Source organism: Brienomyrus brachyistius, chromosome 2 (assembly GCF_023856365.1).
Source record: "Brienomyrus brachyistius isolate T26 chromosome 2, BBRACH_0.4, whole genome shotgun sequence".
NCBI lineage: Eukaryota > Metazoa > Chordata > Actinopteri > Osteoglossiformes > Mormyridae > Brienomyrus > Brienomyrus brachyistius.
The window spans coordinates 31438003-31726360 of record NC_064534.1 but is presented as its reverse complement, the minus strand read 5'-3'; the positions used below and the strand labels follow the sequence as shown (position 1 = coordinate 31726360).

General features: G+C 43.6%; 12 protein-coding genes and 4 long non-coding RNA genes across 39 annotated transcripts; 8 read left to right on the top strand and 8 right to left on the bottom strand.

The window, feature by feature from the left end:
- The first annotated feature begins 39793 nt into the window (after window positions 1-39793).
- On the top strand, window positions 39794-64177 carry scarf2 (scavenger receptor class F, member 2). Of its 2 annotated transcripts, none has more exons than XM_048994973.1 (11): window positions 39794-40684; window positions 46584-46642; window positions 46728-46829; window positions 47963-48482; window positions 49098-49316; window positions 49512-49640; window positions 51868-51971; window positions 55220-55334; window positions 55759-55856; window positions 59650-59802; window positions 60046-64177. In XM_048994973.1, exons 1-11 carry the CDS (start codon window positions 40530-40532, stop codon window positions 61179-61181), a joined length of 2790 nt encoding a protein of 929 aa, XP_048850930.1. In that variant the 5' UTR covers window positions 39794-40529; the 3' UTR covers window positions 61182-64177. The 2 variants fall into 2 exon arrangements, with proteins under 2 accessions (XP_048850930.1, XP_048850920.1); XM_048994963.1 differs by having other exon boundaries at window positions 55756-55856.
- A 14304-nt stretch (window positions 64178-78481) lies between these two features.
- Window positions 78482-79403, top strand: selenoe (selenoprotein e). The gene is made up of 4 exons (XM_049004699.1): window positions 78482-78615; window positions 78719-78795; window positions 79044-79122; window positions 79230-79403. The coding sequence occupies exons 1-4, from the start codon at window positions 78502-78504 to the stop codon at window positions 79371-79373; spliced, it is 414 nt and encodes a 137-aa protein (XP_048860656.1). The 5' UTR covers window positions 78482-78501; the 3' UTR covers window positions 79374-79403.
- A 7242-nt stretch (window positions 79404-86645) lies between these two features.
- Window positions 86646-88031, top strand: zgc:112294 (transmembrane protein 17A). Its single transcript, XM_048993101.1, has 4 exons — window positions 86646-86772; window positions 87024-87127; window positions 87211-87324; window positions 87711-88031. The coding sequence occupies exons 1-4, from the start codon at window positions 86646-86648 to the stop codon at window positions 88029-88031; spliced, it is 666 nt and encodes a 221-aa protein (XP_048849058.1).
- An 18866-nt stretch (window positions 88032-106897) lies between these two features.
- LOC125727764 (calcium-binding protein 7) lies at window positions 106898-132522 on the bottom strand. Of its 2 annotated transcripts, none has more exons than XM_049004676.1 (5): window positions 131885-132522; window positions 112522-112665; window positions 111602-111714; window positions 110514-110664; window positions 106898-109061 (listed from the first exon to the last, which is right to left on the bottom strand). In XM_049004676.1, the coding sequence occupies exons 1-5, from the start codon at window positions 131991-131993 to the stop codon at window positions 108934-108936; spliced, it is 645 nt and encodes a 214-aa protein (XP_048860633.1). In that variant the 5' UTR covers window positions 131994-132522; the 3' UTR covers window positions 106898-108933. The 2 variants fall into 2 exon arrangements, with proteins under 2 accessions (XP_048860633.1, XP_048860643.1); XM_049004686.1 differs by having other exon boundaries at window positions 110527-110664.
- An 11935-nt stretch (window positions 132523-144457) lies between these two features.
- LOC125722358 (uncharacterized) lies at window positions 144458-146132 on the bottom strand. The gene is made up of 2 exons (XR_007386334.1): window positions 144796-146132; window positions 144458-144654 (listed from the first exon to the last, which is right to left on the bottom strand). It is a non-coding gene; the product is annotated as an uncharacterized LOC125722358 (long non-coding RNA).
- Window positions 146133-178619: 32487 nt separating this feature from the next.
- nf2a (NF2, moesin-ezrin-radixin like (MERLIN) tumor suppressor a) lies at window positions 178620-203002 on the bottom strand. 20 transcript variants are annotated; one of them, XM_048984544.1, is made up of 23 exons: window positions 202639-203002; window positions 202117-202259; window positions 195174-195299; window positions 194615-194737; window positions 190476-190559; window positions 189360-189428; window positions 189109-189191; window positions 187905-187980; window positions 187191-187325; window positions 187026-187100; window positions 186574-186687; window positions 186322-186444; window positions 185905-186122; window positions 185688-185793; window positions 185126-185283; window positions 183621-183849; window positions 183497-183558; window positions 183249-183372; window positions 182815-182938; window positions 182629-182752; window positions 182443-182566; window positions 182319-182380; window positions 178620-182256 (listed from the first exon to the last, which is right to left on the bottom strand). In XM_048984544.1, the coding sequence occupies exons 2-16, from the start codon at window positions 202228-202230 to the stop codon at window positions 183681-183683; spliced, it is 1773 nt and encodes a 590-aa protein (XP_048840501.1). In that variant the 5' UTR covers window positions 202231-202259; window positions 202639-203002; the 3' UTR covers window positions 178620-182256; window positions 182319-182380; window positions 182443-182566; window positions 182629-182752; window positions 182815-182938; window positions 183249-183372; window positions 183497-183558; window positions 183621-183680. The 20 variants fall into 20 exon arrangements, with proteins under 20 accessions (XP_048840501.1, XP_048840510.1, XP_048840587.1 ...); XM_048984553.1 differs by lacking the exons at window positions 182443-182566; window positions 182815-182938 and having other exon boundaries at window positions 178620-182380; window positions 182629-182690; window positions 183311-183372; XM_048984630.1 differs by lacking the exons at window positions 182319-182380; window positions 182443-182566; window positions 182815-182938 and having other exon boundaries at window positions 178620-182318; window positions 182629-182690; window positions 183311-183372.
- Window positions 182234-182533, top strand: LOC125713512 (uncharacterized). The gene is made up of 3 exons (XR_007383609.1): window positions 182234-182284; window positions 182347-182408; window positions 182471-182533. It is a non-coding gene; the product is annotated as an uncharacterized LOC125713512 (long non-coding RNA).
- A 387-nt stretch (window positions 203003-203389) lies between the features above and the next one.
- On the top strand, window positions 203390-212341 carry fbxo21 (F-box protein 21). Of its 3 annotated transcripts, none has more exons than XM_048984521.1 (12): window positions 203390-204187; window positions 205208-205343; window positions 205861-205970; window positions 206193-206314; window positions 206393-206539; window positions 206774-206910; window positions 207005-207141; window positions 208505-208681; window positions 208772-208904; window positions 209361-209551; window positions 210189-210346; window positions 211924-212341. In XM_048984521.1, the coding sequence occupies exons 1-12, from the start codon at window positions 203964-203966 to the stop codon at window positions 212154-212156; spliced, it is 1905 nt and encodes a 634-aa protein (XP_048840478.1). In that variant the 5' UTR covers window positions 203390-203963; the 3' UTR covers window positions 212157-212341. The 3 variants fall into 3 exon arrangements, with proteins under 3 accessions (XP_048840478.1, XP_048840468.1, XP_048840488.1); XM_048984511.1 differs by having other exon boundaries at window positions 208502-208681; XM_048984531.1 differs by lacking the exons at window positions 210189-210346; window positions 211924-212341 and adding an exon at window positions 209783-210108 and having other exon boundaries at window positions 208502-208681; window positions 209361-209617.
- Window positions 212342-213071: 730 nt separating this feature from the next.
- tesca (tescalcin a) lies at window positions 213072-224632 on the top strand. The gene is made up of 8 exons (XM_048984711.1): window positions 213072-213316; window positions 216447-216516; window positions 216858-216938; window positions 218032-218171; window positions 218805-218866; window positions 219133-219240; window positions 223147-223194; window positions 223291-224632. Exons 1-8 carry the CDS (start codon window positions 213253-213255, stop codon window positions 223366-223368), a joined length of 651 nt encoding a protein of 216 aa, XP_048840668.1. The 5' UTR covers window positions 213072-213252; the 3' UTR covers window positions 223369-224632.
- A 1509-nt stretch (window positions 224633-226141) lies between these two features.
- On the bottom strand, window positions 226142-241982 carry fbxw8 (F-box and WD repeat domain containing 8). Its single transcript, XM_048988201.1, has 11 exons — window positions 241492-241982; window positions 241301-241405; window positions 240747-240911; window positions 240565-240653; window positions 238112-238269; window positions 235946-236142; window positions 235392-235604; window positions 229728-229855; window positions 227675-227848; window positions 227174-227290; window positions 226142-226463 (listed from the first exon to the last, which is right to left on the bottom strand). Exons 1-11 carry the CDS (start codon window positions 241831-241833, stop codon window positions 226298-226300), a joined length of 1854 nt encoding a protein of 617 aa, XP_048844158.1. The 5' UTR covers window positions 241834-241982; the 3' UTR covers window positions 226142-226297.
- Window positions 241983-242419: 437 nt separating this feature from the next.
- On the top strand, window positions 242420-243756 carry LOC125716018 (uncharacterized). Its single transcript, XR_007384241.1, has 2 exons — window positions 242420-242844; window positions 243128-243756. It is a non-coding gene; the product is annotated as an uncharacterized LOC125716018 (long non-coding RNA).
- A 9-nt stretch (window positions 243757-243765) lies between these two features.
- On the bottom strand, window positions 243766-252529 carry rnft2 (ring finger protein, transmembrane 2). Its single transcript, XM_048988212.1, has 10 exons — window positions 252222-252529; window positions 251812-251889; window positions 251114-251610; window positions 250943-251019; window positions 250690-250790; window positions 250134-250287; window positions 247603-247752; window positions 247218-247283; window positions 245406-245507; window positions 243766-245007 (listed from the first exon to the last, which is right to left on the bottom strand). Exons 2-10 carry the CDS (start codon window positions 251856-251858, stop codon window positions 244873-244875), a joined length of 1329 nt encoding a protein of 442 aa, XP_048844169.1. The 5' UTR covers window positions 251859-251889; window positions 252222-252529; the 3' UTR covers window positions 243766-244872.
- A 57-nt stretch (window positions 252530-252586) lies between these two features.
- On the top strand, window positions 252587-257013 carry spring1 (SREBF pathway regulator in golgi 1). The gene is made up of 5 exons (XM_048988225.1): window positions 252587-253175; window positions 253254-253410; window positions 253770-253921; window positions 254938-255051; window positions 256222-257013. The coding sequence occupies exons 1-5, from the start codon at window positions 253083-253085 to the stop codon at window positions 256303-256305; spliced, it is 600 nt and encodes a 199-aa protein (XP_048844182.1). The 5' UTR covers window positions 252587-253082; the 3' UTR covers window positions 256306-257013.
- A 4354-nt stretch (window positions 257014-261367) lies between these two features.
- On the bottom strand, window positions 261368-263898 carry LOC125728326 (uncharacterized). The gene is made up of 3 exons (XR_007389032.1): window positions 263799-263898; window positions 263452-263579; window positions 261368-262971 (listed from the first exon to the last, which is right to left on the bottom strand). It is a non-coding gene; the product is annotated as an uncharacterized LOC125728326 (long non-coding RNA).
- Window positions 263899-267449: 3551 nt separating this feature from the next.
- Window positions 267450-272965, bottom strand: LOC125720488 (uncharacterized). The gene is made up of 3 exons (XM_048995964.1): window positions 268868-272965; window positions 268431-268579; window positions 267450-268126 (listed from the first exon to the last, which is right to left on the bottom strand). Exons 1-3 carry the CDS (start codon window positions 268893-268895, stop codon window positions 267686-267688), a joined length of 618 nt encoding a protein of 205 aa, XP_048851921.1. The 5' UTR covers window positions 268896-272965; the 3' UTR covers window positions 267450-267685.
- Window positions 272966-273100: 135 nt separating this feature from the next.
- Window positions 273101-288142, bottom strand: castor1 (cytosolic arginine sensor for mTORC1 subunit 1). The gene is made up of 9 exons (XM_048995932.1): window positions 287773-288142; window positions 284492-284562; window positions 283101-283294; window positions 281868-282003; window positions 280322-280445; window positions 279349-279459; window positions 279173-279255; window positions 278922-279016; window positions 273101-274486 (listed from the first exon to the last, which is right to left on the bottom strand). The coding sequence occupies exons 1-9, from the start codon at window positions 287883-287885 to the stop codon at window positions 274415-274417; spliced, it is 999 nt and encodes a 332-aa protein (XP_048851889.1). The 5' UTR covers window positions 287886-288142; the 3' UTR covers window positions 273101-274414.
- Between the last annotated feature and the right edge of the window lie 216 nt (window positions 288143-288358).

The following is a 288358-nucleotide window of genomic DNA, read 5'->3' as shown; positions in this document are numbered from 1 at the left end:
ATCACCATTGCACCAGTGGTAGGGCTGTCACGATCATGACATTTTAGTCTGACAAGTAATTGTCATACAAATAATTGCGATTAACGATTTAATTATCTTTTTCTGTTCATTTTATAACACTATCAGCCTGGAGTTATCCTAATCATAGTTTAATATAACAAATAGGCTACATCTGAATATTGAATATTTTAATAAATAAATAAAAATTGCATTTGCCTTTGTAAAGAAAAATCGTAGAGGCCTGATATTACATAAAAAATAAGAAGTTAAAAGCTTTCGAGATAAAGTGTTGTCTCTTCCCGATCCATACCAACTACCCGATATTACCTCGCACGTCTGGCCGCCCGATCATCCTGCCTTTTTACGGCAAATTATGTTGTCTACATTTACAGCAAACGGATAACTTATTGGAATTAAGGTAATCTGGGGTAAATATAAATGAAGGAAGACAATACTGGGGTGACATCTGACAAGTTATCCGGCTAAGCAAGAAGTCCGGTTTTGTGAAACATGATACAGTACATACCCCTGGTGCTAATGATTCAGTCGACTTTAAAAAAATAATCAATTCAAAAATCAAAAGTTTTTGGATCATCTATCATTATCCATCCATCCAACCATTTTCCAACCCGCTCATCCTTCCGGGTCGCGGGACACTACAGTATTAACTAAATTTCCCATATTTTAAATAGTTTATATTTCATATTTCATTTATATTTAAATTGCTGGTATCCAGTGACATGCTATTTTGGTATACTTATAGCTTTGGTTCACTCTAAACATACATGCAGTTTGGCGTATTTTGAGTTTGTTTCACTCAAATTTATATACGGTGATGTGCCTAACTGTTTCGCAAGTAGCATTCCCTGTATATGAAAATGCGTATCTGTTCTATGTTTTAGTATTATGTGATAATTTCTTGTCATAACCTCGCCAATGCTTGTAAAATACGTACGCATTTGCGCTACAACAAGAAATTGCCACGTGTATCGCGTCACAGCGAATGCGAACTTGCGTATCAGTTGTGCGCCTGTTTATATCACTCCTAATCAGTGAGGTCAGAAATAAATGGACAAAATTTATACATATCTCTAGTTCTTCGTCCTGTTGGGATAATATACAGACTTCGCTGCAGCATAATAATCGCAGCCGTTAGGCACATACACAGTCATCCTACCGTAACAAGGTGCATAAAAACGCACTCAAACACAAATGCAGATGTTACGCAGAGATTTTACTAAACAGACAGCGAACACAAAGAAAGCAAAATCGGAATAGCTGATACTCTGGGCTGGTGGAGATCGCTCACAAGTATCCCGTAAAATCAACCTGAAGCAGTGAAAAGAAATACTAACGGGATCAGGCTGTGTCGTGAAAATGTTGTGAAACGAAGTGATACAAATCGGGCACCATCGGATAATTTGCAGATTATGTAGTGATTGTGACAGGCCTAAACAGTGGTGTTCTCAAAGTTAATCGAACTGAAGCTTGCGTGTATAACCTTTATTTAAGCTACTTCTACAGAGAAACTGAATTTATGGTCCACATCAGATTTCATTATTTCAATTAATGTTAAGGTGTACCAGCTTTAATAATAGCCTATGCGGATCAGGTTTTTCAGGTCCTTGTCGAAATGCCCTTATCCCCTGCGCCTGTATATATACTCCCACTGAGATCCACAGAGAAGCCTGCTTTCATTGTGAGCGAAAGCAATTTCTAACTCAGACTGTGAATTGGGGATTTATTATAGGAGGTTCAGATACTTTCCAACAAATCATAGGTCCAGCGTTGTGGTTACCAACTGAACACCATTGGACTTAGGAGGTGCAGTGACCATGTGCTGAGCATCTTCCAAATCTTCCCAAATGCATCTCTATAACATGGAGATTAAATATGATAGAAGAGGCTAGTCTGCTGGAAAAATGCTGGAAGTCCTAAAAGTCTGTAGGTCTCCTTAATGACTGTGCTATAATCCTGTATGTGGATCTCCTTAATGTCTGTGCTGTAAGCCTGTATGTGGATCTCCTTAATGTCTGTGCTGTAAGCCTGTATGTGGATCTCCTTAATGTCTGTGCTGTAAGCCTGTATGTGGATCTCCTTAATGTCTGTGCTGTAAGCCTGTATGTGGATCTCCTTAAAATCTGTGCTCTAAGCCTGTACAGTATGTAGGTCTCCGTAATGTCTGTGCTGTAAGCCTGTATGTAGGTCTCCTGTGGGTCTCTGCTGTATCCCTGACTGTAGGTCTCTGTGGTTCTTTGCTAGATTTACTACTCTTCGTCATGAAACACATGCAGGTTGCAAGACTGCAGTGAAAATCACAATGCATGTCTCTTAATTTCTGACTCTGGCCACAGTGACAAAAAGCCTAAAAAATTGCAGCATGAGCATTTTCCCAGCTGATGTATCAGAGAATGACTGGTGTTTCTGTAGTGATTTATTTTGGTCAAGCTGTATTCATGTGTCATTCATCTGAAAGGAATCTGGTGACAAATGGTTGAATAATCCACTATCTGCGCATCTGAGTCTAAATATGGATTTTTCATACCTGATTTGTATCTATTGTAACACGCTTATACTTGTACAGTTGAAACCAGAAGTTTACAGAGACAAAAAATGTTTTTTCTCACTGTCGAACATTAAATTAGAGTAAACTTTTTTCTGTTCTAGGTCAGGTAGGATCACCAATTTTTTTTTGTATTTGTTAAATGTCAGTATAAAGAGAGAGATCATTTTATTTTTTGTTTTTATTACTTTAATCAAAGTCAGAAGTTTACATACACTAAGTTTATTATATCTTTAAACAACATATAAAATTCAGATGATTCTGGTCTGAGCTCTAGAAGCTTCTGATTAATTGGTTAGATTGACACCATCTGAGATAACTGGTGGTTCACCTTTGGATGCATTTGAGGCGCACCTCAATCACAGAGCCTCATTCTGTGACATCATGGGGAAATCAAGAAAAATCAAGCAATACATCAGGAGAAGAATCGTGGACCTCCTCCACAAGTGTGGTTCATCCTTAGGTGCAATTTCCAGATGCCTGAAGGTCCCACATTCATCCGTTCAAACAATAATATTCAAGTATAACAAACATGGGAGTGTACAGCCGTCGTACTGCTCAGGAAGAAGACGGATTCAGTTTCCCAGAGATGAACGTTTTTGGTGTAAAAAGTGCAAATGAACCGCAGGACAACAGCAAAAGACCTTGTGAAGATGCTGCCTGAAACTGGTAAGATACTATCATTATCCAGAATAAAACTAGCCCTGTACCGACATGAGCTGAAAGGCCACTCAGCGAAGAGAAAGCCAACCATAAAAACAGCCAGACTACAGTTTGTGCACAAAGATCTTAATTTTCAGAAACATGTCCTGTGGTCTGATGAAAATAAAATTGAACTGTTTGACCATAATGATCAACAGTATATTTGGAGGAAATAGGGGGAAGCTTGCAGGCCTCAGAACACCATCCCACCCGTGAGGTATGGGGGCGGCAGCATCATGGTGTGGGGCTGCTTTGCTGCAGGATGCACTGGTGCACTTTACAAACAAATGTTGTTATGAGATAAGAAACTCATGTGGATGTATTGAAGCAACATCTGAAGACATCAGTCAGGAAGTTGAAGCTTGAGTGTAAATGGGTCTCCAAATGGACAATGACCCCAAGCATACCTCCAAATTAGTTACAAAGTGGCTTGTCAACAAAGTCAACGTATTGAGGTGGCCATCGCAAAGTTCTGACCTCAATCCTATAGAAAATTTGTGGGCAGCATTGAAAAAGCATGTGTGAGCAAGAAGGCCTACAAACCTGACTCAGTTACTCCAGTTCTGTCAAGAGGAATGGGCCAAAATTCCAGGAAACTATCTTGCGAAGCTTGTGGGAGGAAATCCAAAACGCTCAAGTTTCAAGGCAATGCTACCAAATAGTAAGGAAGTGTTTGTAAACTTCTGCCTTTGATTTGATTCTGCCTAGTAATAAAAATAAAAAATAAAATTCTCTCTATATATATTCTTACATTTAACAAATACAAAAGAAAATTGGTGATCCTAGCTGACTAACTGAAACAGAAAAAGTTTATTCTGATCTAATGTTTGACAGTAAGAAAAAAACATTCGTGTGTCTTTTTCTGAAGTGTATGTAAATGTCTGGTTTCAACTGTATTTTTTTACACTTTTAAACTTCAAGAAAGCATCTAATTCAGTTTAGACTGCATGATTATTTTTTTTTTAAAAAGCAAATCATGGAAAATTGCACACATTCAAACAGGCAAAGAGTGTGACCCTAATGATCTGAATGTGTATAAAAACCGATGGAGATTCCAACTATCAGTCGTCTGCATCAGCAAACATGTAAACACGTCAAATTGCTCCAGATTTCCCACTGATTAGCATTGCCTTCCAAATACAACAGAGAGCTGATTAATTTTCTGACTGTATTGTACCACAGTTTAAACCTGGTATGCCTGTTTGTAACTGAGTATGATTACACTTATGATTACACTACATATACTTGGTGTCGTGGGGGGTTTGTCTCAGAGGGACATGTGACCGGTTGGGTCCTTCTATGCCTCATTAGCTGCTATATGTATAAAGTGTATAAATTGTTTTTTTCTGATTGTTAACCCCATAGTGAAACCCAGATGTCACAATCGAGTTTCCTTTACAGTTAAAAGACTTTCTGTTCCCTTTTGGTTTCCTGTTCAGGCCTGAGAGTGGCAGTTTTCTCTTTGTGTGAGTTACCTGTCCTTGGTCCCTTTTTCCACCAAACACTCAATGACCCTGTTCTCTACCCACTGCACTGTCACGTAAATCCAATTTTCTGTCATCTCCAGAGATTATGTCTTAATAGTTTTCAGCCGCTTTCCTATCATGGAGACAGTCTCTGATATAATATAAAGACTCCCAAAATCAATATTGGTGGAGAAAGTAAAAAGATTTGGAAAACAGCAATAAATTTCATGAAAGTGTAGCATGCTCTAGTATTTGTAATATTCTTTGAAGACAGAAGTTCTCAAGCTGGACATTGTGGTAAAATAACTTCATCTGAGCTTCTCCTACAATTTCATTGGCTAAATTCCCCAAGGCCTCTGTACAATCTCTTGTGCAATCAATAAGACATACTCTTATGTTAATGTTTGTTCTACTGTCTTTAATGTTTAATAATCCTCTACCTACCGCAGACAAACGTCGCCCCAAGAAAAGTAGTCGAGGTAATTTTACCACGAAGCAATTTTCTACCTTGCGGATCCATGCTAATTTAATGTTTACCATTTTAATCGAAAAGTAATAGAGTGGTTTTTGAGGTTTACAAAGTGTGATAGGACTTTGAGGAGAATATCAATCGTTTTTGCTATCAAAAAACTGAAAATTCTGCAATGTTTAGACTGTTACACTAAAAGTATGATTCAAAAAGACATGAAACATGTAGCTGCAGTCAGAATTACTGTAAATAGTGTTTTCTCAAGCAGGACAAGCTTTTAAAGTATGTTGACAGGCAGTCACCTTTGGTCACAATGCTGGACCTATAATTGGGTGCTAAGCATTCAATGGAGGATGAACCGCACGTGTTCTCTGTGGATGAGGGCGCCATGCGTTCAATGGAGGATGAACCGCACGTGTTCTCTGTGGATGAGGGCGCCATGCGTTCAATGGAGGATGAACCGCATGTGTTCTCTGTGCATGAGGGCGCCATGCGTTCAATGGAGGATGAACCGCACGTGTTCTCTGTGGATGAGGAAGTTGTGCATTTATATATATATATATATATATATATGGCAGCAGAGTGCCCTCACACCTGCAATGTCATGGCTTGGAATCCCACCCCAAGATCTTCGTAAGTCTTCAAAATGTGTGCATGGCCATCTTCTAAGTACCTAAGATTTTGCCTCCAGTTGAAAGTCAAGTGCTTAGGGGAATTGGTATGTATACTGCCCTCAGTGTGTGTGTATTCCTGTGCTGGTACGTCCTGGCATCCTCTCCAGGATGTCCTGTCTGTGTGCTCACACTGGATTCGAGGTTGTGGAAGATAGATGGATAACGACAGAAGCAAAGATGGTAATAGTGGCATAAACAAGGAGATGCTTCACCAGGATGGTGCAGTGATCCTCTCCAGTTCAGGAGCAGCCCTTACAGTGAGTGTTTATGCGAGTGCCCCGAGATACACTGGCATCCAGTCTAGGTTGTGCCTCATTCCACTCAGACTGGTTTCCGGAAAGACAGGACAGATACTAGTGTAATTAGACACAAGTGCAAGGGGACACTTTTCTCAATTTTTATGCAGAAAGCAGCAGACAAAGGAAGATGATATATGTTCCCTTGACAAAAAACACACTGCACTGAATGGCTGGATCAGTTTCTGTGGGACAAAAGGGAAAAGGAGAGCTTTATGGATAAAATTTAAATTTAACATCTATGTCCAGAGATGTGAAGGTTATAATAACGATGATATAGATGCTAACAATAAATGAAAAATAAATGCATAGAAGGAGATGACAAATCACAAATAAAAATCGTTAAATGGTTTTTCTGGTTCACACAACGCCCACCCGCGATTTGTGCTTGGGGGATATGCACGGACAACATGGGAGGCTAGCTAGACATCCCAGCCAACATTTATATTATGTTGTGGCTCTGAATCCTAAAGGGCTATAAAAACAAATGAACGGGTTGGAGATCGATTCCAAAATAAAGTGAGGGGAGGAGTCTCCCTTGCCATCCTGATGCGAATCATCGTCTTGGCATTTCCTGGCAATTTGTGAGCCTCAGCAGCTAAGTACAGAAATGGCCTGACTCTCTAAACTTTTTTCTAAAGAAGGATGTCTTCATTACAACATGCACAGCGGTTTGAAGTTACAAGAATATTAATATCCTAAAGTCTTGCCATTTCGAAGGCCAGTGTTTCCGAACATACGCTTCTTGAAAAGAGGTGGTGGGCATCATCCACATGCTCTCAGGAAAGACAGCTGCAGGAAGAACACTGGTAATACCATTGCACTGTACCCAAGGAGCAGTGAAAGTGCAGTGGTACTGTACTGCATGACTTCAGGTTCACTGCTTTAATGAGACAGGGGGGGCTGTCCCTCGTGGCCTGTGCAAAAGCCTATCGACCCTGCATGGGAAGGTCCTCTAGGCCTTTACTGATGGAATTTTGATTAGGGGTGACTCTTGGCAAGAATGTTCACGTGAGGGAGGGTTCTCACGAGGCCAAAAGACTGGAGATTTCACTTTATCTGAACGTCAGAACTCTCATTTTCTTAGAGGATCAAAGTGAGATTAGTGGGGACTCCTTTCATCTGGCTTGTTTTGATGACATAATGCATTTTAACCCCTCTGTGACACAAGTCTTGGTATTTTTAAATTAACCTATCAAACACAAAATTATATTCTTGCAACTCCAAATGGCATAAATAGCACAGATGGCTATGGGGAATCTCATCCAAAGCTGAAATGTATATTTTAAAAGAATCTTGTCTGAAAGTGAAGAAACAAGCCGTAGGTTCCCTCACAACAAGGGCAAAGAGATGACTGCGTGCCTTACAGAGCAGCATCTTTAAGGGAGGAAAACGTGATCTTCATCCAAGGAGCACCTTCACCGGCCAGTCATGGTGCAGGCAAGGTTGGCAGCCAGATCCTCACACTCTGTATCAAATGCAATAAGGCCTGATTTAGACGAGAGTTTCCCACATTAACCTCCATTCTCCAGACAGGATAGATTCAATCCAGCTCACATTACTATGAAACTGCAGAGGCAGATTCTGTGCAGGTTTCTTGCGTCTGTGAAGCTTCAGGCAGTACAGGATGCAGACTAACCCACAGCAGAGACACTGATTAAGTAAAGACCCAAATACAGGACCTTGGAAATGAATATCATGGATTAAAATAAGATATAGGCTAACTCGAAATAGTACACATGCTGGGACATATACCAGGCTTTTGAAAATAGGCTCCTTTGTAATGCTTTTTAGAAGCAGAAGAGGTTTCTGAATTTACTGGCATTGTGGCCTCCCGTGAATATATATTTGAAGACACTGAAGAAAAACAGAAAGCCCACATTCAGTTTAGAATTACCGTTTATTCCACAAGTTGGTGCATTAAAATTGAGCTGCGCAGTTCATTACCATGACGTCGAACTCCCTAAGAACAGAACTTGTCAATAATTTATGTTGTAAATTCCAGCAAATCACTTCTCTGAAAAATGGCAGATAGTAAAAGTTAGACATAATTCCTTTTGGGCTTTGTCTTCAAATCAGAAACACTTTCAGTAGAATTGGATCGAAAATGTTAAATAAAATCACTTACCCGTAATTCCTCTGCTTCCTGGAATTGAATAGGATCCACCCCCCTGTAACCCTGCACTGCATGAGTGGTTGAAACATGGATGGATGGATGCATGGATACGATTGGTTGGCATGAATTGCCCCTGCCTTGCCCTCGTTGCCGTGAACATATTCTGATTTCCTGGAGGCTCTTCCAGTCATTGTGAGTGGAATCTGTGACTCCGTAACCGACAACGACACAGAAGGTTGGGTTTGTAATAAGCAGAAACCCACTGAACTCAGACAAGACTGTTAAACACACTACATTTAGCATCGCTCAGTAAACACATTCCAGACATTTCTGCAGCTCAATTTCAATATTATTCAATCTATTCCTTCAGTGCTGTGGGGGGGGGAAGTGACAAAACAGCAACAACGATGACCTATCAAAGAAAAACATGTTTCCGTCTGTACATATGTGCTCATCTAACGCCCCGTTTTATCTTTCCGAGCTGATTCCCACCTTCATATGCAACATTCTACTCCATTAGTGTCTGACAGAACAGAAGGCTGCCCGCCAACCTGCAATCTCTCTTTATAACTACAAAGGTGCCGTTCATTGGAGGCTCAAGCCACTCGATAGACCTTAGTCTGTCCCTGCTCCCCCCCTTCCCTAACCTTTTTATCTTTCAATCTCTCTCTCTGCTCCATTCAGTCACCCCCCCCCCCCATTTGTGTGTATAATAAGGTATATTGTTGGTATGGCATACATACAACTCATTTGGTGGAAGCAGACGTATAGCCAAATACAGACGATAATCTCTGTGACATAATTAAAAAATATTGTTGTTGCAGGAGAATAAGAAAGGTCTTCACATTCTTTTTATAGCATATGATTTAAAAGTAACCTTTAAGAAGATAGATTAATGGCAAATCTGCAATGAGTGTGTCCCAGAGGCCTCTCCTCTTGTGAAATTAAAATAAAGCACTGTCCTTATGGGGGTGTGGCTGATCTATACCTCTTATGCAGTAAGAACTTAATATCGACTGACCAGAGTTTTGCAAACAGGAATCCACTCCTAACCATTCAAACATGCTTTCATTTCTGTCTAAAACAATCAGTGCCAAGCTACTGTATATAAAAGACAGGAAACACGGATCCTACAACATTTTTATTAAACGAACTGCAGGAGGAGAGACAATTCATACTCGACACAGCAGTGAGTTAATGGTGAAGAGGGATCTTTCTGCCTATAGTCCATTCTCCTGAGTGTCGTGCCAGACTGCCAGTAACTGAAAGAAAGCAATTTACTGTACATAGGCATTGTTTTTTACACTAAAAGATTGAGAGGTAAATGCAGGTGGTTGGAATGAAATTCGAGTCTATTAATCTCTATATTAAACTCTACAGTCAAAGTAAAAAGGTCATACATCTATTCATCCATACATCCATATATGCATGCATGCATCCATCCATCCATCCCTCCCTTTTCCATAGCTTATCCAATGCAGAGTCACAGTGAGCCTAGGGCCATCCCAATTAGCACAGAGAACATGACATTAGACTACTTGGACAATATAAAAGTCCATCACAGGGCACTGTACATCACAGTAGGGGCTGGTATTAGGTGATATATCAGTGAAGCAGCGAAGACTCTTCGAAAGTGGTACATGATGTAATGGTACCAGGTGTAAACATCGAACAGATTCTTTGCTATGTAACACAAAATGTTCTCATCTTCACTGTCCTTCTTCATCTTCCTCATCCTCCTTCTCTCCATCTTTGCTTCATTCCTCCAGATCCCTGTATATCAGGTCATCAGACCAAAATAAAATAAATATTTTACTGTCCTGCTTTTACCTTGAGCCGCAAAAAAAGCAATTTCCTTTGAAACACAGAGAAATACGTTTGTAGAAGATCAAACCCAATTTGGACAATTTCATTTCACCAGAAATAGATGCCAGTGTGTCTTTGTGTCCGTTATGCTTGCATCTCACATCTCGCAACCGTTAATATGCTTTGTCAATGCAAATAAATAGAGATGTTTCATAAAGAAATCTAAATGCATCAAATGAAAGATCTGCGCTGCCTTTAAACTGCAAAACAGAACCAGCCGACAGGTACGCAAACCCAGTTATCCCTTGGAAAAGTAGTCTTTGGATATAAAATATAGTGAATAAAGCTCATTGAATTTATGTAATTTAATAAGTAAATACTCCACAAATGGAGAATACATAATGCATAATATCAGATTAAAACTCCAGTTACTACAAGAGATGAGCCGGCCAGCAGCAGTGTGGAAATTTGATCATTGGTGTAAATAACCCTTGACAGGTTAAGATGTTTCTCGCTTAGGAAAACGCTCCTTCTGCTCGCCATCTTCCTGTTCCCTTCTTACTGTAACCGCAGAGAGAGTGTAGCTTGATGTAACAGCTGGTATTCTGAATTACGGCAATGTGAGCCAAGCCTTTGCCAGTGAGATCAGGAACTGCGGGATAGGTCACTACATTCCTTCTGGGAACAAAGGAGTGAACAAAGGGAAAATTTTACGACAAGCCTGCTGTGAGGACAGCAGAAGTGTCTGCAGCAAAGGTGAGGTCAGCGTGGGACAGTAACCGAGTTTCTAATATAAGCTGGAAACTGTTGCCGTATGAAGCTCATCTCTGTAACTTTATTGAATGCTTTTTGTTGACGATAATTGGGGGGAACATTCAACAAACTTTCTTATATCAGCATGCAGAGTCAACTGTCACAGATGATTTCTTGGATTATTTTAACTGTTTATCAGCATTAAATAAGTGAGTGCCGTTTGGATGTTTTCTGTCTGTTCTGTAGGCTTCCTCCTTATGCTCTGTTTCCCTCTTCCAATCCAAAGTCAGACAATTGGGGTAACTGGTGTCTTTAAATTGGGCATGGTATGTTGGTTTACCCAGCCTTGTTCCCTGGTGCAGCCTGGGGTAGGATCCAATCTCCTCCCCACCACCACTCACACAGCCCTAACCAGGATAAGCACATGGATGGATGGTTTCGGTTTGTTAGTGCTACAGCTTAGGGCAAGGCTCTTGAAGTCTGGCCATTGATTCCAAATCCAGGCCTTGTTTTCACTTTTCCGTTCTCACAGACAGTTTAATAATGACTGATTCACACCTGGTTCACAAGTAAAGGAAGGCTGGAAAATCAGCATTGCTCAAACCTCGAGGACCATGATTTGAATAGCTCCGGTTTAGGATATTGTCTTGGTCAGCGCCAGTCCAACTCTGCACTTGGTGTCTCCTCCCCATTTGGTCAGCAGGTGTTGCTGGCCATCCAGTTCTCCACAATGTCTCTTGACCTTCAGCCCCAGTGTGCTCTCCCTATTCCCCAGCCCACCAGTTTGAGTATATGATTTATGGACTGTATTCCCTCATGGGTTTGAGGCTGGCTAATGATCCGCTGTTCTGTTTGGGTTTTCCTGCATGCTGGTTGCTCTATTTCCTGCCTCTTCTTGCTCCCAGTGTTGCCTTGTTGCTGGACCTTGTTTCCTTGTGGTTTCTTGTAGTTAGTTGTTGTCTTCCCTGTTTTGTTTTGTTTTGTTTTGTTTTGTTTTGTTTTGTTTTGTTTTGTTTTGTTTTGTTTTGTTTTGTTTTGTTTTGTTTTGTTTTGTTTTGTTTCGTTTCGTTTTGTTTTGTTTCGTTTTGTTTCGTTTTGTTTTTTGAGCCATCGTGGTCCTTTTGTTTGTAGTTTTATGCAGTGAATTCAGCTTCCTTAATAAACCCTTTTTTGTCTTGGAGCTGCAAATAGATCGTCGCCATTTTTTCCCCACCTACACCATGTGCTGTGAAAAGTTTCAAGTCTTTCAGACATAACACCAAGAGGCTTGTCCAAAACCGTTTTTAAGCTTTGTAATTATTCAGAGCAACAGGGTAAGTGATTAATTTGATTTATCCATTTTACAAGTTACATTTTGAGTTCTGATTAAAATTTTAGAATATTATTTCTTTATGTTGCATTATGCTGGCACTTAGTGTTGGATCCTTGCTGCTCGTGGTGTGCTGTCTGTATCTCCTATTGGTCAGGGTATTTTACAGCATTTCACACTTTGAATTAAAACTGTTTCACAAAATAACATATTAATTAGCACCAAAAACAGATTAGCCCACAATATCATGTCTTACAGCGTATCTAAATATACATCGTCTGTCTTTCAACATTGAATAATGGAAATACTTTTTTATATTGAATGTTTAAACATTAATGTGTGATCCGTGCTCTGTCATTTAATGATCTCATCTTTCGTATTTCCCTCCCTTAGTTCTGTTCTGCTCCCCATTAGCAATCTCTTCTGTCAGCAGAACTTTCTCTATATTTCCAACAAGGCAGCCTTTACAAATCTTATTGTGTCGGGCATCTAGAACCGTTGTGTTGTGAGGTCTGACTAGAACAGTAGATGTCTAGTGTCTACAGAGGTGATTTAAGTCTAGGGTGACACATCACAGAGTAACTGTTTCAAGTTTCATTTTTGATCAACAAGGTTGGTTACCAGAGGTAAACAGGAGCTTTGGTCGGCCCATTTGGACTCAGATGAGAGCCATGGAAATGCAGGCTGATAGCAGCTGAGCTAAGGGAGGGCTGGCAGAAAAGCCACTGCTAAAATTGCAGCCGCTGATTAAGAGGAACATCCAGGAATGTCTGCCAAAATCACGGTCTCTCCTCCCGCAGTTTGCGGTAAAGTCAGGAATAATGGAAAAAATCTTCACCACAGCACATGGACATGGGTGGCGCACACTTGGGAGGATGGCAGAGGGTGATTATATTAGAGGATAATCAAGATATCACTTGTCAGTGAGAGCTTGTGAGAGGGTTAATACCTGCGTCATGACAATGAGTATGTAAGATGAGATGCATGATATGTGATGGACTATTACATATTTACATCTTTAAATGTGTTTGTTTAAGACAAAATCCTTATTTCAGAATGGACCTTGTCCTGCAATTCCAAAATTCACCAGAGAGGGCAGCATATGAGTTTCTATCCATCTCTTTATTGTTACCTTTTTTTTATTTAATCTTTATTTTTGCAGACAACTCACTAAGAAAAATTTTTTATTTACATTGACAGCCTGGCAAAAGGCAAAAGAACCGTTTGAGGAGAAGGGGTAAAGACATAAAGACGCATAAACAATGTGTACAGTATGTGATAATGCAGCATAAACATGTAATATTTTCATCACTAATTATTCAGATCTGAAATTACTACATATATTTATGAGCGAGTCATAAATAAGATTTTTAAAAGCTAGCAACAACAAAGATTTTTCTAATTTTAATGTTTTTTGCGAATCGTTCCAGTCTCTGGCGGCAGCAATGTGGAATGATGGCAAAACAAACTTGGTGTTTGCTTTGGGGACTTAGGGTTAGGGGTTAGGGTTAGGGTCTGATATGGGTCTGAGTACGGGTGCTGCAAGTAACAGATGATTTTTGGAGCAGGTGACACAAATACAGAAGAGACAAACCTAGAAGAGTTTTATAGATGAACATGAACCAATGTACATTTCGGTGTGTTTGTAACGAAGGCCAATTTACAGAAGAATAAAGCGTATAGTGATGAGTTTTGAAAGGAGCATTGATAGCAAATCGGATAGCAGATCGGTAAAGAACATCAGGCTTCTGAAGCAAACCTGACGAGCTGTACATGACATCACCATACTAAAGCAGGGGAAGAATGGTCATTTTAACAAGTGCCAGCTTTGCCCGAAGAAGAAGAATGAATTCTACACAAAAAGTGATTCTGAGTTTAATTTTGGATGGTAAACAGTTGATACGATGTGAAAAGGACAGAGAGCTATTTAGCCAGATATGCAGTTGTTTGTACTGTGTGACACAGTCTAGAAGAGTCCCATCAATAGCAGCAAATTTATGGTGCAGGGTTGTGATGAGCCTGGAGCCTGTCCCCAGGACATGAAGCAGGGGAACCCTGGACCGGACGCCTGTCCCAGAATAAGCCAAATGTCTGTGGATTTCAGGAAGAAGCCAGGGCCCCAGGAGGAAGACATGCAAATGTGACACACATAGCAACCCAGGGAGGGAGTCAAACAGGCAGGCCTGCAGGCCAGAGTGCATGAACAGGAGCCCCGTCTCAACCCCCGGGGGGCCCTTTAATATCATCATCTGAACTATATCATCCGTTGTTTTTCAGCAGTTTTTTGGCTTGTCACCATTTTCGATTCACATGCTGATTTTCCTTGTTAAAGCTGCAGTTCACCTTTGGTCACTCCTGACAGGAGTTTGACCGGTTAGAACCCTTAGTGAGCGTGGGGGTAACATTCAGGCTTTAAGAATTGTTGGGGCATGTAAGGCAGAGATTTTCAGTCTCCCTCCGGGTTCCCCTCTATCTTCCCCGTAAGCGAGGGAATTTTCCCACAGACAACAGAGAGATGCGGTCATGCTTCCGCCGGGGCAAAAGCGGCCTGGCTTTCCTTCTGTCGGTTTTGTTTTGGGGATTACCACGGTGATCTCTGGAGCTAGCTGTCAAGTGGTCCTCAGAAAGAGGGAAGTACCTCAGCGGGAAAAGCAGGGAATGCGGAATAGAGATGTTCCGCGTGCCTGGCTGGATCTGTCTCAGGAGGGGCTCCTACCCCAGGTTGTCATGCTGTAGCTTCCGGCTACATCGAACTGTTTGCCTGTTGTTTTGTTTCATGAAATATACACTCACCCTCTCTCACATTTAAGGCTTTTTGTGTTTTTGGTTCATTGTGCAAGGATGTCGCTCAGCAATATGCTGGTGCAGGTAATCAGACAAAGAATATTGTAGCAAAGGTGATCAAATTTTTATGTTTTTGAGGTGTTTGAGGTACTTGCTGCTTTCATCTGAATATCTGGGCCAAGTGGGAAGGATTCCTGATAAATCAATAGGAAAACTGGGAGATGTTAAGTGGGCATAAGTGTCGGTACATCCCTCTGTTTCAGGTACCAACACAACATTGCATGACACGTTTGATGCAAAATAATAATAATAATAATAGTAAATCAACACATTTCTGTGTTTCTGGGGTGGCGCTGGCCAAAAATGAGGAATTTCCGCAAAATCTGGCCTGCTGTCTTTTTTTGGAATTAGCAGGAAAGGTGTACAGGCCTTTGAATGTCGTGACTTGATCATTTAATTAGCTCACTGGCGGAGCAGGCTGAGGTAACAGGCTGCAATCTTGTCCATTTACAGTTTGATCTTTTTTTCATTTATCATTCTCAGCTGGTAGCAGAAAGATGAAAACTCCCAGAATGAGCCAGCAGTGTGCAGTGTGCTTAAGCCCAATAATACTGCTGTACCGCTAAGCGTAACCCTCATCAAGGAGCTTCACCATGTCCCCCCGGGATACGGTTTTTAATTCATCAGTATGACCCCAGGATAGCTCAGAATCAGCACCTTCATTGTCCAAAACATGATGAACCAACTAGACTCCAGAGATACATCGATTTACTAATAGTATTACCAGCAGGGATGGATTACGGACCGTGCCAGCAGGGCCGCTGCCCAGGGGCCCTTGGGGTGCAGGGGGCCCATGGGGCCCCTAGCCCAAAACAATTTGCAACACTTATCAACAATGTATTTTCGTTTGTCTATTTTAGAGGGCCTACATTCTTTGATCCTCTGCCTACAAAGGCCCCTGACCCTATAGGGAGGGCGTTTGGCTGCCAAGGGCCCTTGAATTGTGGTGGTTGTGGTGCTGGTGCTGGTCGTGGTGCTAAAGCGAACGTATTGCCCAGGGGCCCACACAACCCATAATCCGTCCTTGATTACCAGGGCCATGTGCTTAAAGAACCATTAAAATATTGAAATTGTGTAAATTACTCAAATTTGGCATTATTTTGCAGTTATATTATGTTACCTGCATATTATTTAGTTGTATATAGATAAATCACTTCAGCTGTTAAGCTACTTTATGCCAGCTGGCTAAGCTGCAAAAAAAAACCCTAAAGTTTGGTAATGATGTCGACAAAGTCAAGTTCAATGGAACACAAACGTCAAAAACGCAGTGAAGAAAATGGAGGAACTTGACATTTCTGGCAGAGCATGATTAAGCTGATAGAGGAGGCTTATTTTTAGGAAATCTGTGATGTTTGAGCTGACAGGTTGCAGGAGACTGCAGGTACCGCAAATGTAAAGTTTTTCCCTGGGTCATGGATATGATTTCTTATTTTAGTTCTTCCATATTGAAATTGCTAGGAGCATTTGTGTGCCTCTGAGTTGAGGGAGAAGCATTTGGTGAAGCCTGTCTATCAGCTGAGCCATGCTTCATCGGGATGATTGCCGTGTCCTGAGTCCAGTAAATATTATGAATTCGTAAAGCTGGAATGCAAACTAAAGGTTTTACGAGGTTTGGGAAAATCCCAGGAGTTACAGAGCTGGGTGGGGGTTACAGAGAGGAGTGGAGAGTTACAGAGGGGGGTTACAGAGGGGAGTGGGGGTTACAGAGAGGAGTGGGGAGTTACAGAGGAGGGTTACAGAGGGGAGTGGGGGTTACAGAGAGGAGTGGGGAGTTACAGAGGAGGGTTACAGAGAAGAGTGGGGAGTTACAGAGAGGAATGGGGAGTTACAGAGGAGGGTTACAGAGAGGAGTGGGGAGTTACAGAGGAGGGTTACAGAGGGGAGTGGGGGTTACAGAGAGGAGTGGGGAGTTACAGAGGAGGGCTACAGAGGGGAGTGGGGGGTTACAGAGGAGGGTTACAGAGGGGAGTGGGGAGTTACAGAGGAGGGTTACAGAGGGGAGTGGGGGTTACAGAGGGGAGTGGGGGTTACAGAGGGGAGTGGGGGGTTACAGAGGAGGGTTACAGAGGGGAGTGGGGGTTACAGAGAGGAGTGGGGAGTTACAGAGGAGGGTTACAGAGGGGAGTGGGGGTTACAGAGAAGAGTGGGGGGTTACAGAGGAGGGATACAGAGGGGAGTGGGGAGTTACAGAGGAGGGTTACAGAGGGGAGTGGGGGTTACAGAGGGGAGTGGGGGGTTACAGAGGAGGGTTACAGAGGGGAGTGGGGGTTACAGAGAGGAGTGGGGAGTTACAGAGGAGGGTTACAGAGGGGAGTGGGGGTTACAGAGAAGAGTGGGGGGTTACAGAGGAGGGTTACAGAGGGGAGTGGGGAGTTACAGAGGAGGGTTACAGAGGGGAGTGGGGGTTACAGAGGGGAGTGGGGGGTTACAGAGGAGGGTTACAGAGGGGAGTGGGGGTTACAGAGGGGAGTGGGGGGTTACAGAGGAGGGTTACAGAGGGGAGTGGGGGTTACAGAGGGGAGTGGGGGGTTACAGAGGAGGGTTACAGAGGGGAGTGGGGAGTTACAGAGGAGGGTTACAGAGGGGAGTGGGGGTTACAGAGGGGAGTGGGGGGTTACAGAGGAGGGTTACAGAGAGGAGTGGGGAGTTACAGAGGAGGGTTACAGAGGGGAGTGGGGGTTACAGAGGAGGGTTACAGAGGGGAGTGGGGGTTACAGAGGGGAGTGGGGGGTTACAGAGGAGGGTTACAGAGGGGAGTGGGGGTTACAGAGGGGAGTGGGGGGTTACAGAGGAGGGCTACAGAGGGGAGTGGGGGGTTACAGAGGAGGGTTACAGAGGGGAGTGGGGGTTACAGAGGGGAGTGGGGGGTTACAGAGGAGGGTTACAGAGGGGAGTGGGGGTTACAGAGGGGAGTGGGGGGTTACAGAGGAGGGCTACAGAGGGGAGTGGGGGGTTACAGAGGAGGGTTACAGAGGGGAGTGGGGGTTACAGAGGAGGGTTACAGAGAGGAGTGGGGGTTACAGAGGAGGGTTACAGAGGGGAGTGGGGGTTACAGAGGAGGGTTACAGAGGGGAGTGGGGGTTACAGAGGGGAGTGGGGGGTTACAGAGGAGGGTTACAGAGGGGAGTGGGGGTTACAGAGGGGAGTGGGGGGTTACAGAGGAGGGCTACAGAGGGGAGTGGGGGGTTACAGAGGAGGGTTACAGAGGGGAGTGGGGGTTACAGAGGAGGGTTACAGAGGGGAGTGGGGGTTACAGAGGGGAGTGGGGGGTTACAGAGGAGGGTTACAGAGAGGAGTGGGGAGTTACAGAGGAGGGTTACAGAGGGGAGTGGGGAGTTACAGAGGGGAGTGGGGAGTTACAGAGGAGGGTTACAGAGGGGAGTGGGGGGTTACAGAGGGGAGTGGGGAGTTACAGAGGAGGGTTACAGAGGGGAGTGGGGGGTTACAGAGGAGGGTTACAGAGGGGAGTGGGGGTTACAGAGGAGGGCTACAGAGGGGAGTGGGGGTTACAGAGGGGAGTGGGGGGTTACAGAGGAGGGTTACAGAGGGGAGTGGGGAGTTACAGAGGAGGGTTACAGAGGGGAGTGGGGGTTACAGAGGAGGGCTACAGAGGGGAGTGGGGGTTACAGAGGGGAGTGGGGAGTTACAGAGGAGGGTTACAGAGGGGAGTGGGGGTTACAGAGGGGAGTGGGGGGTTACAGAGGAGGGTTACAGAGGGGAGTGGGGAGTTACAGAGGAGGGTTACAGAGGGGAGTGGGGGTTACAGAGGAGGGCTACAGAGGGGAGTGGGGGTTACAGAGGGGAGTGGGGGGTTACAGAGGAGGGTTACAGAGGGGAGTGGGGAGTTACAGAGGAGGGTTACAGAGGGGAGTGGGGGTTACAGAGGAGGGCTACAGAGGGGAGTGGGGGTTACAGAGGGGAGTGGGGGTTACAGAGGAGGGTTACAGAGGGGAGTGGGGGTTACAGAGGGGAGTGGGGAGTTACAGAGGAGGGCTACAGAGGGGAGTGGGGGTTACAGAGGGGAGTGGGGAGTTACAGAGGAGGGTTACAGAGGGGAGTGGGGGTTACAGAGGGGAGTGGGGGTTACAGAGGAGGGTTACAGAGGGGAGTGGGGGGTTACAGAGGAGGGTTACAGAGGGGAGTGGGGGGTTACAGAGGGGAGTGGGGAGTTACAGAGGAGGGTTACAGAGGGGAGTGGGGGGTTACAGAGGGGAGTGGGGAGTTACAGAGGAGGGTTACAGAGGGGAGTGGGGGTTACAGAGGGGAGTGGGGAGTTACAGAGGAGGGTTACAGAGGGGAGTGGGGGGTTACAGAGAGGAGTGGGGGGTTACAGAGGAGGATTACAGAGGGGAGTGGGGGGTTACAGAGGGGAGTGGGGAGTTACAGAGGAGGGTTACAGAGGGGAGTGGGGGGTTACAGAGGGGAGTGGGGAGTTACAGAGGAGGGTTACAGAGGGGAGTGGGGGTTACAGAGGGGAGTGGGGAGTTACAGAGGAGGGTTACAGAGGGGAGTGGGGAGTTACAGAGGAGGGTTACAGAGGGGAGTGGGGGGTTACAGAGGAGGGTTACAGAGAGGAGTGGGGGGTTACAGAGGGGAGTGGGGGGTTACAGAGGGAAGTGGGGGGTTAGGGAGGGGAGTGGGGGGTTACAGAGTCGGGTGGAGGGTTACAGCTTGCTCACAGTCATGAACATCTGCATTTTCATTCTTTACCTCCGCAGGTTTGCCATAATAACTTCTCTTTCTCTCATGCCGCTGCTGCTCTTTGAAGTCTTTTTAAAACCAAAACAGTGTAGCTGTCATTTTCCCAAATGGGTAACATAGTTTGAATGTTTTTTAACCTTGATGTGAATCAGCTGTGTGCGAGTGTATGCATCCCAGCCGTTGAGTTCATGACACCCTCCCTCTTCTCAGCCACCCACTCCCTCTCCAGGGCAGGGATTATAATCCTGCCCCGCGCCTCCGTTTTCATGTAGACTCTCACTGCCCATCCACTACCCCCTAAGCACGCTCACCCACAGCCGAATGGACCTACTGCTGACTCCACCCCCAGGTTTTGCCCCCCAGCCGCTGCCTCTCATTTGTCGACATTCATCCATCATAAACACGGGCCCACGTGCCCCTGCTAAACATTCCTCCATCCAGATTTCCTGAGGCTCAGTCTGTCTCTGTCCATCATTATCCGGTCTGTACTAATCCAGGCATGCTGCATTCTTACAAAGCGACAAGCACAACATACCCATCACAAACTGTTTGCAAATAACGACTACGTTCTGTGCTAAAGGGAAGGCCTCGTCTAGATAATGATAACCATCACTCTCTTACCCCTGCTGGCTGGCACAAAGGATTCTGCCCACATACCATGTTTATTTTTAAACGCCAGAGGGATGCTTTGCCCAGATATGCTCTAGCTCTTGCTGTCATTAATTGCAATTCCTCACAATACAGGAAAACCAAAATACCTCATGGTGCACATCCTCTAGCCTGTTTCTGAGACTTCATTTTGTTTTCAAGGCAAGGATAAACAGTATACAGAATCACATGGAAAAACATGATGATTTATGCATCTCTCGGCCTCTATCAGCCTTGACTTGCCTTCATAACATCCTGGGGTAGCACCTGAGCAGAGGTTAAATTGTGTTAACCTTGTCTCTGCAGTAGTGGGAAATGGCCCGGCGGCGAACGGTAATCTAAGCGTCATTAATCGCAAGTCGACTGGGCTGCACGTCGCAGCCTTGGAACAGCACGTCTCCTCTGCTCAGCCAGCCCTCAAGCCATCTGCATATGGCAGGAAAATATGGATATCCTGGGGGCCTTAAGGACATCTGCATGTAGGAGAAAAAGAACCATAGATATTCTGTGGATCTTCAGGATTTTTGCATGCAGGAGGAAAAAGAACCATAGATATCCTGTTGGAATTCAGGGCATCTGTATTTGGGAGAAGAAAAAAAAAACATAGGTATCCTGTGGGAATTTAGGGCCTCTGCATATAGGAGAGAAAGGACCATAGATATCCTGTGGTAATGCAGGGCTTCTGCATATGGGAGAAAAAGAACCATAGATATCCTGGGGAGCTTCATGACATCTACGTATATACTGGAAAATGAACGACAGATATCCTGGGGGAATTCAGGGCATTTGTATATAGAAGAAAAAGAACCACAGATATCTTTCAGGACATAGAGAATAAAGAATGATAGATCTGTCGATCTTTGGGACCTCTGCATATAGGAAAGGAAGAACCATAGATATCCCAGAGGTCTTCAGGAGACCTGAATATAGGAAAGGAAGAACCATAGATATCCCAGAGGCCTTCAGGAGACCTGAATATAGGAAAGGAAGAACCATAGATATCCCAGAAGCCTTCAGGAGACTTGAATATAGGAAAGGAAGAACCCTAGATATCCCAGAGGCCTTCAGGAGACCTGAATATAGGAAAGGAAGAACCATAGATATCCTGCGGGCCTTCAGGATAATTGAGTATAGCAAAGGAAGAACCACAGATATCCTGGGGGTCTTCAAGAGACCTGAATATAGGAAAGGAAGAACCATAGATATTCTGCTGGCCTTCATATACTGTATGAATATATATAAAAAAAAACATATTCTGCTAGCATTTTCAAAACAGGAAGCACTGTTGAAGGAGGAAGTCAATAATGGAATTGTCCGCTTACTGTGGAATTGAGTTATGAATCACTAAGAGACTCACAGAGAAAAATGTTATGCTCCAGAATATTAATTTAATGCATGATGTACAAGTTAAAATTATAACCACATAATGAAATGACCCAAATAAAAAACTCAACAACTTAGCTGTAAAGTAATATTGCCTTTTCTAAGGTCTTTGAAATGCCAAGATAAGCATTAAATATGCAGTGATAAGTTTTATTATTGCTCAGTTGTTCAAACCGCTAATGGCAGAGATGCTATGCCCGGGAAATGTGGTGTCAGTATTTTGTACTCTGATGCGGCTGGATCCAGGGCAGAGTCTTGCTGGGTTACGTTGAGCCTCTTACATGGGTTCAAATCCAGTCTGGGTGGCTGCTGTCCAGGTTCTCCATCCACATCCTGAAGACATGCCGTCCATGTAAGCTGGTTTACCTTATTCGGTAAATGGTCTGCAATTAGCTGGTGAAACCTGCAGGGTTCCCCTGTCCACCCTCGCAGCTGCTGTGTCGCTGGAGATAGCCGCCAGGATCTGCTGTACACTAATTGAGGAACAAATTTCCAGTACTCAGTCTGTTTTTCTGTTGTTTTTGAGATGATACTACCAATGGCCTGAAGTCAGGCTTCCTCATCGTGTGTAACAGTACTGGGAATCAAAACTCTCCTCATGTAATCCAACGTAGAACTTTCGGTAACACTTTACTGAATTGTTTTAGTAATTTCCAAAGACATTCATAAAAATAATAATGCATTCATTAATCATTATAAACATGGCTATAAATATGTATCAAAAGCCATAACACATTATACCCATGTGTATTATGCATTATTAATGCTTTATGATGCTCTCATTTATAATGCACTATCGATACCTTTATAACGCATTTTAATGGTTAATATAAGCAGTAAGGATGCTTTGTACTGCATTATAAAGGTAAATGAAAGTGAATACAAAAGTTCAAAAAAGGAGACCTAAAGAACGACAGTGTGTCCAGTCACATTGGTCCAGATTTTTATGGAAGGAGTAAGTCTAACCCACTTCTTTGCCGTTATAGCTATTCGATCCGCCCCCCTCCAGCCCTCCACCACCTTCGGCTCCCCGTCCTGGTCCGGGGTTGACTTCTTCGCCTCCTGCCTGGTCGCCCAGCCAGATCTGTCAACTTCAGAGACGATGGAGCCGACGACCAAGAGATGGGCTTCGCCAAAGCACTGTTCACATACTCATTTAAATTGTTCCAACAAATAAACACTCTTGTCGAGTCAAACTAAGGTCTCCTTGGTTGATTATGAATGAGAGCTTCATAAGGCAGTCATACAGTATTGCTTAATAAACATGGCTATAATGTACAGTCAGGTCCATAAATATTGGGACATTGACACAATTCTAATCTTTTTGGCTCTATACACCACCACAATGGATTTGAAGTGAAACGAACAAGATGTGCTTTAACTGCAGACTTTCAGCTTTAATTTGAGGGTACTTACATACAAATCAGGTGAACGGTGTAGGAATTACAGCAGTTTGTATATCTGCCACTCACTTTTTAAGGGACCAAAAGTAATGGGACAAATTAACAATCATAAATCAAACTTTTACTTTTTAATACTTGGTTGCAAATCCTATGCAGTCAATTACAGCCTGAAGTCCGGAATGCACAGGCATCATCAAACGCTGGGTTACATCCCTAGTGATGCTCTGCCAGGCCTCTACTGCAACTGTCTTCTGTTCCTGCTTGTTCTTGGGGCATTTCCCCTTCAGTTTTGTCTTTAGCAAGTGAAATACACGCTCAATCGGATGATGATGATGCCTGTGCATTCCGGACTTCAGGCTGTAATTGACTGCATAGGATTTGCAACCAAGTATTAAAAAGTGAAAGTTTGATTTATGATTGTTAATTTGTCCCATTACTTTTGGTCCCTTAAAAAGTGGGTGGCAGATATACAAACTGCTGTAATTCCTACACCGTTCACCTGATTGGTAAGTAAATACCCTCAAATTAAAGCTGAAAGTCTGCAGTTAAAGCACATCTTGTTCATTCCATTTCAAATCCATTGAGGTGGTGTATAGAGCCAAAAAGATTAGAATTGTGTCGATGTCCCAATATTTATGGACCTGACTGTATGCTTTTGTACCAAAAAATATAGGCATAAATTACTAAAAATATGGTAAAGTGTTACCGAACTTTCATAAAAGTCCACAGTAATTATCTCAAATATGTATCCCGTGTAATAAGTGAGTTTTGGAGAAAAAAATTCAAATTGAATGAGCAGTTTTGGGAACTGACTGCTATATGTCACATTTATGTCTATAGTATGATGTCTATAGTAAATATAACTGAGAAATGCCTGAAAGCAGACGTAGTAGGATGTTAGCAGGCGTGTTGCTCAGTGTACCAGGTGCAGGAGAATGAGCAGCACTGCCAGCCATGTAATGACCACTGTCCATGTCTAGCATTATGTATACAGTAATGTATATGCAATGGACAGCTACAGTACAATATCTAGATACACCCAAGCAGACGCAAGTCAATACAAGACTGTATAGCCAAATCACAAACTGAGGAGAGCTAACCGTCCCGAGCAAGCTCTCCATCTATCTTCCATAAACGCCTGTCCGGCATAGGTTGACTGTTGGCCTGTTGCCCACTCCAGCAAAGGCAGGGCAGAAGGTGGGGGGGGGGGGTCACCCAGGGTGGGATCATCTAATGTTTACTAAATGAGCTCCCCTGCTGATAGTATTTTCTTTGGACGCTATATCAGGCAAAAACAAAAATAAATAAGAATAAAACAGCTGACGATGAAGTATGTGGCATGATCCTTTTGAAGGGGAGCTCTAAAGCTCAGTCGTCAGGGAAATGGTCGCACAAAAGCTGCGCATGAAGAAATGGAAACTGTTTCAAAAGCCCTTAAAAGATTGAAGTTAAAAAACAAAGACAACAAATGGGCCAGGGTGTATTTAGATGGGGGGGGGGGGGGGGGGGGGCGGTCTCGGTGGTGGAGAGCAGGTTGTTTGGATGGATAGTGGGAATTCATTACCTGACAATGAGGACATTTCACACAGTCGCTCAGTGGGTGAGACCCGAGCCCTTCAATCCTGCCCCAGCTCTGTGTGTTTAGATGTTTCTTTGATTGCAATGGTTTCCTCTAGGAGCACCGTTTTCCACCTGCAGTCCAAAATCATGTAGTTAGGTGAATTGGTGTCTCTAAATTGCCTATAGCATTCCATCCAGGGTGTCCCCGCATCATCTTCAGTGCTTCCTGAGATAGGCTCCAAGCGTGTTGGGATCCTGTAATATACAATGATTTAAGAAAGTGAATGGATGGATTGATGGATGGATGGATGGATGGATGTAGGATTGCAGGTTCCCATTGATGACGTTATTTAACTTGACTGATTTCATGATGTAATTTTCATGCTTGTGCTAATGAAAATTAAGCATTAAGGGCGTAGGAACCGGGGGTGTCGGGGGGGCGTGTACCACCAAAATTTAATTGGGATTCATTCATCCCTCCTAATTAATTGACCCTTGTTTCTAAATGATTAAGTGGTGTGCCCCCCCCCCCCCCCCCCAATATCAAACTCTTTCCTACACCATTGATAGAATACCAATCCATGGCAGGATCCATATTTTTAAGTCGCAGTAATATTATTACTTAGCGTTGACGTAAATGTTTAGTGAATATCGTGTGAGGTTTCTCTGCAAATATCATGTCACGCTATGCAGTACAGTGTTTGGACTGCTTACACCCGATAAATAGTGCTTCTCGTCCCGGCGGATGGCTCTCCTCTGACTGCACCTTTTCTCCTGCTCCTTTGAATTCCCTTTTTGAAGCTTTGTGCCAACACTGTTTGTCACATTTCCACTCCTACACGCTGGGAGATTCTGACAGGATTGAAAAGATTTATATTTTGCACCCCGCTCGGAGGTCTGTGTTCTCACCTTTCAAATGGGGACTTTTCATGCTGAGAAGAAATTTAATTTTCTTTCACATGAAGATAAAAGGACAGAACTGGAAGCAGACATAGTTGGTCCAGGGTTCCGTCTCTCTCCATCCCTCTCGATTGGGACAAGAAGGGTGTGATATGTCACCCCTTAACGAAGCTGTAGGGTCACATGTTGCATCTCAGCAGATCCGAGACACTTTGCAGACTGTTATAGAATAATGAAATACAGTCTTATGCCGAGTTACCCCTGATCGAGTCACTTCCGATGACATTTACGTCCGAGGTACATAGTAAATAATATACACGGATTGAGACATGCCTGAAAGCAGATGTAATAAGAGAGTAGTGGGTGTATTGCATAGTGTAACAGGTGCAGGAGAACGGTCAGCGCTGCCAGCCATAAAATGAGCAGCTGTCCATATCTAACAGTATACAGTAACATACATGTGATGGATAGTTACAGTATTGAGATCCGCCCAAATTGACTTGCAGTCCCAAATGCAAACACCAGTCGACACAAGGGCTGTAGTGATACCTTATTCATCCTCTGGGGGGAAATTCTCTTTACACCTGCTCCATTTACCCACCATGAGACACACGGGCACATTCACATGTGAAAGCAAGTTTGGAGATCATAGTGCAGGATCGGCTAGCGTCCAGCACCACTACAGCAGTAGGTGTTAAGTGCTTAGCTCAAGGCTCTAAATCGGCAATATTCAGATCTTGGGCACAGAGTCCTAACCTGTAGAACCACGCACTACATTGCCATATACCAGTGTTTCTCAAACCAGTTCCAAAACAGCTGCACCATGTATTTGCTGTTCTCGATTATTTGGTTCGGGTGCACTGGGATCTGGGAGGGAGCGAAAATGTGAGCTGTCTGTGTACATCGCTCTGGAAACACTGCACTATGCAATAAAACTCTAACTATCAATGACTATTACTGGCTAAAAATCCATTTATATTTTTGTCAAGTTGGCTTTAATTACTCTGAAAGTCTACATCATTCATATACAGTTCAGCTGACGCCATTAAGAGGTGTGATGATTGGACAAATAAGGATGGGACTACAGAGGTAAGGATCGACAGACAGTTATTCACATAGGCAGCCGGCATCAGAAGCAAGAGCAGGAACATCTGCAAAGGTGCTTTGGGGCAGGGAGGATGCGATCGATCACCCTGTGCTTCTTTGAAGGCACATCCAGAACGTGAGAATGTGGAGCGAGGATGTGTGATGAGCCTGAGATGGGTGTTTCTCCCACCTTCTCAAGCTGCCTGCAGCGGTACACTAACTCTCTAAGCTGACCTATGAAAATGATTGTGCCTTACTAACGTCACAGTCCGATCCTTTCAGAATTTCCTTTATGGTCTGAACATCACATTTAAGCTTAACTCACAGAGTCAATTGTAATGACGGTTGTGCTAATAATCCGTATTTTTCATCAGGAGAGTTCTGTTCCTCTATTTCATGACAGCCACCCACTTTTGAGCAGGATTACCTGGCTTCCCCGGTGGTTTCTGACCATAGAAAGCCCTGAACTCACCCTAGCCCCATTAAGCTCTGAAGACAGCATACATGAAATTTCATCATGTGCCTGAAAGACCAGCTGTCTGATTCGGTTCGGCTGTGACTAAAATGCTGTAAAATTTTGCATTTAAAAAAATGCAAGAAGTGGTGGGGAGAGGGGTGAATATGTTCTCTGTGGTCCTGGCTTCTTAAGAAGACTTCAGGTTCTGTTGCTAACTTGACGTTCATAGAGTTTGATTTTATGGGGGCAAGCTAAGTATACATCTGAAATGCAAACAACGACTGAGAATTTGTTTTCATGTTTTTGATGATTTGTCAAGGTAATTCTTACAAATCTGAAATGTTAAGAAAGTCACGTGGCCCCGATAAGGGTATAAAAAAATCCTAACATTCATTCCATGAAGACAAAGTTCAAAGCTGTTACTCGTCCCCAAACAGTCAGAAAACTAGACCACTTAGCTTGATTCTTGCAAACAATGTCTAGAGTCATTGCCTCACTATACTGCAACTTTATTGAGCAATATTATTTGTACAGTATCTCTCTGACAGTGTAAAAATGTCCAAAATAAAGCAAAGGAATTATACCCTCGAACACACAGCAATGAATAACCCCCTCACTGAAAGCAAGCAGCACAACTCCCTTAAAAGCTCATTATTTAAGTTTCCTTATTTCCCACACAAGACAAACATGGATACATTCAAGTTATCTCGATAGGGGCAGAGGTGAAAATTTCAGGTCCAGAAAGTATAAATCCAGACAATGATTTCGTTTCAACCAACCAGCTGTGTACTCTGTGACAGTGACTCTTCATACTCAATTGGTTGGTTGAAACAAAATCCCTGTCATGCCCGGCTCGCCCCGATCCTCGTGTGTGCCACGCCCCCCCGATTATCCACGTGTGCTTCCCCAGTCGTACCCAGCTGAACCCTGTTGTTTTGCCATGTCTTGTCTATTTCAGTCAATGTCTTGCCCCGCTTTTTGTCCGTCATTGATGTTAGGTATTGTTAGTCGATGTCAGTGCTGTTATTCCATCCTGTTGTCCCCGTAGCCGTCTTCCCCTTAATAAATCCCCGTTTTCCCCGACTTTCGCCTGCCTGCCTCTTCCTTGCCGCCTTCCTGCCTGCCTGCCCGCTGCTACCCGCGCAACCTGACAATCCTGCTCTGGATTTATACTTTCTGGACCTGAATTTTCCACCTCTGGATAGGAGTACCACGTAGTTCAGAGCTTGGACCAAATCTTATGTGTCCTTCCTCTCTGATTATCTCATAATCAGACATAAATGTAATATTTCTCTTTATTCCCCTTTATGATTTTTAGCTTATACCTTTCATGACAGAATGCACTTTCAACAATCGTCAACATGACTGGAGTAAGATTTGACCCAACATATCAGCTAAAGCTATACCCTGTCTTACTGTCTCAGCTTTCAGTGGAGACCCTTCATAATCAGGTTGTAGAGCACCACATTCCTGAAGCGTAACGCTGAATGAAAAATCCGTTTGTATTATAGTAGCTGTGCTTTTGTTTCACAGGGCGAAAAACTTAATCCGGTGCAGAGGAAGGGCAATCTGCCTTTGTTGGAACATACAGACATGTTAGGATGCTACCACTGAATTATTTGTGAATATAACAAGTCACAAAACCATCCAGCATAACAGTTTCAGCTTAATGCAGATAGAATTTGACCCGCAGTTCCATGTTAATTGTCAGGCTTCCACTGTATCACACATTTGGCTCAGTGTCTTTTTCCATCCATCAGTTAAAATGCATCTCAACATCATAGACTATTTTCATCCATCCTAGCCGCTATCTTCCTGAAATGTTACCTTCTGCAAGCAGCGTTCCATAGAGTCACAGCTTGGGTATGATGCGTCATTAGTCACCTTAAACAAGAACGTTATGATCTGAACATGCTGCGCAATAAACATGGGCTGCTACACGGCTGCAGTCTCCAAGACACGTGACAATTCTATGCAAAAGGCTAATATATAATCAGAGGCCTTTTACACTGCATTGCTGCCAGAGGTAGGCAGTCATCAGATAGGATGCATCTAACCAGGATCTGGTGCAAATGTCTGCAAGCTTGTTTAAGGGCACCCAACCCCCTCTGGGCTAACCACCACAGCTGTGCAGCTCAAACTTAAACTAGTGAACCTCAAACTGTCAGGAACGTGTCTTCTCTGGGAGAATGGGCTGGGCTCACCTCAGACGCCCCCCCTCAAGCCATCTGTTCCTCCTCTATTCTGTTTGCTAACAAAGGCAAAAAATTTTGCAGCAAAACCTCGGAGAAGCAGCGGGATCCACGTCCCGTGGGAAGCTGAGGTTCTGGGCCAATCCAGGAGGATAAGTAGGTAAGCATATCGGTGAATCGCCATGGGAACCCTGACCTTTCGATGCCAGGGTGGCTTTTGTTTTAGGCTGGGAGATTGGGTTGGGTTGCAAGATGTAAGGCAGAAAAGGAACATGGACCAAGATGCATGCTCTTGACCTCCACAATTCATCTACGACCCTGTTCGCTGAAAACTATTGTCATGGTGACCATGCTGAAGTCATCAGCAGTCTTTCTGCACAGTTGGTCGTACATCCCCAAAAATGATTAATGACATTCAGGTGGGACCATAATAGCTAGTTGGTCCCAAATGCACTCACAGTTATACGTTTTTGCATGTTTGCTTGATATTAATGATTTACAGTGTGGGGGAGTCGATTTGACTGGCCATCCTAGGCATTGAATAGGGGGTTCAAAATTCATGAGTTCTGCAGACGTTATAAGACCTATATTTCTGTTTCTGTGTGAGCCTGTCACCTTTGCATTGCAATAACGACTGTAGCCTCAAACCAAACGCATCCTCTTTACGTCTGATCTCCTGCCAAATTCCCACAGGGCATCCTGGCACATTATGGATGTCATTCCAGCTGACGCTGATACCTTGCGATGCGTTTCCAACTCAGCAGAATGGAGCACATAGGGAGTTACAGAGGATCGGATGTCTATTCCTGCTTCGTGGACGGTTTAAAGTGTTTGGTCTTGGAGGAGCATGCTGGTTCTTGGTTCGGATTGTTTTCGGCCCGTTTGCCTGGAGACCATCGCTCGGAACAAGCACTGAATTTAAGAACAAAGAGAAAAACATGTAAGCATGAATCAGACAAGGACATGGAAGTGGCCCTTCTCCTGAGTTTCATCTGTTTGCACGTATTGACCCCAGAAATCGTTGAATCGCAAAGATTAGGCTATGGACTTTGAGGGGTCATCAGTCAAGCAAGTTTGCATTGGGGACTCTTATAAAAGATGTTTATTTTTTTGAAGTATAAATACATATAAATAGCATAGCTACAACAGCATTGCAAACATTTGCAAAAGTCTGACCTGACATATAATCCCAGAGTTTATTAATAATTGCGATTAGTAATGTTATTATCTGTTTTTAGCTGTAAGCAGAGTAGTTTTTACATGTTTCTTGGACCTCTGAGATATATGTTCACCTGAAATATTTTGCCTTCTGAGCAAACCTTAAAAGATCATTTTCACCAATTGTGACATCTGGAAAACAAATAAAAATACATATGTATATATCTATTTTTGCATATGACACAAAATCCTACTAACATAATTTTCTGTAGCATTTCTATGCCTTATTGCTAATATTCTATGCAGAATAAGTTTGAAGCAGTGTAACGCGACGTCTGCGGTGGTTCTAATCTTGGAAATACACCAGTGCCCTCTGGTGGTATGATTCGAAATTGCAACAGCATCCGAGCTGCGTGTCAGGCAACGCTTCCGCATCTGTATTTGTTAAACCACAGTGTGTGGGCGCGGTGTAATGAATCACTGTGTTGAGCTGTGGCCTCGGTGACCTGGATATTATGGGATTTAGCAACGGCAGACCTGTCACCTGGCAGCAAATGCTGTTCATCCCAAACGATGAAGGAAATATGAAAGAGCAGATTCAGAAAATGTTGGGATTGACACCAGTGAGAACCTTTCACGTTCTCACATCAGGCCAGTGATTCAGAATCAATTTAGCAACGCTGATTTTATTCACGCAAACATGGTCATTTAGATTTCGTGTTTTGAAAATGAATGTGAGTTGCATGTAACCGAATATTCATCCTATTCATTTACCAAAACTAGTTTCCATCAGCAGTTAATAAGAAATGGAGACGCTTGTTCAAAAGTCTGGTGATGTTATCCTGCTACCGATATGTTTGACTGCTTCTCTCTTTAAAGATATACAGATCCATTGCTTAAAGGCTAATGTTATCCCTAGTATCATATACAGGCAATGTATCCAAAGAGAAGGTTTTTGTGTCACAAAGGGAAGACCCATGAAGGAGCTCAGACATGGAAGGACATTGACCTGTGGGTTCTACACAAGCATCCCGTAATCCTCAACGTGAAGAACAGCAGATGGTGGTTTACATGTCAGACCAGTACTCAGCCCACATTGGCATGTATGGATAAGGGCAGCCTTTTAAGTCCAAACCCTCGAACTTGATCGGCTCCCAACATTGGGCCAGTTGCAATTCTTCTGTGTCTCACATGACTGTGGATACAGCTTCACACTGGAAGCAAATCTTCGCCCTAAATTCCCACAGCCATCCTTGCTAGAAAGCCAAACACACCGGCACTTAAATATTAGCCATAGTCTCATTTCAGACCCTGATAAACTCTGAAAGGGTTGCTGTGAAGATTCGAGTGCTTTCAGGATATATTCATAACCCTCTGCTCTGCCAGTCGCTCTGTACTGTAGGGACCTTATATAGACAGATCTGTGCCTTTAAAAGTCACATCCAATCAAGTTAATTGCCTACAGGTTGGCTACAATCAATTCTTGAGACAAATTAAAGAAAAGGGATGTGTCTGAGTTCACAGAACACAGGAAAGGGTGTGACTATTGTAATTCAGGTGGGAGATTATATTTGTAAAAATTCCCAAAAATTTGTTTTCACTTTGCTGTTATGGAGCATTGTGGGTGGATCCTTGATGATAAGAATCAGTTGAAACCATATTTAATAAATCTATAGTGTGGAAGAAAATGGTGAGGTTGGATGGTTGTAATTTTCTTGTGTTTATTTTCTTCACAACCTATCATTAGATTATTTGTCAACACATTGGTTCATCTCACTGTCATCGCATCAAATATCTTGTAAATGTTAGGGAAATTTTGAAGAGTTTAATGTGTTTTTGGCTGCATTTCCCGTTTCGGTAATGTGTTTTCGGTATTGACCTTTTCCTACCAAAATGTTGTTTTATATCGATGAAAAGTGGCTGCCGACTGAACGTCGGCATCTCTCTGTGAGGGCTGAGATGGCTGGGAGCCAGGCAGTCCATATTTCTTTGCATGACCCTGCTTCTCCGATGACTGGAGTCCAGAGAGTCCGATAGAGTCGGACTTGATTCATTTCTCATCACCGTCCGTCCAAGGTGTGTGTGCGTTGGGGGTAGGGATAAGGATACAAAAGCAGGAGTTGATTCTCCTAAAGCATCGGGCCAGTGTACCAGTGGGATTCCTTAGGGCCTTTCACCAGTCACAGGCTGGGCTTTCTTTCCATTCACATCCTGCCTCCCCCCCAGCCTCTCACCCCACAGCATGCAGAACAGGGAAATTTGGCCTTCAAAGCGAGATGGAAATCAGATGAAAGGCACTTCATGTTTTATACATGTCCAACACTTAATTTATAAAGAGGGAGGGGGGCACAATACTTCATACCAAACTCATCCTTTTTGTTACGGCTTTATTTTTGGAGGGCATTGTCTTATAATCAGGTCACCTGACGGCACCATTCCACAACGATCCTGGCACTTTGCTGCGAAAGTGAATATGAATCAACCGCCATTAGCCCGACCCTGCATTTAGTGACATTAATAAGTCCATCCTGAAGCCGTTCCGCAGCACTGCGGACCTCGGAAAACAAACACACCCGGGAAGCCGCGCTTTGCCGACAGGCTGCCGCTGAGTTTTGCTTTGTTTTATGTGGGGAGATAAAAACGAGATTGGCTACTCACTCAGCTATTAACATGCTTTACAGCTCCCGTATAATTTGCCATTAAATATGCCACAAGGCCCTGGACTCCCTGTTCGTTTGACAAGCAGAGGACAAAGCCACAAAGTCACACCAGATTAATTCAAGAGAAAGACCAAAATCCTCCTCTGAGAGGGAAGAATTACCCTTAGCAACAAAAGACTCTGTAAAATCTCTGACCAGAGCCTTTACCAGATCTGGCATGATGCGTGCAGATTTCTAGATGAATCGATGGTATTTTCACGCCTGGAAAATACCTCCGCAAAGACCAAACAGCTGCCTCTGAATGCTTGGTTTGTTCTTCATTCTCTGAAACATCCCAGCTGTAACGGATCGCTCATTTCAATTTCCCGATCTATCCCCATCTCAGAACTTCATCTCTGATGGCAGGCCTCATTCAGGTGGGATCGGTCGACACTAATTTAGGGCTAGAGTTCGATTAGATCATAACTTCAGCGATGAGGTGGGCAGAATAAGTGCCGTGAGTGTGGCACCGGGGAGGGGGGACGGCGGGGGGATCTGGCTCTAACTGTAACTGAAGCTCTTGACCCATGTCTGCATGATTTGCATCCACCGAGCTGCTGCCACATGTTTAGCTGATTAGGTATTTGCATGAACAAGCAGGCATACAGATGTCCACTAAGGACAAACAAATAATGCAGCCAAACTGTTACGATGTTCCCCAGTCATGCCAGAAAGTTTTGGTCAAAATTTTAATCACTCTTAAGTGTGTCAGGCATGTATAAGAAATGTTTGTATGTATGTATGTTTGTATAAGAAAATAGTTTTCACCTTTTTCAATTTTACAGTAATGAGAACCATGCAATATCAAGAATAACACATATTGTATTGCATTTGTTTTGTTAAAAAGCAAAACTCATCCTCAGACATGGATTCGGATTAAAAACCAGCCCAGAATTTTGGGTCCCCCACTATTTTGCCAGTGATTTTATCAGTGTTTGTTTGAATATGTGTTTTTTCAGTATTTCAGTATTTTTGTTAAGAATTGATGATGACAACAGCCCAGGAGATATTTAAGGAACTGACAAAACTAATCCGAAAACAATTATACATACAAGACATACTTTTCCAGCTGCAGACACGTGCGTTCTCAGAAAACATATACAAATAAAAATTAAATACATCAGAAAATGTATCAAATGATTATTAGCAGTAGTGTGAGTGTTAACTCCAAACAAGGTGGCATGAACTGGGGGGTCGGAGTCATGTGACGAGCAGTTTCATTCAATTCACCTGCGCCTCATTCCCATTGGTCGGCTGAGACTGAGTGTCAGTTCCTCTGGCCTGTAAGAATGGGCCAAGCACCCACGCTGTCTCCGTAGCTCTCCTATGACCAGACGTGTGTCCTTTCCTGGCTGATTCTGACACAGCTGTCTTGCTTTCATTCCTCCTCACTACATCCAATCAGCTCCCATTCCCTGCTCTCCCCCCTCTTAAAAAATTCTGTTCGTCCTCCCACCCAGACTAAGTCTTGTTTATTTAAGTTCCCCAGTAAAATACCCAGCTGAATAAATGGTTGGAATTGTAAGTCGCTTCAAATAAAGCCTTCAGACGAGTATTGATAGCATAAGTGATCATGAAAGTGAATCGAATGATAATGCATTAATCCATGCACTGTCTAACTGCATATTCTGGTCACTGGATAATAATAATGATTTGTAAATATGCAGTGCACATTCTCTGCAGGGGGCACTTAAATATAGTTTATCAGTGTCCCTTTTAGAAACCCTTTAAGATGAAAACTTCTTTTACTCCGGCTGCTTTTAGGGCGTGATGTGTTTCTTGTGTCTGATGTCGTTCTTGCTTCCTGCCAAAATTTTGACCAACATGAGGAGTCCACATGGAATTCCATGTTCTGTCACATGACACCACAGCTGCCTCACCCCCATTGTGGGGAGGGGGTCACTGCTCCAGGACAAGGTTGACCCCCCCTTCCCCCTTCCTCTGATGCTGTATCATATAGGTTTCCCCACATGGTTTCATGACACCCCCTCCAGCTGGCACCACCCCCAATAAAATACCAAAAGAGCTCCCGAGGGGGCCGAACTTTGGAAACCAGAAGCGCTTGGTGGTGAGCAAGGCGGCTGGGTTCTGCGTTACTATGGACTCGCCTCTTTCCACATCTCTGAAGTGTAATAGGTGTGGCCATGACACAAACATACCGAAAGGTTATTTACCTGTTACCTGAACACACAGCGGAGGTGAATACTGATCGGGACATTGCCTGAAATACACTCAGGCTATAATCGAATCTCATTCTGAGCCTGTAATTCTACTGGGGAAACACACATCCATAGTCATCACATCTCTCACTGGTTAACTGTCAAATATTTTTTTTAAAAAAACAAACATCAGTCAAAGATAACTACAATAGCATTTAGATCTCTAAGGGCATGTTAAGACTAAATTTGTTCGCCTCTATTGATTTTGTTACTTAATGTATTCTCATGATACTGTATGTTATGTAAGTTAGCAAAATTTTATTTCACTTAAGTCAATGAAATACTTTCAAATACATTGGGAATTACTTGCCTTGATTATTATTTTAAAAACACTTTATTTTTTTGAAAGCCAGCAAATAGTTGCATGGCTTCGTTTGCATATATAAAGTGCATATATTAAATCCCGAAGGACGAAACAGGAAAACAGACCTTAATTTCACTAAATGAAGTCAATACACAACAAAACCAATAACAAAACCAATACTGGTTTTGTTGTTAAATCAGTGCTCATGCAGGAAAACAGCCCCATATTACATAAGCGGCATTCAACTATGATTCATTTGCGCCATTTAAATGCTTTGCATCACGTAGCTTATTGTAGCTGCATTTGTTTTGTGTTTTTCTCTGCTTTGCATATAAAAAAATTTAAGGTACAAAATGTTAATGAGCTTTTTGTTTGAACAATCCCTGCACACAAAATGACTTTACACACCTATTTAAGTGTTTATTAAAGTGTTAGTGCCACACGACAGCAGTACTGCAGAGTAAAGAGACTCAAACGGGACAAACGTCAGTCGTATTGTTTACATTTTTCTTTCTTGATCATTTGACCCAGTGCTCATTGTACAGCTCAATACGTCTATACAGTGGGGTATATTTCCAGCAGTACTTAACATTACATACCCAGCTCCCTTCTGTTCTACTGAACATGTGACTGTCTGGTTGCCGACGCCTACGGTGTCCTTCTATTGGCTGCCCAGAATCAGGTCAGGTGGGCCTGGACCATCTGGCTCACAGACTCAGCACACTGGAATGTAAATAGACTGAATGATCAGGCCCTTATTCCAGATTATTGGAGCCAGAAAGAAGTCATGGTGGATTCAATTCTCTGGGCAAAAGTGGGAACAAATACTGGAGCCTCAGTATTATAGGGATTAATTAATATTACCTGAAGAAGAGCTGTGCCGTGTGATCAGGGAATAGAGTCAGAGCCACCATAAGAATTTACTTATTTTTCACTCGGAGTCACGGCCACCACCCTCCCCATGGATGCTTTTGAGCTGCTTTTAATTGGGCCGACTCTTACGCAACAGAATTTTACGTAATTTTTAGAGGATTCCTGGAAGTAGGTTTGAGCGTCATTAAACCTTTACATGCTGCTCACACTACCTTGTGTGAGGAGTCTTAACCCTACACTGTGTGGCTCACACTGCCTTGTGTGAGGAGTCTTAACCCTGCACTGTGTGGCTCACACTGCTTTGTGTGAGGAGTCTTAACCCTGCACTGTGTGGCTCACACTGCCTTGTGTGAGGAGTCTTAACCTTGCACTGTGTGGCTCACACTGCCTTGTGTGAGGAGTCTTAACCCTGCACTGTGTGGCTCACACTGCCTTGTGTGAGGAGTCTTAACCCTACACTGTGTGGCTCACACTGCCTTGTGTGAGGAGTCTTAACCCTGCACTGTGTGGCTCACACTGCCTTGTGTGAGGAGTCTTAACCCTGCACTGTGTGGCTCACACTGCCTTGTGTGAGGAGTCTTAACCCTGCACTGTGTGGCTCACACTGCCTTGTGTGAGGAGTCTTAACCTTGCACTGTGTGGCTCACACTGCCTTGTGTGAGGAGTCTTAACCCTGCACTGTGTGGCTCACACTGCTTTGTGTGAGGAGTCTTAACCCTGCACTGTGTGGCTCACACTGCCTTGTGTGAGGAGTCTTAACCCTGCACTGTGTGGCTCACACTGCCTTGTGTGAGGAGTCTTAACCCTGCACTATGTGGCTCACACTGCCTTGTGTGAGGAGTCTTAACCCTGCACTGTGTGGCTCACACTGCCTTGTGTGAGGAGTCTTAACCCTGCACTGTTTGGCTCACACTGCCTTGTGTGAGGAGTCTTAACCCTGCACTGTGTGGCTCACACTGGGGTGAAAATCCCGGCATATCTGACGTCACTCTGCTCTGTGTTACACTCACAGAGAGACACGCGCTCACACACGCAGGGTCACAATCAGCACACATGACATTACCTCCAGAGCAAAATGTCTCATATCACAGAGCTCAAAATCCAGGTGTTAAGCAATAACAGTGCATTATCATTTTGCCATGACGTGGAAAAAAGAGGAATTGCGTGATACTGTAAATTCAAAGTATTAATACAAAACCCAGTATGAGTATCTTAATAAAGTAATTAAATAAGGGAGCATGTGCTTTCTTCAAAGAGCGTTCACATGATGCGATGGTCTGGGTAGAGGCAGTCATTCCTGCTCGTATTTAATAACAAACCACTAATCAAAGCTTTTTTTGTTATCATACTGCCCAAATGTGTTAAGAGGACAGCAGATTCAAATCCAAGATTAGTAACTTGTACTCCGATTCATGATGTATCTTATCTAATGGGCCACCGTCTGATTCCCTCCCACCAAGCAGGAAACCACAGGAGTAACTCATCAAGAGTTTGAAAGGAACTTAGCCTAGTTAACGTCCCAGGTGTGGCAGAAATCAATGACCCCCCTTTTTTTTGTGGGTGCAGCAGTATTCCTGGTCTGGCTAATGAGGTCCATATGGTCAGCACTCTCCTCAGCAAACTTCTTCTGCTCCATCAGAGGTTGTAGATGGGAGGTTTCCATCTGGCCAGACTTTGAATCCTCAGTTCACCTCCGAGTCTGATAAGGACTGATAAGGAGCACTACGTTTTTACCACAAGACACTGGTTTTCGAGAAACTGGCGGCAGCCATTCAGGTAATACCCAGTAGCACCCTGCTGCTGATTAAACAGGAGTGGAGTGTGGTTCTGTGTGTTAGCTATCTGTGTCCATGTCTGATAAGTCACTAAAGAAATTATGTCACACTAAGCAAGGTCCTTAACCTGAAAAGCTGTCCCAGGGTCGCCTGGCAAATGGACGACCCCGCGATCCGACCCCAAGCTTAGCCCCCACCTGTTTATCTCCGTGTTTGCGAGTCTCACAGAACCAAAGAAGGAATCATTTCTATGTAGCCGGTCTTCTGCTGGAACGAACAGAAAACAAAAGTGTCTTTGGTTACATCTGCCCAGCAGAAATGTCCATAGACAAATATGTTGAGATTCTGAGGCACTGATTGGTGCAAATTCACAAAAAAAACACAGGATCAAATCATAAAAACACAACAGTAAGGTGTTCGGTTTGCAAACATTACAGAAGCAATTGTTTTTCAAATTGTGCAGGATGTGTTTTCATCAGATGATATTAAGATTCTGCTGAATCTGAAATGATGTAGAATCATACTTTTTACTTACTGTATATATAATATATGGTACAATGGGATCAAATTCTCAAATTCTATATGCACATGCATTTGCTGGTAAATTGCAAGATTATTTATTGTACACTGTACATTACAGAATAATTTTAATGTAAAAAAAACTCATTTCCAGTTTTTAGCATTAATATTCACGTTAGCATCCGTGTAACAAATGACAAATACATTCTCCCTTGTCTGCTATATTCTCACGTTTTTTATCTGGCATGTAAGCTCAGCATTCTGTATGTAAACAGTGTATTAATATTCAAAGCTGTATTGCTGTTTCGGTTGACTTTCCAGAATAGAAAATACTCGCGCACTGTAACTAACAGCCATTATATAAAACACGCTCTGTGTCTCCTTTACAGTATATACATCAAAGTCTGCACTGTGAGGCAAGCGACAAATGATAAATCTACATTTGAAACAGAGGGGGGAGCCCTTTCTTACTTAAATAATTGCATTTTGTTCAGCATAATGCATACTCAACTATTTTGAACCCATTTTGGGCTAGTTGAATTATTAGCATTATAATATAATTAATAATTATATTATATATTATATAAAAATAATTAATAATTAATAATGCACATATCACACCCTGAATAATAATAATAATAACAATAATAATAACAATTATAATAATAATCAATTATCAATGACCAATGATAAACATGCTATTTTTGAGTCTGAAGCTCCAGACTGAAGACCGGACGACCAGCTACTGTGGACACCAGGAGTCGATTTGACTGTACCTACTATTAAATATTAATGATGCTTATGTTACCGTAGGACAAAATCCTGCAATGCCTGCATGCACTGTGTGCCGGCGATGGCCCGTCACGCTTTGGGACAGTCCCCCCTACGGCCACAGACACACCCATTTTGTCCCAGTCCGTTTTTCGATTTCTATTTGGTGGAAAAAAGTCGGCTGTTGCGCATAGATTTTTTTTTACGAAAACCGGTCCCTTAATTCCCTGTACCCTGTGCCAAATATAGGGTAAGAAATCAGGAATTTCCTCCTGCCACTCCTGCAAATGCAAGCGAAAATAGAGAGAGGAAAAACGAGACCTACAGCCAAGATCTGCGCTTAAGCTTCCATTTCCGCCCAGAAAAACGGACTTGTGCTGCTTCACAACTTCATGATGCCTTATGTGACCTCCGCTAACTACCCAGGATTAAAGGGGTAGGAGATTATTATTGGTTAAAATGACGAAACAATAAGCGAAAAGCGATGCTCCGCTTTCTTAATTATTTAGCGGCTTTGCAAGTGTGTGGAGCACATGCAGAAATGCCTTTGTTTCGGTGAAGTGGGAGAAAAGTCGTTCCCATGAAGAGGAAGCTTGTCAGCGTGGACAAGTTTGGGTTTTGTAACTTTGTTTTTCCCACCTTCTTCAGCTGGATCGGCGCTGCTGTACTTTATCGCGCTTAAGGACGGGGACGTGGGTTGCATCGGCTTGTTTTAATGCAGAATTTGGATTATCCCGCATCTGGATAAAAGTATATGTGAACTACTTTGCAGTCGTCAAACGTATGTATGCCCACTATAGACTCCTGGGGGGAGAGAAAAAGAAGTGCTGCAAAGCGAGCAAGAGGAAGATACGCAGAAACTTTCCGCTTCTGAAGGGGAGGAATGCCCGACAAAAGGAGCGCCTGGAAGGATGCTGTTTCTTGTAACATGGAGTCGAAAAACACTTTTGTATTTGCTGTGCTGCTCTGTTTGACCTTCTGCCCGGTTTTCACGCAAGAACTTAACCCAAAAGGCAGGAATGTGTGCAAAATCCCGGGGTAAGTCATTCTCGCCTAGGACAACATCTAGGCGCGCAAGTACAGTTCAAAGACTTTATTCATATAGTGAGATTTTAATATCGCGTGTGCAGAAAATGTTAAAATAACGGTGTAAAATAAAATAATGCATTTTCAAACTTAAGTTTAGGAAACTGTAAAAGGCTACGCCTCCAGTTGAAGGCTTTGGCAGGATCCTCAGCGCAGCGCCTTTTGGTAAAGCAATTAGGACCTTCGGTTGCTCTGTAACGGCGTTTCGGGTCGAAATGAATTCATTTGCCGGGTCTGAACGAAAAGCATAGCAAATCTATCACTTCGTGTTTTTTTTTTTTTTGTCTTTTTCTGTATGCATGTAATTAAAACGCACAGATGTAATGAAAAACTACAGACTTCCAGATGTGCACAACTGGAATGTACAGGTACACGGAAATTCCGCAAGGGGGCGCATCTTTTCAGCTTCTTTATACACGGATAAAAGTCCGTTTTGTTGCGTACATTTCAGTAAGCTCTCTATTTTCACTGTTTCACTGGTAATAGCCCCTTTCTCTTTTTTTAAGTGGGTTGTCAAATAGGATATTTTGTTGCTAAAATGTATCTCTTCGACATACTTTATTTAGTTCCTTTACCCAAGTCTGCATGTTTCGTTGAAGTATAATTCAGTAGTAAACGACTACATGAAAAACCTGGGAAATTCATTAGGTTTTTACAGCTGTTGCAGGATGGTCTGTTTCAGATCTTCCCAGCCTTTTTTCTATTTTCAAGCAACCTGGAAACTTAACGTGGTTCGATTTAAAGCGCTGTTGTTTTTCTTGAAAACAACACACGCACTGTTAACTATAAGCAATTTATGTTCATTTAGATTTTTTGTTTGAAATTATTATTAGTTCTTGGTTATTGATTCTTTTCCAGCAATGAAACATAGTAAATTAGAAAGTAATTAATCATTTATTTTATTGTTATTGTTGCCTTCGCAATTTGTGTGTATAGGCCAAATAACGACAACAAAAACAAAACAAAAAATCACGTTGTGAATCGATTTAGTAATATAATGAGGCTTTTAAATTAATTATACCCAACACAGTCAATTTATGTTCTGTTTAATCGTATTTTAAAAGCACTGTTGCTTTTGGGAAAAAAATATCTAAAAATTTTATAGTCCTGGTGAAGGGTGGGAGCCAAACAGCCAGCCAGAAGCTGATTCGCAGTGAAACCTGCAGGTGATTCAAACTGACCGCTAACTTTTAAGAGGATGAACTGTTACTTCTGAATAAAGGTGTTCATAAAATCAGTGTAGCCAAGAGCACGTTATAAATATTAAAATTCGTACGTAAATATACACTGCATACTGCTGCATCCTGTCTGGTTTCGCCAGGAGTTACATCCTCTCACATTTGAAGCTTCCGTTTTTATATTTTGTGATTTCGGTTTTCACATATGAGTTACACCAAACTATTTTCATTATTGTTCCTTTTCAAGATTAGGTAGTACATGCTTTTGCATGTGCCCTGCATGTACTTTCCCAAGCAGTCATAATCATTTCATCCTTTCTGTTGGACTCTTTCATAGACAGTGCAGTGCTTTTGTGAGATTTGTATCAAAAGTGAGTGAGGAGGAGAAGATCGAACAAGAATTGGTCACCAAAGAACGTTCGTCTTCAGCTGTATGAAAGAATTGCGGATACCATCAAGAAAATACTGAGAAAAAGCAAGTGATTCTTGGCACTGCTGACTGATGACAGCACCAGCTTATTGGACAGACTATCGGTAGATAATAACAAGCTCTGTTAGGCTGTAGCTTATTGTGGGTAAACTTCAGTTTAAACTGTCTGTGGCCTTCTCCTTCCCAGGATATTGGGATCAGTATGGAAGTTCTGTGCCCTGAGAAATGATTAATGTAATTTCGGTCCATATCGAATTAACAGCCACCAAAACCATTGACATAACTGGTGCTGTAAACGTCTTGTTTAAAGAGCACAACATGTCCTCAGTCAATTTGAAATATGGTCTTGATGAAGAGTATTTTCCCTTTGAACTATAGTTACCTCTGTACAGACACTCGCCGTAGGGCCCTGCTGCCGTGGCGACCATGCCTTTTAAGTCACATGCTTTGTGTGTGTGTGTGTGTGTGTGTGTGTGTGTGTGTGTGTGTGTGTGTGTGTGTGTGTGTGTGCGTGTGTGTACCTGTGCGTGTGTGTGTATACGTGTGCGTGTGTGGGGATATATTAAATTTTTCAGCCCCCCGCAAGGGAAACTAAATTTTATAAAAATCTGTGACTACAATCAAAAAGACTAAAAATGCCAAAAGACTTGCATTTTGTGTAGTTACTTGTGATTAAGGTGAGACCTGGGTAGGGGTTAAGGGTGTCGTATTTAGGATTAGGGGTTTTGCTCATAGAAATGAATGGACGTTCCTCACAAAGATATGAATGCAAATGTGTGTGTGTGTGTGTGTGTGTGTGTGTGTGTCTGTGTGTGTGCGTGGTCCAGGTATAAATTGCATTAAGTGGACCAAATGTCCGTACAATGTGTTAAAAACATGCTGTTTTGATGTTGTAAGGATATATTTTTTTATTTATTCATTCATTCATTCACTCCCACTAGGGGAATTTCAAGTTTATAAAAATCTGTGACTGCAATCAAAAAAGTAAAAATGCCACAAGTATTTTATTTAGTTACTTATGATTAAGCTTAGAGCTGGGTAGGGGTTAAGGATGTCCTGACTGGGATTATGGTTTTCCCATAGAAATGAATGGAAGGTCCTTATTTAGATAGGTATGCCAGTGTGTGTGTGTGTGTGTGTGTGTGTGTTTCATGTGCTCCAGGGCTACAGCACTAGACAAAGAAGCAAACACTGCTGACAATCCATAAAAAAACCCCATCAGCTAGACGGAAAAGCTTCAGGAGAATTCAGAATCTGACAGTTTTGCTACATACATTTCCATCAGGCTCATGTTCTGTGAACAGCATCCCAAAGGGCCAAAAGGCATCATTAAAGTAGATGCAGCCCTTTTCATCAGTGGAATTCCACAGCATGAGGGCTCAATGGGGAGCATCGTAGGCTCAAACCTCCAGGTTTGGGGCCTGATTCATGGCCCCAGCAGGATGTGTGGAGGTTGCATGATCTCCATGTGTTGGGTCAGCTTTCCTTGGGTACGGTGGTGTCCTCCGTAATAAAACATGTGGTTAGCTATGACAGCTATGATGTGATATCTCTCAGATATGAACTAGCATCTGTAAATTGCCCATAGTCTTTGTAAGCGAATGTGTGCCCAGTGATGGGCTAGCATCCTATCCAAGGTGTCATTTGCCTCATCACTTGAACCTGTACCCTACCCCAGACACCACAGAGCAAAAGGCAGTGATACTGCCTGGATGGGTCACCAATCCAAAAGAGGTCTCATACTCTCGCATGCAACAGGCCACTTAGAGACACAAATTTAGCTAAATGTATGTCTTTGGACTGCAGGAGGAAACCAAAATGCCCTGAGGATATGCACACACACAGAACTAACGTGGGAACTGAGTAGCTGAGCCCTGGAGGTGTGAGACTGACCACTTGTCCTACACAATCTGCCATGTTAAAATGCTGATATCACGTTACACATGTGTGATAGTGACATTACAAGGTCAGCTGGGTTAAGACCTTCAGTAAGTTACACCAAACAATTTTCATTATTGTTCCTTTTCAAGATTAGGTAGTACATGCTTTTGCATGTGCCCTGCATGTACTTTCCCAAGCAGTCATAATCATTTCATCCTTTCTGTTGGACTCTTTCATAGACAGTGCAGTGCTTTTGTGAGAATTGTATCAAAAGTGAGTGAGGAGGAGAAGATCGAACAAGAATTGGTCACCAAAGAACGTTCGTCTTCAGCTGTATGAAAGAATTGCAGATACCATCAAGAAAATACTGAGAAAAAGCAAGTGATTCTTGGCACTGCTGACTGATGACAGCACCAGCTTATTGGACAGACTATCGGTAGATAATAACAAGCTCTGTTAGGCTGTAGCTTATTAAAATTTTCAACTCCTTTTTTGCTTTGTATTTATATTAATATATTTATCACAGAAATTTCAAATATTACCATGTGAATTTTCATAGCCTTACCTATGGTCACAAGTTTTGGGTAGTGACTGAAAATATGAAATTGTGGATACAAGCAGCAGAAATGCGTTTCCTTCATCTAGCCTCGACCTTAGGGATAGGGTGAGGAGCTCGGACATCCAGGAGGAGCTCAAACTAGAGTCTCTCCTTCTCTGCATCGAAAGGAGCCAGTTGAGGTGGTTCAGGCATCTATCTGGGACGCCTCCTGGGTGGGACCCTGGGGAGGTGTTTCAGGCATGTCCAACCAGGAGGAGGCCCCCAGGGCAGACTCAGGACGTGCTGGAGAGACTAAATCTCTCAGCTACCATACTTTGTCACTGAATGGCAGCTGAGTTTAATTGTTATCTGGACATTTTGTATTATCATCATTGTTTCAGACAATATATTTTTTTCAGAAAAGCAGTGTAGAGTGAGCAAGACAAACAGGGATGTTGTTTTGTTTTGTCACAGGAAAGCACCGCAACTTAAACTTTGGCAAAGGCAGTGTAAAACCCTTTTTGTGGTCTTTTTCTAGGGGAAATGACTCACAGCAACATTAGTTGTCTTATTTATAGATCAGCTCCATCTGGCTTAAAGGACCTGACATATATATTGCTTTGTTCCTTGTGACAGGAAAAGTCAAGACGCAGCATTGTTAAGGATGAGTGTAACAGTCAATATGAATGATTTCTGGGGTTCTGAAACATTTATGCTTAGTAAGAAAGGGTCTTTAAAAAGTAGTAGCCTATTTTTGGAGTGTATAATTTGAAATGTATAGAAAATGTACAGGGGTGAGGTGTAATGCTGAGATGAACAAAACAGGCCATATGTGAAAATAGAAATCAAAAAATGTAAAAACGGATGTTTCAAAGGTGAAAGGATGTAACTTCATCACTCCTGGCGAAACCAAATAGGTGCTGTGATGTGCGCCAGGGATTCGTTGTCTGTCGCCATCAGCCGAGGATTTAAAAAACAACAACAAGCACGACACTCTGTGGTGGTAATAATGTTCTCTGCTGATGCCATGAACACCACATCGATGCTGAGGCTCCTAGCAGCGTGCAGTTGATGTAACCTTGTCTAATCTTTTAATATTAAAGTGTTTATCCATTGAGGAACTAATTGCTAACACCTTCCTGATTTTAAGCTGCAGGGCTTTTTCGAGTAGCACTTATGATGGCCTCATACAGGCAGTTTCTTCAGACCTGGGAAGCTGTCAAACTATGTGATGCACTAATATACAAAGAACCCCTGTAGGGCTTTGCAGTCAGTAGCTGTAAATCTTGCAACAAATACACACTGCAGTCTCCATGAGTCGGTTATGCTTTGTTTTCTTTCCAAGAGATTGTTAGTGGAGTTATGCTGGGTGATGAGAGAGTCAGGGAGGGTGAGGGGTCATCCGTAGCGGGGAAAAAAAGAAACCCTCTTTGATTGAATGCAGGAAGTGGCCCCATACACCTCTCAGGAAATGACAACGTGCCCGGGGCGTCCCGGGGGTCACGCAGATGGGAGGTGAAGACGGCAGCCCATCTGTCCACTTCGAAGAGTTAGGGGCTGGGAAACAGGCAACGGAGCTATGAAACTCTCACGAAAACCAGCCTTCTTTTCGGCTATTAGTCTACGCCGGCTGACATTGCAATAGCCATAATGAAATATGCATGTGTGTGTGAGGGTGCATACAGCAGGTTACGCTCCCTGTATGTATTGGCTGAGGAACGTCGCTTTTGGGGCTACGTGGAGATCACACAGGAGGATCTCACCATCTTCCTCGTCTACTAAGCCGCTACCAAAGCTCACGCTCCTGACCTCCCTGCTCTCCAGGTCTCCGGGATTCCACTGCTGTCCTGGGTGGAGCCAACTGGGAGACGAATGCTTGACACGTAAGTACCGTCCGCAGCGCTCCTCTAGGCGTGCTGCAAGATCTATGTCATGTGACACATTTGATATACTGTCCGCCCTCCACAGCGCTCTGCGAAGGCAACTTCACCTGTAAGGAGAACGAGGTGTGTGTGAGGCCCAACGAGTGCCGCTGTCGCCATGGATACTTTGGAGCCAGCTGCGATACGAGTAAGTGCCCCATCCCCGTCTGAAGCAGAAAGCGGGCACTGCACAGGGTGCATGTGAGGTGCTGGCGAGGTTCCAGTGCGAGATCTGAAAGCACTGGTTTGGGTTTGAAGCAGCGCCATTCCGGGAATTCCAAGGAACGCAAGAGCTGGACTCGATTCAGAGCTGAAAAATGTCTTTAATTTAAAACACGCTTAAAAATCAAAGATTTAGACAGATGAACCGAGACTGCAGTATAAAATGAAACCAGTACATTCAGTTCGAACAGAATAACACAGTCACCACATTACTGCCATTTATTTCATTATATAATCTAAAGTGAAATTCAGAAAAGTCCATTATTTTATTCAGAATCTTCATTCTCCTGTTCAAGGAGATATCAATAAGAGTATATTTCTTATAATACACACTATATTCTTTGTGTAGTTAAAAGTACACTTCTACGGACATCTACAGGTAATCATTTCCAGCATCAGTACATTCATCTATACTTCAAAGACTTACATCACTCTATTCTAACACTCCACTTTTACAGAGCACTGTTTCTCACTTGGTTGGTTGTGACACCATTTTCATTGGGTCCCAGATTGTGTGCTTAAAACAACAACTATCTTGAAAACTTACCTTATTTGTAATGTGGGACTTTTCGTAACAAATGATGGGCAATGATGTCCTGCAAATTGTTTTCTGTTTGGTAAAGTTACCTGTAAATTTGGATCAAAATTAAAAAATTGAATTCTGATGTAATGTGAGGCCTGAAGCAGCCGAGAACCACTGTTATAAAATATATTCTCAGTCAGGTATACTGCAGGAGTATTTTCTTTAATTAACGCTCAAGTTGTGATGTTTTGTTTGACTTAATATCCATTTACACTATTTTTACCCTAAACTGTTGTGTCTCAGTATGTATGACTGCCGCTAAGAGTTTTGGGCCAGTTATGTTGACAAAGGCGCAATAGAGAAATCAATTTGAATATATTAAAAATATATATTAATTTCACTATATTCATTTTGTCAATTCAATTTGTCCGTTTCAGCTGAAGACATATGCCGCAGTAGAGCTTATATCACGTCTGTGTTCTCTATGCGCCCCCCCTCCCCCCCCCCGTGTTCTGTCTGCCCCCACCCCCACACAGAGTGCCCCAGTCAGTTCTGGGGGCCAGACTGCAAGGGGAAGTGCATGTGCCACCCCAACGGGCAATGCGACGATGTGACGGGCGAGTGCACGTGCAACCCCAATCGCTGGGGACCCAACTGCGAGAACGCCTGCTCCTGTCAGAAGGGCAAATGCGACCAGGCCACGGGCAAGTGCAGCTGCAACCCAGGCGTCTGGGGGCCGCAGTGCTCGCAGGTCTGTTACTGCAGCGTCAACTCCGTGTGCGAGCAGACGGCCGGCCGCTGCATCTGCAACCCAGGCTACTACGGGCGCAACTGCGGGGCGCAGTGCGTCTGCAGCGGCTCGCCGTGCGAGCAGTTCACCGGCCGCTGCCAGTGCCGCGAGCGCCTCTGGGGGCCTCGCTGTGAGCGCTACTGCCAGTGTGTGAACGGCAGGTGCAACCCCACCGATGGCTCGTGCACCTGCTCCCCAGGCTACCGCGGCAAGTTCTGCAGGGAGCCCTGCCCCGCCGGGTTCTACGGCCAGAACTGCAGGCACAGGTGAGTGCGGAGGCGTGGCGGCCTCCAGTGACGCCGTCCGTGGGTCCCGCTAACACAGTGGTACAGATGGGTGCTTCATCAACTGAGATGAGATTGTTATGATATAAGATGAATATATATGGTGTCCTGCTACAAACTGGCACCCCCCCCCCCACAGGTTCACGACAGTCCTGCACTGAATAAGTACTTGTGTAAAATGGATGAATGGATAGTGAATCAAATGAAGCTGTTTCTATTAGATAATATATTACCTCACCACCGGAGCAGTTCAGTCGCTCAGTGCATAGCATTATTGCCTCCCGGGTTGGAGGTTAAAATCTACTAGAGACTTTCTGTGTGTGGAGCTCCCACAGTCCAAAGACAGGTGTTTAGGTGTTTCTAGGCAGTTTATCATGTATAATTACACTTGCCCTGCGATGCACTGATATCCCATCAAAGGTGCACAACAACTCAATTCTGATCATGATTAAGACACTTGACCAGGATCTACCTTTAGGCATAAATTTTGGGAAGGATTCTTCTGGCTCCCAATTCTTCCTTCTCATTCAGTTCCCATAATTCCAGTTCTCACTCTCCATTCCCACACGATCTTCCCGCTGCCTTCATCCCCCACAGATGTGGCCACTGCAAGGGCCAGCAGCCGTGCAAGGTGACGGAGGGCCGCTGCGTGACGTGCGAGCGCGGCTGGAATGGCACCAAGTGCGACCAGATGTGCACGCCGGGTTTCTTCGGCGAGAACTGCAAGGACGTCTGCCCACCATGCAAGGACGGCCACTTCTGCAGCCGCATCGATGGCAAATGCTCCCACTGTAACCCCGGCTGGACCGGGGATCGGTACGTGAAAAACCTCACTCCTAAACTCCCTTCTTGTTTACATTCTTTCTTTCATCTTATTGGGCATTTGAGGTTCGGCAGGCCGGAAATGCTCATCGGGAATGCTTTTAAGCTCCGCCATGATTCTAGAGATCTCCAGAAAGTTCCAGGAGGGCATGTGGAAAACCGCTCTTCTTCCTCTGTTTCATTCTGCAGGTGTGAGACCAGGTGTCCCAATGGGACGTATGGCGAGAACTGCGAGAACAACTGTAGCCACTGCTTCAACGGGGACTGCCACTTCGAAACGGGGGAGTGTTTGTGTGACCCCGGCTTTCACGGCACCTTGTGAGTGGGAGCCTCCGACCCCCAGGCCTGCCCCTCCGCTCCCATTGCACATTGAGGTCTCTCTTGCCACCACGTTGCATCATGCTGGCCTCACTCTTTTGGCAGTAGGCCTCTCAGAAAGACCAGCATGAAAATCTCAATGTTGGGATCTACGCCTGTGCTGGTTCGTTCAGCAGATACTTCTACAAGCACATCCCTGCCCTTTTGTGTAGGATTCCCCCCCCCCCCACACCCCCACCCACTTTTAAGATTCCTACTTTAATATATCAAGCCTGGGATACATAGGTTCACTTTAACACCGCAGCTAAGGATAGTGTGGCATTGGGATAGTGTGGCATCTCCTCTCTTACGTTCTGATCCCTTGACCATGATTAAAAAACTTGAACGTACCTTCATTGGGGCTATTTACAATTTGATTTGTTGAAATGAAGAGTATTTGTCGTTTTATTCAAATTTAATGTGCCAATGGGGGTAAATTAAAGAGGTACTTGGGGAACTTAGTGATTTAGAAGAGGCCACTGTTTAAATTTAATACTTATAGCAAAAAGATGGAGGACAGAAATTGGATTAAACTGATCAGTGTGTGTAGAAAGACCTGCATGACAAAGATTCCTCTTTCCCATCAGGGTTACATAGCTGACATCGCGGTGCACATCTGTTTACATTTAGCGTCTTGTTGCTAAGAGCCCCCCGCCCCCCCCGCCTGGCTTTTAGGGCGGTTTCTCACACAGTTATCCGAGGCCGGATAGCATCTCCAGGGCGGCTATGCTGTTTGCACAGTGATGAGTCAGAGCGATTTGCCAGACGTAGCCTGTCCCCAGGCTCCCGATGTCCTTGTCACAGGGGCCTAATGGACACAGATATGTTGAAACAAGCTGACGGAAGCACATTGCGCCCCCCCCCCCCCCCCCCCCCGAGAAAGAAAAGCCCTGGAGGGGAAGGGAGGAGCACAGTGCTTCCGTTGGAGGCAGGCAGGCGCTGAAGGCAGGAGTGCTGTCTTCCTGGCTCACGGTGCTTATTTGTTTGTACCCCCTACAGACCCTCGGTGCTGAATCCGTACATTTTTTTACCCCATCATGGGACAAACAAAAATAAAGCCAGTCAGTAATGTAGGCTACAGTCGCACGGTCATGATTCTGCTGACCCGACTCTGCCTCCACGTCGCCCGCCTTTCATGCGGTTTCCACTACACGCCGCTGCGTTCTCTCTCCCGACGCCTCTCACTCGCCCCTCCCAGGTGGAATACGCTCGTGGTCCCGTTCCCTTCCACCGCGGTTTTACACACCCATGATGCCGGGGGAGGGGGGTCCCATAAAGGAACACCCAGATCGAGTCTAGCCAGAATGTCAAAGAGATGAATAGACGAGAGACGACCATTATCCTTCAGCCACATCTGTGGTGACGTGAAGTTGTGTGGTAGATAATTGGCTTAGTTACCCTCTTTATCCAAGAGCAAACAAGGTTTATTATACAAAACAAAATCAAAATGAGTCCCCCTACAAAGCGAAACATCACTTAAACCTTAAACCTCAAAGGGCCACAGCAAGCCCAAAGCACTGCATTCGTGCCTCTGTCACGCGTACCCCCAGTGTGCAAAGCTGAGCCTATTTACACCCAGCCAGCCCAGTACTCTTAACAGGATCAGCTGGATTTCCTTACCTAAGGAGCTTATTGGCATGAGTCTGGTGATCGATCACCATGCAATCCAAACTGGCCAGTGTAACCCAGGTCCAAGCCATGATGCCATGTATGTGTTAACATATGGTGACACATCCAAAGGCTTATTACTGATCTAGTGTGACTGAATAGTTAAACAGTAAGTCGGCCAGTATGAGTTATGAATTAACTGTTACCTCCCATAAAAATATTTGGTGATTGGCATTTTTGTATTATGTCTTTGCATAATAGAAAACCCATTTACTGTACTTTAAATATTGTATTTGAATATGAGACAAAGTTTTAGTAGTAAACCTCAGTTTTCACAGCTGAGGAACATGATATCTACTGATTTTTTACATTTATGTTTTTGCAGATGATCCAAGATTTTCTATCTGTCCATTATTATTTGTTTTTGCCAATTTTCTCTGTTTTGTTAAGTTTAATTTGAAGTAATTTTGTAAAAACTGACAAATGCTGGAATTATCATTACTGAAAGCTGCTATTACTGCATGTGTAGTAATAATAAGAGTAATAATAGATAATACTGCACGCTGTCTCCCTCTCACAGCTGCAATCTGACCTGCGAGTCTGGCCAGTATGGTGTGAACTGCGCACAGACGTGCCCCTGCCACGACCGGAGGTGCAACCCTGTCTCCGGGGCCTGCAACTTGTGTAAGACCCTTCAGTTACTTCATCTTCCCAAAAACTTCAGCTCATTCAGCAGATCTGCATCTGAACTTCTCCCTGCCCCCTCCCCCCCCAGACACTCCCGCAGGGCCAAGAAATCAAGAACTTCGTAATTAGCTGGCAAGTAAAACCAGGCGTTTACGAGGTCTGGGGAGAGAGTGCTGTTGAATGGGTTTCCTAGCACTCTGACTAATATCTGGGTGGAAAGATTACATGGTTTGTTGTGTTGTTCAGTGATGCAGACACTGATAAGGTGAAGCGGTATCGTTGCCTTATAACTCAGGGTGTCGCCCCCCCCCCCCCCCTTGTGCCCTGAATTTGCTGGGATAACTGCTTGGATGGTAGATGTATGTTTATGGAAGTATTCAAACGTTACGGTGATATAAGCAGTTTGTTTCCTAGTCCTGAATGCAGGTTTACATGCGTTAAGCTGCCAGCTGCTAAATTCACATGACAGAGACATCTGTGTTACGGCGTCTGGAAGGCTGAGGCTAGCGATCTCCTTCTTGCCTGATACTTAGTTGTAACTCCACTAGTGTCTACTAATGCTTTACTAATACGTTAAACATAGGGGCCTTTCTTTGTTCAGGGAATGGGGTTTAAGGAACTACCCAATCACCAAACCACAAGCTGAAGTAAACCGCCCTTCAAGCGAAAAAGGATGCATCCACATTCAAAACAAAAACATGTTCTCAACCCTTGGCATTACCCCAGTGGAAACTTCTGTAGAAATTTCCAGTAAAATTTTCAGCTGATTTCAAATAGATTTTTGGACAGTCGCACTGCTCTGTTGGTTTGGGTTACCTGCTAGCTGCTCATTCACGTAACAGAGACGCCTGTGTCATTGCATTAGTGAGGCGCCTCATTCCCAGCACAGGTGTTGTACTCATGGCCGTATTTAAATACTCTGGTGCTAAATACAACAGGATTCTTTATTTGTGCCTTTAAGACCCTTAATAAAACAATGCTGAATTGTATTTTCTTTTGATGTATTAAGACGGAATGTATAATAAAAAAATTATTTGAACTTGTTGCATTACTGAAGGCAATGACATCAAACATCCAGACTACTAATCGAACACAGGGCTGTGGGAGTGTGATAATTGTATATAATTATATTTTAGCTGTTTCAGTAACAGAGAGTATATTCTAAGAAAAGCCGAAAAATACGGAATATACATAAACCTGTGGATCAAACTCTGTAGTTGACTGATAATAGCAGCTAACATGACATGCAACAGTGTTCTGTACTTGCAGATCTGCTCAGGTTGCCATGGTGAAACTGTGAGACTGGGGGGTGTATGACAGAGGGTTGACCTCCGTGGTACCGGAAGGGCGGGATCCACGTGGTTACAGGATTAATTCCCAGGGGACATTGCTGGGAAGCTGTGATGATGTGATAGTGTCTTATCTCTCTTTGCGTCACGATGAATACAGGAGATGATTGTTTGTCTAGACATTTCAAAGTAAATGGTTAAGATAAACTAGGATATGTTGAAGGTCATAGTTCATGATTAGGGTCTTCAAATGTAGTGTCTTATATGACCGTGCTGATTGGATGAAAGATAATTGTTAAGGCAGTGTGTGGTCATAATGTTACAACAGTAAGAGACATACAAACAAAGCAATTTTATAAAGAGATTGCAACCTAAATAAGCGAGTCAGGTTACCAATTGTCCTTTGTGGAGGAGGAAGAGGGGGATGAGATGAGATTACTATATTTTTGTGTCTGTATGTTTTATATTATTTGATCTTCTGAGGCAAGGTATCTGCTTCTTGCCTGAAACTTAGTTGTAACTCCACTAGTGTCTACTAATGCTTTACTAATACGTTAAACATAGGGGCCTTTCTTTGTTCAGGGAATGGGGTTTAAGGAACTACCCAATCCCCAAACCACAAGCTGAAGTAAACCGCCCTTCAAGCGAAAAAGGATGTATCCACATTCAAAACAAAAATATGTTCTCAACCCTTGGCATTACCCCAGTGGAAACTTCTGTAGAAATTTCCAGTATAATTTTCAGCTGATTTCAAATAGATTTTTGGACAGTCGCACGGCTCTGTTGGTTTGGGTTACAGATGCCTACCAGTAAACTCACTGTTGACGTATTGGTGACTGACATTGATCAGTATGTACTAGTCAAAACAAACTAAAAAGGTGTCCTGTTTGAATTTTTTGTTAGTCTGCAACTGTAGTAAAATTAACCGAATCAGTTAATTTGGAGAGACAAGCTGTTAACCGTGCAAATGTCATTAAGAAATATATGGGTGTTTTAGATAAGGAAAAAAAAAAGACAAAATATGGAAATAATCAGTCAATGGGGTCGGTTTTGTCACCCAAGGCAGAATTAGAGTGCTATGCTATGCAGACAGGTTATGCAGCAAAGATGCTCCCTGGGTAGACGAAGGTGTTAATGCTAGCTCTGCTAGCACATGACGGGATGGGGGGCTTTGCACCCACCCCCAAACCCCATCTACATCGTGTACAACAGGCCATGGAGTTCTTGGGGCTGGTAATAGCAGTGATCACTACTGTAGTTAGCAGAAACCTAAAACTCGGGTGTATAATTTACTCTTGTGAGATAATGCTTAAGGACTCCTGTGTTTCGCCAAGTTTCTTGTGCAATATTTGAGTGCTATGGAAAGTGTTGCTGCAAATTGCCTCTGAATGTAGAATTTCGCTCTGATTACCAGGCTAATTCTTATCAGTGTTGGTTTCACAGTTCCTTACTGTGGAGACATACATTACATACTTACAATTTGGACCTTTCTTTCGGAAGGAGCCCCACATATGTGTGTTGGTTGCAGAGGAAATTAGAATGAAAAAAACGGGCGTGAAGGTCCATTTAGCCTAGTAACTACAAACAGGCTTCGAAGTATTATAAGAACACCTGAGGGTTCAGAGTGGGTAGATCCCTCTGGTTGTGGTGTGTTTATACCCCCTACGGTTGGGCTCTCCTTTTAGTCCAGCAGATAATGTGGCATGGTAATCTGCTAGTTGTTGGTTCGCCTTCAAGGTGAGCTTTGCTGCAACAGAACTTAGTGAAATTGCTTAACCTACTCTATGTGTAAATATACAGTTGTTTTGAGTAAATGCTTGAGAGGCAGATATCTACAGTAGCCATGTCCTCGGTGAGGGTCACATGCCAATCCAAGCCAGCATCATGACACCCGAAAGAGGGTAATGGCCAGGTGGCGCTCTGGGCTGACGGCCTGACACTTCTCCGCCCTTTCAGTGCCTAACCAGAGGATGGGCGTGATTGCAGCCGGATCCCTAGTCACCTTCCTCCTCCTCGTCCTCCTCTCTCTCCTGTGCTGCTGCTTCCTCTGCAAAAAGAGAGACGAAAACAAGTAAGTGGCTGAAATGTCTGCTGGGGGCGACGTGGGGGATTCTGAGGGATGGGCATGTCAACTTCTTACCAGAGACATAATCCACCTCATAACTTGTGCAAACGTTTTTGCAAAACATTTGTTTTTTAAGAATTCGTTTACATTGTGTAAAGACAGAAGCATGCTGATTTCACATTGTGGAACACATGGCTTGTACGATGAGAAGATGTACCAAAATGTACCATCCCTCATTGTGATTTTGTCATTCTGGCTGCATCAGTTGCAGCTGGTGGCCCATCCAGATGTGCGCTTCGGTTTGCATTGTTGCATTTGGCCTGTGTGCATGTGCACAGCCTGCGATGTTCCTGCACAGCGCTTAGCTTTGGGGCGCGCTGTAAATCTGTGGCTTTTTGTCCCCCCCCCCCCCCCCCAACACCACCAGCAGCCAAAAAGCCAAACGGCTCCTCTGTGGAAGGTTCAGCCGAATCAGCACCAAGCTGCCCCGGATTCCGCTGAGACGACAGAAGTTGCCCAAAGTTGTTGGTATGACCCCTCACCCCGCGATCAGCACCCATCCACCCCCCCCCCCAGCCATTACATCAACCTCGTGTCTGGGGATAGCCCCCCCTTGCTTCCACAGGGCCCCATCTCCTGGAAATATGCAATCACATATATTCTGTGGACTGTTCTTTCTGGAAGCCATATTGTCTTATCGCTCAACGTACCCTCGCCCTGCCAACTCTGTGGTGCGTCGTGGCAGAGCGTAGCAAATATGCCGTGTCACGCTTTTGCCACAGCTTGAACGAGGCATAAAGATGGGTCACACCGTGTAGTGAGACTCAGCCCCCAAGGCCAGCCTGGACTTTGCGATGCCCGGTCCCCTTGGTCTGCTCTCACACTGTAAATAGCCCTCGGTCGTCTGCGGTGACTCCCCGAAGGGTCTGCAGTTTCATTTGAATGGAATGTTCTGGTCCCGAGCTCTGTTGTTCTTGGCGGACGCAAGTGCCATGTGTTCATATTATTACAACCCAAAACAGGCGCGCTTTCTTTCTTTACCCTTTCCCTCTTCCTGAAAAAAACAGCGGTTTTTTTAGGAGAGCGCTTAGATATAAAAGAATCGGAAGTGCCAGGGTAATCAACGAGCAGGTTCCTTTCCCATCACCGGCGTCGTTTTGTGGCTCCAACAGACCCCAAGAACCCAGGCTGGTGTCAGGAAAACATTCAGGCAGCTGGAGCAGAAGAAGCAGCTCAGCTGTACTGTTGGGGATCTCTGCATTTTAAAAATGTCATCCTCATAACTCATAACTACCCTGAAAGCACCTGTAAAAATCACGGATGGGTTGACTTGCTGAATACATTGCGAAAATCCCAACACCAAAGCCTGGAAATGAGTTCTCAGAAGTGAAATTTCTCCCAGTTTCAGAGTATGTTTTAAATAATATTTGATTATGCCTTAAACATTAATCTCTGACTTGGCATCAAAATAATGACATCACTAACACAGCTATGAGGTGAGAGCTAGCATCCTACACAAATAAATGACTTTCTATATATTTCTATATAGTCGTTCGACCTTGGCTGCTGGTTTGGGGGTCGTTAAAGGGCTTTGACCTCCTTTTGACTTCTCAGCTGAAAGGCATGTGCTTGGCAGCATGCTTGACGGACGATACATGCAAGTGGTTGTCCCTCTATCACGCTTAGGCAGGCGGCACAAAAACAACATTGTTTTGCTTAGCAAGTGACGATAATTTTTTTTTAACCCTGCTTGGAATTTTTAACTTTTTAGAAGATCTTCGTAAATGAAGGGAAAGAAGTCATCCTTTACACAAGATGGCAGTAAAAAGGCAATCTTTTTTTTTATAAGTGGGACAGCTGGGCTGACTCACGAACAAACAAACCTTTCATTCTGGTAATGTAAACTCTGGACTGCAGTTGTACTTGTGTGGGAATCTTACAGAGTGGGATTGCGAAGAGAGTGCACCCGGCACCGGGAGTGAGGCTAGATGTGAAGTAAGAGGTAGAGTGTTGGGGAAGTGAGCTGAAAACAACTCAGTTGTATATAAGAATGAAAATTCAAGATTGGGGAAAGAGGAACGGCCTCTTCCTCAAAGTCTGCAGCTTTTCATACTCTCTGTCCCTCTCCGGCTCTGTTCTCCTCGTTGCCCGGCTGACGGAGCGAGATCTGTCTGCTGTTTGAAACCTTACCCTCGAATGGGCTCTGGAGTCCTGTGCATACCACGGGGGGTGGGGGGGGGGGTGGGGGGGCTTCTCTGAGCCTCCAACGGGAAGTGGCCAGATTTATCCGGGCCTGTGTCAGACCTGTGATTTATCTGCGGCAGGGTCTCTGGCAACAGATGTTGGAGATGGGGGGTGGGAGGTCAGGGAGACTTAAGGGAGATGAAGGGGGTATAGCCCAGAAAGAGGTACTCTGGCAAAATACAGCCTACTTGTGACACCTGAGAACACTTTGTTGACTGCCACCCCTCTAAGGGGGCAGTTTATGTCACCTGCAGCTCGGCCTTACATAAGTTCCCCCTCCCACCCAAACCTATTGGTACAATCCTTTCAGAAAAGTGCTGCAGATCTGGGACACCTGCTGCGTCAAACTCGGGCACCAAACAACTATGAGTGTCTCTGCAGCTGGAGCTCATCAGGGGCCCGGTTTTAGTCCAAAAGCTCCTTCTAAGGTTTGCCTCAGTGGGGCCCATTCTCTGCTAAACCCAACCTGAGCTAAACTTCACGTTATCGTTTCCCACTGAAGGGTCACAAGTCGGTCTCAAATGCCAATGAAAAGGAATTTGATGGGCTCAGGTTTGACCGAAACTAGGGAATCCTCATTGCATCATGGGAAATGAGAGAGGTGGGAAGTAGAAATCCCACGTGCACTTGCATGGAGAGTTTGTGCTACTTTCTTGGAGTTTTGGCTTTGGGAGGGTAGCATGGCTTCCAGGTATAATTGTGCTGTAATGGTATTTCCTCACAGGAGTTACAGTCCTTGGTCTTCAGCAGTGAGGTGAAGCAAGCTTCTAGCTCCAAAAGAAACTGTCAGGCAGAATCATGTCAACAATTAAAATCTGAACGATTTAATATCAGGATCTCATAGTTTGCATGAACACTCTTGGGTCTAGGCCTGAGATTATTTTAACTGACATTTAAAAAAACGTACAGTGTATATTTCCATCCAGGCCTAAAGAAATTCCCTCTGATATTTTCTTGGATGACTTGGAAGAATGTCAAGACATGCCTGAATTTTATGGGAGTTTCCTGGGATTATTTTTTTATTTATCAAGCACAAATAGATCGGCATCGAGTATCATCGCCTCATGCGGTCAGCAGCCAGTTGCCTTCCAGTCTGCGAGTGGATGAGAAAAAGACCACAGCCGTGCCCCAGCTGTCCCTCTGGGTCAGCAGAAAAAGGCTACATCAAAGCAGGAGAGGAGAACAAGCAGTCATAACAAAGTACCGCCATGACATACCACGCCCAGCTGTTATGGTGCTGAAGCCAAGCTCTGCCTAAATAATGCTGATGGGGTCACTGTTCTTGTCACTCTGTGACAGAACTTTTTTAGTCCACATGACCTCATTTTCAGTTTATACTCAACTCTTTCGCTGTTCTGTTGTATTGAATCTGATGTAGTGTAAGAGTTCTGAAATCAAGGCCCAAGCCATGATACAAATGTTCACCAGCACCCCCAAACCCATTACATTACCGGTGTTACAAAACACATTTTCCTTTTCACAATTAACACTTAAACACATGTAAAACTCGAAATTATTATTCTATTTAAAGTTAGGGCAAGATGTATATTTTGCAAATATTACACATTACACCTTCCAACTGTATGTGTCAACATGACTCTTTTCGTCCAGTCATGGCCTGCAGCTGCGGTAAAAGCTAGGTAGTTTCATTAGCTCAAGATAGATAATAACCCAGAGATTGCAGACGCCCCCCCCCCCCAGGCACATTCAAGACAGCAGTGTGGGAACCTTTTGCTTATCCAGTATAGTATAGTATTAGTATTTTTTGATTTTTTGTTTACATGGTTATTTTATGTGAAGTTATGGTAATCTAACATGATCTTAAGTTGGTGATTAGTAAGGTAGTTGATGATTAACCATAAGTAAACCCCAGTAGTTTTTCACAATTTTTTCTAATTCACCCCTCACCCCTCCCTCCAAAAAAAAAATGAGGAATGGACTGAACCATGGCTCAGAATTCGAAGTCTGAACCGAATCGTGGATTTGAAGAATCGTTACACCCCTAGCTGACTTGAACAGTTTCTCCCAGTGAGGCTGAGTAGCTGAGGCATTGTGTTTTTCTCCTTTGACTGCTCAGTGGCCCACCATGACCCAGAGAACGCCTTCAACTGCCGTTTCATTGAGCCTCCTTCAGCAGCAGAGCAACATTCTCCATCCTGGTCCTCCCAAGAATCCTTCTCCTCCTTTGAGAACAGTGATGATGGCCCTGTTTACTGCATTCCCCATGAAGGTAAGGGACCTTGAATCCACAGCAGTGTTTTGATTCAGTCAGAAACCTAATAGAAGACAAACCTGCAGGTCAGCCATGTGCAGGATGTTTCTTAGCGTCCCCCTAGTGAACTGATCCATAGCATCAGATACCCACACCTTCCTCAAGGAAGGCCAAGACATATGCTGGCCTTCATATTAAAGAGAAATGCATTTTTGTCCCAAAGTAACTTTGTCGGTCTAAAAACAGATTGTTGCTCTTTAGACTCTGTTGCAGAGAACAAAGATAAGGGGTACACCAATGGAAGCACAGAAAAAACTGGCCCAAATGATGAAGATGCAGGGGAGTACACATCACTGAAAGACACGGGTTCCAGCAAACAGTCCACAGCGGAAAACGTCGAGACTCCGCTGCTGAAGTCGGCCGACAGCGATGGCTCGATGAGCGGCTCCGAGTCCGCTGCCGGCGCAGTGTACGCTCAGGTTTCCAAACAGTCGAAGGACGAGGATGATAGCCGGGGAGAGGACATCAAGGGCAATGGCAAGCCTCCTTCCCCAGAGAGAGCAAAGCCAAGGCCACCAGATCCTTCCACCAAGCCCAAGGTCTCCTGGATACATGGAACAGTTGGGGCTAACCAGGCTGAGAAGGGCCAGGTGACAGCAAAGGAGAAAAAGAGGAGCACAAGTGATGTCTCTGTGAAGAGTGAGGAAAAGCATAGGATGAAGGAGAAGAGCAGCAAGCACCGGGAACAAAGGCATACAGAGGCCAAGAATAACGAGGGGAGCCAATCTCTCAGCAAACAGAAAACTCAGAAGAGCAGGCCAGGCCAGGAGCAGATAGAGCACATCAATGGAGCGGTGCAGAATGCCCTGAAGAAGATTGGAAACTTCCATCTAGACAGGAAGGGGGGAGACTCCCAACCTCCCAAAAGCCCAAGCAAGGTACGCTCCGAGGTCATTCATCCCCACGTGAACTCAGAGGCGGCCAGCTTACTGGCAGCCCAGCTGAAGGAGAAGACGCAGAGCATCAACAGGAATGAGGGCACTCTCAAGCCCAATGGTTTCTCCACACCCCAGGCCCAGCGTGAGAAGCCCACCCCACCTCAAAAGGCAAAACGCTCTTCAGCGGGCATGAGCCAGAATCCTAGCAAACCACTGCTGCCGACTTCAAGCAACCTGCAGAAGATGGTGGCCCCGATCTCTGAAACGCTCTCACATGAACCCAAAAGCCCCGAGAAACTAGACTCAAACAGCTCGGGGGTAGGTGACGGGGGAGAGTCCACACCAAAGAAGACGCCCATCAAAAAGCCCCCCAGAAAGAAAGGCAAGGAAGGAACTTTGGATTCAGAAACTAAGATCCATCCCAAGATCGCAATAATGCCCCCTCAGATGGTGAAATAGACTGTAAGTTCCTTCCAAACAATCAGCGACATGGGATGTTTTCATTTGGAGACGCCTAGGACCACAGTCAATGCAAACAGGAAACAAATGATTGAGTAATTTTCCATCATCAAGGATATGATATGATTTTTGAATTTTTAATTCTCTGAACGAAAATCGAGAACAAATATTAGTAATTAGACATGGATGACAGCTATTCTGCAGCTGAGTCAACACAGTGCGGAAAATGACATTCGCTATAACTAAAAGCAACGATTTAACAGCCTTTCAACTTTTTATACTTGCAATTTAGAATTTTTTTATCGTTAACAAAGGATAATGATGAGTACTGAGTTCTGACAGTGGCAAGCTATCTTAGCTTTTTTCTAGTTGAATGTTATGACTACCACTATGTATCTTCCATTGTATCCAATATATTCCAGACACTTGTTTCATCATTATTTATGTGTGTGTGTGTATGTACATATATATGTATATATATATATATATATATATATATATATATATGTATATATATATATGTGTTATTTCATACAGCTATAATCTATGAAAACGAAGACAAGTTTCAAGCATGAAAGGTACTGAGATGTTGAAGGCTTTCTGTGGACTGTTCATATGCTAATGATCAAAGAATCTTGGTTGCCAGATATTAGTGAACTGACTGCATTATTTATGAGAAGATGTGGTTGCCAGTTGCTTCCACACAGAACTGGTATTTATGCTGTATATATATTGCTTCTTTGAATGCTGAAACAGCAGTGGGGATGCATTTGGACAATGGTGCAAAGGCATTAGGTGAAGGACTTTCACTATGGTCAGTGTTACAAGATAAATCTCGTGTGACAGTTAAATCCTGAGCACTGGTTTACGCCCTGTGTGCAGTCGCTCTCTGCGATGCTTTGTGTTAAGATTATTTTTGATCTATTTCAGTTGTCACTATTCGGAGATGAGGTAGCGTATTTCATAACCCATTTTCCATCAAGCAAAGCAGTAATGAAAAAACAGTGTTAGAAAAGTGTGTAAAACAGGTCTTCAGAGCTCAGAGACCTTGTCTGTCTTTGAAGTACATGCCATACTCATTTCCCTTAGCAACCGCTAGCCAGTTGACCACACCCTGTCCGATGAAAGATTGGTGCGAGTTTCCAGTATCTTTGTGCAAGTTTCCAGTATCTTCAACCATGTGCGAGAGCTAACAGCCCGACGTTCTTCCGAGAATTCCTGGGTTTGCCTACCCACTTTGCCACGACAGGAGGATGCTAGTGGGGGAGCATCCCAGACACCACATGCGTGCTCCTCATCTGCTGATAATGGCCACAAGACAGACAACCATCTTCAGGGACGAATAACTGGAAATTATTTTGTCGTCATCGCTGTCCCGTCCAGTAATAGCTTTCTCTTTTTAATCGGTTGTAATTTTTTTTTTCACCATGCAGAGCACCTCCTTCACAGCTGGTGTAAAGAAATTAGTCATTGGTTAGTTTCTCCAGCTATAAAATTCGTCTTAATTCAAAACAAGAGAATTCAGAGGGTTGTGTCATAGTGCTATGTAATCAGACTGCTAGTATTTTAAGGTACTAAGGTATTTTAAGGTAACACTCAAAACAGGTATATGTTTGGAATATTACCAGTCACTTCTTCTGTATCCACCATGCTGTGTAAAAGCTTGAATACATTAAATGCCAAAATCAACAAGCCTTGACCATTCCGTCAGTGTTTGTTGAACACCCTACTGAAAAACTGTAAGGGGATGTATTGTTAAGTTGAAAAACAGCTGCTCACAGACACCGATCCAGCGAGTCTGTGAGGGAGACATTTACACGCATTCAAAACCTTTACGTACAAAATAACACATTTCTGTTCTGGCAGAAATGTTTAGGCCTATAGCGAGTAATCAGAAACGGTTTATTCACTAATAAACCCGAAACTGAATAAAACTATTCTGGACCTGTTTTGTTTGCCTAGAAAATCAATTTTTTAAAATTAGTTTTTTAAAATAGTTTTTTCTCCTGTCTTGGAGAATAATAAGCGCTTGTTATTCAAAGAAAAAAAATGTGTGGGTGTGTATATATATATATATATATATATATATATATATATATATATAGACACACACACACAGGCTCTTTCGGTAAACTGGATATAGCCAAAGTGTTGAACACAGTGTATTTTAATACTAGTTTGTGGTTGTTTTTTTCAAAAATTTTCACAATACCTGTTGAAGTGTTAACATAGAGGCATTTAGTGTATGTCGTTAGGCTTTCATTGGAACTAAAAGTCCCCGTAAATGCTAATGAAATGTTTTTGTGTTGTTTGTTTCTAAGGTACAAGTACTTCCTACATTACAACCATTATTATTATTTTTGTACTTGTAAAAAAATCGGAACAGTATTATTGTTAATACGTGTAAGCTGTGCTTATATGATTTGATTTGCTACTTCGTGTTACTTTTTGTCTATGAACTGGCTTTCATATTTTATTTTATTTCCTTTAAAAGTAACTTTGGCTTTAAGAATGAGAACATACTTCGTTTACTACAGATATGTTTTGCTGGGAAGTTCCTGCTCTTGTGCTGAAGATGTTACTACTTTCAGTTTGAGGTTAAATGATTATTTTTTTCTAAAATAACAGCTGTTACGGCATAAGGTATGTTACTTTTTTAATTGCTTCTGTTACCATTTTTGTTGTAAGGACAGTCACATTCTTTCTGCGCATATCACAGTATAACCACAGCCACTAAAATATGTTTCACTGATATCTGAAAAAGTCATACGGAAATAGAATGGAAGGCTGGGAAGTGACTACATATTTAGCTAGCTTCAGTAAATTTCTGGACCTCGGGTCTGAAAGCACCTGTGCAACGTAGCCGCAAGACTGTCATTATCTTCATTGTTTCTGTTGGTTTGTCCACTGTTTTTTTTTTGTCGTTCTACCTTGTAATTGATTCAGTGTTTTTTTTTTTAATTGATAAAATAAAAACAAATGTGTATGCATTGTCACATGGTTGCTTAATAATGTCTTTAATACAGAACTTGTTTTCAATGAATTAATTAACGAGTGTATATGAATTGGCTGCCACCTCTATGTTGTAGATGCCTTTTGCCAGATTTACTCATCGTGGGATTGGGTGAGGATCCTTCTGACGTCCTGAAACCAAACACCTTCCCACAATAACTTCCATTTCACAGCTTCTTGGAGACTCCTGGCAGAATTTTCTGGGGACACGGGGACCTGTTGAAGCCGGAGTGTGGAGGTGGGGGGGGGGGGGGGGTTTCACATCGGTCTGACCCAGGACCGTCAAAAGAAACCAGAGCCAGCGGACCCACTGCCGGGCTTTACTTTGGGACAAGGGGTTCTTTCACGGCAGAACAGTCGGAACTCTGTACGGAGGGGCTTGCAGTTAATGCATCATGCAGTGGATATGTGGGGGGGGGGGGGGGGGGGGAGCACGGGAGAAAAAGCAATAGCCAGAGCATTGGATCATGTGGTTTCTAATTGAATCCAGACGTGGAAGCTTGTGCTGCTAACACGACATTTAAATTACACCCCCACCCCCACACTTCTTTTTGTTGCATAGACTAAACAATCCCTTCTGAAGCTGCAAGATCAGGAACTGTGAGAAGACCCCAGACGTCACGTAAGAGTCCACAGCACAAGCCTGGTACAGAGACTGCAGCACGGTTAAAGGGCAGAGGGGTGTCTTCTCACACGGATTCTAACGGGCGATGTAGATCACCCTACAGACGGCCAGGATGCCGTTTCTTGATGACAATTACACCCCTCGTATTTCACTTCTAGCTGCCTGCTTGACATCCGAGACACTTCTGAAGTGTTGATGTTGGCATTCCTTGCTGTACATGGTTTAGTTTACACCAGATCTACATTAAAAAAGAAAGGAAACTATTTAGATTACAGCAGTGGGAAGGTAAATTGTTTATTGAGATCAACCTTTTCCGCACCAGTCAGCTAGTCTACATTCACAGCAGTCAGGTCCCCTGTAATACCTTCAAATCAGATATTAAGCTGTTGCATAGTTATTATCTACTACATAAGCATAAGGCTGAAAACTATTTTTGATGACTCTGCACTTGACCTTACTCTGATTTGTATTTGGGCTTCTGTAGGGTCAAAAATATGCCTTTTGCTGGGGATTACAGAGATTTGAACTGAATCTCTAATGATAAAATGCAAACAAAGGCCCCATACAGGACAACTTCCAGATATGGTAGTTGAATGTTTGTGGAGGAGGGAAGGGTGTAAAGGAACTGAAATGACTTGTTGACTGCCAGTCTAAACATATCTTGGAACTTGGCCTGTAATCAAATGCCAGGTCTTTAGAAAGAGTTAAGGCCTTAAAACTGAGTCCTGTAACAAAGCCAGCAGTCTAGGCCCAGAAGCCTAATGAGATCCCTCGGTTGCCATGGAAACAGGCCGAGATTGCATCCACATCTGGTAGCCATTTCAGCCCTAGAAAAAAAAATAAAGAAATTTATGAGCAAGGAGAAAAGGGCTAATATTTTCTACAACACAAAGCAAAAGGAAAACCACAGTAACATTATGCACTGGAGCTGATGAAAAATATCAGTTTTCTTCAATCTGTGTTGAGATGACCTGCTTTCCTACTTACATCATGGGTGTTTAACCACGGCCCGCTGCACGTATCTGACGCAGCGTGCACATATAATCATGTAGGAACTGTGGTGTCTGGGCAACATTAAAGAAGGAAGACGCCAGAGAACAGACTCCCAAACATGACAGGAACGTTAACAAAGACTGTGACTTGTCATTATAGAACCACGTGAGAACAACCCAAGTACGTCCTCCGTCTTATATCATAGCTCCGTTTACTAAATCCTGCACCATTGGCGTTAATTACAAGTATAACAATTTAATATCAGAGGATATCAAGCCAATGTTTTTCACCAGAATAGAAATGATTTGAAGATGAATTTGTCAGTAATACATGTATGTTTGTGATCTAAGGATGTGTTCCTGGCTGGATTTCTTTTGTCTGTTTGCAGGAAGTAAGCTTCAAATGGATGCGGTAGCTCTAAATTAACATCTTTCTACTAATCTTGGCAGTAAAAGCGAGGTTGTCTGCGTTCTGCCGTGAGGTTTAAACCATACTGTAATAATAGAGAAGTGAATATGCATGCTGGTCTCCTCGTGGCACAAAGTCAGACTTCCAGGCTCTGTTTTTGAACCAGAATGCCGGACTGTCGCAGGAAATCTGATTGCTGAAGACGCACATGTATCGGTCAACAGAGTATCAGTATTCCTGCACTGAACAAGAGAAGGTAATGGACAAAGAGTCAGATCAGAAAACACAAATGGAGGATGCAGGAGACATTATGGCCAGACACATGTCACATATATAATGCTGTAAAGACGGCACATGTAAAGGTCTGGGACACAGAGGCAACATTTGCTACTCACAGTTGTCGTGTTGAATGCAGATGAAATGGACAGTGGTAATGATCTGTGACTTTGATAAGGGCCTGATCATTATGGCCAAACACCTATGTCAGACGACGCCAAGGCTTATGGAGTGATTATGGCCAGCTTTGGTGTGGATTTGCTGAAAGTGGTATGAAAACGGAGAAACCATGGTCCGCTGACAGGGAGTTGGGCAACCAAGACTTGTCAATACGTGATGTAAATGAAAGCTATCCCATGTGGTATGAACCAACAGAAGGGCACGAATGGCAGATAATTCTGAAGATGGTCAATGGAATAATGTGTCATGACACAGTGCATCAAGCCCTGCTGTATATGAGGCAGCTTAGCCACAAACCCATGTTACAGTAACTTCTTTCCGTCGGCGAAAGCACCTACAATGGGTACGGAAGCATCGAGATTGGACTTTGTAGCAATGGAAGAAGATGGTTCACATAACTCAGCCAAGGTCCATAATGGTTATTGTTAGCATGGAATTTTTTCCTGGATGGATGACTCTTGAATAAGAAACATGGTCAGCGATACCTAGATGTAGAAGTTCATTTACCAAGGCCAGTAGTTTTTCCCTGTTTTATTGTAAGAAAAAAAAAACAGCTTCCTACATGACTTTGCAGACGCAGAGCCCCAGTGTAAGGCTTGGTGTGACACCGAAAGACAAATGGTAACTCTGGTAAGTTGAAGATAGCCTGATTTGGAGAGTGGTCCAAATTAGAAGGCAAGAGCTGTTGTCACATCCTGCTATTTGCTTTGCAGTTCCCTCAGAAAATCTGGCAGTCTCACATGTCACACTAAAGCCCTCGTTATTTCACTTATTAGGATTTTCCCGTCAAAGCCATTTCCCCTAAAATCTAGCAGCTTCTTCTTCTCTCATAATAGTCCTGCATTATTTTGCCTTTAGGGGCTTGTCCAGCCCCCACTTCTGTATCCTCACCGTTTCCTTATGCATCCTGTGGATAATAGAGGGGGTGTCTTTCACGGAGAACAGGTCAGGGACGTTTATTTGTTTGTCTTCACAGTCAAGACGAAATTGGATGTCAGTCCGAGGTCTTGTGCTACTTCATACCCCCTCCCTTTATCCCGAATCCCTTTTCACCCCAAGTCTGCCCCCCCCACTCCTTTTCCCCACTCCCATTTGACCGTACGCCCATGGCAAAGAGCACCGACAGCATCTGTCTCACTTTTCCGATTTTGCCAAGCCAGACGTCTGTCTTCCAGCAAAGCCTTTTATCTCTCGTTCCTCCCGGAAGCTTTTCATGGCACAACCCGTGAGTCGTGCCCAGCCACGCTTCCTCTGTTGAGTCAGTTACAGCCCATTTTCCTTTTTCCCCCCCCACACCCGGGGGCTAACTTTCCCAGAGCATGATTATAAAATCCAGGCCATCGTTCATCTACATCCCTTCATCCAAGTTGCTCCGGGTTGTTTAACATTTTTCACAGTATAAATATTTGTTCTCAGCTTGAAAATAAAATCAATAAAAATTACAGTTTCTCTGGGATATTGGTCAATCCTGCCATAGCTCCTGGTTATTTACAATCAATTATATAAATTAGTTTTGTGAATAACTTTCGAAACAAAATGCCATATTGTTAAAATCAGTACAGTTGCTTAGTATTATCCATTGTTTGCTATCTTCTTGTGCTAACTAAAAAATAAATAAGTAGAACAGAACATGCAATTATTAATCTTCCTTTATTAGGCAATTTCCTGTCTGACGTCGGCAGTTTCGGCTGAACGTTGTCCGACTGTAAATGGCACAGACTTTTTCCCTCTTTGTCAGCATTATTCTGAGAGTTTATTTAAGAGAATATGGCTTTAATGGAAAACAGGTCAGGCTCCCCCCGCCCCCACCTCATCCCTCATTTCTCTCTCTCTCTCTCTCTCTCTCTCTCTCTCTCTCTCTCTCTCTCTCTCTCTCTCTCTCTCTCTCTCTCTCTCTCTCTCGTCCTTCACACACTCTCCCTGTGTAGCGGTAGCAGTGTGGTTCAAGGTTTCGGTTTTCACATGCACAAAAAGCAACACGTAGTCTATTTTTTCCACGTCGTAAAATCTGAGTATTGTAATCCTTGAAATTAAGGGGGTGCCTTCTACATTACGTTTGCGCAGTGTTTTTTTCCCTCTGGGATGGAAAAGATTTCCACAGATAAATTCAAACTCTGTTATGCAGCATTCATAAACACGGTAGTTTTCGACCTACGTTTCACATACATTAGCACATTCTGCCCTGATAAATGCACCGTGACACGTGACCGCTTAATGAACCGCATTATTTTCTATAGACATGTCTTTAAAAACTAAATGCTGTGTTGCGAAAACATGTTTAACGAAAAAGAGCCCGACAGTCTAAAAGTTTCCGAAATTTCAGTAGGTTACACATTTTCTAACTCTTGTTTTAATAAGGTTTTTTAAAAGCAGAGACCTTAGATGGATGGGCGGACTGATTCACATACCCTTGGGGAGGAATCGAAGGTTAACAGTGGCGCACGAGATTCTTGAAAGTAAATTGATGTCTATTCTGATGTAAAATGTTTTAACAGCACATGGAATAAAGTAAATAATACAGTGTACTCACAGAAATAGCAGCTTGTGAGTATAATTGCAGGTCTGGACACTTGGAAGGAATGGAGAGAGGAATAGAGGGCAAAACATCTAAGGATACTGAAAGTGAATTAATGAGCATGCAGCAATGTTTAAGAAAACAAATTTGATGAATAAATATTTTAAATGTAAAAATGGCAATGGAATATAGGCTATGGTCACATGGTCAGATAAGGAAGCATGTTTCAGTTCTGTTTATAAAGTACTACTTATCCGAGTCTTTGTTTTGTTCTGAAGCTTAGTAATATGTAAAGATGGATGAATGGATGGCTTCCATCCTCCAGGTACATTTCACCCTGGATGGGATGCTCGCTAACCTTAATGTAATATTATGATGTTTATATAAGAAAACAAACATATGTTTGTTGTGTGACACACATAGTTTTGGATTGCTGTCTATGTCCATCCATCCATTTTACCTAACCGCTTCTCCTATGCAGGGTCACCAATCCATCACAGGACACACTCACCATTCACGCCTGTGGGCAATTTCGCCAACTTCAGTTCACCTTAGTATGTTTTTGGACTGTAGAGGGAAACCAGTGGAAACGCCATGACGACATACAAACTCCACACATGTAGAGCAAACGCTGGTCTCCAGAGGTGAGAGGTAACAGTGCTAAGCAGTGTGCCACTCTGCTGCCCCATATTGTCTATTATATGTCATTTTTAAATGCTGAACTATATTGTTGTGTGTGGAAATTCTAAAGCAGGAGTTATGCAGATACACAGCTGGTCTGGTCTGATTCACTGTAAGGGACGCGTCACTGGCTACGGGAGTGAAACATCCTCACAGAACGTGACGGCTCTGTACAGTGTGCAGCTTCCTTCATTTGAACTTTCCTGGTTTTTTTTAGACTAATGCCGATATCGTGGTGACATGTGGGTGGCTCTCATATTTTCCACTCAATCTAGAACATTCTGAGGACACTTTGGGGTTTGGCATTCTTATCCTTATCTGTGGGTAATTGGGCTGCCACTGAACGACAGATTTTTAGAACAAGCATCTGTCCAAGAAGAGCTATCTTCGTGACATGACTTCCTCTTCACAAAAACCTTAACTTTCCTGTACTGAGTATCTGTCCTGATGTACTTCCACCTAACCAATGAAAACCTGAACTTAGCAGTATAGCCATTAACATAAGCAAGATGTTAACATGCAAGGTCTTAAATGAACATCGGAGGCCTACTTATTCCTTTATTCCTAATGAATCATGTGTAAACAGAAAATATAAAGCAAAAATAAAACAGGTGATGTTCATGGAAAAACAGGGAATGGCTGTATTGTTCATGAAACACTGAAAGAGTATCTCCCTATTTCCCGCTGACAGCCAGATGTGTTGATATGTCAGCATTTAAGGATCTGCAGACCATCATCTCCAGATCATCACACACAGTGATCTCTCTCCATTTCCCTAGCCTGCTGAGCTAAATTAGTCCTGTTCTCACACTGCTCGACTCTTAATTCCTTTTACCCTGACTGGGGGGCCCTGTAACAGAGGGGGCCCCTGACACCAGACTCTGTGAGGTACCTCTGAGTACAAATGAAATTCCATCTCCTGGTATCTTCAGGTCTCCAGCTCACGAGTAATGAACAGTTGATGAATGAACACTAGGTGGTGTTTCCTGACCAGGATGGGTTTTCCAGGACCCCAAGTTAGAAACACCAAGGGATGACATGTGTAGGGATGACATGTCTTTGATTGACTCCACTGAGACACACCTGGGCGAGGTGAACAAAGCACATCCACTGCAAGGTCACCAAAACAGCTAATTCTTTTAAATCCAGATCTGCAAACAGTGGGTCCGGAGCTCTCTGATGCCACTCACTGGAATCACGGAAGCCACATGTTCGGCGTTCTGTTGACAGGCAGACTCTGCTCGTCTGTAATTAAATTCTTGTCATAGCAGAGATCATAAATAAGAAATCAGGACTCGCATACGCTAAACTGTCACAGCCCAGGAAATACCCCATCACACAGTAAGATTCCTACAAATTTAATGCCATGAAGTGTTTGTCACATGATGCATCAAAATCAACACTGGAGATAATCATTATTTCTTGAGCTTGTATTGAAAAAACATGCTGTTTCTTTTTGTCGACTTTGTTATGTCACGTTCGGCAGAAATTTTCCTGAAGAACTGAATTAGTCTGCGGCCCCATGACATTCATCCCCAAGGTGCAAAGGGATGTGGACAGATGTATTTACCCTAGCAAAGCCCCTGCAGCCAATACAGTATGTTGTTCTTGATAAGGTTCTAATGTTACAAAATGACTGGGAAGGAGCTTGTTGCTTTGCCCAGATCTGCTTGCTGTTTTGATTCAGCAGAAGTCATTAGGAATCTCCACGCTTCAGCACGTAACTCATCGAGGCTCAATAAACCACACAGCTGGCCCGAGCACTAGACTTTGGTGGCCTGAGCAACAAATGAATCTGGAAACCTTATCTCTGTACTGAAACGTGCACAATACTACCACTGGGATTTGCAGAAATATCACCTGGAATGTTCCAAGGACGTCACAAGTCCCCAGTTATGACTGGGTCATGTATTTACACCACCCTGTATTAACTCAAAGGCAGCTTAGGAGCAGAATGTGGTTCCTTGTGTTTTTATTGAATTAACAGTAGGTAAAGCTCCAGGAACTTGAGGACATGCTCTCAGTCTGTAAGGAAAACATCTGTTCTGTACTCCTGAGAGTTCTGACTTCTGTGAAGGATTCCAATAGAGATTGCCTGTAAGGGGACGGACATAATGGACAAAAAGCCCTTTTGTGTCAGATGATTTTTTTTCATCCAGTGCATTGAGCTCCTTTGATTTTCCTGATCAAATTGATATCAGTCCCATTTTTGAGCAGTGTACAAATCCCCACATGGCATGATTTTAAGGGTATTGGTGTAGTTTTGCTATTAATTTACTTCTAACTGAAAGCTGGAATGTATAATAGAAAGTTAATTAATTAAAGATGGTTTCAAATATGCCCTGGATGGGGAAGTTTGGGTGTATGCATACATCTTCTAGTCTTGTGTTTTTGAGCGGGTTGCCATATTGAGTAAGCTGATTTGGTTGAACTGGTTTAGTTAAAAACTGGTGGGACTAGTGCAGGTCTTAATATAAACTTGTGTCAATCTTTAGGACTTACAGCTGTTTAACATGCACAAGAATCTTACATGTTAGTTGGACAACCAGATGAGCTGCATTTAGTATTTACAAGAGGCATAAGAGCTTAAGGCTTAAGGAACTAGGCTGATAATGCTGTTGATTCCAAGATGGGTTCCCTCCTGCAGCAGCCTTGGTTAAGGTCCTCGTCCCGAATTTCTCCACTAAAATCCAGCTGTATGGATCTGGATCTTTTATGTAACTCCGGATAAATCTATCAGCCAAAAGACTCTACAAGAGGGTCTCTTCCATAAATCCTGGAGGCGTCAGAGGGCAACGTGCCTTTCTATGAAATGTTAGCGCGACATTAAAATGTTTAAATTCCATTTGAAATGCAGATCTCTGTCCGTTCAGGTTACAGAAGCCAGCCGGCCGAAGGCACAACATTTAATCTATATGCAAAGGGCGAAACCAGTCTCTCTTATTTCTCTTCAGATGCTGCATGAATTACAGCCGCAGTGACCACACTTCAGTCACGTCTGTGCCTCTGACATTACTCATAGCCACGAATATGGTTAATACAAATGTGTGTGTGTGTGTGTATATATATATATACAGTATACACACACATGCAGTACTGCACAGTACGGCATATAGCATATGTAAATTGGCAGTAACACAAAAAATAAACAAGAATTTAATCCCTTCTCCAAAAAGTTACTGGTATGTTGCTCGATGGCTAGATTAACTGCACATTGGTTCCCAAACCTCTCCTCAGGGGCACCTTAGCCATTCTGTGTATTTTCCAATTTCTTCACCAGCTGAATTAATTAATTAATTAGGTGGGGTAGTGGTTGAGTAAAAAATTACATGGGTGTGTGAATGTTCGCTGCTATTTGCATCTGGGGTGATTTTAAAATGTTTTGAAATGACATAATATCACAGTCTTACACCCAGAAGAACATCATTTGAAATTCATGCCTAAGACAACTGTACAGTGCTCTATATATATATATATATATATATATATATATATATATATATATATATATATATATATATATATATATATAAAAACTGCATTGCGACTCTGATTGATTAAAAAAAGACTTTATGAAGAGAATTATTGTGGTTGTTTATTTGTCTGCTGGAGCATTCTGGAACAATATGAATATTCCTTTTTTCCTTTCGCAAGATCGTTTACTTTTATTTTAATGACCTTCAAGTCAGCACCTGCTGGGATAAGGAGCAGACGACATACTGTAGGGATGCCATTTGGTTTTCGAGTCGAGCCTCCTCTCCCGGCGCAGGCTGACTCTGCACTTCGGAGGGTTCTGCCACCTCGCCCCAAAAGACGCTTGACTCTCTGTGGGGCTGTAACAGCCCAGTCCACCAGGAGCAGAGCGAGGGCGATGATGGCGGGGATGCTGTAACTCTGCGAGGAAGGACACAGATGCACGCACTGCTATATCTTTTCTAAGTCTATATCTTTTCTTCCTGTTGTTTCTCGCAACTTCTCTTCAAACACGAACTGGAAAACAGATGAGAAGGAATACCGAACAAAACATCTTGGCCTTCAGCTTTCAAAATTAGTGTGAAAAAACAATTTGTTACATTTTTCCACATCTACCCAAGGTCTGCTTTTTAAGAGATCGCCACCCCCCACGAGGCCAGAAAAATAGAATAAAACACATGTACAAAACAAGCATGCGGCAGAAACACAGAAGCAAGCATCAAAGGTGGACGAACACGGGCCACATGCACACCACACAAGTACGATACAAGAAACAAACCTAATACAATCCCCATACCCATACATCTCAGAATGTATGTAACTAATTTAATGCAACTAAATTAATGATTAACAGCCCCACAAACAAAAAACAACTTCTTAAGAGTCATAATTCTAAGCATCAAATGATCACAACATTCTGGAGACATGGAATGAGTGAGTGCGTGAGCATGTGTGCTTTCCAGTGTCTACGCAGGACAACGGGCTCTAATTAAACACAGCAGCAGATTGGCAGGGGGTCACGGGAAGCCCTGAGGCCCTGCTGCAGACATCAGAGCACAAGAGGAGGCATCTCAGTCAGCAACAAGCACTGAGATGGCAGATAGGAAGTGGTGGAGGGGGCGGTAGAAAGCTTCCACTACTAAGTGTGAGGAACGAGGCCGCGAGGATCTGACCAAGGGGAAGAGACACTTCCCTGCTCCCCCTTTTTGTCGCACATGCCAGTCCCAGGGCAGGAAACCAGTAATGCTCAACTGGGGCCAGTGAGCAGCTTGCCATGCTAATGGTGTTATCTTCCAGGTGCTTTTGTTTATATAAGATGTCCTACGTCAGAGATACGTGGATGCCCCCTGTTAGCAATAATTAGGTCGTTACTTAATATATGCATTATTTTTCTAACTTATCGAAGCCAAATCCCAGCTGCTTTGGCAGGACTGGGTCATGGGATAATTATTTTTAGCATGGTTTATTTTCTTGTGTTTAGCTTCCCAGTGCCAGAAGAATATCTGGGGGAAAAAAAATGTGCAAACGTGTGCAAACATTTTTGGGATTTGGAGCGCATGACCGGACAGGATTAACGATACAACTACGAGCGGGGAGTGAAAGTGAGAAGTGACAAGCAAGCAGGATGACGTGAAGCCCCTGAGTCACACGTTCAATGGTTTTGGTAAGTGCTAACTCAACAAGAAGCCTGGAGACAGCAACATTATTTCCCATAAACACTGGGGTGTATAATCAAAGCGCCGAACGTCGCTGTCATCCAAGCAGTCGAGCTTCATGCATGATGGAACTTTTAACCCCGAATTACACCCCAATTGTCACCTGAAGTCCAATGTCTCACTCGGTGGATGACTGTACTGCATTACTGCCCTTCCTCGGGAGACTGGAGCCCGTGCCACTGTTCTCCTTCGAGAGACCATGTATCCGGAAGCTGAAATGTACAGTACTGACCAAGCATCCCAACCTGAAGAAGGCAGGTCTAATAGTAGCACAATTCAAGTTACAGTCTATGACTGTCTTTTGGTTATGATAGTGTTCTCTATGTCATTCTCTCTCTAACACACCCACATACAATCCCCATATTCATATCTTTGTGGGGACTCCCTATTCATTTCTATGGGCAAATCCCTAATCCCAATAATGGCAACCTTAACCTTAACCACACAAATCCAAACAAAAAACAAGACTTTTGGCATTTTTTATATATATCAATGAGTTTCCTTTGTGGGGACCAAAAAAATGTGCCCACAAGGACAAAACTGAAGTTTTTTTTTTGTTTTTTTTACCATAATGTAATATATACATGACCCCCACCCACAAACAGATACACACACACACACAAAACAGATATATAAACATCTGCTTTTATATCACACTCAGTTTTGACACAGGGCAATTAAAAAAACTTATTAAAAAACCTAAATTATACAGCGATAACAAGATATGTATAAATATTGCGGGTGTAACGTTTTAAAATATCAGTCAGTGCTAGAGATCTGTAGTTGTCTTTTACAAATACAGCTAGGAAGGTATATGTTTCCAAAATGGAGCCCCTTCGTATTGTTTAACCCTGAGAAAAGCCGGGACCTTTTCCAGAGTAAAGAAGCCCGCGACCGTTTTACAGGCGGAGCTCCTCTGGCTCACCGTCAGTAGCGCGCGGCTCCAGAGCGTGAAGCCGGAGCTCCGGGGTTGACAGGAAAGGATGGTTTCGCTGCAGCATTCCTATCTGGAATGGTTTATTTTAGTTGGAAACATAATTGTCTGTGGGTTTGCGCTTGGAAGCACGCTTCGCGTTGCCAGACTCCACAGATGCAGACTCTGTCGCCCTCTCTCAGCGACATGCTGTAATTACACCCCGAGAAGGGCCAAGCCTTCTTACTTATAAATAAAGGCACATTTCCTGGCCTGTCATCGGCAGTTTGCATCCATTCAGAGCCAAGGGCCAAATTCTGTAACTGGAGACTAAACATGTATTTTTTCTACATTTGAATTCCTACTTAAAAGTAACAAAGGTCTCCATGCTGTCTAATTAGTCATATGCCACTTCAGGTCAGCTCAGGTTGAGGAGCATGCACTGATGCAGCACGTTGCCACACCCACCACACAGCAAAACTCCTCAGGATCCCAGTTGATGACCCCCCAGGCAGACACAAGGTCCAGTCCCACCCTCCTGAAGTGACTATCCATCTGCCGCAGCCAGGTGTTACGTGGGCGTCCCCTCAGCCTGGTCCAGCCGCTTGGGTCCTCAGCAATGAGGATCCTGCGAGCCGGATCACCCTCAGGGAATCACGCCACATGGCCATAGTGCCGTAACTGACGCTCCCTCACAATGCAGGCAATGTGCCTCATTCAGGGCTCCTCTAGCAAACGCTCATTCGACACAAAGTCAAACCAGCGGTACCCAAGGATTCTCTGAAGAGACACAGTACCGAAGGAGTCCAGTCTTTGTCTCAGTTCACTGGATAGTGTCCATGTCTCACAGCCATACAGCAAGACAGGGAGCACCAGGACTCTAAAGACTTGGACCTTCGTCCTCTTGCAAAGATATCTGGTGCCACACACCCCTTTCCAGTGACCTCATGACCTCCCCCGCTCTTCCAATCTGTCTGCTGACTTCATGAATGTCGCTGCCAAGGTTGGTAAATCTCTCGACAAGTTCGACATTCTCCACAGATAGACACACTACTGATGGCTGTGCCTAAGAAGTCATTAAATGCCTGGATCTTGGTCTTTATCCAGGACACCCACAATCCCAGACACTCTGACTCCCAGTCTCTCAAGAGCCCTGATCAGAGCCTCCATCGACTCCACTAACATCACAGCATCGTCGGGAAAATCACGATCAGTAAATCTTTCTTCACCAACGGACGCCCCACAGCCGCTGGACCCCACGGCCCTGCCCAACACCCAGTCCATACAAGCATTGAACACAGTAGGAGCAAGAACACACCCCTGGTGAACCCCAGAATCAACTGGGAAGAACACAGAGGTTCACAGCACTCACAGTACCAGTGTACAGGGCGGCCATGATATCCAGCAACTTCGGGGGGATCCCACGAACTGAGTTAAACGCTTTACCAAGCACTGAGAGCAGTGTTATCCCCCTGTAGTTGCCACAATCCAGGTGATCACCCTCCCCTTTCCAGATAGGGACTGCAAGTCCTGTTTTCCAGCCAGTTGGGATGATGCCTGTCTCTCAAATGGAAGCAACGATTGCTCGCAGTGCCAGGAGGACAGCCTTACCACCAGCCTGGAGAAGATCACCCTGGACACCACAGATCCCTGCGGCCTTCTCTACCCTCAGCTGATTCACCACCCTGTAATCTCAATGAGACTGGATGATTCACAGCTGATTAGAGGATCAGCCTCGAGAACCGTGGACCCAGAGATGTCCAATGTCCAAGCTGGAGGATCAGCTTTAAAGAACCACTCAAAGTAGCTGGCCCAGGCGAGCCACAACTGCAGTGTCATCCATAAGAACCATATGTCACTTGCTGAATAAAAATTAGTAGTATTTTTTATGTAACTAGAAGGATGCAGTTCAAGCAGTAGTGGTTGAATAGCAGAGAAACACTCAAGTATCAGATGATTTTTTTGCTTATCTAGTACAGGATGAGGGTCCTGCTGTTGGGCCCTTGAGCAGCTTGACTAAGCTAAACACAAAACTGTAAGCTGCTTTGAAGTTGAACATCAATATGCAACTAAGTGATAAATATGTGGTTGGTGGATTCTAGGAGGCAAATGTCCAGCAACAGGTCTGAAACCTGAAAGCATGATATTCCTGGTTATTCTACAACACATTTTTGTGGGAGAAAATGGCAAAGGCACAGCTGGTTTCCAAGGACGGTAAAAGCTCTGAGGTGGGGGTCAGGGGTCTACTCTAAAATGCACAAGATACAACATAACATTTTAAAACTTGAAATGGTCAGCATGGATCTATACAGTCTTTCAGTAAAAGATTTCGTTTAAGTCTTTTAACCGTTTTTAAAGTTATAAGTCGAATGAAGATAAATAAAGAAAACAAGTGCTGAAAGTACTGAAGCATTAACAGGTTTCTCCCCCCCACAGCCACTAACATTTGGTGTAGTCCATCTGTCACATCAGCTTCTAGTCTTCATATCACACGGGAGTGCGCTCAAAGGCAGCACCTGTACCCAAAGATGTGGCTCATTCTGCTATTAGCTTTCGCCATAACTAGCCTGGGAATCTGCGAGAGGAACACGTCAGACACGGCCGGCGAGGAGAAGCTGGCCATAGCCAGGGGTAAGATCATGGTGAGTGGGACAAGCTTCTGCTAACGTGGCATCGCCTTTGGCAGTGATTGGCTACCGTGCAGCATATGTGTTGATCCAACCGGTGTCGCTTCTTCGCCTCCAGGCTCCCAGCGTGATTGGATGATCGATCAAGAAGATGCCTGAACTCCGTGAATTTTTGATGGAGCGCTGGGCATTGTAGTATCCTGTTTGAGCTCATTTCACAATCACAATTCACAATGATGCCCAGCAGACTGTCACGTCTAAAGTGACTGCTTCAGTTTAGCTGTTTAAGTCGGCAATTTACAATGTAAATGATACCTAGGGCTGGGGCTTACGCTTTGGTGTGTTTGAGCTTCACAGGTTAATCGCATTTTAGAGCCAGATGTAAGCTTCTTGCTTGCTTGTTTGGATGGCATTTTTACACTGTTTGCCTTTGACTCCCAAAGCCATAACCTAGAATATGAATCAGGGGAGGAGAAAAATCCTCGGCTCATTTTCTACAATGCGAAAGAGGACGTCGTAAAGGTGAGCAGAAAAGTGATTTGATTTAAGTGATTAATCATACAAGTTCCATGGATGCTTCTTATTTTATGTATGCATGGTACATTTTTTTGTGCCACGTGGTTTTTCAGACGGTTCCGGTGAAAAAGATGAAAGCTGATGAGATCAGCAATCTTCTGGATTCTCTGGGTTTTTACAAGAGGTCCAAGAAGGGAGAAGAAGTACCTGAGGAATTCCAGCATTTTCCCCTGAAGTCTCCCAAAGATGAGCTTTGAGGACACCCTGTGGCTACCTTTGTTACTGCACCAGGCTGCATAATGACGCCTGGAGCCGCAAGACCGAAGTGTGTCTGGCTCCAAGACCGACAAGGGCTCGGTAGCAGTTAGGCAAAGTTAAATCACTGTGTGCTCTCAGAAATTGCAATAAAAATCTGATTTCTTAAGTGAGATTCCTGTGGTGTCTGTTGATTTCGGTGATATACTCAGGGTCAGATCCAGGCATTGGCAAGCTAGGCTCAATTGGCCTAGAGCCCAAATGGCACCAAGCCATGAAAAAAATATAATATAATATAATATAATATAATATAATATAATATAATATAATATAATATAATATAATATAATATAATATAATATAATATAATATAATATAAGGGGCGGCATGGTGGCGCAGTGGTTAGCACTGTTGCCTCACACCTCTGGTACCTGGGTTCGAATCTCCGCCTGGGTCACATGTGTGTGGAGTTTGCATGTTCTCCCCATGTCGTCGTGGGGTTTCCTCCGGGTACTCCAGTTTCCCCCCACAGTCCAAAAACATGCTGAGGCTAATTGGAGTTGCAAAATTGCCCATAGGTGTGTATGTGTGAGTGAATGGTGTGTGAGTGTGCCCTGCGATGGGCTGGCCCCCCATCCTGGGTTGTTCCCAGCCTCGTGCCCATTGCTTCCGGGATAGGCTCCGGACCCCCCGCGACCCGATAGGATAAGCGGTTTGGAAAATGGATGGATGGATGGATGGATAATATAATATAATATATACATGACCATACCAAAATCATGACTTTAATATGATACTTAGCTAAAATATTTCAATACTGATACTGAAACGATCCGACAGCAAAAAACTGAAACATCAGGAAAAGTAATGGATAAAGAGATGATAGAACATGGAACTTAAATTAAAACAAATTATTTGTTTTTTTTATTAATTAAATAGACCTAACAACATATTTTGTCAATATCAGTCAAATTGAATGAAATATAGCCTATTTTGTCACAGGTGCAAAGCAATACTGAATACTGAACTAAAATTATTCCGTTGCAGCTGCTGAACTATACAACCACTGAACATTAAACTGCTCAATACAAAGTCTGTGGATAATCTACAATAACCGGGTCATGATTTCTGGTTAGCAATATTGCTGTTGAAGATGGTGGCGCAGGAGGTAGTGCTATCGTTCGGTAACTGGAGAGTTGCTGGTTCGAGCCCTGGTTCCTCCTGACTCCCTCAAAGTGACCTTGAGCAAGACACTGAACCCCAAATTGCTCCCGGTGAGCAGGTTGGTGCCTTGCATGGCAGCCTCTGCCACTGGTGTATGAATGGGTGAATGTAATGCATAAAATGTAAAGCGCTTTGAGTACTCAGAGGAGAAGAAAAGCGTGAAATGAATGCAGTGCATTTACCATGTTGAATTGTTTTTACCACAGAAAGAATGTCATTTGGTCTCATTATATTTGAGTGAAGACCGACATTCTACAGCCAGTATCTTTAAAAACTTGATGACTCTCAGCAGAACAACCTTGATGGACAGACAGCACTAAAGTCCCCCAAAAACGTACCTTTTTTCAGTTTTCGGGTGAACTGGCCCTTTATAGAGTTAAGCTATCGCTGCCCTTAATTTTGCTTCTCAGACTGAAGTGGTAAAAAAGTTCACTTGTCACAAAGTAAATTACACTCCTTTGACATTTGAGTGACAGGCCTGATAATTGTTATCTATCACATTCGCTAAGCTGTCGCTCTTTAAATTCCTCAGGTGCCATGCCGAGTACCAATGTATTGGCTCCCTTTGCGTTGATTTTAACATCTTTTACACAAGCTTTGTGGCGCTTGTGGATTTGCAAGCAAAACAGGCTTTGTAAGCAAAATAATGCCATATTTCCCTTTGTATGTCCAATTTATTGATAAGCTGTGGGCGGTTGGCAACAGCACTGGTACATACAGGCATGGCTCTTCTGTATTGGTGCTACATTCGCAAACGATTTGTTTGCGGGTGGGGAACGAGTCCCTTACAGCAACTATACACTCACGTTCACTTCCCCACAGAGATTTGTTATGATGAAATATGACATGAACGCTGCTTCCCTCCTCGACTAAGGCCAGTCAGGGCCGGTTTGGCATGTCAGGCCATGCTGTAAGTTGTCGGCAGCTGGTGCGTCAGGAGCAGGGTTGATGGCAGACATCAGATGATGCTGATGAGGCAGGAGTCTGGGCAGCCACCAGTCCCCTTGCGGAGGGCCCTGGGACGGCAACACAGCCGTGGGACCACTCGAATGGCCAAGACATTTTGGTGAATCATTGGAATGGCTTGATGGTGCTGGCAAAGTGTTGTACAAACTGCCGATTGTATGAGGCAAGACCCAGGAAACTGCAGAGCTCCGTGACATCATGTGTTAGGCCAGTTCTCTACTGCTGCGATCTTTCCTTAGTCTCCCAACACACCCTCATTACTCACTACGTGACCCAGGAACTTTGCCTTTTGGCAAAGGATGGAGCACTTCCAGGGCTTTAGGTGCAGGCTAGCTTTAGAGATTGCAGCAAAGATGATGTGTAGACTGTTGAGCACTGCAGCATGGGCATGCAGATTGTTCAAGTAAATTATGCACTGGCTATGTAGTACATGAGCCAGCACTTGTTCTGTGTTAACTTCTCAACAGTATCAGGAACATTGCACAGCCCAAAGAGCATGACCTGGAAGTGCCATTTACCCAGATCAATGGTTAAGGTGATCTTGGGTTAGATATGTAAAGCTAGATTGACTTGAGAGTAGCCTGTTCTATGATGCCACCACATAGACCTGGTAATGTGATCCAGTGTATTGTCGATGCAGGTACGAGTCCTTCTGGATCACAACATTCAGACACCAGACATTCACACAAAATTGCTATGACCTGTGCTTCTTCTTTACTAGCACTGCAGGTACAGCCCAAGGACATCGTGAAGGCCTTGTGTTTCCTGCTGCCACTATTTCCTTCATTTTCTGCACTGCTGCCCGATGCTTTGGCAGTGCCAACAGGTAACATCACAGACAGATAGGGCGGACATCTCCGGTTTGGATTTTAGTGCTGGTTGCAGATGTGAGTGAGCCACACCTCCTGTTCTGTGCTCCATCCCATCAGCATGATGTTGAGCTACCACTTCCCCTTTATTAGCATGTACATGCCGCTGATGGGTGTAAGATACACCCCCATAACTTCCCCTCCTAGTGGGCTGGCTGGTCCGTGTCTGGGAGGGACACCTGGGTGGAGGATGGTGATAATAGACCTGTGTCCCCTCAGCAATGTCTGCCCCCCAAAACACAGTCTATACAGAAGCCACAGTTGTGGCTCACTTGGATAAAGGGGTGAGGGCTTGTTGGTGGGCAATGTGGGCTATGACTGTTTCCTAGCACTACTCGCTCTGTGTTATTTAGCAGTTGTGCAAGTTGCAACATCATTACTCCTCTGAGAAAGTAAAGAAGGTGATTGACATCGCTTGCTTCACTGATCCCCATTTCAAGGGCAGCTTTTCCCAAAACATCATGACACCATCAGCTCCACTGTAGACGAAGCTGCGAACTTGGCAGAAACGACATCACTGCCACTGAAAGAATTACCTGCCACCTCTGCTGATCAAGAACAAGCAGCACTTCCATCGCCACTGTCCCTTCTGCTGTTACAAAGAAGAAAGTCAAATCTGTCTTGCTGGCTGAAAAAAAATCAGCAAAACAACAAAAGGTCAAAGGAAAGAGTGACAGTGGAGGTTACACTGTATTTGTCTCAGAGTCCCACATCCTCTAATGCAGACCCACTGGCATGGTGGAAGGTCCATTTTCAAGATATGCTTTTCCTTGGCAATGTAACAAGAAAATGTCTCTGTGTCCCAGCCACCAGTGTTCCCTAAGTGATGATGTTCTTTTTAGAGAAAATAATTCAATTATTTATGTTCTGTTTATTGTTGACCTGCAGGTTTAGGTTTACTTAAGTAGGAGACACCGCATATATTTCAATTTTTTTCAATTATTTGTGTTCTGAGCTGGTTGAGCTGTAGGTCTAGGCTCCCTTAGGCTACATTTACTTAGAAGACATTTATTTTGAATTCAATTATTTTAACAAAGACATTTACTAATTTTCCAAATATTCAATATTTTATTTAAAAATAAAATTGATTGCGTTCAATGGAAAACTTGTCTTTTTACCCAGACATTCCAAAATAACATATTTTAGACCTGTAATTGCAAAACCACAATACGTGAATGATTTTTTTTTGTAGGTTATCATACTGTCAGAATCTCAGATCAACCCATGCTTAGTACACAGCCTGATTTAAACAAAGATAGCATTGCTTCCAGGTGCTGCTTGATCAGGGCACACAAGGCTACACAGAGAGAGAAAGAGAGTTTGCACCCCTATGAGAGGAAGCTGCAGAGGCTAGGTGTCAGGATTGCGCTGGTTCAGCGGGGTGATTGCACAGGCAGGTGAGCGGCGATCGGGCAAGGAGCACGCAGGCAGGCAAAGTCGGGGCAAACGGGGATTTATTAGGAGGATCGGGAACAAGACACATCGGGCGTCAACTAACATCAATGACGGACAAGGAACGAAGGCAAGACATGGACTGAAATAGACAGGACTGGGCAAAAATAAATCGGACACAGCTGGGTACAATCGGGGAAGCACACGTGGATAATCAGGGGGGCGTGGCACACACGAAGATCGTACGAGCCGGGCATGACACTAGGCATCAACAAACGGATTTTCAGCACAGCTTTCTTGCTGTCTTTGACCGGCTTGTATAGGCCCTAGCCCAAGGGAATGGCCTACTCAACCAACCCAAGACTAATTCTTCGTGTTATATGTTAGCTACATTAGCTGCGGGATCCCATTGTTTATTTACTTTTCATTCTGCAATACTTTTTTGTAGTATAGTTTTGTTTGTGTGTATGTTTGCATTTATTTATACACAAATTGTTCTGACTACAAAATTTGTGATTTGCCCGTTCATATGTTAAGTTTTGCACTATTTACATCTAATGTCTGCTCAGTGAAGCTTATTAGGAAATGGTGTTTACGATGTCACTGCCACAGCATAAATTAGTTTCAACTTGAGTTGCATTTACTTAGAAGTACAGGCAAAGGTGTCACACAAAACTTTTTTGTCGTCACCATTTAAAAGCACTCATGTACTGTACAGTACCTGGTGTAATACAAGATAAGAAGCTAATTGGCACTGAAATACGGCATGAGTCCCTGACGCACATCACTTCCTGCTATTTCTCCAATATGTGGGATTCCCCCTCCTGAAAGGTGTTTCTGGGCTGAAGTTACTGAAATTCCCCATTCTTCTCTGTACTCATCACCATGCATTTCACACAGATTATTAAGGGCACAGCAAGTTTTGACTATGGTCATTATGTTTTCACGGCCATCTCTCTCTACCCTTCAGTCTATCAAAAGCCTTTTCAACAGCAACCCTCCCTTAATCGTACAGCTGCTGTAGTGTAGTTTTCCATTATCTGAAAAAGGTTTCATCAGCCAACTTTGTAAAGGATATGCTGCATCACCAAGGATACCGTACCCTAGATCTTCAGAGGAAAAGTGAGCAGAGTCCAACATCTTTTGAACAAGCTAATCTCATTTCCCCACACTTCTGCTTAACTTCCAAGTTAGTGCCGGTGCATGTTGTCAACCAATCAGCAGGCTATTGCTGTAAGCGCCTCTCTTGTAGTTTGTGTTCAAAGGAAAAGTACCTAGTCTCGAGTTGGTACTGAAAAGGGCTCCGGAACTGCCTCCGAGGAACTACAGTCAGTTCCTGTGGTGTGAAAGCGACACGGTTCTTGCCATGTAGAAATGTTGAGACAGCCCCAGAACTTGTAACCAGGAACCAGGTTCCTGAATTTCGGAATGACAGCACATAAAATTGCTAAGTTGACAACACCGGCAGTGGCACAGACAGGAAAAGCCAACAATTCACATAAGATTCACACGCAGAGTAACTGGGACACAACAACACGGCAGTAACACTCCGCACTTACATAACACTCAGGCAACACTACAACATAAATGAACAAATATATGCATTAATTTACAACTTATATTATAATGATGGTGCGATGCAATGCACGCAGGTATGCAAATAAGTCTTCCTTGCTGACACTGTCGTGTCACAAGTCTCAGTGTTGGGTCTCAGTGTTGGGTCTCAGTGTTGGGTCTCAGTGTTGCCAGCTTAGAAACTTTGTCGGTGGAAAACAGCGCGAAATGCTGTGTTGCCATTCTACCCCGTAAGCCTAAATAGTAGTTCAACGAATAAATGTGTTTTCAGTTCATAAACCTGAGAATGATGGTTCCAATTTGTTTTCTCCTTCGGGACTCATTCTGGGGTGAGCTGCCACTACCAGTTTTCATAGTTGGATCCAATCAGTTGCATGTTATAAATGTATTATAAATGTATAAATACACTGAATAATTTAAAAGATACATGTGTACAGATACTAATCATAGGTCAAAACATTGCTATATTTGACTGAATTATAAACGCCAGTTTATAATTTGGAGAGGATGCAACCGGTGCATCCTTGACATTTGGAGCGCAGCAAGACCAACATCTGGGGACGTTTACTGTCCTCTTTACTTCTGTTCTTGAGCATGGGAACTGGTCTTCGGCAATAAAAGATGATGTAAAACGGGCACACGAGAACATAAGTATGGTCAAGTACACATATTGAGAAACACCCCTTGAGTATTGGAACTGGTCTTCGGCCATGGGAGATGATGTAAAACTGGTACAGGAGGACACAAGTACGGTCAAGTACTCATATTGAGAAACATACACGGACTTGTTCCCCACAAATAAATCATTTGCAAATGTCACACCATTACAAGTCAAGCATTCAAGCTCACTCCACGAGGCAACCGGCCTCTGTTTCCCCTTGCAAGCTATCCATTTAAACATGTACAATCAGGCTCATCCATGCATAATCAGTATTCACAGAAAAATGTACAGAACTGTAGAAATAATGTATGCATTCTGAAGTTTTTATTAGTAAAAATCAGTATTATTATCACTGAATAATTAATAACCTGTTCTGATAATAATCTGTTCTGATAAATTAAGATCCTAAATGAGATGTCAGATTGGTAATTTACGACCCCCATGTTGCCCCTAATCCTCTGTCTGGCTGCCTCCTTTCCGTTAATCTGATTATCATCATTAATAGTTACCTAAACCCTGCTAGACAGGAAGACAGGCAGCGAGGAAGAGTAGGCCTAGAGGGCCGATCGGGCAGCTTTGTGTTTTCGATGCCACTTTACTTTCCACCGTTTCCCCAGAACCTGCGACTGGGACTGGCTTATGCTAGTGGGACTGTTTCTGCACACAACAGGACTCATGAAAGAGCTGAAAATTGGCAATGCAATTACAGAGCAGGTAACATACGCACCAGTAGTTATTTCATCTGCTTTTAGTGAGAGCTACCTTCCACCAAACTCTTCTTTTCAGCTCATTTGTATGGTAAATTGTGCTTGTCTCTGTGATTCGGCATCATAATTTGCATCTTATAACCTTCTAATTGCGCTTTCAGTTCCCTTTTCAGGCATCATAGTGTCATTGCACGGCTATTAACTCTTGTCAATGTGTGTATGCTATTATTGTTAATTTGTCTGGGCTTTTCTTCTCAGCAAATGAACTGCTATCAAATCTCCCGCTGCAAATGCTGCTCTACTTTAACAGCTTCTACTTCCCTTGCTGGTGGCTTTCTGAGATGTTCATGCTAGAAGTGAAGGTAACGCTCCACATTTTCTTATTCTGTGCTACAGCACCACCAGAGGACACCGCCATTAACACCAACATCTCCTCTTTTCTTAGTTTTCTGTTCTGCCGGGGTACTACCAGGGTATTCTGGTGACAGGAGTCGTCTTGATTACGGCATTTGAGGCACTAAGGCTTTATCTTGGTTATGTGGGCAATCTGAACGAAAAGGTACAAAAATATGAAGCATGGTGAGACTTAATGCAGCACTTGTCACGTAATTATTGCCAGTTTTAAAGAGGCATTCAGCGTTGTATCTCTGACAAAGGAATTTCTTATATTTTGTAAAATGAATAAATATAGAGAATCTGACTGCATACCACTGTAAGTGTTGCTTTATAAAGTCTGCTGACCATTTTAATCAATAATAAAATAAATTCAAAATTATTGTGAAACATAACAGCTAGCCTTGCTGGAAGATCTAATTTCAATGAAATTCCTCCCAAGCCTATTTGTTAAAACAGTTCTATAGATCTAAATCTCTTTCATCTGACATTCATCATTAAAAATACACATCTATTCCGTCCATGGCTGCTTGTTTTCTCTGCTCGTGACAGATCCCTGAGCTCGCTGGCTTTTGGCTACTCAGCTTCCTGTTCCAGCTGCCTATCCTGCTCTTCTTGCTGACCGACGAGGGAGCCATCATCCTCCCGCTGGAAAGGGCCGTTCACTCCGTCTACCTCGCCTTCCTGCTCTCTGAGCTCGCAGCAGCTGCGCTGGCCCTCAGGACCATGAGCCGGAAGCTCAGCCTCCAGTTTCACCTCCGTCAGTTTGGGGAGGTGCGGTGCAGCCCGCCGGCAGACAGAAGCCCGGCGTTCAGTCTGCCTTACAGGAGAAGCGTGTTTCCGGTGTCTGCAGCCGAGGACATTCATCTGTGAGTCACTTAGATTAAGCATGAATGAAACTCGCACAATGAGGGGGAAAAGGTCTGCATGATGTCAGGAAGGTTTGCTCAGTACAGAGAAGGGTAGAACTTTACATACATACGTTTTCCATAACCATGTATTCAATAATGAGTTTGGGGTCTATTCTGGGATGCACGGGGTATCTAAGGAATATGACTCACAGGTTCACACACAATAGGGCAGTTAAGTGGCAGCAGTCCATATAAAACATGTCTTTTGATTATGATAGGAAACAGACCCTCAAACTAGCAACCCTGTAGGGGCGGGACTCAAAGTGCTATCCACTTCGGAGCTACTGCACCACCAGATATGGGTTATTTTGGTATTTGTTTTGGTTGTTTAACATAACAATGAAGTCAATGAGCAGAACATAACCTACGTTTGATAGCAGCGTCTTCCGAGTTTTTCAGTAACAAGACCTAGTAAATAGCATGACATTACAATTAGCCATAGCAGGGTCTATTTGACAGCACAAATCCAGCAAAACTATCCAAAACCAATTTTCCAGCGCTAGCTTACTAATAACCTGCAACTTTATTTTACCTGTAAAATAAATGTTGATGGTAAATTAATCATAAATATTAGTAACCAAAAATAATTTTTTTTTGCCTGCAGTCAGTTTTAGAGTTAAATGAATTCAGTCGTGCACCAACCCATTCATTCGGCCTCTTGAACCCAGTGACTGAGATTTGACATACAGAACTTAAAGTGCAGATTCAGAAGAAGGTGTCTCTTCCACTAATTATAGGATATAATGCACTGGTGGCTTTTGGAGAGAGTGGAAGCGGGTCAGAATGGCAGGGAGGGAAGGGCGAAGGTGAAGGTCAGGCAATCGGCTTCCTGCACCATCGTGACTCGGCCATAAGCACCGGAAGGAAGCTAATTGATGTGAGGCAGTAGGTCGAAGGATCCTGGGGGCTCCTTGTGCAGCTTGGGGTGAACTTTGTTCATACAGGAACACCAGACCCCTACCACATGTCCGTATCGCAGGTTTATTTGCCCGTGTGTGTGTGGGTCAGATATGCAGTACATTGTGGGGACCAACTCTCCCCACATTGTGATAAACACCTGCTATTTTGACATTGTGGATACCATTTTTGGTCCCCTCAAGGGGAAATTCAATATCGTAAAAATCTGTAATTGCAAAAAAAAGTTAAAAATGCCAAATGTCTCATATTTACTTTGGTTACTTATGGTTAAGGTAAGGCCAGGGTGGGGGTCATCATGTTGTGATTAGAGTTTTCCCCATAGAGTCCCCACAAAGTTATAATTACAAAATTATAGGGCATTTAGGGGGCGGCATGGTGGTGCAGTGGTTAGCACTGTCGCCTCACACCTCTGGGACCCGGGTTCAAGTCTCCGCCTGGGTCACATGTGTGCGGAGTTTGCATGTTCTCCCCGTGTCGTCGTGGGGTTTCCTCCGGGTACTCCGGTTTCCCCCCACAGTCCAAAAACATGCTGAGGCTAATTGGAGTTGCTGAATTGCCCGTAGGTGTGCATGTGTGAGTGAATGGTGTGTGAGTGTGCCCTGCGATGGGCTGGCCCCCCATCCTGGGTTGTTCCCTGCCTCGTGCCCATTGATTCCGGGATAGGCTCCGGACCCCCCGCGACCCAATAGGATAAGCGGTTTGGAAAATGGATGGATGGATAGGGCATTTATTTTAAAAATGGAACCATCTATTATTATTTTTGAAACTAAATAATTTATTAGCAAGCACCAGAAGTCTTTATCTGTGCATCCATAATCAACAGCAAGCTGCAAGGCACACCACTGCATGTGAGTCTTAGGGTTAGATTCCACTAGGTGGCGCTAAAAGATCACAGCAAGGCTGGAAAACCTTGCAGGGTTCCCATTAAGACATATGGCTCATAAAAATAGCATTTGAGTAAACACAAGTTTGAATGATATTATGTTACAGATTTAGAATTATTTAAATATACAGTGTAATGCCTATGTTGTAGTTATTTATAAATGCATAATCTTCACAAAAGATGTGAAAAATTACCAGAGGAATTTTTTATAGATTTTATAGATTTTTTATAGATTGATGTTTAATAAAACACACACTGCAACCATTTAGTCGCATTTTGTTACCATTTTATAACTAGGTGCACCAGGTTTGTTAAAAATCATCTTAAATCACAAAAAAAACACCAGGAGGGAGTGAGGATTGGTGTGTAGGGTTGAATATACAGAAATGGTTCCAAATTAGAAGCGGTTCTAAATTTTTAAGAATCAGACATTTCAACATCTGAAATACGGTTCCAGTTAATGATTCCATCCATCCATCCATTATTGTGGGGGCAGCAGTGTATGCTGGGATGCCCAGACCTCCCTCTCACCAGCCACCTCCTCCAGGGGAACACCAAGGCGTTCCCATGCTAGCTGAGAGATTTAGTCTCTCCAGCACGTCCTGGGTCTGCCCCGGGGCCTCCTCCAGGTTGGACATGCCTGAAACACCTCCCCAGGGAGCCACCCAGGAGGCGTCCTTGATAGATGCCTGAACCACCTCAACTGGCTGCTTTCAATGCAGAGGAGCAGCAGCTCTACTCTGAGCTCCTCCTGAATGTCCGAGCTCCTCACCCTCTCTCTGAGGACAGACACCCTGCGGAGGAAACTCATTTCTGTCATTTGTATCCGCAGTCTCATTCTTTCAGTCACTACTCAGAGCCCATGACCATAGGTGAGGGTAGGAACATAGACTGACCGTTTAGTAGATCTCACGCTCCCTTCTTCCCTCACTCGTGAACAATTATCCTATTGATTCTTACACACTCATTTTTAATCAACCTTGTGAGGCTTAGGGCACGACAACTCCACTTACATGTCTGTACTTGAAATTATTTTCATGTTTACGAACCTAAAATGCATGTATTAGTAGAACTACTATTTAGTCCTGCTCAGTATTATGACACCATAGTATACCGCGGAGTTTACTTTTGGCAAAACTGTATCTTGGGGGATTTCTGAGAGGTTTCCTGGTCCCCATAAGGCAAAACTCTATTTTATAAAAATCGGTGACTGCTATGAAAAAACTCTTTGTATTTTGCTTGGTTACTTATGGTTATGGTTAGGGCAGGGTGGGGGTTAAGGTTGTCATAGTTAGCGTTAGCATTTTTCCCATAGAAGTGAATGAGCGGTCCCCATAAGGATAGATATACTACACATCTGTGTGTGTGTGTGTGTGTGTGTGTGTGAGAGAGAGAGTGAGATAATGTGTGATTAGAGTGGAGAGCTAACACAAGGTTGTTGTCATCATAACAACGTGGGTTGGGGACGATCCTGCACAGGATGTCATCTGCCTGTGTCCGGTCCATATACACTCTCGCTTGTCTCTTTGGTGACAATGAAATGAACTTTGGCGTTTTCATTTAAAAAAACAAAGCAGCATTTAACTTAATTTTTCTCTTAAAGCACTACTTCACTCTTTGACTTTTTAAAAATAAAACAAGACCTTGTTATTTCTGTAAATTATATGTTTATTACCAAACCATTTATCAGTATTACAGATAAGATGGAAAAAAATATGAATGTGTTGCGTTGCATGTTGGTTAAAATGGTGCACCTGCATTTTGTATAGGTGCTCCTAAAATATTCAGTAAGGACCCCCAGTGCTACAAGTGGAAGAAGTTAGTCTTACATGAATGAGGGGTTAGAGTGAACAGCAAAAATGTCAGAAATCATTCTAGTGTATAAAAAGAGTTGGTTATCTGGGGCAGAAAATAATAAAAAAAATCTGCAGGTTATCACTTTGATATTATACCCTGAGCACTGTACTGACTTCACTGACATTGAGACCTTCTGTAACTGGATTTTCCAAAGTATAATTTCTTATATACTACATTTGTCAATATACCCAAAGCGGGGACCTCCATTGGGTGCTATTAAAAAGGACAAAATTACCATTGACATTTGTTTTCATAATGTTGAGTCACGTGTACCATCTAATTTGGGAGATTATGCGTTAAATTGATACATGGTAATGTATGATTTATGTTGAAGTCGAATTGCCTGCATTGCATAAATGAATATTGCAGTGGGTCCAGTGGTGTGGCTATAATACACATGTATCATCTATTGAAACTGCCATCAGAATCAACAGTAAACTTGCTGCTTTTACAGTTGGGCTGTTAACAACAAAGGCGTATTTACTCTGGAAGAACAATGAGATCAAATTGGCTGTAGATTACATTTTACCATGATGATAATTATTTGCACTGCAAGGGAAGCTTAGAGCTAATTTTGCTGCTGTGCTCTGGAGCTTTGGTGCTGAGATCTCTCCTGTGCCCAGAATCCATATTCTACATTAGGTGCCTTTCAACTGACTGCTCGTCCCGGTTGATGTTTAATATTTTACATGTTTTAGAACAAAGATTTTCTTCTTTTTTAAGAAATCGCACCAAAAAGCCTCCAGCAACCTTAAGATTCCGTCCCTTTAATTATTAACCTTCCCGCTGGCCCCTGTTCATACAGGGACTCGTTTACCCCTGTCGCTGTGAAGAAGGTTATACTCATTAGGAAAAGCTGATGACCCTCAGCTCATTGTGCTGAATTACTTTAGCTGCTACTGTAGTTTCTCATTTTACGCTTCAGGAAAGTGTCCTGCATGAGATTCACAAATGAATTTACCACTTGCATTTTTTTACACCCCCTTCCGAATTTAAAAGAAAAACTCATTTAATTTGGAATAATGTGTTTGCTCACTTTTATTTACAGTCAAATCAGGTGCTATTGAAATAATTTAAATTTTGTATGTCGTGTTACAGTACTGAGCTCCTTTATGAAAAACCTAAAATCAGTTCAGGTGTACAAACTGTCTTGGAGAATCATATAATTTGTGTGGTAATAGTGCCAATTGGGGCTTTGGAATAACACACCTTTGCTTGTAAATGTGGGTAGTGGATCTGAATTGTAGGTAATCTGTGAAGGGAAAAAAGCATGAAAATACCAAACTTCCTGTTACCACTGTTAAAAGCTATGGGGCTTTTTAAGCTGCCTTAACTCTTGGTACCAATCAGAAGGGGCCTCAAGCTGGCCAAAGACAACCCTACAAACTCATGTCCCGCAGCCTGTTTTTCCTCCATCACAATCTATTACGCTGTATAGCATGTGCTGGTATGCAGGCGTCTGGAGCAAAGACAGTCTTGTTTGTTCTGAATCTCCTGTGTGCAGTTGGGGGAGACACTATATTCCACATATACGCTTCATTAATTGCAATTTTTCTAAATTCATCTCTATCATCTATTTAGAACTGAGAAGGAAGGAGATTTTAACTTTGCTTAGTTTGCACACAAAGCCCATGGGTTCACCTTATTACATTACTAGGAGGTCTCGTCTCCCCAGAGATTCTCATGTATCTTGAGCACATGCCCCCCCCCCCCCCCCCCCCCCCCCCCCCCCCCCCCCCCCGTTGGGAGTAACCTTTCTCCGCTTATGGTGTGACAGCTGATGGATTTCAGGAAAGGACAGTAATGCCCGTATCTCATGAAAACACACTGTTTCCCTTGTTCTTTCATCTTGTAAATTTGCCCAGAGTTCATTTCCAAAGACCCTTCTTGCTCCTCTCCCTTAAAGGGCTGTCATCTTAATTAAAACCCAGCTCGGCTTTGAAGCGATCCCAATACATGGTCCGTGGGACACGCACCGGGAACACCACGGCGTCTAAACGGGCCCTTCATTAGGGCGGGATTCTGGGTTTCCATTGGTTAATCACTCCTGCAGCCTAATGGGATCCTGCGAAATAACTGCTTGAATATGACTAATAAGCAAAAACACAAAGCAGTTATGAAAAAGATTGCTGTCAAAATCAGCCTCAGATACAGTCCTTAGCTGAGAAAGAACATAGTATAGAACCTTGAAACCCCCCCCCCCCCCACCAGCAAAGCTGTCCTTCCTGTTGTATATCCTTACTATAGGTCCACAGTTCATCAACTGCATTACACTTTTTTCTTATCCGATTCTAAATTTTCTTATTGTGACTTACCTAGATATATTGTAAACTGTTTTGAGTGATTTCCCACCCAAGCCCTATATCACTTAAGTGGTAAGGAAGATTTTTTACCCACTGACTTTTTTGTATTTATGCTGGGGTTGTCCACTGACATGCGGGTACAGAAAGCAGATGGTTGGATGGAAAATAGATACAAATTTTGCGTTATAATCAAAAATCTGATAGTGTGCACAGTTTCTCTGAAGAATATAAACATATGGTGGACAGGAGTCTATTCCCAAATTTTGACAGGTTTCATTCTAGACAAATTGGAGCAGGATGGTAAAAATGGACTACAGAAATTGACTGAGAAATGAACTGTCTCCCCAAAAATTAAAGTATTTATTACCTACAAACTCTCTACTTGATTGATTGTTTGTATGGTAGCATTTTGCACATACCGGAAAAATTGTCAAATATGTTTGCGTTTTTAGTATAAAATAGTTTGCCTCCCTGCTGTAATTTTTAGGGCATTTTCATTTCCTGTGGGATCGCAATCTCTCTGGGTTATATCTGATATAAGCCATTTGAATGGATGTCTTGCTGCAGCAAGATGGGATATGATTTATGGGTCGAATAGCACTTTATGTTTGCTTCTGCGTGTGAATTTAAACATCTACCCTCGTGATAAATTTGGGAGAAAACATAATCATAATAGAAACTTTCACTAAATGTAGCTTTAACTGTATGAGAAATGAATCTGAACCCTTTAGCTCAGGAGACTCTGAGAGCTGTCATTTCATTTTATCTTTAAACACAAAGCTCTATCCTTCACTGTACGGTTTTCCGCTGAGCAGAAGGAATCACTTTAGGACGACGAAGAGATCCCCGTGACACAGGGATGGGAAGACTGGGGGTTTAGAACAATGTATACCCTGAAAAAAAGTGAGAGGTTTTGGGTTGTAGCGGTAGGGGGTACTGTAGGCATACGACAACGCTCGTGGTAGTATGAGCATCTGCAGCTGTTGGGAGCTGGACAGAAGAGCCTAAAACTTAAATTAGTAAAGCCCATCTTAGGTCTGATCACACCCAGTAGGTTGCTAGTTCAAATCCTGTGTATGAGCCCTGATGTAGCAACAGCAATTAAAGTAACCTGAACTGTTCCAGTGAATCAATCAGCTCGTTAAATGGGGAAAATTGTAAACTGGGAAGTAAGGCACCAAAGTAACAATAGAAGAGGATGATTATTATTCCATACCCCATTCTGACTGTTGCATCACTACCATGCCGAATTAGGTTTTGTGCCTGAACCGCCTTGAATGACTGCAAGCCCTATCCACTGCTATCATATTAATCACAGCTGTGAATCAGCCCGGGGAACATTTTTGATTCGACTGAAATCGCCTCCATCAGACAGATGCCAAAATAATTCTCCTCCTCAGTGGCAAAGGTCTCTCTCTCCGGGGCCAGGTGACAATGGCGGCACGTAGCTGGGCTTGTCAGACGGCTTTAGCATCTGCAGATGACTGTGCAGAATCATCAGGAGATACAGAACATTCACGGAAAAGTTGCATGAGCGCTTTTGTTAAAAAATGCACTGGTTCTCCTCAAATTCATCCATCTTTCATGACCTGTTATTCAGTACAGGGTCTTGGGGATCCTATGGGCAATCCCAGGAACCAGGTGGGGACCAGATGGGACAGGGTGACAGTTCATCACATACAGCAATTCTGAGACACTGATACACATGACCAAATTATTTTAGACATTAAAATTGGGGGCGGAACCTTAACTCCAACCCTGAAGATATGAAGCTACATTGTCAACCACTGAGCCTCTGTGCCAGCCATAGGTCATCCTAGAACCCCTGAAAGCCACCTCATTTGGCTCCGCCCCTCTAAAAATGTATCATTCTAAGTCCATTTAGCAATTTTGTCCCATACTCCTAATCGTCCCTGATGTTACCTATCTTCAACAAGCAAAAATTTAAACAATATATGCAAATACATGACTATATGCTATAAACCCATGAAAATGTAATATGCATTTATCTTCAGGTGTTAAAACAGCAATGAAATGCACTGAATAATCAGCATAAATACCACCACTGTGCAGAATGTTCTGCTTCTGATCTTAGCATCACGGGAGCAGTTGAGTGAACAGTTTTACTGCTGTCTATTCAAACTAACCAATTACGAGCTTGAAATCCCATCCCGCACCCAGATACACGCCGGTCGTCACGGCCGTTCCCTGACAGACTCTCGATAGGTTTGGAGATACGCCGCCTAATTCTTTAGCCTCGGCGAATGCAAACGCTTGCTAGATGGGAGGCCATTCGGGGCAAAATAAGCCAATCTGTTTAGAACAAATTGAAGGAGAATCGCATCCGTAGCGGTGCCACTGTGGCCTCGAGAAGATGCCAGCTTTATTTAAAACGGCAGAGGGATCCTCAGCAGGCATCCAATACCTCTCCTGTCAGCCACTTTACCGGTTGATGGACATTTCAATTGGCCGGAATAGATTGAATAAACTGCTGATTATTTATTTCATCTCTTTGACTCCAGTTCCTCTGCAATCTTTCCACCCCATAAGCAAATTGTGAGGATTAGATCTTTTGTTAGTTTTTTTCTTTTTAAGCTTCACAAAGAAGAAAAGTTGAAGACTCTGAAACTGATTTGGGATTGGGGATTTTAATCTGAAATATTTAAAATATGTCATATTAAAGAGATTTTACATATAATTAATGAATCTATTATGGAAATTTAAATATCATGACTGAATGTCTGGTTTATTTCATGGAAGTTTAGGGAAAGGAGTCAGCTGAATGTGTTTAAAGCTCAAGCACTGATGCTTATTATACTGTAAATGTACATCGCTGTGTAGGGCGGCATGGTGGTGCAATGGTTAGCACTGTTGCCTCACACCTCACACCCGGGTTCGAGTCTCCGCTTGGGTTACATGTGTTTGCATGTTCTCCCCATGTCGTTGTGGGGTTTCCTCCAGGTACTCCGGTTTCCCCCCACAGTCCAAAAACATACTGAGGCTAATTGGAGTTACTAACTTGCCCGTAGGTGTGCATGTGTGTGAATGGTGTGTGAGTGTGCCCTGTGATGGGCTGGCCCCCCATCCTGGGTTGTTCCCTGCCTCGTGTCCAGAGCTTCCGGGATAGGCTCCGGACCCCCCACAACCCAGAAGGGTTGGAAAATGGATGGATGGATGAATTTCTGTGTATAATTTTATCATCACCGGTCTTGTTTGTGTTTAAGCCACCAAGGTATAAAAACTGTGAAAATGTGACACTGTTAAGCTGACTGTGGAAAACATACAGGAAGTTTGTATGGTGTATTTTTCTCTGATAACCACCATCTTGTATGAGTAATTCTACCGGAAACGGTGGCATGCTCATGCTGAGATCTAACCTGCTGTCATCCTTGCCTTCAGTCCTACAGACTCTCTGGGGTGAAACGCACCGTATTTCTGCCATTCATACAGCCAGCGTGCTACTTATCATACCAGTCGTGAATTTTGTGGGGGTCTGGCAAATTTAGAGGTGGGTTCAGACTCATTGTTCTGCTATGTGCCTGGTTGGGTGAAAGCTAATTTTGTGATGGGGGGGCGCGGGGTTCAAACTTTTAATTTTACTACATGGTTAAGCGCCTGCTCTTGTGCATTCAGCTGAGCTATACCACAACAGAGAGCATGCCGGAACCTTTTTATGGAGTATCTGACTCGGGCCCACGGTGGGGCCGGAGTGGACCTGGCCCACCCAATCACAAGGCTGCCCCTTAGTTTTATTTTTTGCAAAAACAAAAATATAAATAATCTCAGACTCTGTACATACAATCACCGTTCATACGAACGTAGACGATCAACCAATCAGTGTTAACCTAGATATTTTTATGTAACTTTGGAGTCTAACGCGCACATTTCGGTGGCCACCCAGTTTACTACAGTTTATATTATTCCTGTATATGCATTTCTGTAAGTGTATCTACAAAGAGACTTTGCTGTCTGTACATAAACCGAACATAATATCAACAACTATTTTCCATCTTATTTGTCATCGTAATTGTTCGTACCAGTTTTCAATCTTTTATTTAACTAAACATTTTGATATTTTGACTCTCATTGTAGTTCGGTTGGTGTTTCTTGCAGTGATGATGTTGCTGGTCCGTCTCGCAGTGATGGCGGTGTTGCTGGTTATTTGAACAGACAATGTCCAAGCCGGCCAGCTATAATAACTTATCCACGGCGAGAAATCGGTGGTAGACAGAGATGTTTCTCTGCTACATGGTAGAGTCTAGACCCTGGCTTGAATATTCCTTCAAAAAAGATCCTTGTTTTGCTTTCCCTGTAGGATATTTAGTCGCCCCGCATGCAGTATTTAAGGTTCAGTGCTATTCTGTGTATAATATAGCTGTGTTAAAAGTAGCCAATAAAGTAGCCAAGTCAGGCAGCATTTTGAGCAGAAGTTTTATTTTCTGTCTGAGATATCCTGTTTTAGTAGGAATGCTGTGTACTATGTAAAGCATATATGATGGAGGATGATCCACACACACACACACACACACACACACACATGCATGCAGACAGACACCTAAGCTACATACACAGATGCACACACACAAACACACACACACATGCATGCAGACAGACACCTAAGCTACATACACAAATGCACACACACACATATGCATGCACACAGACACCTAAAACTACATACACAGATGCACACACACACATACATGCACACAGACACCTAAGTTACACACACACACACGCACACACATGCATGCATACAGAAACCTAAGCTACATACACAGATACACACACACATAGACCCATGCATGCATACAAACATTCACACATGCTCACATAACTACACTCATACGCATCTGCATAAGATAACTTTAGGGTGCACATGCTTGGAAATTAGGAGCCCTGTAGAATGCTTGGCTGTCATAGGACTTCTGTGTCAAGCATCCTGTTTTTTTTATATATAATTGCCCCCCAAAAAATCTTCCAGGCCCACCCTGTTACCGAGAGCTGGAGCCAGGCCTGATCTGACTGCTGTGCTTGAGACGTACAGGGGGAGGGGACGTATAGGGGTGGAGAAGCTCTGGGAGACTGTACTTGAGGGGGCTCCACCCACTGACACATATGGAGCCTCATCTATCAAACCTTGCATAAATTTAATTATGAAAAAATGTGTACACATGAAAATAAAGCAATGTGTACTGCACAAAAAAAATCTAATTTGTTTGTATTTTGCACTTTCAGATTAAATGCCAAACTGCATTTCGCTTCCAGAATACTTCTATTTAATAATAATAAAGCTGAATCTTAAGAATTGTGACAACAAATCTCCACTGCCATCAGCTCTACAAAATGCCCCCAAAAAAGTGCTCGAATCAGAAGTTAGACAGAAGGAAACAACTTACTGTACCAAGAGCCGGTGTGACTGTAACTATTAGGGTCAAACCAACATTTTTGCCCTCAAATTTCCACTTGGAAGTACACTGGAAGTGGTATAAGTTATGATAGATACCATCAACGGACTGAGTTTCTGTAAATATACACATTTTCTCCCAGTAAATTTTGTTTGCAAATGTGTGATTTTGCATCAGATGTTGCATGCATACATTTCAGGCGGCTTTTTTTGCGTATGGAACTTTGATAAATGAGGTTCCTGGATTCCACACCCTCCTCTCTATGACGGTGGTGTAAAAATCCATAGTGATGTTAGTGTCTTGCTTTGTCTGGATGTTTATGCTTACAAGCTAAGAACAATGGCTCTCCTCCAAGAGCCACTTACCTGTTTGCTCCCTGCATAAGAAAACATCTAGTTACAAAACTAAGAAGCAGGGGGGGGGGGGGGGTATAATTAACCAATCAGCTGAAGCGGGCAGAAAGGGTGTTACAGAAATTTACCACCTCAAGGACATAATTCACCAAGTCCACGAAAATATGGTTTTGACATCAGCTAAAGTTATATTTTCTGAATTTATACAACGCATGCCGAGTTATATTTCTTGTGGAATCACATGCCTGTGTTTAGTATTTACGTCTTATCAGTATTCATCTTTCCCTTTAATCCAGAAACAAACATACTGTGCAATGACAATGACACCCTGTTCATAAATCATTATTTCTCACAGAAATAACCTCTCTGCCGTGTCCTCCGAAGGCAGTCCGGTCTGAATGGCATTCTGGCTGTCTGGTGAAGGCAGGTGTCTGTTTCCCCCGCAGTTTCCCAAGTGTGAAATTGAAGCACATTCAAACCCGCAGTGCTGTGTATTTTGTTGTGTTGTGTTTTGTCCCTGGGGCAATGTGCAGAGAATATCCCTTAAGTGATATCTGGGTTCCGTCACACTGCGGCTGTGGGAAAAAAAAAACATTTTATGAAAAGGATAACAGAATGATTGGTAGTTAGGTGGGTATCAAACACGTCAGGTTCACTATAGATTAGTGATAGAAACCTTTGAAAGACTAGGTATTGATTGATTGATTTACCCATCATATAATCACATAATACTGTAAAGCCTCTGCTCTGTTTATGTTAAATGGGAGATTTTGTGCTTTTTTGGTTTTTCTCTTTCCTTTAGTGTGTTATTATAGCTTTATGTGCAAATAAATGGTCTGCAAAGTCTTAAGGTTCAAGGTACCTGCAAAAGGGAATAACTCTCACCACAGAAACTACTCTCCTCCAATCTACCTGAAATGCCTTGTTGGAATTCCAACCCTTGCTTCTGTGACAAGGTGAGGTCACCTCATAAAACAATCCTCATTGGCTGCCCATCTACAAGAATTTATCTGCAGACATACCAGGTGTTTCTCCATACATATACTTGACCATACTTGTGTTCTCATGCACCTATTTCACATCATCTTCCATTGCCGAAGACCAGTTCCAATGCTCAACAACAGAAGTACAGAGGATGGTAAAAATTCCCAGATGTCGTTCTTGTTCCACCCCAAATATCAAGGATACATCAGTTGCATCCTGGCCAAAGCTCACCAGTCCCATGATTCATTGCGCCCCAAGTTCATTCTTGGCAGGCAAGTTACCAAGACAAGTCTTGCCAAGACCACAAGTCCAATCTTTGCATTTTTGGTATTGCAAAACATCCACAGTCAGAACATGTAGGGCAAGCTGACCAATCAGAACATGCTGGCCTCATCAGGGGTGCGGATTAAAGGTCTAACAGTGAAAAGAGCATTAAAGCCCCCAAAATAAAATTATGAACATTGAAAATGAGCAGAACAGGCCCCATTGAGCTTGTTGTACAGCTTGTGTGTGTTTTATTATTATTATTGTGTTGGTATGTTACAGACAGCACACCTTTGAAAATACAGTGGCAACAGGTACGACATGACCAGTTACTAGAATACCTCCAGCACTGAAGTGCACATGTAGTGCCAGTGATTGTGTGGGTACTCCAGTTTACTCCCAGTGTCCAAAATCATTGGTATCTTTAACCTGCCAATGGGCTGTGATTCTGAATGAGTGTGCCCAGGAGTGAACTCAAACTGACCACCCAGGGCATCCTGGCTACACTCCAAGCTCACCGTGAGTCTGAGCTGGATAAGCAGTTATAGGAGACTGAAGGATTGATGAGGCTGGTTATGCCAATTTGTTACAATAAAAGGCTATTTAAACAATCCTAGGATCATTGCCACTCAATTACTAATATTGCACTGTTTAAATGCTGCGGGTATTTTTGCAGGGATAGTTCATATTAGATGTAATAAAATATACTTTTTTTTTACTTTACATTGTAACAGGCTATACAGCGATGTTTCAAAATAATACCCCCAAAGTGTTGCAAATTTGCTCCGCTTGGAGTAAACTGACAGGAGGTATTGTGAGTAAGAGAGATGGAACTTGAAAAGTAATTGGATCATATTTTATATTGGAAAAAGACCCACATGAATTATTAATAAAGTCACGGAACCTGCATGAGAGAGGCCAGGAAGCTCATTATAATGCCAAATTAGACATATCCATTTATCACACGACTGGAAGAGGATCTGCTTTTTAATCAGTTCTTAATGGTGTTATTGGGACTTGCTGTGGCTCTTAATCTCCACTTGCCCGGCTGGGTTGCGAGATGGATGTGTCCGTGGACTGTGAGCGGCTGAACGGCGCAGGGCTTTCCTGGCAGCCTTTCTGCGATTAGTCGTTCCCCGGCTTGCATCCGGCTCCACACATTTGTCGGTTCTCCGTTACACGTTACAGGGGTTCCCTCCGTTTAATCTCAGACGCATCATCTGCTGTGCCAAATGAGAGGGTTTTTTATATATATAAAAGCAGAGATCCAGTCTGCATCGTAGTTTCTGGACAGCAGACACTGTTTGCAAATTCTTAGATGTTGTACCATGCTTGTCTGGAGCGTCACTAGAGATTTACAGTAAGTTAAGAGATTGTTTCCGCAGGGCATTCAGGCTCTCAGCACCCAGCTGCCTGCCGCCTTCCCAACACCTGGAGAAGGACAAGGACTGAAGCTCGCCACTCCCTCCTCACACTGCACCCTCATCTCACCGCTGACTCCATGGGCGCTTTTCCACCGCAAAAAGTACGGTACTTTCGCTTTTCCATTGACTTCCGGTCGAGTACCAGTACCGAAAGTTCCAGTACCGAAAGTACTAAACCAGCTCGGGGTACTTCTTTGGTACTTCGGTACTTTTGGGTGAGACTGGCAAACGCATTTGCTGTCGATTGGTTATGCAAATAGCCTGCCACTGAAACACAAGATACAACCGGCATCTTTTGAAACACAGAGCGAACAGCGAGAAACAAAATAAAAAGCAGTAGAAACAAAAATATTTAAAAAAGTAAAATGGAAGGATGGACCGACACAGACGTTAATCGCCATATGTTCGGATAAATAGAGCCAGCGGGATTTGGATGGCGCGACTCGAAATAAAAAAGTATATGCCGTAATAGCAAGCCGCTTGGAAGAAATGGGGCAGACGCGAAACACCGAACAATGCCGCTTGAAAATCAAAAAACTCAAGCAGGACTACAGAAAAGTGAAGGATCATAATAACATGTTTGAATTGAGCGAAAGAAATACCGCGCCGCGCTTTGTGATGATGTCAGTCAGGGGCGATGCAAGGGGGAATTTCAAGGGGGGTGGTGTGGGTCCAAGATAAAATTTCCTGAGTGGGAGGGCGACAAGAAAATTTATCTGGGCAGCAGGGTGTTTTGGATTAAATTGCGTTTCAGTCCACCAGAGTACTCCTAATAAAGTCAGTAGATTTTCCTTTTTATGAGTGAGGGGACTGATTTTAATGAAAATGAATGAGAACTCATTAATGGACCTTTATTTGGGGTTGGCTAAAGTACACCAGGTGCCTGACCTCTGTAGTGCACTATTAAGTAGTAGTGCCATTCAATACTCATGTCAACCAGATGTGTGAAACTCACATCCATCCATCTTCAATCCACTTATCCCTGTATTTTTGAGGCTTAATGTTCTGTAATAATTCACTTTTATTTAAAAGGTTTAATGAAGCTGTCTCATCTGATTTCAAGGACTTATTGTTTGAATTACCATCTTCTCAGGGTCCCTCTTAGTATAGTCTGAGCTCTCTGATTCTCTTCTCTAAATTTCCTTTTGGAGCATCAGTGGGCTGTTATGACCTGGTGTCCCAGCCTGGGTGCCCCGGGATAGGTTCTGCACCCCTGTAACTTTGACAAGGTGATTCATTTTATATAGGTGTGAATGAATGGCTACACCAATTAGCTGTAACATTTAAACTACCTGCCTGATAATGTGTAGGTCCCCCTGATGCCACCTCGAGTTCTTAACCCATCCAGGCATGGACTCCACAAGACCCCCGAAGGTGTCCTGTGGTATCTGGCACCATGACGTTAGCAGTGGATCCTTCAAGTCATTTGCAAGGTGGGGCCTCCAGGGACCCTTCTTGTTTGTCCTGCACATGCCACACATGCTTGATCAGATTGAGTTCTGGGGAAGTCAACACCTTGAACTCTTATTCACATTCCTCAAGCCATTCCTGAACAATTTTTGCAAGGTGCATTATCTTACTGAAAGAGACCACTGCCGTCAGGGAATACCGTTACTGCCATGGAGGGGTGTACTTGGATGTACTTGGTCTGCAGCAATATTCAGGTAGGTTGTGTGCGTCAAAGCATCCACATGAACGCCAGGACCCAAGGTTTCCCAGCAGAACACTACCCAGAGCATCACACTGCCTCTGCCGGCTTGACGTCTTCCCATAATGCATCCTGTTGCCATTTCTTCCTCATGTAAATAACGCACAGGCACCTGGCTGTTCACATGTAACAGAAAACAGGACCCTCTAGACTAGGCCACCTTCTCCCATTGCCCCACGGTCCAGTTCTGATCTGATTTGCACATTGTAGGACTGGAGCACTCTGACTGCTCTACAGCTACTCAGCCCCATACACAGCAAGCTGTGATGCACTGTGTGTTCACCTTTCATATCCATAGGCAACATTGAATTTTTCAGCAATTTGTGCTGCAGTAGCTCTCCTGTGGGATTGGACCAGATGGGCTAGCTACTGACCACTGTATAGTGGGAACACCCACGAGACCTACCTTGTCAGAGACGCTCTGACCTAGTCATCTAGCCCTGATAATTTGGCCTTTGTCACAGTTGCTCAGATCCTTACATTTGCCAATTTCCTACTTCCAACATATCAACAGACTGTTCACTTGCCTAATATGTAATGGCATCCTTGAAAGGAACAACTGTAATGAGGTGATCAGTGTCATTCACTTCACCTGTCAATGTTATGGCTGATCAGTGTATGTGGGAAAATAGCTTCCCCCCAAAGACCTAAAGCTGGATAATCAATAAGAAGATGGATGGATGGATGGATGGATGGATATATTAGCCCATAGCTACTTGTATTCTCATTATTGACAGAGATTAAATTGCACTTGATTTAGCTAAATCCATCATGATTTCCACCATTGATAGAAATTTTGATTATCTGAAGCATGACAGGCAATGAGAGATCAAACATACTATTACTTGCATGCATTCTCTATCTGTGGCTTTTCAGTTAGAAGGCAGTTCCCACCCCACGGGCAGGATAATGATCTCTTTAGCTCCCTGCTGCATCAGACTGTCACAGCATGGACACAGCTGTGGGTCAGCAGCAGCACAGTTGTGAGAGATGTCACCAGGCTGTTAATCTCTTTGTGAAGCATACTACTGCGCTGCTGTGATGTAGCAGCCCTTTGACAATGGCAATGAATCATCCCCAAATTCTTTCTTGCTCAACTACTGCAACCAGTGTTTGAATAGTGGCGGGAATCTGAATAAAATGTGATCGCAGCGTCAGGATTCATAATCAAACCTGTTGTCAGGGATTATGATGGTAAACTCAAGATGACTGTCAGGATGACCCAATACATCGCCTAGTGGCCGGATAATAAGATAACCATGGCTGATGTGGTGTTTTTAATGCATTTGTTAACATGACACACCAGAGCTAATACAATGTATTTTTTGGACAAAAAAATGAATTGTCCTTGGTTTATATAGGATTGTTTATGTTTTCAAATAGAATGAGAATTTTTGGCATTCAGATCCATCATGCTGTAAAATGTGCTCTAGTCCATTATAAACATAAGAGTTACAGTAGCAGCTCCAGAACAGTGATACAGCTGGTCTGTGCACTATGTTTTAGTACATTCTGGCATAAAAAATGATAGCAGAGGGTGTCTAAAATTTCAGATCTTCTTGTTCTGTCCAAAGATATACTGTAAGCACATTGTCCGATTAACAATGCCTGAACACAGCAAGGTGTGAGCTGGAGATGCTTGGAGAGCTTAGATGCTTCCATTTCTGAGTGTGATCTGGAACAGGAACAGCTGAGGGATCATTCAATGGGCACCCATCCGAGTGTGTTTGCTCAGTGGGCTGTGTTCGCCTTAGTGGTTTCGCCTCTCAGTTCAGTCAACCGGGTACTAATCTAGCACATTAAAACAGTGTAAAATGAATCCAGTGACACTAAAGTAAATACATCCAGAAGTCGTTTTGATAAAGCTGAATGGGGCTGCTGATTTTTTTCTATTGGTTTGGAGCTGAATCAGTAAATGGGACCCCCCCCCACCTCATGTCAGTGTAGGGAAATCCTGGTGCTCCCACACCAACAGGCTTAATGGTTCGTCCTGCCTCTTGACCTCTGCCCTGTAGATGCCCGAGCTTGCAGAACCAGAGCTTTGAATTACAGAAGGAGGTTAACAAGGACAGAACTGCTCCAGCGACCAATTTCAGCATTTAGGGAACCATGAAACACATATATTATTCAAATTAGACTAGTGAATCGAATGAAAATTTTAGGAGGTCAGACACTTTGATGTTTTAGTGTTAATTACATTCAGAATATTCTTTTGGTTCCCTTTATTTATATGCAGTATCATCCCACACACATTCGGAACTGGAAGAGAGCGATAATTGTTTTGTTATTTTTTTGTTGTTGTTGATGTTATTGTTTTACAAGGTGTCTCCGACATAATTATACAACACAAGAGCGGGAATAATTTGACCAGTAGATCACATGGACTGCTTGATTAATTAACATAATACTTTTCAATGGAAAATACTTGTATTAAAAGAGTGGGAATTAAAAGGGAATTAAAGTCCATAACTCAACAAGAAGAGTCTTTGAACACCCTGGAACCCTTCATTGTTACCTCATAATATAAGTACTACCCTACCTTTAACATCAGTGATTACAAAAGCATATATATATATATATATATATATATATATATATATATAATGTATATATATAATGTAGTTTCTGTCAAAATCTGAAATTATCGTGATGCAGTAAAATATACTTAGAAGAAACAGTTTAATGGTGTTGAACCATAATAACTTGATTTTTGCAACACAGTACATTTATATAAATGGTAAAATAAAAATAAACAAAGTGTTTTTTAAAAAAAAATCCAGTTTTTTATTATTACACTTACCACATCATTTATTTATTTATTTGTTTGTTTAGTACATGCTGTACCTTTGGAAAGATTTTGTATATCGTTTTAAAGACCTATGGTGATGCATTAATGAATGTCATGCTATGTTACAATGCATATTACTGAATTCCATACTCTTTGTGAAACGAACAATGCTGTAAACTTATAAATCTGGTATCTTGGTGAATGTGAAATGTTATTTTAGACATATTAACTTTCCTTGTCCTCATCTGATGCATTTATAAATATAGATGTGAGGACTTCCTTCTCAAACAGGAAGTGCCGCCATTGTGAGAGAACATACTCTGACAAGAAAGTTATTCCAGCTGAAGTAGCACATTTTAATAACAGGCTGGCCGGGTAGGAGGGCTGGAAACGGCAAAAAACATGCACATTACACTAAATGAGAACACAGAGATTCGGCCTCCTGGGATTGATGCATAACACAAGTGGAAATATCCAATTCTTCTGCGTTCATTTGCAGTAAATTATCTGTGTCTTTGTCATTTGCTCCAGTAATCATCATTCCAGCCAGGCAAGATTTGCCTTCCATTTCCGCACTCTAAGCGATCAGTCAGCAAGATTGACATTCTGCCCGTTAAAGGCCCCTATTTCACCAGATCCTGACCATCTCTGTTAATAAAAGGTTTACTACAAGCAGGTATAAACAGCGTACAGATTCTATTGCAATAGGTCATTGGTGCATCGAAGATGCATATATGCGTGCATAGACTCATGGGTAATTAGATGCAGGCTAGCTTGATTAGGACTGGTCACCTTGGGAGGGCATAGTGTTGCTCTAAGCTTTGTAAAACTTGGCTTCCTTGTTTACTCAAATGAGAACATTAACTCTAAAAACCCTAATGACTGTCCTCAAGCTATTGCCATATCACTGTAACTTACAAGTGTCTTATATGCCTGCTGAGTTTTCTTGGAGAAACACAGAAATGGAATTATGGTGTTTTGTTCCTTCAGTGTTTTAATATTGTGGATGTTTTCTGTTCAGAGATCATGGCCCTAATGCTACTGACCGCCTTACTCACAAAAAAAACAGAACTTCCCAGATAGCACAGCTCAAACAAGGGGAATTTAACAATATTGCTTTACGCGTCAAATCCCTACTCCACAGTAAAGCTCCTCCGTCACACTTGTGTGAGTGTCTGAGATGTGTTTTGTGTTGCCTGAGATGTTCAGATGAGGGACGTCTCTGCAAGTCTGGTCATTGATACAGCCTCACTCTGAACTACCACGGCTTGGCTATCTGACATATTTCAGTGCTGTGGTGTGTGTGTGTGTGTGTGTGTGTGTGTGTGTGTGTGTGTGTGTGTGTGTGTGTGTGTGTGTGTGTGTGTGTTTTAATATCCGATGTTTCTGAAGCAGCGATCCATGAAATAATGAAAGCGATTGCCGCTTACTCAATTACATTTTTTGGTAGCTATTTATAATGAATTATTAATGAGTTGCAAATGCCCCAGACGACAGAGTATAATTGCGGGGCACCGAGTCTGATGAGAGAGCGGTCAGTAGTGGGGGAATCTTCCAGAACATTAATTACAAAGCTGCGGTATTTTCCTAAACAGCCCTTCTCTTTGCTAAAACCCCAATAACCAGAAACGTCAAACCCCGACCAGCGCTGGATGACACTGGTCACAGCTGATCATAAATAAGTTACACTTGGTTTTTACACAGTCACTCATACATGTGCTAATAATCATATTTATAATAATAACTTTTTTTTGGTGATGTTAATACATGCTCTTCATGCATAAGTATTGGTCTCTATTGTAAGACCAGCTTCAGCCCATTTTTTCCTGCTGAGTTTCCAGTGGACGGCAGAGTCCCTGTGCGTAAATTTTGGAAAACGATGATTAGTATCTGGTTGTGGGACATTGGTTAAGGAGGGGAGGTGGGTGGGGTCTGTGTCAGTCCGGTGGAGAGAGGTGGAGCCAGATGAGGCTCTTACTTCATGCCACTGCGCAGGACCTGATTGGCCGCAATGAGCATGACGCTGATGATGAAGGCGATGGCAAAGGCGCAGATCAGGCTCTTTCGCACACAGGTCTGCTTGACCTGCTGCGTTGGGCTGGCTGGAGAGAGCGAGACAGGAAAAGGGAGAGAGGAAATGGGTATGAGGGCTAAAAGGCAGTTCTGATCTTCACCACTTCCTTACATAACGGCAATACAAGGTGCATGAACACCCCTCTTTAATGAGAGGGAAAGGAATATTTATAAAATAATAAAACACTCCACACATTTATAAGATGTTTATGAGATAATGCTATAAACTTCGCACTCGCTTCCGAGTTTTCTACAGAAGTTTGTCTTTCCTGGTGAGGGTATGCAAAGTATTTGTGTAAATCAACCACTAACTAACTCCCATTGATAGGTTGTTAATTGCAAATAATTAACCTTTGAATCTTTGGAATAGGTCCACCTTGTTAGTAATCCAGAGAAAAAAAACCCAAATAGAAGTACAATTAGGCATTAATAATGAGGTCTGGGACACAGTCAATATTCCATCCCGCAAGAAGTTTCCGGAAGCTCACGGGAAAAGTGAAAAATTTCACGGGGGCTGTAGAAATCTCACAAGAAATGATTTTTTGAAACATTCACAATATTTATTTTTTGCAGCTTTAAAAATGTCTTTCTTTTGTAGAACATTTTAATTATGAGACCTCCTTGAGGTAATTGTTGGTAGAAGGCCATCTATACAGATTTAAAATGTGTAATAAGCATGTGTTGTCTTATATTCAGCATGTTGACTGGTGCTTCAGACCTGCACATACTTCAGAAGATGATTCCTTGGTGCCATAAATAAGAATCCTTAGTACCTTCTGTTACATTCATACCAGGAGTGTGTGAGTCGGGTTATGTGTGTTTGCCCTAATGTCAAACTCCTGTTGACCTTAACAGCTGCTCCCAGCTGATTCTAATGCCAAGCAACAGACCAGACTCTCTGTCCAAAACCCATCTGAAACATTCTTGAAATTGTACTTAAATTGTAATTGCTTTGTCTGTTGGGATTTTTTCTGTGTTGTACTGTATGTGTGTGAGCAGGTATACCCATCCTTATGGAGACACAATGTCCCCACAATGTGATGAATACCCTTTTTTTACCTCATGAGCACCGGTTTCCTGGTCCTCATATGGGGAAAACTCTGTTATATAAAAATCTGTGACTGTGGTGACAAAACTAAAAATGCAAAAACTCTTGTATTTTGCTTGGTTACTTATGGTTATGGTTAGGGCAGGGTATGGGGTAAAGGTTGTCATAGTTAGCATTAGCATTTTTCCCATAGAAATTAATTAGCGGTCCCCTAAAAGATATGATTACACGACTGTGATTACACAGACTGTGTGTGTGTGTACAGTATTTCCTCCTGTTTGGCCAGTTATCCTCTCTCTCTGATGGACTGGCATCCTGTCCCCGCTGTATCCCAGCCCTGAACTGCCTGGTATCCCCCCTCCCGTCCATGATCCTGATAAGCAAATGGATAGGTGGTTGAATGGAAGATCCACGTTAAACTGCGGCCTCTTACTGTCGATATCCACCTGACACTGCTCTGGGTTCTTGATGTGGTTCTCCTCAGTCATGATGATGTTCTCGATGTCTTTCATAGACAGGTGATCGCAGAAGGTGTCGTAAAGTAGCCTCTTCAGCTCCTCCACGGTCAGCTTCTGCATGTCGCACTGAGAGGGAGAGAAAGGACTGGTTTCTGTCTTTCGACAGCCCGTAGCTAAATAAATTTGTCCTTCTCTTCCTGTGTTATTGGCTTTATTTGCCATCCAGCTTAGGTTTGGTGTTTGTCCTCCATGGAATAGTTATCACTTAATGTTTGAAGTGCGCTTGGCCATTAGCCTTTGAATTGTTGTCATGGTTTGAATATCACGGTCTCTAATGTCTTTTTTATTTGTACAAGTAATTCACCTTAAAGCACACTTTAGCGTAAAACAGAATAGGCCCTGATATCTCATGTTATACAGCTCTGATCTTATAAAACGAATTAGATCATACTTTCTCACTGCTATGAAGTATCTTATAAATAATGTAATACATTTTTCTTTAACATTTTTTGAAGACCTTACCGTGGCGTTTCTTTGAGATTTTCTCAGAAACGTAGCGCCTGTTTGCGTCTTGGCAAATCTTCTTAAGTGAAGAATTGCTGTTATTCTCATATACTCTATTACAACTGATGTTTTATAAATAACAATCTATGTCACTTTGCATTATTAAACACGGTTCTCTGCTTAAGGCATAACAGTGCTGGCTATGCTCTGTGGTCTCTAGAGCTGTCATTCAAAATGAGCAAGTCGGGACACTCGGGAATTCCCCGTTTCCTTTCTCTGCCGTTAGGACATCTGGTACATTCGGTTCATCTTCATTGCAATTTCTTGCCATATCCCCGGAGGATCAGAATGATTTAAAATAGAGGTGATGCACCGGGAAAGTAGCAAGGCACCGCTTCATAAATACTGACTGAACAAAGAGATATTGTGAACTGATCTATCTGCAATTAAGTTTTTTACCTTTAATTCCCGTTTTGCGCTTCATTGATGGCGTATTGAACTGGACTGACTGCATGCATTTATTGCGTGAAAGAAAAGAATGATCGGCTATAAGGATCACCTTCCAAAACACCGAGTCGAAATCTGTTCCGTGAAACTTATCCGGCATGCCGGCCGCCGACAGCTTTGGTCCGAGCAAGGTGACGAATTCCTCGAAATCCACCTGGCCGTCCCCTACATGAACGGAGAAATGAGTAGTTATCTGCCTCACTTTTAACATCTTATTCACAAGGTCCACTGTAAATAAGAACAGGATCAAGAAGATCTTAATTATTGTCTACCTAATATGTTACTTTGTGTCATGCCGATAAACGTTCATTGCATCCAAAATAGTCCCATGAAATCGTAATGTAATTAATCAATGGTAATTATATACAAACTTTGTTGCAGTTCAAATATTGATAAGAGTGTATGTCAACCGGAGGTCCGCCAGCCCCTGAGGGTCCACAGACAACTGATGAATTTTATATTATTAACACCCACACACACACACACACCCTTTCCGAAATTCTTAGTACTTAATTACTTATGTGATTACACATTGCTATGGGGTTCCTAGCTGTGGTCTGTTTTAATTTGGTGCTTCCTGGTGAAAGAATGGTTGAAAACCCTGGTAGGCTACATGTTACGAAATAATACAATGTTATATTCTGTATTAATATGTTAATTGGATTAATGTTATTATTACAAAAAGTGGCATTTGAATCGAAATGTGCTTTTTTGGAGAGGAGGGGGGGGAAGTTTCATTAGAAACTGTTGTTTGATAAACCCAGAAAACGTCCTTGATGTGATGTTTACTAGCTGCTCTTTCTGTGCTAACATGATGACGTGAAAATGCTCTCTTGTAACATGGCGGAATATCCCGGCTTTACAGGTACTGGGCTCATGTTTATCAGTTACAGAGTAGCAGCCGAGATCAGGCAGACCTGCTTTGGAGATTAAAGCTTTACACCTTTTTCCTGGTGCCGCAGGCTGCCTCACCGTCCATGTCCAGCCTTTGGATGATGACCTCCAGCTCCACCTCGTTGGGCATGTACCCCAGGGAGCGCATGGCCATGCCCAGCTCCTGCTTGGAGATGAAGCCGTTCCCATCACGGTCGAATACTTTGAAGGCCTCTCGGATCTCTGTGGATCATGGGTGCATTTTGTAGCTCCAGTCATATGATGAAGCTGGCATCGTCACACAGTATATAACCTACACTTTAACATGTTTTGTTTGATAAACATGAAACTAGAGAATCCTCAATAAATTATTACAGCATATCTGTTTCTCTCGCTTACTACTCTCTAAGCTTTTCATGCAGTTTAAGAAATCGTTATTTTTTTCTGTTTAGCAAGACAGAACTGCTGAAAAAGAGAAACATTTAACTTTCGAAATAAGAGAGTTGCAGTAAAAATGCTTTTTCAGCAAGAATATTGCAGACACGAACTTCCTGTCCTAAAAAGTTTTGGAACCATGTTCGTAGCTGCCGGACAGACTGAATCATTTATATGCATTGTAGATAATCGTTCAGTCATCCGCAATTTTCCACTTGTCAAGTCATAATGTCAAATAGTTAATCATAAAATATGGAGCAAAGCCACATATCAGCTCGGGTGATAAATCTTTCTGAAAATGCCCTTTTATCTCGGACTATGTATACATATTAAGACTTTCGGTATCGATTTTTTAGTTTGATGCAGAATGAATCAATTGCAAGTGCAGCTTTAAAAGGTACTATTTTATCTTCCTTTGAAAGGCTCGGTGATGGATTCGTACCTCTACCTGTTTGCTCATGGGAAAAAATTGATCTAAATTCGCAACAGCCTTTCATATTTCTCGAAATGTAATATATTATAACTTTTCAAATAACCAGTAATGTAACCAATTAAGTTAAGGGTTCTAAATATTCAAACTCATCTGCCTGTACGGTATAAGGTTACGTCTTTTATTCTTTTCATACTGAAGTAACCTTTGGATTATAATATAGTTGTTTCCATTCTACCTTTTGTCATCAGTTTGCGTGATTCTCGTTTGTTGGGTATTTTACTCTCGCGGGACATAAAAACTTTAATATACAATAATAACAAACATTATATGATAACAAGCACAATCATATAATGATAGTTATTAATGTACATTAAAGTTACTAAAGTATGCTTACATGCTGCTCATGAATGTTCTATGAATGCATTATGAATGCATTATGAAGGTACAGTTAATGTAAAGCATTAGAAAAAAATTGTGTGAGCCAGGGGGATATAGAGAGCAGAGAAACTGGGTTATGGGTTTGGAAATCATGGTGCATTGCAATATGTTACATAGACAGCTTTTGGTTTTAGAAATATGGCTTTAGAGCTAACTGTTTCCAGCATGAAATAAACTGGCTACCATTTATCAGTGAAATAGCATAGAGACAGAGAGAGGGGCGGGGCTGGGGAGCAGGTGCCCATACAGATGACAGGAGTGCCACAGCCGGTCCAGTGAAGGGGGCAGGATGATTATACCCCACCAACAGCCAAAATAACAGTAAAAATATAGTAATAACAAAAGAAACAAAGCTACAAAGAATGTTTGGTGTACCGGGCATTGTGGGAAATCTTATCATTCAACGTAGCAGAGCAGCCCGAAGTTACGGCATGCCAGGGGATTACTGAGTACAATGAACTTGAAAGTACCGGAAATACACTGTGGTGAACATCGACACTCCACAGTCTAAGATGTTACTTTTTAAAAATACTAGGTTGTACAGCACAGACAAAGAAAACAAAACTATTTTAGTGTTCCTAATTCTATCCTCACCTTACCCCTTAAATAGATCCACCACTTGGCATGTTGGACAAAACACAGGCAAGAGTATAAAGACAAAGATGAGCACGTTAGTCGCCAAACATTCATGAATTCAGTTGAGATTTGCAAAGTGGGCTGCAAAGTCTAATAGGGCCTAGTACTGAATTATGGCTGTAGTTTTGATCACAGCTGTGATTCAAGTGCCTTGTTTGAAAGGTATCTCTTCCAGTTCCCTGTCTTTGACGTCTGTTAATTCACTTTTGCTTTTAACACAATGCAAAACATTTGCACCTGCTTAGACTGCCAGACATTGCACTTGTAACACGTATTACTCTAAGAGAGAAAGAGCACCTGCATAATCCATATTAATGCTGGAATTCGTGCAGCTATATTATAATGTGTATTTCTCTAAATCTGTGATATGAAACTGAAGACTTGTGATGAGTAAATCAGAAATTTCTTGCCATTGCAGAATGATCTGCAGTCATCTGATTGTAAAATTTGTAGCACAATATCGCTGCAAACATTCTTCTCAATAAACATGTTGTTATTCTATTCAATGGCCGCCTTTAATATCGCAGCAGCTATTTTTTAATTCATCATTAATTTCCCACATGCACCCAGAGTGACTGTGGCCATGTCAGCCGCAATTAAGTTAATTCGAAAGGATGTCATTCCGGTCCAGTCCCGCTGCAGCAAATTGACACTAACTGATTTTTATTTAAAGACGGTCGCATGTGTTAAAGAACCATAATTTAGTAACATGTGCTCTGGTCGATGGCAGGTTTTGTCGGCACGATGATGGCAGTGACAGGCCAGGGCCAAACCCATTTTCATACATCATGGTGGGGCTCTACATTAATTCCTGGAGCCACTTGAGAGAACCACGGTTTAAAGAAAGATCGGACTTGCAGAACGCCATAATGTAAATCATTTACTCTGGCTGGGCAGAAGTACATTCCTACAGCCATGCTGGCTGGAGTCAATGATGCTTCCTGACAACCCTGGCTGGAGTCTTTATTGATAGTAAAAATCTGAGTTATTAAGTGCCTTGAGATACATTTATACCGCCCAGATCATATCATTTTCACAGCACAGTAAGCTTTTGATGGCCACCTACTGCCCAATCTGCACCCCTGAGCTGCTGAATCCGCAGCACTGACTTCACGATCGGTGTATTTGGCACAAAAGCAGGACAAGACACTCTTTATTAAGCTAACCGTGACCACTGCAGGATTTAAAGTCACTTTTACTGGTGATTGAAACTCTTTTTTATAATGTTACTGCTCCAGCCAGACAGATACCAATTACTGCCAAGTTAATATTGTTTTTTTGAGTATTTTAAATTGCTGTGGCGTTGTATGTACTGTAATACAGTACAGCAGCTGGTGTAGAGGTTAAGGACACGGGCTAGTAGCCTAAATAATTTGAGTCAAATATATAGCTGTATAAGAGAATTAAATGTGTGTGTTATACCAGATCAGTTTGGCAAATAAATGCTATTTCTCCGCTAACTCTTTAAAATGTGTTATATGCCAGATCAGTATCCTTTTGTAGTTACTAATGCCCTCATTTATGCTCTTCTGAACTCTTCTGAATGCAATATTCCCAGCAGAAGCCTAATGATATTTAATAGGGTTTCACTAAAACACTTTTGTATATTAAAACATTTCACATTCCTTATTTTTTCCTTTCTGATTTGTTCACTGTCCTTTTAATTATTTGAACTGAGCTCATTTTCCCTGACAAAGTTAGTTAATGTTTTTCTCTGTGCTAAATCTACCATTTTCCTAAATATTGCACCAGAGAGGACTGATGGTTTATACACGGTTCAAATATAATGGTATGTTCCTATTATTCAAATAATGGTGTGTTTCAAATCTTCAAACTTGTTTTAAAAAGACAAATTACTTAAAGAAAGGTTACAAGGCATCCAGAAACTGTGCCTGAAAATATATGGATCGAGCATGTTATTCCATGCATATTTGCTTATTTAGAAATTGATGTACAAAATCCCACAGGGCTTGTGGAAAATTAATAGGCTCTGATTCCATTAATCCATATTTATATGGTTTTTCTAAATGCTGATTTATCTTTTTCCCCTTCAAACCAGGGTTGTAAACAAAACTTTAGACTTAATACCCTATCTGAACACTCCCCCCCCTCCCCATTTGGATTATATCACCTGATACAATAGCAAGTAACACGATGGAAGCGTTTAAAGAAATGTTCAAACGGGGCTTAGTGAGTCCAGATTTGCAACTTCGTCAGGCGACACTGGAAACCAGTTTGAATATGTCCATCATTTCAGAGCATATCTCCAGTATTGCATCTGGTCTTCCACCTATACTGTGAAAATTTTAATTTACATATGAATTAGAATAAAATGCTTAAGCATGTCATAAAAGCATGAAGCAAAAAGTGGGAATTGTGTGTTTCTGCTTCTGGTTTAATCGTTCAGTAGAGGGTTTCCGTGTCAATTCCTGTCAACCATTTGATTTTATTAATGCCAACAAACAAGACAACCCAATAAAACAAAGCCGTCAGGGGCTTTATTTCCACTCCAGTGGTTTCACGACCAGCCTCTGATCCTGGTTTTACACTGTATTCAATTATCAGCCACTAGTATGACCTGCCAGAGTACATCCAATCACATTACTGTAGCTCTTCCTAGCTAGGGTCCTCAGGAAGATTCCAGCGTCTGAACGGCTCTGTGGTCTGAAAACAAGAAGGTGGAACGTCGCATATTCAGCTTATAAAGGGCTTGATTAGGCTGATGCCAGGCACAGATTCTCATGCTGCGACCAGCAAAATTAAAACTCCCCAAGGCGACAGTTTGAAGTTCGACTTGTACCACTCTGCTCAGTAAGAAACTGTCTTTAAGTAGCTATCAATATTCTGTTGTATAAACCCTCCATATAGATGAATTTGACTTTAAAAGGTGACATCAAAAGTACATGTTTCTTTAAGTCAAAGACCCGCTTTGAGGATAGATATGAAAATGCTTTTTAAATAGGACTTGGCCACGAAGTTCTGGACCTGAAATATGTGATCTTTTATGGATGAATTTGTATCAGAATCGTTTTGTTATTGTTCTTTGAAACTTTAATGTTTGCAGAAACACCAAATCTGACTTTATCTGCAACAATATACCTTATAGAATATAATATTGCTTCAGAAATTATATGAAAATTTCTAGAGAAATATATCAAGCTTAAACTCTATTTTTCTTTGTAGCTTTATGACAGTTTTTTATTTTCAATTTTATTATTGAAACTAACAAAAAATGTGTCTTTGTTTTCCTTTTAAGCTTGATGCATTAACACTATAAAGTAATTTTCCTGTACGACATTTTGCAGTAACATGGAACACAAGATTACTCTCTGTAATCACTTTCTAACAGTAGGAATGTTATTAAAAACCTTTTTACAGCAACAAAAAATCATTAAAAAATACGTGAAATGCACAGGCACGGACCCAGGGGCATCTCAATCAAAAGAAAGAAAAACAAATAACCAAGTAAACCATCTGTTTATTGTCAGAGTTAAAATGTTCTCAGAGGAAGAACAGATATGCACCCTTCAAAGAGTAACTTTCCATAAGAAAACAATACGCTTGATCTATCATACTGAATTAGCTTACAATGTTTATAGTGATCATTTTATTTGCAGTCCACTGTTCAAATCATTTACCAGGGTGACTGATACAACTAAAACATTCTTCTCAGTGCGATGAAATGATCTCTTATATATCCAGTCCATAGGCTATTCGAGCAAGATATCAATCACTTGGGTCAGGATGATTTTACAGTAAGAAAGTGGCTCACAAACGGATCAGTGTTAAATAGGGTAGAGAACGACTTAAACTGCCTGTGATACATTTAATATGTTTAATGATTGATGCGCCTCACCGGAGCAGGGCTCTGGAGGCCCAACTATACCTTTCACAGCCATCTTTGTCATGGAAACTAATAAAGCAGAAGTACTTCTTAAATGTTCTTCACAGCCGTGATTGCAGGCTGACTTCCATGAGCAGCCAGATTTTAATACCGTGGTAACTTAACCATTACTAGGCTTTGGAAGAGTCATCAGAGGATGCGTGAGCTGGAAGAGTGACCAGGAGGAAGCCTGAGCTGGAAGGGTCACCAGAAGGAAACGTGAGCTGGAAGCATCACCAGGAGGAAGCATGAGGCAGAAGAGTCACCAGGAAGAAGGATGAGGCAGAAGAGTCACCAGGAAGAAGCATGAGGCAGAAGAGTCACCAGGAAGAAGAATGAACTGGAAGCGTCATCTGGAGGAATCATGAGCTGGAAGCATCACCAGGAGGAAGCATAAGCTTGAAGCGTCACCAGGAGGAAGTATGAGTCAGAAGAGTCACTAGGAAGAAGAATGAGCTGGAAGCATCACCATGAGGAAGCATGAGATGGATGTATCACCAGGAGAGAGCATGAGATGGAAGCGTCACCAGGGACTCTCTGTATCTCCAGAGGCTGCTTCATGACTGACACCCTGAACTGTGCTCACGTCACATTGCATAAATGACTGACACTTCCTGTATTTTTCATCCATATTCATTTATCTATTTCAGACCCCGTCTCTCCATTCCACTGCTATGTATTGTTATGTCAGTGTTATGTTTCTGGCAGTTAGTTCAGCTGGTTAGAGCACTAATAACAATGACACTAATAACATCAAGGTCACAGGTTTGATCCCAGGATGGACCACATGTGATTTATAATGAATTTCCTATAGATCCAATAAAGTACAGATGCTCCTCTTAGACCAGGAGCCCAGAGGGGTCAGCCTAGCTGAAAAGCCAACCAATTTCCCGTAGTGTAATCTTGCGGGGGGCATATGACAGTTCATCAGAATGGATGTCTGCCGGGCCCATGGTGGTGGGTGTGGCTGTGAGGGGTGTGGTAATGAATTCAAATTATTGAGCTAGGTCAGCTGATATCCGAACCAAATGAAACTAGTTGGAATTGGTTCAGTATCAGCCTAGGTATCATGAATGAACATTGCCAAGTTACGAACGGCCGTTGAGAATATAACTCGTTCATATGTAGAGGAGCATCTGTATACCTATCTGTTTATGTTTCATTGACTCTATTATAACACATTCTTTCTTCCTTGCAGGCTTTATTCATTTTGTTTGCTATCAGACTAAGCATTTGTTTATCCTTCTAAATAGAAATAATACCATGTCCTAATTGTCTTCTGATCTTTCCATTTTGAGTGAATTCTTTCCCATATGTAAATGTGAGAGAATCACATTCCCCACAAAGGTTGTATTCTCTGTTGGGGGGTTTGTGGTGTGTTGGCGTCCCATCCTGGGTTGCTTTCTGTCTTGCTCTGGATTGGGTCTGGACCCTCGTGACCCTGAATAGGACAAGCGGGTATTAATTAATTAATTAATTAATTAATTAAGCAGCAGAAATATTTAATTAATCTTGAAAACTGGTGACATACCAAATAGAATTTTTAAATTGAATTTTTTAAACTGGATTTGAAATGTCAGAACTATGTTTTTCAAAATCTACATATTTCTCTGATACTTGGAGCCTGAAAGGAGGCTTTCAGGAAGCCACTGCGATTTATCCTGAGATAAAGTAATTCCCATAATATCTCAGTGGAAATCTTTATTATTAAGTTAGCATCCTTTTCTCTTTTGAGATCTCCGGAGAGTCCTTTCTTCATTCATTGATGTAATGCCTGACCTCAGCTACAGGGTGAAACAGCATTAAACATATGCTATAAGTGTATATTGTAAAATGTTTTGGGGTCATGACCGACCAAAAAAAGACAAGTATAATAATATTACGGAATGGCTTACCATGTATATTCTTGTATATCTTGCAAAATTTCAATTCCATCCTGTACTGTATGTTACATAAGCAATTGCATCAAAACGATGTCTTTCTTATTCATTATTGTTAAGAGACAAATTCAACATACTGTCTTCAAGGTGTGCAAACCAATTTTTCCAGTCTATTTTTCATTCTTCCTGGAAAGTTCTGCTTTTTGACCAGCTTGGTTTTAAGCTAACGAGCTTAAAAAGGCAGGACAGCAGAGGAGGCTGAGGAATTAGAATTTTTGCATCACTCTTAATTAACTCACAGGTCTTACTGGGCAAAGTAGGTGCACTATGCAGTCTGGGGGCGTCTCTCTTTGGGATGTAGACATTATTTGTTTTTGCCAGCTATTCGGAATGGGGGGGGCTGATGCATCATTCATGCGTGTGTGGAAACTTTACAAGGATTAAACTCCTTTAAAATGGATTATGTATCCATTATGCTGCAAGCCTGATTTTTAGGGTTTTTTTTTTTTTTTAAAAAAAACATAATTGTTCTCAGAATCTAGTTCAATAGACATAGCTTAGCTAATATTTGTGTAAGCATTTCTAAATAAAAAACAGGTCCCTGAGAAATAAATAAAATAAGCTTTCTCCACAGCGACACAAATTAACCTAATTAATACTTGTCTTTCTTTAAATAATTGTGTCTTCAATAACTGGGAACAGTTAGGTAGCTATTAGTTAATTAGTACCGCAAGTATATAAGTAAATTTATTTATTGAATATATTTTTTGATTAAATACTAACATTCTAATCAATTAGTAAGCAGTTGTATTGAGCCTTTTCATAATTACAATCAAATCAATCAAATTGCTTTTTCAAGTGTGTGTATAGCTGACTGTAGTCCTCTATCCCAGGGGCTGCAAGGACAAAAGGGTCAGGTGCTTAAGCAGCCACAGCTACTGCACATGCCCGATTCAGCTAAATACATTTAAAAAAAAAAATTAATACACATACAATAATTTATTATTACATAATGATATGACTAACACAAGCCACTTTTTGAAATATAACATCCATCCATTTTCGAAACCACTTATCCTACTGGGTCGTGGGGGGTCCGGAGCCTATCCCAGAAGCATTGGGCACGAGGCAGGGAACAACCCAGGATGGGGGGCCACCCCATCGCAGGGCACACTCACACACCATTCACTCACACATGCACTCCTAGGGGCAATTTAGCAACTCCAATTAGCCTCAGCATGTTTTTGGACTGTGGGGGGGAAACCGGAGTACCCGGAGGAAACCCCACGACGACAAGGGGAGAACATGCAAACTCCACACACATGTAACCCAGGCGGAGACTCGAACCCGGGTCCCAGAGGTGTGAGGCAACAGTGCTAACCACTGCACCACCATGCCGCCCCTTGAAACATAATATTACAATATAATTTCATTTTATCAAACTTAGCATTTTCATCTGATGATACGGAAGTGCAAGAATGCCAGGTCTTCCAAAATTTCACTCAAAAAACCCACAAGCCAGGATAAAGGTGACTAACTGGGAGCTCGATTACATGCAAGGCAGACAGTCATAAGGAGATCTGCTGATTAGAAGCAGAACAGCAGCGGAGCGTCTGACTGGAAATGTCTTCTGTCACGAAAGTTTTTTTAGCCATTGTTCCAAAAGTGAAGGCTTCTTTACTAGTATATTATACTGCACTGTGAACGACCAGGAAATCTTAGAAAGCAGAAATATTATAACTGCAAGCATTGCAAGCCTATCAGCTTATATCGTATCCATATGTTTGACCTCATGGTCATTACATGGTCATTTTACAGTTAGTTAGTTAATGCAGCTTAAAACCACCTGCTAGTACAGTTGCATATTCTGCAGAAGTGACTCAGCGGCACCCCTCCTGGGGTTACAAGGCCATATCTGTTCCTCCGGATTTCATGCATAACTTATTCAGGGTGATGAAGTACTTCACCCCGAGGCAGCTGAGGATAATTAGTGCCATCCCTGGTGCCCAGACCTCGATACGGACTCCACTAGTGAAATCGTGCCTAGCCGTCTGACCACAGTCCTGAACCTACGTCACTCTGGACAAAAGTGTCTGTTAAATATGTAAAATGTAAATGTAAAAACTCCCTTTAAAAATTCATCTGACAATTTATTTAAAATTTATAGATTCATTAGTCATTTGTGCCGCACATGTTTTGCATATCCCTTCTGGTTATATTTAAGGGCTTATCGACAATATGGCTTCTCTACCTGCCTTGAGACTTGATCCAGTAACCTTCTGGGCAGAGATATGGACTCCCAACCCACCGAAACACGTGCTTCCCCGAATTACCAGAGGCACACAAATGGCAGACGAATTCAGCAACTCTTTGCTGCCCAGTGGAGCTTTTCCACTGCCACCAGAGGCGAGCCATGGTGGTTTACTGGTGGTTTTCCAGTGCATGTACCTGTAGTATGTGAGCTGTACAGTACCCACACTGTACCCATGTTGACATGGCCCTGCTTACTAGCATGACCAAACAGAGCTGGTTGCATCACCACCATCCGATTGGTCAAAACGCAGATGTTGTGCATGGATATTCTGAAGGAAAAAGGGCATATTCTGTATATTATTCATTATTAGCAGTATCGAACATCGCAAAGTATTGATGTATTCCTGATAACTCAGAACCTGAAAATTTCCAACCACCTACTTAAAAAAGCACCACAGAATAGCTGAAAGGAATGGATTTGCAATGCAAATGTACACAAGATGTGCTAGAAAATTAGGAAATTAGCAGATAGTAAATCATGATCTACAGCGTGTGAACAGTCCACGAAGACTCTTCACTGTCACGACACTGTCGTTCTCCAAACCCTGCAACACTTTTACCGAGCCGATCCTTCTGCAGTGAAAAATCGAAGTGAGTTGGAACTGCGCAGTAACTAGACTCTCTTCACGGTACGGCTCGGTTCCTGCATGACAGTAGAAAAAAAACACAAGTAATCATACATAATTCTATATTATATCTTTGTAGACCTTGCAATTACGGGACTGTGTCCTCTGTCACTCTCTGTGACATTTATGAGTGACGTTAATGAAATAAGTGGCCCAGCCTACTGTAAATGTACACTGCAGAAAAGACACTCTCCCAGGGTTTGTTACGTGGTATCATTACTGCCAGTGCTCCTCTGTGTTTCTGGTATTACGGGCTTGTTGCCAGATTCTCCTCACATGTGTGACAGGAAGTTGAGGCCTGTTATCCCCAGATGAATGACATGGTGACCAGCACCCTCTCTCATTCTTCCGGAACACAGGTTCAAGGTGCAGAAGCTGGTAACATGAACTTTATGTTCTTGTTTAAATGTCTTGCTTGTCGGCATGGCCATACCATGCCATCCATCTATCCGTTTTCAATAACTCCTTATTCAGTTAGGGTCGCAGTAACCCAGAGCCTGCCTTGGGAATGAAGGCAGCCACACACTCCAGATCAAAGGATGAGCACAGGATCTAACACTGTCATTCATTGTCAGCCCCTCACTGTATGCATGTCTTCAAGAAAACTGAATTTGATCTGAGTCCTTGTCCAGCACATATTTCCCACTGTACTACACAGACCATAAAGAATCATCAAATATCATTTAATTAATCGTGCATTTGGATTCATAGCAGAAAATGATTAAGATGTTATTCTAGTATTATACACGATTGCCCTACTGAGGGGTAATTGGTAGTAAATTCACAGTAGATCTGTTTTCCAGAAAATCACTACCGAGGTTATCCAGGGACAACAAGCAACTAACTAGAGATGGATTTGTTAATGATCAACATGTGTGGTTTTCTCAGCCAGACTCCAGAGTCCTTTACAATCATGAGTTCAAAGGATACATGATTCACTGACTTTCACGCAATACAGGTAAGTATAATAAATGGCTACTCAAAGAGCGGCACAATTTTAGGGTTAGCCTAGCTAATTCGCTCCTGGGGAACGTAGGCAGATTGGTTGCATCGCAACATGCAACAACACCCCTTAAATGCACTTTCTTTTCACACCCTACAACTCTCAAAACCACGTCTAGGCACACCCCGTCATTATGCGCGTCTTGGGTCACAGCTGAAATTTAATGAATACCTGTGAAATGTATGAGGTTTCTCCTCATGATGGAAGTTGCTGGAGAGGTGAGGTATGGTGTTTCATCATCAAGCCGTGAGATTGAAAATTCTGTCTGGGAAATTAAATACCCACATCATTCGGCACTCCTTGGTTTTGCTAACAATGTGAAAGTAAATAACTCCTCAATACGATGGTCGCGTTCCCATTTAGAGATAAGATTACTTTAGAGGCAGAAAGAAATTTAATTTTCATATCCAAAACACTAGCTTCTCTTTCATATCTGCCTCGTATTTATTCACTCATTAAAAATTCCATGCTTGGCTTTTCAATTTGATTACAAAGGCAGGTATTTACGAAAAAAGAAAATTTGTTTTCATGAATGGACAACGTCTGACCAATTTCAGCTTTGCGGCCCCTTCCCCTACATCAAATTAATTACATGTCTTATCTGACAGTTACTAAAGAGAACTTACTGAAAACACTCACAGACTTAATGACCTGTTGAAGAGTTTCAGGCACATTTCTGAATTGATCTCTTCTGATTTACAAACTAATCATTTGACTTTTGTGATATTTTTTCACTATGCATTGGCGGTGTAGCAGTTAGTAGAGCTGCAGTTCTAACAATTAACCCAGTCAATACAGCGCAATTTTAAAACAACCCTAACTGAATTTGCCTTCTTTCCAGACTTTTCCACTTTGGCTTAATGAAGTGTATATTCAATTAAATTCAATTTTATTTGTATAGCGCATTTTCACAACATTACATTACCCCTGCCAAAAGCCCCCGGTGAGTGAGCCAGAGATGACAGGGGCGATGAAAAACTGCCTCGAAATGAAGAAAACTTGGGAGGAAGCAGACTCAAAGTGGGAGCCCATCCTCCAGGGGCCGGAAGAGAAACTCAAATGAGCAACATGGCAAAATCCTAATTTACATCGTCCAGATTTTAAGATTTGTGTTTCAGTGCGGAGGGCAGGAAGGTGATGGCAGGCAGGTGCTGGTGCTGCTTCCGATGGCGGGATGAATAACGATACGGCAGCGGGGAAGGAAGAACAGACGTCAGAGGCAGAAGTGCAGAAGGACGTCTGCTATAGAGGTATGTAGTTGGTTGAGATTCTACATCTAAATCAGCAACAATGTGTTTAATAAAGTTCACGTAAATTATGATATGCAAATTAGCTGCTTACATGTACCTAACTTTAACTTGCGAGTACTGAATATAATATTATGATTATCTTCAAGCAGGCTGGAGAACGTAAAGTGCGTGATGAGACCTTGATTTTTTTATTCAATTCTCGTTGATTAAAGCAGTATCATCACAATGAAAATGCAAGATTTACTATCGCATTTCCCACAGGACTTTGGCACGAACCTAAATAAGCGATTCCTTAAGGGTCTACCCCGACTCCTATTTTAGGACATTTTAAAATGAGGTTTATGTAAAATATGGTCTTTCTCATGACCTTCACACACTATCTCTCAGTCTAGCATTATTTAAAATTTATAAAATTTCAATGCAGTTAGACTATTAGTTTCATATTTTGCATTATTTTTCCAAAGGTGCTTTAATGATTTATGGATTTAATGATGTTTTAATGATAAATATGGCAGTTTTGAAAAAACAGTTTTTCCTGAACAATCAGAATAAATAGCTCAGTTGACCTGGATGATGATTTTATTCATACCAATATTCACATATTTGTATTTGTTTTTTTGTTTATTGACTTTATGAATTTCAGTTGTACGCATATGTTCTTGCAGGCATGTTAACCCACTTTAGAACAGGGCACTGAAATGAACATATTGTCCTTTTTTCCGGGGTACAACAAATAATTTTTTGTTCTTTCATTTCATAAGCACTTTTGACAATGGTCTCCTAACATTTTAATTTGTTTCACGCTAATTAACTGAGGCCTGAAGCCATTTGATAATAGAAAGAAGAAATTAAAACCTAACTGCACTTACTTGTTTAATTTTCTGGAAAATTATGTATATTTTTTAATACAAATTGCTTTAAAAGCAAAACATGTGCCTATGAACCTCCCCCCCTTGCATTTCTATGTTGCTGAGATTCTGTTGTTACATGAAAAACCCATAATGTAAACTCAACACAGCCATTTCCGGAACACAGTAGCACAATGTCCTTTACAGTCTGTAACCTTGTGTCACCAATATACAAGAGCAGTTACTGTAGCTACAGTCCTAGAGCACTATACAGGTGAGTCGTCTCCCCTCATTTTAGACAAAGGTGCCCTATACTACATAACTTATTCTTTTCTGCTTCTTCTGCTGAAAGTGATGAGAATAAGACTATATTGCTGCTGTGGGAAAAACGGCATCAAGCAGACAGAGCTCCACCCCCATATGTCCAAATCACGCCTTGCCAGAGTGCGACCTTTGTTTTAATGTCCCAAAATTTAGTAAAAGATTCAAAGTCACAAGTTTAATAAAGGGTCTGATTTGTATGAAAAATTGTGTTTACCTGTTTTCATTAGTACTGTATCTATGGCCAGGCATTCATTCGTCAAGCGAGTGAGATTTTCCTGAATCAAACGTTGAATTCTCTCCCATGTTTTGCATCTTGATTTATTTCGCTTACCGTATTGCTGCCTAAACTTCATTTAATAGCTAGACTGTCATAGAGGTAAGATGTGTGTAAGAAGAAATCTGTGAACATGATGTTTTAATGCATTTTTACAGGGACATTACAAATGAATAAGCATGAATATTACTATTACTGATAAGCTGATTTGATACATTTTTACATTTCATTTGCATGTCCACATTTTTTAGTTTAGTGGCAATACAACACGTTGACAAGTGAACATACTGCATTTTTTTTAATTGTGATCATAAATACACATGATAACTAATAAACTAATGTTCAAAGTGGTTTATTCAGGACCCCCCCCCCAACCTGACAGAGCCCCTTCTCCTCCTCTCTGATTCTGATTTAATCCCTGCCTAGCACCATTGGCATTAATCCAAGTCAGCAGGACTTTATGGCCCTTAACTGTCTTTAATTTGTTCCTTTTCCTTGCCACATCTTCCACCTTGTAGTATGTGAACCTGAAACTTCCTTTTTGCAAGCCTTTAGTCTTGTTGACTTTCACTCAGCTGTAATAGTAAACTCGAACTGACTCAGAAAATCCCACCAAATTAATCACTGGAGGAGTTTCTGTTGTCAAGACTCTCAGCCAACTTGGCAAGAAAACGCAAACAAAACACAGGCCTGGAACATCTGCCCACAAACATATATTAAGACGGTCGGCCTGAGCTTCCCGATTTCCCACTTTCTTTGGTTCATTTCATCAGTTGCAGTTTACATCTCAAGAGTGTTTCTGCCAATATGTGGTCTGCTGTCTCGTGTGGCTCCATGGACGCTCATAGCACTGATCATTGTCAAGAAGTTATGGTCCAACCTAATTGCAGAGGGCCTCTTGTCCAGTGAAGCCATGATATCCGTCATTACAGTCCATGTCGTTTTCTACACGCAGTGTCATCTAGTTTATAAACCACTGATTGGAGCTCAAAAGCGACAGAAACAGCAAAAACACATTTTTAGATAAAGGTCTTTCAGAAAGTTTACCTTAAATGTAACTCTGAACAGACCTATTTAAAGCACAAATGAAAAATCTAATATTTAGGAAGAGAAGAAGGAGGTATCCATCCATCCATCCATTTTCCAAACCGCTCATCCTACTGGGTCACGGGGGGTCTGGAGCCTATCCCAGAAGCAATGGGCACGAGGCAGGGAACAACCCAGGATGGGGGGCCAGCCCATCGCAGGGTACACTCACACACCATTCACTCCTACGGGTAATTTAGCAACTCCAAGTAGTCTCAGCATGTTTTTGGACTGTGGGGGGAAACCAGAGTACCTGGAGGAAACCCCACGACGACATGGGGAGAACATGCAAACTCCACACACATGTCACCTGGGCGGAGACTCGAACCCGGGTCCCAGAGGTGTGAGGCGACAGTGCTAACCACTGCACCACCATGCCGCCCCAAGGGAGGTATCGTAAAACTTTAAATAATAAACAGATAAGAATCACCAAGAACTGTGATAAACAAATCAGGTGCGTCATGATGTGAGATAGCTGCAGTTCCTGGGGAAAAATGATATATTCCAGTGAAACTTCTTTATCTAGGATCACAAAACAAAAACAAAATCGAATTTGTTGCCCAGAATGACTCTTTGAAAGAAAAAAAGATTAGTAACTTAAAGATAAAGGTAAGCGTTGGACTATACATTGGTTAAGAACTAATTCAATCGGATGAAGTCTTTTAGACCAGGTAGTAAGGCCAGGCGTTCAGTTTTGAGTCGCATAACGGTCTCATCGCATCCAGGGTGTACCCCATCCTTGTGCCATGTTCTGCATCAGGAAGACTGAGACAAAAAGAAATCCTCCAAAGTTTAATCTCTTGACAACAACCACTATAAATGTTATGCTTGATAGACATATGCCTGCTCTCTCACACTGGATCCCATTTAGAGACATCTGTGCTTCCAGGAAGCAGCGACAGACGGAGTGGCTGGGACACATCGCAGGAAGAATGGGCCAGAATGAAAAAAGAGGCAATACAGGACAATGTGACGAGTCTGCGCTTGAGAGGAGCCAGGGAATATACTGAATGGATGTGAGGCATCGTTCATACAGAGGATCACATTGTGATGCCGAACGAATAGAAACCAAGGTAACTTCGCAGAGGTATTTTCTCTGACGCATTTATGCTATAACACCAATCATTCGTAGTCTTACGTTCTTTCTTTTGCATTCAAATATCCTATATATCAGATATGATTATATATACATTTACATACCAAAGAGATGCCTTTGTAGAAAAGAATAAACAGGTCAGCAGAGCTGAAATCAAGGACTAAATATGACAAGCAAACCTCACTTCAGCTGATATGAAACAACAAAACGAAACAATGTGTCACCTGCTCTAGAATCCAGCTCACAAGTTACGCTCACTGTACTGAACAAGTCTTTTGTCATTTCAGCTACTTTTTGCTTAGCTTGCTTGCTCCTATGGATTTCTGGTCTCCAGATCTGACTTTCTGGTGTACTGGTCTGGCTTACTGGTCTCCCAGCTACTTCCATTTGGCTTAATGGTTTGGACTGGTCCTGTTTGTTTTACTTTTGTCTTTAGTTCATTGTATAGTTTAGCAGCCTTGATTCTACTCACCTGACCTTCCTTTGTTCTACAAACTCCTCTTTGGTTACTTGGCACTTGAGAACAACCCAGCTGTCTTGTTTGCGTATCTCACAGTCACCAGCCCTATTCCTGTCAGCACTGAGTACTAGGAGACCAGCCTGTCAGAGACCGGCACAAGACCTGACATCACACGCGTGTGCATCCATCCTAAAGGAGCATGTCAGTGGCATCACATCTCTCACCGCACCACTCTGCTTCAGCCACATGGGGCCGTCCTTTTCAGCACAGAGTCCTAAATGTTCCCTATTATTCTCTCCTTCTTTCTCTCAGCTATAACAGATTAGATTCACTGTACATCATTGCTGCAATCTGTTCTACTAAAGTTGTATGCCATTGCTGATGTCTTGTAATATCTTTCCATAATAGGATCCTGATATCTCTTCTCCCTTCCTGGGGGAAGGGGGGAGGCTTGACTCATAGTATTTTGTATCAGAATGAGGTCCTGAAAAAATGAGTGTGCCCTGTGTCCTTAGTAGTCTTCGAGTCATGCTCACGATTGATTTTTCACGCTGATCTGAAGCTAAATGTAATCAAGGTGATACACTCGTGTGTTTTGGGAATATATTCATGCTTTTCCAGTGTTTCATGAGCAGTGCAACCCTTACAAATATTTGATTACTGCTCCTGGGGTGGAGAAACAATTCTGTGGACGTGCTGGATCATTTCAACAAATTGGGTGTGTCTGCATCCAATTTACCAGCTTCAAAAATCACTCTTCCTGTTCCCCAACACCACAGCTGAATACTGCTCAATAGAAGCGTTTTAATTTACACTCCCTCAGGAGAGTTAAAGTAAGTGTTTGCCTAATTTCTTTCAAAGGAAACCTAAACCTATTTTCTTGTCCATCAATTGTAACTATAAGAACTGATTGAATGGCGCTAATAGTAATTTTGTTCCCTGACTGCAATCAAAGCACCAGGACTAAATCTAAAAAATTTTCACTTTACCTCTTTAGCAAACATGAATATGAGCAGAATTATCCATCTAGTCTTGAATGTCACACTCCAAGAAAATCATATAGTTTGTGTAAAGGACATGCAGAGCTCGAAAAAATAACATGTTCTGCCACCTGACTGCTTCAGAATTATATACGTTATAAAACTGTCAAATCTTCCCATTTTCATTTCCAAGATTAAGAGTGACAATATGTCACGATTCTATAACGAAATACCTATGTATACGCAAAAAAAGTCAAGGAAGGGAATATTTGTGTCATGACTTCAGGCATGAAGGACTCAAGGGCAGGAGTTGTAGCAGAAGAAAAGAGGTTTATTCTGAACATAAAGGAACAGAGCATGGGAATGAACTGGACTGTGAGGGCTCAAATGGGGAGGACTAGAAATTTGGAATGGCACAGGGAACAGGAGGGTTCGATGTCAATGAATGGACTGGGGAACACAAGACTGGGAAGCATGTATATACAGGACTAACGAGGGCAGTAACGAGAGGCAGCCAGGAGTGATTAATACGAGGGGTAGGAACCAGAGGTCAGATAATCAAGTGACAGGCGTGGCTGGTTATGATCACGCCAGGGAGGAGACAGGATGGTCAGGTGGAAATGTGGGGCAGGGGGGGGGGGACTTGAGAATTTAGTGTTTTCTAGTGTTTCTGTTATGTGCTGGATAAAATAAAGATGATTTTAATGCTGTCAGTCTTAAAACCTTTTCTCTCACTGCATGTTAATAAGCTGCTTGCTTAGGATGTGTTCCGCAAAATATACTGAGTTGTGTATTATTATTATTATTATTATTATTATTATTATTATTATTATTATTACTACTACTCATACTGAAATCACTCCTCACTTTATGCTCAGCAGCTATGTTCTGTATAATGATTATTTTATACCGACAGGCAACTTAAGAAATCTGCGTCTGCCTTGGAAGAAACACGGATTGCGGTATGATTTGTCAAAAGTGAAACGCGCACAAATCGTATTATTTGGAAAATAATTCCTGCAAGTTAGATGTATATGGACATCTGAGCGCACTTACATGCACCTATTAAAACAGTTTTTCAAGTGCTAACTATTTAATTAAGATACTTGATCTTACTTAGTATTACAGCATTTTCAGGATAACATTTCAGAATCTGCATCTCCGTAAAACAAAAAGTAATTAATGAATGTACATTTTTACCTTAAATTGTATTCCATGTCTATGAATTTATTTTATTTTATTTCATTTGCACAGGTGCACTAGCGCCTTTAGTTTCCCATTCTGTCATTAACTGCATGCTTTCGCACGACCAGTTAAGAAACTTCAGCTTCAGCACTTACCAAATGTTATTACGCCAGCGGTTGCAGGAAGACGTACTTTTATTTGACTGAAACGCTTCGATATATATTAACCCGTTTACAGTTATGCCTGCAGCACATTCTATTTTGAATCCCCGTACGTTGCTGACCCAAACACCAGTATAAGTGCATTTCTTACCCTCCACCTCGTCCTCCGGCAGATTAATAGGGGTCCGGTAAGAAAGGATGTCTGGAATAGTACAAATTCCCCTGTACATTAAAGTGGAGGTCACGGGGTGCATCGGCATCTCTGCGAGCCCAAGCTATCACCCCTATCTTGATCTTCATATATCACCGTTTTCGGTGGCAGGTCGCAACTTTCCACCACTTTTTATAAAAGGTTCTCCCGTTCTGGGTATGTTTTCTTCTCCGGTTTATTTCCTTATCTTTTTCTTCGTGTGGATGGGAAAAACTGCAGCAGCTTCATTCAGGAATAGGGAGCGCAAATCCAGGAATTGCGGCCGTTGCAGCGCTTGTATTTTTGTTGCCGATGCACTTAACAACAAAACCTCATTAAGGTTAATTGCTTCGTACGAGTTGATATTACGATGCAAACATATGGTACGACGACAAGGAATCCGGATGGTCTTTGATAAACTACTTAGTAATCCTATCACACGTCCCCCGTGTGCGCTGCGCTTCGATTTAGTTGCATAATGACACCGGATGATCCAAACGCGTATACTGCCAAACGCTTTTAGACTGTGTTAACAGCAAAAAGAGAAAGGCTAAAATTTCACTTTTGGGTAGAAATAGCCAAGACGTATCAAGGTACATCCATATGTCATCTCAAGCTTCGATCCTTTTATTTGGGGGGGCTGGGGGGGGGGGGGGGGGTTACCGATTATATTAATTTGTCTGCCTTACGTTGAGTAAGGTGATGTCTTAGAGTCCGTTGCGAATTGAGGACAACGTTTTTGTTAAAGTTTTGTCGTTTAAATGCGCTGCCAGATTTATTTGGAAAAAAATAAATATAAATGCACAAAAATAAATCAAACAACGAAGCAGGACACAGAACAGTGCGGTCATATAACTTTTCCTCTTCCCTCTCTTATTTCGGTATATAAATGTGGCTCTTGTCCAGTCTTTAGAACCCCCTCCGAGATATTTACAGTAATTTGCGTTGAAGGTAAAGCCGGATTATTTGATCTTCTTTCTGTCGCAATTCCCCTTGATTCTTACTAGTGATCGGGCACCCTGCTCCTCCGCCGGCTCTTCCCAGAGATCCCTCATTCCTATTCCGCTCAATCCACGCCGCAGAGCCGCTTCTTACTCACACGGGTGTCCCCCTCTCTCACTCTCTCCCCACGATCCGAGCGAAGCCGGGTTAATCTCACACTGCACCTAACGGGTGACTCACTCATATAACACCGCAGAAATAAATACATTCATTTTGACACGCTGCCAAACATATCAAATCAAAAAAGCTAAATACCTGTCTCACTATGTTCAGGAATGTAAAGGTATAGGGCTTGTAACATGACTGCCATCCATTCCAGTTAATATGGAAAAATACCGTAATGGTGCAACTGTGTGCGCATTTTTTCGTTGCCTGTAAATTGCCTACTTAGTTATTGCTCTGTGGATATAAAAACTGGATTTCCGCTATCCGTGGTGCTGAAATGTATTAACACCGAACTCATTACTCTACAGTGATTATTCCTTACCTTAAATATAGATACGAAATAAAACCTGCAAAAACAGGGAATAACATGCAAGCTTTATGAAATTTCTTTAAATTTTACATAGTTAGTCATTAATATGAGCGATAACAATCTAGTGTATATTTTTGGAAGGCTGTGATATTCTGCGTGACCATCAGGAGACAGCCACAGGTCTCCATCACGTTCAAATGGATGACAGGCTGCCTGGTTGGTTCCCCTTCATCAGCCAGAGATAGATGCCCTTCAGAAGCTGCGTGTCTCTCTGGGGGCATCACTGGCTGACAGGATGGGTGCCACACACCCAGCTGACTGACAAGCTTGAGAATGGCCTTTAATTTAATAACATTTATGCTGAGAAAAGGACCCACACAATACGCGGTGCCTTCTTCTGACTGAGGAATATCAGTTTTCTGAGGAATATCAATGGTCACTTTACTCTTTTGTAGGAAATTCCCATATATATTTTTGATCTTTCTCTGGCCGGTTTCTCTGGCCAAATTGAATCCGAAGAATACATTTGAGCCTGAACAGTGCTCCATTCCGGGGAGATTCATTCTGCTTTACTACAAGCCTCCACGTGTAACACTGAAGATATATGAGACACAGAGCTGGGTTTGACCATGTTTCCTCCTCCCCTAGCACTTCCTCAGAAATCTGGTTCTGTAGATGCATGGATTTCCACTAGTCAGTTTTTCAGGTTTTCTTCAGAACGTACCTCCTGGCCCCCCTTCCACAGGCTTTATGTTAAATCGGAATGTTGACAGTTGAATCATGCCTGCAAGTTCCGGCTTTGCTTTCCTGTTGAAAGAAACATTGTCGTTCGCTTGTTGAGTACTTTTTTTCTCAAGAAAAATGTGGATTGATTGCTGTAAGCCTGCTGCCCTATGAGAAAAACAAGAATCAAACGTCTCTGCTGGGGAGGGGGGGGGGGGGGTTAACCAGAATGCAAAGCTGACCACTCTGCTCTATTCACACATTCCTCTTTTGAAGGTCAGCCTGGTTCTAGGGAATCTCCAGCCCTCTCCACCACCCTACAAGAGCCATTCATCTGAGAGCTCTCTGTTTTGTTCCGGGAAATCTTTAGCAATCGAACGCAGTGGAAGCCTATGACTCAAGAAAGTCAATGTCTTTCAACCATTTCTCTACCATGCACTGCACCCACTAGATGGCACTGCTCCAGTAGGGCACAACTCAAACACCTCTTCTTCCAATCTCAGGATGCATGTCTGTCTCTCAGTGTGTCTGAAAGTTGGGAGACGCTCTCCTTTCCAGTGATTTAATACTGCGTCTAACCGCTTTGACTCCTCAGGGGCTTGACTCTTACAGATAAAAAGCTCCTATGTTTCTGTTACTTCCTCTCCTCTGACGGAAAGTATTTGTGACTTAATGAGTTTGACTGGGTTTCACAGGGGCGAGACGTTCTTGTTCAAGCCACTGGCCAGTTGCATCCAGATGCAAGACACTGATGTCTCTTTCAGAAAACAGTGACATATTTTTTGATGTCAGGGTAGCAAAGCAGCAATAAATAAATTATCAGACATGTACTGAGAAGCGAAGTCATCATTCATCTTTCCCAAAACAGAACTAAGATGTACCAGAAACCATGTTCAGCAAATAATGCACCAAAAAGGAAAAGCTTTGTTCAAATTATTTAAATAAATCTTCATCCATCCATCCTCCAAACTGCTTATCCTACTGGGTCGCGGGGGGTCCGGAGCCTATCCCGGAAGCAATAGGCACAAGGCAGGGATCAACCCTGGAGGGGGGCCAGCCCATCACAGGGCACACTCACACACCATTCACTCACACCTACGGGCAATTTAGCAACTCCTATTAGCCTCAGCATGTCTTTGGACTGTGGGAGGAAACTGGAGTACCTGGAGGAAACCCCACGACGACATGAGGAGAACATGCAAACTCCACACACATGTGACCCAGGCGGAGACTCGAACCCGGCTAACCACTGCACCACCATGCCACCCCTTAAATAAATCATTTGAATCTTAATGTGAAATATATTGATTATTAATAGACTTAAGCATTAATTAAAAAATTGACAAAAGACATATATAAGAACAGAGCACAATAACCAATGAAAGGCATCCTCAACAATGAAATGCCAATAATCGGAATACAGGAACTGGCATCTGAATAATATGTGGAGAAATAACCTAAAATCACATTTGGGGGTGAAAATCGGATCATACACAGTATTAAACCGAAGGCCTCAGTCTGTCCCCTGCGATCAGTGCAGCTCTGTGAAGTGGCCATAAGCTCACATAGGTGAGGACCCTCCATGATGGGTCTATGATGAACATCTCCATTAATTGAATCACATGCCTTAAAACTCATTTAGCTCTTTTAAAGTATAGAAGAAAAGAGCAGGGCTCACATTTGTAAGGACAGCAATGGTCACGTTTCCCCAGTGGCCTCCTGCTCATGCTTGTTTGGTGATTTATTGTTCTTGGGCAGAACTTTAGGGGCTTTTGGATGTTAGGCAGTGACTTGTCTTTGGGGGAAATTCATCTGCTTCGAAATCTGTGCAAATTGCATGGGGGTCATCAGATGATGGCCAGTATCTGTGGAGACGCGTATGGCAATAAGATGAGCTTCTTCTTATGCTCAACAAGCCGCAGAAAAGCACAGATGCATTGGAATGAGTAAAGTGACGGAGATGTACCCTGTTCAGTGGGATGAGAGCTGTTTTGTGGCAACACTCAGACTCTCACATGATGCAGGAAATATCCCCTTTGACCCTGAAAGGTCTGTTTCTGAGAAACCATTTTATTTCCTGCAGTGCAAATAATTCACCAAACTGAGTGTTAAACCAGACACAGTCTGAAAGTGGAGCATATATTTTTAGGTTTGTTTTCCCCCATAAAACACTAGCTTTTCTTACAAGCATTCAAAGGAAATGATTATCTTAGCAGATTTCTTTGCTTCGCTGCGTTTGTCTGTTTCTGTTTCAGATCCATCGTTTCTAGATCTTTCTGTCAGAAGCGGGGCCCCTTTGATCTGCTCGCGTGCCAGCCGCCATCCCGCGTGAACAAAGGCCCGCCTGCTCAGAGCCGCACTTCCCAACCCACTGCCAAGGCTTTCATATCAGAGCCAGGCGGGAGCCCTCCCCTCCCCCCCCCCCCACACCCCCCAACACCAACAAATCCAGATTTCCGGAAAAAAAGTCGGGGAACTGCGCCATCCTCCGCTTTGATGAGGCATTCTCCCGGTGCCACCATGGCTCCCGGCCCCCCAGACCCCACCCCACTTTGCTCTTGCCACCGAGCCAGATCTTTAGCTGGGAGTTGTCTGGTGAAAGAGATGTAGGCACTATTCTGCCAGCAGAGACTACATCCCATAAATGAAACACATTGTGGCAGGACTTCACAGTAACTGTAGTAACAATGTAGCCCATTACTGACTGGTGGCTGTTTTCTGAGTCTGGTGCTTCATAGTTACTTTACATGGTAAATATAAAGAAATGCATCTTGGGACTGATGGATGGATGGATGGATGGATGGATGGATGGATAGATGGATGGATGGATGCAAAAACAAGACAATGAAAGATATTTTTTAGTAGTTCATTCTTGAAGTTGCAGTATAGTTTTAATCCTGGCAAAAACATTCTTTAATTCTCTATTTAGTTTCAGGATTAGCATGAAGCAATAGAGGACTGGGGCAATACGCCCATAGGGTGCCAGACAGCCAATCACTGTAAGTCAATCACAGTCAGCCAATCACGCGGTCATCAGAGTGGCAGCTGTTGAATCTACGGCTTTCAGTCAGATTTACTCCAAAAGCGTGAGCTGTGACCTGCCCTGTGCAATGCCTGGTCCTGTGGTACGTTTTACAACATATTTGAGAATATCAAGCCAGAAACATTACCCTCAGCGATGTCTCACAGCGATGGCATGTGTACGAGAACAGAACTGGGGGAGGGGGAGTTCAGACATCGCTGATGTCCTTTATCCTTCACCTTCCTAGATAACGCAAGACTTCTGTTGTTAGCGAAGGTCAGACTTCAGGCATTGACGGTGTAGAATGTACTGTGGGGAAGAATTATGCACGGCGATCTGCAGGGTCTCCACATCTGCATTGAGTGTGTAAACAAGCGTACACTTGATCCTTTTCTTTTATGCATCTGCACACACCAGGGGATGGGCGTCGACTTCCCCCGAAAGGCTGCGATTCCTGCTCTTATCACAATATCATAACTTGCCCACCTTTAACTCTTGGCATTTGCTGGGTGGTCAAAAGTAATGAAAAGTAATGAAGTCAAGCTGAAATATTTATGGCTCATTGAGAGGGTTGGCTGACTGTAGTCAGTTCTGCTCAGAGCACAGGGATAACATCTGGAGTGCGTGAACCCTGGACAGTGGACTCTGGACTCTGGGAAGTGCTTCACATCATTCAGACGTTCTGGGTAAATAACACAGGACTGCGACGTAAATATGCAGCCCAAGCACGTGCAGAGCCCTGTGTGGAATCCGAAGGGGCGTTAGTCACATATTTCATCATAAACGAGATGTCCGATGGGAGGTGTGTTTTAAATGAGTGCTTAACTTGCCTCCCCACATGGTATGATTAAATGACAGGTTTCCGCAGATAAGAGAAGGCTGCTCACTTACTGCCTGGCTAAATCAGGAGGCCTCCATTCTCCACAGGTGCTTCCAGAAGGTAGGCCATCAGGACACGTTGTGGGCGGAGTTCCTTGCTATGTAAAGTATTTGGGCCACAAAAACAAGCCAATGATTCCTACTTGTTATTATTACATACTATAATTGCAGATATTTTTTATCATTTACATTGCTTTTGCTATTTTTGTTTTATGTAGTTATAAGCTCAGGTCATTAATACAAATAAAGGTAATGAACCAGTATCTCAAGCAGAACCACTGTAGGAAGTAATGCATTAATTTGAATCCTTAAGTATGTTGTTCTTTACATGACTGTTGTACATGGATTCACACCAGAGACCGACCGAGTGTTTTTCCAAGGGATTTTGTTGTCACTGTCCCTCTTGAAAATCGTGTGGGAAAAGACCAGGCAGGAGGGAGACTCAGCATCCACCTGCCACAGCATCAGTTTCACCCGATGTGCTCACTTACGCCCTCCTCAGGCAGGTTTAGGGACCTGTGAGTGCACCTTTCACTGGGCACGAGCGCCAGCCGTCACACCAGGAGAATGTGGACAAACCAGCAGGTCCCAGGTTCAGAATTAGAATTTAGTGATCAGTGTTGACACACCACAGCACAAAAAAGCGAAACGTGTCCTCTGCATTTAACCCATATTTGACTTTCGTGACGTAGCAGGGGGCAGCTGAATCAGTGCCCTGGGAGCAGTGCTTGGGGGCGGTACCTTGCTCAAGGTACCTCAGTGGTGTCTTGCTGGTCAGGGAATCAAACCCGCAATCCTTCAATTTCAATTACAATGCGTTTCCCTAACCATCAAGCCACCACTGCCCAACTGATTCCACCGGGAGATGTTACCACTAGCTGTTGCATGTGCATGAAACAGCTGGATGCACAGCTGGACGGATTAGGCACCAAAGTCGACCTTGAGTGGGCAAGGGGGCGGGTCTATCCTCTGTCATCATCACTGTACAGGAACAGTGAGTGAAAAAGACAAGCAGATCCAGAAGTTCACCTGAGTCATACTCCCCTTCAGAATATATGGTTGATTCTGTTTGCTTCCTTCAAGCTCCCTGCCATACAGTCCACATTTTTGCTCCCTTCAAGCTCCCTGCCATACAGTCCACATTTTTGCTCCCTTCAAGCTCCCTGCCATACAGTCCACATTTTTGCTCCCTTCAAGCTCCCTGCCATACAGTCCACATTTTTGCTCCCTCCAAGCTCCCTGCCATACAGTCCACATTTTTGCTCCCTCCCAGCTCCCTGCCATACAGTCCACATTTTTGCTCCCTTCAAGCTCCCTGCCATACAGTCCACATTTTTGCTCCCTTCAAGCTCCCTACCATACAGTCCACATTTTTTCTCCCTCCCAGTTCCCTGATACCTAGCCCAAGCCATTTGCGCAATATCACATCCATTTTTCCATTCCTTACCACCCTACGACTTCAATATACCCATCTTTGGTTGTTGTTTCTCATCAGCAGATCATTTCCCAGTCCCTTTTCTTCTCTCACATGGTTCCATCTGTCCGCCGCACATTTTTACACGGAAACAGTCGGGGAAAAAAGCTGTTTATCAACCTTGTGGATTTAAGTTTTTTGGGAACAGCTAGCGTCCACAGCAAAGAAAAATATTAACGTGAGCAAGTGCTTTTGGGATCTAACGGAAGGTATCCATTGTGAGTTTGCAGAGTACTGCAGTCACTCTGCAGTCACTCCCAGGAGAAGATTATGGTGTTTGTGTTTCGTCCTGAATTTAAATCAAGATGAGAGCGGGGGGGGGGGGGGGGGGGAGGTGTTGGAGTGCATCGAAGTTTGGGAAAATGAGAATCGGATGTATGTGTAATTCAGCCCCACCCTCATCTTTTGCAAGCCGCAGTCTGCTTACAGGCATTTTGCGGTGAGCTGATTTTGACGCATCAAATAGTTTGCTGGCTGTGGGGGATGTTTCTCACAGTAATCCTACTATGACACGAAAAGCCTCATCGTAGGGGAATAAGAGACCTTTCACAGAGGTAAATAATACCTCTGCACTGCCTGGACACCCCAACCTCGTTCCTGAAGGCTATCTATCAGGCTGGGGGCCGGAAAAACAAGATACCTCAAAACCATTGTTGCTGGTGCTTAGGTAAAAGGAGATAACAGGTATATGAAGGGAGCGAAGTGGAAATAATAGTTTAAAAAGTGTGAATGTTTCTCGTTTTACGTCGTGCACCAAAGGCGCAGTTCTGAGCCAACATGGAAAAAGTGCTTTAAGAATTTTTAAAGCTTCCTCCACACTCATGTGTCCTCGGTTCAAAGCAGAACAGGGAACCTTTTTTTTATCACTGAGAAAGCAAATATCTAACCTATTTCAGGAATCCTCGTCCCCCAATTTGCACATCATCACTGTGATACAGAAATCCTTCACGGTTTAGACATTCCCAGCTGCCTTAACTCCCGCCCACCTGCAGGGATGACTGGTGATTTTTAACACTTTATGGCAGGTGGCTGATGCTCGCATTCTGTACATATCTCTGTTTTCAAGATTAGACTGTGAGTGTTTTTGTGTTTTTTTTTTAGGGGGGGGGGTGAAGTTGTGTCACATGTATGTGCTTCCACATGCTTTGAGCACACGCACGTTATCTATGCTTGACTGTCTGCAGCGCTCAGCTATATTAAGCAAAGGGACGTCTCACCTGACAACAGACATTAAGGTGAAAAGAAGCAATTTGAAATTCTTTATTGAAAAGCCCGTTTGTGTGCCAGATACAATTTTCAGCATGTCTCAGTCATACTGAAATGGGAGACTCTGTGACTCTGTTTCATTGCCCCACATACCATGGCTGCGGGTTCGAATGCAGCCCCGATTCAGAGTGCACAGGCATTTTTACATCCAGTGCGAGAGACGTGCAGTGCGCAATCCTGATATAAGGCTTTCTAACTGGCCCTGCATCATTAGTGGGTATTCACCGGCATCCTATCCATGGTGTACTTTTGCCCTAATGACCACTGCAACCCTGACTGGATAGAAAGTGAAAGTATGTATGAGAGGAGCAGCGAGGAGCTTAACTCAACTATCTGACGTGCTGTTCTACCCGATCATTCAGAAAGTGTACAGCAATGCAAACAAGGCTACTCAACAGGACGAGCTGTCATTTTGGTTCTGTAAATATGGCTTTTCTTATTCACTAAAGCATGTGCTTTCCCAAAATATAAACTGATAATCTCTTAATAAATGGGGTTATTTTTCACAGAGTGTGTTTCGTGACATCATGACAGCGCATATTGAAAGCGATGTAATTAGTGCGTTTCCAGACATTGTCCAAACAAGCAGACATAGTGGTTTATTTGGCGGAAAATTAGTTCCCTACAAAAACTCCTTTGAATTCTAACTTATTTTTATCTATAAAATTAACTATATTTTCCGTTTATATAGTAGACAATAACCAGCATCCTGGAGCAACTGGGGTTAAGGGCTTTGCTCAAGTGCCCAGTGGCGATATAATGACATGTATGGTATTCGAACCCATGACCTTCAGGACACAGGCTCCAATACATAATACACAGAGCTGCAGACCGTCCTTAGCTAGTTTTTATAGCTAATATATTATATATAGTGCGCTGTGATGGGCTGGCCCCCCATCCTGGGTTGTTCCCTGCCTCGTGCCCATTGCTTCCGGGATAGGCTCCGGACCCCCCGCGACCCAGAAGGATAAGCAGATTGGAAAATGAATGGATGGATATATTACTGTATATATACTCAATAGAAGACCAAACAGTACTTCTGTACTTTATATATCATCATGTTACCTTTTGCAGAACTAAGGTAACTCTCCAGCTGTTTATTTTCATCGACTCCTAAAGGGAGTTTAATGCAACCTGGCTTTCAAGGAAGCAGTATCACTGCAGCATCACTGCAGCATCACTGGCCCCTGAGATTCATGGGAAGCAAATATCAATATAGCTACTGCATCAAGTGTAGGAGCAGTTGAAGCAGCAACTCTGGTAAACTTAATAATAAAAACGGAAAAAATGGTACCAGAAAATCTGACAAAATAATAAATCTATTCAGCACTACTGTGTGCTGTACAGACACACACACACACACTATATTACATATTGTCTTCTTTATACTAAACCATCTAAAACTGCTTTTTATATGTCGCATACCTAAACAGAATACTGTAGCATTTTGTCTCTGACTCTCAACCTAATTATAATTTGTTTTTCAATGATCAACAGGCTAGCGTGCCAGTAAACATCAATACTGAAGCTCATTAGTTCCCAGAGATATTGTACATCTGTCCAGAAACTGAAGTGCTCTAATTGTGCTTTTTGGAATTGTCAGCTGCAGGACTTATTAGCATACTGGATCAAAACCCACCAATAGCTCCCCATCTGTCGAAAATGACGGCTCTCTCGCCCAATTAAAATCAGCCTAATTAAGACCAGACAGGACCAATTCGGTTTACATAAACTTGCACCACCAGAGGAAAAAGTTTTGGCAAGAAAATCAGCATAACAAAATAAATCTTGGCTTTAGCGATGTGACTTATTCTTATGCACTGACTGAATATGATTCTGTGTTTAGCACAAATGAAATAACCATAATCTGCTTGCATTTTTTGATTAATCCATTATCTGGTCAACTGACCAAAGGTACACTTCTGGAGTTTTTAATTATTCATTCATTTTAGCTATTAAATTTAGATTATTTTTGACAGTAACCTATTTCTACTCAGCACAAAAAAATCATCTTTCAGCTATCGCCATTAAAAGTGGATGATAACATTTTATCCATCTACTGCTATATGAAGCAGTTCCCAGGAAGTACTGGGTATAGAGTGCATTCACCTCAGATGGGTCATTGCCCTATTGTAAGATACACACCTTACAAAATAGGCAATTTAGTGTTCCCAGTGTATCTGACCTGAGTACTGTAGGTGAAACACAGGAACATCTGTGTTCACAGACATGGAGCGAAATCTGTCCAGATGGTTATGGACTCGAATCCCATGTAATGTAATCACATCACCACTGGGCCCTTGAGCAGGGCTCGTAATCCCAAGGGCTCAACATGCTGGCTGATCCTGCTCTCTGACCCCAAGTTTTCCTCACTTGTATGTTACTTTGGAAAATAAGTAATCAGATTCCCTGCAAACAGTCTCCTATCCATCTTCATAACTTATCTGGGAGTGTAGCCACTCATAATGCTGCAGGGCATTCGATCAGTCACATATTTCCACAGTAATTAAGGTCACTCAAGCTACTTTGGACTATGGGAGCAAACCCAGTAACATATGAAGATTGCATACAGTGGGCAGAGGAGACAGTCGCACCCAGAACCCAGTGACTTATTCAGGATCTTGAATGCAGATCCTGGAGGTCCATGTGTGTTATTCATAAGAAAATAACTGGTGGTCTGAATTTGAGTAATGGATTTCATATATATAATGTGACAGAGAGAAAATGGCAATGTTATTTTAACACCGACAGTGTTAATATGATCCTGCTGGATTACAGAATTTAAAAAACACTCTCAGTGTTGGACTGACACTGCCAGCTCTGCTACAAAAGAAAATAATACCATTATACCTGTGTGTTAAACATTCATTGACGTACAGCACACGAAGTAAAAGGCCACATATGGAGGTGGTACACTCTCATCCATCCACTTTTAATGATGCAAGACTGACTTTTTATTCCGGAACATCTCGGGGGAAATCAGGCCTTACTCTTCGCTTTGTTTTTCTCTGCAGCCTTAGAGGGACTCCAGCTCCGCATCAGCCCTGCTCCGGGATCTCTTTATCGACACAGTCACAGCTCCCGGAAACTCCCGCCTGCCTCTCCAGCGACCACCCCCTTTTCCAGAGGCCTGCGGCTCCAAGATAGGAGGCCCGTGAGACGTCCTGACGGGGGGGGGCGGGAGTCCCCCAAAATGTGCTCTGTAACACTCTCTCCTGGCTGGAGGAAGGAACAGCCTGGATATGTTAGGGGGTGAGCCATGGCAATGGAGATTTCAATAGCAGAGGGAGCGCTAGAGAGGCTCACCAGCCAGCATCACACCTCCAGAGCCCCGCCATATTTCATTCAGGTACTCAAGCTTCCTCCCACAGTTCAACATACTGCTTAGGTAGAATTGTATCACTGAATTGACGACTGTGTGTGTGGCTGTGGTTTGCAATACACTGACATCCCCTGCTAGATTGGCAGTTAATGAAGATGGATGTGTCGATAAATGGCTGGTTCATTTGGGTGGGGGGGGAGGGGGGTCTTATCTTTTTGCCTTTCCCTTTCTCCAACGAGCCTGGATCCCAGACCCCCCCCCCACCACCACCACCACCACCACCAAAAAATAAATAAATCAGGAGCGGAAAGATAATCTGCACTGTCCACTGAAACCATGAGCTTGGAATTTCTCCCTGGGGTTCAAAGAGGTTTCAGAAAATCCTTTTATTCCAAAATGCGGAAATTGACTAAAAGCAGTGTGACAAATCTTTGACTTTCCTCCACAGCCATGTGACTCATCTTCAGCAGCACGAGCTATTGTGGACTCAGGTACAAGGCTGCAAATGAAATGCTATTTCATCCACCAGAAATGTTCAACAAAAAAACAGCATGCTTGACAAGCAGACCTGTGACCAAACCGAAAAGCTGGACGTGAGTCATTGCACAGTTTCTTCATCAGACACAGAAAGAACCATCCATGAATTACAGAGTGCAGGCAAACTTTAAACATCCCTGTCTGGCCAGGGAATAAGACTTTTAATTCTCACCTTGAACTAAAGTTAGCATCTGAACTCATTATTATGAGCAGAAGAAATATTATGGAGATACAATGGCTGTAAGGTTCTTCCAGGAACAATTTGCCTCCACGGGTGGATTGTTTTGTATGGAATTTAAGCATTTTGTCAGTTTAAACAGGCATCATTCAAAAAGATTTCGCGCCATAAGCAATCGACCAAATGAAAATGCTGGTTGTTTCTGTTATGTTAAAACCTGTTAAAACCGTCATACGGCAGACTAAGGAAACAACCAACAAATGAGAGAAGCCAGCATGGGATTTTAACATGGCCATCCCGTGGGAGAAAGCCCCCCCGCCAAAGGCTGCTGTCTTAACGTCTGTTTCAGTACCGATGGGACTCCGCTGACAGTCACAGCCGTGAAGCTGCACCGGATTAGAGGAGAGCCCCCATACCTGAGGGTTTCCCTCGTCTAATTCCTCTCCGTGACAGAGAAAATGCTGACAGGATGCTTCCACCAGCAAACTGCCAACTGTAGAGGGATAATCAGCGGCAGCGTGAGGCTCAGCAGGTTGGGACGCCTCGGCTGTGATCGGAAGGTTGCTGCGCCCTTGAACAAGCCCCTTAACCCCAATTTCTCCAAGGACTGACTAACCCTGCTCTCACACAAAAATGAATGTCACTTTGAATAAATGAAATGAAAGTAAATACTCATTCACATTTGTATATGGGGCTGTAACAGGGAGAATTTCAGTCAGGAAACGTCTTTCTCCTTTGTAGTAATTACCCCCGCGTGTCGTGGGTGCGAAACCGTCATACAGGTAATGGGTTTCTACTTTCCTGGATATCTATTCCCATCAGACATTAGCAAGTGAAATCCGAGGCACCAACGGGATCAGGCTCAGCGGACCGGGACGATGTCATCACTTTCGGTGTTAATAAAAAGTCCGGCTGCCTGTATTTCTCTCCTATCTGAAAGCGCGGGATGAGGTGGAGCATGGAGAGAGATGGAGAATTGTTCATTTGCTAGTCACTCCATCCCAGCTGTTCCCCCCTCGCTGCTGGTCTGGCGATGTATTAATGTTCATTTTCACTCAGACCGGCGAGGAGGGCCCCCCCTCAGCCTGAATATCTGTCCTCGCGTTACGCGTCAGCGCCCCCGTCTGGTACGGGTTTCGCTCTCACCCGTGGACCTGCTGGTTGTGTGAACAGGCATCTCCCCTGGATCTCCATAACTCTGGTTCCTTCTGGAGCGGTCAATACTCATCATCCCACCTGTCGTCATGGTCATACGGAGGGGGGGGCGTTCGGCTGTCTCTGGGGACATCTCGGTGCGATTACACGGTGTTAAGGTGTTAACGTAACTTGATTAGGGACAAATTGGAGCACGGGATTGCATCGCGTTCAGCATTCCCAGGCATTTAGCGAAGATTACAACTGACGTTACTGTCCGTGAGTCATTTATTGTCAATTTTGGGATTGTATTACATGTTGGTTAGGCTGCAGATCGTGGCAGGAAAGGCCTGAAGCAAAGCTGCCGGCCAGACTGCTGGATGCAGATCACAGACGCACAATCACGCCATAGGGCTGCTCATCTTTATTGCCGATTTCATACTAAGGTCTGAGTTATTACTTTAAAAACCCTCAAAAAACAATATAACCAGGACAGATACAAATGACTCATCTTGATGTCACTTCAGTAAATAGCACTTTAAATCAATGTTAAATGGGTTGTGGTGACTAAAGATTGTCATATCGCTGTACTACAGGCGAGCCAAACAGCTACGTTTATTACATATCGTACAATAATAAAAAGACAGTAGAAATGGCACAATACCCTTCTGTTAAGTTTTTACGATGATCTTGAATCCTCACTTCTCATCCATTGGGGCAGCAGAGCTTTGAAGGGTAAGCATGACTGGATCATCCTATATTTAAAAAATGATTATAACAGTCAAGTGATAGTATAATAGATTTTCTGCTGTAAAAATGTCCGAAGTACCTTGAGGCAGGAGATATGTCTTATCTGTGTTTTTCTCAGTATTAAAGTCTGATAATGCTGGGATATACCAAAGTTAGAGTATGCCTGGGGCTGGTAGAGGCCTGTGGGTAATGCGGTGCTTTTGTTCCCGCCCTGGCTGTCTCTCTTTGTGGGGGCGTGTGATTTCCCCCTTGGTTTGTGAGGCAGGTCCTCTGAAAGGAGTGTGGTTTAAGCGAATTGGTGTCTTAAAAAAGAAAACTGCAATTGTGTGCGTATCCTATGGCCAACACAATAACTGCCGTGTACCCCACCCTGTAGGGACAGGCACTGGGCTCACTATGACCCTGCAAGAAAAGACAAATTTTAATAAACTCCCTATGTGTATCAGGGTATTGCAACTTTACAGGCATAGATAAACTGTATTTAGAAAAGGCACAGTTTGTAATTCCGCTGCGCTATAAACAAAATAATTGCTTTTGTTTTCATTTTTAATCGCTCCAAAAAGGGCTCTCTCACACAGGCAGCATCTGCTTTCTCAGAACAGGCGAGTTGTAGCCTCTCCTGTATTAATATTCATGGTTACACACCTGACTGGCAGCTGGTATCTTGCAGTAATGAATGAGCTGTATCCTGGGTTTTCCAGAACGATTCCATGCTACTCAAGGGGAAGGACACGTGCAGAAAGCCAACCTGCAAAAATACTAATTTCACTGATAAGATATTGCACTTTTTAAAGGGAACCATATCCGGACTTCAAAAAGCTCTTTATCCTGCATCAGAAAGTAAAATAACAACATAATTAATTAACAGTAAATTGGTAGATTCAGAACACCACTAGCCAGTACTGCACAGGCAGTTAGCAAAAACATAGGATAGAGTTTGATGGAAGGGGAAGACAACTCCATAATCTAAATGCAAAAGCCAATTTACAGGCGTGGTATTATCTCTGTACTGTTTATTTACTGCATCCTGCATGCCCTGTTACTGTAATTACTGTAATGCTAAGTGTACTACATGTTGCACCAGGGCCATGGAGAAACGTTGTTTCATCACTCTTTGTACATGTATGAAGCTGCTGATGACATTAAAGTAACTTTGAAGCTTGTTAAGCCAAATCGACTTTTTTTTTTATTTTGGGGGGGGGGGGGGGGGTACACATTCTCACAGTTCCTGTGCTCCTGCAGTTATGGACAGACAGACAGACCGATGGAAGGATGGATAAATTCAACTAGCCACATAAGTCAAACCATCTAGAAAAATTTCAAGTAGAAAGCTTTGGTATGTCCTGTTGGCTTCCAAAGATTTGAAGGAAATCCTTCCTAAATTGTTTCCCACTGAAACTGCGAGTATCACTGGAAGCCGCCCGTCTGTTATTCTGAGATTTATATGAAAGAAAATCCCATTAGTATTCGATTTCCATCCTTTTGCCATTTTTGACAGAGATTTCTACTTGTCAAAAACGAAATGTCACTGTATATATGTGTGTGTGGAATTTGTATGTTCTCAGTTGAAAACATTCAACTAGGCTAAGTGGTGTATGTATATGTGTGTGTGTGTGTGTGTGTGTGTGTGTGTGTGTGTGTGTGTGTGTGTGTGTGAGTGGGTATACCTACCCTTATGGGGACACAATGTCCCCATAATGTGATAAATATCCGTTTTTTTTTTCCCTTATGGGGACCGGTTTCCTGCTGTTTCCTTCCGGTACTGCTATGAAAAAACTAAAAATGCAAAAACTCTTGTTTTTTGCTTGGTTACTTATGGTTATGGTTAGAGCAGGGTGGGGCTTAAGGTTGACATAGTTAGCGTTAGCATTTTCCCCATAGAAGTGAATGAGCGGGCCCCATAAGGATATGTTTACCCAACATTTGTGTGTGTGTGTGTGTGTGTGTGCACCCTAGCATCCAGGGCGCCCCCCTCCAGCCTTGTCCCCTGTTCTACCTGGGATGGACTCTAGGTGACCCTGATCAGGAGAAGTGGTTGGAAGATATATGGAAACATCAGTTCTGCCATGTGAATATTGAAATATTAGATTTCACAGTCAGTACCACCCATTAAAACTAGCTATAAAATAAAAAGATGAGGGACTGCAGATTATTTACATGCTCACAGACTAAAACTAAGCATCACATCTGAAGTCACAAAATTTAAATTTCTGCCTGATTCACATGTTTTTCAGTCCAACTAGAATTCTGGCCCATTGTTTCCCACAAAAATGACTGTCTTCCATAAAAGTTTCCTTTTAAAATGATAAACCTGACACCCCAGACAGGCGTAGGCACCTTAGATCGATACAGGAGGATCATGTTGTTGCAGTTCACACCTGTAATCTGAGAGACGGCCATGTGTGGCTGATATCACTGACACATTTCAGTGAGGCCCCTGGGTCTCACAGTGGGCCTTCTGTGTCCATCAAGGGATTGGCCTGTGTTTTACACAAATGTGGAGGCTGGCTGAGCAGTCGGGAGTGGATTCAGTGTGTGGGCTAACCAGACAGATGTTCCCTCTTGATAGTCTGTCTTTCTCCTGCATAATCACACCTGAGATGTCTGTTTTTTTAATCCAAAACCAATCTGTCAGAGGATTCCCTGCAGCCTACTCATTTCCGTCATAATAAACGATGTATTGTGGTACTTGATTTTGTCTCTGTACCTGAGAAAGTCTTTATGTGTGTAATTCGAGAGGTGTTTTCATTTCTGCCAGGTATTTTTCCTCAGTCACTGCACCTGTGTGATGGAAGATGATGCACTTCTCAATGCCTCCTACATTTGCATTCAGGTAGGAGTGGCACCAACATCATCAAACGTAACACAAGACTCCATCTGACATCTACATTAGTGTTTCCCAACACTGTCTTCAGGAAGCCGGGGACAGTCCATGTTTTTGCTCCCTTCCAGTCCCGGGGGCAAAAACGTGGACTGTCTGTGGGTCTCTGAGAACCAGATTTAGGAAACGCTGACGTACACTAAAGGACATTAATATTTCTAAGGAATAAAGAGCAGTTTAAAGGCAGATGACACTGTGGAATTTAAAGCTGTCTTGAGATTGTGAAAGAGAGATGCTCAGTGGTCATTTATTCTAAATAACCAAGCATTGTGAAGAATCACCCTGCTCATGTAAAGATGGACTGATATAATTTAGTTTAAAAGTCACCAGGCAGCTTTAGTGCAAAATGAAATGCATTATTTATCCATTTCCATTTCATGAGGATCCCTTTGCTTTTCAGGGTGACATGAGTTCTTACCTTGTAAAACACAACAATATACTTTTTAGTAAGTACTTTTTATATGTAGCGTTTTTGTATTTCTGCATCTACTGTGTAAATGATAGCGTATTTGTTTTTTCAATGCATCTGACGGGGTAGCTGCCTTGCAATTTTTGTTGTACATGGTATAATGACAATAAAGGACTTCTAAATGTAATTCCTCTAATCTCTCTGGAAATCTGAGGTTTTCATGCCCTCAGGTTGTGGGACTGAATTCCTGCTTGATTTGTGTGTGAGTTACAATGTGATCTTGAAATGCACACATTTTAAGTGAACTGCTGTTTAAATCTCACCATAAGGCATAGGATAGGCTCCAGACCCTTAAATGAGTTGTTATGGAACATAGACGGATTTTTAATTGCTGATTAACTGGATTATATTACATAGAGCTAATGCTGTAATTTCCATTTACAATAAGTAAGAAAAATACGGTTCATTCCCAGCAATGCATTTTAAGTGGTAAATCTGCAAACCTTTGCAAAGTAATGGTGTGCTACAGCGTTCAGGAAGACCGGCTGCCCTTTTCAAAGACCTGTGCTCTGTCTTTGGTATCTGCTGCCAGGACCAGTGGGGAGGCACTAATAGGCTTGACACTCTGCTAATGTAGATTTATACTCCAAGCCCTTAACATGCCTTAACCCCCCTAATGACAAAACCTCTGCTCTGTCAGATACCCCATGTGAACCGGCAAGGTATTTATACTGAGAATGCAAAGTACCGTAAATGAAAGGGAAGCAGTGGTCTACTGCAGATAGGCGACTTAAACAAAGAGACCTTTTTTCATTGGGTCACCTTCTGTGTTTCTGTGTAAAAGCATCTGCCATTGGCTCATTATGTCACTCAGTTATTAATTTCTGGAAAAAAAAGATTGCTAATCAAAATGAATTCTTTATAGATTTTGAAGTGAATCGAGTTCAGAACTTTCAAATATTTTGCAAAACCTGCATAAGAAGGTGAGCTTTTTGATTTCTTTAATTCGCATTTCAGCTGTTTAAATGATGTCCAAAAGCATGATAAGAACCACACATGTATATTTGTAAATGATGGCTTGGCGATGAATAGATGCAAAAGAGTTTCCTCATATAAAAACAAGCTCAGGCTCCTCCTTCCGCCCACATGCATCATCCATCTTGGCTGTGGTCAGTATCATGGTGCTACGTTCCCTGATTCCTTTGCACTGTCACACAGGGGCTAAAGGGAAGCCAATCTTTCCTGTATCATTTATGCCCATATATTACTGGGCAGCAGAAGAGAGACGCTTCAGCTCCCTGTGCCTGCAATGGTCACAGTTATTGTAGTGATCCTGTTGCTTTAAGGCTGTAGCTTCCTGGACTGAGACTAGAACATCCATCCATACATTTTCTGTAACTGCTTATCCTACTCAGGGTTACGGGAGGTTCGGCACAAGGTAGAAAACAAGCCAGGTTGGAGCGCCAACTCATCACAGGGCAACCATTCGCTCACCCACACACACCTACAGGCAATTAGGTAACTCCAGTTATCCACAGCATGCCTTTTGACCGTGGGGGGAAACTGGAGGAAACCCCACGATGACACAGGGAGTAGAGCAATTAATGTTATTCGGCAGATTTACTTGTGTTAAACACTTATTTTCTTACTTTTATGAATAAATTTGGCTCTCTGGTGCTTGTAGTTAGCAATACATGTGAATGTTTAAACACATTGTTGGTGAACAGGCAAGCAAGAGAGCAGTTGAGTGTATTACCAGTAAAGTTCAAGCATACTGTGTTCTCAGTGCCTCTGTCTTACTGAATGTTACAATATTCAAGTACTGAGGCCTGTCTGTTAAATGCTTGATGTAATGGTTGGGCTTAAGTTTGGCGAGAAAGAACCGTAAAGACATTATCATAAAATAATTAAACTGGAAGAAAAGTACATTGATAATACAACAAAACACATTTCACATGGAATATAAGGGAGATGCTTTGAGAAATGCAAAACACTGTTCAACATCAAAATATGCACAGGGGAACGTGGAAAGTGGAAACATTTTTATGTCTAGCGGAAACTTGCGCGTCCGTGCGCGTCTACCGCGCATGTGCAAGACAGTTAAGTATTTCCAGTAGGTGGCAGTGTGCACTTTCACAGATCAGCAGTCAACGACAAAACGGTAGAGGAAGAGTAGCTGTTGCAGTTGTTGCCATAGTTATGGCTGATTTTGTCGTAAAAATTTCAAAATACTGTGGTATGCCTTATAACCGTAATATCACTCAAACCTTAAAACTGTTCATAAAAATTTACTGTTTGACTGCACTTCTTGTATTCCTGTTCGTTGCGAGACATTTGCCCTCTCTTGGACTGTCGAAATATCACTGCTGTATACCTCAACCTCAACCATCCATATCCACGTAGTATGAACATGAGCTGCTGTGCAGACGATCGTCCACAGCCCAAAAGCACATGTGGAAAAGTGAAGCGTGAATTAGGCCTAACATGGAAACATACTGATACGGTGAAAATACACATAGGATTACATGGAAATATTATCATCGAAATACATGCAGGGTAACATGACCATTACATGCCGCAGCTTGAGAATAACACAGTCAGTTGGACTGCCACCTTCAGGGGATTAGAGAAAGTGCCAGGTTTAACTCCAGAAGCACTGTTATTATCCACTGTCATCTGCTGTCATCATAAAAGCCGCCATGTGATTATGGCATGTCGCTCTACACCACATCTCTGACAACATTGTTTTAAAGCAGCCCTTCTACCTGGACCATTGATTTTTTTTTCCCAGGCATTTAGTGAAAAATTACAGATTTCTGTGAGGCCATAATGGAGACTGTTCACTGCCTAGGCATAAATCACCCCTCATCACAAAGGCTTATCTAACCTGGCTGGGGCGCGGGGACTCATGGAAGCAGTAGATAACACAGCAGGCAAGGTCACGCTCGCCTCGAGATGGACGCTTCTTCGAAAAGCCGTAGTCGGAGTTTGATTAAACAAGATTAAACTGCACATTTTGTCAGCAAGGTGCCCCTTCATGAGAATTTGAGCATAAAAACATCAGTGATACTGTCCATTAACTCTCAAAATGCAAGCTGTGATTTTTAAATTAATATCTAACAGTTTTATTACATATACTGTATGGTTGTTAGGAGTTGACGTCTACTTGGTGGTACCTAATTTATGTTGTTCAAGGTGGATAGTCCACCCTAAAGAACCTGGTGTCATTCTCGTCGGCTCCTCGTGTGTGCCACGCCCCCTGATTACCCACGTGTGCTTCCCTGATCGTACCCAGCTGTGTCGAGTTATTTTGATCAGTCCTGTCTATTTCAGTCCATGTCTTGCCTGAGTTCATTGTCTGTCATTGATGTTGTCAATGCCTGTGTTCCGTCCTGCCCGTACCTTCCCCAATAAATCCCCGCTTTTCCCCGAAATCCGTCTGCTTGCTTGTTCCCTGCTTCCTGCTCGCTCGCTTCCCCAGCGATCGCCCGCTTTTACCAGCGCGATCGTGACACCTGGAGCCAGAAATAAAATTTTGTGGAGGGTCTGGAAACCCTACCAAAGTAGATTCTGCCAAAGGGGGGAGGTCCTCACAGTTTATTCTGGGGGGGGGGGGGGGGTTGGTTTCCACTATGCAGATTTCACCAATTGGGGGCTGAAGCAAATTTAGAGGGGACTCAAAATTTTATTACATGGCTATGTGCCTGACTGGTAACAAAAAGATTTGCGGGGCTTCAAATCATTTCACTGTCATTTCACTATGTGGCTACATCCCTGCTTCCATACGAGCACCAGAAATACCGCGCTGCGGATTGATGGATTGCTGATCCACAGATGCCTTCTTATGCAGTTAATGGCTTGCTTTTATTCAGGCCTCTGCCTCGGAGTCCGCCGGTGCCGAGCCCGCCACAGTGGGAGCTCCATTAGAGTACCTCCGACTGGCCGATGGCTATCAGGAAATGTCAGGTGGGCCGGCCGGCTGATGATGGTATCTGCAGAACACGGATCCGCAGTGACCTCAGACAATGTTATCCAGCTCAATATGGAGACAGGCTTTGTGTTGAAAACCCTACCGATTATTTGTAATGTGCACAGGTACTATACAGTTCTTTACTGGTAATTTTGCAAAATGCGGGAAAAAAAACGAGCTTTTCAAATGCTTATGGAAGCTTCGGAATAGCGAGAGAACTGATGTCCTGCACTGCAACTCTTTGTCTTAGCCAAAGAATTTTGGACCTTTGAATAGGGGGAGTTTTTTGAATGGAGAGAATCACACAATCTTTCTATACAGATTTTGCTCTGAAGGGAAAATAGTTTTCCCATCTGATCCACTGTCCCCAAAAAACACCAAGAATCGCTACACATTTTTTTTAGATCAAGATAATGAAATTAATGGGCAGGTTCAGTTTTAAGCAAGGGGAGATTGTGGATTTTAAAAGAAAGCCTCCTGTATGTCCTCTGATACTCTATCTGGGAATTGTCTACCTATTAAAGAACAAGAAATGCAAATTCTAATGGCTCCCCATTCAAACATTGGCCGAAATTAACCATTCCGTGGGGTGGGGGGGGGGTTTACCATGTAATGATTCCCTGAATACTAAAGAGAGAGCACAGTGCTCAGAAGTAAGGGACTTAGACCATAGATAATCTTCAGAAAGGCATTCAGCACCTCCATTGTTAATATTCCTATTGCTGTAGATAAACAGCATGTTACTAAACGGCATTTATCTAATCAGAAACAGCTAAGATTGAGGCTACGTAGCCAAATGGCCGTCGATTCAAAGCCAAGTGGCAGCCGTGCAGAGGGAGCCTCCAGCAGAGTTTTCAGGTGGCATCTCTCCAGTAGGACACCCAACCTAACGAACAGGTTCAACTGTATGTCGCTTAGCTGAAGTAAATTTCGGATCGACTGGGTCATCTGCTAATCAGGTAATCAGTTACAAAGAGCTTACAAATGGATGAACTGCAAACGTCGCCTCACCAACATTAGATGTGCAATTTGTCAGGAAAGCTGAACCATGTCATTTTCCTAGTGAATCTTTCAGCACCACTGCCAAACATTTCCCCCGACACGCTGACAGACAGTCATGACAGCCTCTTTAGGGCTGCAGTCAGGCACCACAAGTGCAGCCAGTCCTCTGCTTCCTCTAAATCCCCCTGTGATCAAAATCAGGTCTATTCTCGCCACCCAAACACTCACACACCTCTTTTAAAGTCAAGTGCCTTGAGCTCGAGAGCCACTCATTTGTTTTTTAATGTGTGCACCCCCCCACCCCCCACCACCACCCGCCCCCCAATTCCCTCATTACTACACCGAGGGACATAAAACCTCATTGTTGAAACTTGTGCCCAAACAAGCATGAATTAAAAAGGGATTCATGAATATTCATGACTGCCTGAATGTTCATAACATTTATGAATTTTATAAAATCTCTCCATCAGATTTGCATATCACCTTATAGCAAATGTCTTCTCTACTTCAGGAGAAACAAATCAGGTGAAGTTTTGCTTTTTATATCTCTTTTGTTTACCAAACTCTCCTTTCCAATTTTTTAAGTCATAACTTGTTAACTTTGTCCCTCCTAATATTACAGTGATTTCTCACCATGGAACAGGAAGGTAAAATGTGTCTGATATGAGACATATCAGTAAATGAGTATTGTACTGGATTCCAGTACCAGTATCTCTTCAGTTTGACAGACAGTTTACGTTTTTGCTCCCTCCCAGCTTTCTGCTAGATGGTTCACATTTTCGCTGCGATGGAGCAAAAATGTGGACTGTCTGTGGGTCCCTGAGGACCAGGCTGGGGAACACTGTTGTAGACAAATACGACAGGAAATGTGATGTAATGGGAAATAGACCATGGCAAGAAAATCAAGAAAATAATGGAGAAGAACAGGTAATAGGCTAAAGAGTAAAATGAAATCAGACGTAGAATGTAGAAATGTAGACTTTACATGGGAATTTATTTTTGCATGTACATTAATGTACATTAATCACTTGATACATGGAGATTTCTGTTCAGTTTCATATTGTTCAGAGGAAACAAATCAAATCACAGCTATATTAACGAGCTAATGAAAATGGAAAATGGTGATTATTTCGAATGCTGGCTTCAGTTTTCAGTATTTCAAAAATTCACTTGTAATAACTCAGTTGTCATGTTCCATTCCTGTGATCCTCTTTTACTCATTTTTTGGGCTCCTGTGATTCATTAAAGCAAAAAGACTGCAACACATTTCTGAACTGGCATCTACCATCAACCGATTTCTTTGATATTTAAATATGCAGGCCACAGCGAACAGGTAACACATTAAGTTTTATCAATTCATATAAATATAATTATTATCAATTCATATAAAATTATATAAAAAGCACATATAAAATATCAATGGTCTGGTTTCTCACCGCCTCAGTTGTTTGAGAATTATTAAACTAGACCAAAAATCCTGTCCCTCTATCCAGCATGGATTTCCTTGACAGCTCACCACCTGGGTACTTAACAGTGGCTTGAAGCTTCACTATGCTTTCTGAATTCTTCTGCCATAATAGGGTGACCTTCAAGGGCTGGAAACAGGGGCTCCCTGAATGTTTGGCGAAACGCAGGGAGAAGATGGCATGTCAGTTAAACACCCAAACCTCTCAAATGAATTATATTGACTTCAGGCCCCCTTATGGTATCGTTAAATAAGGTACTGGCCTGAACAATTCCTGTAAAATATCTTGCTGTATCAAAGAAGCAGGAGCATCCCCCTGAAAGTCACCTTAAGACGTGCCCACAGAACCACAGGATGCTGGGACCTAGGGTTAGGGAATGGGGAAGGGACAGACAGGAATAGGAAGGGAGCACTGCATGAGCAAAAGGGCTACAGCAGGGTGTGAGATCAAAGCCCCGTGTCTGACCAGGTGTTCTGCAGCCCAGAGAAAAAAAAAACTATTCCAGCAACACTTTGCTTGAGATGAGCCAAAACATTATAACCAACCCCAAACCATTATAACCCCCCCCCCCACCACCCCATGATGTAAATAATGTTCATACCAAAGGGGATGGTCTTTGTTCATATCTCGCATCACAAAGTCAGCAGATCAGAGCTCTTCCCTCTATCACTTTCCTGCTCTTTCCCACTGTCAGTAAAGTACTAACCATGAGCCCCCCCCCCCCCCCCCCTCCACCCCCCACAAGCTTTGCCCTTTCAGAAATGCTCTGATCCAGTCATCAGGCCATAATGCTTTGGCCCTTGTGACAGTCACTCAGATCTTCATCCCTGCCCATTTACAGTTACTGTAAAGTAAATCCCAGACCTTGACATGCACCGTTTATATGAGATAGTCGTCATAATTCACTTCATGTAGGGTGGCCATAATGTTTTGGCTCATCAGTGTATATAAAATCTGCAATTCATGTTCAGTTATTAAAATCATCACAGGCAGTTTCAGTAAAAATAAATGGATCTGGAACTTCACCTAAACCATTTAATATACCACATCAAGATTATAAAGACCGCAAATGGGCTTCGATAAACGATTAAATAAGGCAATTCATTTATTGTGCTTGGGTGAAATATTCATAATTCTCATGACCTTTTGATTATGATTCATTAAATGTAAGACATTAAAATAGCATCATTTAGCTAACTTCATATCACCAGTAGTAAATGCTAACCTATAACCTGAATCATACTAAACGGGACACATTAAATCCTGTTTTACTGTTCAGTAAATGTCAATGTACCTAATAACCAGGCAGACTTTCATTCATGCGGTTCATATTCAACCTAGTCATCAACCCACCCCCCCCCCCCCCCATCCAATCCATTAACACAGCATTTTGTCCCCCTTTCCCCTCCCATTCTGGGCTTCACAGTCCATATATTGGAGATGGTGTGAAGCAAGGATTTCAAAAAGAGGAAATCTGTTGTACTCACTGAGCTGAAAACAATCTGAAAATCAGCACAATCATAACTCCAGTGATAATGTAATCCTGCAGGGGCTGGGAAAGGGGGGGGGGCTAGGAACAGCTTCCATGGACACGGAGCACGCTTCCCAGTGGGGTCTGTGAGCTCAGGGCTTTCGGAACGAGGAAACACCCAAGCGGCGGTTCGGGGCTTTGAAAAATGGAGGAACTAGTGCATTTATGTTCCTTCCTGGCGTAAAGGGTTTGTTCTGGATGTTAGCTATGCGATTCATTCCACAGAGAGGGAGATTCTCTATCTAAATATGCATTGGGAGCTGGGGATCCGTTTCATCCATCTCAGGACCATCGTTCATTCATCTCTGAATGAATATATATATATATATACGCATACATGCTTAGAGATGAGTGCAGAGAAAACCAGCTCTGAGAGCCGAGCGGCGGGTTCTGCCAGTAGACGGCATAAAAACCAAGACCCAGAACTTCTTTGTTAAGTTTGTTAGACAGTTTCTGGTTTCCCCGGTAATTGGGCAGGCTGCAGGAAAGGGGGTTTTCTACAGCGATGGATCCTGTTTGAACACCTGACCCAGTTAAAAACCTTAGAAACTTCAATCCGAGTCACTGGGATTTCATCTCTGGAAGCCTATGCTTAAAGTGCGCAGGAAGGGCGTAAGACCGCAGTGGCTCAGGTGACCTGGACACATCTCTGAAGCCTATACATCAACGGGGATGCTCTGTTGTCACCTCTGGAGGCCAGGCTTTGGTGCATGAAGTTATGAGGTGCCTCACACAGACCTAATATAATGTTAGTGACCTGGGGAGCATTAGGTAGCTATGTATCCTGCACACGAGGCTTATCATATGTTTCGGGGTTTCATTCTCCCACAACCACTCAGCCACTGATGGAAGACCTATAGCTCCTCCAAGGATGACCATTTCCTTTTAAAGACACGGAATTAGTCCACAGAGAGTGAGATCTGGTTGCCGTCCACTTTACATGACCAGTTTGGAATTCTAACCACCTATTAAAAAGTATCAGTTCAGCTTCGATGCCAGCTGAGGTTTTGAATCATCGATTTCAGTGCAAACCCTAAATTAATCTCCATGGGATTGATGACCATTTAGCCACAAGGTCGGCCCTGAGGGTCACAGGTTTTCCACCTCGGATCGACTGTGCAGAATGTGATAGCATTTCGTTTTGCATAACCATCTGTGTGTGCTTTTAGTCTCCAATCCGATTAATCCCCAGAGATCCAGACTCAAACAGGTGTTAACGCAAGAGAAATGTTTATAATTAGAATATATTTTTTACTTTTCATAAATAGGTGCAAATTTCTCAACTGCTCCTGGAGCTCATTCAAGTGCATCGACTACTTTTGGACCTGCATACATTAAATGCACCATTCTAGCACAGCTTAATGAAATTAAATATGGCTACATTTGCTAAAGAAAACAAATAAGCCTACACTTCAACCTGTCACAACAGGGTCTTACAAATGTAATTTGCTTATTAAACTGCTTTGCTTAATAAATCAGCCACTTTAAACCAATGCTGAGCTATGACATGAACCTGCAGAAGACACAGGCCTAACAGGGTTAATGAGCTCTTAAGTAAATGATTATGAAGAACGTACATGGGGTAAATTATGCACTTTTTACACCATGGACTAGCATGTCACAGTTTAACAATCAGGGAAATGAACCTCAAGAGGTTTGTAAGTGGGACAAATGCTGCCCTGTACTGTTCAGTGATGTTGCTGCAAAACTGATAGCTGCTTCCCTGAAGGTGTAGGAGGCTTTTTTTTTTTTTTTTTACTAACAAAGCCATGGTGCTTCTATGGGAATACTTCAGTGGCTGGTGGTGCATATCAGGGGAGCAGTCTGGAGAAATGTGTAAATGAGGCCCTACTGCCAGGTCGTACCAAGCTGCCCAGAGATGGGGTACCAGTCTGGAGAAATGTGTAAATGAGGCCCTACTGCCAGGTCGTACCAAGCTGCCCAGAGATGGGATACCAGTCTGGAGAAATGTGTAAATGTGGCCGTACTGCCAGGTCGTACCAAGCTGCCCAGAGATGGGGTACCAGTTTGGAAAAACAGATAAATGAGCTCCTGCTGCCAGGTCGTACCAAGCTGCCCAGAGATGGGGTACCAGTATGGAGAAATGTGTAAATGTGGCCCTACTGCCAGGTCGTACCAAGCTGCCCAGAGATGGGGTACCAGTTTGGAAAAACACAGAAATCAGACCCTGTTGCTAGGTCGTACCAAGCTGCCCAGAGATGGGGTACCAGTTTGTAAAAACACAGAAATGAGGCCCTTCTGCCAGGTCGTACCACGCTGCCTGAAACCAGGGGGCCAGTCTGTCGCTTGTCCCAGTTAAATCGCGATTTTTCACCTCTCTAATCTTTCATTAGTCACCCGTCTCACAGAATGGGGGGGCATCTTCTCCCATGTCTCTGTTTAAGTGGCTGAGGGAACATTACCAGCATTCCCCACCATTTCTCCCGGGGGGAAACCAGCTGTTGTGATACCAGATACTCAAGCAGATGAATCCCATCAAAACAAAAGCAGATTAACTGGCTTTCACTTCAGTGTAGCTACAACATAACTGCATCTATCCCAGCTAAGTCTGCAGAAAGCACTTAACATCTAGCAGTGTTGTCGTTGACATGCATCAGTTCAGACTAGTTGTACTAGTATATTTCTTGTCATCAGTGATACACTCCAATGCGGTTAACTCAATAAGTCAACTACTAACTCCATTAAAGTCAGTAGAGCAGCTGAAACAGATCTGAAGATGATACAGGAGAGGTAATGAAGCTCTTTATGCAGGTACAGAAACATACAAATATACTCTGGCAGTTATAAGTTAATAATAATAATCGATACTTTTATTGTCCCCGTAGGCAAATTGTCTTTATGCCCCCCACAACTTGCTCTTTTTTCATAGAGGAAGTTGTCTGTGAAGGGCTGCCACCCGTAGCGGCGCCCAGGGAGCTGGGAGGTAAGGGCCTTGCTCAAGGACCCACAGGCCGAGGCAGGGTTTGAACCTGCAACCTTCTGATTACAGGCACACAGGCTTAGCCCACAGAGCCACACGCTGCCCTGGTCATGCTGGACACCAAGTTGAACCTATGCTGGTTAAATGTATCTCCAGAGCTGGTCTTATCTATGCTATGATGCTGCAGCTAGTCCTTGGGGGGGCGCACATAGTTATCTGCATCACACAAAACACTTGTGAATGACCTCACAATGCACATACACACAAATACACAGATCTAACATTCACACTCATATGAAGACATGATTAAATTCAGATGATAAGTGCCGTAAAACCAGAGGGAAAAAGAGGCAGATAAATCAACCAGGGCTTCTTTAAAACAATGGAGGACAATAAAAAGCCTTTAGTTTCAGATAATAAAAGCAGATATAATCAATCCAGAACAAAAGGTAATAAAACGGCAAGTTTTAAAAAAATGTAGTAGTTCCACTTGTTATCTTGATGGAGAATAGAATGAATTAATGAATTAATTCCTGAACTAGTTCAGTCTGCAGTTTGGTATCCTGAACCATCGGCCTGAGGGCAACACCTCAAATCCTGAGTTCAGGGTGTGTTTTGGGTCATTCAGAATCTTCTGTGCCTCTCTACACACAGATTATCCATATAAAGCCAGATGATAGTTCATGTTCCTTCAACTTCTGACAGGTTACTATAGCCTACATGTACACCACATCAAATTACACTCTCTGAAATCATTTGATTAAACAAAACATGTTTGCTATTTACACCACACAGTCTAAAACATACATCCTCTGCTGTAGCCTAGAACAGAGATTTTAAACGTTCACATCATGTGAATGAATTGTCAATGTCAATACAAATATTTACATGAAGGACCCTGATTTACAGGAACATTGTGAATGAGTACTGGACTGTGATCACCAAGTGACTTTGGATCGAATATTGTCTCCTCCATGTGGTGAACATCACCCAATTTCTCAAAATGCTTGACTTTGGAGTGGCATTTTGGTCTCTGTTATAAGCCACAAATGGCAGTTTCACCAGGGAATTTCACAATGTAATTATAAGGGGTTTTGCTCACACGGCTGATGTAAAGAGACCTAGGGAGCTCACACACCTTTGGGTGCCTTCTACTAACAGATTAATGTCAGGTTTTACCATATTTACCTTTATATGTTGAACTCTCCCCCCGCGACCCAGTAGGATAAGCGGTTTGGAAAATGGATGGATGGATGTTGAACTCTGTTCAGGGACAGAGAGGCTTTGTCTCATTGGGCAAGAAATGCTCAGGGGGCCATTACATTAATATCTTGTTGTATATTAAAATTTTAGTGGCGTCCTCCAAAGCGCTAACACTAATGTTACCGGCAATAGAAATGTCTGCCTCAGACAACATGATGGGGCAGAGGGGCAGAACTTCACGTAACAGTCTCTGCACTGCTGTTCCTCCAACCTCTCTCTCTGTTTATATGTACCAGATGTATATTTTATCTTCATATGTGCTAATTCCTTGTAGGCGGATGTATAACTAGCTGACATAACACTACTTACTGCTCTATAGCAAGAAATGAAACAACTGTAAACAAATTTCGGCCAATAAATTCTCATGAAATTTGTTTTACTATGATATTATAATATTTTAACCAAAGATTTGCATATAAATGATTTGAAATGGACATTTGAGCTACATGTCCCCCCACCCTCCCCCCCAGGACTGTGGGCTCCAAGGTTGTTCGCTCCCCCTACCAATTCCACCCCCTGACTTAAAAAAGAAAAACACTACATGACAATAAAAGAATTTACATTCATCTGTTTCAATTTATCCAATAATAAATAAGGCTGAAGAGTATTAAAAGCTGAACAAAAATCAATGAAAAGTAAACGAGCATTAGGCCTTAGATGTCCTCCAAGCGTTTAAGGACTGAGGGTGTAAACACACTAGGCGACCCGTTCCATGCCTGAGCAGGTTTGACCCCCAAAGTCCGGAACACAAGCATGAAATGATGCAATGATGGACCTGGAAAGAGAGAATCGGGTAGGCTGTACAGATTGGGTCACGACAAATATTTAACAAATATGGCAGCACAGGAATCACTTATGGCAGAGAAAATGGGCCAATAAGAGTGTCTAGGAACAACTAGACACCACACACAAAAACTCTGAGATATTTGGTAAAACATAGAACTATCTTTTTATATGTGCAGTACAATTAAATGAAAATCACTCCATTGCACTCGATAGATCTAGGAGGGCCGTGTGTCCACAAAACAACTCCACAATAAGCCTCAAAATAAGGACATTAATCATAGCACTTTTCTTCCTGTTTTCTTCAACACAAAAACTGTCTCAGTGATGATGAAAGCATGGCCAGGCCTGGAATGTTAAGCACAACGTGAGTGCAGACCAGTGGGGGAGTGAGGAGGGGGGACAATCATGCTCAGGCGTAGTACAAGGCAACTGGGCCAAGTGTGAATACGCCCTAAACGGGTGATACTACTGAAGGCATCATTTGCGCTCTTAATTGTCTATAATTAAACTGCCAAGGGTTTAACTCTGGGTTTATCTCAGTTTTCAGTACAGACACTACATATTTCTCAAAACATTTCATCACAGTTGAGGTCAATACTGCAGGACTTGTAATCATTGTTCTCAGCAGAGCAAGACTTCTTTTCCATGGCGCAGGAACAGTGTGTGAGTCCAGTAAGTGCTGAAAGAGTGGACACCAAGCTGGGGTAAGCTGACTTGTTACCATCATTTTTATGGCACCTCCTGAACTACACATGAATACTTGGGATCTATTGTGCCCCCTGCTGGATCCACGGCCTCATAGCAGGCTTTCAATGAGAAGAAGTAACAAGAGGGAATTCCACCATGTCACCTCATAGACGTGGAATGATGCAGGTTTCAGGTATTTCCTCCTCAGGATGATTTATACTGACACCCCCAGCACACGTGTACCTTCCCCCAGCAAGTATAACAATCATGCAGATACAACACAGAGGAGGCTGTGCATTGAAATGGGAGACCTGTCCTTGCACACTGCATGAAAAGGTCCTTGAAAGTTCTGGAAATCTAAGGCATAGGAGAAAAGCTTAGGCGAGGAAACAGTAAAGTATCCTGAAGCACCTTTTAAAGATCACCACAGCCTGAGAGCACAGACCAAAGCATCTGTTTCAAGTTTAGATCTTTCCTCTGTCAGTCATGACTAGGTAGTTCAGCAGAGGTCCTTGGTTCTCAGCAGCTTATCACCAGGCTGATGCTGCCACTCTCGGTGTCTTTAGCATGAAGCATCTTCACAGCTGTCTACAAAGTGTCATAATGCCACCTCTACTACCCATAATTCATTGCCAGGTGGCCACAATCATTACGGACCTGACAGAACCCCGGACCACACTCTTCATTCCCAGTAGAGAACTGGGAGGGAGGAAGAAGTTGGGTTGTCAAGGGGTCTACAAGTACCAAGCTAGGAAATACTGTCCAAGAGAATCCCAGGAATGAGTCAGGATGTGCAATAGCCATCACCCCTTGCTCAACAACCACCGTCTCCTCCATTCCAGCAGAGTCCTTCTAGAACCCTCCACCAGCCTAAGACTGGAACTGGAACACTGTAATTCCCCACTTCCTCGCTATATATTTCTGTTGCGAGACCAGGTTCTAATACACCCTGCCAGTAGGGGGCGCCCACCTGTGACACCTGCAAAGCCCGAGTGCCTCTGTGGCCATACCATGCCACAGAAGTTAAAAAGCAGCATGACCATCCATGGGAATCCTTTTAAATCCCCATTATGAAGCAAGCACTGTATGTTTGAGATATCTATACATTCACCTTCATTAGCGATGCCCTCAACTAATGGATCCATAATTATTTTTCCCCACAGCTTCCACTGGGAGCAGAGAGGGAAACTAGACTTGGTGCATCAGTAAACATTTCACCTCTAACCCTGCGCCTATTCTGATTGAACTACACGCAGCCACGATTTAATTAAGGTACAATCATGCAACCTTTATTTGAACCACCAGAATCTCATTATGATGCTGTATTTCAGGATGGGACAAATAGTTCTAAAGCAATACAGCACAGTGTGTTGAGTTCTCACACTTTAAGTTTTATTTTACTTCTTGATCTTTTTCAGAATTGATTTTTAACCAAAATAAAAAACTGTCAAAGTATTAGATGTCTATGTAAACAGACCAAATCGTATTTGGTAATTAAACGCTACGCATATGAAAAGTACACATACTGTTTACACCGTGAGTGTTAGCTGTGCATCATATTCATGACCATGCTTGTTTTATTCTCTGCATCCAGATTGCCAGGATTATATTTATTATAAGATCTTATATGCCTAATTGCACCAGTCATCCTAATTTGATGTACCTCCTTCAAGGTTTATTTAAGGTTTATCTGTCAAATACAGGAGCAGCTCCAGGATAACTGGGATTTCCGGCCTCTGTCACCAACACTGTCATTGAATGACAGTTGCCAGGGCTAGAAATGCAGTGAAGTAGGTCATGTGCCTGGTGTCAGCTTTGCAACTGGCTGATGAACCCAGGAAAGGAGAGCAGAAGCTCCAGTCCTGCATTCCACTGTAGCCTATCGGTGTCTCCTATGCACATTTCTGATCCTGAAATTCATTGTTTTGGTTTTGTCTTTCAGTATATTGGCTCCCATCCCCGGAGTTTGCAATTGGCTCCTCCTCCTACACATCTCGTCCAATCAGTAGCCCTGAGTCCACCATAGTTGCCTATCCCCTGCAATATTCTGATCACCAGACTCAGGGATCCCGTAGATCTATCTGTGACCGACCCAAATCATGTTGCCTCACCCAGTCCCGTTCTAGAGGGTGATTTGCATGTGATCTAATGACAGGGCTTCCAGGAGATGAGGCAGCCATTAATCGCCAAATAGGACAGAAGACCGGAATGAATAATATCCAGTGATTAATGTGTTGTTATTTAAGAAAGGTTAAAATATGCATTTTTATATCGACTAACCTTACCAAAAATGGTGTGGCGGCAAACGTGAACATAGACCAGGTCACTCAACAACTTTATAAATGTCAGTAACCTCCAAGGCTGAAGGCATAACATTCCAGCATGCAGAAAAACATTACGAGCTTGCCGAGGTAAGCTTGTGAAAACACGGAATTGACCAAAACACACGGCAAAATATTAAAATTCAGTAGAAACTTACAGACTCTGCCAGAGTATTAAAGCAGATTTCATTGTACGGTTAGAGGATTTAGCTGAGATGAATTTTTCTTCTGCAAGCAAAACAAATGATCTTTGGAGGATGGGGTCACATCCAAAACATGGAGGATCTTTAAAGTAATCTCTGTCTAATGTAAAACTGCTTTAGCAAATATATTCGAGAAATTGGAATAAATTGTCCATAAACAGAACTGAAGATAAGATTCCATTAATGAACCGAAGGAGATTTCCTTTTCCTGTAATGTTTCTTGTTGTAAATACTAATAGGGTAGACTGTGCATTCCCTGCCTATTCACTATCATACATTGGTGTGTGTCTGTCAGTGTGTCATGAATATACAGTATTACATTGCGGGGACCACACATTAAAAAAAAGATTTTTATAAAAATCTGTAGCTGCAATTAAAAACTAAAAATATCTTGCATTTTGCTTGGTTACTTATGGTTATGCTTAGGGCTGGGTATGTTTTAAGGTCATCGTGTTGTGATAAGAGTTTTCCCCATAGAAATGAATAAAGAGTCCCCACAAAAATTTAATTAAACACCTGTATATGTGTACTGTATGTGTTTGTGTGTGTGTGTTTGTGTGTGTGTGTGTGTGTGTGTGTGTGTATGTGTGTGTGTGTGTGTGTGTGTGTGTGTATGTGTGTGTGTGTGTATATTTAGTCTATGACTGCATGTTTTGTGTCTTGCATCAGGAAACCTTCCCACTCGTCCTCGTAAGTCATCTCTGCGTTTTGTGCTCGGCTCTTGGGAGGGGGGATGGGGGTGCTGGATGTGAGGTGGAAAATCCCCATCACTCCCTTCTGCACCCATTAACATTCTAGTCCTCACACTCCCTGAGATTCTCTCGGCGGCACTGGCCTGAATGGAGAGCATGCCATTTTTTTTTATCAATTACTGTGGAGCACTGTGTTGGGTCATGTGACTCCAGGTCAGTTAGAGGCACCTCCGCCCCTGCACCACCTGGTTGTTCCTGCTCTTGCGGTAGGTATGCAAGCAGAAACCTTATTTTCTGCCTGAGGTGCTTATTGGTCCATAAAATGTCTGATAAACCACTGAACTGGACGTGTGAGCAAACGATTGATGGTTGAAGTCCTAGGAGGTGCAGATGAGCCGTTGGGAGATATGTACATATGTACTAGGTGTAAATCCCCCAATTAGCAGGCTGTGTGTAGGACATCTCTGGATAGAAGACAATTTATTTTCTGTAGGTACATGCAGTGAGAAATATGTCGCTGGGCATGTTGTGTTACACAACGCAGGATGGACTAGTGCCGCAAACATCACTCGTTTCAGAATTTCGTGATCGTCTCGGTTCATGAGCCAAATTCGTGGGAATTCTCATGTCTCACAAACCACTCTCAGGTTCATTCTGGGGGCGGGGGTTGAAAGGGAGGTGGACGTGAAAAGGAAGTCCTTTGCAATATAGAGCAACTGCAGAGGGGCGAATTAACATGGTCTCAACTGGTGAAGACTGCATGATGGAGCCCTTCGGCCCAATTCCCGCTACGAGCGCAGTGGCCAGGGAGGCATTTCAGCCCGCGGCTGTGGTTCTTACTGTGAGTGGGCCAGTTTTACCCTGTACGCAAACGTGGGCCATAGGTCCAGAACAACCAGAGGGCTGAAAAACTGAAGGCTAGGTGGGGTTGGAAGGATTATGGTATTGTTATTCTGTTTTAGGCCTTAGGCTAGAAGATGCTGAAGGATCATGGGATTGTTATTCTGTTTTAGGTCTTAGGCCAGAAGATTCTGTACTTTGTACATGGTATGTGCTGGGGCATGTTGACCAGACCCAATTCGGTGGGAATTGTCAGGATACATGATTTTAAAGTGGACCTTAAATGCCGTTCTGAGAGCCTGTCCTAATTTGTACCCATGGCCAAGCGTAACCCAGAAAAGTGGGTTTTATTTAAGCACTATCTGGGTATATTTTTAGTTCAAAATATGATGAATGGCTGTTTCATAAAGCAAAGGTATAAGAGCTGGAATCACAGATGACTGCTCCTGCTAGACAGCAAGCAAGTTACAGGAAATATTAGCAAAAACGTTAAGCAAACAATGTGCTGATTTCCCTAATGTGCCAAATACAGGGCAGTAATTACATTACAGGTTATTATCACATTGTGAGGACATTTGGTCCCCACAATGTAAAATATACACAATCCCCCCCCCCCCCCCCCCCACACACACACACACACACACACACACACACATACTATCCACTCCTATGTCTGCACAGCTGCTTATCTAGTGCAGGCTGGCAATGAGCCAGGGGTTTGTTCCAGGCCCAAGGTGGGGGACGCATCCCGGACAGAATACCCATCTATCATCATGTGTTACACACACTATAATCCAGCCCTCTGGGTAGCTTCCAGAGGTGGTTCAGCTCCATCTCCAACGTCTGCCCAAGCCTCCTTCTCAGGCCACCGGTGGCTTAGCATCCCAGTTCAGCATCCCAGCTTGGCTTTAATCCTGTTATGAGCTGCGCTGCTAAGTCCAGCTTTCACGGCAGGTATGGCCTCTGATTGGTCAGCTTTGCATTTCAGGTCATGTGCTCTCAGAGTCACATTCCTGTGGCCACAATCACTCTGTCCCAGCTGCTGGATGTGAACATGCTTCCTGTTTTGCTGCACATATTACATCACACATCACTGACCAGAGACTGAAACATGCTTGGTACCTTAAAAAAGGCATCTTTAGATGGGAATGAGAGATGTCCAGTCATCTCTGTGGTTTTGCGAATATCTCGGAAACTGTGGTGAGTTTCAGCTACACATGCAGGATGGCATAGAGGGTCTAGAATGAGTGGGAAAATGAAGGAGATCACTATCCTACACATTTCAGGAGCTTAAGTAAATTGGGCAGTGCAAATGGTGTGTGACACTGCAGGTTAAAATGCTGTGGCCATGATCAGTAGGTTGCTGGTTCAAATCCCAGAGTCAGCAGAGTGATCTCACTGGGTCTGTGTTTAAGGCCTTTGACCCCCAGCTGTTTCAAGGGCTGTCTGACCCTGATCTTTTAAAAAATGTATGTTGCTTTGGATAAAATCATTCGCTAAATAAATATAAACAAGTCTGTAATGTATCCAGACAAAGGATAAATATATCAATTTTATTTCATTCAAATGTTTATAGAGATTGTCCCCGACTTACAACTGGGTTCCAACAGACAGGTCATACGTGGAAATGGACGTATGTCGGAATAATGACTTTCAGATGTAAGAATGAGGCTGGGATGGTTACGTTACCATATAGTACAGTACCTCCCCACGGCAGCTATCGTACGCTGCACAGCACGCACGAGGTAGGTTGGCACTTCTGGGCATATGGCTGCCCAAAATTAATTTTTATATATATTTACTTTATTTTTTTTAACCTCTGGTCATATGTGCGAGTCGTTGTAGGTTGAAAGTCGAGGACAGTATGTGCATAAAAAAACAAATGACAAAAACACATAATGTATATAGTGATTAATCATAACATTAAAAATGATCAATAGCAGCAGTGAGGCCCGTTTGACAGCTGTGTGGGTCGAGTGGCGGCTCTCTGATAACAAGATAGTTCTGGATGGATGTGGGACGCCACAGCGAACAGAGACCTGAAGGCCTCCTCCATTTGTGCCGGGTCGCATCTGTGCTCACAAGACTCTCTACATATTTATCACCATCAGCACAACCCCAGAGGTCCACGGCAATTACAGGAATCATGTTTTAGTCACAGTCGTCCTGAGTCTTAGCAGTTGTTTGTATTATGATAACAAAGAAGCATTAAAATACATTAGCACTGCCTGGGGACATATATCGACCGGACTGTTTCTTAACAATTATTATTGATGGTCAGTAAGAGGCAGAATCTTTAATTATAAATGTGAAATTTGCTGTTTAAATTCCTGGAGGGTCTCTGCTGTTCTGTCCCTGAGCAGGTGTTCAACCTGGATGTCCTGCTAAATGCTGAAAAGCTCAGCTGTGCAAATGGCTAAATTAGCATAAAGGGTTAAAGTTACTCTGGATAAGACTATTCTAGTAAGCACCTAAAAAAAGGTGTTAATGATCTGTCTTCTTGCATTATTTCAAATAATAATGAAATTAATTATCCAACAACCCTGTCCAGCATATGCAGTTAGATGACGGATTATTTTTATTGTTATACAAACTATTGAGAATTGAACACATTGCAGTAAAAAAAACAGCCGTCGGTGCACTGATTTAGAACAAGCAGTGGACCAGCCAGAAGATGAGAAGCAGGGAAACCGGCTATCAGCGTGGACAAGGCGCTCAGGAGAGAGAGAGAGAGATGCTCAGAGCCGTCGCTCGAGATAAGGCATCACTAAGGTAAGGGGCTGCCAGTAAGCGCCAGGGTGCCACCACTCAGCGATCACATTGGTACTGAGAACAAGGGGGACACCTAACCCTCAATTCTCAGGAGCAAGACCTGCCACTCTCTGGCAGGAAGGACGGTTTGACACTGGACGCCATATTAAAGCTACAACTTTATTAGGGAAATACACAACATGACAACAAAGCAATAATAAATATAGTAATGATAAATAATAAATAAATAATAAAGGTCCTAAGAAGTCTACATCAGATTTATGATGTGGTCAGAAACCACAGAATTCTTCACAAATATGTTCTTATTATGAGGAATCCCATTGTCCGCATGAACCGAAAGTGTGTGTGGAGGTAACAAGCCCCTCCCATCCCCATAAAAGGGCGTGAGACTGCAGGGCTGTGTGCACTACCAATGATAAGATTCAGTGATTCCCATCAGGGCACTGACATAAAAGATCATGATGAGGCTGGCCCAGTTGGAAAAATTGTACACTGGTAAAATATGGGATGAGTTCAGGATGCATCGTATCTAGCATCTTTGCAATGATAAAATCTGCTTTTTTAATGTGTAATTAAAAGCAGGGCTCCTACGCCTTTAATATTTAGAAATATGTGAAGTAAAAATGGCACTTTTCAGTTCATTTGTGATTTGTTGTCTGCTTTTGAACCAAAGAAATAAAACCGAATTATCTGTACCGTATTGAATTGCACAGCATCATATTCTTTTGCATCACATCGTGTCAAATCACACTGCATCACAATAAGGGTGAATCATATTGTATCGCATTAGCAGTTGCCTCATATGTATGTTTAATGGATCAGATCATTGCCAGTGTACTGAGATGTGCATGGCGCTGGCCACTGGGACGAAGATGCACTCCCTCAGTGTGTACACACAGAAATCACAAATGCAAAAGTATGCGGAGATTCTGTTCTTACCCAAGAATTGATCCAAAATACGCAAACACAGATGAATGCCAGAATCTTTAAAGAAGAAATATCTTCTTAGGAACGGTTGGTGAATGAGGCCCATTGATGCTTCATTCACAGGAGTCTTACACTTTATTACACTATGAACGGAGCCATGTGATGACTGAGAATCACGGGAATCCAGATGGAAAACCCCATTGGTTTCTATCCCTTTCCCTGTCACACTTGCTGTCCCGGGCGACACCCTGGTCATTAAAGGCCAGTCAGCACAAGGCTCTGTGATACCTGAACACCACAGCTACACAAACAGCAGCTGAGCAACCTGGTCACCCTTTAATAACCACCTAGCCAGCCGAGGGAGCGAGCGGCCCGCTCGCGTCTACACCTTTGTAAAAAGCGGAGGGTTTCCCCAGGGAACTTCATTAGTGCACATCGGGCCTTTCCATTGCTCTGTAACCACTAGCTTGAGGATGTTATGCACTCTGAAATCTGGAGTCATCGCTCACACTCATTCTTACGACAGATACACACTTTGACTGCATTTCTGTAAAACCAGTCAGTCACAAACTGGACTGGGTCAGTGTCGCGCTGGCAATCAAAAAAAGCGGGATTAAAAAATAAGATCTTAGCCAATATTAAATACTGCCTGACAGACTGTCAAGTCCAGCTATCTACATTTGAAAGTTTACAGTGATCTTCTGTCAGCAAAAAATAAAAAGAAATTCTCCTATATACTATATCCTAGAGGCTGTTTTTGAACAACAGCCAGGGAGTGATTTAGGGCAGTCTTATTTTTATGGGCGTAGCTACTGGCATAAGATGCAGACACACGTCTACAGTAACTGTGGGTTTGGTTACAACGATCAATATTTCAGATTGTCCTAGCATCTCCAATGCATTTCTAATAAGTATGAGAAAATACTGAAGGGGAGAGGTGAGGTGGCTCACACCTCTAGGGTTGGGGGTTCGAGTCCCACCTCTGCTTGCGTGGAGTTTCCATGCTCTGCTCACATCATGAGGGATTCCTCCTATAGTCCAAAGACATTTAGTTAGGCTAGCTGGTGTCTCTAAATTACCATTGGTGTAAATGTGCTCCATGACAGACAAGCATCCTTTCCTGGGTATCCCCCGCCTTGCGCCATCAGCTTCCTGAAAAGTTTCAGGCCCATCAAGTTTATGGAAATCGATGGCTTTGAAAGCCACAGAAGGTTATGCAATCGCATTTAGTCTGATCTGCTCATTATTCCATTTCAAACTGTTGGAGAGCATTTGAATTAATTGTGTTTAATGAATAAGGATCTAATTTAGCCTGATTGCAGGCTGAAGATTCCTGAGGAAGTCGACATTTCTTTAGCACTGTTTGAATTGTGTTTTTGTGACTAAATATAAATACAAACGAAAGCACTTTTATTACTGTTTATAGTACTGTCATCACAAAACAATGCGCATAACACACCGGGTGGCCCTGGTGTTATATTTTCTCACTATTTGCTGAGGATGCTTTTGTTTTCTTCCCTTTATCCAAAAACTAAGCCAGTCAGTGACTTGAATTTGTCTACCATGTGTCACCTTGTGTACCTAACACCAGGGGGCGCTGTGTTACTCAGCAGGTGAGGCTGCTGTGCATGTGATCAAAACATCACCAGATCGAATCCCCTACACAACGGCCTTGAGAACCTAAACTTTATTCCCTAACACAGGAGCATGCAGCAAGGGAACCCAAGAAGGAGAACAAAAGAAAATTTTTCCAGAGTCCGTAAGAGTCTCAAACAACTTTCAGTGATTTTTTTTTATTGGTTTTAACAGTCTGACTGCTTGTTTGAAAGACAGCAGTTGGTGAGCAGTTTATCCCACACAAAGCATGGCTAAGGGCCTTTCAAGGACTTTTCTACATAAAAGTGAATGTTACTCACAAAAGGAACAGAAAAGTTTGAGCGAGACACATTGAAAGAAACTCTCATCGCTAGCTGTGGTTCACCTTTAAGAAGCAGGCTTCTGCGATGGAGTGCGGTTCCTGATCCCAAGCAGATTTAATGACTGCCTCCTCTCGAAATCACTTTCAGGTGTTCTTGAAGTAATGGAATTAATCATTGTTTTTGAGGTCATTTAAAAGTACAAAAATGGCAAGATTTCCTTCTAAATAGCTTGTAATCAACGTGGCACTAAAGTGTTGTGGAGAAAATGATGATCTTTTGAAAACCACAGAGGGTGGGGGTATTGTGAGCTGTCAATCACAGACTAGTTGGCTCCCTTTCCCAGTGGTTACCCAGTCTGTGACTGACAGCTTGTGGTAGCCAGCAGGCCTCAAAGCCTCATCTCTACCGAAGGGACCCACATAAAGTAAGCAAACAAAACTATAATGTACAGACATCAATGCACAAGGTTCTAATGATCTTTCTTCTTAAACTGTTTCAAGTGCTAATAAAATCAGCATTATTTTCCCACAACTCTGACCAGGATGAGCTGTATAGAACAACGTTTCAGTATTATAATGGGGAATTTCTTCATAAGAAAGAGTTTAGATTTTAGGTATTCAGGCTGGGGACTTGTCCCTACAAAACTGTGAGAGTGCCATGTATGTTTAGGGGGGTTGGGGGTTCTGGACTGATTTGGTCCCCCCGACGTTGAAAACAAGTCAAATCTATGCCCTTGATTCTTACGCAGCCCAGGATCATGGTGATAGGAGAGATTTACGTTTTGACGCTCTCCATGTGCTGTATTGCAATATTGCCACCATTGTTAATTGATAATAGACAGATGCAGGCAATTTAGGACAACAGAATTATTCCTTATGGATAAGTTAAGACCAGGTAAGTGAAGGCCCAGTCAGTGGTATTTAGGGAAGCAGTCTGACATTAAAGACGTATTAATGACCTTCCCCTGCCTTGGGTGCTGCTGGGTGGTTTGACAGGTTAGTGATTTACAGGAAGTAATTCATTACTCAAGTCTGTCCACCTTAAAAAGGAGGTGTAAGGCTGTAAGCTGAAGCTTCACATAGCTAAGAGGAATTTTCTGTTTGCTGATAGAACAGGAAGCTCTTTGTTTTGTCAAAATAAATTAAAAGATCCCCCAAAACAGAGTAATCCTGACAACAGCCCAGTGATTATGCAGAAAACAGATTGTAAAATCACAAATAATTATCAGTATGAAACAGGTCCCATGATACTGAAATGACGGGAAATCGTTAATGCTATTGCCGCCTTAGGACAGCAAACTTCAGGATATTCCATGCAGTTTGTGGACAGCTTCTTTCATGGCTGCCTAAGAATCCTACTTAGGAGAAGCGAGTTAAGTATTTAAGCAGATGGAAACCATTTAGATGTGTGGCTGTGCACCAGGAAAAGTCCTTCCAGTTTGAATTTTTAAAATGCTGATGTAAAACCTACAATCCACAGAATATACGTTGTACAGTAAAATGAAGCTCATTAATGAAGATACATCTGTAATGGAGAAGATAGTTTTGGCCTTTTCTATAAGCAGAATTTCCCAGAACATTCTGTAAAGGCAAAGTGCGACACCAGTTCTCACAATTAAACTACATGCTCCAGACTGATACTGTGAGACCATGTTTACATACATTTCTGACTGCACTGCACAGGATAATTGTCAGGTGAAAAGTCTCTACTTTCTGTAAATACATATTTAAGTCAATCAAGCACTATGTATAGTTTCTAAAATTCATACTTTTATCAGTAGCGACTGTGAAACGAGACACATTTTACAGTTTACAAACCAGTAGGGACAAATCTGAAGAGACACTCATTTCATTTAAGTGACTGATCAGTTTTGAAGACCAAGAGAAACTATGTACTTACAGTACTTCAATATTTCACAAAGCTTCATCATAGCAACATATGCAACTGTCAGCAAAAACACTACTACTCTATTGTCAATTAAAATAAAGGCATAAACTAAGGTTTATGTTTATCTGGGATCAGGTATGATGTTCTTTTAGCATCTTCAGGTCAGCTTGCCCAGTTTAAATGCTTTCATTGGCATAATGTGTGCAGATAAATTAAGGAAGGAGATTCGGTTTGGTAGAACTGATGATCCCACTATCCAAATGGGTCACTGATACTTGGGCAAACGTTTGCAGAATGTTTCATATAAAATACAGTAACACAAAACAAAGGATGGAGCTGGAAAAGGCTGATGGGGTCGCAGCCCAAGCCTGGCATGAAAAATAGTCCATGGAGACCAAGCGTGAAGATGGTGTTCCAAGTCAAAGCTGGCCCAGGAGACAATAAGGTCCAGAATAAATGATCGTCCCGTTTTCCCAGCTACTTCAAAAACCAGAAAAATGACAGATCTCACACTGGAAAAGCTCACAGCCCAAACCGACGACTCTTTGGTGGACTGGAGATCAGCTCAAGGCAGGCAAGGGACAACATATTGAGACTATCACCTTGAGTCGATAACATGAGCACGGCTCACTGTGATACGTGTGGGCATGCAATTTCACGCTCTGCGTCTCACAATACAACCACCTTCGATTCTGGGGGCTATAGAAACATTAAAGGACGAGATAGTCCCTCTGTAATCCCCCCAGCTTTTAAAAAAGTCCAAGGAGCCAAAACAAAGTGAGGTGTTGGGGTGGCAGGGTAACGGTCGCTAACAGCTAACATCATTAGTGATGCTGCTGGCTGTGGTCTCCCAGGGAGCAGATCAGCACCCAGAGAAGAGTTAGGGCTCTGGCTGGGGGGCTCCCAGTGGCCTGTGTGTTTCAATCAATCTCCTGTCCCCATTCTGGGTTCTCAAGGTCAGAACAAACGTAAAAACTCTCCACTCATGGACAAAAACGTTCTCACTCCGAATCCTTGGTAAAATTAATTGGCATCATAGCCCCCCTAGTATTTTCCCCAGGCCATAAAGATTGTTACAGGAGAAAAAAATAGGTCCCCCTGCAATGTGACTGCCAGGTGTGTCACAATACCTACCAACAGAGGGCGCCACGTAAATTGGGAACATGTCATTGTAGTTTTGATCTTTAGTTTTTATTTTTATTTTCAGTTTTCATTTAAAATCCATTTGAGCTCATTTTATTACATTTAATTTTAAAGAGAGACTTCTGTTTAGTTTTTATATAATTTCACTAGTCATTTTATTTCAAGCACAGACTGAAAGTTGATGTTTTACCTCTGATCTTTTGAGAATCCTGCATGAATACAGTGTACATTATGTACTAACACGCTCAAAATGGAAAAAAAAACGTGTTCTGTAGGTAATATTAATGGCAGTTAAAGATAAACAAATCACTACTGTAGCTAAATAGTATTAAAAAATGAAATGGTAAAGTATTTGCCATATTTTTATTTCTGTTAGTTTTATAAGCATTATTTATAGTTTATAGTTAGTTGTGTCAGGAGTCGCGGGTGAGGACGGGCAGGTATGCGGGCAGGAGGCAGGGAAGGACGAGGCAGGCAGGCAAAAGCCGGGGAAAACTGGGGATTTATTAAGGGGGAGACGGCTACGGGGAGAACAGGACATCGCGATGATACACAGCGTTAATGACGGACATCGGACAGGGCAAGACGTGGACTGATATAGAACAAAGACAGGGCAAAATAACAGGGCACAGCTGGGCATGACTGGGGAAGCGCACGTGGATAATCAGGGGGCGTGGCACACGCGAGGATCGGACGCGCCGGGCGTGACAAGTTGTAGTTTTCATTTTGTTTTGCCGTATTATTTCATTAACAGGAATGTTTTCTTATAGCTTTAGTTAACGATAAAAATCCTACTGGGAACACAGTCGGGGTAGGGAGGTGTATCACTGCCCCATCAGGACGTGTAGGCTGCCTTCATCTCTCCACAAGCAAGAGAGAAATATATGAAGGGTGGTGGGATGGAGCAGGGGGCAGAAATTACTCTCAGACAGCACAATAAAATGACACGGGAGATTAATGCGGTGTAACAACAGAGGGCTTGAGTTTTCGGAGAAATAATGCCAGCGATCCGACACACGCAAGTGCTGTTGTATCTCATTAAGTTATAGATCATTCCATCGGCGTGACATCAAAGGATAGCAACACTTTCATTAGTGGAGCTACAGGTAGCCATACCTCTGTGAATGTTGGGGGGGGGGGGTCGGTTATGTCATTCACTTCAAACAGGGGCCATATTGCCGGAAATGGAATAGTGAGAAATCTTTGGGGGGGGGGGGGGGCGCAGCAAGAATTGGTATGCAGGGGCTGAGACGTCACCCCCGGTCATCTTTGCCCTGACGGCCTGATTTGGGAATGGAGGAATGAGGCAAAACCGTAACTAGAAATGCGTGAGAAAATGGAACCAGCACAGTACGGATTCACAACGACAGGAGGGACCCAGTCTTCTGCCAGAGGAAGAGTGTGAAATCTTTCATGCTGGCATACGGTTTCCATTATTCAGAAATTACACACTCACACACTTAGTCTGGTGAATACAGAATGCACTGAATCATAAGTGTTTTGACAGATACACTTAATATGCTTTCTTTCCCCCTGCATTCTTCGTCTTGTCACCACCATCGCCGGCAGAGTCCTGCAGAAATCGCTCCTCTGGATGACAAAGCCAAGAGAGAAGGCTGCCCATCAGCCACACGTGCTGCTGAATGAAACGCACGCCAGTCCTGCCAGACGCGGAAAGAGACGACTCCGTCTTCGGGGATTTTCAGGATGAGACCAGGTGGAGCTACATAGTGATGGGGGGGGGGGGCATGTGACCAAGGACCCTCGGATTACAGAACGACATCAGTGTAGATCATTAAAGAATCTGGATTTTCTTTTTGTAGATCATTGGATGCTTGGTCCAGTTATAAACCCGATGCCGAGAAAGGAGTAAGTGGGTAATCGTGCCCTCCCCCAAATGAGTGCTTCACCCTTCAAATAAGAAGTTTCTTAACTGGCTTCCCTTAAGTGGGGGGGGGGGAGACAATCATCATATCCCTTTACTGCCAAGCAATCAATTCATGCCTTTCACAGTTCAACTGGGAACAGCAGGAGAATCCAGGTTACAGTACTTTAACAGTCTTAAGGGTGAATTCAATCGGGAAAATTGTTCTCAGCATCGACAGATGAAATAAGTGTTATCAATCCAGCACAGTCAAGAAGCGATGCAAACCTTTCATTTCACAGCCCACAATTTCCCCCGAACTCCACGTGGATGACCAAGGAGGTTGGATATTCTACCTTTAACTATGATTTAAACAAAACTCACTACCGAAACAAAATAATGCCAAATAAAATTGCGAAACTGAATAATATAAAGAAACCTTCAAAGTTTAATGTGATTCTTTTCTCCACAACATTTTTGACAATGATCACTTCAATCACCCATTTTATGAAATCATTAAAAAAGTGTGTAAACCTTCACACGGACAGAGATAAAAATGAAACAAATTTATAAGACTAATATTAAAAAACACCAATCACATGTTCTCCCAACGCAGATCAGAGCATACAAGTGTTGGTTTCACCAGTCCAGGTTAATTCATCTGCGTCCTGCGAACTCCAGTCAAGTGTGTTGGCGGACTTCTCTCTAAAGCTTCACATCTGGGCTCATCTGGGCTGGAGTTCCGGAAGACCCGGGCCGGCCATTTATGGGTCGGCCTCCTCCTCCTTCCACCTTCTATAAGGTCTAGAGCTCCTCGAAGAAAGCCACCCTGGATTTGGTGCTCTGAAGGGTCAGCTGCGAAAAAAGGTCAGGAGACAGAGCAACGTCAAATCGAGCCTTGAACAGTGGCCCGGCGGGAACGGTGCTAAAACCAGGTTCTTTAGCCCAGGTTACTGCAGCAGGATCTACCCAGAGTGAAAGTTCCCCAGTAGCTGAGATATCGATTCAGTGTCTGCATGAAACCGCGGAGCCAGCCAGCCGGAGCAAAAAGAGAGCTTTTCCCACTGCCACATGCAAATTACCAAGCGATCGTTTAAGACTCGACAGCAATGCAGGCAGGGCACAGGGAAGCCTACTGCAGAACTGAGGCTGAAGCAGTGGTTTTAAGGAAATTCAGCTTTAAGGGCAAAAACACCATAACCTTCTTCATAAAGACCCCCCTCTGGTAAGAATGTAATTTTCTGATAACTGTGAGCGGTCACACACGTTTCCCTCCCGTAAGTAACGTCTTCCCGCCGTCTCCGTGCCGGCAGCGGTAGTGTGGCAGAGCACAGCCAATCAGAGGCTCTCCGTGCGAGTGCCTGACCATCGTTGTGGAGTCAGGACATGCTCTTATTTTACATTTTTGTGCAGGTACACGCAATCCGTGGGCCTTCTTAAAGATCTTTAGAGGGTTATTTGCCATCTGGGTAACGGGGACGAAAGAGCCATCTGCTGCTAAGCACTTGAGGGGATGGGGGCGGCGGTGTGGCTGGGAGGGGGGGGTCATTTATCTTGGGGAAACAGTGGCCGGGAGTGGGCCGGGCTGCTCAAGCACCAGGGAATTCCCGCTCAGGCCATTAATCTTCCCGAGGGCCAAGTGGACAAACCGACAATCCAGGTAGCTTTGCTCACTAGGGGGGGGGGGGGGGGTGGGGGGTGGTAGGAGAGAGCAATGGCCCTGTCCATCATTCTCCACTCCAGCATGAAGTGAGACGTATTTACTCCAGAAGCATGAGCTCGATCCGAATCGACCCATTCAGCTCGTTAGTTAACTACACTAGTTAGATTCATTAGCGTGATGCCAAGAGGCACATTTCACATCAATGTGACTATTACCTAAGTTTATGATGGAATCTCTGCGATCGTCAGCATTACATAAAAACAAGCCGGTGATGATGCGGGATGGTTCCTTGTGTGATAGTCACCCAGCTTTCATTTCTGTTTGGTCTGAATAAATCAAGTCACGCTTATCTCAACTTAAAATATTTTAAGTCAGAAAGTATGGAAATATTCATCTGCTTGCGCCATGGATCCTGAATCTCTGGTGACAAATCTGAGAAAAATAATGAACATCTCCCCTACGCGCTCGTCTCCCCTGAAGATGACACTTTCACTTATTAAAAAAAACTATTTCTGGCCATTAATGCAATTTCTGTCTCCATCATTAAAGTGAATATCAGTGGGAACTTTCCACAAATGTGTGTTTAATGTGCGTTTAATGTGTTTTAATGTGTGTCGGTTTAATTATAAAGCCAACATTGGGTTTTCAGCTATTATTTAGGATATTAGCATTATATCAGCAAAGATAAGAGTACTATATTAAATCTGTTGCCAGCAAATCAATGCCGTCATCCTTTTCTGTCAATTTCCCTCCTTTCCCCAGCAACATTAGTGAGCTGAGTGTGCTTTAGGCACTGTGATAGCAGTCAAAGGTGCCGTGTCACTCATCACCGAGCCGACCGGTTTCTGACCTCGGCTTCAGAACCATGACACCTTCTGGGTCGGCACAGTGTTTATGGTCACAGTTGCAGCTTCCCAGCCACAAAATGCTTGTTAACAACAGTCATTAAAAAAAGGAAAGAGCACAGAGGATGTAGCCCTGGACAGAGGTTCTCGTGACGTTAAAGCCCATGCATCAGGAGAGTGTGTCTCCGGGGGGGGGGGGGGGTCCAGCTTTCAGACCAGAATTACCATCGGCTCCCTGAGCTGCTTTGAAGATCCAATTTAACCCGGATGTATCCCTACGGAAAGACCCTCCAAGGAATGAACCATGGTCCGTGAACAGTGGGAACACTAAGCACTGATGACATGCCTCCTACTCCCAAGACCAGGGACCAGCAACCCGAAAAAACTCGAAGGATTTGAGCAGAGACTCAGGAACATGCAGGTTCACAGATTAATCGACCAGCTGAATTAAAATACATCATAGCAAGTATGCGGAATGGCCAAAGTTGGTATTATATATTGATCATATGACAGATTATCAAATTTTATCAATAAACCAAAAAAATATGGCTACCAGAATTATTTTCCACCAAAGTTCATTACAAGTCATAAAGTCCGTTTTGTTTTATCTGGCCCTGAGCCTTAAGCCATGCAGGCTGCATACTCAGCAGGATGGTTTGTGAGCATACAATCACACCCCCACATGGGGACCCCCACAAACCAGCAGAGAAACTATTATAAAACCAGGTGACTGAGGAATCCTTCACACTCCATGAAAGTGGAAGTCGGTTTAGTTTTACGGGACACAAAAGGATCCACAGGCAACGGGAAACCATTCATGGGAGACATGGAAACACCTTCGTCTCATTTCAGGAGCATGACTAGTTTCCGCGGTGATATTGTCAAAGCTCCCAGAAAAAAATTATGCGTTTTGTACAGCCTACCCGATCCATTCCTTCCGGGTTCAGTTCATGTACGGTGTATATGTGTGCGTGTGTGTGTCAGTCGCACCACTGACGTCATGTCTGTGTTCCGTACTCTGGTACAGTTAGCAATCACACTAGACTTGACTAGACTAGACTTGGTTCAATACTGGAAATGTGCAATACTTTTGGTTTTTTGGTTCAATACTGGGAATGTGCAATTCCCTTGTATTCTCTTATTCCTATTTATTCTATTTATCCCTTTTGTATTTTATTTTTCTTTGCATCTATATATGTATATATATATAACATTTGCTCACGTTGTTATTTTTTTTGTAACTTCTGTCGGTGCTGTGCTCTTGGAATCCGAATTTCCCAGAGGAATCTACCCGAGGGATTAATAAAGTTTCTATCTATCTATCTATCTATCTATCTATCTATCTATCTATCTATCTATCTATCTATCTATCTATCTATCTATCTATCTATCTATCTATCTATCTATCTATCTATCTATCTATCTATCTATCTATCTATCTATCTATCTATCTATCTATCTAGACGCCATGCCTAAGTCTGACTAACTGTGCCCAGGCCTGTCTCTTTAAACGGACTGTGCCCAGGTACGGTACAGAGGGATCTCACTAGTCAGACGACCTGGCCTTTCGGGGTCAGACGTGCCCCGGTACGGTACAGAGGGATCTCACTAGTCAGACGACCTGGGCTTTCGGGGTCAGACGTGCCCAGGTACGGTACAGATCGATCTCACTAGTCAGACGACCTGGGCTTTCGGGGTCAGACGTGCCCCGGTACGGTACAGATCGATCATACTAGTCAGACGACCTGGGCTTTCGGGGTCAGACGTGCCCAGGTACGGTACAGATCGATCTCACTAGTCAGACGACCTGGGCTTTCGGGGTCAGACGTGCCCCGGTACGGTACAGAGGGATCTCACTAGTCAGACGACCTTGGCTTTCGGGGTCAGACGTGCCCAGGTACGGTACAGATCGATCTCACCAGTCAGACGACCTGGGCTTTCGGGGTCAGACGTGCCCCGGTACGGTACAGAGCGATCTCACTAGTCAGACGACCTGGGCTTTCGGGGTCAGACGTGCCCAGGTACGGTACAGATCGATCTCACCAGTCAGACGACCTGGGCTTTCGGGGTCAGACGTGCCTCGGTACGGTACAGATCGATCTCACCAGTCAGACGACCTGGGCTTTCGGGGTCAGACGTGCCCCGGTACGGTACAGATCGATCTCACCAGTCAGACGACCTGGGCTTTCGGGGTCAGACGTGCCCCGGTACGGTACAGAGGGATCTCACCAGTCAGACGACCTGGGCTTTCGGGGTCAGACGTGCCCCGGTACGGTACAGAGGGATCTCACCAGTCAGACGACCTGGGCTTTCGGGGTCAGACGTGCCCCGGTATGGTACAGAGGGATCTCACCAGTCAGACGACCTGGGCTTTCGGGGTCAGACGTGCCCCGGTACGGTACAGATTGATCTCACCAGTCAGACGACCTGGGCTTTCGGGGTCAGACGTGCCCCGGTACGGTACAGATCGATCTCACTAGCTAGACGACCTGGGCTTTCGGGGTCAGACGTGCCCAGGTACGGTACAGAGCGATCTCACCAGTCAGACGACCTGGGCTTTCGGGGTCAGACGTGCCCAGGTACGGTACAGAGCGATCTCACTAGTCAGACGACCTGGGCTTTCGGGGTCAGACGTGCCCCGGTACGGTACAGAGGGATCTCACTAGTCAGACGACCTGGGCTTTCGGGGTCAGACGTGCCCAGGTATGGTACAGATCGATCTCACTAGTCAGACGACCTGGGCTTTCGGGGTCAGACGTGCCCCGGTACGGTACAGATCGATCTCACTAGCTAGACGACCTGGGCTTTCGGGGTCAGATGTGCCCCGGTACGGTACAGAGGGATCTCACTAGTCAGACGACCTGGGCTTTCGGGGTAAGACGTGCCCCGGTACAGTACAGATCGATCTCACTAGTCAGACAACCTGGGCTTTCGGGGTCAGACGTGCCCCGGTACGGTAGGGATGGTCTAGCATGATTACACCTTAAGGCACCTTCTTGAAGCTGCTCTGCTTGCTGTTGCCCCGCTCCGTGTTCTCGTTGTGGAGGATGTCCAGCGGCGTCTCTCGCTCCTTTAGCTTCAGTGACTCTATTTCCGTCTTGAGCTCGTTGAGCTGCTCCTGGAGGTGCCGGCTCTTCTCCATGTACTCCACCCTGAGAATATGGGGTGGCATCAGAAAGGGGCAGGGACAGCCACAGTGGGCAGTCATGATGCCGCACCCCAATTTTAAATAAACTTAATACACTTAATACAACTTCTCAGACTTTTCGAGGATATGTAAATTTTACATATGATGGTTTAGCTGACTGACTGACATGAGGACCCACCAACAGTTATTCCACAGAAAATTATAACAGCGATACGTCAAGTTCAGCATTTTCATCAAAGGTTCAACAACAAAGTGGCCATAACCACTTGAAACAGTGACAGATTTAGCGGCCGGAACTGTAAGGTCTTACTATGCATAATACCATAGCACTAATCTCAGGAAAGACAAGGCTAAGGGGAATGGGGAACCCTAAATAGGATGCCAGTACATCACAGGGCAAAACACTGCATTCTCCCGTGGTAAGTGGAAGCTAGAATACCCAGGGCAAATTCCACACACAAACAGCAGGGGGCAGCATTCAAACATTCAACCCTGGAGGTGTGAGGGTCATTGTTTCCCACTAAGCCACCATTCTACCCGTACCCAGTAGACTACCATTTTCAAAGTCAGTTATAGTACTCGAAAAAACACTAAGATTGAGTTTGGATGAATATGGGCACTATTCTGAGAGAACACATGGTGGATAAGCTTCTTATCCTATCAGCATCATGTATTTCTGGACAAGGGCTCACTTTTCGTTTTCTCCGTCTTTCTAAGTCCTTCAGGAAATGTAAGCTATTGTTAACAGAAATGCATCACCTTGTCGCACAGGCAAGTTTGTTTTCATTCCATTCAGATGCATGTACAGACCGACAAGTTGTGTTTTTTTCTTTGCGAGAGCCGCTGCGGCGAGTGATTGTTCTACACCCATGTTTCAGAGTCGCAGAGAAGCGACCTGCAGCATGAGTGGCTCTGAGAATGGAGATGATCAAATGAGAAGCAGCAGCACTGCCAGAGAAACAGCTTTCATTCAGTGAGAGTGAATATCTGTACAAGCCTCTCGGTCTCTCTTTGGGTGTTAATGGCAGTATCAACACCCCCCTCCAAAGCCAAAAATAAACACTCCAGGTGGGGGGATAGATGGGGGGCTCCAAGCCAGAGATAAATGTACCAGCGTCTTCATCTAATACTCTTTAATAAATCAATAGCCAAACCTGGTACCAAGGTCCAAAAGTCTACTAAAGAAATTCATAGTTTTACTGTGGTAACTCCATACCGTACAAGTTTAATTAAACTGTATTTCTTTCAGTCTTCAGTCAACATCAGTCACACCCCCACACCTGATGACCCCCGGCTGCCCAGACACCCACTTCTCCTTCTCGATCTCCATGGACAGCCGCTTCATGTCAGTGTCCTTGAAATCAAAGGAGAGGTTCTCGGAGCTCATGCCCACCCCTGGGATGTCTGGTGGCAGGGAGCCGGAAGGCGGGTGGGCCGGCTGCGAGATGGAGAACAACTTCTCAGAAACGACCCCCAAAGGTCTGCAGACATTCCCCCATCTGACCTCAGAATGGCATCTCCATTCCCAGCACCTCGGCTTGCACGCCCCCTTAATTAAATCAGCTAAATGCACTTGGCCATTTGTAACTGGTATATATTTACTGTTCATAATTCATAATATTGACATTTTTATGGAAACCTCATAAATCCAGCTTTTCATATTTCTAGAGAATGTCACTTGATTTCAAATCTGTTACTTAAGTAGTTCATGCAAGATGGCGCTACAGTGCCAGTTTACTGAATCACTAGAGATCTGAGTCCTCAGATTTAAATAATAAATCAATTTCAAATAATGAAAGACTTCAAAGTGAATAAAAGCAGGCTCTCTGCAGACGGCCGTACCGTGTAGGCCGACCGGCTGGTGATCTCCAGAAGCTTCTTCTTGGCCCTCTGCTCAGACTCTCTTGCCTCCTGCAGGTCCTGCTTCAGTTGGTCGGCCTCCTTGGCCCTACAGCACGCAGACTGAGGGCGTCACATGACCCAGCCTTGCGGCACGATGCAGCTGGTGGTGATGTTCAGCTTATTAAGATTGTGCTGTGGTCCTACCCTACCATCCTACCTCCTTTCCGACTCCTCGGCCATCTTCAGCGCCAGCATCTCGGCCTCTAGCATCTTCTGCTCCAGGAGCCTCTTCTCCTCCTCGCTGCGGATGGCTGTTACCTTGATGCGCTGCATCTCCTGCTCGGCCTCGGCGGCCTTCTGGGCCAGCAGCTTGGCCTCCTCCTCGGCTATCTGGGCTTTCTCTGCCAGCAGGTCGGCCGTCTCCTCGGAGCGCAGCTGGGGAGTGGGGAGGGGGGCGTCAGACCAAATGCTGTAATGTACATATGGTGCGCGCACAGTAGCGTCCCCTGCTGGTGGGAGCTGCACACACGTGTCTGTAACACCCAGTAATGGAGCTCAGAATCCCATGGGACCAGGCCAGCACCGCAGACCCTTGCCACGGGTCAGAACGCCCGGCGGGTCTGTGACGTCTCACCAGGGCTTCGTTGGCCATCTGGGCCTCGCTCTGCATCTGCAGCAGCCTCCTCTCCAGCTCGTCCCGCTCTCGCTCGGCCTCCTTGCGGAGGTGCTTCTCCCTAGCCAGCCGCTGGCGCTCCATCTGAGGGGCGAGACGCGAGGGTGACGTAGGCGGAGTCAGGCAGCCAGGTCCCGCAGAGAAGCGCATTCACACATGCTGACGACGCCGCCGACTCCCCCCCCCCCCCCCCCCCTCGGCTACCCCGCTCACCCTCTTCCGGGCTTTCTCCTCACGGGCCTGAGTCTTCATCTGCTGTACTTCCAGGGAGTCCACACGGCGACGCCTCATAAACAGGTCGTGGTTCCCGATGCACAGCTGGAGGATCTGCCAGGACAGAAAGGGTGGGCGGGAGACCAAGCCCCCACACTGCTACAAACCCTGACCCACCCCTCAGGCACAAAAAGAGATTTTACTCAATGGACTCCCCCTCATCAGTTGCATAAAACCCGCAAAACAGCTCAAATTAAATTAATTACGTCAAGACAGAAGCATAAATAAAACTATTAATTTAAGAGGTTCAACCCAACTTCCCAAACATTCCATGAGGATTCCAAAAATTCTTTCAAAATACTTTCAGTTGAAAAACATTTTACAAAAAAAAGAAAACAAACTAAACCCACAACCATCCATCAGAATGTCGACACTATGCCAGACTCACTCACCAGCTTGTTTACCCTCAGCTTTGACGAGTTGAACTTGAAAACGTCCGTCTTCTTGTCCAGGGGCTTGATGGTGAACTGATGGGGGGGGCAAAGGAAGATGTCTTGGTAATTTTTTTACCGAGGAGACGGGTGGGGTCTATGGCGGCCGAGCAGGAAGTACTGTACCTCTTTATCACAGTAGGAAATATTGCGAATTTCGTTCCAGGGAAAAGAGATCTTGGGCGTCAGCTTGTTCTCCAGGTCAAATATGTGCAGCCCCAGGGCATCGACCCCAAGCAGCAGGTCAGTTCCCTTTTTGTTCTGTAGAGGCACGGGTAGTCCGTCGGGGGGGGGGGAGAGCATAGGGTAAATGCCAATCGAACACCTCAACTCATATCGGGGTGTGTAATGCAAGGAACAAGGCTATGAAAACCCACAGTGGGTGGGGTTACCGTACATGGACAATCACCGATTAGTTTAACTTGGCTGCCAATCATTTCTTTAGATTACTTTCCTGATTCTCATTGGTTTAAACAAAGCACAGAGCATGATAATCCCACCCACTGTGACCCCATACCAGTGCTGGGATGTGTTACATTCCCCCACTTCACATCACATTAACAAGTTATCTAAACATGTTTCACGTTTTTCGAGATTGCATGCAGTTGACAGTGACAGAGCAAATTCCTGACTCTCACTTCCAGGAGATTAAAATTAATGGCACTAACATAAATCAAACTTAATGCAGTGACAAAGTTGGACGGAGATTAATGGAAGAACAATGCATTAATGGGAAATGCCATTTGTGACACGGGGGGTCGTGGGACTTCAGCTTCTTACACTATTAGGACATTAACGAGAGACAGTGGCAGCGACAGTGAGGGCCGAGGGTCGTCTTACCTTTATGAAAAAATAGCTGATTCCATACATATCCAGGTCCTGAGCTATCTTCAGGTACTCCACCCCCGCCTCATCCCTGAATGAATAGCACGTTTTTAAAAAAAGAAACATTTAAGCCCTAAATCTATCCTACAGCAAATGAGGTTTTACCACTGGTTCCCATTATTCTGCGACGTTCATTCCATAAACATCACAAAAACAAATAAATGCCAAATTCCTATGTACGTACAAAACCTACTGTAGCAGACATTTGTCTGAAAGCAGTACGCTAAACGGGGCACAAATCCTGCTGTTTCAAAACCAGCTTTGTCGGTTCCTGCTGCTAATCCATGGATGTAATACAAACTCGCCAATTCAGGCAGAATTCCTTAGCCTCCAGTGTCTCTGTGCAAACAATTCATCCGGAAGACACCCCCGCGGAGCATTCCACCTCACCATTGCATCTTCAGTGAGCAACGTGCCGAGCGCCAAACATTGATTTAAACTTCACTATTTGTGATGGAGTGAGCAACTGAGAAACTGTCAATCGACAAGGTAAATCATCTTTTATCCATGTATTTTACGTACCCCCTCTCCCCCCTCCCCAAAAAAAAAAAAAACCCATCCTGTTCTGATCCTTAATGGCCATCACGCTAATCTCCAACAAAACTCAGCTTCTCAATTGTGCTTCGCCTTTAACACTGACATTCACCAGTCGGCGGCAAAAATAATGCTAAATTGACATGGCTACATGTTTACATGAAACCAGGCTCTGATGTGTGTCCACATTCATTAGGAGGCACCCAGAGTAGACATCAATGAGCTGAACTTTGCTCCTCGAGGTTCCAGGCCCAAACCAATGGTGGGGCTGTTAAGACCGTCCACAACGGATGTAAAATTTTAAGAAAAAAACATTCTGTAGGGTTTTCAGGTCATCCTTGATTAGTCTTACTGTACAGGAGGTGTTTGCTTATCACTCCCTGGGCATCTAATCTCCAGCCATTTCCACTTGTTCGTTTTGGCTTGTTAACACACACCAGTTCTTTGAGTATTAATTATACCTGAAAAGCTCCATTAAGCTTAATGGTGTGGCAGGGATTAGACCCAGGAGTGGATTACTGATGCCCAGTCACTTCCCGGGCTTTCTGAGAATCTCTTCGGGTATGGGGTGGGGGTGGGGTGTTGAAGGTGGTCACTGAACAGGCCCCCGCCTCGCCTGCCTTACCTGGTCTTCCCTCTGTGTTCAGCGTAACAAGCAGTTATTCTTTCTTCCCACATCTCTGGAGTCATCTGGTACAGATTTAATACCTGTGGGGCGGAGGGGGGGGGGGGTGATAAATAAAAGGGAGGGGAACTCAGGCACCATCTGGCTGGTATTAGCGTTAGCGCAGCCCAGGCAGCCTCTTGCATGAACGGCAGGATTCCCAATCCGGCTGGGGTGATCCCGACTGACCGTCGTGGGGCTCGGAGACTCACCCTTTTCGGCAGAAGTTGCTCCTGAGCGAGAAAGCCTGGCTTGTGAAGGCCGGGGTCATAGTCACCGTACTGCGCAAAAAAAAAAAAACCGCAGGACAGCAGCCGTTAGACTCACCTTGGCTGCGGTTTCTCAGAGATCTTTACACAGTAATGCGTGTAAATTTGCCTAAACGTTAATTACAATTCACGCGGGTTACACTGATCACTGACACTCATCCCTCGATCTCCGGTAAGCATGTGCGCAGTGCGACAAGGGAATCGACAAGGAGCCTATCGGCGGACAGAGGGCACACTGCAGTGGCCTTATAGTTTATAATAGACTGCATTTCCCCTCATTGTAAAACGTCTGCTGATAATATGGGTAAACTGGCAGGTGGGGGCTACGTGGCACCATCGGCACGTTCGCTGCGTCTCACACCCAGCCGGGAGGGAACAGCTGTCGTCTGAGGCTCCCCGTAAACCCCTTCCCACCAAAGACAAAAAAAGAACCCAACGCACACACATCCTTTCACCTCTCACATCCCTCCATCATTCCCCTTTTCTCCTTAGTGCCTCTCCATCATGCCACCTCTCCATCGACCGTTCGCAGGCTCCGACTTCATTCGTTACTTAGGAACGGAATACAGGGTCTCTCTGTAGCCTCCGACCAAACAATCCAACCAGCAGAGGGATTACTGGAAAAGGCCGACCGTCTGATTCTGCAGTTTCTTTAGGTATGGAAATTGATATAAACAAAACCGCAAAACTCCCAAGAACTGACTTCACGTGTTTTTATTTTTTTTTGCCCTTCCTGCGGAATCGATCGCGAACTAAGAGTCAAACAATTTACAGGGCATTCCAAAGAACCCCCCCCCCACCCGACGCCCCAAAGCGTTTCAGAACTGGTGCGAACTGGGAGTCGCACGGTCGATCGACTCTTTGAAACAATCAGCCAATCGAAGGAGACCTGGCTGCCAACCAACAGCAGCAGCCTTCAGCTGGGGGAAATTTTTAAGGCTCCCGCAGAGTCCCTGGCTTTTAAGCCGCGACCCCAACTACCTGACATATTGCTAAAGAAGAAATCAATTGGCATTGTGGGACAGTCGGGTTTGGCTCATGGGGTACAAGCCCACGTGCCTTTGCTTGAACAGCATAGGAAGCCAGCAGGACAGATGCTTCAGGGGGGCAGTAGATGTCTTCATCCAAGATCATCTTCATCACCTGAAATACAAAACGGGGGCTGGGTATCAGTGAAGGGATTGACTCTTTCCTCCTCAAACCAGACTTCAGACCTATTACTCTCCATCTGTCATCCATACAAAAGATGTGCCGTTAGAGTATAAAACTTTACCAAAATGACAGGAACAGAAAGCGAGGACAGAGGCACACAGGCTGACATGAGCTCAAAAAAGCCCCCAGAGGTCCTCCATAACTCAGCTAGCTGATGCTTCAGTATCCAGGGCAGACAAACAAAGCAGGTTCTGATTGATGGAGTCTCACGGGCCGCATGACGCCGACCCTCCACAGCTGCCTGCAACCATTTAACAGGGCAGGACTGAACATAACAGCTCGCCAGAACCAGTCGGTAACAGGGAGGCCGAGCGCCGGGCTGCACGCTAACACACGTACAGGAGACACACACAGCTCCACGGTCTTTGCAGTCAAGCGTCGCTCCCTTGTTATATGGCGAGATATCTTGTCAATCACACCTCCCCAACATGCCCCCCCCCCCATCTCAGTACCAGCTGTCACCATGGCGACACTGCAACACACAACTGCAGAAAGCGGGATCACTGGCCGAAAATAGAGGGGCACCTAACATACAGACTTTTATTTATTTAATCGATGCTTTTGTACAAAGCGGCAATTCAGTGCGAGTCGGTGCATCCTCGTTCAAGAAATACCACACAAACTGTTTGCAGTAGCCTGCAGGTTCTCGAACCAAGACAGAAGCACAACAGCAAAAAAAGCAACCTGACATGATTATCCTTTTACGTCCTTTAAGTCTTTCACACTCAGAAACCGCTTCCCTGTAGAAGTCCTGCCTCCTCAGTTCCTCCTTACAAAGCATTTAAATATTCCGTGCTGAAACAGCAGTGCTTGTGAGCTGTGCAACATCACGTTCCCGCATTCAGCTATAGCCTTGGGATTTCCGTCGCCTTTGAAAGTTAGGACTCCCTCAGCTGCTTAATGGGATGTAATTCCAGGGAGGAGAACATTCTGTGCTTGGAAAATATTCATATTCATTTCCTTGTCAAAGGAGAAAAAAAAAAAAGCTTCTATAGATGCTATGATTCGCTAATTACGGTAAAAAAAAGTCTGAATTATGAATTACGGAGGAATCTATATTTGATGAGGAGCTCCCTTAAAATGCCAGTCATCTGTTAATATATAAAAGACAAAAGACATTCGCAAACAACTCCTTATGCAACCAGATCCAATACAAGTTTGACAGTCTGGGCCTCTGGGCAGAGTGAGCTTAATTAACAAGGCTACCCTCCATTAGCCCAGGTGCCCTGCATAGCATATTATTAATTAGCTTTTTTTAGCATTCGTTTTTTGCTCAGCTACAGGTAAAAACTACAAATTTATACATAAAAAGCTTAAACGGCAGCTGAAATACAGTGATGGTTTTAATGGTGACCGTGACTCGTAAGACTATAACTCACAATTTAGCTCTTGCGTCTTCTGGAGCGAAGATTAATCAAAGAACAAACGGCAGTAGATAAGTTTGCCACGGCTCATATTTTATTAACGGCAGGCTGAATGGGCCTGATATATTGTGTAGAAATCGAAGTTAATGGGCTCCGTTTGTGCCTTTTGGCGCCGCATTAAAGAACAACACAGGGGTGTCCTTCATGCTCTCGCAGAATCGCAATGCAAATCCGCAGGACACTTGCATTATGACACGCGGAAATGCGACCAGAAAGACAGGCGCAGAGGTTAGACTAAGTTGCTTGCTTTGCAGCCACTGCAACATCTGTGGTTATGATGGGGGGGGGTAGGGGGGGGCAGAGAAGTCCTGCTAGCCTGTGGGGAAGGGAGGACCAGAGAGGTTGTTAGCCTGTGACTAAGTCAAACTGAAAACAAGTGAATAAATGATACCAATAGACCAATGACATATATTAATACTGCACATGCTTTGGGGGGGGGGGGGGGGGGGGGGGGGAGAATCAGCACTGTGGCCATTCCAGAGATATTAAGTTAACAATCGGACATGAACAGACATATCACACATGCGTGAACGGGCCTAACGATCCATCACTCCAGTATGGAGGATCTCATGCTCCTGATGCAACAGCTTGGTGGACAGAGAAGCTCCAACAGTGCTGCAGGTAATCCCACTCGGTGTGCAATTCTCCATTACTGCTTATCCAGCGTCCATCCCTGAGCGAGGCCCTTAACCCCCAGCTCCAGGGGTTCTGCATGTTAGCTGACCCTTTGCTGTGACCCCCAAACAATGGAGAGCAAGATGGGGTCGGCATAGAGCAACAATCCGACGTACTTGTACTTGTGCAAATGTTAAATAAAGCATGTTTTGTTAAAAGGTAGGAAAACGCTCAAACGAAGAGGAAAAATTAATCTACCCAACGCAAAGGTCTACGAGGGAGGGCCAAGCGTGGGAACAAAGATCAAACCCAAAATCTAAAATGATGTGAAACTACCAGACCTGCCCACTGAGTGAAAGGTCAACCTTAGCTTCCCAGGGTCTCTTATTTATTAGGTAGAGGTTCATCAAGTCTTCAACTTCTACTAAGAATTATTAGAAGAACCACATTATTGACACAGTTCCCCAGATTAACTTTGCTGTTATTTTCAAGCCATTCCAAGCTTTTAACTCCATTATTTTCCAGGACAACAGCTCGATATATTCTCAAGCAAGTGGCAAAAAGGCTGTAATGCGACAGATATTATCCACCCCCCACCAAAAAGCTAGTTCTCCAGTAGCAGGCACAGTGTGACCCAATCAGAACACTAAGCCAATGACCTGCAGAAAGACTTTCCACCACAAAACGATTAGCGCTGTCGCATGGGAATTAGCAAAAATGCACCCATTTGGATTCTGTTTGCAAACATACTTTTTGAGACCTTGGGGTCTAGATTTTATGCAGAGCAGAAAAGCAGCACGTAAGAGGCTGGAGGCAGAGTACATGCCAGTCATTTAATAACACTGCGAGGAGTCATTTTTAAAGTTTAATCAGTTCTCTAGGTCCCTTAATGCATCCATACTCACAAACCTAGTAATGATATATTTATGAGCAATTTTGTTTTTTAATGCAGAGCTTGTGCCAGAGGAATTCTCCCAAGTCACAGTACATCAGTGTCGTGAACCAGGGTATGCTATCGGGCTCATAGTGTGCTAGCAAGAGGAATTGTAGGAAAGCTGAACATTGGCGACCTTTCTCGTATTCTTCATCTTCTTCTCCAGCCATATTCCATTTTTCAAAAAATAACATTGATCAGGACAAAATAAGACATCATACAACTCTCAGCAGATCTGGATAATGCCCATCATTAACTGATCTTTCATTTTACTGCCACCAGAACATGGCTGATAAATAGTATGTTCCACAAGGGAAAATCTGCTGACAAAAATCCGGTCTGAACAAGCCACAGTCCACAGGTAAGCAAGGACCCGCACCAGCGCTGCCGCGAGTGTGAACCGGATTTTCATGGTTCTTTCGTTGACCACCATGGACGCCATCGCAGGACCCGGTCCCGCGAGCACAACTCGCGACTGATAGCTTACAGAACAAGAAGAAACTCTCTAACAGCGTGGTAGAGTATTGACAGCTGGGATGAAAAAACACATGGAGATCAACAGGCAAACCTGCGGCAGATAAGACCACAGTGAAATATGTAACGAATACGGATTTTCCCCCTCCCTATATCATTAACTACTTATTTAAAAAAAAAACGCACAACAGCGGTTTGTGGGCCACCACTTAAAGAATCGCATTACCATAAACTGCACACCACAGCCTTTTCATAAAGCCCAGAGGCAATGAAGACAGCATCTATAGACTGTTACACCAGCATCAAACCATTTGCGATTGTTGCTTCCTGTAAATGGGGCACATTTCTGATCAACCGGAAAAGCGAACAAACCCTTAACCGCTGAACGACAGCTGCGGGACTGGAAACTGAACTTGTTTGGTGTTGACCCGGCTTTCAGATTTAGGTCACATCCACGCTTGACCGCTCCAGGTTTGCTCTTCAGTGTTGGAGAGTTAGAAGCACTGAAACTGCTTGGATGATGCCCATGTCAGGCTCACCTGTAGGAAGAAGAGGTGCTGGGTGATGTCCTGGACCAGCTCCTCCTCCGCATTCTCTGGGAAGAACTTGGCCAGGAAGTTCAGGGTGACTCCCTCCTCCTGGGGAATGTCATGGTCCAGGACCTGCAGAGACACCACACACCTCAGGCTCCCGGCATTCCTCGGCGACGTCAATGGTCTTATTTAAATATAGAACGTTTTCGCTTGGCTTATGGGGAATGCGTCTACTGTGTATCGAACCAGACAGGTTATCATAAATTTGAGATTCACTGTGGCAGAGTCAGAGCGTTACAAAAGCTAGCGGTCTCAAATTGGTCAGGGTACTGGGTATCCCCTGTGGGTCGGTACAACTCTGAACACTACACTTTCCACCAAAGCAGTAACTCCCTGAACATCTCAACCGCAGAATCACTGGCATAAATGTATAATGCACTCCAAGCACAAGAGAGAAGACCGAGATGATCTATGACCAAAAATATGAGCCTGACACTTTGCAGGCACCCCCGACGGTTCCCTTGCTTAGGTAGAGAGCTTTCGGCTCTTGTCATCGGTGACTCACCCTCTTATCCATCTTAAGCCAGGCTACAGTGTCCTTCATGTTGTACTGAAGCCCAAAAAACCAAGTCTCTCGTAGGCCCAGCGTCCGGCACACCAAGTCGAAGAGGTCCCGGCCCTTCCACTTAGCCTGAAATGGGGAACGAACACATGAAAACGCATCTTCCCAACAAAGTCTGTAGAGACTCTTGTCACATTCCTTCTATTCATAGCAAAACAAAATGAGTCATTTTCAGAATACCAGCCACAATAAGTATGCCAGCCACTTGGGTATGGAAGAGATCACCACGTTAGCATTTTCATGGGACAGGGTGGACACAGGACATGTTCGAGTGTCAATACATTTCTAGCACCCTGTAGCAAGACATGTACACAAACCCTGAAGCCTCAAAAATGTATTTTCCAAAACCATCAATTAAACCGTACAACAGAGACACCCCCATGAAGACTGTGCCAAACGGCTACACCATTAAATTAATAGGTGACGGCTAATTCCAGACACTGACATACAGGCACAGTATAAATGACTCCCAACGACTTTTTCGTACAGCTTCCGCAGTGACAGTGGGTATACGGAGGGCGATGTAAATTATCCTTTAATGCTCTAAGGATTCTTCACGCACCAGCAAACCTGGCGATACCTCCTCTATGCAAAGCTTCAGAGGCGCGGTCCAGACAAACGTCAGTGTCGACGCAAGCAGACAGCACCCCCAAGAACTATCTGCAGGAGCAAAACCATTAATGACGAACACAGATGGACACTTCTGGCCCCACGTGAATCAGAGCTTCGTGAGACATTACACTGTCAGGAAAGAGGACCTGAAAACATGAAAACAAATGCACAAACTGCAAGCTTTCGGGCTCTAACAGAGAGGACGGCCATCCAGATTAAAGTGCTCGGCTTAAATTTTCAACAAACCCCCGAGTCTTAAAGTTACATGCATAAGCTCAGTCTGACGGAGAGAAGACGCCGTAAATAAAGTCAGTTTGGCACCAGCTTGTCGATGATTAGATTACATCCGGAGGCAATATGGCATATGGAGTGAAACATTACCAGCAGATACGGTGACAGAGCGTCCCCCTGAGGACAGGTGACATTTCGTCTTCTTTGGATACAGTCCATTGAACACATCTGTCAGAGAGTTTAACTAGAAACACAGTCAGTAGCTTAGAGCGGCTGACTAGAAGCAAGTTAAGTCCTACGCATATCGTCCCCCACCCCCAAACACAACAGGACTGGGGCTTATGGCTGCTGGCAGACAGAATGATACCACCCCAGGCCCCAAGGATACATAGGGGGTCATCAGGAATAGGTTTGTTTATATGCTGACAAGATTTTAACCAATAATAGTAGATATTGCTCAGTGGTGCAGCATCATTTAAAGAAACGCACGCAGAGTATCGTCAGCTCAGTCCACAGCGAAGAGCAATTTTGTTTGAATTTATATTCAAGTATTACATTTTACACATCTGTACCTAACAGTATACTCTTCATTTTAGTTTGTTTTTGGGCAAATGAAAGAGACATCCTATCACTCCAGTCTGAAATATCAGTAATAATGAACTTCTTTTACTCATGTGATTTACAGCGATGAAACACTGTGCGTTATGTGCATTTGCACTGTTATGAGAAGAAATGACCGCGCATCTGAAGATTTATACAACTCAAACATGCTTCTTTCGTCGTTTAAAGGTTAAAATGCACAGTAATTTCTTGTCATAACCGCGCGAAGACACATAAGATAAATATGTATTTCTGCTGCTACAAGAAACTGTTGCATGTCTTGCTTTACATGGTGAATGTATATTTCTATATCTATATCTAATAAATATCTATATAAAAACAAGCATTTTACAGTAGCATAAGCACCTAAATACTTTGTATAAAATCCACTTCCCCAGATGAGAGGAAGTAACTGGTGAAGAGAGGCCTCTCTGAAGAGGTATGAACCTGAACAGGTGACATGTCACATGACAAACAGGAAGCCATCAGCAAAACAAAGACACCTCGGGAGACCTGGGGGAGACTGCGCAATACAGCAAGAAACATCACAGACACGAGACAACAACCAACCGAACTGAAGCAGAGCGAGTCAGAGAGGCACACCCCCTACAGGGAGAGACCCGAGCCTCTGGGCTCTGCCACAGCGACCAGGCGTCCTTTCCCATCCCTTTTTTCAGTTTTCATTCTTTCCTCCCAATCATTTTATTTCCGTTTCATTTCCGTTCCTTATTACAATAAAGTTTTATCTTAACAGTTGCGGCAACTTTAATAGAAATACTTTTTTTCCTGTTTCCATTTAGATGAGGCTGATATACAGTATAATTATAAATTTGATTTCTCTGTGCCTCACAGAATATAACTATTAAATCTAAGAAGTGTGTATCAAGCTATACGGCTGTTTTACCGTTGTCTAGAAAGCACAGGTCTTGGAAAATGGACCTCTGTCTAAAAGTGCACTATGATGTAAAAGCCCCCTCCCCAAAATCCCCAAAATCACAACATTTTACTGTCATTTAGTGCTGCTATTCAAAGGCGATATTTTTTACAAAAACAATTAGTTACTAGATGGCAATTTCATTAAGATTAATCATTTAAATTTCAAATGCATTTATTTTCATTTGTCATTTTAAAATACATCAAAGGAAAACAATGCAATTCAAGGCTACAAAGGGATACAAAAGAGTGTGAGAGAGAACAATTCCAATCTCTTACAAACCTTTTTTCAATACTGTTTACATAAACTGCTCAGAGAATTTGATTAAGCATCCTACCCAAACCAGATAATTTAATAGACTGTTCTTCACAGTGAGAAATCTGCACCAAATAAATCCTATTTTCCAAACTAACAAATTAGTAATGTTTGTGTTTTGCTCCTGCTGTGTGGGTCACAGCCAGTAGCTGAGAGTATTAGATGATTCCCAGTCAGAATTTCACCCATCTCATCAGTCTACATTTCATAGCATGAAGAATTCATGGGACACTGAGGATTAGACAAAGAGGAAAATAAATAAAATAAGCTTTGGTAGCCATTAATTCACTGGGGTGATATTTGCTGTCAAAATATAACATCGCCACAGCATTGTTGACAGTAAGATCAGAAAAAATACTTTCGAAATACACACACACAAAAATAATCTGCCTAGGCTTTCAACAACCATGATAAAACCGTGACTGGTGACTTGTGCAATACATTTAAATTTAATATTAAAGAAGTAATCCAATGAATGAAACAAACTTCACGTCAAATTTTTAAAACGTCAAAAACACTTGGTATACGTTTCTTTAAGAAAGCATCAGGTTTTGACATTTAACTTTATAAACTATACAGTCGCAGAATTAATGTGCCATTTTTGTAATATATATTACAATATATATTTACTCCGTCACGGTTCAAATAAATCGAGCTACATATTCTTCTGAAGAGAAGGGATAAGCGACCACTCCTGGATACTTGCTGCCACCTAGTGGCTATACTGTTAAAAGGATCAGGGTATGGACAAATGTATTGGGACGCACCTCTCAATCACTGAATTCAGGTGTTTCATTCAGACCCATTGCCACAGGTGTAAAAAAATCACGCACCTACGCCTGCATTCAGGTTTACAAACCTTTGCGAAGGAATGGGTTATTCTGAAGAGCTCAATGAATTCAAGTGTGGTACTTGATGTATGAGTCTGGGTTTGCTGGTTGCCAGGAGAACGTTACCTGCCTGACTGCATTGTGCCAACTGTAAAATTTGGTGGAGGAGGGATTATGCTGTGGGATTGTTTTTCACGGGTTGGGCTTGGCCCCTTAATTCCAGTGAAGGGAACTCTTTAATACCAAGACATATTGGACAATTCTATGCTTCCAACTTTGTGGGGACAGTTTGAGGAAGGCCCCTTTCTGTGCCAGCATGACTGTGCCCCAGTGTACAATGCAAGGTCCCTAAAGATATGGTTGGGTGAGTTTGGTGTGGAAGAACTTTGGCCCACACAGAGCCCTGACATCAACCCCATCGAACACCTCTGGGATGAACTAGAATGGAGAATGAAAGCCAGAGCTTCCAACATCAGTGCCTGACCTCACAAATGCTCTTCGGGATGAATGGGCAAAAAAAGCAACAGGCACATTCCAGAATCTTGTGGAAAGCCTTCCCAGGAGAGCGGCAGCTGTTATAGCTGCAAAGGATTGACCAGCTCCATATTAATGCCTATAGCTGTAGAATTGGATGCCATAAAAGTTCCTGTAGGTGTAATGGCCAGGTGTCCCAATACCTTTGCTCATATAGTGCATGTCAGGGCTCTCCAACCCCAGTCCTGCACAGCTCAACTCTTTCCCTATCCTACCACACCCGATTCAACTGAAGAAATGGGTGGTAATGAGCAGATAAGTGGAAATCACACACACACACACTTCAAGTATATATTCACAAAACAAATGATGATAAAAAAAACTCTGAACTTCACTCCTTTGAATCAAAGGAGAAAATGACTGGATTAGCCATTTTCACTGGTTACGTGGATAATCTGCTTTAGACTGAAAGAGAAGCAGCCGGTCCATAGAAACAGAGAAGGAAATACATCCTCTGCTTTTTAGATTAAATTAGAAAACTTGTGATTCAGGAAATAACTCATTACTAAACTTTTTTGGTCATTTAAAACACATTTTCTCTCTTCACTAGAACAATTCACTTTCCTCACATTGTTAAACTTTTTATCTTCTTACCTCCTAAGATTTTTAGCCACCAGTCACCAGTGGATTAAACCAATCAATGATTACCAGCTGTGGGTTTAAAAAACCTCATTCAACACAATCTGGAAACAGAGCCGTCAACAAAACATCCTTCCACTTCCCAAAAAGGATATTCTGTATATAGAAAAGTTATGGACCTGAAAAGGAGGGAAAAAATGAAAAGGTAGGTGCCACGACCTAAAAGAAAGATATAACCTTTTTTTACACACCAGATAAACAGACCAACATGTTCAGAGCATCTGAATATCATCCACGTATGAAACACGGGGACAGCCGAGACAAAACAACAGAACAGAAACTTTCCCTGTAATGTCACGCCGTGATTTTTTTCAGCTTTTGGCCGGAAGAGATGTGTGAATCTCGCTCCACACATTAGCACAGCAAGGTGGTGTATAAAGAGCCCATTCTGTTCTGAAATGGCCAGAGAGGTTCAAAAGAGGGACAGAGGATTCAGGCACACAGAACTGTGGAACATTTCTTACCATCTGTTTTCTGTTCAAAAAAAATTCCTTGTCGCAAGTCACTCCTTTCCTGTTATCCCGGGAACAGATGGAAAAAAATGGCTTTTTGGTCTCGGGCCCTGATGGATTCTTGCCATTGTGGCTTAATCAAAAAAAAAATGCAGATTCAAACATACGAACTGGGCTGGTGACATAAAGGACTTGACTGTTTGTCCAACAAGAACCAATCCAGCTGAAAAGTTGTGGCCTGCGGGTCCAATGCCACATAGACCAACAAGTTTTATGTTAGGAGTCAACATGAGGGAACGATGCACTTAACCTTATCAGAGTTCCCTTCAAATACGTCTGGGGAAACGAGACCAACATATAAACAGTTCCCCTTTGTGGTTTTGCCTTTCAACCTTTATGACTTAGCAGTCAAGAATTCCTCCGTTCGTAAGTCAGGAAAAAAACAACAGTGACAGGTTTGGCCCGAAGGGGATCAGACTCTCAGCAGAAATATCAAGACTCACGTAAGCTCCTGTCAAGAGGATCGACCCATGACCCGAAGCTCGCTTTCCTGGGAACTTGGGGCTAACTTCCGCCTTGACAGCAGGGCACGACATCACCCTGGGTAATGTCAATGTTGATTCGTATTGGCTCAGTGAGCTCTGCTGCGCAACTATATCTGTCAAAGCCAAAAGACCTGGGCTACACAATCTTCACACAAGTTCAACATGTCAACACAGCCTGACAACTCTCATTACCAATGACCTACGGTAAAGACACAGAATTTTGGATATGACCCCCAACGGCACCTATAATGACTATTAGATTGCTACAAGTCGCAATGCTACAGACAGCTACATAACACCTTACAATTTAAATGAACCACTTTTGATTTTGTCGGTCTTCAAATATCACTTTATCTATAAAGATGTCTCAAAAAGCTGCCTGTTTACCTCAGTGATGATAAATTAACATGCCATTTAATTCCAGGACATGAATATACGTTACTGCCGTTATTACTGACATTCCGGTATTCAGAGGCCACGGATGATTCGTGTCCATTTAAAGACACGCTATTGGCCTAGAGAAGGACGCTGACACTGAAAGCAGTAGTTACCATACCCATGCGCCTTTTAAGGAGGTCTACACCCACCCAACGAATCTCCTTCCATGTTATTCTCCTGTTTCCCCACTTTAGTCTCTGGACTGATCCTTGCTATCAAAACCCCCCGCCTTCTAATTACCAAGTGAGGAAAACAATGTTGTATGTTATGTTGCACTTACTAAAAAAAGAAGTAGGTTACTTTGAACACCAAGCATTGAGCAAAGACCCGCCGAGGTGGTCATATTCACCATGTAACTCTGAGAACCCATGCAAGAGGCTTTAATAATTTAGCTAACTAGAAGAGGGTCACGTTTTCAATAGCGAAGATCTGGTGGAAATAAAGAGAAAGTAAAGTTTTAAAACTATATGTATGTCATTTGGATAAATTTTTGTTTGGGGGGGGGGGTCATTTCTTTCATTATTCTTCGATCAGACATCCACAAAGGCCAAATGTAAATAACATACGGAAATGTCCTATCGATATTTCAGTTGGAAAACAATATATCTGCACACTAGTTTAATACACAAAATAAGACATATACAAACACGAACAGTATACATCAAACTGACATTACGGCTTAAAAATAAGGAGACTTGAGAAGGAACCCAAAAATACAATTATAAACACTGAAATCGGCACTGTGTGAAAACTTACCTCACAACTAAATTTCAACTCGGCATCCATTGTTGCTATTGTGACATTAAAGGTCTTTGCCGTTTTTTTCCATAAGGTGTTTAGGCCCATCCTTGATGCTAGCGCACTTGCCATGATGGAGAGGAGATAATGCTCAGTCTTTTCTGGAATAATAATAATAATAATAATAATTATGCATTACGTCAGTTTAATATCTGTAAATCACCCACAGTGATGTATCACAGCCCCGAACTTACTGATTAATTATCATACATATAATATATAATATATAATACATACATGATATAAAATACTCTGTTGTGTGTACGATTAAAAAGGGCAAAACACAAAGTCCACTAAACCCCTTAATAAATATCGACTACTCCACCTGATCCAGGTGTTATCCATTTGTATTCTGAAACGACTCTTAATAGTTAAATAATCCACAAAAAAAGCGATCAGTATGTTACTTTAAGCCATCCGAATGGAGGTGTGTGTCCCGTTCACCTACATTCCGCAAAAAGACCACAGCTAGGCACGTACCTGTACATGAGAGCGGAGGGTCGGTCCCCCTCACTCAGTCGCCACCCTCAGCCTCATTTGAGGGATAAGTTACTTTCATGCTGGACTTGACACACGCTTAAGATGTCCTCTTTCGGTGCACCGCCACCCCAGTTCACACATTCATCGCTTCACATAGAAAGATAACTACATCCAGTTAGCGATCGCGCATACTTCTTCGGTAAACGCATCCAGAACTGGTTCAGCAGCTAAATGCGTACTCTACGTATTTTAAACATTACTATTTAAGGATTCAGTAAACGCGATGCACTTCGGGAAAAAAAGTCAGGTGTTCGGGGGGAAAATATATGTAACTTATTAGATTCGCTCAAAAAGTTGCGCATATACAGACCTCAGACAAAGCAACATCGGCAGCAAATTAGCGCAAACTTTGCAGTGGGCGGCCGCTTCTGTAAGGGACCAATCGCTGGGACGAGACCAGTCCTGCGCTGAGTTGGTCAACATTAACAAACTCGAATTACACCGCATCGCCCGGAAACGGCGTTCCTGTTAATTCTTAGTGGACAAGGGGAATCGTATAAGTGAATAAGACGTCTGTGATCGGTATGACTCCTGGACATTTAGGATCGACATCCTAAGGGTTCGAAGGCTGGCTAAAAGGGTATTGGGACACTACGAGGGCTCGACGCAGCACACGGCACATTCGAGCTGGTATTATGTCAGATCCGGCTTTTTCCCCGCCCACTGATTCTCCATCAAGTTCAGTTGTAGACGCACAGTTCGTGGTTTAAGTGGCGTTTTAGACGGGACGTTTCTAGAGCAGTGGAATTTAGTTATAAGTGGCTGGTGGCATAGCACACCATGAGCGAACTCTGCAAAAATGTGAAGCATTCTGCAAAAAAACACGGTTTATGTAGTTGCATATGGTCGAGTATACGATTTCTATGGGTAGAGAAAATAATTAGTTGTTCTGTATTGTTAAACCACCCTGGGTTAGATGTATTATATTTCCGTAATTAACACTGTAGAGTATTTGATATTCCTGTCTTTTCACAGCAATATGCAAAAGAAATGCTTCACCGTCCGTGACACATGCAGATGGTCCCGGTAATCGCATGAACTTGTATCAAAGCCACTCGTATCTGGTGATTCACAATCAGTATCACGCTTCATCAACAAACATCTTTTTCTGAACACACTGCCGATTATTTAATGCAATTTAACGATATTGGATAAGAACCGTGGACGTACACGTGCACCCCTTGCTCACCCCAGCCCCAGTTCAGCCCTCTGCACCAGTAAGGGGCGGTCCCTGAGCAATGAGGTAATTGGTGTAAACAGTAAAGATGGCCACGTCTGGGGATGGAGAAGAACATTCGCTGTCTAACGGGGGTCTTCCCGAAGCCCACAGCAAAAAGCTGACCGATCTTCCGACCGAGCTGCTGGAGCATATATTGTGTTTCCCGGTCCTCGGCCACGCTGACATCTCCAGCGTGTCTTGTAGTTGCAAGAGGCTCTATGATGTATGTCACGGCAGGGGAAAGGTGTGGGAACATCAGTATAAACTCAGGTGAGGTGAGAGAGATGAAGCCTATTTGGGCTGTAGCCCCCGGTTTATAATCCTTATTTTCAGCTGTCGTCCATGCATGATCCCTGGCTTGCAATTGGAGTGCCGAGAAGAAAGGAGATGTTGCTGTACCGGTGTATTTGTATAAGTGCGGGTTTTTGGCTGTCATTCTGCTGATGCATCAGTTTTAGTAACGCAATGCTGGCTAATTATGTAATTTTAAACTAAAATGCAATCATGTATGGCGCGAAAAGGGACGCATTTGGCTAAACTGTCTTGTGTAAGGACAGGTCGGGTGACCTTGTTTTGAAAAATATATAGCTTTCCCGTCTGTCTTTCCTTCTGGATCATTTACTTGATCGTGGCACTGGACACAATAAACAGCTCCGTATTTCTCTATATACATATGCACTAACTGAAATGAGTGCATCTGACTGTCACGCTGCAACAGTTTTATTATTCCGATATTAAGAGCCGAAACGCTGGGAATTAGGTTATCCCGGCAGGATTCAGGTCTGTGCAGAGCTGCTGGGGGCACTGGGTGGGTACGGAAAGATTAGCTGGCTGGATCCGGGAGCCGCCAGTAATTGCCGTTTTTAATCAGCTGCCTAGTTTTAGTTAAGCCTCCATAATATTTCTTCTAGCGCTGACTTCCGAAAGGAAACTGATTGATTCGATTGTGGGGGGAAAATGAGTGTCATACCACATACTGAGAGATTGAAATTCAGAAACTGTAGCCACATTTTAGGGATGTGGTTAGCAGTTCAGAAAAAATTATCATCTGTGGAGACAGACTAACCGGTCCAAAAATCAAGCTAAATGTCATAATAAACATGACCCTATGCACCTGATACAGGAGTTCCACCACAGCTTAAAATTCTAGGGCAATAAGGAGCATGTCATGTTAGCTGATTGGATCAGCCAGGCGTCAGTCATGCAGATGTGTGATGTTATTTCAGTACACTATTGTATACCGGCTGCTTCTTCCTCCTGCTACGGAGTAAACGGTTCCTGCTTTTTCAGATGGCCCAGATTGCTGAAAAATTACAGACCAAACGAGTCTTGGGACTGGAGGACAGAGTACAAGACGCGACACGTCGTCGGTCTGCAGATCCGTAGGACTGTGGAGTCCATTTCCAAGAGGTTCTTCACTGAAGTTGTAAGTGCTAGATATTTCATACATGGATTAGACTTAACAGAATGTGCTTCAGTCAGACAGTTACAAACCCCTTGCTTCCAACTTAACTAAAATTCACGTGGGTTTAACACGTAAAACAGTGATCCTCAAAATATAGTATGAACTATATTTTATGATGTATAAATTTATAATGATTTTTTTTAAGGAACTTTTTCATTGGAAATAATTTACTGAAATTTTGTAAGTTTTTCTTTTCCCAAACAAAATGCTGCCCCAAACTGTGACACTGCAGATCTTAACATTACAAATGATTTTATTTTATATGAATGTGCCTTTCAGTGATGATTCCCTCGCATCTGCTGAATCCCCCCCCCCCACCCTCCACCCCGTTTATATGGTTTCTGTGCTCCTGCATTGTGATACAGTCGCAGTGATCTCTCCCCTCGGAAGGCCGCTAACTGGACCTGTGTGTTGAGTGTAGCGGCGGCAGGAGTTCACAGCACATGTGCCGCCACTAACCCTGAGATCTGTGATGCAGCCTTGCGTTGGCCAGGTGCTGGGGGACAGCTTCGCTGAGATCGAGTCCTTGGGAGCCCCAGAGCACTTCTGTGAAGATGAGCTGATCTCCATACTGAATTCTGACACAAGGTGCACGCTCTCTCTCACAAGGTTCCTCTGACTTGCTCCTGCTCGCTGATTCTCCTGATGACTCATTTCCTCGTTTTAAAGGCTTCAGTGTGAAATGCTGATTTTCTTGTATAATTTACTTAGTATTAAATCTGTAATGTGTGTAGCAAGATTTTATACCGTTCATTCATATAAAGTGATTCTCTTAAATATCCATCATTTTATTTTTCTTTTGTCTGACAGGAAGAGCCTGACGTTGAAGTACTATGCAAAGAAAATCCTTTACTTTCTCCGTCAGCAGAACATCCTGAGGAGTCTGAAGGCTTTCTTGGAAAAACCAGCCGAGCAACAATCTGCGCTTGAAGGTGCGTCGGCTGCAGGGGGTTGGAACTCCAGCTGCACTGGTCTGCGCAGACGCTTCTGACTCTTCTGTCATCTGCTAGGTGCTGTCCTGGTGGATCAGTACTGTAATCCACTGGCAGACGTCTCGCTGCAGAGCATAACTGCCCAGCTGGTCGAAATCGCAGACAAGGTCAAGAAGACTCTGCGCAGGACCAACCCCTCCCACTCCAGCCTGAGAGCGGACCAAGGTCAGTCTAAATCATCGTTGCATCGCTGAAAACCCGCTCGAATTCGAACTGATCGAATATGAGGAGGCCGTATGCGGCAAAGAACGTGGACCTGTAACCTAAATGTAAGCCCTTGAATCCCAGATGACCCTGATGATCTGTCCCAGTAATGCATATTGGTGCATGAATGTGTCAGCTAGGTAGCTAAGTGGGCTGTACTGTAGCCTGAGCCCTTGGGTCACCCACCGTCTGTAGGTAACTGCCTCGTGGTCGAGGACTTCGAGCTGCAGAGGCAGGTGATCTGTGCTCTCAACTCCGTCCTGTATGATCAGTTGAAGTACAAGGGCAACGAGACGGACTACTACAACCCCCTGAACTCGTACATCCACCAGGTAAGCGCAGGTCGTCGCTTGGGGTAACGCGGTGAGCAGTGCTCATTCTCTGCAGCTCCCCGGAGCACCTGGTGGCCTTTACCTCCCTTCCCAGGTGCTGCTCCGTCAGACAGGCATTCCCATCAGCCTCTCTGTCCTGTACATGACCCTGGCCCAGAAACTGGGCGTCCGACTGGAACCAGTTAACTTCCCCAATCACTTTTTGCTGCGTTGGTGCCAGCGGCCAATGAGGTAAGAGTGGGATTGAACAGATGAGTATCCATTGGTGTGTAAGATTTTTTTCTTGAACATCCATCCGTCCATCCAACCATCCAGCAGGTATAGGGCATAATGTGGCACTAGTTTTAAGTGATAGAAAATTTTATCATGGGATGCATTGTAGTCAATTTTATGTTAAGTAAAAAATTATACATATGCCAATTATAATAGTGAATACTTCTAAAGACACCGATTGGTTTTAACCTATGTGTGCGTAATTCAAATTCTGTATCCAAATAATTGAAATTCTTTGCTGCAAAGAACAGAAATAAAACTATTTTTTTTCCTGTTGCATCGTATTTATCTGTTTAGAGCAATGATTCCTCACCTGGTCCTCGGGGGCCCCACAGACAGTCCATGTTTTTGCTCCCTAAAGGATCCACATGTAGGGAGCTGGCAGGGAGCAAAAAGGTGGACTGTCTGCAGGTCCCCGAGGACCGGATTGGGAAACACTGGTTTTAGAGAAATTAAAAGAGTAAGCCCCTCTTTTCCACTGCATATGCTGGTGCGGTATTGCGGCTGGGCTAAATCGCGGGGCGTAATTCTTGTAGCTGACACACTTTTAAAGAGCTTTATAAACATCCTTGAGGGCATTGAGGCGGAGGGGAGGAAGGCACAGCAACCAGGAGCAGCTACCTCTGCAAAGTGGCCTCATTTCTAAAGAGGAAAGATAGCTAGCCGAGTATTGTTTTTGGAAATTACAAATGTACGATTTTCCCAACTTGCTACGGATTTAAAGGCCGTGAATGTTTTGATTCTCAGCTTCATTGTATAAATTAATACCAGGTTTTGGCACATTTTTCATTGGTGTTTTCAGTGCTGCCTCGTGTCCTGATCATTTCAGAGCGCTGGTGTCTTCCTTGAGCTTATGCCGCGTCACAGGGTCACTGCTTTTTAAAGTCTCTTGACGCTTCTGGCAAATTCTTCATTGTTTTTGAGGTTATTGTCTCAGGGAAGCTCCCCTTCACACTCTGCACCAGTTATACGTTGAGCCAAAGAAGCAATTTCATTTCCCTGACGATTCCCTTTTAGCCAAATGTGGTGCTTATGATGGCATTTTTCAAGGAGTGCTTAATAATATTTCTCTAATTTACTTTCTGTATCGTCTAAAGTGTTTAAAAAGGAAAGAATCAGGGGATTAAATGCATAGCTGTATAACACCAGACTTCTTGGGATTAATTTAATATACATCTTTTAAATATAAAACCAGCTCAGAGGGAGTTTACTACAGCTTTTACTGCAGAGATCGTTGTCTAGGTCTTCAGCCCTATGCCTGTCGTCGTTTTACATAAACGCAGCCATCTCATAAAACAGTTTTTCTTATTTCCTGGAGGAGTGAGGATATCTACGACTATGTTTACATCGACGCCTTTGGGAAGGGCAAGCAGCTCACCGCCAAGGAATGCGAGTATCTCATCGGCCACCAGGTGACCGAGGATTACTACAGCTGCATCAGCACAACGGAGCTGCTGCTGAGGATGGTGGGAAATCTGCTGAACATCGGCAAGCGGGGGTGAGGTCCCACCCGCCGTGGCCAGTGTCGAGTGACTTTACGGGCTCCGGCAAGTGACGTCTGCATCTTCATCATGCCTGTGCCTTGCAGGGAGGGCAGTGAGAAGTCCTACCAGCTTCTGAGAGACTCCCTGGACCTCTATCTAACCATCAACCCTGACAACGTCCAGTACTTACTTTTACAGGCCAGGCTGTACTTCCACCTGGGAATCTGGCCAGAAAAGGTCAGCAATGTGATCTAATGACCGTTTTCATCCCACCGCTTTACGGCTGGTCGGATCAGTTGTACTTGATCCCCCTTTTGACCCCCCCTGTAACGTTTTAATGTCTATTAGACTGGAGAAAAGCTTCAGATTTGCAGTAAGCCATGGTTTCAGAAAGTGTTTCAGCACCCCCTCCTGGTTAAAGTGGGGAAAAGAATGAATGAATAAATCTGACCCTGGAAAAAAATGTAATCACTATAGCTGTAGTTTACTGTTGTCTTAATAACCTACACTCAATAAGCCTGAAGTGGGTCTGTAATGCATGTGTGTTAAATTAATATTTGCCATATGACCCACAACCCTGCCTGAGATAATCTTGCTCCCTATTGCAGTGTATCAGTTTAACAGCAGTATTATATAGAGTACGTGTGCCCAGTGGATGTGTTGTGTTTGTGCCGTCCCGCCCCTCGCCGCCAGGTCCTGGACATCCTGCAGCACATCCAGGCCCTGGACCCGTCGCAGCACGGCGCCGTGGGCTACCTGGTGCAGCACACGCTGGAGCACATCCAGCATAAGAAGCATCCAGGGGAGCCGGAGGCGAAGCTCCGCAGCACCACCGAGCACGCAGAGGTCCGCTTCTCCGTGGGCCTCGTCATGAAGCACAAGAGGTGCGTCGCCCGTGCCGAGACCCTCGCCCTGCGTCTGCTTCCCATTTCCCCGTTTGCGTACTCTGGGTACTCGATCCGCCGGCCTGCCGTTCACATTTCCCCACCAGCAGAGCCTATAATCCCCCCCCCTCCCACCAGACAAAACCATTAATATGGTTCTCAGCATTTGTTATGTTTGTTCCCCTGTCGTCTTTAAATGAATCTCATTCGATAATTTGTCCCACATGTCAGACGCAGAGGCCACAGATGGGGCTAAACTGGCTTCGTTTTTATAATGGCTGAACGTCCTTCTGAATTATTCAGCAGCCAGGTCTGAGCCAGATGGTTTCTGCAGTGGACAGCAAGGGGGCTGGGTGAGGCGCCTCACGCCCCCATGGGCGCGGTTTCCAGTGTATTCTCCTCATATTTGTGTGGGTCTCCTGTAGGATCTCTTGCTTTCTACTACAATCCAAAAATGTCCAGCTGAATTAGTGTGTCTATGTCCACACAGGGCATCCCCCTGTCCTCCGGGGCATCCCCCTGTCCTCCGGGGCATCCCCCTGTCCTACAGGGCGTCCCCCTACCCTGCACTTCCACGCTCACCATATCCATGTACTGGATAAGCAGTTATAGAATATGGATTAATGTGTTTCTGCAGGTCAGGTTACAACTGTGTGATCTACGGGTGGGACCCCAAATGCACCATGAGCCATGAGTGGATTACCACCATGAGGGTCCACCAACTGTCCAATGGAGCCAACCAACCCTTCTACAATGTCCTGGTGCAGGACGGGACCTGTCGCTATGCGGCGCAAGGTAGGGGGCGTCCTCCGCCTATCTGGCCGCCCAGCTCCCATTAATGTAAGGCTGCTGAGCAAAAGGTCCACTGCAGCAGCAAGACCTGCTGTGAACTGAACTTCATGGCATTTTCATTCATGTCCATGTGGTTTTGTGATTAAATGAAAATGATTGAATAGTCATTTAATGAATATTCAGAATTGTGTAACTCTGCTCCCCCAGTGGTAATTAACTCACACATGGAAACAGCCCCTCACCCATGGCGCACCCATACACAATGCGTAAGGTGTGTAAGCACCCCCGGATCAACAATATGTTACATTTTTTTTATATGTGAAATTCAGAAATATTTGCATTTAAGACCTGTGATCCCCATCGTTGTAAAATCCTGTTAGTTATCAAAACACATCTCTCTCGTGATTAGCAGTCAGTTTACTTATTTATACATGTTGGGACAGGGTTAGTAAGGGTTCAGTGCTGTGTCACGCATACAGGAGACAACTAATTGTTCCTCTGCACTGTAAGGAATTAAAAATCACACAGCAAATAGACCATCACACAAATTTCCCCACTGTGGGATCAATAAAGTCCTATCTTATCTTATCTTGCAGTCTACTGTATTTCAGCATCATCTGAATCAATTTCAACATCATTCTGAAGTTCAATTAAGGAATTTTAAAATAAAATCACTGTAATCACAATGAATTAGCTAAAACATCTGCGGTTATTGTTAAAAACCCATTCTTGAGAAACGCAAAAATATGTTGGGCCGTGCCGCAGTTGGGTGCATTGGGAACTGGGAGGCGAAAGGCTGGACATGCACAATAGCCCCCCCTCATCGAAAATTCCTGGCTACTCCACTGCTAGTTGCAGTTTCCTGGCTGTAAAAGTGAGCCCTAGTTTAGAGTATAGATTCTCCTTTCACGCTGTACAGTATCGATTCACACAAATCACATCATGAGCTAATTTCAGATTGTAAAAGTCTGAGAACAAATGAAGAAGTATGCAGACGTTGGAACTCTGGTGTAGCGTCATCAGTGCGTGCTAATTACCCATGCACAGGGACGGATTACAGACCGGGCCAGCGGGGCCGCTGCCCAGGGGCCCTTGGGGTGCAGGGGGCCCGTGGGGCCCCTAGCCCAAAACAATTTGCAACGCTTATCAACAATGTATTTTCGTTTGTCTATTTTAGAGGGCCTATATTCTTTGATCCTCTGCCTACAAGGGCCCCTGACCCTATAGGGAGGGCGTTTGGCTACCAAGGGCCCTTGAATTGTGGTGGTTGTGGTGCTGGTGCTGGTAGGGGGGGGGGCCCTCACGAACGTTTTGCCCAGGGGCCCACACAACCCATAATCCGTCCCTGCCCATGCACCATCAACATCACAGTGTAAACATAAATTGCCAGGTATTTAAAACATTAGCTTACACATGGATATTGGTCCCCCCTGTTGGTGCGCAATAATTTATTCAGATTTTAATCCTAAATACAGTGAATTAAGTTTGTGTTGATCTCTGCTGTGTAAAAGACCTCGAAGCTGTTTCCAGCTGAAAACTGCGCTCCAGAAATGCAATGTTTTCCGCATCCTTCTCCGCAGAGAACCTGGAGCCGCATGCAGAGCCACTGGAGATCGGACACCCCGAGGTGGGCCGTTACTTCTCGGAGTTCTGCGGCACCCACTATGTGGCCAACGAAGAGCTGCAGGCGCGCTACCCAGAGGACCTGGCGGAGTCGCTGCGCGTCGTTAGCGAGCTCTACCAGGGAGGCGCCCGCGACCCGGCAGAGAGACCCGCCGAGCCTCAGAGTGGCGGTGGCAGCGCAGCTGTGTAGTTGCAGCGCATCCCCGCGTTTCCGCCAGGAACCAAGCCCCCGCCGGTCGCCGCTGCGTGATGACAAGCCAAGGAGGTTACCTGTCAGTTACTGTAGTAAACAAGCACTAACGAACAATGACTTTTCACCTTCACAATGTGTTTTTTTTTCCCTGTATATTTCCAATTAAAAATGGTAGTGATTAATGGAATGTGGTTATTTATGCGATGTGTGAACGTGTGCGGTTTAGCGCAGGGGTAGCAAACTCCGCTCTTGGAGAGCTGCTGTCCAGTAGGTTTTCTGCCGTCCCTGGCTTCTGATGAGCCACACCTGTTCCTGGTATTTACCCGAGAACTTGTTTGGCTCATTAGAGACCAGGTAGGATAGAAAACCTACTGGACAGCAGCTCTCCAGGACCGGAGTTTGCGACCCCTGGGTTAGTGTATGTATATAGTACACCTAATGCTGAAGTCATCACTACTAAAGTTTTCATAATATAATGCACCATAATGTGGATCTGAAAGAAAATGATAGGTTAGACAGTGTAGTGGTTTTGGTCATCTATTGCATATCCTTGATGGAATGAATACACCCAAATATTGAAGTGGAATTGTCTTAACTTTGAACTGATTTTCCCACCTGAGAATTTGTTTAGTAGCTGCAGGATTCAGGGATTGCCCCTTTAGCCGCTTGTGATGTATTTCAAAGTGAATTTGCCAAATGAACAGTAACACTTTAATATCACCAAACTTACGTTTTGCCACCAATCGTTGTTTGTGGGATGCACAATCGTTATAACGCATGACGTCTTGTAAAAGCCTTAATGAACATGGAGAGGAACTCGATATGTGTGTATCGATGTTGTGGTTAGTTGCACTAGGACCCCGGGGACGCCGCAGCCGATTGTTCCGTAAAAATTGCGAAAGTGAAAGAGCCGGTGAGCGCTCGCGGTCCAGCGCAGGTACAGTGCTGCGAGCGCAGGTCCCAGACAGCCGCGCCGTTAGTGCTGCCCCTCGCTTTCTATTTTATCCCATTCTCTTTTTTCTCTGTTTCGTGCAATAATAATTATTATTATTGCAATTTATTATTAATAAGTAGCAACAAGTAAATCAAAGAGATGGGGGCTTTCCATTCCGTGCATCAGGAGGATAATTATGAAGCCCTTGCGACCAGGACAGGATGTAAGTATTATAACTACGTTGTCTGGTGGATGATCACACTTCCTCAAAACTGTTCGAGCTTTCTACGTTAGAAGCGGGTCACGCATTTTTATATGCTCATACTTACAAAGTCTTATTCTAAGCCGTTTTTCCTAAACGGTGTTTTATTCATAACAATTAACATAGGAGCAAAGGTCGTATTGTTGTTTTTTTCCATTTATTGAACCAAATACACAGTTTTATGGAGGCTTGATGATGAAACTAGCTTTGAACAGATGTTAGCCGATAATCAGATTTATTTATTCAATCATTTTAAATGCACGCTGCGCTAGATTTCCCAGACCTTCCTGTTAAACCAGGAGTAGTTGTCAACTGGAGTCAAGTGTATTTTATGATAGCAGCAGATCGCTGAAGTGGTGTACCATCACTGTCAGTAGTAACAACCCTGCTGAAGAAAATGCGCTCGACCTGGTTAAGCTGGTTGACCAGTTTAAGGTATGTTTTCGCATGATGGTTTGATGGTTTGGCTGGTTATACCAACGTATGGTGGTATTTCTAGCGGGTTTAGCTGGTCAAACCAGCACGCCTAGCTTGATGGGCTGGCTACACAAGCATACCAACTGGTTACCCACCCAGTTAAACCATCAAAGAGCAGCAGCAGCTGGGACATGAGCATCTAAGACCATCTTAGACCAGTTAAACCCCGCTACCATCATAAGCTGGTTTGTGGCTGTTTTTATCAGCAGAGAACACATCCAAACCAATGCACCTTCCAGAGTTCCAGTTTGAAATCTTTTGGATTTTTCACTCTTTTAAAAACTTGTTTTATATCACATGTATACTACTAATTATACAAAAAACATACACTTTCTATCAGATCTGAACGTTAAATGGTCCCAAGCCAAGTGAATGAGGCTACAAAATAAAAAGTAAATGCAGATGTACGGAATTGAACAAATATACACTTTTATGAAGGACTTTTCAGTAGTTTAGTTCCTACTTGTGTGAAAGACTGGCTGAATATTGGAGCTACTATAAAATCGCGTAAAAGCTTGATGTGTTCGGGTAATGGATGGCTTCCTGCCAGGGAATTTGCAAACACTGCTTTGCAAATATAATTGTAATCGTTGCAAAACATCTTTAACTTGCGTTCCGGAGATCGAATCAAAGCAGGACAAACATTTAACCCGTACAACACCTTCCAAAACAAAGCTTCAAATGACATTTTAATGTGTAGTGAAGCTGTCTTTAATGTTCATTTAAATTTTCTGAATAATGTGTTATTCTTCTGTTATTATAGCTATTATAATATATAATATTACTGCTTTTAAAGCTTTCATAATATCGCTCAACCTGGCTTGTAAATAGCGAAGTGTAGGGTAAACAGCTTGGTAAGTGGTGACCCTGTGTCCACCCATCTAATAAATATTTGTAATTTATCGATGTGAGTAATCGTACTGGGTGGCGCCATCATGTTCCCAGCGTTGAAACATCCGTATCGCCATCCGTCTGTCTGGGTTGTTAAAACAGCAAGTATATATTTTCTTCAGGTCTGTAAAAGCCATTGTAAGCTTCTCTTGCCAGATATTGAGTGAGATATTCATCTAAAAGTGGATCCGATTCATTTCCTATTTTTAATTTTGCAAAAACTCAACCAGGGGCACAGGACCCAAGTGGGATGGGGGGCACCTATACCCTCAATATTTAATTTGAATTCATCCTGCCCCCCCCCCCCCCCCAATAAATAGACCTTTGTATTTAAATGAATCATTTCCTCCCCCCAATGTCAAGCTGTCTCCTAAAACATTACCCCCAACCCTGCATGTACACATTGTAAAATGATTATTGTGTGTATGTCTGTACTTTGTTCGGGTTCCCCAAACAGTACCCTCCATTGTGCCTCTTGTCATTATCTAGATTTTTAATCCTCTCATGGACACCTATACACAGGTCCTGTTTGGCGGGTTTTTACCTGAACAGGAACTGTTTATGTGGGGTGTGAGGTGTGTATTCCTCACTTTGAACTAAGCATTGCTTTCAGGGCTGGGAAGCACATATCCATTTAAAACAGTCTAACACACTCAGTACAGGCTAAACGCTTAAGCCATCTACTGTTATTACTAAGGAGGGTGACCAGAAATGCTTCCCTTATGAGATATGGGCAGGCAGTACAGGGGTCCAGTGGGAATCAGTGTGGCTTCCAGACTGCTCATCCTTGCCAGAGATCCACGTCCCGGCCCAGGGAACTCATGTGTGGTCTAACACCTTACCAAGAGGCTTCCAGCTTTGCAGTTCTGCTCACAATATTAAGCTTTGTTCCGTCTTAAATAGCGATACTAGTCTCACTTTCCAAAGACTTGCCTCAACCAGTTCTGATCTAATTTCAGCAGGCTTTGCCTCTGTAGCTGTGAGCAGAATGTCACCGGTTTGAGCTCCAGCTTCAGCAGAATAGTCACATGTCCATGGGCCCTGGTGCAAGGCCCTTAACCCCCTGCTCCGGGGGTGCTGCGAGCCCCAAGCTTGCTGTCACTTGTATGCGTGTCCCATGGACAGCAAAATGGGGTATGCAAAAGGAGAGATTCACCACAGGTATTAATAAAGTGTCCCTATTCTGTTCTACTTATAAATTCTGTTTTGCCAAATTGTGTGCTATAGATGACAATGTTGCAGGTACATAATGACAGATTTACTAACATTGGAAATCGCCATCAATCAATCTATTAATTAACTGACACTGAGTAATGATTTGTGCACAAGTAACAAGAAAGTATTAGTATAACATATTAATATTTATGCAGCACATTAATATGTATGAATGCACCTCATTTTTAAAATGCTCTTTGATGTGTTTCTTTTTATTTTAATGCAAATCAATGGTGCCGTCTTTGCACGGTAAGATGTGTTTTGCTGGATTATTACTAGGCGACATCACTGGTAGTTATAGTAACGGTGGTAATGGCTCCCCCTGGCAAACCATTGTCTGCGTGGCTTGTCTCTGTGTGACCCATTCAAATCCCAGATTTGCTCCAGTGACACTGGCGGGTTGCCGAGGTCCTGAACAGATGGCCTCCGGCTTTGCCAAAGGAAACGATAAAGCGTTTCGCCGAGGCGTCTCAGCGGGGCTCACTGGTGTGTTCTGTCTCCGCCCCAGTTTCCCCGGAGCAGATCCGAAACCTCCACCGACGCTTCAAGCATCTGAGCAAAAACGAAGACAAGCTCAGGTAAGGCTGCCTGCTCTCCACTAGCTCAGTCTGTGCATCGCCAGTCATCGGCTGCCTGACCGACAGACTCCGCTCATACTCAACTTCTCCCCCATTTTTAGAATTAAAACACAATGATGTGAAGAGACTGTCTCCTGAAAAAGAGACACAATACAGCTAATAATTATTGCAGTTTTGTTTGTTTTGATTAATATATCCATGCTTTAGCTGTACCCCAGTTGATAAAGGGCTAATTTTAACCCACAATGGAGCCAAGTAAATAAATATAATGTATTTTGAAGGACATGTATCTGCTAAATTGCAGAATCATTATTAAAAACCTGCAATATCTTCATTTGCAGACGAGAGCATTTCACGGTCGTTTCGGACCTGGAGTTGAACCCCATCCAGTCCCAGATTATTGAAGCGTTCTTCGATGAAAGGTGGGTGACGTAGCACACCATCTGAGCTACATCTGTAAATATTACTGTAAAACCCCTAGGTATTTTTGAAATACCAGCAGAGCCACACCCAGGCCTAAACCCTAAAAGGGCATCCAAACTGGCATCACCAGTTTCCAAAGCAAGCTGTCTGTAGCTTGTCAAGATGAATCCTGCTCCTGGCTTGTGGCAAATGACATCATAAAAAGAAAATTGCATTTGTTGTATAGATTATTCAATAAAAATAATTACTGTTAATAGGTTGTCACCTGCACCCTACCATGACAACACAGTAAAACAGAAATTTAGCAGACACAGGGAGCAGAGCCTGGGATGTTGGGTAATGTGGGTTATGCGTACATGCGTACCTGCTAAAGTTATCTCCTGCAATTATCCTTCAGTCTACTTGTTTATGCATTTCTTAACCTCTAAATTGCATTCCTTAGCTGAAGAACACATATGGTTTTCAGTCTGGTTGGCCACCACCACAGACATTTAGCTTGTTAGCAAGATAACTCAAAAAGTAATTGACAGATTTGTCAAACTTTGTAGAAACACTGTAAGGCTGAAGATCTGGGACTGATCAAATTTTGAGACAAATCAGACCAAAACTGGAACAGTGTCACTTAGTGGTAGCACATAGATGTAGATCTGGTAAACTGGATTACACTGAGAGAAGTCACACAAAGTTGGCCCTTTAATAAAGATTTTTTGGAGAGGTCATGAGAGTGTGCAGGGGGGTAGAGCTTGTAGAACTTGAGGGATGTGGAAGGAGTATGAATTAGATGGAGGGAGGGAGTATTAGGGCCATCCAGGGAATATATTGTTGTTGTTCCAAGAGTATCTAGTTTTCTACAGTACAGAACACAAAAATGAGGACTATCTTACTGTGTGTTCAGTGAAAAACTAGCTATAGTATAGTATTGTATAGTAAAGATGATTAAACTAGGCAGATGGAATAGGCCAAAAGCACAGGCCCGGATTATTATGAAAAGCGGCATAAAATTTTAGAAAGTGAATCTGGTGGTCCTGACCCACTGGCTGGGCACAAGAACACAGACAGAAGTACGTATTTAAGCCAGCGATTGTTGTGCAGGAACTTCCAGGACAGCGGCAGGGGCACTGTGACGGAGATCAGCTTCCAGCAGTTTCTCATCGTCATGTCCTGCTTCCTACCAACGGATCCATGCCTCACAGCCGAGGAGCGAGAGAATGTTCGCCAGCGGAAACTTCGCTGTGAGCAACGGGCCCAATGCCCATTTCATGTTAGATAGAAGAAACGCAGCTTCTGTTTCTTGTTAACGATTAAGCATGAGTCTGGGGACCTTTTCCACATCCTGTTGCTTGGTAGCAGTGTTTTCCAATCCGGTCCTCAGGGCCCCGTAGCTGGTCCACGTTTTTGTTCCCTCTGAACTCAATGCTAGACAATATACATTTTTGCTCCCTCCTAGCTCCGTAGGGAGGGAGCAAAAACGTGCACGGTGTCTGTGGGTCTCCGAGGACCAGATTGGGAAACATTGCTTGGGAGGGATGTTGTTTGTGTAAATCACAAAACAGCAGAATTTAATGGAACTGCATCTGAAATGTGGGTAATTAGTGGCTTCTTTCTGATGACGTGTCCCAGCTTTTCCAAAAAACTCCATGTCGACTGCTAATTATCCAGTCTTGCTACAAAGAGGCGTGTGTTTATGAACACTCTGACGTGGCCACGCCTGCCACAATACAAGGACATGGTTTTTACTTCTTAGGTGTACTTATTTAACTGTGTGCTCCATTCCTTGATGAGAGCGGGCAGGAATAACCTAGTTGGAGCAGAATCTCTGAATTGTGAGAACCAAACACAGTCCGCTTCTGCTTTTCCCTTCCCAGTCCTCTTCAACATGTATGACACTGATGATGACGGCAAGATCACCGTGGAAGAGTACAGGCATGTAAGGAAACGCCAGTCCTGCAGTACTGATGGTTATATTCATATCTTTTTTTTTCATCCAAAATAATGTAGGATGGGAGGGCAGGGTCAGCCAGTGTCTAAAAACTGGGTTAAGGGTCTTGCTTAAGGGCCTGGTGTTGATGCTCTGTCAGCCATGCGATTTGAACCCACAACCTTCTGGTCATGGACACAGATCCCTGAACTACTGAGCTGCACATAACCCAGGCCTTGGTCCTCCAGCTTACAAATGCCCAATCTCCTCACTAGGTGGTTCAGGTGCTGATCTCACAGAGCGACAACCTAGACAAAGAGGAGGCAAAGGAGATAGCGGACGCAGCCATGTTGGAGGTGGCCAGCCTCAACGTGGTTCACATGGTACGTATCAATCTCTAAAACCAGGAAGCAGGCCAGTTAAATGAGCCGTCTCGCTTTTTATCCATGTCTCTCAGCAACCCCAGGAGTGTCCGTTCATTTGAGTAAGGTCCCCCTTGGGGGGTATTAATAAAATCAATTGTGTGCAGTAGTGTTTTACTGATAATGTACTAATGCTACGATGTCTAATATGATGCAAGCTGATACAGGTCAGGCTAACAGCTCCAGATACATTGTATTGCTTTTTTTATTTTGATTAATGACATTTCTATTATTACCTATCATTCCATCATTCACCTTATTAGTTGTGCACAGCACTGCTGTACAGTGCTGGTATTTTTGCCCTTCCTGTATATATATATAATATATATATGGCTGGATAGTGTAGTGGTAAGATCGCCGCCTTTCACACGGGAGACCGGGGTTCGAATCCCGGTTGTGGCCTACCTCCAGTAGGGGTCCTTAGGCAAGACCTCCTCACGCTATACTGTGCCTACCTCAAAATATGAGAGACAAACATAAGAATAGAGTCATGCCGGCTCAGACGTCGCCCGGATTAACAAGGTCTGCGCCAGATGTTGAGGAACCAGGACAATCTGACGATAAGTGGGCTACTGGAACAAGAACAAGAACAAGACATGCATGGACAAGAGATGAGAACAAGGGACTGTTGGAATGCTACTATACAAGTAACCCCAGTGAAAGAGGTTACATGAAGCGGATGTGGGACCTATGGATTCTTCGACACCCCACATCAAGACTAACACCAAAACAACTAGTAGCTCAATGTTCCAACATCCGCAAGAAACAACTGCTATCACAACTAGAGATTGATGAGGTACAACACGATTACTACGACAAGGGGGAGCCAGGACGACAGGTCAGGGGGAGATATCATCATCATCATCCCCACATTCCGAGATTGGGTACCAAGCCCCAAGAACTACAAGCCCTAGTAGGCTGAATACAAGAGCAGCTGACCTGAGAAATAAGATCATGGCTAAGCTGGAAACCTGGACCCTCCGACACCGATTACCAAGAATGCGTGAAGTATCCTCAGAAGGTCTACTAGAAGATGTGAATGCAGCACTACGGACAATCCCTACTACAACCATCACTGACACCAACCAGCTGATCTACACCACAGCAACAGTGATCCTTGAGGTGCTTGGCTATAAGATGAACAACAGCCGCAAGGAGCAGTATCCCCCATGGAAGAGAAGGTTAGAGGCTAAAATCAAGGCAGCACGGAGGGAAGTTAGCCAGCTATCGGAATTACAGAAAGGTGTGATGAAAAAAGAGGTACCTAAGAAGTATAACAAGCTGTCCATAGCTGAGGCCTTAGAAACTGCCAAGCAAAGACTCACAGCCTTGGCTACCCGTCTGAAGAGGTACACCAGAGATATAGAAGCCAGGAGAATAAACCGGACCTTCTCCACTGAACCATCCAAGGTGTACTCTCAGTGGCAGGGTAATAGCATGAAGATAGACCCACCAAGGCTGGAGACTGAGCAATACTGGAAGAGCATGTGGGAGAAAGAGGCATCACATAACAACAATGCACAGTGGCTTGTGGAACTAAGAGCAGACCACAGTAACCTCCCTGAACAAGCCCCAGTAACCATCACATTGGCAGACATCCAAGAAAGAGTCTCAAACATGAAGAACTGGACAGCACCAGGTCCCGACATGATCCACGCCTACTGGCTAAAGAAGTTAACTGCACTCCATGAGCGCCTGGCAGCACAGATGAACCAGCTGCTAATGGATGGGACCCACCCGGAATGGCTGACCAAAGGTAGGACAGTCCTGATACCGAAGGACCCCCAGAAGGGACCGGTCCCATCCAACTACCGGCCAATAACCTGCCTCTGCACAACATGGAAGCTCCTATCAGGCATCATAGCGGCTAAGATGAATAGGCACATGGATCAATACATGAGCGGGACCCAGAAAGGAATTGGTAGAGATACCAGAGGAGCAAAACACCAGCTACTGGTAGATAGAGCAGTCACTCAAGACTGTAAGACCAGACATACCAACCTGAGCACCGCCTGGATTGATTACAAGAAAGCCTATGACTCAATGCCTCACACATGGATCCTAGAATGCTTGGAACTGTACAAGATCAACAGGACTCTAAGAGCCTTCATCAGGAATTCAATGGGGCTGTGGAAAACAACTCTAGAGGCCAACTTCAAGCCAATAGCACAGGTTACCATTAAGTGCGGGATTTAACAGATGCCCTGTCCCCACTGCTGTTCTGCATAGGCCTTAACCCTCTCAGCCAGATCATCAACAAGACTGGCTACGGATACCGACTACGGAATGGGGCGAACATCAGCCACCTCCTCTACATGGATGACATCAAGCTGGATGCCAAGAGTGAACGAGACATCGATTCACTGATCCACACCACCAGGATCTACAGCAATGACATCGGAATGTCATTCGGGCTGGATAAGTGTAGTCGAATGGTAACAAAGAGGGGGAAAGTAGTCAGAACCGAGGGGATCGTACTGCCAGAGGGCAACATAGCAGACATTGAGGATAGCTACAAGTACCTTGGAATCCCGCAGGCAAACGGGAACCATGAAGAGGCCACAAGGAAAGCAGCAACAACCAAATACCTGCAACGAGTAAGGCAAGTCCTGAGAAGTCAGCTGAATGGGAGGAACAAGATCCGGGCAATCAATACCTACGCCCTACCAGTCATCAGATACCCCGCTGGCGTTATAAGCTGGCCAAAGGAGGAGATGGAAGCCACTGACATCAAGACAAGGAAGCTCCTCACAATGCATGGCGGGTTTCACCCCAAATCCAGCACACTGAGACTATACACTAAGCGGAAAGAAGGAGGCAGAGGACTAGTGAGCGTCAAAGCCACTATCCAGGATGAAACATCGAAGATCCATGATTACATCAGGAAGATGGCCCCGACTGATGACGTGCTCAGTGAATACCTCAGGCAACAGAAACCCAAGAAGGAAGAGGAGCAAGAACAGGAACCATCATGGAAAGATAAACCCCTGCACGGCATGTACCACCGGCAGATAGAGGAAGTGGCTGACATTGAAAAATCCTACCAGTGGCTGGACAAAGCTGGACTGAAAGACAGCACAGAGGCATTAATCATGGCAGCACAGGAACAAGCTCTAAGTACAAGATCAATAGAGGCTGGGGTCTACCACACCAGGCAGGACCCCAGGTGCAGGCTGTGCAAAGATGCCCCCGAGACGATCCAGCACATAACAGCAGGGTGCAAGATGCTAGCAGGCAAGGCGTACATGGAACGCCATAACCAAGTGGCTGGCATAGTGTACAGGAACATCTGCGGGGAGTATGGGCTGGAAGTCCTAGGGTCAAGATGGGAGACACCTCCAAAGGTGGCTGAGAATGATAAGGCTAAGATCCTGTGGGACTTCCAGATACAGACTGACAAACTGGTAATGGCTAACCAACCGGACATAGTAGTGGTGGACAAGCAGAGGAAGAAGGCCGTAGTGATAGACGTAGCAATCCCAAGCGATGGTAACATCAGGAAGAAGGAACATGAGAAGCTCGAGAAATACCAAGGACTGAGAGAAGAGCTAGAAAAGATGTGGAAGGTGAAGGTAACAGTGGTCCCAGTGGTAATTGGAACACTCGGGGCAGTAACGCCCAAACTGGGAGAGTGGCTCCAACAGATTCCAGGAATGACATCTGAGATCTCTGTCCAGAAGAGCGCAATCCTAGGAACAGCTAAGATACTGCGCAGGACCCTCAAGCTCCCAGGCCTCTGGTAGAGGACCCGAGCTTGAAGGACAAAAGACCGCCCACAGGAGGGCGAGTGGGGAATTTTTTTTTTTTTATATATATATATGTATATGTGCATATACACACTACTAATGGAATGTTTAATTACCTCAGGCACCAGATGAATTCTACGAAGGAATCACTTTTGAACATTTTGTGAAGGTTTGTGCTGAAATTATTTCATTAAAGAAGTTTTATACATTGTAAAGAATTTCTGCTTGAATCCCAAACACGGTCTGACTAACATCTTGTTCACAGATTTGGACAGGAATCGAGATTGAGACGAAGATGCATGTTCGCTTCTCACACTTGGAAACCCCAAATATCTGTAAATAAGGAGCCATATAAGTTCTGGAACCTTCTGGTAACGTCGTGTGAATTCAGCATTTATTCTAGGCTGCTCACCGTCATCCATCACACAGGTGGAACAAAGCACTTTTCAGTACCATCTTCTAAAAATATTTTTGAATGATTCTACGCGCAGCTTTTTACAGAATAGCACATCATGTCTGTGGCCACATTATTAAGTACCAAGAAGGATCCACTTTAGCCTCCAGAACCAGTTTAAGGTTGATGAGAGTTGCCATTCTGCCCACCACTGCTGGACGGGGCTGTTACTTTTGCACTTGTGGCCTTCCTGTCAGCTTTAACGAGTCTGGCCATTCTCCTCTGACCATTCTCATTAACCAGGGGTTTTTGGAAACAGAAATGTCACTGACTAGACATTTTGTTAATCGCACAATTCTCTGTAAACACTAGACACTGTAGTATGTGAAAATCCCAGGACAGGGGTTGTTTCTGAAATGCTGGAACCGTCACATGGCACCAACAATCAAACACATTCAAAAATGCATTCAGCTGCAGCCACATGATTGGCTGCTTGCATTAACCAGCAGTTATACCTAATAAACTGGCTATTGAGCATTTGTATCAATATTCAGGTGAGCGTCACACTGATTGAATTCACCTCAGTACCAAATTGCTGTGTAATTTAGACAACTGATAAAGGCCAGGAATGAAGGCTGTACTTCAGGGACATGCCATCCCAGCTTGACAGCCAAACGACGCTGTAAATATTGATTCCTCCTAATCAAACTACCCCCCTCACTGCAATACAGACAATTGATCTCAGTCTCACCAAATACTCTTGCAAATTTATCCTTCTAAAAAGGACACCATTGTTCGATTGAGACCTATGAAGGATGCCTTTTTAATTGCCACAGTCCAGCTCTGCCCATGAAACTCACTTAAGGGTGGATCTGCCCAGCTGTCTTTCCTGGCTGCACTACAATGAAGCAATCTTGTGAGAATCAAACAGTACACCACGCTCAGGGCCAAAGCTAAACTTACTCTGCACTTTTTTGAAGGAATTATAACCATGTGCTGCTTTGCTGCCCCCTAGTGATACACACAGTCACTTGCACATAAAAGGACTACTGAATGTTGCATTAAATTTTTTCCCTTGAATCCACTGTACGGTTATTATTATTCAGGATGATGTAGGCGTAAATGTTTTTTTTTTTTCTTTTTAATAATTTGTGCCTAAAAAAATGTGTGATCTGTCTGAAGAATTACTTGAAAAATAAAACTGTAAAAAGCATACTCCAATAAATGTCTGGAAATGACATTAGATCATAAATATCTACCTAAGTATTTTATCACAGATTAATTCATAATATTATTAATGATAGTCAGTACATTTTAAAGTTCATTTTCATAGAGTGTTTCCTAGTGATTATGTCAGCACACGTGATAAACGATCTTTCTGGTATGGTAGTGACCCTTATCTTCCTCAGACCTCCCAAGAGTAGGATTTCACCCAAAGCTTTTACATACCTTAAATTTATTTGGGCAAAAACTCAAAAAAAAAAAAAAGATCATCATCCTGTCCAGGGTGCATTTGGGCCTGGATAGGCTGAGGGACCTGTGTTACCCTCACCCCAACATGGACAGAAGATGGATGAATATGTACATTCTTAGGAAATATTAGTTTAATGCCACAACATTTAGGTCAGGTATGAACTTCACCTGTCACAGGAATCTCAGCCATGGGTATTTTTATTTGAAGCACATAACCACTCCCAACAAAATTCAGATCACTCCCATCCACCAATCAGCTGTTCAGCACACTGTCACGACCTCCAGTGTGTACGAGGCAGTGAGCTTGCCTCTTACCCTCTGAAGGACTGCATATGGCATGTATGTCAATAAGTACGGACAGGTAATTATCGGCCAACTAAGGCATTTTTTTAATTGATTGGTATTGGCTACTGCAGCCAGGTCCAAAGCCTGATCTATTTAATTTCCCACAGCCGGTTAATTTACATCAGTTTTTGTAAGGAGATTGTAAGGTTCTGTCACAAGCTGCAGTTAACCAGTGGCACAGCTCTTGAAACTACGAACTGTCAAGATGTCAGCCGGGAGGAAATTCTTTAAATTGGAAACTCAATGTAGCCCAATCGCTGCGTGCAATTTTTACAGTGCCGTCCTTTCGAGGGGAGGCAGCAACAGCGCGTCTAATTAGGCACCTGCAGAAATCATAAGGAAGAACACTGCGGAATCATGAGGCTTACTCAGGTGATCGCGGTGCCAAAACAGTGGATCGGGACATCCCTCTGTCGGAAGTAAAAATCATCCATCCAGCTTGAAAAGCCAAAATGCTTCAGGTGTGATGTTTACCACGACCCTGTTCAATCAAAACTCACTTCAACTAACTACGATAACAGAGAGGAAAAGAAATTCAAATATACAATCAACTTTGTACATATTTTACATTTCCACTGTCATAACAGGGGTATATGTATCACTTCCAGGAGAAAGGGGACAGCAGGTTACAAAGACCACATTATACTCCATCCTCACTTTGCATCTGGAACATGAACTCGTCCTTATTTGAGTCTTGGTTTACATGTACCTGATCAAACTTTGTACATGCAACATGCATTTCAACATTTCATTACACTATCTTACAAGGCATGTGGGAGGGAAAATTAAAAAAAAAAAAAAAAAAAAATATATATATATATATATATATATACATACATACATACATACATATATATACATATACATATATATATATATATATATATATATATATACATATACATATATATATATATATATATATATATAATGTTGAAAATGATCACTGTTAAAAGCATCATATGTATAAAAAGATAACTTATTATAAATACAGCATAATGAATATTAGGATATACTGTCCCAACACGGCACCCAGCCTCCGTTTGTCACCGTGGTGACGTTACAGGGCAGCGCGAGGGCCTGCGATGGCGTCGTACGGCACAGCCAGACCGATGTTGTAGTTGTAACCGGCTTTCTCTGTGTAGTCAGAGCGACAGATGGGCAGCACATGGTCCGGCACGGCGGTGTCCTCTGAGAAGTCGTAAAGGTAGACCACACCCCTGTGCCTGCAATCGGTCCAAACCGAAAGGCAAACATTCAGTTTGGCAACCATCACCTACCACAGGTTTACTTATTTGTACAGCTGCACTGGCTGCAAATCAAGTCATGGCAAACACTTCCGTTTTTGGGAATCTCTTCGGATTCTAGACACTCAACATTAAGAAGAAGAGCAGGGATACCAAACATGTATGCAGCAGAGTTTTCTCTTAGAGCTCTTAAATGTTGCAGGTCTTTGGTTCAAGTCCAGGGTATAAATCAAAGGTCTACGTTTTGGTTAAGTTATAACTTAAGGTAGGATAAAGGAATTAAACATGCAAGGACCAGGATAGGCGTGGTGAGTCAAAGTAAGGCGAAGAGTCAAAGCACTACTGCACAACTCTAGCTGTAAAGAAAACAACCGCAGAAGCTGCTATTCTTAGAGGCATCCATGTATCCTGGTGAGAGTCACGGTACAAGGCTGGGCGCTACAGGTGCCATGCTATATGCTACATGATGTCCATTCGTCCTAGAGTCTCCTGAGTAACTTTCAAATCATTTATAATGAAATATTTAGAGTTTCCATTGAAGAGGACACTCCATATGAATGAAACGTTCAAGCTACCGTACACAAGGACATAAGAGAGGGTTTATTGGGCAGTAACTTGACTAGAAAGTTAGTAGCGTGAGCAAACAAGCAGTTCAGAAACACAGTGAAGATAGCAGGCGGGTCAGTAACCTGCGGTGGGCAGTCAGGTCGTCGTCAGTGATGCAGGCCCCTCGGGGAGTCTTCTCCTCAGGAATGTTGGCCGTCACCAGCCGGCTGGTGCCAAACCTGATATGCCTCACGGGATGCCTGCAGCAGGGGTGGGGGCGCGGAGACCAGGACCACAGATTGAGAATGCGCGGGTTGGTTACAGGTTCTCCCACAGAACGACAGGCACGCTGCCTTCTGAGTCCGACACAACACATACAGGCTTCATGGACATCACATGAAGGTTACTGGGCTACAGCCTGAACAGGAAGGGTTCGATTTAGCTGCGTTTACGAGATCTGTGACCATCTGGTTCAAGTTATTGGCATGTTAAATCTTTCTATATTTTTTACAGGGTTAATTGCAGCCAGTTTTGTTGCTGTGATGTGATGTGTAAGAAATAACCCCTACCATAACACAATGATAGTGAATTTCCTCTAATTAATTAACCAGCTAATTACTAATAGTTTGGCCGGTTGACCTAACCTGTTGTGCATCTCCCACAATTTTGTTCTCATCCTCATCTCCCAGACGCAGACCAGGCCTTCTCCACCACCGCTCACAATCTTCCAGTCGTCTGCCTGGACGGCGGTCACACCCAGCTGGTGAGCGTACAGCGATGCCACAGAGGAGCCGCATCGCAGGTCGAAGATGTGGACCCTGGAAAACCCAACCGCGTGAGGGGGTATGCTGAGTGCAGTGCTATGGAGGGTTTAGTTAGGGGGAGGGGGCAGTCAGCAGGTACTCGGAGGACATCAGCTCATTGCTTGAGTCATCTTTATACGACTTGCGATATATGTCATGGGCTGCGTGGGCGGACGGAGCGGCTAATCTCCAGTGTCAATAAAGCAGGGCTCCAAACCAAGGACGCTGGCTAAACGAGCCACAAGTGGCTCGATGGATTTGCCTCCCATCTGCTCTCATGAATTTTTATTGGACAGCCATGACGCCAGAAAATGACTTCAAGCAAAGAGCCTTCCAAAGTTCATTACCGAAAACTAATCTCATTTGTGGCACTAAGATTTAATTTCTGCTTTAAGAAATTAAGCGAATGCTGGGCTTCCCAATCGCCCTGGGGGGTGGTGGGGGGGGGGGGCGATTCCTAAGGACAGCACACTTTGTGAAAGGACAGCAGGGGGTGAGGGGGGGTTAAAAGTTATTAGTCTCGCCACCATAAATCTAACGCTGCGACGAAACCCGATTTCCACCGACATGATGGTAAACAACCCACTTCTCATTAATCAAGATAACGATTCTCCCGCACAAGACGGTGACAGGCAGCCCCGAGAGGCTTCTTGTCTTCAAAGGGTAGCTATAGCTGAAGACAGTTTTCCGACAGAAAAAAAAACCCCACAGTCATTGACAATGGACAGACGGCCTGCTATGAATCAACGTCATGGCTATTAATGGCAGGAATGTCCAACAGTCAAGACACCGATGCGCGCGGCACAGTAAGAACTTTACCGCTGAGATGCTCGGCCGTCGGCAGCGAGTCTTTTGTCTCCCGTGATTGTGGGGCTCATTTGTGTCCCTTTTCCCTCCTTGTTGAGACGATGCCCACACGGCTTCACGCTGAGCTCCCTAACAGCCACCCCTATCGGAGCTGTCACGCGTAGTCAGGAAGCGAAAGAAGCAGACCGACATAACGGCAAACCGCAAATTGGCCCTGGCCTTTGGCCATTCCGACTCAAGGCCATGGCGACTCAGACCCATTCTCCTCGTCTTCCTTTGTTCCTCGTCTAAGAGCCGTTCCAAATGGCCAAGGCTAACCTGGCTTCGAAGTCCGCAATCAGTAAAATGGACAAAGGGGGCGGGAATTGGGGGCTTTCGTGCTTAATCCGCCTGCTCAGGGAAGGTGGACGATCACTAAAAGCTGCCCCCATTTCAGGGCGACACAGGGTCTCCCAGCTTTGGCTCCCCAATACATTTGGGGGGAGGTGGCTTGTCCTCCACAGCAGGCCAAGCGAGCATCTCTGCCAAACGCCATCCTGCCTCCTGTCACTAGCGCTGGGGGGGAGGGGTGGGCTCTTTTCTTCGGCCTGCAGATGTGAGGGGGCACGAGGAGCTTGAAGGCAGAGCCGCTGGACAGAGATTGTCTCGCTTTTCTGTTCCAGCCATACCTCGTCTCCCCCAAAGGTAATGAACGGGGGAAAAGAAACCATTATAAAAGAAAAAAAGAAACAAAATTGAAACACTTTCAGCAATGAGTTTTCAATCCGCCTGAGCGCCACTTGGATTCCGCGCTGCAGCAAATTCATTTATTTATTTTCCTTTTTTCTCCATTTTCTGCTCTTTTGTTTCCCAATCCCCCCCATCCTCCCAGGGTTCGATTCGCCGCTTTTTTCTGCGTGGACTCGGCGCCAGTTAAACCCAGGTCACGCGATTTTTGTGGACGTTTCCCCTTTTCCTCTTCCTGTGATTTAAAGGTGCCTACATCCCTATCTGTAGAACGGGAAGCAGCCTCCTGGGCTACATGAAAGAGAAAGCAAGGGGCCACGGGCTGTATTGGTAGAGCTTAGCAGCTACAGAAACACAGTACCTCTGGTCCTTGTTCCCACACACTAGTAGGTGGTTAGGGGCGTCCCTCAGGTTGATGCAGGTAAAGTCACCCACGGCGTTCCCCACCGTCACTTCTGATTGGCCCGTCAGTAAGCTGTACACCTGGATCTGGGAAAAGGAGCAACCTTTCAAAATCTCCGAAAGGCAACCAGCTGCTGCAGACTAAAATCACATCGGATACCGAAGGCCATTTTAAAGCCCTTATGTAACATATACTAAGCACCCACCCACCCCCCCAGTACCTACAAATCTCCCAGAAACCCTTGAACCAAATGTATACAAGAACCCTGTGGATGTGCAGGACAGCACACTGTCCAACTAGACTCATGACACCTGAAAACAAAAATAAAGAACAGTTGTCTTATTCTACAGCCAGAGGGTGGGGGGCGTACCACAGTAAATCATACAGAAAGACCATCATCTTAATGACTGGAATGTTCTGGCACTTAGGAGACTAATTTAATCAGCAGGTCTCTCCCTTGTCAGCAATGTCATAACAGTACAAACTGGTAGATGATGCTCAGTCAGTTTTACGGCTGTTTTCATTCAAAGTCATGCACTCAGCCTGCTGTCATCTGGACAGACATGTCTGTATTTGCACCAGGAGTTTCTTCTGGAAGGATTCCGAGCTTCATATGGATGAAAATGAATTGTCTCTCTGTTTTTACACAGTCCAAAAAACCAACAATGGAGAACAGAAGAATGGGATAGCAAAAAAAAGGGGATGCGACACAAATTATTAGCGAATGGCGGAAAAATAAACGAGCGCGCAAAGGAAGGGGATGGGGGCCGCCATTGGGCATGATGTCAGTCTTGAGACGGTGCCAGCTGTTTGTGTGTCACATTTGGAGCGGTTTGATGTAACCGTGTGCTGCACCACGGCAAGCCAAATAACCCACAGGACTTCAAAATGGCTGCATTGATGGGGTGGGCCAATCCAGGAAGGGGATGCTTCCTGCTCTTACCGCAAATCCTGACTGCCTAACCAAACAAAATGTCGATACGGTGCACTCATTAATCCAAACAATATTTAATAAAATACAAATAAACATATTTAAAAGTGTAGGACAGTTTCAGGGAGCAAAACTGCGTTAGTAAATGGATTCAATTCATGTACATATGTAGGCAATTTATCCATGTTCCAGTCGCTTCTCCCAAAGTTACAGAGGGCTTGAAGCCTATCCCAGGCAAAACAAGGCGCATGGCAGGCAAACACCCTGGATGGAGTGTCAGTCTTTCACAGGGCTCACACTCATACAAAAATGTTAGTTACACATACACAGAGCAGAGATGAGATTCAAAGCCCCAAACCCCACAAGTGTCTCCACAAGCACAGCACCACTCTTCAAGCTTAAAGGAACTTCTGCACTAGACTAACGGGGTCTTCGTAGTGGAGGACTTCGCAGACAAGGCGTGATGCCATTATCGATCTGTTACGGCAGCGATATGAATATAAAACTGGGTTCAATCTTCATGTTCACACGAGGAACCAGCAGCACCAAATCTTACAAATAAACCACCACAGCTAGCGAGATCGTGCCGGGTGATCTCCGAGTGTGCTATGTCACCTCTTTCCATTTTCATCTCACTTGTTAATTACACCCAGGTCTTATGCAAATATGTCATCTGCGACTGTACATATAAACATTTATTCATTTGACACACCGGTCATGATACTACTACACTGCTACATGAACACTAATTTTGGTTATTTATAATTATTGCTTAATGTTTTGTCTCTTTATATCCATGTCCCCTGTCACGACAGTCTTCGACATAGGAAAACAAGCATTTCATCACACACTGTGCTAAGTACAACTGTGTATGTCAAAACTGTGTAAAATCTACTCTGGTAACCCGTGCGTGTCCATTTGCTGACCAGCTGGTCATCCATCCATCCCCCAAAACCGTTTATCCGTAAAGATAACTCACACCGCTCTCGCTGCACAAAGAAGTGCTTCTTGGAGACGGCTCTTATTACCTTAACACGTTTTAATGAGGCATATGGCGTCTCGTTAAACGTGCTGAAAAACACACTCGGCTGCGCGTCAGCCCCGCCCGAGCCCGGCTGCTAATTTTCGCTTCACCTCGCGGCGCACGAACGTTGTTAAAAAATGCTCAGGAACCCGCAGTCGAGAAGCACAGCTCCATCGATCCGACATGAATTCATCTCTAGCATTAATTAGATGGGTGTGTGTGTGTGTGTGGTGGCGGGGGTGGGGAGGTAGGTAATGATTTGGCATAACAAGGAGAGACATGGCAGAATCTGGCTGAGGACTTAAAATACTGACTGCCTACACAATGCACAGGGACATATATTTCATTTTAATATTGATTTTTTTGGGGGCTGCCACTAATGAGTATTTTTCTATTGGTTAATTAATCAACTATTTTACCAATTGGTCGATTAATCTGTACAATTTCCTCCAGAAAATCAAATAGGCCATTTAATTTAATTTAATTTTGACAACAAACTATATGTTATTAATGGGCTTTAGATAATGTACACCAGCTTTCCAGCACTATATGGGCATTATTTTCGCCTACAATTCAGTAAGCAAATTTTGTAGTAGGCAAAAATTCACGAGATGTGTATTGTGACGCCTAAAAATGAGTAACCTGTATAAATTCAGCATATCCTTATAGTTATTACATTTGGTTAGCTGAGCGCCACAGACTACTGTTATGGTAAATCATGGAAGTGATAATCACTGAAGTGGTGGTGAAGAAAGGGACAGCTCAGCAGCCACAGCATCATTTGAAAGAGGAGATATTGTGGATAAACAAAGCAAAAAGATGTTGGTGGTGTTTTTTTTTAATATAGTTTTCATTTTTATTTCACTTCACATTTTTTTTCTTTTATTTAGTATCCATTTTCGTTTCAGTTTTAGTGTACAATAACAACATTGGTCCCAACCATGAATGACATGAGGTATGAGCTATAGCCCCAAGTATTTTAGCCCCGATGCCAATCTTCCTTCAGAAAAAAACTAAAGCCCCACGCATGCACGCGCAAGCGCACACACACACACACACACACACACAAGAACTGGGCGGTACAACCAAAAATTTATATCACGGTATTTTTCAAAGATATATCGCTTTCACGGTATACAACGGTTTTTTTTTTTTTAAGAATGACTGGGCGTTTACCACATTTTACAGAATTTTACACTATACGTTTTACATTTTTGCATTGTTCCCACATTAACTACATAAGTTTATTAGCCACTGTGCCTATCCACTACTTTAATGGTAACATACATCTACAGTGTTTGTTGGCTAACTGCTTATAGATAAGCGGCTAATGTTAAGGTGCGCACTGACCAAGTTAACATTTTTGATGTGTTTAATAGTTCAGTGTTGCTGGAATGAGAGCTATACTGACCTCGCGAAATTTCTCATAAAGATCGGGATGTCGGTCTTTAAGATGCTTCGCAGGGTTTGACGTGCTACTTGACTCCGTCGCCATAACTTTGTAGCACTGTTTGCATAGAGGCTTATCGACATCCTTAGCCTTCCGTGCTCGTTTGCAAAATACTTCCAAATGGCACTTATGCGTTTTTTTTTTTACTACAGCAGCTTGCGAAATGCCTTAAACTGCAGCATATGGCATGTTCGGCCAACTCTGTATGTGTGCGTTAACCAGTAGCGAATGCGTTCGGCGGCTACAGAGGCGGGGAGGGGCTGCGTGATTGTGTGCGTACGCGTGCGTACACACGCGCCTGCGCTGTAGTGGTGCTGTGTGAAGTGTGGCGAATGAGGCAAAAATCGTGCTGTTGGTATCAATAATGGAGAAAAGGAGTATCTAATCAGATACTATTTTTTAATACAAGGTCCCCCCTTAAACAGTTTCCAGCTGCGGCAAATTCCAAACATTGTGTAGGCTATTTAAACCGGTGTTACGGTATAAAAAAATCATATAACAATAATAATAAACAGTTTTCAGTATGAACCGGTATACCGCCCAACACTAACACAGGTCACTCACCAGCAGATGGATCAGTAAAAGAGTTCAGAGTGGCTATATAAATCTTACTGGAATACTTACCATTAACATAAGCATAAAAATACATCTAATTCACAGCTCATACCAGCAACTAGCTTTCAAAATGTTTACGCTTCCGTGAAATGACACTAAAATCTCACTTAATTAGTACTTTAGATTCAGCCGGACAGTCGATGCTAACCAATTATTTCAGCATTTTTCACACCTATCACACTCATATCTAAAGTGGTAATTGTGTCAGTGGTGTGTGTCTCAACACATTAATTAGTGAAAACAACAATAATATGAAACACACACCCAAAAGACATTAAAATGACAGCCCCTCCCTCTAGGCTTTGAACCCATAACCTTCTGCTCACGATTCAGATTTGCGAGTCAACTGCTAGACGATGCAGGGCAGACAATAAGAGAGAGAGAAGGCTCACTTCAGACGCGAACAGCAGCATCTGGCAGCGTGACATTTTACCCAGAGAAGACAAACAACAACAAAAGCTTTGGAGGATGCGAGGCCAATAAGGCCGCATCACCAAAGTACCATTTAATGGCACAGACGCCATCTGGGGCCTCTCATCTCACCACCAGGGCGGCGTCACCTTCACCTTCACTTGAAAGGAATGCCCGCCTCGGGATGTGAGGTTCGGGAATGATGTCTCTTTGTGGGACAGACAGCACAGGATCAACTCTGACAATAGAGTGCTTTGGTCGTCTCTATGCTTCCAAAAGGGTCTGTGGACCCCCACATTTACGACAAGGGTGAAAGATGTAATCGTGATTAAATCTGCATTAATGGGATGGCAGTAATGAGGTTTTGGATGCAGAAAGAGCTATATAAAGCTTTCGGGATGATTAAATGCAGCATCGTTTGGGAGAGCGCTAAAAGGTGAAACAAACAGCCACTTAGGGAATGTAAGAATGGACCACTGCTGGGGTAATCATGTGCGATTTCCATAGGGAGCAGATATTCCTATGCCTGGTCCCCATTCCCTAGCGTCCCACAATCCTCTGGGATAGGGGCGCACAGCACACTGCAAGGCTCCAGACTAACTTTTGTGGTACCACTCATGCTACCAACTTTCTCAGTTGGTTGCACCAGCACATAACTTGGCTGCACTCTGTGTATTTTTTTTGGTGCAGCATGATATTAATCAATGACCTTGCATGCTGATGAATAACTGTCCCAATCTGTCGATCCTAGTTTTTGTATTTATGAAAAATTGACAGTGACTCAAGACTTGATGCAGTAACTGTATTTGCAATCTGATCACTGGCTTTTAACCTAACTGTCATTATCACTTGTGTCTGTCTTGAGACCTCTCTTTGGCTCTCCCTCTAGATCAGCCTCCTCCCTTTTCTTCAGTGCGTGAAAGCATATGTACTCCAGTACTATTAACTAAGTGCACTAAGCCAGGGTAGAAGAAGGAAAAAAAAAATCACTTTCAATCACAGTTGGTTAACGCAGTACCTGTGTTGGAGCAAAACATCCTAATGATTAGCATTCACTCGCACAGATGCGACGACATGATATTTTAACTCATACACTCTCAATAAATGGATGCATTTTGGTTACAGTCTGGAGGCCTGCACCAGCAGCTCCAGCATAGCAGGGGGCCGCGTGACCACTGCCGTCCAACCCACCTTGTTGCCCCCGTCGCTCACGGCCCAGCCGTGCCTCTTCACGCCCAGAGCCACGTGTGATGGGGTCACGTCCAAGCAGGTGATGGGGTGCCCGTAGACCGAGTGGAGCAGGCTGGGCTCCCGCTCCGGCCCTAGCAGGTACACGCTCTCCCCGGCAGCTGCCACGGCCAGGGGGGCCTCCTGCCGCTTGGGGACAAGCAGAAGAGACTCTACCTGCACCCAGAGGAGATGCGCAAGGAGAAACAATGGAGTCATTTGAGAGACCTTCTCTCCCCATTGAGTAGAAAGCCCAGAAGAGCAGAATTGTGGGTAAACATATACAACTACCGTGAGGCAGAAGACACAGAACAGTCCAGAATGATCTCAAAGGAACAGATTAAGACTCGCACATAAACCACACACACTACTACAGCATTCAACACTCAGCCAGCTTGCGGTTTGGTTATCACCCGAGTTAAAGCTAAAGTTACAGCTAAAGTCTGGCTCTAGGTTATTATGGTCTGAAACCGCGATAGAGCCTAATGGTAGAATTGGGAGGCTGGTGCTGGACTCACAGGTTTGGGAAGCTCGGCCTGACACAGCGTCGTCCAGTAGCCTCCATCCAGCGGACCATCCACACGGACCTGTGGGCCGGAGGCGGTCGCAACAGCGGCGCCCTCCGAACCCAAGGCCACGTTCTGAACCTTCTGGAAGTGCTGATAAAGATGGATGGGTTCCTGACCAGTCTCTGTGCTCCACACGTTCACGAGGCCTTGAACACAGATGGAGAAACACCGTCAAAGCCTCAGAGTCATTTGGACAGGTGGGGGGGGGAGGTGGACTGGGGCAAACCCAGTAAAACCAGAAAAACCACATATGAATAATTGCTATTCCTATACACCAGGGGCTTAACCTTTCAATGACAGCAGAGCAGTTTACGTTGTATAATGGGGGAAGAGGTGTTGGTGGTAAGGACTAGTTTGTTCCCAGATGCAAACAGAACACATGAAGGACAGGCTAAAGTTAAGGCGAGGCATGACAATATAGAGTTTATTCGTGTAAATTAACCAACCCTAGTGTTCCACGGCCTGTGGTTATTTTAAATATTATCATTAAAAATATACATTAAACCCAGTCGAAACTATAATTGTATTAATATTCCAACAATTGAATACAATATTGTGAAGACGATTTGAAATAGCACATCATATTAAGCAAAGCTTGAAAAATCCTAGAGGGAATTAATTAAGCGCTATCATTAGGCATCTCAAAGAGTCTATGCCGAACATCATTGCATAAACAAGCCTTTGCACACAAAACATGTGATTCTTAAATTATTCTACAGAGACGGCAAACAGCCGGAGTCGGACGGAGAGGTTACAAGAGCAAACATACTTTCTGGGTGGGGGAGTCTGCTCTCTTATGAACCATTTCACTTGCTGCCCCATTTTACTGGACACATCATGATGTGATGCCCCCAGTGGCCATATTTAAACTCTGCGACACCAACACTGATACCACATTTAATACCAGAAAGCTATACCCTTTTACATCCTGTAACACACAGATGATGTAAATATGGAGAGGGCTCTAGACTGAACAAAAGGGTTACCAACACTCCTTAAGGCGGGAAAAATAGCAAAATAGAAATGTCAGTTATTGTTTGATGCAAACATCACAATTAATGTGTTGGCAGGGAATTATAAAGAAGATGACGTCTCAGAAACTCTCACCACCCCTCTGGGCTTTGCTTTTGTAACTCAAGGTACGTACCTCTCTCACAGAATCGGGCCAAACTTGAAAATTTTCAATTGATAGCCATTGTTTATTAATGCCTTTCATCTCCCAAGCGGCCGCCTGATTAAATTTAAGATAAATGAGAGAGGTTCCGGTGACGGTGTACCGAAGGCTCGGTGACACATGTCCGGCCCAGATTCTGCAGCGCATAAACAAAACTGCAAAGCACGTTAACTGTTAAACCCAGCCGAACGTGATTAAACGACTCGTGATAAATTGTCTTGACAGAATCCAGGGCCGGTTATAATTTGGCACACCGGGCCGGCCGTTCCATATGGTTGGGGCTCCGCTTTTTGCCAGAGCATTAGTTTGAAAATTCGAGATTAATTATTGGGCAGGACTCCGAAAGCGCGCCTTCATTTCCGCCAAGGCCGACGAGGAGGACCGCCCATCCGGAGCGGAGCCACAGACGGTTAGAGGAAGCCGAGTCGTCCCGTCACTCGTAAACAGATAAATCACGAAACAAGGTGGATCCAGAGCGATGATCAGCGGACCGGGCCAAGTCGGGTCGCTGCCATAGCAGCAGGGGGCTACAGGCAGCCGATCGACACATTATGTGATAACAAGACACCGTGTCTTTCCATTCCCGCAAAGGTGTTCCGTCTCCAGGCTTTGGACGACTTCTACTGGACGGGATCCACGAAACGCACACAGAGAGGGTTAGCTATCCGGCCATCTAATACACGCCGATGAGGTGAAAAGGAAGTTACCAAACAGCAGCTCTCAGCTGACCCAAACGGCGACTGACATCTTTGTTAAAGGTGGTTTAAAACCAGCCTGACACAGGTCATCACCCACGTGGTGACTTCAGAGGGTCCATGCTATTTCCAGCAGAGGGGTACTATAGTCAACTGAAGAAAGAAAGAAAGAAAGAAAGAAAGAAAGAAAGAAAGAAAGAAAGAAAGAAAGAAAGAAAGAAAAGAAAAGAAGAAAGACTCCCTCACCATCTTTGTAAGCAGCCACCGCTACGACCTCGTTGACTTTCACCTGGCTGACGTGCGATAATGGGCCGTCCCCGGCGATCACATGACTGGGCCGCAGGTATGAGGTGCGGGAGTCCCAGTGGAGGGTGTCCCATAGCCTGATGTCCCCGGAGGTGTACCTGCACATTGCAAGGGGACACGGGCGTGTCACGGACGTCTAAACACATCCACCACCCTTGTCCCTGCTGATGTGTTCAGTCTCTATAATGACCATCTGTAGGTGCAAAGATCATCATGAGATATGCAAGTGACTGCTACACTAAAATTAACCGAATCAATTTTAAATTTTACACAATTAAAATCTGGTTGTGACAACATAATTTTTACAGTACTGTTTACCTGTATGCTTCCTTTGGTCACATACGTTGTTTTGTTTTGAACAAAACCATCAGACAAAATTTTGGGTACGTAAGACCCCAGAGCCATTAGAAAAGGGGGGGGAGAAGAAAAGCATGGCTGAATGGTGCCGAGAATGAGTTCATTCTTTGCTCCCGAGAAGGAGCCGGGCTCATTTCAGACACAAAGGCATGACAAGCCAATCCCGTGGCACCACACGCGGGGCCCACTCCAGGCGGCTGCCAATCCAGCGGCACGGGAGAAACTCGCACGACGCTGACAAATTTACATAGCAAACAAGCTGATGCTACATTAGCACAGCCGAACAAAGCGGGCACGCCAATTTTCCTCGCCATGCCAAGCATTAAAAAAGTGAGGTAATTCATTTGGTCCATTTTGTGTCTTCTTTTGTGTTTTCAAGTGTTTGTCTTGTCTTTGTGCGCGCGTCTGTGTGTGTGTTCGGGCTCCACGCATTCGATACCTCTCTCCGGAAAAGGGGCTGGCGGCCGAGTCCCGCGTGGCTGCACCCCATGCCCCCCCCAGCTGCCTCGGGCACAGAGAGAGATGCCTCGCTGGACCGGACTCAAGCGCAACACAGGCTGGACTGCTGGAAGCAGGACGCAGCTGCTACCAGCGGAAACCTTCAGCCACAGCTCCCCATCCTCACTCCCCCTCCCCCCTCCTCACAATTTTAACTGCTGTGTCCCTTAAGCAGAAAAAAGGGCCTCAACCCCCCCCCCCCCCCCCCCCCCACCCCAGACATCTAAAGTAAACCAAAAAAATTTAAAAAAACACAGTGCCAGGCTCTAAGTTTACAAACACAGATCAGATGGCCACCAGGATGTAAAGGGGGGGCCTGTTTAACAAATACCCTCCACTCCATTTTATATTTCATATACAGGATACAGCTTACAAACACCCCAATGACTGCCAATGCTGTTGAGTTATAGTCATACTCAGCTTTGACCAGTCCTTAACTACATAAACACCAGACTTTCTCGCTCCGTGCTGTTAGGAATTATGTAAGTTCTACCAAATAAACTTCAGACGCCAATAGAGGGTGTCAGACACCAACAGCTATAGAAAAAAATGAAGAGAGCACTAAGAGACATTTTTTTTTTAAATCAGCATTCTTAAATCCTGGTTTAATCTAGGTTCTGCTGGCAAAAGGTTACACTGCAAGACAGGCTGCTTCCAGGCCCAAGGTTTCTAAGACAGCAGTACACAAGAACAATGTGAAGTAGGAGACACTGGGAATTACCACAAACCAGCCAGGTAGAGGGCATAAGCGACATTCTAATGTCAGAGATGACCGTTAACTTATCCAGCAGTGCCTCATAAATCGGAAGGTGACCTCAAGTTACCTTCAGAAAGAAAGGGGAACAGGTGTAAGTGCAGGTGTGAAGTGCACTGCTAGGACAGTTCACATCAGGCTCCTAGAAGCAGGACTGAAGTCCCATAAAGCAAGGAAGAAGCCCTTCATCAATAGGAAATGCTGTAGAGAATAACCAGGCTGCAGTGTGCAAAGAAATGTGTATTTTACACAGGCACATACCCATAAATTGAGAAATGAGTGAAACTAAAACTGTTGCTGTGGTGTCTTCAATATTTCCAGAGCTGTACCTAATATTATTGTGTGTATAATGGTGGCATGCATGGGAGCAGCGGTTTGGTGCTCTTCGTTCCTTTTAAATTTTGTTGCTCTGACGATCATTTTGCTAACAAAAAGTGCACGCCTATGACCATGTGAGAAAACATGCGTACATGCCCTGTGATTGACCGCTCTCCCATCTGCAACGTTTCCAGCCTCACGCCTCGTGCTCCCAGGAATTACGTCTGGGTGACTGACGCCACAGCTGGGAAAGCAGCCAATGAAGATGGAGCAATGGCAGAATGGTGGCATGCAAGCATCATCCACTAATAATTTTATCCTCTCTCCAAATCTGTATGTAACATGGGGCCTCAGCACTAGTGTTCTTGAGAGACAAAGTCTCCTTCGCCATACCATAAATCAACAGAATAAGTTGTCGGCACCCATGCGCTGAGCAATCAGACAGGATCAGAGTGTGTCCCCTTACCCAGCAATGACCAGGTCATCACAGGAACTCACGTCACACAGGACCCTGCCAAGCTCATACTGAAGGTTACTGATGGTGCCGATGCGATTCTATCGATCAGGAAAAAAATGACATAATTTAGGTCCGCGCATGTCTTGACCCAGTATTTTTCTGTGACTTTCAACAAGTCTGGGCTACTGTACCTTCCAGTTGTAGCGCAGAGTGTCTTCAGTCTTCTTGCAGTCGCGTAAAGTGCTCTTCCAGCAGGGGGAGTCATTAACACCAGCCCCACTGTGATACCCTGCTTTCAAACACAACCTGTACCAAAGGACCTCATCTTCAGCTAGGACCATCCACGTTTTGCTTACCTATAACAGCAACAATAAGGCAACAGGGCTAATGACAATTAAAAAATAATTGCCATATATGACCAGGGTGGCCAACTTTGGTCAGCTGGATGGCATGACATTTTTCAATTAGAGACAAGTCTGCACACATATGCACATGCATTTACATGTGTGTAACAGTTTTATTACCTTGTAAACAATATGTAGGGTTTGCAAACTGCCCCAAAACTTTTTATGCAACTAATTTCAGAATTATAATGGAATAATAAAGATTTGACATAACAGTTCTTGCGTGAGAGTCTGAAAGCCAGAGTGTTATGCCAAATGTGTGACAGTTGGCAACCCTGATATAACTGCACTCAACGGTGCATGCAGTAATAAAGCATTGTAAATGAAACCATCGGGTTTACCTGAGCACACCGTCCCAGGTCGGTCCTGTTGAGATACTGGAATATCTTAAGCGCCAGTTCATAAGGCAGATCCACATCAAAGAATGGAATGTCATTCATTTCATTCTGCAAAATTGAGTACTTAAATAGGAGCACCGATCACTGCACTTTTACTACTAAGATTCGATTATTTAATGTCACTACCGTCTCACCAGGTCCTGGATCAGCTGCTGCACTAAAGCATCGTTCCTGGGCAGCTTGCATGGAGGCTCCTCCGCAGAGCTGCTCCTCTGACTCTTCCTCCGGCTCGTTGATTCCTGGGTCTCATACCTCGGCGGATTAACCCATCCCTCCTGGGGGTCTGCCGCCGCGGACGCGCAGTCCGACCGCGTCTCCCCCGGCAATAGGCAGCTACGTCCATCAGCTCCCGGCTCCCTAACGCCATCATTCGTGTTCCCGTCAACTCCGTTTACAGCACCAGGCCGCTCCGCCGGCCGGTATAGCAGCTCCCTCTTCCAGCGCTCTAGGAACGCTTCAAGATCTTCCTTTTCCATGTCATGCGTTAAAAAACTATAAAATCGACGCTAAATGCGATCATATTTACCGTTTGACCACAGATCAAACGATGGATTAGCTACTTAGCATTAGCCGTGTTCCGTAAATACGTCCAGTCCTTAAAGCTCTCCGACTGGAACACTTGTTGGACTATAAATTGTTCCGCATTATTAGCTGTACATTAAAACCATACCGCATTTGCGTATTAAACTGGTCATGTATGATATCAGTATTGAACAAAGACTGTTTATAAACATTTATTGGTTTGCTTTCGTAAAATAAAACAACGTTTCTGAATAAAGTCGTTTCTGATGCATACTAATTTTGCGGTTTAAAGCGAAAATAGCCATTATATGTAATATTAGTAACATCGTGGATATATGCACAAAGGCAGTGATGGTTTATGTATGTAGCTTGCCATTTTAACTTAAGGCATAGATCGTTAAATCATATCCCGTCGCTCCACCTGTATCAGAATGACAAAGGGGTTTGTCCGACGAGGCGAGCGCTTCAAGAGTTAATGATTACCTTTCTCTTTTGGGAAAAGATGATGTAAACCCCACATCATGTGACACTTTAATAAATAATAGAGGAGAGAGAAACAAACACAGGGAAGATTTGATTCAGACAGTTAAGGGGGGATCTCCTTCCTGCACAAAGAGTGCGAAGGGAGGGGAAAAGAAAACGAATATATAGAGATATTAAGAAATATGTGCTGTCTCCCGATGGACCAGACTTTGCCTCCGGCGGGCCACTCCATCAGCGCCCAGGGACTGGAGTCCTGCACCGGGGCGCAGCTCGCCTCTCGCTTGAGGTGGATCGGAGACCAACTGGAGAAAAGCAGGGCGACCGGCGGCAGGAGGAGCAGCAAGGACTCGCCGGGAAACAACAGAGTCCCGGTTCGGAGACTGTTCGCCGCCTGCGCGGCCGTGCAAATAGCGGCCCTCTTGCTGCTTGTCAGAAAGCGACACCTGTAGGCGCAGTGTCCTTCTGCATGAGACCAGCAACAGGTAAGAGACTCGGGTCACGCAGTGAGGTAATGCTGACATTCCCAACTCCTCACCTGGGACAACTTCCTCGCATCGGCCGTGCAATTGATATATTACTCTGACTTAAAAACCAACACGAAACAAGCAGCAGGCGCTGTTTATAATAGCGTCATGGCGATACCTTTGACAGATCGGTGCGCCAACATGTACGCACTTGGTAAAGTATCCCGCAGACGACACCGAAGGCTGAAACAGTCAGATCTGTCTGTAGCCTAACACGAAAAAAAATGCTTGTTCTTTATAGATGGTGCCTTCAGGATCCCAATGGAGGAGCTAGATGGGCATCGGACAGCCCGATATTTGCACTGGGGGAGACTTGTGCCAGCGGGAAGCGAGTTTGCAGCGGCTTCGCCTGCGCAGGGGGAGCGCAATCCTGCGCAGACCAAGCGAGACGCTTCCCATGCATCCAAAGCGCTTCATTCCGCTGGGGAGGTACTACTTCCAAGCTTATACTACATTTGTATAAACCTATATAGGACAATCTCTCTGTTTCTCGTATGAGTATTTCTTTTAGAAGTTGCAGAGCTTCTTCTTGATAAAGAGTTGGGTGTGCATTATGAATGCAGTTTATAACGCACTGGACACGCGTCGTTTCTCCGTTACTTGATCACTACCTTGATTTACTTATTTATTTGCTGTTGTACTACAACTAAATGTGTTTCAAGTTACTGGTGGTTTAAGCTTGTGGGTTTCGACCCAACGCTGTTTATACATGACTTGAAACCACCCGTAATGCCGGGAATAGTAAGTTGATGTCATGGTCCCTTGGTACTTCGGTAAGGGGAAAAACTCACTAATATCACTTTAGGATTAAGTCTTATATAACTGACCTCTGAAAAGGATTTTACATCCAGTATACTGTTTTTTTTTTTTGTACATAAACAACGGGGGAAAATGAAGTTCTCTCTTTTAAAAAGGGAAATATTTGAAACGTATAACACATTCTTTAGGAACGTTTTTTTATTATTATTATTATTATTATTCCTACCAAATGCTCTTTCTTTACATTTCACTGTACTTCTGGCCTGTGAAATAAGCTAACTAAATATATTTTATCCAGCAAATCTTATCTGAAGACAGCAGCAAGCGAAAACCACACATACAGTATACAGTCATTTTTACTACTGAGCAATGATATTTATTAAAGCACTGAATCTCTAAATGGAGAATGCTCTGTGGCAAACTTGAGAGGATGCGAAATTCACTTTCTATTTTCTAAAAGTTTTGTATACAGAGCTTTTGAGCTCACCTTTTGTAACAGTGTTAAGGTAGATTACCTTAAATCTTGGGGGGAAGATGCATTTACAAGCATGTAAGTTTTTCATAAGCTATAATGTTTTTGTATCATTGCAGAATTGTGATATTATACAAGTAATGAATTTGTGATTTTACACATGTGCTCTCTGCTGTTCCTCAACGAAAATCTTGTGATTCCTGTGACAGATTTAGAAAATAAACTTTTCCATACAAATTTTCTGAGTGCGTTTCTAAGCAACACAAAATATTTTAAATAGAGGTGTAATATTACAGTTTCAGTTGGTGTTCTAATTACACTTCCCCGTTTGAGAAATTTCATTTAAAATGAGCAGAATACAGTTTAGCAGCATGCAGAAAACAAATCACATATTCCACATAACTGACTTCTCTTCAGAGTCAACAATAATTCATTGTCTTAGTAATAGTACCTGATTTCCAGAACTCCCTTCCATTTTTTTAGTGTGATGTAATGATTTTATGCTGATATTAAGTCACTTGTCCTTCAGCCTCAGAAACACTAGAGGGCAGCCTCGATCGATTTGTCATTATTACTCAAACACACAGTAAACACACAATGAAGTGAACACTGAGGATTTAAAACGCTTAAGCTCAGTTTCAGCCGGTCGACCTTACTGGTCTTCCACGGAAGGGTTTGCCGAGCAATGCCCGGCCCTGGAACACAAACCCGAAAGGCAGCTTCTTGGAGTTGTCGCTGTGAACTTCCCAGCCGGGCTAGTACACCTGGAAGTGGGCAGAGGTGGTGCCGTCCTTCCAGGGACGCGGGGTCTCGACAGCCGAGGAGCGACACAGAGGGCACGTGCGCTCCCGCTCGAACCAGAGGCACAAGCAGTCCTCGCAGAAAACGTGCTGAGACAGACAGGCGGTTTGGGTTCTCAACATGCAGCCTTATGAACACGCAAGGATACTCTGATATTACCTCTTTAAACAATCAGCTTCTACTTTCACATAAAACTAGACAAATACAAGACTATTAAATCCTGGTCTTTGCTTTACTTAATATATCTGCAGAGGTATTAAGAACCTTTAAGTTTTCCTTCAATACATCTCACACAACATCATGCATTTTACAGTTTATCACACCCATATATTGGGGTGACAGATGTAACTGTACTTTATTTTCTGGTCTTGATTTAGGGCCTTAAGATTGGTATGGTGATGTTGACTTTAATCTTTAAGGCTGCAGGCACCAGGAACCAGAAGGCCCTACTGTTAAACCTTGGGGGGGGGGGGGGGGGCTTACCTACCTGGCACAGCAGAGACATGGGGTCCCGGAACTGGGTCTGGCAGATGGCACAGAGGTCCCCCGCCTCACTACACTGTTGGCTGCTCGCTCTCACGCCGAAACCCTGAGGGTCACACAGAGGTCACCTGACCACACCTCATGAAATGTCACAAGCTCTATCCCAGCAGGGAACCCTAACCATCACCTGAAATGCTTCAGAAAACGTGCAGCTGTACAAATGACATAAACTGAAACACAAACAATGACAACAACGTAAAATCTTTGCCTCTCTTTTCCTATATCAAATGCTATTATATTTACTATTCATATAAAATCTCTCGTCTCTTTGCATCTCTTTTCGTAAAAAAAAACACAAAAAAAATCCAAATGAAATGTACTGAAATCTCATTGTAAGCCCTGAACAAACCTCTGTAATGGAACACAGCAGTGTGCATAAAATGCCCTAATCTTTAAAAATCAAGCCCAAGGAACACACAGGAAGTGTGAGAGATCAGAGTTCCACGGTATGACAGCTCAGCAGAAAGTTAAACCCACTGATACTGGGGGTATTTTTATCTATTTCTTTAATTATCCTGCTGACACTTGGAAACTTTCATTTAACGCAGCAAACTAGCATGTACCTTGCCATACAGAAACGTTTACTTGTGAGTCTGTCTCCTTTATTTTGGTGGAGTCGTGCTTTTGGCAAATGAAGCAATATTTTAAAATAACCTGCTTGCTAAATTTGACCAGTTTCTACTTTTCAGTGGAATTATCCAGCCTTCACTGAACCCAAGCACTCCGGTATGCAGCTTAGCATCTTCTCTTGGTACCAAAGGATGCAGGAAGACAGCTTATCATTATAAATTACAGCAAGTGAAGAAAGCCCAGGGTCAGAGAGCAGGATCTACCAGCATCCCTGGAGCAACTAGGTGAAGGGAGTTGCTTAAAGGTCTGAAGGAGATATGATGACTTGATGGGGGAGTGCGCACACACACACGCACACACGCACGCACACACTCTAGGCCTGTAATCGAGCAGCACTGAATCGCTATACAGTAACTCATCCAATTGATGCCGTAGGTGAAAAATCTCCATACTACCCAACCAGATCACTCACATGTCACTATCAAAATGTACACTAGTCACCATGTCATGGTACCATAAACCCTGAGCTCTGGCAGAATGGTTTATGCATAAAGTGAGATCCCCATATTCAATGTTTCAGTTATCCGTGATTCACCACAATACAAAAAAAAAATAAAAAATGTTGAAAAATTCCAGAAGTGGTTCATTAGTTTTCTTGATACGTGATATTTTTCATTGCTATTTTTCATGCATCGTTGTAAAATGTGAACAGTGCCCTATGCATTGTTCCTTTATCATTTGAGGGGTATATAATGCATGATTTTCGTTGCTCCGTCATCCCTTGATACATATTTTTTCATTGCTTTCCAGTCTCTTGAGGATTAGGCTGAAATGTCAAAATCCCTTTTCTTTCGAGAGAGAGTACGGTACAATAATGTATTACCTTATTATTACCGCTTTCTTATAATGTCTTATTGTGTGTATGTACATGAAAATCATGTTATATATGGGGTTATATATGTTTTGCTGTTATCGGTGGTTTTTGGTTGTCTGGGGAAGGTGCTGCAATGCATCACCTACGGACACGGGGGGACTATTGTACTATACAGGAGGTGGTTTGTAACCCGCACAAAAGATAACAAACGCATTTACATCAATTAATTGATTAATCAACTGATTCATTTAATTTTTGTTTTCGCCCGTTCAAAGGAGACACCAGAAAAATGTAAAATGCAGATTCTCTCACCTGGGAGCTACACAGGATCACTAGAGCTTTCCTTATGCCCACTAATCGTCCACAGACATCAAAAGACTGCAAGGGAAAAGACATCCATCAGTGTGACCTTCTATATGATCAGCAGACATTCATATACAAATATATATACAGCCACACTGTGCCATTATACCATTCAGAAACTTAAATACTGTGTAGTCTTTTCCTTTGTCTAGAACAAAGACATTTTCAACAACTATATCAACAAAAATGTCTTTCAAGATAGTTTTTTGGTCTGTGCAACAAGTAAAATAACCACTATAAATAAAATAGTGAAGTATATCGAAGGATGTCGAAGTGTGTCCTTGGGAAGTCGCTTCACGCATCATTGTCGTCATCGGGTTCATCACCCTGGTACCTTGCACAGGCTGTAGATGATGATGAGGGTAGCCCCAAGGAGATAGCTGCCAGATGGGTCCTCAGTCATGATGTATTTATACCACAGCTGGATGGGCACCAGAGCCCGAAAGAGCTGGCTGAACTCTTCAATCACCAAGTAGATCTTCCCCTGGAGGAGGAACGTGGAGACGTGAAACCAAAGACGCACAAGAGGAGTACCTCGAAATTAACTCTCCCTAGCACTCCCACTTATATAGCTCAGAGATCTGCTCCAACTGGAATGGTAAAGAGAAGGGGGGGGGGGGGGGGGGGTTTCTGGTTTCGGTAATGAGCGTAAGGCCCAGTTTGGCTTCGTCATAGGGGAAATACACATGAAAAGAAAACAAACTATGGGTTAGGGAATAGTGCATCAACACACTCTGTGGCCAAATTATTATAAATCCTACAAAATAGCCATGCTGCAACACGCAATATTATTGTATGAGCAGATGGAGGGTGGGGTGGGGGGACACCAGGCTTTTCAAGAGGCTGTTTCTCTGTGCAGGGAAGTCTTTATATCTTACACCAAAGAGCAGCTCCAAAATGGCACGGCTCCAGCAGCCAAACGATTCGCAGCTTCATCAAGACAGAGGCAATTACCAGCACTGTAAGGAAACTGGCAGAGGGCACCCCACTATCCAGCGCCGGCAAACCTCGGTCAACCATAAGCAGACCAGCCCAGAAAAGCCCTTAACAACAGTTGGCTGTGGTCTACGTGAAGTGGATACGGGATCTGAGGGTACGGATAACACCCTGGGCTTCATCAGGCATAATGAATTCTTGGATTTCACCTGACAAAAATTAATCACCTTCTTCTGGGCCCTGCTAGCAGCTAGAATCGGGGACCGACCTCCGTGAGCAGGCAATTTATCTTCCTTTCCTACGTCCCTGGAGCGCCGCTTCCTGCCAAACCTGGACTCCAGCCAGCGGCGGCTCTGCGACCCCCTCACCCCGTATTTCCGCAAACCGAGCTGCCGGTCCGCAAGCAGTGGCATCATTCCGCAAAATCGCGATTTCATTAACCTCCTAAATATCTATCTAAAGCCTAACGTTTACCGGCGTCCCAAGAGAAACGGACGCAGCGTGTTGCAGTTAATGAAAGCAGGTGCCGGGTATTTCCTAAGGTATAATTAACAAACTGCAAATACGCAAATTCAGAATCAAATTCGGCATCGGTAATAAATCATCCGGAAATGTCTTGCGCGCGCTACACATTATTATTATTATTATTATTATTATTATTTCCAGGAAGTAAGGCAAATCCAAGCTAGCGCCAGGCGCCCGATGGGCAGGCAGCTCCGGTCCCGGGTCACCGTAATGGCTCTGCCAGGGAGCGGTGATTTCACCGGGAGGCTCCCCAAGGAAGGAGGGAGTGATGAGCTCAGCTACATCGCAGAAACCCCGGCGCTTTTTTTCTCAGGAGGAAGCGACTGGCCGGATATACTTTCGTTTAACGGCTGTAAAATACAGGTAATAGGCCTGTGCTAAGAAACGAATGCGTATATCTGGTAGTCTGGCATCGTACCTGTGAAGAGAAACCCATTTTCTAGGGGAGCGAATTGCCATTAATAAACTTATTGGCCTACTAGGCTATTAAATTTATGCGCAACAGAGTGGGTTGTCACAATATTTTGATATTTCTTCTTCAGTATCCACAATATTAAGTATATAAAATTAAGTATAAACAAAGTACAAATAATTCATGAAATATATACATAAATAAATACATATATACATTTTCGTAATTAACATAATTATCTATTACATTTATTCATTTATGTACAACTCTGGAAAAAATTAAGAGACCACAGCAAAAATTTCCGTGTTACTCACTTCTCGGTTTAGGGTTATGCATCTGTGTAAAATACACATTTTTTTGCAAACTGCAGCCTGCTTCTTCTCTATTTCCCATTAATGAAGGGCTTCTTCCTTGCTTTATGGGACTTCAGTCCTGCTTCTAGGAGCCTGATACAAACTACCCTAGCAGTGCAAATCACACCTGCACTTAATGTTTCCCATTCCTTTTGAAGGTCACTTGATGTCATCCTCCGATTCATGAGAAACTGTCATAAGTTTACCTGGCTGGTATCTGGTTGTTCCCAGTGTCTCCTGCTTCACACTGTTCTTGTGTACTGCTGTCTTAGAAACTTTGGGCCTGGAAGTAGCCTGCCTCGCAGTGTAACCTTCTGCCGGCAGAACCAGGATTTAAATATGCAATTTTTTAAAATAATATAGTGGTTTCTTAATTTTTTTTTCCAGAACTGTATATCTACGATTCAGTAGTTCTACATTGCTTCATTTATCGATTTCTGTATTTCTGTCTCTGAATGTTAATAAGGTAGACGGGTCTAACCTCCCATAGTATTGGTTAGAGAGGTCGGATAATAAATAAAAGAAAGAATTTGGAAATACAGAAATAGTTCTTAATAACAGGGGCCAGAGGTTTTGCAGGCAAATACATCCATACACTTATTATGACGGGACGATTTGAGAGCCCAAAATGAAACATACCCTGGACTTGAAGGCAAGGAGGATTTTGGGTAGAAACAAGATGAGGCATTTGACCCCAACAGTGAAATACTTCAGGACGAAGTCGGTGATCCCCACCACCCAGATCAGGTCAAAGAAATCAAAGCTGTCCATGTTTGGCTTGGCAAAGAGCAAACTGTGGGGGGGGGGAATTCCAGGTCAGCTCCGAGTCACATGACATGAAACTATTTTATTATTATTGACCTAAAGAAACACACTATCTGTGATTCCAATATCTGTGCATCCAGATTCATACTTTACAGGATGTATCAATCACTTAAATAAAATCAATAACTTTATACGTTTGACCGAATTACACAGAACCTGAAAATATGGAGTATGATTGAATAAAAAACAAAATACTCACAGAAAAAGTTGACAGAAAAAAAACAAATATCCCTACGGCAAAAGAAAAAAGACACACGAAACTGAATAAACAAACATATGGAGATGATGAAAAGTAAAATATAAATGGCTATATGTACTATAAGTGAGAACATGCTCAGCATGCTACACCGAAATGTAGAAGTTCAGTTACCTGTTGTATAATTCCTCAGTGCTAAACGTGTAATATAGATACAGGGTGTTCCCAGCCAGGAATGCCAGAATCCAGAGCGTGACAAAAACAGACCTTTTCTCCTAATCAACACAAAAGCCAAAATAGCTGCCGCTACATTCACAACAAAGCAATAAAGATAAGTTCAGTCTGACATTAATACCCCACATATTGTCTGGTTAGCCACTGCTTTCTGGTCCCTCTTTCCCTCCCTGCATGTCACAGCCGGCCTTACCCGTAACGACACTTGGTGCTTGAGGGCCGAGTTGGCAAACGTGAAAGTGCTTGCCATCCCAATGCACACAGCAATGCCTGGCATGTGTGCACACACACACCGAGAAACAAGGTTAGACATGTCTACAACAAAAAACACAACAGGCCTAGCAGCAGGTGGGAGGGGGCCTACCCAACTTGTGCTGAAAGCAAACTTTGGCCAGGAGGATGAGGATGAAGGGGAAGCCTTTCTGGAGCCAGGAAACAACAGCTCGCAGCTCGGACAGTGCAGGCGCCGGGGTGGAGGGGTCGTCTCCGCCGTCGTCACCGCTGCCATGGCGGTCGGCCGCGTGCAGCAGCGACGAGGAGGAGCGGTGCTGGGAAGGCTGGTGGTAGTGGTGATGGTGGTGGTGGTGGAGGTGTGGCTGGGGGGGGCGAGGCAGGTAGGGGCTGCTCTCTGGCCGGTGAGAGCCCTCTTCCCGGGAGGAGGACGCTGCCATCTGGATGAAGACTTCGGACGGGGAGCCCAGGACCAAGCCGGCTGCCTGGAAGGGGACAGAGGCCACGTTGGCGGACGGGACGCCCACCAGGCCAGAGAAGAGCTGCTGGGGTGAGGGGTCAGATTTCAGGCAGTCGAACACCCCAGCTTCATCCAGACTGCTCTCTGACCCCATTGTCTGGCTCCTGCTCCTAAATAGATAAAAAAACATAGATGAATCCCACAGCCAAACGTTATAACATTAAATTTAGATCCTTAAACGGGGCTATACAGTATTCTATTCTTGCTTACGCCAATCGATGAAAATTTATAACCAGGAGTTCATAAAAAATATATTAAGTGTCTCCTAGCCTAGTGCTGGCGACATACGGACAAAATGGGCTAGAGCAAACCTTTCAGGGGGCATGCCATCGGTGTTACTGCTGTGTCTCCTCTGCATCACATCTAGCTCATCGCCACTGGACTCAGATCTGCGGAATCCACGGAAAGGAAACGTGTCAGACCACCGCGGTGTAGCTTTAGCTGGCAGTTACCGCAAGGACTGGTGAAATATACCTAACATACATATAACGACACGCATTAATAACGCGAAAGGCAAATCGATTTCAGGTGTATTTATTTTCATGTACATAAACATTTATATAATCATTTTACAGTTTTGAGAAATGCACACCTCGCTCTATTTCGGCACCTTCTGCACCAATAAGAACATAAGTCGGTACACACTATTATAGGTCTACGTTTAAAATACAATCTAACTAACGGCAGGTTAAACTAAACCCAGATGAAAAGCACATCTTACCGATATCATGTTGCTATTGTCAGTGCATCCCCTGTCGCGCATTAGCGTGTACTGTATTTTATTGTTATTCCTTCTACCAAAACCCATTAATCCTTCGGCACAACGAGAGCCGCTGCAGACTTGACATTAGGACAGCCCTAAACAGAAAGTACTTCCGGGTCAAGAAAAAGTTTGCGTTTAACCGGATGATAGCGCTGTTTTCCTTATCTGGAACGCTGCAGAACGTCTCGTTGCAATAAATTATTGTATTATTCGAACTGTTTTACAAGGACATGCAATCGGCACCGTTTTAGCTTGTTTTACAAGCTATCCATCGAGTCTCTCTGACGTCATGGAGGCGTCACCGAACAGCTTCCGGGTTCGGCGACGTTGTTTGTTTATGGTTCGTGTGGTTCGGCTGTATGCTTCAGGTTCGCCTCGAAAACCTGTGCGGTGTTTGGTAAACGCGGCAGCCGTTTTCCCGACCCAGGACGGGCCTGCTGGAGGAGGCTTTCATCACGCACAAGACTAGTCTAGCGGTCTGTCGTCTTTCGGAAGTCCGGCATGTTAGTCGGCTGCGGTCGCGGTGGGCCAGTTCGGTAGCAGATTGGTACTCGTCCCCGGACCCGCCTTTTGGTTTCAGGTTTGTCTGGAAGTTGCTCCGTCTTGTTGGAGGGCGATCATACTCGATGGAGTAACCCCCCTTGTTCGCTGGAGTTGACAGCCCCCCTATTAGTATTGTCGTGGCTTGAGAGATGGGTTAGTAGGTCACCGACCCGAATGGCTACCCACAGCTAACCAAGTAGTGCCAAAACCGGCGATTCCATTTCTGCATCCCTCCCCTGAGGACTCCCTACACCGATCATCGAACACGACGTCCCCATGGTGCTGCGTAGGCTTCTCAGGAAGCGCTGGGTCTTGGCTGTCGTCTTCGGACTGTCCCTTATCTACTTCCTGACCAGCACCCTGAAACAGGTAAAGCCCTGCACCTCGGAGTGCCTTTGGGCACCGTCTCTCTCTGCGATCAGCCCTCTAATGCTAAACCATATTTAGGAGGAGAGGACCGTGCGTGATCGGACCCTTCTACAAGCGAGGGACCCCGAGCATCGCATCCCCTGGAAAGTCCGCTTCGACCTCGGTAACAGCAGCAGGCAGATAACGCAGTGCCGAAACTCGATCCAGGGCAAGACCCTAATAACGGACGAGTTGGGTGAGTAATCGCCCGCTGCCAGCCCGATTTCATGGCCCCTTGTAATGCTCTGATAGTCATCTGTCTGTTGCTAAATCATAATTTACCAAGCAAATTACAGCTTTTGACATATTTTTGATATATTTGTAACGTTACTATATTTAAGGTTCAAACTTGAATGATATGCAGGCGCTCAGTTCTTCTGTTCTGCGATGAAATGTGTCGGTAGTCTAGCTAAGGGATAGGGCTTTTAGTTTCACTTTGTGTGATGTATATATGTCAGACATGCCCTAATTAAAATAGTTATTGTACTTTGCAGGAACATACTTATGGATCAGTTACTTACAGTGAGTTTAAAACGAGTCTTAAATGTGCTCCAGGTTACGTCTGCGAGAGGATCAACCTCCTGGTGAACGGCTGCTGCAACATCAATACACCCAGCTCTCGGCAGTTTGTCTGCGATACCTGCCTACCAGGGGGCTGCTGCAGCGTCTACGAGTTCTGCGTGTCCTGCTGCCTGCAACCCGACAAGGCAATGTCACTGCTGGGACTCACAGGCCATGCTAAATAGATCAGATCCATCCATGCATTTTCCAAACCGCTTAAGCTACTGGGTTGCCGGGGGTCCAGAGCCTATCCCGGAAGCAATGGGCACAAGGCAGGGAACAACCCAGGATGGGGGGCCAGCCCATTGCAGGGCACACTCACACACCATTCACTCACATCGGCCAATTTAGCAAGTCCAATTAGCCTCAGCATGTTTTTGGACTGTGGGAGGAAACCGGAGTACCTGGAGGAAACCCCACGACGACATGGGGAGAACATGCAAACTCCACACACATATGTGACCCAGGCGGAGACTCGAACCCGGGTCCCAGAGGTGTGAGGCAACAGTGCTAACCACTGCACCACCATGCTGCCCCTAGATCAGATCCCATGGAGGGAATTGTTGTTGTACCCTTGAGGAGAGGGATTATTTACCTGCAGCCCTGTAGATGCTTTCATTGAAAGCGGATTTGAGTTTGGGTGGAATATACAATTGATTGTTTTGCTAGAGTGACTCAGGTTAAGTACTTTGCTCCAAGCTAGTACAATCGGGCCCTTTGGGCGGGTCTGAACTAGTAACCTTTTGACCTATATCCCTAATCACATTATCTGCTGATGCTAGCTCAAGACTAAAACAGGAATTATGGTTCAGTTTGTTGGTTTGTTTGTAGATCATCCAGCATAGTTAAAACCAGATGTGTAACTCCAGTCATCATTATCTTTGCATATCTTTGCTCTTCCTAGAAACCAGTGAGCTAATTTTATATAAGCAGGTAAACAGGTAAAAACAATTACTCTGGGGGAAGGTGGTTGCTAAGCAACAACAATATATACAGGACTTTTTTTTAGAGTAGGATTTTTTTGTTAGGCTACTTTGGCATGTTTTGGTATCATTTGATAGGAGCATAAGCTATCCCTATCGTCAGTGTGAATATTTTGTAATGTTCCCTGTCTGGACTTCGGGTGATTGACAGACTGGCCTTTTCCACATCGCCTGTACAGAAACTTCTGCTGGAGCGGTTCCTTAACAGAGCAGCCGAGAGTTTCCAGAACCTCTTCACTGCGGTGGAGGACCACTTTGAGCTGTGCCTGGCAAAATGCCGCACCTCTTCACAGGTGAGGCGCCAAGATTTCTTGCAAACCACAAGGCTTGACATGTGAATAGCTCTTCCAAAATGGACATATAATACAATGTATATATAATATAATATATGTATTTTTTGGCTTCTCACATGTGAGTCACACTTCCCGATGTGTTGAATGACCCATTTAACAATATTGCTGCCGCTGAAAATACTCATCATCACGGTGCTGTACATATAAATAGCTACAGTTATAAAATCACTGAAGTGGAACCCTATGAAAATGCAGTGCAGGAATTATATGAGATTGTGTCTAGCACCTGTTTGCAATACAAAAGAGTAAATAGTCTTCCCCCTGTAGGAGCTTTCAGGACCTGATGACAGACAGATGGGGGGGGGGGGGGGAGTTTTAGGGTGTAATCACACTGCGATCTGTATTTGTTTGAGTAGTGTGATCACTCTTTGTTGTGCCTGAGCGTGGGATGCTTAATTGTGCCTGAGGTCACTTAAAGAGGTGGGCCTGGGCACGGTTCCGTTGGACTCCAGTACAGTACTAGTGTAATCGATAACCATGCCTGAGTGCAAAACACAGACATGACTCATGCACGCGCACACATGCACTACAAGATTTTTTTGCATCAAGATAACTTTGAGATATTTGGTAAAATATGGGATTATCTTCTCATACATGCAGTATGGAAAAAATAAGAATCACTTTGCTGCATAATAGATAAACCTACGAGGGCCGTGCGTCATCGTGTCTAGAACGACTCCAAATAAGCCACAAAATAAAAACATTGACCATGAGCTACATTGTGCTGTGTGATAGAGCTTTTCTCCCTATGTTTTCTTCAACACAAAAAGTCGCACAGTGATGACCAAAGCGTGCTCGGGCCCATAATATTAAATGCAGTGTGACCACAGACCAGCGAGGCAGTGCGGAGGGGAGACAGTCGTGCTCGGGCACAGTACAAGGAAACTGGGGCAAGTGGGCTGTTTTGGTATTATTTGATAGGAGCATAACCTATCCCTGTCGTCGGTGTGAATATTTTGTAATGTTCCCTGTCTGGACTTTGGGTGGTTGACAGACTGGCCTTAGTTAGTCATCACCCCTCCCAGGTCAAAAAGAGCATGAATGATTGCTTGAATCATCAGCCTTCACCATCCCGGATACATCATCACTCTGTGTCTGTCTCTTTGTCAGAGTGTCCAGCATGAAAACACCTACCGCAATCCACAGGCCAAGTTCTGCTACGGCGAAAGTCCTCCTGAACTCGCACCAATCTAATCCTGAAGATGGGGATTGGGTGTCCCGGTGAAGGTTGCGTGACATGATTAGGACGAAATTACCTCCCATCTGTCATGGCAGCAACGCAATGGAAAACATCATCACCTGCTCTGCTGTGGCACATGGTTTAAATTACACTTCATAAGTGCAAAGAATACATCGTTATCTCATCAGTGATGATAATCAGGTTCCACTGGTTTCTCCATATCTCTCTTCATATCTTCAACATCAGGCAGAAAAAGCTGACACGTCCACGAGAAAATTTCTCTGAAGATTGCATTGCCATCCACTGCATTTTGGGTGACTACACAGTTATTAGTAATTTGATGTCCTGCTTTACATATAGTGTGAAATGCTGAATGGAAAAGTTGTTTAAATGTCGCATTTACTCTTATTGTTTTGTAGTTTTGGTGTTTCGGATAAAAAAGGTTTGTTCTTTGTGTTTTTAACATTTCATTAATATTAATGACAAAAAAACCTCCAAAACTTGCTTTCTTTCCGGCATATTCCTATTCAGTTACCGTGAACCAGGTATCATTGGTGTCAGGACCCCCGCCCCATTTCTAAGTGTAGACCATTGAATGGTCCCAGATCAGTTTTATTCTGTAAAGTTAATTTTGTAAACTTAATTCTCTGTATATCCCTGTCAGCATTTCCTGGGCAGCAACATTAAAAAACAATAAAGAAATGCAGTTTTTTTAATTTAAACGATTGTATGAGTAAAGTTTAAAATGAATGTTGCCAGGTAAAGATGGAGAGTTCTTAGCCTTTTAGGAATACAGCCTTACTATATGATGGTGTGATTTATTTATTGTTTCGTTATTGAAGTTGTTTGATGACTCTTCGGCATTTTGTGTGGATCTTTTAAAGGTCAGGATATATACTTTAGCGTGGTTTCAGTTCCTGAGTGACACACAAGGTGATTGTTTTATTTCTGCATCGTTTTTTCCCCTAATGATGATGAGCTGGCTCGTGATACCCTGCTATAGTCTTAGTTCATTCTGTTCTTTCTTATCATGGTGCATAATGGATCGTACCATCTTTCACAAAATGCCCCGGCAGGGAGACAGTTTCAGACTGAAATGGGAAGCTTTAATTTCTGCCCAGCGTTATGTGATCGACGTCTGTGCTGCAGGGCCGCCCTCCCCTGGCCCCGGCTTCCAGGTCCTTCCTGGGACCTCGCCAACTGCCAGATAGAGATGGCATCCCACCCCCACGTCTGTCAGAATGAAATTTGTAAAGCTCCTGCCTCTGGGTAGAGAGAGATCGACATGGGAAATTTGACAAGTGCTGAACAATTAATCATTGTGATCACTAAGAAAATAAAATCTGCATTATAATTAAAAAACATTAATAGCATACTTCATAGTCGTGTGTCGTCCCCCCGGCAACTTGATTAATGAGGGTCACATGGGACAAACCTCTCTGATCTTGGAACGGAGGTAGTAGGCTGGCGATGGAGATGTATGTCTGGATACCCTCTTGATCATTTCCTTCCCTGTGCCATTAACCAGAAAGGAGACCTCAAACTCAGCCCTTGCTATGATTACCAAAATTGAATGAATTTTTTGCTCTGTCAGGGAGACAGAGTTATAATGAAAGGCCATCCTGAGACCCAAGAAGTTAAATAATTCAGCTTCACAGAGTCCATTAGAAATTAGATCTTAGTGTGGTGACTTCTCACAAAATAAATCAATATGAAGCTTTTTTTCTTAGCAGCTGTTCACTAAAAACCAAAGGACCATTACTAAAAAGACTATCCTAACATGCTGATGTTCCTCTTGAAAATGATGTCATTGAACATTACTGCACAGTTTCAAGATGGGTTTGATTGGGGCAAACCTGCAAAATGCTTACTGCAGATAGATGGAGGGACAGATAAGTATTAAGTAGTTAAATTTTAAATTAAAATATCAACAATAATGCTATTAATAATAATGTTACAAATAGGTATTATATATATGCAGCAGACACACACCCATGACCCTACACATATACATGTATATTTCAATTCTTATATCTATAACTGTCATGCTCGGTGTCGGTGAACGGGCAATCGCTCGGGCAGGCGGGCAAGGAGCAAGCCGACAGGCAGAATCCGGGGTAAAACGGGGGTTTATTCGGGTAATGGGAGCGGGGAAATATCAGACGTGGACTCACACCTAACATCAATGACAGACACTGAACTCTGGTAAGACATGGACTCAAATAGACATGACTGGTTGAAAATAATCGGACACAGCTGGGTACGATCAGGGAAGCACACGTGGATAATCAGGGGGGCGTGGCACACACGAGGATCGTACGAGCCGAGTATGACAATAACAAACGCTAAAAAGAAATAATAATAATGATACTGATCGCTCAACTTCTTATGCAGCCATTCTTGTATGTACAAGTGTAGGTGTGAACTGATTTGTCATTGGATGTGCTGGCATTTGGTGCTATCAGGGGATGTGACAGCGCCCCCCATCCCCGGGCCCAAGGTGAAGGCAGGGGGAAGCAAGCAACCGAGGCCACCCCGCCACCCCCAAGGCACAAGGGCCCACGGCCATACGTCCCCGAGACAACCACCCGCCCAACCCAATAGGGAGCCCGCAAGGGACTAAGGGGGTGCCAACCCCCATACAAGGAGGCCCGCAGAGGGGGGACAGGCGGCAAGCCCCCAGTCCCGCCCGCAACCCCCCGACCGAGATAAGTGGGTTAAGGCCGAAGGGCCCCATCAACCGGAACCCCCCCCCCCCCTGGTGGATGGTCGCCCACACGCTGGAGGGGCCCCAGCCCGCCCCCCACAGCTACCCGGCACGTCCCCCCCGACACTGCAGGAAGATCTAAGGGAGGCCCACACAAACAAAGTGCCCCCTCCCACCCAGGAGCAGACCCGCGGCGACCGGGGAGCGGCAGACCCCCCCCAGCCCAAACCGAAACCCCCAATTTGCCTAAAAAGGCCCAGAGCGTCCCAAGATACCCCAGACTGCCTACCAGGGCCCCATCACGGCAAAGCAGAGCCAAGGACCACCCGGCCCGCGGCCCATGAGAGTAGGGCACCCACACCGGCCAGGGCCGCCTGCTTCCCCCCCATGATGGATCTTCCACCCGGCGGGCCACCCCACCCGCGCAGGGCCAGAGACAGAGAGTTAGGACGACTCTCATTTTTATCGTTATGCCATTAGCGGAGCTCCGTACATTTCTTTGGCTGTGTAAAAAACAAAGGCCCAGGATGGAAATCAGAATGAATAAGAGCTCAATCAACTAGGTGAGATCGATCTGTTGTGACTCAGTTTGCAAAGTAACCAATCAGATGTTAAGTTGGGTTAAGTTGTCAATCAGAGTTGATGGGTGACTTTAATAATAATAATAGATACTTTATTGATCCCCGTAGGGAAATTGTTTTTACGCCTCCCACAACTTGCTCTTTTTTTATAGAGGAAGTTGTCTGTGAAGGGCTGCCACCCGTAGCGGCACCCAGGGAGCTGGGGGTTAAGGGTCTTGCTCAAGGAGCCACAGGCTGAGGCTGGGTTTGAACCTGCGACCTTCTGATTACAGGAACACAGGCTTAGCCCACAGAGCCACACGCTGGAGGGGCTCCAGCCCCCCACAGCTACCTGGCACGTCCCCCCCGACACTGCAGGAAGATAACAGATCATTTTAACAGATCATTTTAATAGTATTGTTGTCATTTAAACTGTAATTTAAATAACAATTTTAGATAATTATTTAAATGACACAATTATAGATAATTATTTAAATTATAATTTGAATAAAAATTTAAATAACCATTTAAATGACATGCATTTATTGAATACAAAATGTATTTTCTAGAAGCAGGAACCTATATTTAACCATTCAACATCTATAAGACGTAGTTTCTCACATTCAGTGTAGCAAGCCATAAAAGTGCTGCCTGTTTGACCAGTGTGCCTACAGAAATAAGTTTCAAATGATCTGATCTGTGATATGCACTTCGCATATTTATGCAACCCAAATGTGTTCAGGACTGAAATTTACTGATGAGGTGCAAATTTCAAATAGAAAGTGGAAGAGCTGATCCTGATCAGACATCAAAGATGGCAATCCCCCCCCCCCATTTGAATATTTCCCCTTATGTTCATCCAACTTGTAATGAGCAATTAATCCCAATGTAGCATGTCCCTCATCAGAAGATGGAACATGTCTTTGAGATGACATTCTGGAGGCATGGGATGAACACCATCTCGACTACACCTGACCTGAGGTACAGTGGCGGGACAGACAGGGCAGGCAATGGCCTGGGGCCCCGAGCTGGAAGGGGAAGAATCACCTCTACACCTGTCGATAACAAGGATTTTCCCTGGCTGCTTAAGAGCACACATTCACCTCCAGCATGTGTCCTGTCAGTTATATGGAGCACCAGTCAAGAACAGCGTATTCCGATTTTTTGTTGAAAATCACCATTAAATTGATTTTTTTTCACATTACCTAAAACTCATTAATATCATAGTCGGATAACATTTAATGATGCTATTTATGAAGTGCTCAGTGACTTAGAAAGCAATATATAGTTTTTGATTAATACTGTATTTTTTATTAATTATTGTAATTTTTAATGTGAACATTGGCATCTCAGACAGTAAGTAGAGCTTTGGTATTTGTATTATTAGCCTCCCAATAAATGGTCATTAGGTGATTGATTATGATTTTTCATACTTTCATTCAAGGAAGTCAGACATGCTTACCTAGAGGCCAGGTAACCCAGTGTGGATGCAAGCATTTAAAGAGTTAATGGAGGACTAAAGAAAAGATGAATGTATCTGTATCTGCACTCACGTGCAGCATGTATTTGAAATATCCGGCAAGCCGTATTTGACTGCATCGAAGGGGAAGTAAATTGCGCCATTGCATTGCAGGGTCAGTGGTAACAGAATATGTAGTCATGCGGTCACCAGCCCACTTCTCACTGCATGCCTTCATCATTATTAGTTTACTCCTGCTAGGTGTCTCTTCACACAGATACCAAAAACTAAGCCTGTTGATTGATATTGATGCTATAATAAATGGACAGAAAATGTTTATTGGTATTTTATTTAATCAAATAAATAATAAATACATTGTCGATATGAAATACATTGCGTATAAATAATACATTTAAAAACAACTGAGGCACTCAAGGGCAGGCTTCAGGAAAACAAAAGGGGCTTTACTAATCAAAACAGGAGCAGGAGAACAAGTACGGTGGCAAGGGAACAAAATAGGAAGACTAGTACGAGAAATGGCACAGGCAAACCAAGGACTGACATCAAGAAGATATAGCATCGATCCATGCATCTCGTCTCTGAACTGCAGGAGGAAACGCAGCCAACCCAGCAAAAACACAGTCATATATTGGCAGTTGAAACCCCAGCAGTGTGAAGCAACAGGGCCACCCACAATGAAGGAAATAGAGTAAAACCATGTTTTGTAAGACAAGCAAAAATTTTAAATAAATTTTAAATGAGTGAGGTCTTGCGTATACGCATACGTATACGCTTTGTCTGCCAAGCTTCATGTTATCACAACTGAGCCAATGGTTCCGAGGGTTGTGGGTAATCATCTCCTATGCTCTGTTTCGGTCTGTGTGCCTCACTCGTATAAACTCAAAATTTAGTAGAAAAGCACCACCCCTATAAGGGTGCAGCAGTGCCAGCGATGAATCTGTTTAACAACAATGCAATGTCCACATTTCCGCAAAATCGAAAAGGAGGCAAAAGCAGCTGTCATTGGATAGGTTCCTTGTTAAAATCGCACAAAAAGAAAAATATTCCAGTGAGCCAACAGATAGTGATTCCGTTAGTTATAGTGAAAGTCGTCCTACAAAATAACCCTCCTCTTCTCCTCTATGTCGTCTCCCTCACACAATCCATGATTATTTTCAAAGGTAAAGTGCAGGTTAATTTGTTTTATATATTTTTACTTTATATTTTGTATTAATCATTTTTATATGAATATGTTTGGGTTGCGGAACGAATCATCTGAGTTTCCATAATTTCTAATGGGAAAGTTCACTATGATATACGAGTGCTTTCCGGAATGGATTATGCTCGCAAAACAAGGTAGCACTGTAAATACATTTCAATAAATAATCTCTTAAATACAATAATTTATTTCTGTTCATCTCTGCTCTGGATAAAGAGAGGGAATATAGGTGAATTGTTTTCTTTTAAAAGTATCAATACGTAGCAGTTTAAATTATACCTGTGCGTTTGCATGTAAACCATTTAAATCTCCAGCAGCTATTCACATCATATTGACTTCCTGAAGTTTCTTTGTTTGAAAGTACGGATGATCTTTTAAAATCCATTTGAGGAATTTCTCAGACGATTTTAGGACTCCAACACTCCACTGCTTTTTATCATAAACGTACTTTGGTAACTTCGGCTCTGTATGATGTTGACAATGATGTCTCAAGACTTTGTTCATGCACTTTTCGAGATTATGCATGAATCCGATGGCTTTTTTGAAAGCTTCATGTAGGGTTTTATTATTAGGGTTCAAGTCATCAATCTGGTCCTTCATGATGACATCCAGAGCAGTAGCGATGAAATGAATGCCACAAGTAGCATTCTCTTTTGTATTCTCAGGTTTTTCATCAGGGACACGAAGCGCAGGGAAGTCGTTCCAACCATCAATATCATTCCCATTAGCTTCCTTCTGTAGACAAAAAAAAAAAACAATGTTCAAATAGGTCCACAACAATGCTATTTATTACATAACATATTGAGAGTAAGGCACAGTAATGAGGATGTTGCAAATATAACGGCTTGTGGTGAATAGGAGAGTCTGCAAGCACGACCATTATAAATTCACAGAAAATAAGGGAGATTTTTCTGACATGACTGCTTATCCAACATTGACTAAGCGGTAGTCATCTGACAGCTATTGGCCCTAGCAGACAAGGAGGGCAGGCTTGAACCGTAGCATAAACCAAGGGAACAAAGCCAGTGAAAGCATTCTAAACTTTAAGATCGGCTTCTTATTTCACAGGAACACATTTGAGAGTATTAACAGTTAAAACTGTAAGTAGGCATCCTTCTGAACTATTTCCTTGTTGCATTTCTTTACTAAAATACATGAAATTGTGGTCATGATGACTACAGCTGCCAGGTTCAGTGAAGATGAACATTTACTCACATAGTCTTCCAGGCAAATCTTTAAATGACATTGTGCCAATTTAGTTAAGCCCTTGTAATCGCAAATGGGATTGGCTCTGGTAGGAATGAGCCACACCATCACAATAACCAGGGATATTCTTCCTAGACCTGGAAAAAAATCAATTGAAGTTTAACAGTTACAATGGAGAAAATCATTGAAATTCACAGAAATATGTTTATGTTCAAATGAGAATCAATGAAGTCTGCAAAAGCTCATATTTTAATACCATAATCATTATTTTCGTTGAAAATGTTGCATAATTTCAACAAATTAAAATTGCATGTCAAAATAATGTATATTTCTTAAAATTGCCATTAATTTATTACCTGTGACAAGTGTCTCGAAGACTGCTTTCCTTTGCATATTTCTTCGTAAGTTTTTTTGAAGGAGAAAACTAGGTATGGCTTCAGAAGACGAGGGGTGGCGGCCTTTTATACTCGTACTATGATTAGGTAATGATGTGGGCACACTAAAAGATCATATGATCAGCAAAAAAAAATCTGAATGTGTATGTGCCCTGCGATGAGTTAGCACCCCCGTCCTGGGTTATTCCCTGCCTTATGCCCATAGTTTTCGGGATGGACCCCCACAACCTTGAATAAGACAAGCAGTACAAAAAAAATGGGTGGGTGTATTATTATATATGGGTGGGTGTATAATCACCAGTAACGCATAGTTTCTATGGACCAGAATTTTATCGTTATAATTTATCTCTTAGCAGATCACAGTGGAAACTTTCTATGAAGATGAGTAATCATTAGCAACCATAGTAGATGTAACAGACTTGATAACGCATATTTTAATGCATATTCTCTGTATTAGGTTTCTGAGTCAGCGATGTGAAGGACCCACACTCTCCCAAACAATCTAGCACCATATTTATTTTTACTATTTTTAGTTTTTATATATTTGGCCAAATTTAACATTGCTGCATACTGTACATCACACTATTCATTTATTACATTTATGTATGTTTGCCAAAGAGCCAGAAAATTTTGTATAAAGTAAATGCAGTTACTTATTTATACTGAATTTGCCTGCTTGTCTGTCACCTTTATATGTTGTTTGGATAGATGCTATTAAAGACTGAAAGATTAACCACCCTAGTAATAGATTTGCTTTATCGCGTCTGTATGGGGGTGCTGGCTGTCAGAATCTGACTTTGCTTGATTCTTTCCTCATGAAAAAAAATGCACTGGGGTGTTACTTAGTCTGAAATGTAACATGGCAAACTCATCAACATGTTTCTCCATGCCTCTCTGCCATGATGTTGATGTTGCTATTAAAACTATCCAGTTCATTTCATCCATTAATTTTATTGCTTTATTCCCATTTGTACATGAAAAGTGCATCTACAACTGATCTAAAGACTAAATTCACATAAAGGTACCATTTTTTTTGTTGATTTATACACCTAAGCATTTTTCTGTGTCTGTTCAGGGTATTAGCATCACTACTGAGTTCCATTCAGAACCCAAATGAACAAACTTTAGCTTAGCAGTGCAAGTTGTATCTGATGTTTCCCAGTGATCTCTGGCACCTAACTAGCCTTACCTGCATCTTGGCTGGTGCTGCAGGGTCCCCCTGTAGTGGCCACCTCAGCCTTCAGCCTTCAGAGAGGCCATGACGCTCTCCGGCAAGAGCCGATGTCGCATGAGCCGCTTGTCCAGTTGCTTCTCCTACTGCAAACGTTCAGTGACACCACTTTAGTTTCACTTGCACAATGTTCCCCATGTTACCTCTGAACGTCGATCCCTGCTGTGGTCCAGTACAAGATCTGGCACATCCTACTTCTCCTCCCACCGATCATCAAGCACGCCATGTTGGTTCTGTCAGTACAGGCCACTTTCTGCACTCAGATCGAATTTGCACTTCGGTACCACCTTGCTAACCTGTCTGGACCAACAGACCTCTCACATGACATTGTCGTCAATCCAGGCAAGGGAACAAAACTTGTAAAAAAAATCCTGGAAAATTTCGGTGCATGTTGGGTATTTGTGGCGTTGTTGGTTTGAGTAGTTTGGCGATTATTATTTGAAATCCAATTGTATTAGTGAAACAGGTTAGTAGTTAGTGTGATTTAGGAATAGGTATAGTGAGATACTTGTAGGTGTAAGATCACGGTTTTGGTTAGATTCAGTTATAAACATCACAAAGCTAGATTGCACATACACATAGATTACAAATACCTGCATTAACATTGCTAATATAGTTGTAAAAAGATAAGCAAGGGTACATATTGGGATAAAGGTAGGCTACATTTAAATATTAATAGGGATCAATGGGGAAATGAGGCATTAAGAGACCTAGGTCTAGGACCTGGGATCCCCTTGATTTAATATCCATGAATGAGGTGAAGTCTAGAAAATGTAGTGTGGTGTTAAAATACTACAACAAGCCTTGTCTATATTCAGACACCTGCAATCTAAACTTTGGGTTGATCCAAGTGCACAGAGTGGTAATGTGGACAATGCTGCTTACATTTCCACCCCAGCAAGACCTGCTGCTTCTTCACAGCTCTGTATGTTCAGCACTGACCTTTTTCCAGACAGTGGTGGTTTGATCAACTTTGTATAGCCTAATAATGTCTTAGTACAATGTTCTTTGGTTTATGGGCTACATACAACAGAAGATAAAAATAATCAAAATGAAATTATATTATGCACATTTTAGACAGTTTGCTTGAGTTTCGCGACATTCAAAACCAGCAGCAATATTTTCGTTGTACCGCGTTTGCTATAGCTGCAGTTCAGGTTTATGCCAGCAGGCTGTGCACAGCCAGTGTTTGAAATGTTCCAAAGCATTCTGACACATTGGTTGTTTCAAATGTATCAAAACTGTTTGATGACTTGAAGTTGTCATCTCTAACAATCATGGCTACAGCTAACGGCTACAGCTAACACAGGGCAATAGCCACAATGAACCATTAAGGAATGGAACAAAAGCAGGACACTTAAATACACTACTAACAATACACAATGCAGGACAGGTGAGAACCATAACCAATCAACCAATCACTAAAGGCTTGGGGCAACAAGGAACAGGTGGAGAAAATTTCTATTAAAAAGCATCAGAGACTAGGAAATAGTAACAAAAACAGAGGGCTATCAACACTAGGAGAGATCAAGGAGCCCAAGTGAAACAGAACATAAAGACAGCAGGGGCAGGGTAACCATAAACAAGGGCACAAAAGCAAAGACAGTAACAAAACCAGACACCTTGGGGGTTAAAACTTACTACAGGCCAGCCTTGCACTCATGACAGAAGCTATGCCTGCCACTAAACCACATTGAGCCGCGCAGTAGCCCAGGCAGCAGGAAAAGCCATTGGGGCATCACACGAACGTGAATTAAAATTTATTTAAACTGATTTGAATATATGGGGGGGTGTCATCTCTGCAAGAATTGTTATGTGACAGTGAATATCAGTTATTAGTTTCTGCATTATAGTTTTATAATCAAGCATGGAGTCTGTGGTTATTTAGGGGATTTTCTTGTAGTTCATTTGTAAGAGGAAGAATAATTCACATTTTTCATCAGAATATACTGTGGATACACTGTGATTAGACATCCTTTCCGAAAAATCAGGGGATGTTAAACATGTCAGATGTCAGGAGGCCAAGAGGATCATGAAGGGGCGTATATGGAAACCCAGAAAGAGTTGCATGTTTGTCACGTAAATATAGTGTGGTGAGTAGCCATATCTTGCGTTATTTTTTGTCAAGGAAATAATTCAATGGAAACTGAAAGACGTCAGCCTGCACTATCTGATCCTCTAATCCGGTTAAAAGTCATCAAAAGTGATGTTACGAGGGGCCCCTTCCCGCGCATAACATGAAGTCACATTCTTATGCGGGGTGGGTGTTTCAGAACCCCCCCATTTTGGTGATGTGCAGGTGACTTTCATTCAGCCACACATGCTAATAAATTCTGCAGAAAAGAATATACAGTATGTGACACTGGGGAAAACATGCATAGGTGTTTATTTGAAAACTACATATAAAACAATGGTAGAAAAGATTCAGGGCACAGACACCCACCCTTGACACATATCACTCTAACTATTGACCATTGGGAAAAAAAACACGTAAATTATGACTTAAATTTACACTTGTACTGATATCAGTTTTATATAGGGTATAGAAATCATGTAAATAACTAAATATTGATAGATAGCACTACAAATCAGAATGGTCAGAATATGGGCATGTTAATCATAGTTCACATTTAAGATCAGATTTCTCCTTAAAGGATGCAAGCTCCTGCTGTGTTTGCTGAAGAAAGACGTTGAACCTCAGAAGCACAATGTAGGCATAGATCTTCTGCTTAAATGTGCTCTGAGTCTTTGGAGTGGGCCTTTGTCCCACAGTGGAGTAGATGCCATTGGGGTGGAACATCTGCAGAAGGTGATGCAAGGTGCTGATGAGGTAGCAGACCCTCCGGCTGGTGCCTGAGAAGTCATGCAGCAAAAGGCTGGAGGTCTGATGAAGGTTCTTCTGGTGCTCAATCACAATGTCTAAGTGCCAGCCGAAGACTTTCAGTCCACTGTAGATGCTTTCCAGATGTTCCGGGAAGCTCTGACCTTTAAGTGTCACCTCTGGGGCACCTACCCCTGCTATCTCTTTCCACTGGTGCGACAGCTCTTCACTCTCCATCTTGACAACAAAGGATAGAACAAATGTGAAATTTTTTGTATAGAATTTCATGCAGTCTTTTGGACACCCTGATTTATTTCCACAAGGAACTTTTCCAAAAGCTAACAGCAGCAAAGTAATTTACTATGGATAAACAGCAAACATGAACAACAAGCAGGACCAGGCCTCCTTCCTTTCTCTTCCAGTTCTGCGAATTTTGCTGAATGTACGTCAGTGTTCTCGTCCCACACGAGGTCCTATGTGCCCATGACCCCAAGGCAAAGTCGGCAGGCTAGCATTTGGTCCCGTAAGGCTTGGTACTCACATATCTCTGCAGCAGATTAGCTGAGTGCCAGTGCGTAAGTGCGGCGAGCCTCTGGGCCTGCTGGATAGCACAGGCACAGGCAGAACTCCTGCAGGACTCCTGGCCGCCTTCGGCCGTGGTTCGCAGGGTTACGGCCAACAAGGCCGGAACTGCACAGCATGGAAAGCGTTATTCAAGCAAGTCAACTTTAAAAAGACCAACTCATAAAAGCTACTGCAGTATTGTACTATAGTTCTATATAATTATATAATATCTGAGACAGCCATTTTGCTATATAATATATTGATTAAATACTACTATAGTTATATTAAGAATGTATATCCAGCTGCTGATGAAATCACTGCTGTCTAACTGCAGAAATTATACACCTACACAGATTTTCCTAGCTGTCGGCAAACTCATTCAAGCTCTACAAGTGCAGATCAGCACCAGTTTACCTATGACTGCTGGCAAGTGGACACCCATGCTTGAAGGAGCAACCTGCTCTCGTTTTCTTCCAGAGGTCACCAAGCGATTCCCTCCCAGCAGGTACTACAGTCTGTGAGATAAAGCTTTGCAGGTTCTGTCTCTTAACGTTTATAAACCACAGATTGCAGGAAATGACAACAGCTCTCATTAAAAAATGGGGCATTTGCAAGGTTTGCTTTTGCTTCGACACCATTGCTGACCTCAGAACTGCGGTGCATACGTCACTATTCAAAGCACAGATAATGGTATGGAGATGGGGGGGGGGGGGGGCAAGAGTGGGGCTCAAAAAAATTGGGTTGAATCCTGGCCTGGTTCTGTGTGTAGAACTGATGGGGTTTTCCCGCATTTCCTCCAGATGCTCCAGTTTCATGCCGCTATAGACTTGATGGCAAGTGGATTGGCATCTTCAGATTGCGGATACTGTGTGAGTGCATCAGTGTGCTTGCCCTTTTATAAATAGCTGCCCTTCCAGTGCATAAAATGTGATGCAGTGCTGTATAGGGTGTCCATTCATTTGTGGGAAGTTATATACCTGTCCCAACACAGGGCTCCAGACTAATTTTTTGGGAAATAGCACTGGTGCTTCTATCCGTCTATCACCATAACCACCTAATCCCAACTGGGGTTGTGGGGGGACTGGAACCTATCCCAGAAACAAGGTACACAGGTGGGAACCAACCCTGGGCAGCCACCTACACACTGCAGGGTGCATACAGGGAGCTGTGGGGGTCTGGTGCAATGGCGATCGGGTGGCAGTCAAAGGCAGGGGCCTCAGCGAGCGATTGCTGGCTACCAAAACTGGCTCTAGCTACATGGAATGTAACCTCTCTGATGGGAAAGGAGCCTGAGCTGGTGCGAGAGGTAGAGAGATACCGACTAGATATTCTGCTGTTGCCCATGGTGAGAGGCACCGGGCAGGGTTAGGAATACTTATAGCCCTATGGGTTGGTGCCAGTGCGTTGGAGTTTACCCCAGTGGATGAGAGGGTCGCCTCCCTACGACTTCTTGTCAGGGGACGAACCCTCACGGTTATCTGTGCGTACGTGTTGAACACCAGTTCGGATGATCCGGCCATCTTGGATCTTTTAAACTTAAAATTAACACCCCATGGTGGAATGAGCCGGGAGCTAAACAGCAGAATCATTCATTATGTTCTCCAGATCCTGATGGCCTTCCTGATGAGTTTGTTTGAGCATTTGGTCAGTAGGCCACAGAGCAGAGAAGCACACTGTTCACTATGCAGATGGGCTGACTGGCTCGCTGGATGCTCAGTCAACAACTCGCCTCAAATTATTAAGAAGCCCTTGATTGCGTGGAATGGTGGCTCAGAGGTTAGGGATCTGTGCTAGCAACTGGAAAGTTGTTGGTTTGAATCCTGAGAATGCTAGGAGTGATCCTACTCCATTGGGCCCTTCAGCAAGGCCCTTAACCTGCAGATATTAATCTACCTCTGGCCCTGTAAGGTGGTCCTCCAACTTACAGGGAAATTTGGGGGTTGATGGCAGGATTGGCATTCCAGCCACTGGGGGGGGGGACTCACACTGGTCTGATTGGACTAGGGTGGTGTTGAGGTATCATCCGCTGCACTCAAGTTCTCATCCCGGAGGTGGTTTGTTAAGCGGTGGGTGCAGCGATGCACTGTAATCATCATGTGCCCCTTAACTACCTTGATTGTTTAAATCCTGAATATGTTTCTTGCAGCATTTTCGTGCATGCAGACAGTCACCCTTTCACATTTAGCATCCGCTGAATCAAAATGAAAGCTTTTTTTGTCGATCATCATGTCCCAAGTCCCAGTTCTGGAGAGCACACCAGTTACGAATCAGCCTGCAAACCTCCTGTACATCCTAATTATGGTGACCAGAAAATGCCTGTCAGGGTGGACACTTGCAGCTAAGACAGGATTCGTAAACTATCATTTCAATTAAAAGGACCCAGATTTCACTTTAGCACTGAGCTTTCTGTTGGTCGATGAGTCTCCTACAATCATGAATGTGTCACTAACGTTAATGTGAAATGGCTGGATGAGTCTTTCACTCAAGGAAATAAACCAGTCAAAGCATAAGAATCACCAAACTATTTAGCGAAGCACAGGAACCCTTAAAGCTGACATGGATTATCCTGCACACCCTAATCCTAATCATCAGACTCTGCGACTTTCTGTGACGTCTTACGAAAGTACTGACAGAGCTCAGGTAACTAGGTAATTTCGCTGGAGATTACGCAGCTCTCTTCCTGAACAGAAACAGTAAATGTACGCAAGCAGGCTGTCTAAAAACAAGCCTTCCCTGTGAAAGAACCACAGAAATGAAACTATACTTCCTCTCACTTTGGTCGGGGGGGGGGCTAAAACTTCACACTGGCCCAAGTCAAGCACTGGGGTCACTTTCTTACTGCTTATCCTGACACTTTTGGTCCGTTTTAAATATTTATTTTAGTATTTATTAAGACAATTTTGTTCTTTTGCACGTTATAATGCATTTTTGCTCATTTATGTGGTATGATGTTCACACTTTTGCACATCCACACTCCTACTTTATTTACACACCACATCTCTTAATGCTTTTTAGTGTGTTTGTGTGTATATATTATTTTACATTGTATTTATTTTTGGTATTGTAAAGCTCTTTTTAATCTTGACAAATGACCACAAAATAATTTAATAATAAAACAATTACTCCCAAGGGAAATGACCTTCCCTTCTGCCTGGCTGCTAGTTGATTCCATTAATGTCTGCTCCACACTGCAGATGGAATTCCTAACGCAGACCAGCAGCTGTGTGTAGACCAAACACTGCAGATGGAATTCCTAACAGACCAGCAGCTCAGTGTGTAGACCATAGAGGTTTGTGTGTGCTTGTGTTCATTTACACATTTAGCAAATGCTTTTGTCCAAAGTGACAGAATTCTTTGCTTCCAAGCTCCATAGTCCATCTGCAACACTGTTTATCAAACCTCTTGCTTCATGAAGAGATTCTTTGAGAAGGTTTCTCACCCACCTGACACTGAAAACTCACCCCACATCACTAAGAGATCCCACTCAGGTACACTCGTATCACACTCTTTGTTCACACTCCGAATCACTCACAACCCGGCCAGAGTGTATAGCGTTACACAAGAACACTCATTGCTTCTAAAATGCTTTCCATATTAGCACACGGGAAATATTAAAACCAGACACCATTATATTTTTCTGATATGAATCACAGATAAGCGTGTAATGGGGTGGATCCCCTTGAAGACGCTCCAGGGTGAAGTCCAAGACAACACAAATACTTCTCATAAAGACCACATTTCCTGTCTCTGTATGACTCCAAAGACGTGTTTCGCATCCATCACATATGCAGTGTTACACATGGACAACAATCCAATGCATTATAAAATGGCAAACATATGTACTCCTGTGTACTGGGCATGCAGCAGGACAGGGGCCCAACTACTCCTCCCTTAACACAGACGATCAACACCATTTGATACTTTAAACCTTCTTTCAATGCAACCAACTGTAGCCAAATACCCAAACCCTCATACTTTAAGTACCTCCACCATATTTGGAGGAAGGTGTAGGTATCGGTTGTATAAATAGGTTAGCCAGACTAAAACATCAACCAGAAGATACAGCCCGGCTAACAGGGAACTTTCCCAGGACTTTGAGAGGACCTTCACACAACTGCTCAAGCTGGCAGAGAACACTCTTACCATAACAACGATAGAACAATATTTCCACATTTTACATTTAACAAAGGTTTTGTCAACAAGATCGTGGTAAACTTACTTGCATTAAAATCATGTTCAGGTACTAATATTAAAAAATACTTTTTTAGTAAAATAATTTATAAAAGGGCTGTATGTATGTACATACTGTATAACACACCATCCAACCTTGGACCCATGACCTTTAAAGCGACAGTATTACTAACTACTCTACCATGCCTTTCACTTATTTTTTAGTTTAAGTCTTATTTGAAGTTTTAGCCCTAGCCGAGGGATAACATTCCAGGAACATCAGGAAAACTGGACACTGAACGTATCCATACCTTAAGCATAATGTCTGATAAACGTTCCAAGAACAAAAAATTGGTCACGAGGAAAGCCCCAATAGATACACAACGCCTTCATCAGCAAGAGAAGAAAGCTCACTGAAGGTGCAGATGAAAATTAGGATAGTGCTATAAAGACAAGGACAAACAAAGACAGACCACCTGATTTTACAGTTTTTATTATAGCATAAAGCAGCACGTGTCATAATACTGCGTCACTTTACAAAAGGCAAGTGTTCCCGAAAAAGTCCAAGTGTCAGTGAAACGTTACTCACAAATTTAAAAATAAAGAAAAAATAAATCCAAGACCACCGTGAAAGACAGCAGTTCAAGATACGTTTTCTGTCCCTTCTGCAGTAAGGGCAAGTAAATTTATCAATCACCTATGAAATGGGGCAAAAAGAATACCGAGGTGAGGCTACTGCAGCAAGTTCAATTTATTCACTGCAGGAACAGGACTGCAAACACACGGACACCGATAATGAAATGTAAAAATGTAGTTCAAATTCTTTCTGTAAACCTGCTTAAATAATAATAAAAAAAATACCTTACAAAACTAACCATCTCCACCTCTGTCAGGCACAAGCACCAAGAGGTCAATGAAAATCGGAAAAACAAATCGTCAGCTGACCGGCCGGCAGCTGAGAGACCTTCAGGCGATTACTGTACTACTGACAAACTTAGCAGGAATGAGTTGGAATCAGGACCAAAAAAAAAAAAAAAAAAAAAAAACTCAGACAGCGACTTCAAAAGTTATGAACGCATTTCTGTATATCAATATCAAACCATGGAAACAAAATGCTATATAAAACTTCCTGTATTTCAATACATACAAATATCAATTCCATTATTTTTTCTGTAAAAGCACCACTGAAGGTTAACACTATACCCAACGATTCCAAGTAATCACTTGCAGTCAAAGTTAAAGTTACGGTTTCATCTGTGCAGGTTTTCCTTCTAAAGGACATCGCAGGATTGTAACGAGTGATGCTCCAACGGCTCCAACCACAAACCAAACGCTTCAGCCCAATGCTTGCACATCAGAGGACACCGCTACCTTTGTTGTGGGTGTGTTTGTAAAAGTTATACAAAAATTGTTTGAGATACATGGGGGGCATAAAAAAAAATCTTTACACATCCAGCACCTCAGGATGCCCACCCTGGGTTAACAAAGTACTTGGCAGGCGCCATTGGTTTTCACCCGCGAGTTATAACCATCCTAGAAGATGGAGGCGCAGAAAGTAGTGTCAGGACATTCAGGATGGGTGGACAGAGACAGGAAGGGGCTCTAAACCAACAGTTATGCCCACCATCTAACACTAGGGGCCAACACAATCAGTTAGCAGTTGTCATGGCATCAGCTACAGCTAATACTGTGTAGCAAGTGCTGGATGGGGGTGGGGTCTGGGGCAGACTAGACACAAGAGTGAGGTCAGCCTGCGGGTTGGTGGGAGTTCTCTCCCGGACGCTTGCGTCATCACACCTGTGACGTGTCACGCCTCTGCTGCTGAAGTAGGCTGATCACGCTGTCAATGTCCTCCTCTGGAACCTGAAAACACCAGGGGAAAAAAAGCATACATTCTCAGGAATGGACGGTATATGTGGGGGTGCGGCCTGATTACTCAACCCCAGCCGCCCCGTGGAACACGCAGAGTGGGAGTTTGGTAATACATTTCCAGAAACCAGCTTACGCGACCAAGTAACCAATAGGAAGGGGGTCTGCCATGCTGCAAGTCGAGTGACAGGAGTTCCCCATTCTTAGAACAGAAAAATGTGGTCGGGTCCTGGTTCCGGCCATGCAGAGATCATACCAAGCCTGCCGATCACCGCACGGACTTAGCGTGGCGTGCATTGCCTGCTTTTTATTTTGACTCCAGTTAAAATGATATGATGGCGGCATGGTTTAGTGGCCGTGCTGCCAGTAAAATCTGACGCCACCTGCACGTCAGCTTCTCCCCGGACCTCTTAGACAGCTGCGCAAGACAAAATTAGACAATCTCATTGAGCAATGTGGCAGTACTGCAGACGAACAGACATGGAGTTTTGGGCAAACTGACACGCATGGCGTAGCTAAAAGAGATGGAGATCAACAACGTGGCAACGCTTTGGAAATGCAAGACTTCCAAGATGACAGCAAGTCAACCGAGGAAGCTGTGGAGTGTATCCAGTAGATGAAAGTACATTAACATCCCTGCTGTTCTGACAGTCCAAAGAAGCACTGTTTCATCAGCATACAAATCAACAACACAGTGCATTTGAATGTTACTGATTTATAGATGCTTGTTACCAACAAGGGAGTAAAAAAATAAAGCTTGTATCATGAGCTTGAACTTCAGGTGTCATGCAGAAACAGACAAAATTGGTTTTGCCCTTCAAAAGATTTCTGAAGAAAACTAGCAGAGCAATTCTTTGGGTAGATTTAACACAATGAGAGAATTTATAAATTAACGCAAGTATAACAAGAAATTTCTGAAAAGTAACGAGTTATGGTTTAGACTTACAGATATCATATGCATTAGTAACAATGCATGAAACATCTTAGACTCAATCCATCCATTTTCCAAACCACTTATCTTACTGGGTTGCGGGGGGTCCGTCGCCTACCCCAGAAACTATGGGCATGAGGCAGGGAACAACCCAGGATGGGGGGCCAGCCCATCACAGGGCGCACACACACACCATTCACTCACACATGCACTCCTACAGGCAATTTAGCAACTCCAATTAGCCTCAGCATGTTTTTGGACTGTGGGGGGAAACCAGAGTACCTGGAGGAAACCCCACGATGACATGGGGAGAACATGCAAACTCCACACACATGTGACCCGGGCGGAGACTTGAACCTACATACAGTGTGTAGTAGGTCTGGGGAAGATCTTAGAACGCCTCAAAAACTTTTACACAGTTTGTTCTACGTTGCCCTCTAGTGGTAAAAACAGGCAAACAAGGCCGTGCAAAGAAATGTTAAAAATCAGTATTGCTTAATTACGATGCCAGCAATTTCAAAGAACTGCATTTATGCAATTTCAAATTAAACAATTTTCAAAATGTTGTGCATGCCAGGAAAACAAGGAAGTTTGGGTTTAAATTAAAAAGATAAAAAAGACACATGCGTAAGAAGTGCTACATGCACTGCAACGTCAAACTGCTATCCCTGCCGATTTAATTCACATATGCCAAGGAATTATTTTATTACATGCAAATCAAGAAACTTTTCCCATTAACAACAGCTATTTAAATACTGTACAGATAATAAATATTAACCCAATGCCTTTTATGCTATTCACTACCTAGTCAGGCATAAAGTTCTTAAACTAGTTTTAAAAGTAGTCTTATCAAATCTAAAACATAAAAATCAAAAACCTGCACTGTCAGGAAAAAAGAACCAATTTGTAGCTTTGCTTATCACTGGGGCTGTGCCCTCAAGGGTCTGCCAATTGTACCCTAGCTGTAGGTACTTGTACCTCTTAAGATACAGAAATGGACTATGAGGGATATTTCTGTATCATAGAGGGCATATTAATGTTGTTTGTACCTTGGGGATGTCCATTCCTGTACCTTAAATTAGTCTAAAAGGTGCATTTTAACACAGCTAGGGCTGCACGATTAATTGTTTAAAAAAATTCTCAATTCATACCTCTGTGTGATGTCATTTACGGTAGAGCATAAACAAACAGTTCTTCTGCATTGTATTACATCAGCTAGATCAAAACAAGCGCTCCTACTTTTCCCCCAGGGAGTCTCAAGCATCCCATAATTCTGCATTCTCTTTAAAGGGCGCTTTTCCAGTGCACCAGGTACCGTACTTTTGGTACTTCAAGAAACCACTGCATGTATGCAATTTCAAAATTAAAAGTTTTCAAGATTTTGTGCATGGCAGCAAAACCGGCATAAATACCAGCACTGGAGTGAAATCACAGCAAGGAGTGGAGTATTCTGCGTTGAATTTGAAAAATGGTTGCGGTATATTATATGGCAGAATGATGTGCAATATTATATACCAACATCGCCTGTTGTGTTTGTGCAATTCTTACTTCTCCAGTCAGCTAGATTAAGACCAGGCTCTCTCTTACTTTCAGTTCTCTATACGGACATAATATCACAGGGAGATTAAGTTTCACTAAAACATTTCTACTCTGTCATAGGAAAAAAAAGTTCAAGTTTTGCAATTTTAATTATTCTTTCCAAGGTTATCTAGTATACATTTTAAAATCAGTTTAAAGTTCGCCTTCGCTGGTTTTGCATGCACGCTGCATGCGTTATCCTATAGTATCATTTTCATCCTTGCTGTTTAGCCACTCTAGGAGTGATGTAGAGAAATTTATATTGAACTGTTTTTGTTTAAAAAATACCCCAATATTTATTATAACAAAATCGCATTGCAATATTTGAAAAATTTCCAATATGGTACTGTCATAGTATACTATAAAATACTTTATTTCTTTTTATGCTATCCTGATCTCTGGTTCCTCCAATAGTATTTAAGCTTGGGTCAATTCATTTGTCCACATATCCATCATTACTATTTATTATTATTATTATTATTATTATTATTATTTCTCTTCTTTTTCTCAGTTCACAACTGTTTGACGGCGGTTGTATTGCGTTTCAGAGGCAGGCTATTCGCGTAACAAAGAAAGTACCGAGTCCCACCCCAAAGTACCAAAAAAAGTTCCCCACTGGTTTTGATACTGGAACGTTCGATATGGGTGCTTTGGTTACCCTAATTCAATGGCCAACTGAGTGTTTCCTTTCTGTAGTCAGAAGTTGATATGCAGGCAAGTCATGTTTTGTTGCCTTTCCTTTTGCAGTTTTATGAATGCAAAAACTGTTTAAATTTAAAGAAAAAAAAATGTTACAGAAAATCATGATCTCAATTCAAAGCAAAAGAACTGAGATTTACGTTGTTTTTTCAGAATAATGCAGCCCTAGTTAGGGTACAACTGAGAGACCCTTGAGAGTACAAGCCCCAGTGACAAGCAAAGGTACAAATTGGTACTCTCTTTTCTGACACGTATATAAAGCATACACTGATGAAACAACTTCAAAATTAATCTTTTAGCCGGGCTGTCCCTGAAACATTAAGGTTTAAGGACATGATCTTAAAAACCAAAATAACTTTAGTAAAATTGAGGGAAAAAAAGACCATACTGTAGCAATACTGTGTTTCACAAAGTGTCTGAAGTAATACATTTGCTTACAAAATTTAGCTAAAATTTAAGCAAGCCAGCTAAAAAAAAAATAGATAAGAAGCCGATAGTGTCGCAGAGTTTAGGTACGAAGATAACCTGCTTATCACAGCAAGTGTTAAGTGCAGTTTCACAAACTACTCCAGAGGGAGACCAGTAGAGTCTGATATCAGAAATAATTATATGCATTTGCTAAATAGCGGGCAACAGTCTCATTCAGCACAAAAAAAAAAAAAATCATTATATTGTGCAGTCCGTAAGAATTTGAAGTGCGACATTTTTTTTTTTAATGATTTTGTCTTTGTACACCACCACAAAAGATTTTAAATTAAACACTCAATAAAAACTCACTTTAAAGTGCAGACTGTTGGCTTTAATTTAAGGTCACAGACAGCTATATTGGGTGAGATGCAAACCACTGAACAGAAATACCGAGATGAAATTTACCAAGAAGTAAAAAATGTGCAGTTTTGGAATAACCCTTTATGGACAAATGACACAAAGATTCATGGAAAGAGGAATGAAAGGGACAGTTCATGATTGCCAGAATACCACCCTTAAAATGGGGAGGGTGGCTATGTATAAAAATGGATGAGATTCTTAGAAGTGCACATTCAATACTGAGAAGTGCACATTCAAGCGAATGTGTCATAAACAGAAAAGCACGTAACATATGTGACATAACGCCGCTTAGGAGGAGAATCCTCAAATGGGTCTAGTTTTTATGCACGTTAAAGGAGATATTTATCCAGCTGTTACTTTGTTTCACTGTTAGCTGATCAAGAAAAAGCTCACCAGGGCGTGGTCAAAGCTGAAAGTGCTGATGTAATATGCGGAGATGTCACTGTCAGCCAGGGGCTGGGAGATCTGGGCCACAATGCCACACTCATCTGTGGTAGGGGGGAATAAGGGATTACACTTCATCAAGGTACCTCATTCCTGCTTTACACAAACACCATTCAAGGACGGAGTGGTAGTCTGTTATGCCTCGCAGTTACAATGTATGACCAGCAGGGGTCAGATATACCCTGAAAGGGGGCACGCACCAAATCCCAGAGGCTGGCCGCCAATCCGCACCATCCTCCACAGTTCTTGTGAAGAACTGGTGAACAGAAGGTTAGCTGGGAACCTGAAAGAGACAGAGAGAGAGGGAAGACATAGGAGGGTCAGATTTACCCAAGAGAGGCATCCTCAGCCCTAATGACGGGGAGCCTCCACTTACTGTCTCTGGGCTTCAGTGTCCATGACGATGGAGATGTATCCATCAATAAGAGAAAACGAGAAAAATTTGATGCAGTCCAGGTCCTGGTTGGAATGGGATCCATCTTTCTGGCTGAACAATAAATGTGAGAAAGTGTTCAGGACAGAGTGGATTAAAAAAAAATGGCCCTTGCTGGACTTTGGGGGACCCTATGGCCCCACAAATAAAGTAAATTTTACTGGTGGGGGGAGGGGCAGGCCAACATACCCATCGGCCCACTAGTAAAATGCCCTGTCCGGTATGCCAGATGGCCAGTCCAGGCCTGGTACAGGACACGCATGAGAGATTTTTGGTCATTTCAATTTCATCCTTAAAACAAGGTGATGCTAAAGCAGAGTTCCCCAATTCCGGTAGGCAGCAGTCTGTAAATGTCTCTGCTCAAACACACCTACTACACCTGGTAATTAGCCGGTGAGCTAAATAAGATGCATTTGAGCAGGAAAAATCTACGAACTGTGTTGCAGACTGACCCTCCAGGACCCCGTTGTAAACAAAGAACTATACTAAAGAACTGTTAATACAAAACTGCCTTTGAATCCCCTGCATAAAAAGACTGGCATCGATAATATTCATAAGGCAGTTTCCAACATTTGTCAAAAACTTGCCCAGGATGGAACGTCTGCAAGCCATACCAGTGCAAACTCCCTAGATCCTTAGGAATCATTTTCTTCCTTTCAATTAATACCCCAGTTCTACTGAAAGCAGCAAGTTGAGAGCTGTTTAAATTAACCATTTAAAAAAAGGAATTCGTAACTGGTAAGTGGCTAGCAATAACCAGATTTTATCCTGAAAAGGATAAAGGCTTTCCCAGAAAAAACCTCAGGGGTCAATGAGGGTACAGAAATAACAGGAACACAGCTGTTAAATTTTCATCTCCGCTCAGCTGGAGTGGGGGAGGGGGGCGCCAGAGAGTAAGCGACAGATGGGCTCCCACCTGCTGGAGTAGAAGAGCACGTCGATCAGCGTGGTGGCGATGGCTGGAAGAGTGTCTGGGTCCAAGCTCATGACCAAAAATTTGTTCAGTGGACTCAAAACCGGATGGACCGTAACCTTGGCGGCTGAGAACACAGGATGGATTCATTCATTTAACCCCCCCTTTCTCTCTGCCAAAATTCACTACATAAACCAAGGCAAGTTTATTTACAGAACACATTTTCATACAGAAAGCAATTCAAAGGAACTTTAAATATTTTATGTCACACATGAATAACAAGAACAACAGGCACCACAAGCTGACCAGTTCCAAAAGATCAAAGAGACATACCAGGTTTCAAACCCATCAGTGATATATTTTCCGCTCGAGACATTTGACAGTACTGTAAAATCACTTCTGAGAGTGAGGTCATTTTAAAATGAGTAACGTGCTCATGTTTTCTTGATGTTTGTTAAAGCAGTGGGATTTTTAAAGCGCAGCAGATGTCTGTCCTTTTGGGAAGCCCAGTCTGCAGAGCACTGCGATAGCGGTCAACCTCAATGGGTTCAGCGTACGGGGCCTTCAGCAATGAGACTGACCACATCAGACGGCCTTAATAGCAGTTAGAGTTACAGCATTAAAAGACTGAGTGGAACAAAGCCAGACACTGCAGACTAAACAATCTGTGCGGGTCCTGAAAGAGGAAAGGAAACCTCTGGGGGCCCAAGGCCAACTGGCAGCCCAACCCACCCCAGGCTAAACGTACATTTTTAAGTGGGAATTACCCATGAGCCTTTGCCGCGGACACAGCAGCTCATCATTAAAACAGGCTCATACTTTGTGTGTTGGCACTCATATTAAAACTAAATATTTCAAGAGACCCCCGCCTTATTTTTATTTATTTTTTCAGTTCCAATCAGATTCTGCCACTACGGATAGATTCCGATGCAACAGTTCTTTTTACTCATATTTTTCATATGATAAATGAATATATTTATACTTTTATTATTAATCCTTTTTAAAACTAGCAAATTCAAAAGGGCAAAAAAAATGGATCCCAAAATATTTTCTTAGTAGGCTACTAGAGGAACTGTTCCAGCTCGATTGTACATCTTGTTTTAAGCGCTCGAGGCACTTGCAGTGTCACATACTTCACTGCATTCGCAGTCCCTCGTGTCATCCACTGCCTTTTTCATATTACTTGCGTTGTCTCGCCTAATTGCTCGCACTTTTAGTGCAATTTTCCACTAAATGCTGACTAGCAAAGTCAGTGTTCAACTTGAATGCTGTAAGAAAACACATCTAAAATGGGAAAGATCTACCGTGCGACCGATTTGGTACAAATCAGTTTAACAAGAAATAGCAGCTCTCGTTATAGACTGCCCAAAACATAAGTATCAGATGTGGATCGGTCACATATGGCCGATACTCGATCTGTCGAACAGGTCTGGATCGGTGCCGATACCAATCTGAATATCAGATCGGTGTACCACTAATTTCTACTAAACATTCTAATGGGTTTATCACCATTGCTCTGGGAACAAGATTCCCCCCAACCCCCCCTTACCCTCTTTGCCATTCTTCTGGAAGCCATTGCGGATGTCCTGGCTGCGGAACGGGACGCACTCCCCCCCCACCTCCCTGTAGATATTGAACTCCTCCTCCAAAGTGCGGATGACCACCGACAGGTCCTTCTCCCTCACCTGCCGAGCACAGAGCAGACCATCACCTCTACAGCACATCCACCTCCAAACATCTCAATGCTGATCACCAGCTCAGATGCAACAGAAGCCTCCACTGCCGCAACCTCGCCTTACCTGACCAGCATCTCTCAGGCAGCTTTACATTAAACAGGAGATAAACAGTTTCTTTTTTGCCATTTCACTCTTTTCACAACAAAGACTTATTACCTGAAGCTCAACTTGAGCTTTAGATGTTTTAAACAAATGCATGAAACAAAAGTTTGAGCTAATTCAAAGTGAAGCCAATTTAAAAGCGGGTGAAATGGCACAATGCATAGCGATTCCTCTTTAAAGGACAATCACAGCAAGGACAAAGGTATCTCTCTGAATATCTATATAAAACAAAGAACTCAAATATTAAAATAACCTGAGTCAAACAAAAGACGTCTGAGCAAAGTCCAGGCAAAAGCAAAATCAAATTTATGGTGTTAAACATTAAACTTGTTTAAGCCCTTATTTGGCGCGGTCACTCAGCAAGTCATTAACTACGAGCCGGCGGTGGATTTGTGAGATGTCTTCCTTCAGGCCGTGCCCCTGCTCTGCTTGGGGTAAATGCTGATTCGCAAATTCTGGTGTGACCTCAGCCTTTGGCTTTGTTTTTCCACTTAATTACTGAGAAATACGCATCTTCAAAATCATGAGAAGAACTACGATCAGGGATGCACATAACCGACACTCAATCGCAGTATAAAGCAATACGGGCAGCAATTTCCTATCGTAGCAGAGCAAATGCATGTTTATTTTACGTACATTTGCACTGTAATGACAAGAAGTTCCTGTGCATTTTAAACTTAACTACAGCAGGAAACTGTCATATGTATCACTTTATATGGTGAATGTGTACCTCTTATGTGTATCCCTGACTATGATACTGCTGATAACTGTACTCCATCCATCCAGTTCAGGGCACATGGGTGGGGAAGGCCTAAAGCCTATGAGGAACAAGGCAGAGGACTCTCTGGAGGGGGTGTCAGTCCATCACAGGGGACACAGACACAAACACACTACAGGCAGTGCAGACACCAACTGACCAATCAGGGGACAGGCCGGGATCTCACCAGGATGAAGTCCGTCTGGTAGGTGGAGAGCATGAAGACGGAGACGTGCTGCTCCGCCAGCGGTGCGATGACAGACTTGGCGATCTTGGTGACGCCCACGGCCTGGGAGCTGCTGGAGGCGTGGCCATTGGAGACCACATTGAGGGGCAGCCAGGTGGAAGCTTCCACCAGCAGGTGCTCTGAGGGGGGGAGCTCTTCAGGACCCCAGGGAGGGAACACGGGAGGGGGGGGGGGGACCAAAAACATCACATCATCATCTGGCTGATCTGATACAGAAACGCTTAGAATTTAGAATTTGGTGATCACACACCACAGCACACAGTGCACAACAACGAAATGTGTCCTCTGCATTTAACCCGTATGTGACATCGTGATTCAGAAGGGGGCAGCTAATTCAGCACCCGGGGAGCAGCGCTTGGGGGTGGTACCTTGCTCATGGTACCTCAGTGGTGCCTTGCTGGTCGGGGATTCGAACCAGCAATCTTCCAGTTACAAATGCACTTCCCTAACCATTAAGCCACCACCGCCCACAGTGGTGCCGCTTCTCCCCAACCCTAACCCCACCCAGGGCCCAACCAAACTCAGCCACATACCTTGGGAACTCAAACATCCACAAACCAGGGCCTCAAAAGGAGACCCTAAAGCACAAAAATACCTCCTTCCGGGACTCACCAAAAAAAGCCGATACTACCACGACACATACTTAGCCAGAAAAGCAGTTTGCAGACATATAATCAGCATGTTCACAGAACTTACGACCTTTTGTCGCACAAAAGCAGGAAAAACCCCTCAGTGGCTCAGCAAGGCCACACACGTGCCGGCGCACTGCGCCAAAGGTCGGGGACCAAGCCGAGCCAAACAGCAATGCTTCAAAAAAATAAGATAAAATAAAGCTGAGCCACCTTGGCCTGCCCCTGGTAGCAGAGAGGGAAACAGGTGCGAGGCCTCAGGAACTGGGAGCAGGGAGACTGGACAAGGTTGTCAGACGGGAGGAAAGATAAGCTTTAATGCTCTAGCTATGGTGGACATGAAAAGGCTTTTTTTTTAAATCTGGGTTTACAGCAACATACAAGTGTGCAGATTCTGGGACAATGGTGTTTTTCCTCATAACCTGACAATGGAGTAAACCCTAGTGAGTTTCCTGAGGTGGGGGTCCATTGTAGCAGATCAGAAACAGCAGCGGAGGGGGCTCTGTTATAGGTCCTGCCTGAGAGTATAAGCTGCACCACAGGAAGGACCAATCACGTCCCACGGATTACGCATGTACCTGCCGATCCATTTGATGCACCCAAATGTGAATTTCCTCCCCCTCCACTGAAACCTATGGTGGATGGTTTCGGCACGTGTGTGGGAAACCACTGGTTACCCCCAAACCGAAGCGCAGGTGCTACCTTTGAAACCTTCCTCATCCAGGACCACCGTGTAGTTCTCAGGGGTCTCCGTCAGGCTGAAGAACTTGCATCTGCAGAGAGGGCAAGAGTAGCAGGACATGGTGAGGGCCAGACTGTGGGTAACAGGGCCGCTTCTGTGGGTCATGTATGAATGGGAGGATTTTCGGGAAAGCGCACAGCCACCAGTCACTGAGAGAGAGGATTACGGGAAGGCTGCCCTCCTCTGTGGTCTAGGGAAGGCCGTCTAGGCACACCCAAACGTTCATGGGTAAAGAGATTCGGCTCGAGTCAAAAGGCTGGATTTGTACCAGAAAAACTAGCGGAAAAAAAAGCTTGTGTCAACGGTCCTGTCCGTCCTATGCAGCTGCGAGCTGCGTTACCGGGGAAAGACTCCCAGGTTAAACTCCATCCTCAGCAAAATGTAATCATTCACTGGAGTATCAAGGGAATTTCATCAAAAACATAGCAGGTTAAATCAAGCAGCACCACATTGGGTAAATTCAGGAGTCCATTGTACTGCACTGCCTTCAGACTTCCCGTTAACCTCTCACCCTCCCTAGATCTTTACTTCCTGCAAGTGTGTGAACACTTCCTGGCAGAGTGAGTCGTGCTGGGGTCACTTCCTGTTTATTTGCAGTTCAAACACCTCCCTGAACAGGCTTGCCGCACATCAGAGAAGGCTTCAGCAACACCTGCACAAGCTTCTCGCTGTGATGGAGAACATGGCATAAATTCGACAAATGATATCAAGTATACAGATGACAGTCGATCTTTAAACGCTTTGGCCTTCAACTGGTTGATCTAAATGCATTCAGTGCAATACGGTTCTGAATTTATGTTAACAATTGAATGTTAAAAGTAATTAACAGCTTAATGCTTTGCCTGGGGCAGCATACACCTGGCGCATGAGCCCCTTCAAACCAAATTATTTTGGTTAAATACAGACATCTATAGTCTATAAAGACTATAACTATATGGACTATTGTTTTCTCCCTCTGAAGACGTGAAGGTGTTCCTGCCATCTTGCCAATGGGCCAGCTAACAGTGCAGCGGAACACAGCTAGAAAGTTTCCATTCCAGTGAGCCTGGTCTGCCCGTGGTTAGCTGGGGCACAATGCCATCCTGCAGGCCAAGAGGATTGTGGGAAAGTTCTGGGCACCCACAATGGCCACTAACTTTTGTTTGTAGCTGGTGAGAAAAAAAAGGGGGGGGGGGGGCAGCCATGTCATGTTCATCATCGTTTCAGCTGTCCTGAGTGCCACAAACTGGTACTGTTAAACCCCCCCCCCCCCCCACCTACTCGTTTACGTGCCATGGCAGGCGGCTGCCCAGCGATAAGGATGGTGTCTGCAAACTTGCGCGTATTTCACTAAGGGCTGCTTCATCTTCCGACAGAGGAAGGGTGGGGGGCATTCTGCACACAGGACAGACATCAGAACCATTCTGATTCACTTTAAAAATCCAAGGCGAGGAGGAAAAAAAACTTTCCAATAATCTCTATGTCAGGTTACACATTCCCCAAAAAAAAAAAAAAAAAAACATCCACCATAATAACAATTTGCATATTGTCATGCATGAATAATTCTGAAGTGCCATCCTTCAATAAAAAGCACTAAAATTTTATAGCGTTTACTCAGCCTTTCAGACCGGCCCGGGAGAGTGAACTTTGTTGTTTTTTTTCCTTCCCCAAACATCCCTGTTATACATCTACTCAGCAGTTCCGAATGACCTGCACAGTCCTGTAAACAACGGTGCCTCCTCTTCGTCAAGCTCAACAAGTCGGGGGCGGCGAGTGGGGATAGGAATACATGAGGCAAACATCCGAGGGCCCGCGGTGAGAGGCTTCTGGAAAATTCTGGCTCGAGCTGAATGCAAACAAGCACGGATTACCGCAAAAAGCACAGAGTCTCCACCCAAGCGGCGAGTAACACTTTTATAGCTAACAATCAACACCACTCTCCCGGGATGTCCGTCTATAATCTAACAAAACGGACAAAATAACAAAATGGCTAGAGCAACATGGCCATGTAGGCGAAGGGCCTGACAGGGAACAAACCTCGGCTCACACCCAGAAAAGCAGAGGAATCCAAAAGAAAAAAAGAACCGGTTATGGAAGAACAAAAAAAGAAAAGTTACGTAAATGACATCATGTTAGACACTTAAAAAATGTTGCACAACGTACGATGATTAAGGTACACACCTCAAACAAGGCAGGAAAATAATTTTGTAGACCCGGACCAAACCAATCCCTGCGATTATCACACATCCACGCCAGTAGAGGCCTCACCTTGAGATTTGCTGACGCGGATTTACATACCAAAAATACAACTGAACTTGAAAGCACAACAAAGACAGGAGGACAGGGGAGAGTGATGTGGATTTCTGATAGGGCTCCCCAAGGCCAGGGTTACACAGCTGGCTTAGACAGGTACACAGTTACATAAAGTCAGGCTTTGTAGATCTGAATTAGAAAAATGGCATTATGGGAGTGGTATAAGAGGCAGACACTCCACCTGTACAGCAGGCTGGGGGGGTTCACGGGTGAGAGGCTATTAAAATGAGATGTGCCGACCGCCCGTGCCTTCGCATTTACACGACTGCCCAAGTGGCACATGTTGCTTTCAGTTACTTATAAACACTTCGGACTCTATATAAGGTAAGCTGTACTAATGCCAACGCAACAAATGTGACGACACTCGGCATTACACCCACGTCTCGGCCTCAGATCTCTTAAACAGGCAAACTTTTGCTTTACTCCGCTTAATTTAAAAAAAAGGACGGAGGCGCTAAACGAAACGTCTTTTCAGCTGCAATCGCTGCACGTGTTAATCAGCATTTATTTCAGTGCAAAACCAACCGGTTCGTTTTAAAAGCAGTTTTCGGCGCCCAGTTTACGGGTCAGTGTCCAGTTGTTCGGCGGCTGTCTGCAACTAACCTGGTAAAACAGAACACAGTAAACTACCACGGTGTACCTCGTAATGCACATTCTACATTTGTTTGCGCACCTAATACAGCACACCGTGCAATATAGCCATCTTTATCTGTTTAGCAAATTGTACTATCGGCCCCGGTCAGTGCAGGATGAACTATCTGCGGATGAAGTGAATCAACTAGCTGTTTGTGCGCTAGATATCACCATATTAAACTCCGCTCCTCGTGGTTTTTGCTTCAATTTCCTCCTGTTTTGTTGGATCCTGCGTCCGTGCTTTGGGAAAGGAGGACATCAAGTTATTATTGCTGTACCTTAAGTTTAAAATTAGCATTAGAAAGAGCGGCTTTACCTGGTTCTGTTCCGCAGGAATATGAGTTTGATAAGCGGGTGTGTGAAGACCACCAAGCCGTCCTTGCAGATACTGGTCACTTTAAGCCTGTGATCGAGGATGTGCAGGTCCATCTCTGCGCTGCAGCATCCAGCACCTCGTCCTCAAGGCCAAATGTGGTCGATTTCCCTCGTCCTGGGGCCTTTTCCTCCGCGAAGTATGCGCCGCTGCAAGCCCCCTCCCCTGCCCGGATCGGAAGCGCTTGCGGTGGGGGACACGCGTTATTTCGCATGCCCCAGTGTTTACGGCCGACTCGGTGGGATCTGGAGGGGATAAGGAGGCGCGAGAGGCGGCGCGCGCAGACCGACGCCCCCTCGGCTTTAAAGGGCCACGCCGATTTCGCCCAGATCCAACGCTGAACGCCGTTTGCGCTTAATGGGCCGGGTCGCTAAATGTTCTTAAATGGAAAATGGGAATTAGATATTTTTGCCCCGTTCTAAGTGTTTGTAGAAGAAAAATGTGTCTTTTAAGCAAAATAAGAATACAAATTCAATATTTCTTGCACCCACCTCATGTAAAATGTTTCCCAGATAGCACACATACGTCG

Excerpts from the sequence above, each read along its gene's own strand:
- nf2a (XM_048984609.1), bottom strand. The coding sequence starts at position 202,230 with ATGGCAAGTGCGCTAGCATCAAGGATGGGCCTAAACACCTTATGGAAA. Across the intron at positions 189,429-190,475 it reads CCTATGCTGTTCAAGCAAAG|TACGGTGACTATGACCCCGG; the intron begins GCACGTGGGCTT and ends TTTTTTGCGCAG. Across the intron at positions 186,445-186,573 it reads AGGAGAAAGCCCGGAAGAGG|ATGGAGCGCCAGCGGCTGGC; the intron begins GTGAGCGGGGTA and ends CTCGCCCCTCAG.
- LOC125720488 (XM_048995964.1), bottom strand. The coding sequence starts at position 268,895 with ATGGGTGTCCACTTGCCAGCAGTCATAG. Across the intron at positions 268,580-268,867 it reads CCACTTGCCAGCAGTCATAG|TTCCGGCCTTGTTGGCCGTA; the intron begins GTAAACTGGTGC and ends CATGCTGTGCAG. Across the intron at positions 268,127-268,430 it reads CTAATCTGCTGCAGAGATAT|ATGGAGAGTGAAGAGCTGTC; the intron begins GTGAGTACCAAG and ends TTTGTTGTCAAG.
- fbxo21 (XM_048984511.1), top strand. The coding sequence starts at position 203,964 with ATGGCCACGTCTGGGGATGGAGAAGAACATTCGCTGTCTAACGGGGGT. Across the intron at positions 207,142-208,501 it reads TGGTGCCAGCGGCCAATGAG|GAGTGAGGATATCTACGACT; the intron begins GTAAGAGTGGGA and ends TATTTCCTGGAG. Across the intron at positions 208,905-209,360 it reads TGGGAATCTGGCCAGAAAAG|GTCCTGGACATCCTGCAGCA; the intron begins GTCAGCAATGTG and ends CCTCGCCGCCAG.
- scarf2 (XM_048994963.1), top strand. The coding sequence starts at position 40,530 with ATGCCCGACAAAAGGAGCGCCTGGAAGGATGCTGTTTCTTGTAACATG. Across the intron at positions 49,641-51,867 it reads CCCGGCTTTCACGGCACCTT|CTGCAATCTGACCTGCGAGT; the intron begins GTGAGTGGGAGC and ends TCCCTCTCACAG. Across the intron at positions 55,335-55,755 it reads AAAAAGAGAGACGAAAACAA|CAGCCAAAAAGCCAAACGGC; the intron begins GTAAGTGGCTGA and ends CAACACCACCAG.
- fbxw8 (XM_048988201.1), bottom strand. The coding sequence starts at position 241,833 with ATGGAAAAGGAAGATCTTGAAGCGTTCCTAGAGCGCTGGAAGAGGGAG. Across the intron at positions 240,654-240,746 it reads CTCTGCGCTACAACTGGAAG|AATCGCATCGGCACCATCAG; the intron begins GTACAGTAGCCC and ends CCTGATCGATAG. Across the intron at positions 226,464-227,173 it reads GACCTGACTGCCCACCGCAG|GCACAGGGGTGTGGTCTACC; the intron begins GTTACTGACCCG and ends GACCGATTGCAG.
- tesca (XM_048984711.1), top strand. The coding sequence starts at position 213,253 with ATGGGGGCTTTCCATTCCGTGCATCAGGAGGATAATTATGAAGCCCTT. Across the intron at positions 213,317-216,446 it reads CCTTGCGACCAGGACAGGAT|TTTCCCCGGAGCAGATCCGA; the intron begins GTAAGTATTATA and ends TCTCCGCCCCAG. Across the intron at positions 219,241-223,146 it reads GCCTCAACGTGGTTCACATG|GCACCAGATGAATTCTACGA; the intron begins GTACGTATCAAT and ends TAATTACCTCAG.
- LOC125727764 (XM_049004676.1), bottom strand. The coding sequence starts at position 131,993 with ATGCCGATGCACCCCGTGACCTCCACTTTAATGTACAGGGGAATTTGT. Across the intron at positions 112,666-131,884 it reads GCCGGAGGACGAGGTGGAGG|AGATCCGAGAGGCCTTCAAA; the intron begins GTAAGAAATGCA and ends CATGATCCACAG. Across the intron at positions 109,062-110,513 it reads GTGTCAGGTGGATATCGACA|CCAGCCCAACGCAGCAGGTC; the intron begins GTAAGAGGCCGC and ends CGCTCTCTCCAG.
- castor1 (XM_048995932.1), bottom strand. The coding sequence starts at position 287,885 with ATGGACCTGCACATCCTCGATCACAGGCTTAAAGTGACCAGTATCTGC. Across the intron at positions 280,446-281,867 it reads CCAGAAGAATGGCAAAGAGG|CCGCCAAGGTTACGGTCCAT; the intron begins GTAAGGGGGGGT and ends CTGTGTTCTCAG. Across the intron at positions 279,460-280,321 it reads GTGCTCTTCTACTCCAGCAG|CCAGAAAGATGGATCCCATT; the intron begins GTGGGAGCCCAT and ends TTTATTGTTCAG.
- zgc:112294 (XM_048993101.1), top strand. The coding sequence starts at position 86,646 with ATGCCACTTTACTTTCCACCGTTTCCCCAGAACCTGCGACTGGGACTG. Across the intron at positions 87,128-87,210 it reads TGTTCATGCTAGAAGTGAAG|TTTTCTGTTCTGCCGGGGTA; the intron begins GTAACGCTCCAC and ends CTCTTTTCTTAG. Across the intron at positions 87,325-87,710 it reads TGGGCAATCTGAACGAAAAG|ATCCCTGAGCTCGCTGGCTT; the intron begins GTACAAAAATAT and ends TGCTCGTGACAG.
- spring1 (XM_048988225.1), top strand. The coding sequence starts at position 253,083 with ATGGTGCTGCGTAGGCTTCTCAGGAAGCGCTGGGTCTTGGCTGTCGTC. Across the intron at positions 253,922-254,937 it reads GCTGCCTGCAACCCGACAAG|AAACTTCTGCTGGAGCGGTT; the intron begins GCAATGTCACTG and ends TCGCCTGTACAG. Across the intron at positions 255,052-256,221 it reads AATGCCGCACCTCTTCACAG|AGTGTCCAGCATGAAAACAC; the intron begins GTGAGGCGCCAA and ends TCTCTTTGTCAG.
- rnft2 (XM_048988212.1), bottom strand. The coding sequence starts at position 251,858 with ATGCAGAGGAGACACAGCAGTAACACCGATGGCATGCCCCCTGAAAG. Across the intron at positions 251,611-251,811 it reads GATGGCATGCCCCCTGAAAG|GAGCAGGAGCCAGACAATGG; the intron begins GTTTGCTCTAGC and ends TTATCTATTTAG. Across the intron at positions 250,791-250,942 it reads AGCACCAAGTGTCGTTACGG|GAGAAAAGGTCTGTTTTTGT; the intron begins GTAAGGCCGGCT and ends TGTGTTGATTAG.